This window comes from Talpa occidentalis, unplaced genomic scaffold (genome assembly GCF_014898055.3).
Source record: "Talpa occidentalis isolate TD23 unplaced genomic scaffold, MPIMG_talOcc4v2.1, whole genome shotgun sequence".
NCBI lineage: Eukaryota > Metazoa > Chordata > Mammalia > Eulipotyphla > Talpidae > Talpa > Talpa occidentalis.
Window position 1 is genome coordinate 153,172,648 of NW_026555331.1, and position 263,375 is coordinate 153,436,022.

General features: G+C 56.4%; 2 protein-coding genes and 1 long non-coding RNA gene across 12 annotated transcripts; 1 reads left to right on the top strand and 2 right to left on the bottom strand.

The window, feature by feature from the left end:
* Positions 1 to 23,128: 23,128 nt before the first annotated feature.
* Positions 23,129 to 64,621, bottom strand: RHEB (Ras homolog, mTORC1 binding). 2 transcript variants are annotated; one of them, XM_037516020.2, is made up of 8 exons: positions 64,418 to 64,621; positions 41,667 to 41,738; positions 36,284 to 36,351; positions 30,807 to 30,889; positions 27,390 to 27,446; positions 27,233 to 27,280; positions 26,503 to 26,584; positions 23,129 to 23,618 (listed from the first exon to the last, which is right to left on the bottom strand). In XM_037516020.2, the coding sequence occupies exons 1-8, from the start codon at positions 64,467 to 64,469 to the stop codon at positions 23,526 to 23,528; spliced, it is 555 nt and encodes a 184-aa protein (XP_037371917.1). In that variant the 5' UTR covers positions 64,470 to 64,621; the 3' UTR covers positions 23,129 to 23,525. The 2 variants fall into 2 exon arrangements, with proteins under 2 accessions (XP_037371917.1, XP_037371907.2); XM_037516010.2 differs by lacking the exon at positions 64,418 to 64,621 and adding an exon at positions 46,483 to 46,525.
* Positions 64,622 to 78,215: 13,594 nt separating this feature from the next.
* Positions 78,216 to 236,797, bottom strand: PRKAG2 (protein kinase AMP-activated non-catalytic subunit gamma 2). Of its 7 annotated transcripts, none has more exons than XM_037516035.2 (16): positions 188,232 to 188,396; positions 187,677 to 187,748; positions 182,917 to 183,196; positions 138,266 to 138,477; positions 109,936 to 110,005; positions 96,416 to 96,519; positions 95,330 to 95,411; positions 94,271 to 94,329; positions 91,535 to 91,580; positions 89,750 to 89,804; positions 88,658 to 88,784; positions 85,969 to 86,134; positions 85,634 to 85,671; positions 85,091 to 85,237; positions 82,254 to 82,347; positions 78,216 to 79,608 (listed from the first exon to the last, which is right to left on the bottom strand). In XM_037516035.2, the coding sequence occupies exons 1-16, from the start codon at positions 188,298 to 188,300 to the stop codon at positions 79,577 to 79,579; spliced, it is 1,653 nt and encodes a 550-aa protein (XP_037371932.2). In that variant the 5' UTR covers positions 188,301 to 188,396; the 3' UTR covers positions 78,216 to 79,576. The 7 variants fall into 7 exon arrangements, with proteins under 7 accessions (XP_037371932.2, XP_054548748.1, XP_054548751.1 ...); XM_054692773.1 differs by having other exon boundaries at positions 96,416 to 96,522; XM_054692776.1 differs by lacking the exon at positions 188,232 to 188,396 and adding an exon at positions 236,765 to 236,797 and having other exon boundaries at positions 78,217 to 79,608; positions 96,416 to 96,522.
* On the top strand, positions 121,811 to 130,435 carry LOC119249045 (uncharacterized). 3 transcript variants are annotated; one of them, XR_008550907.1, is made up of 3 exons: positions 121,811 to 122,078; positions 122,368 to 122,571; positions 130,296 to 130,435. It is a non-coding gene; the product is annotated as an uncharacterized LOC119249045 (long non-coding RNA). The 3 variants fall into 3 exon arrangements; XR_005126055.2 differs by lacking the exon at positions 130,296 to 130,435 and adding an exon at positions 125,284 to 125,339; XR_005126051.2 differs by lacking the exon at positions 130,296 to 130,435 and adding an exon at positions 123,298 to 123,673.
* Positions 236,798 to 263,375: the final 26,578 nt, after the last annotated feature.

The window sequence follows — 263,375 nt, forward strand, 5'->3', positions numbered from 1 at the left end:
AGGATCCGCCCTCCCCGCCGGCAGAGGTCGGCCACCCACCCCCACCCCCCCACCCCAGGCGCGCGCCCCGGACGGCCCCGGGGTCTCCGCGGCTCCCCCGCCCGGGCAGGAAGCCCTCGGGAGCGGGGTCAGCTGGTTCCCATTAAAGCAGTTCCGGTGCCGACTTCGCGGGGGGTGGGGTGGGGCGACACCCTCCCTCGATCCCCCAGGTCCTAGAGGTAGCGGGGTTTCCAGAACCCTCCGTAGCTCCGGGTTTGGAAACCAGGCGGGCAAGTTAGCCGGGATGGAAGGGCGCGCGCGCGTGCACGGGGGGGCGCTTTGGCAGGCCAGACCGTCACCCCAGCCGGCCTGCTGGTGGCTCACTGTCCCGACTCCAAAGGAAAAGCCCCCAGTGGTCCTGCCGCGCCCTGGACACCCCAACCTGAGACACCCCTCCCCCCACTGTCCTGAGCCAGCAGGAGGCCGGAGGCCGGAGGAGGGGAGAGGGGGTGGACCCTGGAGCTGTCCGGCCCGCGGCAGGGAAGGTGAGCCCCTCCCTACCCGCCAGGGGGAGGCCGGTGGGCCTCGCGACACCTCCCCGAGCTGCGGGCCGAGTGGGAGTTCGTTCTACGACCTGCCAGCTCCAGGGGCCGGGTCACACCCGGGTGAGGCCTGCGGGGCTGCCCCCACCCGCCGGGAGTGGCTCCAGGGGGCCCCTCGCCTTGTCCTCCAGGTCCTAAAGGTAGCAGGATTTCCCGAGCCCTCCGTGGCTCTGGCTCTAGAAAGGAGTGGAGGCCTGGGAGGGTCCTGGGGAGCAGGGGCGGGGGCGCAGCTTGGGAAAGGAGGGGCCGGAAGAGTTCCCCTGGAGCAGAACCCGAGCGCACCAGCCTTCGGGGGCACCTGCCCTGGGAACTGGGAGGAGGGTGGTGAAGCCGTGGGGGAGGCCGCAGGCCTGAAGCAGCTGGTCTGCCCTGGTCCTGGGGAGGGCGGGGGGCTTTCCACGGGGTCACAGACTGGCCCAGGCAGCCCACTGCCAAATGGGCTTGGCTGACTGGGTCTTCACCTGTGCGCTTAAAAGGGACACACAAAAGGGAAATAAAGTGTTTATTTACAAAAAGGGGAAATGAATTCATGACTAAACGAGGGAGGAAGAGAGAGGGAGATAAACTGGTGACTGCGCCCTATCAGTTCTGCTGAGCGGGGACCCCAAGAGCACGCTGACAGCCAGCGAAAAACCAAGGGCCCCCAAGGCCCACAGACTGGTTACACCAACCCTGGCTGCTTAGCCCCACCCGCCCCTTCCCCGCACCCTCCCCTCCGTGGTGAGGACATCATGGGGTTTGCAGTCCCTCTGGTCTGGGGTGGGGTGGGGCCCATAAAACCTATTTGTGGGGCCTCCCTGGTGGCACAAAGGGTTAAGACGCAACCTATGAAGCTGTCCACAGCCACTGCAGCACGAGTTCCATCCCCGGACAGGGAGCTACCCACATGGCGCGGCAGACCCCTCCTGTCTCGCCCGCTGCTCCCCTCAGCAGTGTATTTCAGTCAGTCTGCCTGTTCTGCTCCCTGCTCTGTCTCTGGTGAATCCTCTCACCCCCTGCACCTCTGGCCTGTACCCCAGCTCTTGTATGCATAAATAAATCTTTAAAAAAAAACCTATTTGTGGAGTTTGTGCAGGACGTCCCCCCGTAACAGCATCAGTGAGCAAAGGGGGACCCCACCTGTGGAGCCTCCACAAAGGTCTCTCCTCTCTCGAATCCTTTATACGCTTAAGTTGCCATAAGGAGAGGTCCTGGCGAGGCGGGTGGGTTAACTCGTAAGAAGATGGGGGTTCTGGCACTTGTGGCTGGGGACCCTTTTGTTCCAGGGGGTGTTCACACCACAGGTCACACCACAGCCACGGAGCCGCTAAGGCCATCCAGACGGGCGGTGGGCCCTGGGCCTCCATCTGGGCAGTGGGAATGTTCTGCGGGCTCTGCAGGTGTTGATGCGAGAGGTACCCCCGGTGCCCCTGAGCCCTACGGGTGAGAAGGACACAGCGGTCAGCTCATCACGTGCGTCACCAGCACGAACAACACACGCTGTGATGGGCACAAGAAGGCCGGAGGACGCTCAGCGCTGCTGCTGCTAGGAATGTCTGCGGGACGCAGCAAGAGGTGAAGGGACGGGAGGGGAGCACGTGGCCACGCACCTCAGCGTCCCGTGCGTGCACTCCCCCGCACTCTCGGTGTGTCTGGGGTCACCAGAGAGTCCCCTGGTGTGGGAGCGGGCCGAGCCAGCTGAGAGGCACACTGGCCTCAGGTCTGCCCGCTGCCCCTCACCCCTCGTTCCCAGGGTAACATTTTCTAAATCTGCTCCAAGCGCTCACTGTCCATTCCAATCAGGGTCAAGATGAAAAAGAGAGCAAGCTTAGGAAAGCAAATGTCTCTCCCGTGCCAAGAAAATCTCCTTTGTACTGGCCGCGGCCTTCAGAAATCAGGCCCGGAGTCGCACATGCCTGGGGCTCTCCCAGGTCACCCCCTTCTGGGACTGGAATGTTGGGGCCTTTCCTGAGTGTCTGACCAGGGCTCTGTGAGAGAGACGTGGCCACTCTGTAGTGTGGTGCTGGCAAGCAGCCCGTCGCCCCGAGTTTTCCCTCATCACCTCGTCCTGGCGGCATCAGAGAATGATCAGCAGCTAACTGGACCAAGCAGGCCTTAAACTCCGGCTCTAACTTCTACTCTGGCTAAGATGGAGTCACAGGGGCTGGGCCTGCCCGAAACACCGGGTCACCCGAGATGCAGGAAACAACTGTTTCACGACACCGGACATCAGACAGGGAAGGACAATCACTCCTGACAAGCAGGGGAACTGAGGCCAGCCTGCTCCGGCCCAGCTGACTCCCCGAGTTGCAGGAGCAGCTGAGCGTCCAGAAGAAGAAAGTGGCCAGAGCTGGCGGGACAGAGGCCAGCGGGCAGGGTCCCTGGAGAGCCAAGGACGGCCCCTCTCGGGGAAACAGGCAGGATGGGGCGGGGGTTGGAGGGAGCCAGCTGAGCCTGCAGGGCTGAGAACAGCGCAGGCGAGGTTGGGAGGCGGTGATCACTGACTCGGTGTGGCCAAGGGTGAGACCGAAAGGCAGGAGGTGGCCAGGATTCCCAGCGGAACCTCTAGAGATGGAACTGTGGCCCCAGAATGCAGGTGGCCTGGTTGAAACAGCGCGAGCATTTACTTGGGGGTCATCAGGCCTGCCCTTCCCAGGCTGGAAGCACCTGCCGCCGCGTTGCTGGGCTGAGAGGGCCTGAGTGTGCAGGGCAGGCCCATTCCCAGGCAGGCCTGCTTTCCACATGAGGGCTCGTCGGTGCGTTCTGACGGTGGAGAGTTCCTCAAGTGGTGACTGGTCCCCTCTCGGCCCCGAGCGGCCTGTGATGACCAGCTTGGCTTCGACCCACTCCTGGACGTGGCTGTCTGAGCATGCGTGGACAGCCTCCATGGGCCTGGGGTTCCCGGGCCCCGTGGTCTGCTTCCCCCAGACGCAAACACCAAAGTTTCCTAATTCTTGATCAATGTCTGAAAGTGAACATCAGCAGCATGGAAGGAATCACAGCAGATTTGACGTTACAGAATAAGGTCTTGTAACCCTGAAGACAGAGCAGCAGGAGCATTCCAAATGAAAAGCAGAGAAAAAAGATTTGAAAAAATGAAATGAACGTCAGTGAGTTATGGGACGAGTTCAAACGGCCCTAGTATGTGCGTAACTGGGCTCCTCGGAGAAGAGGAGAGAAATGAGGAAACAGGAAGAAAATTGAAAATGGGGGCCTCCCCTGGTGGCGCAGCGGTTGAGCGCTGGGCTACGAAGCTGCCCGCAGCCCCTGCAGCGCTGGTTCGATCCCCGGCCACCGGAGAGGAGAGGGTCCCACATGGCACACAGACCTCTCCTGCCGCCCGCTGCTCCCCTCAGCAGTGTACTTCGGTCCTTCTGCCTGCTCTGCTCCCCGCTCGCTCTGGTGAATTCTCTCACCCTCCCACGCTTCTGACTGTGCCCAGTGCTTGTATAAATAAATAAATAAATCTTAAAAAGAAAATTGAAAATGGGGGCCTCCCTGGTGGCACAAGGGGTTCAGGCACAGCCTATGGAGCTGTCCACAGCCTCTGTAGCATGAGTTCAATCTCCGGCCAGGGAGCTGACCTACATGGCGCAGCAGACCTCTCCTGACTCGCCCGCTGCTCCCGTCAGCAGTGTACTTTGCTCAATCTGCCTGTTCTGTTCCCCACGCTGTCTCTGGTGAATCCTCTCACCCCTGCACCTCTGGTCTGCACCCCAGTTCTTGTATGCATAAATAAATGAATCTTCAAAACAAAAACATAAACTTACAACTCAACGAGAAAGGACAAATAACTCCATTTGAAAGCGGGCATGGGATTGGAAGAGGCATTTGTCCAAAGACGACCTGCAGACACCAGGCCCGTGACGACACGCGCAGCACACTCGTCGTCAGCGACGCTCGGATGAACCCACACGCCCTGGGTGCGGGCTGTCATACCAGCGTCGGTGGGCGGGTAGACGGCTCCCCCTGCTCCAAGAAGGCTTGTTGGCAAAAACACGGGGCGTCTAGAACATTCACATGCATCTGGGAAGAATACGAAATGCTACAGCTGCGTTGGTAAATAGTTTGGCAGTTTAAATAGTTTTAAAAGGTAAGCGCCCGCCTGCCACGTGACCCGCCCAGTCCCGCGCGCCCTGGGGCGCCCGAGCGCGTCCGTGTCATGCCCTGCACCCGCTCCCGACTTCCCGGTTTCCACTAGGCACGAGCAGGACGCGCCCCACATCTGTGGGGAGCGCTAAGCTGCTCCCAGAACTTCTTCCTCAGCGTCTATTTAACAGCCCGAGGCCTTGGGGAACCTGCCGGGGCCCTGCTCCGGGGTGCCCATCTCTCCCTCCGCCGGGGCCTGCCTGGGCCCCTCTGGCCTCTGCCCGCAGCGCAGGGTCCCCCCCCCCCCGTTACCCGGCTGGGTTGCGCGGAGACTTCCCCCTTAACTCCCGAGCTCAGCCTTTACCAGGCCGCAGAGCCCGCAGCGGCTGTCTCGGGTCCGTGCCGAGGCCAGCTCCGCGCCCGCTGCCCGGCCCGCCTGCGCCGCCGTCGCGCCTCCCCAGCGTCTGGTCCCCTCGAGAAGGGGCGAAGTCGGCGTCTCCCCGCTGCCGGTGGCCGGGGGGACGGGGACACGGCGAGGCTGGTGGGACGTTCGCTGCATGTCGAAGCCCCAGCGGCTGAGCCAGTGGGACGTGCCCGTCGCTACCCGCAGTGGCGGCGCGGGCAGGTCAGCGCACCCCGCTGGGTCCAGGCAGCGTCCCCCTCCCGAGGTCGCTGGCGAGGAGATCCAGGCCCGGAGGCCACGCGAGGAGATCCGGGCCCGAGGCCACGCGGACGAAGCGCTCAGAGGCCTGTGGGAGGCCTCAGGTCTGCTAGGCTCCGAGTCTGTGATGTGTCCCCCAAATGACAGGAGCTGCCGCCGGAAAGGAGGGGTCGTCCCTCTGGGACAGGGAGGGCGCCCCGCAGGATTCTCAGGGATCCGCAGGGGTCTGGCGGGACGGCCCCCCCACCCTGCGAACGCGGTGGAGGAGCCCAGGGCCTCCCTGAGTGCGCCCGGCAAGGGAGGAGACTCAGGCCCCTGGTGCCTCGCGCGCCGCCGGGGGTCAGCACGCCCTGCCGTGGACATCCCGCTCGTGGGCGGCTTCCCTGCTCCTCCGCCGCGGCGAGGCGGCCCGGCTAGGGGTGCAGTGTGTGTGTGTGTGTGTGTGTGTGTGTGTGACACACGTGTGTGCACACGTGATTAGAGGCATGTCCTGTGTGTGCGTGTGTGTTCTCGTGTGTACGTGTGTGTCGTGTGCCCCAGGGAGTCCGTGTAGCGGCATCTGTTTTCACTCACTCCAGAAGCCGTCAAGCTGCCGCCAAAGGATGCACTTGCCTGTTCTCCGTGGGGATCTGAGGCCGAGGTTAATTCTGGCCGGAGCTGCTAATCCCGCACCGTATTCACGCGGCTCAGTCCTTCGGGCTCAGTCCTTCCGAGGGGGGTGGCCCGGCTGAGCCGCCTGCTCTGCGCCTGCCTAGCCTTTGCCGGGAGCGGGGAGGCCGAGCGGCTGGGGCCGGGGAGCCGGCACGGAGGGGGGGCGGGTCTCCCTGGGGCAAGCCCTGTTTGCCCATTCACCAGGGCGCGCCCTCGCCCTCAGCCGCTGCCCAGATTCCAGCTGGTTTTGCCTGGTTCATGTTTGAACTTTAAGCAGCAGAAGCTCCTGCAAAAGAGTCCACCTTGAAAAGAACACTAATGCACGCGCGTGTGCTCTGTGGACGGAGCACGGACGTTGGGGTCCCGGTCGCCGCCGCGGGAGGCCCACGCTGGACTTGGGTCTGGGGGCCTCCCGAGTTACACCCGCATCCCTCGGCCACCACTCTGTGGGAGCAACCGTCTGTCCCCTAAAGTCAGGGTGGACCCCCAGCCTCTAGTACAACCTCCCCTGCTGCATTCTGCTCATTAGAGACTCTCACTGGCAGGCCCAGAGTGTTCTAGGTTGTTTACAAGCTCAAGCACTTCTTTTCCTAGGGCACCTTTATCCGAGTTGTTGACCCGAGGCTGACTTTAAGTCTAGGAAGGACTCGCGCCTGGGCCTGCGGCCCTCCTCAGGGGCAGCACCGGCGCAGGGGCCCTGGGCAGAGCCGGCTGGGCAGGCACATGGGCTCGGAGAGGCGTGCAGCTGAAACCATGACCGGAGACTTCCAGAAAACTCTCAAGGAGAATCGCCAGTGCCTGGAGCAGCTGTTGGGTCGAGCCCCACAGGGGTGGGGAGACTGAGCCTGGTCACGCCAGGTTTGGTGGCCACTGCCCCCAGAACCCAGGCACAGGCGGGCCTAGGCCCCGGGCTATTTCCTCTTCGAGGCAGTGCCATCCTGGGAGAGCTCGTGGACAGAAATCAGCCAGGTTTAAAAGGGCGTCCCGAGAAGCTGCCCCTTCTGCTGAATTTCGAAACCTCCCTCAGGCGGATGATCCCCAAGTCCAGCCAGCGCAGGGCAGCCAGGGGGGATCGGGGGTGAGCCCACGGCCCACCCTGCGTCCTTGGGTCTCTGTCTACACCAGGGACAGTCTAGCGGAGGGTTTTCCAAACCGGAGAATGGGGGTCCAGTGAGGGTGTGCAGGTAATTTAGTGGGTCTCTGGCAGCATCGTTTAACAGTAAAATAAAATTGAAACACTGATGCTCAACCACACACTGAGGGGAGGCTCTCCGAGGCGATGTCATGCCTGTGACGTAAAGGCCCTAAGACCCTACCCGGAGCCGCCCGAGACCCCAGCTGGTGAGGCCCTGACACCCCAGCCGGAGAGGCCCGGAGACCCCAGCTGGAGAGGCAGGAGCCTGGGTCAGGCTCTGGATGAGGCCACCTGGGGACACTTGGTCTCTTTGGCCACATCCAGAACTTCGGGCAAATCACAACAACCTTTGCCGTCACTTTCTTTCACTGTAAAAGAGAAAGAAAACGAAAGGCAGTGGGCGAGTTGCACAACTTCCTGTAACGAGCCAATCTCGGGGGCCTGACTTACAGTAACCCTCAGGCGCAGTCACTGCTACCTTCATAATTTTTGCTTTGACTTACTGTTGCACACGCATGGAGAGAATTTTGTTATTTTGATACCCGCCCCCCTTGCTTTAAAATGTTAGTGTTTCTGAGGTCACTGGAATAAAATTCTTCTCTAAATAAATACACAGAGAGAGAAAGCAAGAAAGAACAACACAGCGTGGGGGCGTCGTCTTGCTGGGTGAGTTGGCTTGTGGCTGCTCTGAGCGTGCCTGGGGAGCGGGGGTCGCCAGGCCTGTCTCCACGGCCAGTCAGATGTGCTTAGACTCAGCTCAAGCGTCCCGTGCCTGAGCGAAGCTAACATCTCCCCACAGAAAGCTGACTTTGGCATAATGCCACCGGCTAACCCCTGGGGACGTTATTAGCAAAAGAATCCTAGGAAGCTTGTCCTCCTGCAGGAGGGTGCCTTGAAGATGGGCCCCCAGCGTCAGCGTGGGCTGGGGGGCTGTGGGAGGCTTCTCTCTCTGGCCCTCGTCCCAGGAACTGCTGCGCTTCTCTTGAGAAACTGGTTTCTTTTATCTCTTGGACGCTGCTCGGTGGGGGATCTGGTTCCCTGCTCGCTCTGGCCCAATCAGGAGTCCCGCTGCAGCCAGCTCAGGACGCCTCGGAGCCCCCAGTGCAGCTGCAGACCTGCCCTGGCCGGCGCTCTCTCCAGCACCTCTGTCAACACCCCAAAGCTTTAGTCACACACATTCCCTCTCCTGGGTAAGACCGACCCTTCCTTGGCCTAACACCCGGCCCCATCCCAGCCCCCCGCCAGGCCAGCACACGAGCACCCCCACCCCCAGAGGCTCCTCCCTCAGGTCAGCCCCCTGCAGCCCCAATTTGCGGGCAGTGCCCCCTCTGTCCATGCAGTGCGGGAGGTCAGGGGCCTGGGGCGGCCTCTGCATGGCTGCGGAAGACTTGCTGCCCTGCGCCGCCTCTGCCCAGGGTCGGGGCACAGTCTCCCTGACCCTCCCGGGGAAGGGGCCAGGACAGCCCTCCAGCTCCCAAGGGGTTCTCTGCCTGGCGGGAGGGCGGAGGGGGGCAGGCGGGGGGAGGAGGAGAGTTGCCTGTGGCTTCCTGCCAGATCCCTTGCCTCTGCTCCCCCACTCCAGCGGCCCCACCCAATCCTCCCCTGTATATCCACGTGGACCCTTCCAAAGGGTGAATGGCTCCCCTGTTCCCAGCCCCCTCCATGGGGTACAGTCCTGGGGATCCCTGGGCGTGGGTGGGGAGCTGGGCTATCACCCCGACCGACCGCTCACCCTGTCCCCCACTGCCCCACCCCCGAGTGGGGACTGGCTCGATTGCCAGGGAGGCCTTCTCCAAACCCGCAGGCCTCTCGGGGCCGCCTGGCAGCTGGGCCAGGTGCTGGCAACCCCGGGCTCCAACGGGCTCTGCCGCCAGTGAGGAGGCTGCAGCCTGCGTAGAGCTCTTCCCAGGCTCAGCTTCCTCCCTGAGAGGTGGTCACTGCCGCCAGGCCTGGGTGAGGCAGGGAGCTGGTCAGTGCTGAGCCCAGGTCCCCCACGCAGCCCAACCGCCACCCCCCCCCCCCCCCCGCTGGAGAGCCGCGCCCCCACAGCCCTCCAGCTGGACCCAGAGATCAGGGAGAAGACAACGGGCTGCTGAGACGGACGGGGCCCACGGGCCCTTGGGCCCAAGTGCCCCCCAGTGCCCTCAGCTCCCTTCCTAGCGTGAGATGTCCACTCCCCTGCAGGCCCCCACAGAAGGGGCTCGGGCACAGGCCCAAGGCTCTCCTGCCGCCATCTCTGCCGCGTCTCACTTTCCAGACTGAACGTCGGAAACTGCCCTTTCAAAACTCGCTTCTTGAGTAGGTTTCGGTTGAAAACCTGTGTCGTTTCTTGAGGGGAGCAAAGTGTGAGGGGCTCTGAAGGCCCCCCAGTGAGTGAAGGTCTTGAGTGTGGTGTGGAGACCCTGGGTCAGGGCCCGCTGTGCCCGCAAAGAGGGGGCAGGTTGGCCTCCAGGCCTGGGGGGCCCAGGGCAGGCGCCAGCTTCCCCCGTGGTCAGATGGGCCTGGGGGGCCAGCGGGCGGGGGACGGTGGGCTGAGGACAGAGGCGGCTCTGGGGAGCGCGCAGGAGTGCGTGGCGCTCGCGGGCTGTCTTCAGCGGCCTGGGCCTGCGTCCCGCCCCCTGCACGGAATTCAGACAAATTACAAGCCTGCCCGCAAGCCCTTGGTGGGAGTCTTGTTTTTCTTCTTTCAGACAAAAAGCAGATTTGCTTCCAGATTAGGGAGCAGGGGGCTGGGGTGATGGGGAGGTCACCCAGGAGCGCAAGCCCTTTGGTGAGGCATTAAATCCCCAGTTAACGAGGTGCCCTGTTCCTCAGCGGGCGGGAGTTCAGGAGAGAGCCCTGGAGTCTCGGCAGGCTGGCTCTGCCCAGGCTCCCTGGCTGCTGGGCCCAGCTGCTCCACCCACATGAGGAGGGGCATCTGTGGTCAGGGCTTTTCTGGCGCTTGGGGTGTTATTCCCCCTCACATCTGGGGAAACCGAGGCACAGAACAGTGACTTGGAGGTCACCGCCTAGTGAGTAACCGACAGGGCTAGGGTGGACTCGAGTCAGACCCCAGACCGAGAGTGCACGCTCAGCCTCCTGCGTGGGGTGCACGCTCACCCCAACCCCCAACCAACAGGGGGACCTTGAGGGGGAGCTCGCTGCTGCTAGCCCCTCACTGACCCCCATCGCGCAGAGAGGAGGCCGCGGCTCCCTGAGGGCTGTTTGCTCCTGAGGGTTGAACTAGGTCTCAACAGACTCATTTGTTGAAGCCCTGACAACCCCCGTCCCAGGATGTGACCCCCCTACCCCCCCACCCCGTCCCAGGATGTGACCGTATTTGGAGACAAAGTCTTTTAAGGTGAAACTGAGGTGAAAGGAGGGAGCTGGCGGATCCCACTGGGACAGGCACACAGGCCGTGTGAGGACAGGGCTCGAGTCAGCGCCTCGGGGGACAGTCCTCGGGGAGACCAGACCTGCCCGCACGTGACCTTGGGCTCCAGCCTCCACAATGGCAAGAAAATAAGCTTCTGTGGTGTAGGCCCCTGGCCTGCGGTGTTCGTTACGCGCGAGGGACCTCCGCCCGACCACGCCAATCCTGAGCCAACTTCTCTTAGGTTTGTCAAGCCGGTCTGTCCCCTCTCCCGCCCCAAGGACAACGGGGAGAGGGCAGGCCTCCCGCAGGGCGAGGAGAGGGCCTCAGCCTTCCCAGAGCCTGGGCCTCGGTGCCCGCCCTTCCTGGCGGGGGGCTGGGGGGGTCACATAAGAGCCTTGCACCCTGCTGGTCAGCACAGCCTGCAAAGACGTTTGCTGGGCCTGCCTGTCAGCCGGACAAACCCGGGGTCCTGAGCATGCCCCCCGGCCCCGGGGGAGCCCCAGGCCTCTGCTCTCTGATGCAGCTGCTGCTCCTGCTGAGTCACGACGGTGAGGTCAGTCAACACTGGACCCACAAGACAGCAGCCCCCAAGATTGGGGAGATGTGGGCTGCGGGGCAGTGACCCAGCAGGGGTGGGAGGCGCTGAGGTCCAGGGAGAGACAGGCCTCTGCGGGGGACCCGGCGTGAGGAGGGGCTGTGGGGAGCGTACCGGCCGCTCGGCTCTCAGGCATGAGTGTGCAAGTGTGTGGGCATGTGGGTGTGAGCATGTGGGTGTGACGAGCCCCGCCTGGGCCCTGCAGTCCTGAGTCCAGACCCCCTGGGCACACACAGTTCACCCGGGACCCGCTGGTTCTCAGGCCTCTCGGCTACTGGTGGGGTCCACCTGTGCCCCCAAAGCTGCCTTCTTGAAGCTACAAGGCGGGGGTCCAGTAATGGTCACTGCCCAGGAGAGGACATTTTTGTCACCTCCTCACAACGGAGACTCCACAGGCTGAGAAGAGGCGGCGCATGATTCTTGGGGTGCAGGGGTGACCTGCCCTGCTCTGGAGGCTGTCACAGGGGTACAAGGCCGACACCGCTGCCTGCTGTTACGTGTACACCCAAGGACCGGCCCCCCGGGGGCCTGGCCGGCGCTCCCACGGACCCACGCTGGCCAAACCCCACTGCCTGACACTTGTGGCAGGACGGCCCGTGGGCAAACACCACTGAAAGCAGAATCTCGGAACCCAGACGGCCAGTCCACGGGGGGGACAGAGAACGAAAAGCGGGTGTTACGGGATCATCCTAAAGCAGGGGGGCCACCTCCCCGCCGCCCCACGGAGCCTGAGGCTGGTCGGAAGGAAGGGCCCGCCCAGCCTGGCCTGCGGAGCCACTGACCCAGCTTCTCCGGGTCCGGCTTCAGCCCGGGGGGGTCTGAGACTCCGAGGGAGGCTCCTCCTGGCCTTCCTGACCTTCCTGGCCTCAAAGGCAGGCCCCCCAGTTCCTGGAGCGGGGCCCCTCCATGTCAGGCGGCGGGAGCCTGGCCTGCACGCGCTTCCAGGAAGGCGCAACAAGAGGCTGGAAGGGGCGCGAGGGGGGTCTGTCCTCACTGGGGAAAGAAGCCTCTTATTTAAAAAAACAGAAACTATTTCCAGGGCAGCTCAGGGTCACGGCACACTCGGCCGAGCGCAGAGCCCGCCCCCAGCGCCCCCTGGCCCGGCAGAGGAGGCCTGGGGTCCCTCCCCGGCGGGTGGGCCCAGGGCCGGGCCTGCGTGACCCGGCAGCGTCTTCTGCCCCGGCCCGGCCCGGCGCCTGCGCCCCCTCCCCGCCTGTCGCACCCCCTCTTCACCGCCCCCGACGCTTCGCCTTTTCCAGAATGGTGCACAGTGAGGAGGCGCGGGGTGCGCTGCAGCGCTGCGGCCCGCTGCTGGGTTCTGACCGGCCAGCGCGCACCCCAGGAGCCCCAGGAGCCCCGCAGGGCTGCGCAGGCGCCCCGGAGCTACAGCGAATCACACTCCGCGGGCCCTCCCTGGGGGCGCAGGGTCAGTCTCGGCCCTGGGCAGCTGTGGGCACCCGCTGGGCACCAGTTCGCCCCGCCAGGGAGCTACCCACACGGTGCGGCAGACCTCTCCTGGCTCCGCTGCTCCCCTCAGCAGTGGGTTTCCGTGGATCCACCTGTTCTGCTCCCCACTCTGTCTCTGGGGAGTCCGCTCACCCCGCACCTCTGGCCTGCACCCCAGCTCTTGCAGCATAAATAAGTAAATCTTTAAAAAAAAAAACACCAACATCCATGCGCAGGTTTCCGTGGGGCGGACATTTTCAGCTCCGGGGGCGCCCCAGCGGCACGATGCGGCAACCCTGGGTCTGCTCGCGCCAGGGCCCGGCCCGCCCCGCCCGCCCCGCCCCCCCCACCGCCCGCGGGCCCCGGCGCGCGGACACTGACCCCTGGCGGCCGCGGCCCCGCGCTCTGCGGGGAAATGGCGGCGCCGGCGGCGCCCGTCGGGGCGAGTCGGGCCGGGTCCAGCCCGGCCGCGCGGAGCCGGCGTCCCTTCGCCCGGCGGTCGTGCGAGGTGGGCACGGCCGGATGCCACCTCACGGTGCGGACGGGGAGGCGTGAGCGCGGGGCCGCGGGTCTCAGCCGCCCGCAGTGCCGGCCGCCGCCCCGCCGGCTCCTCCCGAGCAGCCCGCCCCGCCCGTCCAGCCGGGTGCCCGCCGGGCCTCCTGCCCAGCCCGCGCTGCCCGGTCGAGGGCTGCGAACACGCGCCTTCGCGACCCCCGCCCCCCGTCCCCCCACGGAGAGCCCCCCCGCGGAGAGCCCCCCGACGAGAGCCCCCGGAGAGCCCCCCCACGGAGAGCCCCCCCCGGCGGAGAGCCCCCGACGGAGAGCCCCCCCCCCCCCGACGGAGAGACACCCCCCCGACGGAGAGACCCCCCCACCCCCGACGGAGAGCCCCTGCAGGCGCCCGCGGGGAGCGGCGGGAAAGGAAACAGCGCCAGCAACGGGGCGGGGGTGCCCCCAGGAGGACAAGACAATCCCGCTCTCGCTCAGAGCTGGTGGCCCCGACGCCCGGAACCCGCCCCAAATCGGGGTGCCGCTCCTCCAGCACCGACGAGTCGCGCCCGCACCTGCAGCCAAATGGCCGGGGCTGAGCCCCGCAGCCCGCGCAGCCGCGGCGCGTCCAGACCAGGCGGGGCGAGGCCCAGAGGGCACGGGTGGGCACCTGGGCCAGCCGGGGCCGCGGCAGCCAGGGGCTCGGGGAGTGGCACAGGGAGCCTTGAATTCCGATGGAAATGTTCGTGTTTTGATGAGCGTGGGGGCTGCACGAGTGTATAAATGTGTCAAAACGCACCAGTGTTTGCACTGAAAGTGCATGTTTTGTTATGTGCAAATCATACCGGAAAAGATAACAGTGTTTGAAAAATTGCCCCTTCGTGCCACACTGCAACCGTCTCTCTCTCTCTTTTTTTTTTTTTTTGTGGGACCCTCGCGGGGCCGGGGAACGAACAGGCACTGCAGAGGCTGCGGGCAGCCTGGCAGCCCAGCGCTCAACCGCTGCGCCACCAGGGGAGGCCCTGCAACTTTCTTTTTTTTTAAGATTTATACAGACAGACTGACGGAAAACACTGCTGAGGGGGGCAGCGGGCGAGCCAGGAGAGGTCTGCCGCGCCCTGTGGGTAGCTCCCTGGGTGGTGGGGAGATGGGACTCTTGCACTAATGGCAGCGGACAGCTTCACAGTTTACGTCTTAACCCTGTGCCACCAGGGAGGCTCAACCATCTCTTTTTATATTTTCAGTCCTTATCTGCCACCAAAGCAGCCCACTGCCTGTAGGTTTGGTCACCCCATACCACCAAGGTACCCCAACAGCATCCCCACCCCGCCACCCAGGTAGCTGGACAGGAGGGGCAGCAGTGGGCCCGGGCATAGCCCTTGCGGGGCTGGGATCCAGTGATGTCTGGGAACTGGCGGGCCTCTCCCTTCCAACCACCCTCAGGGGCTGACATCAGCCTCCCTGTCACCCCCTCGGGCCAGGGCGAATCCCCCCAGAACTGACGCCATCCCGCTGCTCCCCGCCATCCAGGGAAACCCAGCGGCGGCTTGGCTTGGAGCCAGGCTGACAGGCGGGTGCACAGGGCTCTGCCCGCGGGCCTTGCCGGGAAAGGGCGCAGGGACCCAGCCCTGGGGCTTGACTTCAAGAGACTTGCCAAAGGCTTAATCCACAGGTGTGGCTTAGCCCTCAGGCTTCTTCCCAGCAGCATGGGCAGCGCCCTGTAGGACTCCTCTGCCCCGGAACTGGCCCTTTATTTTCCTCACGGCAGCCGCAGCCGCAGGGCAAAGTTCTGACTTCCATCCTACAGCGGAACTCAGGAGACAGAGAAGTTGGCCATCTTGGCCAAGTCGGCTTGCAGTGGTTGTTGTCTTCATTACTTTTCATCCTGGGTTATTGAAAACAAAGGCAGAACTCATAAAGCTAATATCAACGAAGACATAGAAGCTCCAGGAAAAAACTTTAAAGACAAATAAACTGAGAAAAATATTTGCAACGTCTAGGGTCACCGAGCACGTGGAGACTTACACACAAAGACTGGTTTTCAAAAAATGTTTTCAAAGATGAACATACCTGTGGAGAGTGGCCTAGAGACATGCGTAGATAAGTCAAAAAATAATAAAAACAGCCAACACACAAGGCAAATGTTTAATTTCGATAATTAAAGAAATGTAAATTAAAACAATGAACTCATCCGTTTTCATGATCAAATTGGCCACTTAAATAATGACCCTCAGGGCCTCCCTGGTGGCACAAGGGGTTAAGATGCAGCTCTATGAAGCTATCAGCAGCCTCTGCAGCACGAGTTCCATCCCCAGCCAGGGAGCTACCCACACGGCGCAGCAGACCTCTCCTGCCTCCCCGCTGCTCCCCTCAGCAGTGTGTTTCAGTAGATCCGCCTGTTCTGTTGCCCACTCTGTCTCTGGTGAATCCTCTCACCCCCCGCATCTCAGGCCTGCACCCCAGTTCTTGTATGCATAAATAAATAAATCTTGAAAAAAATAAAAAATGACCCTCATTCATTGCTAGTGGAAATGTACATGACAATCTTTCCATAAGGTAATTTATTTTACATGTCAATAGTCTGAAAAATATGCCTCTAGACTGATTCAAAAATCTACCCCTGAAAATTTATTCTAAGGGAATAATCGAGTGTGTAGGACGTGTGATGAGGTTTCTCTGGTTCAGGTGTTGCTCTGGGGCAATGAGAAACACTGTTCCTGGTGTCCAGAGGATGGTGTGGTCCAGGAAGGCTTCCTGAAGGAGGTGGCAGAATTCACAACAAGGACATTCCAGGATGGGAACAGAATGACCAAAGAAGGCTGGCTTCTGGCCTGGTGAGGCACCAGTGTGAGCAGTGGACAGAAGGGTTCTGGGGACACCCAGTCATCCGTGGGGAGGTCTAACCTGGACTCTGTGTGGCTGACCCTGGTGTGCCCAAAGGCCAGAGCAATGAGGGACAGACCAGCACTGGTGTCCCTTGGGCATGAATAGAAGTCAGTATTTATACCAGAAAGTGACGTGCTGTTTAACTGAAATTCCAGTGTATCTACTAGTCTGTGTGTGGCTTTGTGGTTGTCACAGCAATTCTACTTGAAAGCATTGGAACTGGTCTGAACTGGGCCTGGGGCATCGAGTCAGGCGGCTGCAGGTCCTCGGTCAGGGACCCAGGTGGGTGGGGTGGGGTGGGGGTGGGGGTGGTGGTGTGTGTGTGTGTGTGGGCACCAGAATGCAAAGGCAGCTAGCGAAGCAAGGAGGCACCCCCAAGTCCCGCTCAGCGAGAAGCCAGCACGAGAAACAGTCACTACAAAAATCCATCGGAACGCGAATTTATGCTGGCACATGATTCTGCGAAGAATTTAAGTCACCATCTCACCAGATTTTGAGGAGTTGGGAATATTCTCAGAGGAGTGAAGGAACAGTCATTTAAAAAGAGCAAGAAACAATGAAACGGACACAGGAAGACTTGAAACAGGAGGCGAGAGCAGGGGCGCCAGGGCGCAGGGGCGGAGAGAGCAGCAGCGGCGCGCAGACATCTGGAAATGACAGGCACAAAACAAGTGAAACCACAACCTCGGGGCCAAGCTGAGACTGCACCCACCTGAAGAATTGGGGGCTCAGGGGTCACTGTGAGAAACTCAGCCCCCAGCACAAGGCCCGCCTGGAGGCTTGGAGGGGGCGGTGGGAATCTGGCGGCGCAGCCGTTTTCCTAACACGGCTTTGTCTGAGCCCTGAGAGTTCACCCTCCAGGTCCGCCCGTGACTGCAGCGGAGACCCCGACCTGCGCTGGCTGAGCAGGGGCCCCTCTGGCTGCCCAAGGCTGCCCTGGGTCCCCATCTCTGGAGGTGTTGGTGCCGCTCAGTCCCCGACAACCAAGAGGGCCTTCTAGCCCGGTGCCAAGATGTCCCCGCCTCCCTGGTGGCGCAGGGGTTAAGTCTCAGCGCTATGAAGCTGTCCTCAGCCTCTGCAGCCAGAGTTCGATCCCGGCCAGGGAGCTACCCACATGGCGCAGCAGACCTCTCCTGTCTCCCCGCTGCTCCCCTCAGCAGTGTGCTTGGTCAATGCGCCTGTTCTGCTCCCCGCTCTGTCTCTGGTGAATCCTCTCACCCCCCACATGTCTGGCCTGTACCCCAGTTCTTGTATGCATAAGTAAATGAATCTTTTTTTTTTTTTTTTAAGATTTTGGGCCTCCCCGGTGGAGTGGTGGGTTGAGTGCAGCGCTGTGAAGCTGTCCCAGCCTCTGAAGCGCGGGTTCGATTCCCGACCAGCCAGGGAGAGGCCCACATGGCACAGCGGACCTCTCCTGGCTCCCACGGCTCCCCTCAGCAGTCTATCTCAGTGCATCCGCCTGTTCTGCTCCCCACTCTCTGGTGAATCCTCTCACGCCCCAACTTCTGGCCTGCACCCCAGCTCTTGTGTGCATAAATAAATAAACCTAAAAAAAAAAAAAAGAGTCCTGGGAGGTCCACGACTTCCCTCTGCCCCCTGGGCCTACTCCCCACCTGGGGCGGGCCGGGTCTCACGGTCTCCTGCAGGCAGCGCTGTGGCCCCGCAGGGCCTCGGGCCTCCGCGCCCCGCAGCGAGCAGGCCCAGCAGGTGGGCGCACCTGCCCTAGCGCCCGCGGCACGGGGGGGGGGGGGGGGTGGGGGCCGGGCCGCGACGCTGGGATGGGGTGCAGGGGGCGACTCCGCGATGCGCCCTCCGTAGCCTCCAGGGGCGACCCGGCGAGGCCACGCCCGCAGGCGGGGGAGCGGAGGAGCCACGGCGCCCCCCACACCCCCCACCGCGCGCAGGCCACGCCTTGAGCAGGGGCGCAGGGGGCGGCTGCAGGTGTAACAGGGTGGTCCCCAGGAAAGGGGGAGGTTCCCTGCCCCACCCAAGGGAGGGTGGAGCTGAGCAGGAAAAAAAAAAGCTGCAGAGGAGACTGAGGAAGGAGGGAAGCAGGATGGAGCCAGGAGGAGACCTGGAGGAGGCGCATGGAGCCGAAAGACACACGAAGAAGCTGCGCTTGCCTTTTGGTCGTGGACGGGGTGACACAGATGTGGGTGAGACCCGTGGGGAGGGGACAGTGGCGGCTTTTATCTTGATGTTGATTTTGCTCTTTTCCTTCTGGGCTTGTCCGGTTGTTTCTGGCCCTTTGCTGTGGGTCCCCCTGGAAGATGCTTTAGACTTGGGGCAGGCTTTGGGGCCTTGCTCTGGGCCAATCCTGCTTGGGTGGACTTTTACCCACGAGGGGACGGGTCACTTTCCTGTATTGTTTCCTAGTTTTATGAAAGTTCCTTCCCATTAAAGTCTCCTGTGTTCTGTGCGGATGCGGCGGATGGCGGAACCCATGTAGAACAGGCAGGTTTGCGGGGTTTGGGCTGCCCCTCTCCCTGCCCTGTAACACAGGGGCTCCCCGCTTCACAGCCGCTCTCGGGAAACTCGACCTTAAAATAAAAAAAATTCGCTACAGACTGAAAATCAGAACTTCTGCCCCAGACCACCGCCTCCAGCGGGGCGCAGCCCGGCTCGACGCCCCCATTCTGCAGACCCACAAAGGGCGGCCGCCCGCCGGGCGCCTGCGCAGGGCGCGTCCGGGGGTCTCCGCCCCGCAGGTGCGAAGCGCGAGTCCTCGCGCCCCGGAGTCCGCGCCCCACGCCCGGGGCCCGGGGGCCGCTCGCCCCTCCAGGCGCGCCCCGCCCCGCACGGGGGACGGCGGGGAGCAGCACACGTGGGCCAGGCGCGGGGACCCTGAAGGGTCCCCGGACACCCCGGCCCCTCCGCGGGAGGCGACGGCTGCGGGCGCGGCCCGTGCAGGGGCGAGGAAGGGCCGCCGCCCCGACGCCGCGCGGAGCCCCAGGAGCGGAGCGGGCGCGGCCCCCGCCCCGGACGGCCCTGCTGCCCGCTGGGCTGGTGCTGCCCGCTGGGCTCGCCGTGGGGGGGGCTGGGGTCGCGGGGGCGGGCCTGGGGTCGCGGGGGGGTCTTGGGTTCGCCGGGGGGGGGGGCCTGGGATCGCGGGGGGGCCTGGGTTCGCCGGGGGAGCCTGGGTTTCAGGGCGAAAGCCGCGAGGGCCGTCGCGAGCGCCACAAGCCGGAGCTGCGAACAGCGGCGCCCGCCGGCCGGGCCTCGGGCCCCGGGTCCTGCCCGAGGCTTCGCGGAGAAACGCTCGGCCTCCCGGCGTCGGGGCGGCTGGGGGCCCGTCGGCCTCGTCAAGCGGCGGCTGCCCCCTCCGCGCTCCGCGTCCCCTGCTCGGAGTCCGCCCCCGAGGCCGCCCGCGCAGGGCCGCCCCATCCCGCCCCCCGCCCCCCGCAGGCTTCGCAGACGTCACGGTCCGGCCGCGACACCCGGGCCGCGCTCCCCGCACACCGGGCGTCCCAGGCGTTAGCCGCGCCCCGCGCCCTCGGGCTCCTGGTCACGTCCTCCCGCCCGGCGCCCCGACTCCAGGCAGCCCCGCCTCAGGGGCCTCAGGTGGGGCCCGGCAGCAGCCCGGGCGCCTGTGGGGAATGTGGGTGTCCTGCGACCCTCGAATCAAGTCGGGGTGAGGCCTGGTGTGTTTTCGGGGCCCCGCCTGGTGACTGGCACGCCCCGAGGCGGGGCACCCGCGCCCCACTAGAGGGCGGGCGAGAAGGCGCTCCCCAGGCCGCGCTCTGGTCACGCACCACCCAGGAGGGCACCTGCCACCCAGGAGGGCACCTGCGGGTGTGAGGAGACGAGTCTTGCGTCAGGGGAAGGAAGGTGACCTTTCCAGCTGCTCCAGCTGTGGGCCCAGGCGGCCCGCGAGGCCTTCCAGGGCAGAGTTCAGGCCCCATGCGCGGGGCGCCCTACAGAGGCGCTGTGCCACCCGGCTCCCCGCGCGGGACTGCGGGCTGGAGGAGGGGCGGCCGCGCCGAAGCCCAGTCCCAGGAAGCAGGACACCCTGGCGCAGAGGCCGGGCGGGGCGGGGAGCCTGCCAGGGCTGTTTTGTTTCACAAGCGGCGGGCGCCTCCCGGGCCGTTCTTGGGCAGCAGGAAGAAGTGGGTGAAAGGTCTTGATTGCTGAGGACACACTATTTCCAGAATCCTCTGCTGCTTCTTGGGAAACTTCATAACCTTAAAAATATCAGGGAGGGCCGTTTCCAGGGTGTAGCAGAATGCGGGCGCAGACAGCCCTTCGGAGTCCGTCTGTCTGTCCAGGCAGGACCGGGCTCACCACGGCCCGGAGCTGTGACTGGGCAGGTCGGAGGTCGGAGCCCCTGGGTGGGCACTGAGCCCCATGTGACTGCCGTGGGGGTGGCCCGTCGGGTGCCGCTTCCTGGGGCTGGAACGGGACAGAGCCGTTTCTTCCGGCTGGCATGCTTGGCCTGGCAGCGACCCGTGGCTCTGCGGAGCCCGGGAACATGGCAGCAGCCAGAGCCCCTCCGAGACCCACCCCGGCTGGGGACACACAGCTGCGGGGCCTGACCCAGGCGGGCGTCGGGGCAGCACTCACCTCCGGGAAATGTGACCTTGACTTTGCCGGGGCCTTGGGAGGAGCCCAGGCTTCCTACAGGCGCCAGCACACCACCCCCGGCCCGGGGGCTGCGCAGAGCGGGCATCATCAGGCCCGGAGGGCGAGGGAGCTGCCTGGACACTAGAGCTGCAGGGTCGGGACCAGAAGTCCGTTGAGAGGGCCCGCCGCCGCCTGTTCCGGGGCTCCTGCGGGCATCGGGTGTCAGGCTTGTGAGGACCGAGTCCAGAGGGCTCTCCTCTGAAGATGGGGCTCAGCTGCTTTCCAGCCCCACCGCCAGACCAGCCCTGCTCACCCCAGGAGTAATGGAAGAAACGGAAATGCAGTAAGGACGTGAACACGCAGCTTTTGCTTAATGTAGAACTCTCCCCTTTGGGGGAGGAGATAAAGTGGTTCTGGAAATTTCCAAGTTATGCTCAGGAAGGCGTCCTGCTGCAGGTACAGCCTTCCTGGCAGCCGTCAACATGCACCACCGGCCTCACCATGGCAGCCGGAGGCCTGAGGTCGACACACACCCTCCTGGCCGTGCCACGTTGAGGCTGCAGTCTTCTCAGCAGCCCCCCAGGAGCCAACGGCACCCTCTTGGGAGTCCACACCTCTCCAAGAGCTGTTGACCCTTCTCTCCATTTCGAGGCAGCAGCAAATTCGGGGTCCCCTGAACACAGGAGCTGCCAGTGTCTAACGATGGTGCAGGCAGCGCCTTCCTGGTGGAGAGCCCGCCCGGGGCACTGGGGAATGTCGGGACGCACTTGGCCAAGCTCAGAGCAGCCTGTCAGTGGCAGCCCCTGGAAAGCCACGTCTAGTTTGTTGATGTAACGTTTCCCTCCTGTTTAAAAGGCAACTTCACGGGTAAGTTTGGTTTTATACAGTCCACACGTGTGCAGTCTGCATGACAACAGCACACAGCGCGGGCAGGAGCTGCACTGCACGCAGGAGCCGTTTCTGTGCGTCGCTGAAGCTGGGCAGGTCACTACATACACGTGTGGTAAGTGATGAGATGAAAACGTGGGCTGGGGAGTCCGGGGAGCCCAGCTTGGAGTGGGGAGCCGCTGGGGTGCTGCAGCTGTATGTGGAGTGGGAGAGGTGCACTCAGGAGACCCTCTGGTTCTGGAGCTGCCAGGAGGTCATGGCAGGCCTTCAGGTTGAGGTGGGCAGTTTGGGTTTGGACACAGGTTAAGACAAGTAGAGTCGGGGCCTCCCCGGTGGCGCAGCGGTTGAGTGCTGGGTTGTGAAGCTGCCCGCAGCCTCCGCGGCGCCGGTTCGATCCCCAGCTGCTCCCCGGCCACCGGAGGGTCCCACATGGCGCGCAGACCTCTCCTGCCGCCCGCTGCTCCCCTCAGCAGTGTCCTTCGGTCCTTCTGCCTGCTCTGCTCCCCGCTCTGGCTCTGGTGAATTCTCTCACCCTCCCGCGCTTCTGACTGTACCCAGTGCTTGTATAAATAAATAAATAAATCCTAAAAAAAAAAAAAAAAAAAAAAAAAAGACAAGTAGAGTCTTTTCAGAAGGGAGTGACAGAAAATGACTGACGTTCTCAACACCTGGCACGGTGTGACGGGCCCTAGGGGGACCTGCGTGCAGTGGACAGGAAGCAAGACCTCAGCAGGCAGGGCCCTGGGAGCCGCCGCTGGGCTGATGACAGGAGGTGTGAGGTGGAGGCGGACGGGGAGGGGTCCGAAGGTCGTGAGGTGAGGTGAGGACGGGGTTCAGAGTTCTAGCTTCGGGACCCTGTGGATACTGGTGTCTTTCCTGAGCCAAGGGCCTAGGGGAGCCTCTGGTTTTTTAAGTAAATCAAGAATTCAATTTGGGGCCTAGAGATGCCTGCCAGAGAGAAGATGAGAGACGCTTGGGGCCTGAGGAAGCCGGGGAGAGAGACGCTCTGGGCTCACTGGGAAACGTGGCTGTGCGAGTGACCGGGTCCAGGAAGAGGGTGTTGGCAGGGAGAGGGGCCCCTTCAGAGGACGAGAGCAAGGGGATGAGGCAGCCGCGAGCAGGGAGGGGCAGGCGCGGTGCCCTGCCAACAGGAGACTCCAAGGAGGACCGGCCGCGTGGGCTACCGCGTCGTCAGAAAGAAGCCAGGCGCCAGCACGGCCTGGTGACGCGGTGACGAGCCACTGCGCTACAGCACGTCGGGGCTCACCCGGGGGACCGCACGTGGGCGGGCTGCGAGCGGGCGCCCGACTAGCCACGCTCCATACGTGCGTTCTGATCCTCGCTCTGGTTTCACGGGCTGCGGAGTGTGAGCAGCTCTGAGCGTGCAGCCACTGTGGCCTTCGCACCGCCTGCGCGTGGGCCTGCGAGCGCGCGCGCGCTCCAGTGGGAAAAGCACCGACGGGCGAGGTTTGCGTTCGGAAATGCTGGAAGCCTTAGAGACGATGGAGCAGTGTTACATAACCAAAAAACCTTAGTCTAACCTGACAGCTGCAGCGAGAATTTCTCCGGTGCTCAGGTATCACGGACACAGACCGAATCTGGTGGGTGGCCGCAGCCCTGCCACCCGCAGCACCCCAGGACGGTCTTCCCACCACGGCCCAAGCCATGCACGCCCCGGTGGGCTGAGGCCACCCCAATCCGGCTCTCCCGGCCTGCACATGGTGTGCTGCGCCAAGCTCGGACCCACGCCTTCCTGTGGGGGGCGGGGGTCTGCAGGAGGCCAGGCTTTCTTCTCTGAAAGTCACACTAAGTAAGGTTCGCAGCTAATTTATTTACAAGTATACATTTAACACAATGAAATAAACACTGATATATCGTAGCCTAGTTATAGTAGTGTAACAATATGTATCATTTTGATGATTACATTATTTTAAACAACAAACTACACTGAAAAATTAATGCCGATAAAATCTTGGTCATAATATTATTAAGAAATACAATATATAAATTGAAAATATGATTGCCTGAAATTTGAACATGGAAGTGAACTCATCTGGACAGAGTCAGAGGCGAACATAATCTGGAAGGGGAAGCTCTGACCCAAATGCAATCTCTCAGGTTAACAGAAGAGGAAGAAGCAGAGTCTATCTCACAGGTGGCGGGCGCTTGCCCCCCCCGCAGGCCCGGCGTCCTCGGGGTTCACAGCGGAGTCACATCACCGAGCAGGAAGACTTTCCTTGGGAAGCGGCCCCATCCATTTTTTCTGCCTCCAAAATTATCCTTCTGAAAACGTCCACAGCAGTCTGGTGACAGAAAGCGGAAACGGCGTGAGTTCTGACGGGATGCGCCCCCCTGCAGTGGGGCAGCCAGAGCCCCAGGAGCCCCGGCCTCTTCCCTCCCAGGGGACCACCCCACGTCCGCGCCCACCCGCTGGCCGAGCACGAGCGCACCGGGCTCCGGCCCTGCTGGCATCGGTGTCCATGGTCGCAGCTGCCAGCCCACCCCTCTCACCCTCCGCCCCAGCCCCACGCCAGCGGCTGCCTACCTTCCCTCTCACCCGAGCCTTGCTTATCGCTAACCGCCCTCGAGCCCCGTCCTCCCTCACCCTCAGAACCCTCAGCTCCGACTCCCCTGCAGTACGCACGTGTCACCTTCAAGCCCTGCTCTTATGGTCACAGGCCAACCGTCTTCTTTCTGGGGCGTCACTGTCCCCAGGGCCACTGCTGGCGCCCACACCCTCCTCTCCCCCAGGGGGCTGTCTTCCACAGCTCGCTACTCAGCCCAAAGGGCAGCCCCACTTCACAGGGAGGTGCCAACTCAGGGCGGGCAATTTCACGACTGAGCACGCTGCTGGCAACAACTCTCCTCTCCGAGGACATGCGCTCCACCCCGTGTCCCTGCGCCTGGGGACAAGAGCCTTTTAAGGCAAACTAAAGGATCCGTTTCCTATGCGCATTTCCCACGAACCCCCATTCATATCTGGGCTTGCAAAAGCTGCCCACTGCCTTTTGAAGGTAATGGGGAGACTCAAGAACAGACCTTCCTGGAACCATTACAAACACGCCAGGCCTCCAGCTCCAGGCCGAGGAGCAGCTCCGTCACACCGCAGTGGGGCGTCCTGGTTGTTCTCACCGAGACAGATGACGTGGAAACAACGCCCTGAGCACGGCGCCCCTTCTTTACAGGGAGGGGCCCACGAGGCAGCCCTGCCCTGGGGGCGCGGGAGATGATCCCACATACGCACCCAACAGCGACCCACGTGTGACACACATCATGGGACCCGCCTGAGGTGAGACAGACACTGAGGCCAGCCGGCTTGCGGCGTCACAGACTCTCAAAGAGGAGCGGTGAGGCCGGCCGACAGACCCAAAGGTGGTTTTGGTCAGTGCTGGGCGCGGGGCGCCAGGATGGCGAGGACCACGTGGCAGGCCTGGCCATCACCAGGCACCATGGTTTTTTCCAGGAGGGAACCTGTGAGATGTCGTTTTAGCCGACATGGCAGGGCTGCGCTATCAGCCCCCAGGCCGTATGTCCCGCCCCAGTACTTCCTCATTTTACAAACGGAAGTCTATGCCTTTGAGACCACCTGGAAGTTTCTATAATACAAATTTCTAGGTACATGGACAAAACAGGAAGAACCACACACCAGCCATCTGGCCCACAAGCAGATTCAACGTGCCCCGCTGACAGCAGGGCGTGGACACCGTGCAGGAGTCCCGGCTCCGCAGAGCGCCAGCACCAGGGCTGCACCCGAGCGCGGCAGCTCCATCCCCGATACATCCAGAACAGACTCCAGTCTCCCCACACAACAAGGCCTTTTACCGAGAAGAGTCTGTGTCCCTCCCCACACTCTGGGCCCAGGAGGTCCCTCTCCTCACCACCAGAAAGCGTGGCACAGGGGAGAGAGGACTGCCATTTTGGATTTTAACTTTAAACTTTGGATTTTAGATTTAAAATTAGTCCAAGTGCCCCTCCCACATAAAGCAGAGTGAGCTCAGAGAAGTCATTTTCCTCTCTGCACCTTTGATTTGTCTAAAATGAGGTTGATCTTCAGGACAGACCGTGGCACCCAATAGATATTTGATTTAATTTAACAAACTATTGGCACCTCTCCCATCCCAACGCTTGTCACCCCAATTCTCACTATCTGCTCTTGTGATTGGGGGGTGGGGCAAGCACATGGATCGAACACTCCTTGTCTGAACACGGGGACGAGCAGGCGGCCCCCAAGGGACGCCCGGCTGACAGAAGCACTGGGCCAAAGACACTGGGAAGGTCACAGAGCGTTAAAGGGGCGGGAGAGAAGGAACTAGTAAGAAGGGGAACTTGACGCAGGACCTCAAGAGCTGGGGGTCCCACTAAGGGGCCAAGCGCTGGGCTGGGAGGGAAGGGCGCCAGGCAGTTCTGCGAGCGCCTCTCAGCCAGGACCAGCCTGCAGTCTCCTCGCAGAAATGAAAACCAGTTAGTCTTAGGGGAGGGTCAAACAAGGTGGCAGGTGGAAAACACTCTATGAAACTGTAAAAGGCGTCACAAATGCAAGAGGTCAGAGAAGGGACACTGCAGCGGCAAAGGCCAGCCGGTGCCCACGTGACTGCGGAGTGGGGCAGCAACGAGAGGGAGCCGGAGGAGAGCGGACCAGGCCAGCCCTCGGGTCACGGCCCCGCTAACGGCGCTGCGCCCCGCTCCACAGACAATGGGCCGCGCGGGCAGTCTCTGAGTCAGGGCGACGTCATCGGGTTGGCAGTGCCAGAAACAGTCAGCGACAGGCGTGGGCCTGCAGGTCTACGTTAAAGGTAGGAAGGAAGAGGAGGAGGGGGCTGCGCGGGGCCTCCCCACTGAGGTGCGTGTCTGTTAAGGACAGCAGAGCACGACCGCAGGTTCTCCCTGCACCTCAGAGCGCCAGGGGGGTGGTCCGGGAACAACGCTGTTGCCGAAGTGTTAATTTAAGGTCTCCTTCCTTTTCTCTGTCTGGACTTACTTCTGTACCAGCCTTTCCTATGAAACACAAGTAGGAATAACGTCTGCTCCCAAAGGTAGAATTCCCTTCCCTACTCACTCCTGTTCTCCTGTGGACAACACCCAGGTCCCACCTAAGCGAGGCGCTGACTGAATTAAAACACAGCACCTGCCTCAGAAAGCAACCTCAAGATGCCATCAGAAACGGCGGCAGGAGTTTAAGATACGCACCTGATTTTCTTTAGCAGAAGATTCCAAAAAAGCTGCATTCCAAGACTCTGCTAAGGCCTTCCCCTCCTCGTAGCTCACCACCCTAAAGGAAAAGGAAAATCTAATTAAATTCGTGCTTTCCTGTCCGCGGCACGCAGCACCTGCAAGCGGCTCACCAAGCAGGCTCCGCGCCACCCATTTTCCCGTATGGATGACAAGCTCGCTCTGCTCAGCACCGCACCGAGCGCGGAGCGACGCTTGGGCTGGGGGACAGAATGGGTGTGGCCTTGGGAGCCACCCAAGCTCCTGGAAGGCCCACGGTCCAGAGCCCGCGGTGGCAGCTTCCGGGTCTCCATGACCTGCCACGACAGACCGTGATGCAGCCCGGGGTCAGCACCCAGGGACAGGCATTCTGCTGCGCGCAGGCGGTGGTACTGGCCGGCGTCCTCGCCCGGCGCATCCCTCGTCCTCACCCCCCCATGCTGGGACACGCCTGTGGGAGGAACGGAGTGCTGCCACGGTCTCTTTACAGACCGCACAGAAGAGCAGATCAGACACTTTTCCACGATTGCTCTTTTCTAGAGAAACGCCTTTTAGGGCGGGGAGGCGGGCGCAGTGGCTCCTGCTCCGGCGGCCACAGGCTGGCCGGGCCCACCACGCTCGCCGCGACGGCAGCAGCCACAACGGAACTTCAGGGATCACCACCTTGGACCCGATGGAATAAACCCGTCATTATTTACAAGTCACGTACCTTTCCATATGCAGGTCCTTCTTATTCCCGACCAGCATGATGGGTATTCTGCAAGGGTAAGAACAAAAGGCCCACGTCAAGGGGTCCGCGCCAGAGGTCACCGCCCGGCTCTGCTACCCTGAGTGTAGCTAAGGAAAGAGATGAAATCACTACTTACTGGACTTTCCCCACCATATCCAGCAACTTGCCGTGGATAACTTTAATCACTTCAAAACTACAAAACAGAAAGTGTACAGTCAGACGTCCACTTGAGTGCTGACGTGTTTCAGCCTGTCAGTGACGTTTACAGGGGAAGGCAGAAACGGTCACAGACGCACCATGTCTACGCGCAATAACCCGAACACCAGCAAGGCCCGCGCCGTCCCCAACCACCTCTGCGCAGGGGCACGTGAGAGGCGCAGGAGCCCCACCGGGACGCTCAACGCGAAGTGGGCGCGCGCGAGCTGGGGCAGCCGGAGGGGGTGAGGAGCCACACCAAACCTCCATCAGCCGCTGAGTAAACACCCGTAGACTCTATGAGCTCGGGGGCTCCCACAGCGGGGCCTGTTGCCCGTCTTTCCAGGTGCACCCCTCGGGTGGCGTCCTGACCCCAGCGCCTCGGCTGGGGCTGGCTCACCGTGAGCCGGCGCTCTTTCTCACGCCCAGCTTGGCATTCAGTGAGGTCACAGTCGACTTGAAATCGGCCACAGCAGGATGGTGTGATCACTCACCAGCTGCCAAATGGCCACATGCCACCCCCAGTCAGAGAACCTGTGGTCACATGGGTGCCAGGCCCAGGATGGGCCTAGCTGCCACTCGACTGTGCCCCCCAGGTCTGGGCCTCCCCACAGAGCGCATCAGCACAACCCTCCTTTTCTTCTCAGCACAGGGACCTATTGAGGCAACAGATGGTCCACCCGCTCCCGACTGGTCACGGCCCCACCTCTGACCCTGTGTCCACTACTACTGCCGCCATTCATTCTGCACAAAGCAGCACAGGCCTCTTGCTGTTCCTCTCTCGGCAAGCATGCTCCGGCCAGAACCTCTGCAGTCACCTTCCTTATGCCTGGAATGTTCTTTCTCCAGATCGCACTATAACCTGCTTCCTCACTTTTTTCCAAATCTTTATGCAAATGTCACAGTTTAGTCTTTTCAGCTCATCCATATGATTCGCAGATTCCCTCTATGTTTCAGTTCCCTCCCTGCCTTGTGCTGCTCATCAGCACCGCCCCAGACCCACGCTCTCAGCCTTCGCCGCTGAATTTCCTGCTCATACCCTCAACTAAGCAATACCAGCTCCACGATGTGCATTCACTGTTGTATCCAAACTCCTGGAGCTGACTGACTAAGGCCCTATGAAGGCATCTGAAACCACCGCCTGCCACTGGACCTGAAGGCACGTGTCACAGCAGTCACAGCAAGCCAACAACAGGACCTGGGTGCTGTGAACACCCGAGGCTGCGTTCTGGAACCAGTCTCTCAGCATGTGCTGCATCTCCAACATTGAAAAGTGTGTGAGTGCTGGGGAGGGCGGACAGTGAAGAAGCGGCAAGTAGTCATGGCAAGAGCTGAGGCTGCGTGGGTTGCAGTGAAGACCCCGCCCTTCTGGATGCACAGCCCGTGGAAATGCCCAGAGGGAAGGCTGGGCCTAGTGACTGGCTTCTAGTGAGTACACTACGGCAATAGCGATAATCAAATGTCATTCCGAGATGAGGTTGTAAAAGACCTGGCACCAATCGTGCTGGAAATTCGGTGGCTTTCCCGTGACCGCTCTGATGGAGGGTCACCTGGCAATGAGCCACAGGCAGCCTCAGGCCAACAGCCAGCAAAGACCTGGAGCCCTCGGTCCAAGAACTCTCATGGAGCCAGGTGCTGACAACAGCCCAGGCAGACACCCCACTTTGCTCAGAGAGACCCTGAAGCTTAAGCCACGCCCAGGCTGCTGAACTAGTAAAGCTGAAATAATAAATGAATGAGGTTTTAAGCTGCTAAATTTGGGGCTGATTTGTTACAGACTTTTACTTGAAAGGAAAGCAAATATCTGTACTTTTGTTGTCTTCAAACATCATTTTTGTCAAATAAAACCAAAGCAGCACCAGTTCCACACAGGGCCGACAGACTGCAGCAGGCGCGGCGGCTGAATGGCAGGAGGGCAATGTCTAAGAAAGGACAGAGATTATGTGAAAGAGCAAAGAGCAACTCAGAGTGGACGGAAGTGCGCAAAGCCAGCCTGGAAGGTGTTCAAGGTCCACTCTCCCCAAGGTTCTAGAAATCCACTTTATTCTGACAACAGAATTCTAACGGGTTTAGAACCCGATGATTTGCTGGGATAACAACAGGCTGAATTTCAAACTGCGGTCCCAAGCCAGTACTAAGATGTGTTCTCAATTTAGTGGGTTACAGGCAGCATTTTCAAAAAGTTGAAATAGTTCACACACAGGAAAGGCATCCGGTACGGGCGACACGTGTTTGTGCGTGCTGTGCCAACACTTCTAACCGGGGCTGCCGCTGAGGACTGACACGCGGTGGCTGGCTGTGCCGTGTGGCGGGGGAGACGTCCCGCTGCGGAAAGTGCTTGCAGAGCGCCCATCTCATTGCTTGCCAATCCTGTTATGCCAGTCACACGGATCACAAACTCATAATTTAAGTTCTGAACTTTTGAAATACGAGGTAGAATTGTTTCTCTGAAACTCAAGGTGGAGAAAAGGGTTACTTGGCACATTCGGAGGGCAGCGGGCGGCACTCTTCCCATGAAGTCGCGCGCGCAGCGGCGAGGAGTCCAGGCCTGCGCTGCCCAACATGGCGGCCGCCGGTGGCCCCCGAGCACCTGAAATGTGGCTAGCGGCTGGCAGAGGGTAGCGCAGACGCAGAGTCCCACCGCAATGGCGGGCACTAAGCAACCTCGGGCAAGCACTTTGCATCCCTGTCACTCAGTTTCCTCCTGTAGGAAGAGGTAACTCTCTCAGGCAACAATGAAGCGAAACCATGGGTGGTCTCACATACCCAACTCCCCACTCCCACTGTCCCAGACGCTCAGCAGCAGGTCCTCGGCATCCAAACTCCCTCCACTGGCTCTGCTCAGCTCTGTGCTGCTCACAGCCACAGCCCCCTCCTCCACAACACAGGGCGCCCCCAACAGGAGGCGGAGGTGTGAAATGTGTGTCCAGAGGAGCCATTCACAACCCACTGTTACATAGTAAAGTGATCTTATTACTCAAAGATTTTATTGCATAAATTCAAAGGATAAAATATTTAACAAATTGAAACCCCCAGATTATATGGGAAGGTCTATTTCCATTAATATAATGGAAACACAAAAGGTCAATTAACCATTTCAATTAACAAAAAAAACTCAGATTGTGTTCAATTATCTCTCTAGCTTGAGGTAAACATACAGTTTTTATTCCGTGGGTGCAAGAGCACACTTATCTGGGTAAGCTTTCCCCACAGCAACCTGTCTGTTCCACAAGATAATCACTGCAAAACATTTACCCTAAAAATTAAGCCTAACTGTAACCACAGCAAATTGCAGGACACTCTTCAGAGGATTAATACTATCTTCCTAGAGCAACTCAAGCAGCAGGGTGAGTCTTACCTTTTGGTTGATGTAACAGAATACACAAGAATATAACCATTAATGTCTATGGAGTACGTCTGAGGAAAGATGGAATATTCATCCTGTGGAATGAAAAGAAATTACATTTAAGTCAAGTCCTCCCACAGCGTAACGTTACATGCAACCTGTCCTGGTTTTTCTGTATTAACCTGGTCAGAGAAATCAAACCCCACATTACTCTACGAACATAACCACACACGAATCTGCTTAAAGTGAATCTGCTTAGGTCAATACGGAAAACGAGTGTGGCCTCTCTAAGACTGCAGGGCAGGCTCTGAGCTGCGCACTCTGGAGAGAGGAGGGTGCAGAGAGGCCGCGTCACCAAGGGGAAGAGCCACTGCTCTTCAATTTTGGGGATGAAAAGGCCAGAATCTCTCAGACCTCATAGGAAATGACAAGCACTGCTGGTTAGTTCCATAAATATGGATTTTCGTACTGAAATTGCTACCCGGACCCACGCTCTGTGCGCAGCACAGTGGCCTGAGCACCCACCTGCCGTCGTCCGGGCTCCGCCAGCAGGCGAGAGGCCAGGAGGAGGAGGAGAATCAAACATCAGCCCTTTGAGATCAGGTGGACCATTTTTTGAGCAAGTCCAGGACTTGCAGACACAGGCAGTAACAGTGTCCTAGCGCCCAGTTTTAAAATGCTTTACAAAACTGCTTTAGACACAGAATTCTAAAGCATACGAAGGACCTAATGTCATTGCCGTTTTCATCAGCACATGACACAGTCTGATACAAACATTTCGTTCTTGGCTTAAATATAATTGTCAATATATCACACACTAGTGCAAAGCACTAGTATAGAGAAATCACATCAAGTCACCGTTCTATCAAGTAGCTGGCTTTGCTAACTTTGTAATTCTATAGCACTTTATGTTCACAGCGATCCTGAATTATTACTACTTACCACAAGAAAGTGTCCTTGAAAAAATAAAGCTTTACTATCAATTCTCTGGTATCATAAATTAGAACCATTAATCAGAATTACAAGCACGACTATAACAGCATTTCTGCATCATGGTGCTCACGATACATGCTAAATCTTTACTTTCATTATCAGCAAAATTCTCATTAAGTTGAATTCATTTTAGTATTGATTTCTGAAAACAAATTTTGGTGACCGGAATGATAAATCTTTTCACCCAGATGAAAACAAAATCCCACACGATCTGAGTCACCAGCTCAGTTAAAGTAAAGCAAAGTTCAAGTTATCTCTGCCCTGAGAGGAAGACGTGGAATGAAAGAAAAGAGTAATCATAGTCAAAAAGCAGGGTGCAGAAAAAAGCTACCGTGGAGCTCCCAGCTGTAACAGCAACCCAAAGGGACAAAATTCCTAGGGATATTAAGAAAATGAAAGAGTACATTTTTTCCGAAGAAAACCTTAAAATACTCTAGAGAGAAAAGACTTAATGGGAACAAGGTGCTGTGTCCCTTGGCAGAATATCCAGGCACAGGGCGCCCCACTGCTGCCTCCAGCGGGAATGCGGTGCCGCCCAGGCCGGTCTGAATGTGGGGCCGTGGGCGGCAGCCGAGCGGCAGAGGGTGGGAGACAAACAGCGCGGGAGCTGAGCAGACTGGACCGTCTACGCAGATGTGCTCAGACTTGGGAAGGGGCGCACGGTCACACAGCATCTCAGCCAGCAGGGCCAAGGGCACCCTCAACGAGACTGGCAGGAACAGGTGCGCGCCACCCGGGCGGTGAGCTCAGTGGGCGTTAAGTCACTCCTCAGCAGAAATGTGCTCCGGAGGAACCAGAGATTTCAGGGTGAGAACTGGAACCATGTGCAGAGTAGACGGGGGATGTTTTAAACAATGATATCAGGGAAAAGATTAGCCAATTCAGCAACGTGAAAATGAAAAAAGCTTTCAAATGAAACCCATAAGCAAAAGGCAAACTGAAAACAAAAATCTGGCAGTTCAGATGGCGCGCCAGGTGCTGCCTGTCTTCACTCATGAAAGGAGCCTCTCACACCAGCAAGCAGAGACCCAGCAGCTGATCGGAAAAGGGCAAAGCACATGGTCAGGCGGAGAATTCAGATGAGGAGATACGAATGTCCCCTAACGACCAAACTCCTTCCCGACAAGAAAAATACTTCTTCAAATTACAGAGAGATTCGTTTTCTATTTACTGCTGGCAGGAACGAAGCTGCGACTGGCAATGCACACTTGGCCCGTCCTGACACGCGCCACCTCTCTGACACACCTGCGTGCGGGGATGAGCCTTGGGCAGAAAGCAGGATAATCTCCAACACAGAATAATGTTATGTTGCTTTTGTGTTTAAAAAAAAAAAAAAAAAAAAGAGTAACTCCAATCTGTACTTGCACACTTAGGGACTTGGAAGCACCTACTAGAAACCAGTAACAGAGGCTCGGAGGGCGGGCTGAAAAAAGACTCAAGTTTAACGTAAACTTACCAACCCTTGATGCTATTGTATGTCTGTAACGTGCATGTATTACCATTTTTTTTTGTAAAAGAAACCTAATACTTGTTTTTCTATTAAAGGGGAATTTGACATAAAAACTGCTGTCACCCACTCACTGTCATCGAGTCTATTTAAATGAAGCCAAAACAAAAACCGCAGGCAAACTGCTGGAAACAACTTGGACGTCATGACGTTCACCGCCTTCCCGAGCCGGGCCACGCGAGCATTCGGAATTCGCGCTTCCCCTCCCACCCGCAGTCCGAACCCCACAACCTGTCCACGGGAATCGGATTTGGAAACAGCCCCGGGAGCAGGGCACTGCAGCGGCCCCATCCAGCGTCCGCACGACCGGCCCCGTGGCAGACGGGCCGCCTGAGCCGCCCCGCACGGCTGGAAGCGCCAGCGCGGCCCTCACCTCGCTAGAGCGTTTAAGAACCATTGGCTGTGACGACAACAAATTACTCAAAGTAGCTACATTTGAATCCATTTTGGGCGAGATTCTCCCAATATTCTTCTCCAACAGTAACGGGCCCCAAAGGGCGGAGAGGCAGAGCAGTCACGGAGCGCGCCCTTGCCATCTCTCCCGCAGCCCCAGGCTGAGGACCGGCCTTAGGTGTCCTTCCCGGTAGCACTCTGTCCTCGCAAGGGCTGAACACTCACGCAAGCACGCCTGAAGCAAACGGCAGCCCAGAGAAGCGCTTTCCGTCCTGACAAGGGGAGAGGACACAAACACCCGTTCCTTCCACAGACCCCCTGACCCCCTCTTTAAGCTCCTAAGTCTACTCGAAATCATGTAACAGCCCTGTGAAGGCGGGCGCCGCCAGGGTTCTGGAGCGCAGAAGGCGCCCGCGCTTCCTGGAGGTCACTGGGTTAGAGGAAATCAGGATCCAAAGTCAGTGAGACTGCAGAGCGCACACTCCAGGCAGCTGAGAAATACTGGTGTGTGTCCCCACCCCCCCCCAAGTCTGCTAGAAGAGGCGTTTCTATAGTAACTTTACTTTAAAAAAAAAAAAAAAAGATTTATTTATTTATTTATACAAGCACTGGGTACAGTCAGAAGCACGGGAGGGTGAGAGAATTCACCAGAGCCAGAGCGGGGAGCAGAACAGGCAGACCGACGAAGTACACTGCTGAGGGGAGCAGCGGGTGGCAGGAGAGGTCTGCGCACCATGTGGGACCCTCGCTGGCGGCCGGGATCTAACCAGTGCTGTAGAGGCTGCGGGCAGCTTCGTAGCCCAGTGCTCAACCACTGCGCCACCAGGGAGGCCCAGTAACTTTACTTGGAGTCCATTTATCAACGAGCAGCCCCACCCCCATTTTCCATGACTTTAATGAATTTAAACCAAAGGCAGCAAAGACACCCGAATCTTGATGAGGGCCCCACTTACAATGGCGTGGCCAGGTGTCTAGCCAGGACACTCTTGGTTTACACCTGCTGCCTCAGCATCACTGTCACTGGTGCCCCCCCACTCCCACCCTGAAGGGTGCCTGGTTCAGGCAATAAAACACACTGCTGCCTTGACAAGACACAAACCTCAGAACCCACCCATACCCTGCCCGGAGGTGCGCTATGTTCACTTCTAAGATAAGCGGATAACCTGCAAGGTCACCTGTGCGGCCCCTCCCAAGGTGCCCATGCTCCCCGCATGCCAAAAAACTCCACTCCAACTCTGGCAAGGCCAATGTGCCTGGTGGCAAAGGCATGTTACAGGCACCACCAGATGGGGAGTGTGGTGTGGATGGTCACATGTCACTTCTGTCACCTGCACCTTTGATGTATTCTATTTAAATCTTCTAGAATTGAAACTTCAGGGTTTCTCCTGTGTTAAAACACTCTACAGAGCCATTTCCTTGCTTCCTTAGAAGGTTACATGTCTACATTCACTTCAAAACAAAGCACCAAGGGTTCACGGCAAACCCAGAGGACAGGCCACAGAGCTCCGGGTCTACCCCAGCCTCCCCAAGTTCCGGAAGAAGTCTCCATCCAACTTGGCAGACCAGTCATGCCATACCTTTGCCCTTTATAAGAAGCAAGGTGAAGGCCTCCCTGGTGGCGCAAGGGGTTAAGCACCTCACTATGAAGCAATCAGCTGCCTCTGCAGCATGAGTTCCATCCCCGGCCTGCCGGGAAGAAACCCACATGGTGCCGCAGACCTCTCCTGGCTTGCCCGCTGCTCCCCTCAGCAGTGTGTTTCAGTCAGTCTGCCTGTTCTGTTCCCCACTCTGTCTCTGGTGAATTGTCTCACCCCCCGCATCTCTGGCCTGTACCCCAGCTCTTATATGCATAAATAAATCAATCTAAAAAAAAAAAAAAAAAAAAAAGAAGCCAGGTGAGGAGCATCTCTACCCTCCCCACCCTCCAGTGAGCTGCAATAAATTCAGCCCAACAGAATGGTTTCTGGCAGAGGCCGGACCGGGTGCCATGGTAATGGGGAAGTTAAGCTGTAAAAAGGGTTTCCTTTATTTCCTTCAAGTCCTCCTAATTTCTTTCACCCACGGCTTTCAGTCCAGTTCCCTGGTGATGCAGGCCCCCTGTTACCAACACATTAACCCACGAAGAGCTTTCCTTGGGTCACATAACCTCTGACAGTGACTGGTGAGCAGAGGCTGCTGCTCCCTGAGCTAGCTGTCCACGCACAGCCACAAACCCACAGGGTCTGCCCTGCATCCTTTCCTCACTTTTCCTCCTGAAAAGATCTGCTTCCGTTCTTAACACAAGAGAATACTTACTACAAAGGGGGGGAACAGCACTCACATGGCTCTCTAACACAGAATTAAAGCTTAGAAAATAGAAAGCTACCATCCTGTAAAAAAGTAAGGCCCCACAATGTTACAAATATATCTAAAATTCTAAAGTTGAAACAAAAGTCAGTTATTTGAAAACTGCCATAAATGTCTTTAGAAGACGAAGCAGACAGCCTGTTAGCACTCGGCCACACACCGTCACCAGGCTTCCCTGGCGCCGCCCCCGCGTGCAAGGCCAGGCCCAGGCTGTCCGATACTCTGAGATCCTGAGTCAAGAGATACTTACTTGCCCAGCTGTATCTACAAGTTGAAGATGATAGTCTTGTCCATTCACGGTGATCAATTTTGTAAAAGCTAAAGGACCAAAGAAAATTAATATTAGTAAAAAAACAAAAAAAACAAAAAAAAAAAAAAAAAAAAAACAAAAAAAAAAAAACCTTTCAATTACTTAAAAATTTGAACAATGACAACCGAGTTAGAGAGAGGCCTTAACCACCTCACACGGAGCCCCTCACAGAACAAAGGCCAAAGCTCTGAGCCGACAGGTTCTTTTCACTTCCATTATCTAGAAGTACTGGCTGATGGACCAAAATCAAGTTGGAGTAAAGCCCAAATCTTTCTCAAAGAAGCCGAAACTGGGCACCACCACCACGCCTACAGAAGTTTAAACACTCTCTCCCTCTGTGCGGTCCTTCCTTGTGAAAAAGCGAAATCTATTACATAAAGTTTGAAGTTAGGGTGAAGCAAAAGCACAAAAATTTTCATTAATTTACAGGCAGTCTGGTGTCAGAGCGCAACGAGCGTACTGAATTGAAGAGCTGAGGACTTCCAGCATGCAGAGAAGCCGGCAGTCTCTCTGACAGATAAGCAGCAGAAGGGCAGATGTTGTGTGTGAAGCCATCGTTCCCACTTACTTTAAGCAATTTGTCACCATGTCTTTTCCCTACCGAGGGGAAAAAATCTGACTCAAATAACTTCCGGAAAAGTCAATTTAGAATTCTAAGGAGACAGATTTCGAACAAATATAGACAAAAGAGGAAAGAACTATTGATAGTAACAGAACATTAAAAAGTAACCATCTGGAACCCTGACAACTAAATGGGACAGATTTCTTGGCATATCCGGTCCAGCCATCTTGACTCGTGACAAGTCCAGTCTCTTGGCTGGCTGTTCGATTTGATAAGAGCTGGGCAGCAGAATCAACCCCTTGCACAGACAAGGGAGCACACACTTGGCCCACCCTCTCACAGCCAAACCAGAACGCAAAACCAGAGAGATGAAAATGAGCAAACTGGAGGTGACAAAGAGGATGGGCTCATCTGAAGGGTGTGTTCCACGGGGAGAGAAAAGCAGTAATTTTCAGACTAGCATCAGACTCTTGAAAGGAGGTGACAGAATCAGATGAGTGAAAATGACAAAGCAGGGCACTCAGGCCAACTGCCATACGAGATCATCCTGTGTCCTTTCTGGATATGGTCACTATAAGGAAATACCAAACCAGATGAAAAATGACTTGAGTAATTCAAGATCAGGGTATAATCTGCTTCAGCAGCTCCAAGAAATAATGCTACTGTGTGTCATGCCTCCCCCCATGTCACCGCTCTGAGCTTGGGATCACCTGGCGCGAGCCGGGCTTTCCATCACTATCAGCCAGGGGGCAGCCATGACGGTCCTGTGTGAAAACCTGCTCTTGACACCTTAGGTATTATCAAAATGTGCATTTGAGGTTCAAGGAAAATCATTTAAGAAATACCAGTGAGCAGGTAAACATGCACCCTTCCCTTGGAACCCAGTAATTGTGGCTGTGGAGCGTGGTGCAACTGTCATGAAAAGAATACTGAAACAAAACACCATTCATTCGTTCACTCATTCGTTCACAATTTTTCACGCGTGCCCATCTCACCACTAGCACTATCTGGGTGCAAGAGAGACTGCAGTCCCAGACCTCAGAGCTCTGCATCCCTGTGAAGGCAGTGGGGAGGGGCTGACTGACGGACAGACGCACACTGCCAGGCATGCTGTCCGGGAGAAGCATCAGGCAGTGGTGAGACAGCAAGGGCAGGAGCTGAGGAGAAGCAGCATCAATGCAGTGGAGGCAGAGAGACGGGGAGGAGGCAGGAGGCCTTAGAAGATGTGGTAAAAACCTTGCATTTTTCTTCTAAATGGGATGGGAAGCAAAAGGTTTTGAGCAGGGAAGGACCTGACCTCATCTGTACTTTGAAAGGATGACAAAGGTGACGGGTGGGAGCCCACGGGCAGTGGCTACACAGACTAGCACGATCTGAAAGAGGGTGGCTGCACAGACTAGCGGGTAGAGACGGAGGGTGAGAATGTGGGATGCGGGGTGGACTTCTGAGCTAGATGCCAGAGCATGTTTTGGCTAATGGCGGGACGTGTGAGAGAATTCAGAGCTGGGAGGACTCCCGAGAGCCTATCTGGTCTGAGCAGGTAGAAGCAGGGTCGCCTTTTAGCAACCCAGGGAAAGCCTGGGGGGAAGGGTCTTGCGGATGGGAGAGGAAGGTGTTTCAGAGCTGGTTTAGGTCTGTCAGGTCTGGGGAGCCTACACCAGAGGGGCAACAGGGCAGTGAAAGAGCAAAGCCCAGAGTGCAGGGAGAGGCTGGGGCCGCTCACCAGAGCCAGTGCAAAGCACAGCGCTGACGAGCCGGAGGCCCAGGCGCCCTGCACGCCTGGTCGGGAAAGGGAGAAGGTTCAGCCCAGGAGACCGGGAGAACTAGCCACGAGGGCAGGGTAGCGGGAGATCATCCAGCTGTTCCAGATGGGAAAGAAATACAATATTAACAAAAAGCTTATTAGCACATCTTTGCACAGAAAACGGGTGTGAGTCTTCCCACACTGAGCTGTACGATGAAGTGAAAGACCCTCCATCTGCGATGGAAGCCGCGTCAACGCAGGAAAGAGGGGAGTGTGACAAGAGCTGACCGTCAGGTCCCAGACGGGGAGCAAATTCTTCTCCACCTGCCCGCTGCTTCCAACCTTGTAGAATGGGAAGTTTTCTCTGCCCCTTCTCTCCCCCAACCCTTTTTCAGTCACTGCAGAAATCAATCCAACATCCAACCCAAAACCCTGAAATCGCCCTACGTAATAGCTGCTTGCTAGTGAATTCCACCACGAAGCACGGTTCACACAGATTTCTAAAATGTGTTACCCACAAAGTGAGCTGTGTGTGCCTAAAGTGTGCTGGGAACTTTGGTCACCTCTCCCTGAGAAGGCCACCGCCACGAGGCACTGGCTGGTGCTGCAAAACTCTTAATACTCGAATCTCCAATTTCCAAGAGGAGCTTTATTAGTCCACCAACGGTCTCACCTTGAGATGGCCGAAGCTGCACACCGCTGTCCTCTGCCTTTAAATTATAATCTACCACTAGTTAAATTTCCTCAACTCAATTAAATTTGTAGTAAATTCTTAGACTACAGTATCTACTAAAGGAATTCACATAAGGAGGTTTTTGGTGTCAAAATTTTCCCAAACTAGAAACTGTGCAGCTTTAGCCAGGTCATCCCCCAAGGCTCCATTTTCAAAGATGACTCCGTCCCAAAGCTCTGCTTTTGTAGTGATACTTCATAGAAATGTGTTGCCACTGAGTGTTTGCTATGAACCCTTGTGCTGTATTACAAAGTATAAAATAACAGCTGGATTATCTACAGAGGCCTGTGTTTTCTAAATCCACAAAACCATCCATGCATTTACACCACTAGCAACAGGTTTAGCCAACCATTCCCTCTCTTACTCCCTCCCCTGCTGAACAGGGGTCCCTGCTCCGGTGGGGGGAGCAGAGTTCTGCCCGGGGTTAGACTGTCACTGCACACAGAATTTGATGTCTGAATACGGTTCACCGGTTTGTAAGGGGTTCATGTATTTAATATTCATTGCTGCCCTTGCCTAAAGACTTTTGGTAAGTATTTTGAACTCATTTTTGAGAAAACATTAAAAACAGATTAAAGACGATGCTGACAGCCTTGAAGGTAGGGTTGAATTCTACTTCAGAGACAGGATCGAGGTAGCAGGCTTTCAGTGAGAAAACGTGCTCTAGAGACTCCAGGACTTTCTTTCCAATAAATTTGAAATGGCACAAAGGCACACAATTTTTGGGGCAGAGTTCATTGTGAAAACGATTTCCTAGCCTGCTATGAATACATTCTTTATCGCTGTAAGGACAGGAAGCCCTAAATTGCTGCCGAGGGCAAACATTAAAGCCAAGGTAGCTGTTTTCCTCTGTTCTTCCTCCAGTGGGGAGATCACCGAATGTGGTTGCATTCAAACCAGCCCGCCCCACACCCCACAGGCTGCTGTTCTACAGACCCACAGGGAGGAGGTCAGGATGCCTCTTCCAGATACGCCAAGGTTACTCTCCAACTCAGGCCTGCCCAGAGCCAGTTAACAGCCAACAGGCTTCCTCCCCTGCGACCCGCACCCGGAGACACAAAGGACAGCGAGTATTTTAAGCCAGAGGTCAGCACGCTTTTCCTGTAAAGGGCCGGAGAGTAACTATTTTGGGCTTTGTGGGCCACACGGCATCTGTTGTCACTGTTCAGCAACTCTGCTTCTGTGGAGCGGGGGCGGCCGAGGTAACCTGAAGGGAGTGGCGCCACTGCCTTCCAGCGACATTTTCCTTATGGATGCGGAAATGTGAATTTCAGGTCCATTTTACGAGTCACAAACCTCCTTCTCCTTCTGACAGCCACAAGGCACAAACCACAAAGAGCTCATGGGCCCTACCAAGAGGCAGTGGGTCTTTTGGGCCTGCGGGCCCTAGTGTGTCCACCCCAGTCGTGACCCTCCCTTAAGCCTCTCCCTGGCAAGCTCTGGGTAGGTGAGGGCTACAAATGGAGCCACCGAGCTTGAGGCATGTGTCGTCTTCAAGTCTAATACAACATGCCCATCAGGCTGGGGTGTCACGTGTTTACATTGGTGTGTTCCTGGCCCCGGAGCCACAGTGAGCGCTGGCGGTAGGCATGTGAAGGGCTGGCTCTAGGCCACTGCAGGTCTGAGAGCCTGGGCAAGACCAGCGCCCCCAAGGGAAGAGTCTCGGACGCTCCTCTGGGAGTCCTGGAATCTTGCCTCATGGTCCCAGAATCCTTTAAGGAAGAATCTGAGCCACAGGTAAAGGCTGTGATTACTGGTTCTGGCTTCAGTGCTGGCCCCTGCACAGGGCTCGAAATGCCAAAGGCTAAGGAGCCAACTTTATTTTTAAGGCAGCAACTGCTCCCTCCTATCCCAGAATAGCTCATTTCTCCACAGGCTCCCTTCAGGTCTTTAGAAAGGGGGAGGGGAGGGCTGGTGCTTCTACAAGAGCAAGCCCCAAAGGAGGTGGCGAGTTTACATCCATTCTCTTCTAGCTTGGGGAGCCTAAAAAGGGCCACTGTGGAGAAGAGGTGGAGGCAGACTGCTCCCCCTGCCTGCCTTCCTGCAGCTGGAACCTGAGGCACCACCAGAGCTGCTTTGGAACCGGGTGTGATCTCTCCAGGGCAGGATCTGGACACTGGAGAGAAAAACCATTCAGTAGAAACTGGCTTGGGAGGGTTTTTTGGCTCCCGTGGAGATCTAAAGGTTTAGCCAGTTTCCCTGCAATCAGTCTGCAGGCGCACAGGATGGTCACCTGCATGAAAAGGCGGCTTCCAGCCCACAAATCCTGGGAGAGGATACTTACTGTTTTCTATGGTTGGGTCGTAGGAGTCAACGAATTGGCCTTCAACAAACTGAATCGTCAGTGAGGATTTCCCTAGAAAAGAGAGCAAGAGTTCAGGTGTTGGGAGAGTCCGGCCCCAGTTTAATTACGTTGAAGAAACTGAACGTACTGGGATCAGAAAACATTCCTTCAAATGGCATCTGGGAAATCTCAAGGTAAGAAAAATCACTGATTTGCTTTATGTGAGGAACTTTTTTTATGAGATACTTCAGTGATGCAACAAATTACTGACCAACAAGCACAGTAAAGCAACGCTTATTTTACAGCAGGTCTACTTTCCTCTGGCTTCATGGAAATCTGACCATTCCAGTGCAGGAATGAACACAACCCGGCGCTCACACAGGGCTGCTGGAGAGCTACCAGGAACAGCTCCCCCAGAGGGAACTGGGAAAACCTGGCATGAGGCCACGCACACTCCCTGAAGGCAGAGAGATCCCCCCTCACTCAGAGCACCAACGCTCCAGCACCGCCCAGGACTCCAGAGTCCCAGCGTGGCGGGGCTGCTTCCGAACCCAGCGCTGGGCCCTAGTCCTGGCTCACTCGCCACTGACGGCTCTGCGGGGGGGAGACTCCAAGGGGCACCTGTGCAGAAACGCTGCCAGAACACGCGTAGACGCTCACCCAGGGTAGGGGTGGGGAAGTGGTCTCTCCCCATTTTCACCCCAGGCCGCTCCTCTCCGAGGGTCCTCAGGGCAACAGAAACATGCCCCTCCCTCCCTTAACGTCCATCTCCAAGGCTCTAGCAGGAAAGCCCCAGGAAGGCGTGCAGACCACCCCAAAGCCCAGTCTCCTGAGCTCAGGTCGCGCTTGCTTGTCTAAACCTCCAAGAGGTGCGTGTGACAGGAGGCCTGAGGCTTTCACACCAAAGGCCGTCCCCTTGGATGTAGGAATTCGTTAATAATAGGCTGGCTTAAACGGGGGAGCTGCTGGGAGACAGCCAGAAACCCCCAGGTTGGCAGGCCTATTCTCACGAGCAGCTAGACCTATAGGGCAACATGTCTAGAATTACTCAAAACTGAAATCATCCTCTACAAGGCAACTGACAAGAGTTTTAACACTCAATGTTACTTACCACCTTAAAACCTTCATTGCAATCAGAGTAAGTCCCCAACACCTAAGCACAGGCCCCAATCCAGGGCCCACCCAGCTCTGCCCACCTCCCTAATCCCATCTGCTGCCCCTCCCCGCCCCAGCCCTCCCTGGGCTCCAGTCAGATCCCCTCTGTTCCTGCCAAGTTCCTGGCGGCCTCAGAGCCTTTGTTCTGGCCTCCCCCAGATCTCTGAAGTATGACTCACTTTTGTTATTATTCTGGGCTCGAATGTCCTCCCTTCAGAGGAGCCTCCCCCAAGCCCGCCCCTCCTAAGGGGGCACCCTGTCGCAGTCACTGCCACAGCCGTCCTGTTTGACTTCTGTTTAGAGCTTCGTGTTATCTGAAATTCTCCTCGTCCACTAAGTTGCCTCCCACGACCAGTACAATGCCGAAAACACTATGGGTTTCTGAATACGTGTGAAACGAAAACTCAGACCACCACAGGGCACCCTCCTAGCAGACACAACAAAAGGTGACAATGTTACACACATGGCTAGGAGAGGTCAGTCCCCATGGGGGGCTGCATGGGACACAGGAGCCACCGGTAGACCAGGGGCGCCACACAGCTCAAATGGACTGTGTTCAAAAGAAATGATGTTATGTAAGTGAGCTCATAAAGTTCATTTAGCTCAAAATACAGAACCATTTTATTTTTTTTTAACTTTTTTTTTTTAAATAGAGGCATGCTCTATTTATTTATTTGTTTGTTTGTTTATACATGCACTGGGTGCAGTCAGAAGCGCGGGAGGGTGAGAGGATCCACCAGAGCCAGAGCGGGGAGCAGAGCAGGCAGAAGGACCGAAGTACACTGCTGAGGGGAGCAGCGGGCGGCAGGAGAGGTCTGCGCGCCATGTGGGACCCTCCTCCGGTGGCCGGGGAGCAGCCGGGGATCGAACCGGCGCTGCAGAGGCCGCGGGCAGCTTCGCAACCCAGCGCTCAACCGCTGCGCCACCGGGGAGGCCCACAGAACCATTTTATGTAGTGAAATCAGGAAAATAAAACCCTCTTAAAGTTAACAAAACTTGGGCCTCCCTGGTGGCGCAGGCGGTTAAACGCCGCACTGTGAAGCTGTTTGCAGCCTCTGCAGCACAGGTTTGATCCCGGCCGGCCAGCAAGGATCCCACATGGTGCTGCAGACCTCTTCTGACTCACCGGCTGCTCCCCTCAGCAGGGTGTTTCGTCAGTCTGCCTGTTCTGTACCCCGCTTTGTCTCTGGTGACTCTGGTGACTCTGCTCACCCTCCTGTACATCTGGCCTGTATCCCAGCACTTGAATAAATAAATAAATAAATAAAAAGTTAATAAAACGTGAGACTTTAAAGGAGTAAGAAAATTCTCATTTACATTGACTATTACTGCTTAAATAAAAAAAATTTAAATAAGAAAAAGGAAACTTCTAGGACTGCCGAATCAAGGTATGGGCTTTGTTATGTGGCTTAAGAATGGGAAGAGAAGGAAGAAAGCAGAAGATACTTTTCTTTCTAAAGAAAAATAGACAAGAGTTTAAAAAGAAAGTAAAGGGGCCTCCTGGTGGCACGGGTTGTCCCAAGCACGAGTATATCAAGCATGAGTTCGATCCCCAGCCAGGTAGCTGACCCACAGGGCACAATGGACCTCCCCAGTCTCGCCCGCTGCTCCCCTCAGCAGTGGATTTCACTAGATCCGTCTATTCTGTTCCCCACTCTGTCTCTGGTGAATCTTCTCACCCCCCCCCAGCTCTGGCCTACACCCCAGTTCTTGCATGCATGCATAAATAAAATAAATCTTCAAAAAGTAAAAAGAAAGTAAAGGGACTAAGAAGATTTTAGAATGGCTGGTTGGGCAAAAAATGGATTAAAAAAACTAGTTAGACAAAGGGTCCAGTCTGACAGAGGTGATACGCTCTCCTGAGAGACCCGATCACATCCTCTATATCCTGGGCCTGGCAAGTCTCAACCGTACTACCTGCAGGGGTGGCGGCAGAGCGCCTTGGCAATTACCATGTGAAATTTAGGAAGCCACAATCAAACTGCAAAGTCACACACATCTACAGAAATAGCATAAAAAGACATACAAAATGCAGTTTCTGAAAACAAAACTACTTTAACAGTAAAATTGTTGATAGCCATTCAAAGAGCCCCTCATTTGTATCACAATGGGCCTAAATGATCTGCCAGGCCGCCTTTACAAGCAGCAGATGAGGCAGTGAGGTAGCGGCCCAAATCCCAACCCAGGCGGGTGGCGAGAGCTCAGTCACTGGGCCAGCAGAACTGAAAAGCCCGGTCCGGGTCCTCCGGGAGCAAGAGACCCATCCGGGGAGAAAAGGATGTTCATTAGCAGCAATGGGACTAGGTGAGGCTAGGCCTCCCCAGGGTCTCTCCTCCCCTGGGGGAGATAATGACTGAAATGAAGCAGGCACCGGAAGGCTGCATCTGCTGACACCGACACAGCAGTTTCCGCTGTTTTCATTAGAAAAGTAGAATTATGAGACCAGTGTCGAAATTGTTCCAGGTCAGCACTAAGTGATAATTAAACTTGGGAAATACACCACACTGCTCACCGTGTTCTCGGTCCCAGGGACAGTCCTTTCTGGCCTTTAAGGGGCACACAGAAGGCCCCAAGCAGCAGCCTGCTCTACTGCTGTGCGTGTGGTTTGCTCGTAAGCTACAAAAGCCACTGTGGATGGACGGCAAAGTATGTTCTTTATTTGGTCATCTCTAGCATTCGTCCTTCACAGTAACTGTGTGGTTGCTCTGGCCTTTATCCACATCCAATCCAGACCCCGCCATACCCATGCGTTCCCGAAGAGGTTCCAGCACAAATCTGTGCAACCTCAGGAGAATTCCTGCAGATCCCCTCTGGAGAAACGGGATCTGGAAACAATACATCCACCAAACTAACGTGACAGCAGCACGCAGCCAGCGGTGCGCTTACCACACAGGGCAGCCAGCGTGCACGTCACCACGCCAGAGTCCTGTGGCAGGTGACACTGCCCCTGCCCCGGTTCTCCACGCTCCCCCCCAAACTCAGCCACCTTAACTTTAAAAGTCATAAACATTATTTTTAAAGTTTCTTCTAAACTTTTACTTTCTTCAGAACGCTGCCACCAGCTGCGGGCAGCGGCGGTGCACGGCACAGTCTTTTCGCTCGGGGCTGTCGGGACAGAAGGCCGACCTTCGAGGCTGCAGACTCAGCCATGCTTCACGATGATCGCCAAACAGGCACATTTTTACGCAAAATATTTCAATAGTTTTCAAATTAATTTTGAACTAGACTATACATGTGTTCTTCTAAAAATAAAAAAGCAAACGAGCCCCACTCCCTCCTCATCTACTCCAGAGTTCTCTGCGACAGCAGCTTCACAGGATTTGGGGTGGGGAAGTTTCCATCTAGCAGTGTCCATCAAGTCAGCCCACACAGGGTCTGGGGATCAACCCACCCCAAGGACCTCTTTCCTTCACCTCCAACTCCTGCCCGGAATGGAACGTCCCCTACACACGCAGCCCACTGAGGACCACCTCCGCGCCGCTTCGGCCCCTCCCCGCACCTCTGAAACCCTGGCTACTGGGGTTCCCTCCACCTGGACCTCCCACCTACAGGTCAGCAGGACAGAGCTTCCTCCCAGCACCCCCACTTTCCGACACCCATCACTCATTCCCATCAGACCACCCCTGGAAGCAACCCATTCAAGCCCGGGTTTGTGACTCACCAGCATGAAACCAACACAGCGAAGTCATCAGTGTATTCAGAGGAACACCAGAGTGGATTGCAAATAGGGAGCTCAAAATTTTTGTTCCCGCTATGTCCTCTTTTAAGACTAGGTCGTAATGCAACATATTCCTTACTACAGGCTGAAGTCACGGAGGTGAGGCTTACACCAGCCATTTAAACCCCAACATAAATCACTGTCTACCCTTCTTCTGTGAACCTCCTTCAATTTCCTTTCTCTGAGCCCTTTTGTTGGATCTTAATCTCATCACTCGCCTTTTGTGAGCCTACTGAATTCAGCCACAGAAAAGCCCCACAAGTTGTGGGGCACCAAGCTCTGGTCTTTCCGGTCCTGTCCTCTCTCTCTTCAACAATCCTCTCAGGGCCCCTTCCCTCCCATAGTCGTCTTGGGTGGCCGGGGTGCATCAGAGTAACTTCCAACAAATACAAATTCTTGAAACCTGCCCAAACCTACCAGGAGAGAGTGGGAGTACTGACAACCCGGCCCCCAGCAACACTGAGCCACCCAGAACCATTGCCCTCGAAGACCACGCTCAGCGACCCATCTGCTCCGGGCCCCAGGGTGTTTCCCAATCCTCCAGCCACTCAGATCAAAAGCACTTAAAGAACACTTGATCTGAGCAGGTCTAACCTTAATGAGGCGCGTGCCTAGCCTCAGAAGTCACCTCCTGTGACCACCGTGCCCTTCCCTCACCCTGCAGGCCTCCATGCACAGTAGCCAGAGAACAGAGCCCCAGAGCCTGCGGGGCGCGCCTGCCCGAGGCCCTTTACATTACCACCACACAGTCAAGGGGGTCGCTATGGTTTTCTTCCCAGACAAGCTATTCTGGCCCACTGGCGTCTGGATCCTACTCCCTCCTGGTCGCTCTAAACCTCCCCCCTCCTGAAATAGTCACACACGCATTCTTAGTTTCTGTATCTGGATATTCCGTCTCTTCTGGCTTAACTGTGCTCTGGAATGTTTAAATACACCTGAAAATCCAAGATGACAGATGTTGACTTATGTCCCCCCCTTTGCTCCCAGCACTACAGAACGATCTCATCAGGGGCTGCAGCTGCCGTGTGCAAGAGGCTGAAGCATAAGGGGGAGTGCACGCTACAGAGAAGGGCCTCGGCCACTTAAAGCTCTACTCCACTAATTCAAGGTAACGGCACCCACGGGGACGGGACCCGTGCGTGTCCTGCAGTAATCTGGCCATACCACCTGCAAAGCAATGTGTAGGGTAAGGAAAAATGTTAGGCTTTTCTGCCCTCCCGCCATCAGGATGGATGATGGATCCCTGCGGTCCTGAACGCATGCCTGATGGCGGCACCTGGACTAGGGGGTGGGCCTAGGGAGATGGGATTCACCTGGGCTGAGACTGGGCTTTTAAGGGCGGCGTCACTGGGACGCCAGTAGAAGCCGAAAGAGAAGCCAAGAAAGCAGCAGAGAAGCCGAGAGCAGAGAGAACGCCGGAGAGCCCAGACAGAGGAGGATTTGCTGGGGGCTGGGAGGCCTGCCAGCCTCCCGGCCCCCCAGCACCCCTGACTGCTGTGTGTCTGGTAATCTAAATAAAAAAAACTGCAAAAGCCAGAGGACTCTGACTCCTCCTTTACCAGGTCTGCATGGGATCAGAAAACCTGCTCTGTGCCCTATCCTGCCCTTATACAATGTCCACTGCTTTGAGAGCCATCAAGGAAAAAGTCAGGTAAGAAGAGGCTAAAGCTATGGAGGAAATTAAGAGGGAAGCAGCTTTCACTTCACTTTACGAAAGAAACACCAGTGAGAGTGGATGGACAGAACAGCAAGAAACTGGCCACTGTGATTTCTGGACTGGGACTGGCCTGCTGTGACTTCTGGAAGACTATCTCCAGGTGGACTATGTGCTACAAAACAGATGTGGATGGTTCTGCTCCCAGCCCCTGGGTTATACCTGCACTTGGCCAAGTGGGTTATACCTGCACTTAGCGTTCCACCTGGGGTTCCACCAGTGACCGTTGGCGCTGCTCGCCATCTGCTGTGTAACAACAAGGAGATCAGCTCCCCCATTTTCGACCACCTTTCTACTTCCTGGCTCCATTTCCTACCAGCTATAGTTGTTCCCAGGTTCAAGACTGGTGCCACTTCATTCCCTTTGAATCCTGAGTTTCTAGAGTTGACTGTGGATGAATCCACTTGTTTCCTCAAGGTTCTATCAAGCAGCTGCTAAGTGCCAGGCGCATCTCCACGCACTGGGACACATTAGTGAAGTAAGACCCACCTTTCTTCCTTGGTACCTAAATTCGCATGGAGATACACATTAAAAAAGAGAACAACTGTAGTAAACTGGAGAAAATCTGGGCGTGTATTTATTTCTTGTAACCAAAAGACTATAGCAATGACCATGATTTTTAAACCCATGAATTAAATAGCAACAACGAGCAAGTATTAACACATGAGAAATAACCCGCAAATACAGACCTCTGAGACAATTTGTGGGGGAGGTGAAGAAGAGGAAAGAAACCACCGGAGGCTGGCCAAACCACCCGCTCTATCAAATTACAGGAAATAGAGGGGGCAAAAAAAGAGTTAAATACTACAGGTAGACAATAGCAAAACCCAGATTTTGAGTAGCAAAATCAGGACCCCTACAAACCAGAATTTCTAGAGGAATGATCCATATTCCGGCATTTCAGAAATCCTCCGGCAATTCCGATTCGCAGTCCGAAAACCAGTGGGCTAAAAAGCAGTGCTTCCTCAGCGTTAAAGAGCTCGCCCAGGGACTTTGTCAAAGCACGGACTGTCAATTCATTAGATCTGAGGCGGACCCTGTGGGATTTGCCATTTCTACCAAGCTCCCTGATGACACTTACCTCCAAACCAAGTCCTAAAGTTTAGAAGTTGGTTCTCAAAGTTAGTTACACTCTGCAATCAGTCAGGGAACTCCAAATTACGCCTGGGTCTCAGCCCCCCATAAGTTTCTGATTTAATTGGTAGAGGGTACAGCATCCAGGGCGCGGGGCTTTTCAAGCCTCCCAGGTGATTCTAATAGGTTACAATCAAGTGCCTTCAATCAGGACCAAGGAAGGCAGAACAGAGTTCTGGGAGAACCGCTGTTCCTGAGGTGAACCTCAGTCTTCCACACACACGGGTTGTCGCTTTCCTTCCTGCTTAAGCCTGTATGAGTGAAATTAACCTGCAGTGAAATTAAAACTCTACTAACTTATGACATTACTTGTGTTACTGTAAATGAACTGAAAAGTATCTTCTTAGGAGGCTAACACCCCCTCCCCCCCATACCCAAGGGATTTGTGACTGACAAGGCCTCCCTGCTGTAAGGAACTTTCTACTATCACTTGACAGAATCTAAAAGTAAAACTTCCTCAACAAAGTTAGGTCTTTGGAACAGAATCAGGGGTCGGTGATGCCAAGGCAGAGACTTCAGAAAGCTGCTGAGCAAGCTCTGGGCCATGGGTTTGTGTTTGCTGAGGGCGGCAAATAGGACACAGCGACAGATACCCTACGGGCCAGGACCAAGCTCCTCACAGGCGAACCCTCGAGTGCCAGCAGATGAAAGTGGTTAAAAGCCCACCAAGTGGGGTCAAGATGGGTGGGGGACAGGGGAAGCGAATTCAACTCAAAAGTGAACACGCAATCTCCACCTACGAGAATATCTCCATATAACTGAAACAGCCACTAAAACAGTCGGAATAGGTGAAATTAATTTTATAGAGGTCTGCCAGAGACATTCACAAAATATGTTGTTTCCCAAAAGATTACTAAAGGCATCACTTCTTTTAAAAACTTATGAAAATACAGATGAGGGCCTCCCAGGTGGTGCAGCAGTTGAGCGCTGGGTTGCGAAGCTGCCCGCAGCCTCTGCAGCGCCGGTTCGATCCCCGGCCGCTGGCGAGGGTCCCACATGGCGCGCAGACCTCTCCTGCCGCCCGTTGCTCCCCTCAGCAGTGTATTTCATCACTCTGCCTGTTCTGCTCCCCGTTCTGGCTCTGGTGAATTCTCTCACCCTCCCGCGCTTCTGACTGTACCCAGTGCTTGTATAAATAAATAAATAAATCTTAAAAAAAAAAAGAAAAGAAAAGAAAATACAGATAAAATGTGATCAAGGGAATGGGGGGGGGGAGAAAAAAAAAAAAAAGAACTTTTCACAAACATCCTACTAGAAAAAAATTTTAACAACCAAGGTAGCATCTTTTGAAATACATTCCTACTCTTTGAGATGTAAAATGTAGATATGCAGGCATTTCAAGTAAGTAACAGAATAACTATAATCCCCACAGAGCAAAAAGAGAATGTATTTACCATAGCATCACCTTTTCCCATTTTGAGGACAGTTGTTGGCAGATGGGGGGGGGGGGTCAAGGGCTGATGAGGGCACACAAGTAAATCAAAATGACATCACACCCTGGCTCCAGAAACAGTAAATCGAAACAGGAAAAAGCAGGCTTAGAGCTGTGGAAACAGGACAGCAGGTAAAGGCACAGAATTTGAACTTGGATTCGCGTGGTGCCTCCCAAGCACGGCTCCATCCGCAAGCGTGGTATCAGGTCACATGGAATCATAAACATAAGGGGCAGTCATGGTGTCCACCATGTGTCCAGTGCTGATCATTACACTCAAGCATGGAAAGGTCAGTAAAGCCCCACCCAAGGCACCAGCACAGAACAGGACACCCCAAACGGGCTGGGTTCCAGGCCACTGCAATAAAGCTAGTGTCACAACAGAGCAAAGCACACAAATGTTCAGTTTCCCAGTGCACCACACTGCACATACATCAAATGTGCAATAGCATCATGGCTAAAAAACCAGCATCCACACCTTCACTCAACATGACAGACACACAAATGAGTGTGTGCTGCTGCAAAGCTGGGGCCTCAGGCTTGCTCCACGTGGGTGCAGCCTTCACACTGGGCCTGTATACCTGGATACCGCGAGTCCACAACACGGGGTAGGGTCCTGCCCCGCACAAGATTCCAAAAGAGATGTCAGCACGAAATACCTGACCCCCAACTATAAGGATGCTGCAGCCCTAACAAAGAGAAAGCCACTCAGTGAAAAGTCAAGTGCGTACCCCAAATCCCCTCACAGGATGTGGATGTGTCTTTAAGAAAAAAACAGGCCAAAGATTTTTCCACTTTTTGTCCTGTTCAAAGTCATGGCGGCTTTTCCAGCCAGGAGGACACAGGAAGATGAAATGTCTTCATGAGAAGATGAGGATCAGCATGTAATTCTGTAAGATGGATTAGAAAATAAAAAAAACTGAACATTTCGACAGCTTTAAAATAGGTGGTTACCACAAAACCAAGAAAAGTAAAAGCTAATCTTTAAGAAAAAAATCAGAAAGTTTTAAGAAATAAGAATATACTTATTTTCAAGACTTATGAGTAATCAACAATTTGATCCTGGTATAAGGCTTGATAAAAGGAACAAATTAGGCCCCCTTACATACACCATCAACTGATTTCCAACAAAGGCACAGAGGCAATTCAAGGTGCTTAGACAACTGAATGTGAATATTAAAGAGAATCTGACCATACCTTGTGTGTACCCCATTAAAAAATATAGGGTCAAAATGGTTCACAGACCAAAATGTAATGCCAAAACTATGTAACTTCTAGAATTAAAAAAACAAAAAATCTTTGTGACCTTGAGTGAGGTGTACATAACATAAAAAGCACAATCTATTAAAAATAAATATATTGGGGCCTCCCCTGGTGGCGCAGCAGTTGAGCACTGGGCTGCGAAGCTGGCCCGCAGCCTCTGCAGCGCCAGTTCGATCCCCAGCCACCCGTGAGGGTCCCACATGGCGCGACAGACCTCTCCTGCCGCGCCCGCTGCTCCCCTTAGTAGTGTACTTCAGTCCTTCTGCCTGTTCTGCTCCCCGGTCTGGCTCTGGTGAATTCTCTCACCCTCCCGTGCTTCGGACTGTACCCAGTGCTTGCATCAATCAATCAATCAATCTTTAAAATAAATAAATAAATATATTGGACTTCATCAAAATTAAATACTGCCCTGCAAAAGATTCTTAAGGAAATAAAGACAAGTCACAGACTTGAAGAAAGTACTAGCAAAACATTATCAGACAAAGGATGCATCCAGAATATGTAACAAATTCTCAAAGCTAAATAAGGAAACAAATAACCCAATTAAGAAACCGAGCAAAAGATTTGAACACCTTTAAAAAGAAAATGAGATGGTAAAGAAGCACATCCTTACTCATATAATCACAATGGAATACAACATAATTTGAAAAGCTAAAATAAAAACTCTGACAATATGGGGGGGGGGAGTGGAGGAAGTGACAGGCACGCCTGTTTTGTGTGGGGCTGCAAAATGGAACGGTCACTTTGGAAAGATGGTTTCTTAAAATTTAAACATACACTTCCCATGGGACCCAGCAATGCCAGAATTCCCAAGCATTTCTACAAGAGAAATGAAAACTCATGGTCACTCAGATATGTGTACGCGTGTGTTTATAGTTCCTTTATTGGTCATTGGCCCAAAGCTGAAACCAAACATCCTTCAATGAGGTGATCGGATAAACTGTCAAATTCACACAGAGACACCACCGTAGCCACAACAAGGAATAAATACTGACACACGTGACAACGGGGATAAACCTCAAATGCGTTTTGACAAGTGAAGGAGCCAGATGCAAAAACTCCATAACAGGATTCCACTTACAGGACGATCGGGCAAGACAAAGCTGTGAAGGGGAAGTGGGGAGAGCCAGGGGCACGGGGCATTTCTGGGGTTGATGGGACTGTTCCCTGGCCTGTGGCTGGGCTGCCCGCCTGCAGTGTTTGCCAAAACCCACTGAGCCATACACAAAAAAGGACAAATTTCACTGTATGTAAACTGTGTCTCGGATTAAAAAAAAACTCCACCTTTTTCTCATACACAAAAATTAATGAGAGGGCCTCCCCGGTGGTGCAGCGGTTGAGCGCTGGGTTGCGAAGCTGCCCGCGGCCTCTGCGGCGCCGGTTCGATCCCCGGCTGCTCCCTGGCCACCGGAGGAGGGTCCCGCATGGCGCGCAGACCTCTCCTGCCGCCCGCTGCTCCCCTCAGCAGTGTCCTTCGGTCCTTCTGCCTGCTCTGCTCCCCGCTCTGGCTCTGGTGAATCCTCTCACCCTCCCGCGCTTCTGACTGTACCCAGTGCTTATATAAACAAACAAACAAACAAAACTAACTAACTAACTAAATAAAAAACATGCCTCTATAAAAAAAATATATATAAAAAAATTGTAAAAAAAAAATTAATGAGAAATGAATCCTAGTTCTCAACTTCAGTGTTAAAACTATAAAAGGTCTAAAAGAAAACAGTAACATGTTTATGATCTTCAGGTGGGCAACAAAACCTTAACAAAGTAACAAACGAGTAAACTAGAAATAAAACTCCCCATAAAGCTGGGCCTCTTCCGGCCCCCCCTGGGTGCAGAGGGTTGAGCACAGCCTGTGAAGTTGTCCGCAGCCTCTGCAGTGAGGGTTCAATCCCGGCCAGCTGGGCAGAAACCCACATGGCGCCACAGACTCCTGCCGCGCCCGCTGCTCCCCTCAGCAGTGTACTTCGGTCCTTCTGCCTGTTCTGTTCCCTGCTCTGGCTCTGGTGGATCCTCTCACCCTCCCTTGCATCTGGCCTGTACTCCAGCTCTTGTATAAAAATAAATAAATCTTAAAAAAAAAAAAAAAAAAAAAAAAGCTGGGCCTCTTCAAAATTACAAATTTCTTCTCTTTGAAACACAGAAAAATGAAAAAGTACGCCACAGACTAGAAGAAAGCAACACACACACTATATAAAAAAAGAATATACAATTATATAAAAAAATGCGCAAAGAAAATTCACATTGACCATGACACTAGCAACTGGAGTGAAAACGACCGGCAATTCCACCACCAGCGAGCGTGATCCGCATCAACGGCTGCTGGAAGCAGGGGACACACACACACACCCTGGGCAACAGCCGGGCAGTTTCCCTGAAGGCCACATGGGCAAGTTCACGCCACACAGCCTGGATACGCAGCCACCCCATGTGCAGGTATTTACCAAAGAGAAATGCGTGTGCCCAGGAAGACAGCGGGCGTGCGCTCTGCAGCCGGAGTCTCGGGAGACACCGGACGCCCCGCGCGGGCCGTGTCCAAACGACAGAATACGCCCCAGTAAGAAAAAGCGACTTCTACACAGGACAACATGAATTCCAAACTTATGCTTATTGACAGAGGCCAGACAAAAATTTGAGCATTTATTGCATACTGTACGGTTCTTTTTTTTATGTGAAATTTTAGAATAAGAAAAACTCAGTTGCTGAGGATAGGAGTGGGTTATGAGGAAACTTTTTGGGATGATGGAAGAGTTTTGTATTATGAATGGAGTAACGGTTACAGAGGTGTATAAATCTATGAAAACTCATCTAACTTTACACTTAAAATGGGTCCTTTATTATATGTAAATTATATATACCTCAATAAAATTTGACTTTAAGAAAGTATTCAAAAGCAAAGCCAAGACATTTGCTATTCTTTTTTTTTTTTTAAGATTTATTTTTTATTTATTTATACAAGCACGGGGTACAGTCAGAAGCGCGGGAGGGTGAGAGAATTCACCAGAGCCAGAGCGGGGAGCAGAGCAGGCAGAAGGACCGAAGTACACTGCTGAGGGGAGCAGCGGGAGGCAGGAGAGGTCTGCGCGCCATGTGGGACCCTCGCCGGCCGGGAATTGAACTGGCACTGCAGAGGCTGCGGGCAGCTTCACAGCCCAGCGCTCAAGCGCTGCAAGGAGGCCAGACATTTGCTATTCTTTACTAAGCAGGAAAAAAGGGTGATTAGTACTCATGTGGTAGTAAGCAGTTCTACTGAGTTCACTGCTGCATTTATAAAATGAAGATAATACCTACTTTTTGGATGATTGTGAGGATTAAGTGAAAATAGCAATAAGACCTCAATAAAGGTCGCTGTTAGTGGCACTACAATTAGTAACTGTTCTTAAGACAGATAATCAGCTTAGGAGAAAAATGCATCCGACTAATCATATCTAATAAATTAATGTAAAGCCTAAGAAAACGATGTACAGTAACTACCTTTAAGTAAAATCGCTATGAGGAAAGTATCAGTAAGATGACAGCCCCCGACTGTTTCAGCAAAGCACCGCCGCCCACAAGCCTCCCCCACAACGCAGCCGCTGAAGTCAACACCCACTTCATTAGTGCACAGGTGGGTGGGCGGGGTGCCACTCTGCGGTGCCTTAGCTGCTGGGTGACAGGGGCTGGATGCAGGAGAGGAAGGGCTGGGCCGTCTCCCCTCCCAGGTGTCCCCTCCCGAATATTGCTCAAGGTTCCAGGGAACACGACAGCAGGAGCGGCCAGGCGCACATCAGCACCTGCAGTGCCTGCGGGCAGCACTGCGGGCCACTGAGGACACCAGGGCGGTGCTTCTCCGGGAGCCACCAACAGAATGGGTGGCAGCCAACAGGCCCGGCCTGTGGAGAGCAGAGACGGGGACTCTACCTGCACCCACCCTCGCTGACAAAGGGCTAGAACAGCACCGAATTGCGCTAAGGTCTCATTCACGCGTGTGCCTCTCGGGAGGGCGCGCCCTGTGCACCGGCAGTGGGACAGCCACTAAGTCGTCGACGTGGGGCTCTGTCACAGCAGCATTGGCTGCTGGGGTCTTCCTGAGGGGCTGGGGCTGTATGGAGCTATGTCGGGGTCATCAAGGAAGCTTCAGAAATAAAGGCACTGCAAGCCCCATTCCGATTTTCCAAGGGGAGCACGAGGAGTTCCTGTGGGCTCACCCCGACTCTAACCCCTCACGTGGCCACTGCAGTCACCTGGGGGCACGCGCTGCAGATCCCCAAATCTCAACTGTTCACCAGAACCTACAAGTGAGACACTGTTTTAAGAGTTCACAAAACATTTTCACATGAATTATCTCACTTATTCCTGTGAGTTAAGCAGGGCTGACATCATCCTAGTCTTTCTCACACCCCCTTCCCAATTTTTAAAAATAGATACTGTTAGAGAAAAAATTTAAGGAGCAGTTATTATTATCACAAAGACAAGACAGAATAACCAAGTAAAACTGGTTCATAAAACGATTCCTCATTCAAGCGCTTGTGGGCTGGGGCGCCTCCCGCGGGGGTGAGGGAGGCCGTTCCCATGGGGAGAGGAGCCCCACAGCTGAACACGCCCATGAACAGTCAGGGTGTGAACTAAAAGGGAGCGTGCTGTCAAGAAAGGCCATCTCACTGTTGCCCCAAAGTCTCCCAAACCAGGACATTCACCTCCGGGACACGTCAGCGGTCGTTGCGTTTGAAGGCAAAGGCGGGACCCGGTGAACTCAGAAAAAGAAATGTCTAGCAACCACGAGGAATAAATTTTGTGAGGTGTGTGGCCAAAACTTGGGAGAAGGTTGGGGTTCAGGGTAAACACAAACAAAAGATAAATTCTCAAACGACAACAAAATCCTTAACAAAAGTGTAAGTGATGAAAACCAGTAAGAGCAAATAATGAGGATAATGAAATGAAAAATAAAGCACATTCATCAGCCAGCATGAAAGCTGTTTACAAAGCTGTCCTGTAGAGAAAGATTTCTTCAAGTCCTCTCAGGGGTCCGCATGGACCCTGGCGCTGGCCGGCGCGCCCCGCCCCCAAGAAAGCCAAAGCGAGGCTGCCACGACAGCTCTCTCACACACAGTGGAAAACCCGCGGCTCCACAAACTGAGTCTGAACAAAAGCTAAAAACAACAGTAGTCCTCCATGTTGAAATAACGTGCTGGACACACTGGAGTAAATACATTAAGTAAATTAACTTCCTCAGTTTCTTTGTACTTGTTTCCTGTGACTTCTGGAAAATTAAAAATTCCCTATGGGGTTGAATTATATTTTTATTGGTCAAAGCTGCTTTGCGCCCTAGTTTAAAAGGGAACAGAGCATTCTATTTGTACAAACTTAGCTGTCTACCAGAGAAACTACCAGCAAGGACTAAAAAAAATGGAGATTTCCATTCTGCGTAGAGTGCAATTTCTTAGATCCAGCTCGTCTAGCAACATGGGGAGGTTAAGAAAACCATTTGTAAAGCATCCGCGTGTTTGGGCAGCACAGTTATGCAGAATGAAAAGGTTTAGAGATGGAGCCAGTCTTAGAGTTGAACGGGAGCCTTCCTGGAGGTGTGAGCAGAGTGGCGCCAACTGGATCTTGCAATCTCCTTTGTCTGGAAGGCAACAGGGAAGACCCTGCTGTGGGAGGGCACACGGGGCTTGTCCTCAGTACACAGGAGGGCCCAGGAGCCTAGCTGCGGGGTGCCAGCCACCCTGCAGACCTGAAGGCATGTCCATGAATCCGGTGTCTCCCCAAGTCCTAGTCCTGGTTCTATTGTTTCTCGTCTAACTAGTGGTCCCTTCCCCTCAGGAACTCAAGCTACCCACACTATCTTGTCAATTCTGCCTCAAGCTGCATCTCAAGTCTCCTCTCCTCACCTGGCCTGCCCCCCACTGCTCCATGACACCTTGCTGATGAACTTCAACATATGGCTAGTCTTGCCACTTCCGCTGCCTGACTGTCCCCATCCACTCCACACAGAAGGCTGAGAACCCATTGAGTATAAAAAACAGGACCAGCGAAGAACAGCCCACGGGCCAAATTTCGCCCACAGCCTGTTTTCATACCACTGAGCTAAGAATGAATCTTACACCTTTTTTTTCCCAGTCTTTTTTTTTTTTTAAGTTATTTTTATTTACACAAGAACTGGGGTACAGGCCAGAGGCACCGGAGGGTGAGAGGATTCACCAGAGACAGAGCGGGGAGCAGAACAGGCAGACAGACCGAACACTGCTGAGGGGAGCTGTGGATGAGACAAGAGAGGTCTGCCACACCATGTGGGAATCTCCCTGGCCGGCCGGGAATCGAACCCATGCTGTAGAGGCTGTGGACAGCTTCACAGCGCTGCGCTCAACCCACTGCACCACCGGGGAGGCCCAAGTCTTACACCTTTTAAATGGCCAGACACAGTGACCAAGCACACTCCATGATGTGCCAGTTATCAGGCCCAAGCCCTGCTTTCTTGTGCCCCCGAGCACGGTGCCAGGTTTTCAGCACTTCTGTTCTAAACCAGTACCCATTCAGATTTCAAATGCTGATGTCCTACAGGGAACTCTTTTTATCAGAAGTCCAGTGTATGCTTAAGAGTATCAAAATACTGAAACAGTAACTCAGGGCCTTGGGTTGAAGATATTTATTTCAAAATTAATCAGCAATTCTTGGAAAGATACCCTCAAATTTATATTCTGACGGCCAGTACTCCATCAACTGTTAAGATTTACTTTGGTACCTCATAAAACATCAAAACTAAAAATATAGGGTCTGTCAAGGGTGATCATTAAATATTACACCATGCTTTAACTTGTATTTCCAGACTCAAAAATAAACCTACCAAATGGGCGAAATCCGTACAGTCCACTCGCAGACAGCATGGACAGCAGGACAGCTACCGACTCCTCGTCGACCCCAAGTTAAGAAAAGTGTGGTATAGTAAGTACTCACTTTGGCAACCTCAAGTCAAACGAAAGCATGTACAGGGAATACTATGTGGACCGTTTTTTCCTCAATGTTATAAAAATAAACATTATTTGCAAAACTGCTATACACGCTCACAGCGCCAGGCAGAGCTGCTGTTTCTCCCTTTGCGGTGAAGCTGCTGTTTTCACCCCGTAGCGCCCCCTCCTTGATCCTGATACTTGCATTTGAAAACCACATTAGGATCTAGTCTCAGAAGCTGCCACCCTTGGCAATTTTCGTTAATCTGGGAAACTTGTTACCAGATCAAAAGATAATTCACCCAAAACTGCACCACAGGGCGGCGGCGGCTGAGCCGAGCGGCATTTAGACAGCCTGGTAACCACCTGGCTGCCGACCACTCAGAAGGAGGCGTCGTCTGGCTCCTGAAGGCCCCACGTCACCATCCAACTGCTGCCCACCTTTCCAACCGCCTTTCCTACTCCCGCCTCAGGGAGCGGCAGGCTCCCAGGATTCCTGCCCTCCGCACGCGTGCCAAGCCCTTTCCCGCCGCGCCGTCCTCCTCTCACAGGCAGCAGAGCCTCCCCTGGAAGCGCCTCCAGCACCACGGAGCCCCCACGCGGCCCAATGGATTCGATTGTGCGCAGCGGTCAGGCAGACAGCACCACGGTCCCGGGGCTCTCCAAGTCTGTGGGCCTCTGGGGGGCCCTTGAGACCTTCTCCGGGGCCTTGTGAGGTCACAACTGTTTTCATATTAATACCAAATACTGTCTGTCTTTTCCACTATATTCACATTTGCACTAATGCTGCAAAACGTGGCACCCCAGCATGAATGGGGGCAGTGGTGACGAAGCGTGGTGGGTGACCACAGCTTTTTAAAAGGGCCTCTTGCACTTAACAGTGTCCTTGAGGAGGCAGTAAAAAAATCAGTCATTTTACTCAATCTTGACCCTGTAGTACACGCCTTTTTATCTTCTGCGTGACAGAACAGGAGGTGCATGCACAAAGCCGCCCGCTGCAGAGTGACCGCGAGGGCGGCCCCTACAGGAGACCCAGGGGGGCTGGAGTGATGCGGGCCAGGTGCTTCTGTCGTGAACACCACTGTTATGTGCAAGAATGACCGACAAACCATCACATTACAAATGTGCATACCTGGCAGGCATTTTCTTGGCAACGGAAGAAATAAGCCAGTCATTTCAAGTAAAATGGGTAGCACTTTGCCAATGATCAAATCTGAATTCTCAGGAGGAAATCAGAATTTTAGAAAACTGACATCACTGAAGGTAAGCCTAAGTTTTGTGATACTTAAGATTTTTCTGTTTGGTGGCAATATTAAAATGTGACTTTGTATATTTAAATGTGTAAAAATGCAGAAGGAGCCTCCTAAGCAAGAGCCCATGTTTTCCCCATGACCCACATATGAAGTCACAAAATCTGGCGGGCAGACAAGCCGTCCAGAGTGCGGACGCGCCCGCGGAGTCCCACGTGACAGAGCAAAGAAATTCTCCCAAGGGCTCTCAGGCTGCAGCCTGCAACTGATCTCCGAGAAGTGCCACCTATGGTTTGTTGGTGAGGACCAAAGGACAGCCACAATTATCTGAAAAAGCTATAAAAATACTCCCATTCCCAGCCAAGCATCTGTGCAAGGTTGAATTTCTTTCCCATATGTCATGGAAGCAACACCGCAAAGGGCATGTTCAGAAGACAGGAGAGTTCATACGGCTAAAAGCTAGACACCTAAAGATACCTGCAGCACTGTAAACGCCCTATCAAAATTCTAGTTGCCCCTTTTTGGCAGAAATTAACAAGCTAGACCTAAAATTCAGAAGGAAATGCAAGGGGCCCAGAATAGGGAAAACATTTGTGAAAAAGAATAAAGTTTGCGGGCTTTACACTTCCTTGTTTTGAAACATTACAAAATGACAGCATTCAAGATGGGGTGACACTGGCAGGACAAGCCTATAGATCAAAGGAACACAAGAGTCCAGAAGTAAAAAACCTCACATTTATGATGACTTGGTTTTTGACAAGGATGGCAAGACAATTTAATAAGGAAAGACAGTCTTTAAACAATAGTCGTCTTTAACTAAAGAATAATGAGACAATCTGACATCCACAGGAAAAAGGATGAGGTGTACCCCCATCTCCCACCCTAGCCAACACTGATCGCAGACCCGAATGTGCGAGCTAAAAGCACAGACGTTCAGAAGACATCACAGTGCACATCTAGAAGCTGAGGCTAGGCAGTGGTTCCTTAGCTATGACAGCACAGCTAAGTGCGCTTTTGTGCACAAGCGACAAAAGGAAAAACAGATTTGGACTGTCACATTTTTCATTTGTTTCAAGGGACCATCCAAAAAATGAAGACAACCCACAGAATGGGAGTAGTTATCTGCATTCATAGACAATAAATGCCACTTCACGCCACACCGCAGGTGTGAGGAATGAAAAAGTCGGACACCACCAAGGGCTGGTGAGGATGGGGAGAAACGGAAACCCATCTCAGCGGCGCGGGGGCACTGGAAAACAGTGCGGCAGTCCCCAAAATGTTACACATAAAGTTACCACAGGCCCCAGCAAGGAACAGACAGGCCACGCCAAGCGCAGTGAAAACACAGGCCCCACAAACGCGTCCCTGAAGGTCCACAAGAGCATTCGTCAAAACAGCCAGAGCGCAGAAACGACGCACGCGCCCCTCAACCGATGACTCAAGAAATAAAACGTGGTTTACTCACGCCAGGGAGCAGGACCCCGGCCATAAAAAGGAATGGCTGGCTGGCACACACCGCCGCGGGGGGAGCCTCGGAAGACTAACTGTTGAATGAAAGAAGCCCGGCCCAAGGGCACACACCGGGCGCTCACTGCTGCGAAAAGAAGAATTCACAGCGACAGAAAGTCGGGTGCCAGGTAGTGGGGGACAGGGAGGGTGGGAGCTGGCAGTTCACGGGTATTGAGTTTTTGGGGGGCAATGAAGGCAACCCACAGGACATCCAGAGAACACCCAGAACCGAGAGGCACGGCCACTGCCGCAAGCTCGGATTCCCAAAGCAAGTTGGCGTCAAGCTCCGGCCAGCCCCGCCCACAGGCGCTCGCACCCCCTGTCGCACCTGAACAGGCAATTTCACAGACCAGCAGCTTTCTTACATGTGGCAGTGCCTCACCATTTAATTTTTCAGGGAGACGTGTCAGAAAAGGACAGGCGAGCTTAGCTACAGGAGCTCGGAGAACAACTGGGTGACAGTCTAGGAAGACTCCAGGGCACAGTGTGCCTCTGCCTTTCCTTCTGGCCACCTAGAACAATTCGAGTTACTTTGCTGAGCTGCCCTTTACCAAACCACAGTTTCATTTTCTGTTTTACGATCTTCATAGTCCTCTGATCCCTTCCCCATTCCCTCGGAGGCTTGTATGTGACAAAACACCTTTTAATTATCGTCTGCCGGCAAGCCAGATGACCAAAGTTTGATGGGGAAATCCCAGGGAAAGATGTGCCGGATTTACTGGAAGATAGTCACCCGAAGCCACAACTACAAGGTGCCGCCCAGCGCCCCTCTCCCGGGACACCCGCCTGCGTGAGAAGCAACGGAGGTGAGGCGCCTGGCCGGCACTCAAACAGGCCACAGAAGCACCCCCCGAAGCCAGTCTGCACTACAGCTGACGTGGCCTTAAAAGCTTGTCCACTATGAATAACAGGAAAAGTACTTCAGGAAAAGAGCTGAGATTTATATTTTCTCCACGGGTATTTTTTTTTAATCTAAGTTTTAAAAATAAGTAAAATTTGGAAGTCAAGCAGTAAAACAACCGCAGCGCGTAGCCTGACAGTCACAACGACAGGCTCTCTGGGAGTCACGCTCACATAAGACAGTTGATCGGGAAATTCTAAGAAAGGTGTGGTTTCTAGCGAGGCCTCTCGCTCCCTCCCCACTGAACGTGACACAACAGCTCAGCGCCACAAAAGAACACACCGAGGTACACAGGTACTCACGGCTCCCTCCGTGGCAGCACCGTTTGCGAGCCGACAGGTCCGAGAGCGCCCGGAACCTGAGCCCCAGCACGCTCGGGGGAGGCCGCGCGGGCCGGGCAAGCGCTCCTCTCGCTGACGCTGGCGAGGCACAGCCACACACGAGCCCTCCCGAACTGCAAAGCGTCCCGGTTGCCAATAAAGGCAGCAACTTTCAAATAAAAGAAGGCTGGCAGGAAGGCAGCCTCGCCCCGTCGCAGCCCTGGAAATCAACATGGAGCCCGCGCAGCAGGCCCGAGCGAGCAGACACCACGCGGCCCGGAGACGAGCGATCACTCTGGGCCCGCTGGAGGCAGGTCCGCGCGCTGTTCCAACGCCCAGCACCTCACGCCGCCGCTTCCGAGGAGAAGGCCGCGGGCGGCTCCCAGCCCGGCAGGGGAGCCTCTCAGCGCGCGGGGTGAACGCGGCCCCTCCCCACCGCGGACCAGAGGAGAACATGCCGCCGGGGACGCCGCCGCCGCCGCCCGGGCCCCCGGCTCCCGGCCCCCGCCCTGGCGAGAGGCCGCCGTCTTCGGCCGGGGGCGCCGCGGGGCCCGCAGCGGGGGCGGCGGGAGCCAGGGCCGGGTGGCCGCTCCCACGGCGCCTCCCGAGGCCTCGCGGACGCGCGGTTACTTGAGGGCAGCGGCCGCCCGCGCGCCCACGGCCCGGCCCCGCGGGAGGCGAGCGCGGCCCCGCGCTCGGGGCACCCCTCGCCTCTGCTGCGGGCCCCCGGTTCCGAGGAGCCCCGCGCCCTCGGGCCCCGCCCGGGGAGGGGCGGGCGGGAGGCGCGCGGGGCCGCCCCCGGCCGGGGCAGGGGCGCGGAGGGCGTCGGGGCTTCGTCGGCGGGGGGCGGCGGCTCCCCGGGGCGGCATCGCGGCGCGGCCCGGCGCGGCCGCCCCCGCCGGGGAAGCCGCGCGGGGCGACGGCGACTCCCGGGCTTCCGGGCCCCGAGACAAAGCGCCCCCCGCCGCCCGCGCGGCTCGGCGCCCGGCCGCCCTCCCCGGGGAGCGGCCCGTCCCGGGGCGCCCCGCTCCCCGCCGGCAGGAGCGTCTCGGCGGCGCGGGCGGCACCCGCGGGCCTCAAAAACGGGCCGGCCTGGCCCCCCCCGGCCCGCGCCCCCCCGGCCTCATTACCCCGAAAATAGGGCAGCGGGCGCGGCCCCCGCCCCCCCGACGGCGCGGCCCGGGGCCTGGGGGGCGCCCGGCGCGGCGCGGAGCCCGAGGCGCCGTCCCTTTGTCGGGCCCGGCCGGCGGCGGGCGCGGGGCCGCGGGCAGGTGCGGCGGGGCCCGGAGCGCGCCCGTAACGCCGCCCGCCGCGGCCCGGCCGGGCCCGGCCCGCCGCGCGCAAGATGGAGGCGGCGGCTGGTTACGAAACGCGCGGCCGCCACATGGCAGGGCCCGGCGCCCGCCCGCCCGCCCGCCCGCCGCGCGCTCACCCACGGAGCGGTAGCCCAGGATGGCGATCTTCCGCGACTTGGACTGCGGCATCTCGGCGGCTCCTCGGCCCCGGGCCCAGCGGCTCCCCGCGGCGCGGGCGGCGGCTCCTGCGCGGGATCGGCGGCGGCCGCGCCGGGCGCAGCGGCATCCAGGGGCGGGGCGGCGGCCTGGCTGCTGCTCCCCGGCTCGCGCGCCCAACCGCCGGCGCCCGCGCCCCGCCCCCAAACACGCCCACGTGACCGCGCGGCCCCGCCCCGAGCGCGCCGCGGGCGGGGCGGCGGCGGCCGCCGTTCGACTTTAAAGGGAAAAAAGGGGCCGCCGCGGGCCCCCCGGAACCGTGACGCCCGAAACTCGCTGCGTCATGACCCTCCCACCCGCTTCCGCCGCTTTTTAATTACGCCAGCGCGGCCCGAGCGCCGATTGGGCGGCGTCCTCCCGCCCGCGCGCTGACGCGGCGGAAACCCCGTCTCCCATTGGGGGCGGCCGAGGCCGGGCCCGGCGGGGCGGCGCGCCGCGCGCTAAAAATAAACCCGGGCGCGCCCGCGGCCCGGCGCCCGCCTGGGCTGCTCCGGACCTCGCGAGCTGGGGGGGGGGGGGGGGGGCGCGGCGTGGCTGGCGCCCGGCCGCTGATTGGCCAGAGCAGAGCGGGAGGCGGGGCGGACGGCGGGAGGCGCGGGGCGGGCGGCGACTCGCGCCGCCGAGCCCTGAGGGCCGCGGGGCCCGCCAAGGCCGGGCCGGGTCGGGCCGCTCCGCCCTCGGGCTCCGGGCCGCGGCTCTCTGGAGCCTGTTTGTGAATCGGCGCCCGCGAGTCGGGCGCGAGGGCCCGGCGACGCCGCCTCCGTCAGGGAAGGGCCGCGGCAGCGGGGGCCTCGGCGCGGCCGGACAATGTCGCGCGTTCCCGAGAAACCCGCGCCGCGGGGGCCGCAGCCCGGGCCCGAGGGGCCCTTCCCGGGCGCCCCGCTCGGCAGGCCCGCCCTCCCACGGGCGCGCGGCTCCACGATGCGGCCGGAGGCGCCCACGGGCCCCTTCCCGCCGGCCGGGCCGCCAGCCCGCGCGGAGAAAGCGGGGCCCGGCGCGGGGGGTGCGGCTGGGGCGCCCCCGCCGTCCTGGTGGCGACTCTTGCTCTGGTGGTTGCGAAAGAGGCAGGTGACACCCCCCCCCCCCCCCCCCGGGCCGCGAGGATCCCGGGGCGCACTGCCGGCGGGCAGACCCCGCCCCCCTGGGCAGGGAGACTTGGAGGCGACCGTCCCATAAATCAGCCTTGTTGGGGGGGACGCGGACCTTCCACCCGACTCAAGCGCCCCGCGGAGCTGGGGGGCCGGGTCAGTGCCCCCGGGGTCTACAGACTAAGGCCCAGGTGGCCCGCCCGAGCGGGCAGTACCTCGCCGGGCTGTGTGCGCTCGGGGGAGTTTGCAATCGCCGCCATCATCCGTGTAGATCGGGGCTGACCATGGTCCGCCCAAGAAAATGTATTATTTTTTGTCCTATAGATTTTGAGGATCCCCGCCCCCCAGTACCTTGAACTGATGGTACTAGAGTTCATAGTGGGTTGTGAAATCAGCTTAGTGGGTATTTCTTTAAAAAAAAAATTCCTTTTTATAGAAAAGAATAGAAAACAGTACAATGTGCAGGGGCCCGCATGGCCAAGGGGAGGTGTTGCTCCCTGACGCTTTGTGGGGAGAGAGTGAGGCGCTGCCCGCTCTGCCGCTGCTGGGTTTCCTGCGCCATGGAGGAGCGTGAAAGCGGTGAGTATCAGGAGGCCAGACTCAAGGATTATTTTTCAGTGACTTAAAAGTCCTTTCAGGTGAGAGCCAGGAAGATTCCTTTTTCCAGAGTGGGGAGATCTGGTTTGGTTTAAGAAATGACTCAGATTACCTGTAATAGTCAGGGTTGATGGCAGAATTCAGGTGGAAGTAACTGACCACACTCAGAATTTACAAGAACAGGGTCGCGAGAACCCCGCACCTCTCCTGACTGCCACCGCTGTCCACCCTGGAAGCCGCTGGAACTTGTGCCCCGTCGATGTGGCTGGCTCCCCTGCTGCCTGGTCTCTGGGCAACTGCCCACTAAATTTGTTTCCATGGAAACTACGAACTGTCTCTTCCATTCAAATTCCAGAGGACCGGGCTGGGCTCAGCCAATGACCATCATCCCTTGTGTGAGGGGTTTGTGAGAAACCTGTAGATTGCCAGGGAGGCCTCTGCGGCTATACTCTGGCACTGGTGGCGAAGACCATCGGGCTTAGCAGTCCGTGAGGTCATTACACACTTTTCTGTGAGCATTGCCAAGTTGAATGACATCGGAATTCTAGTTCCAACACTTTTATTTTTAATTCTTATAATATACAAAACTCTTGTTCCTTACCATTGCGTTAAACCAAGATTGCCATGCTTGTTTTCAGTAACAGGACAATTGTGAAATAATTTTACCTTTTTCATGGGAAAGTTATCCCTAAATAAAAGTGAACATGAAGCTGTGTTGTGTTTTAAATATTTAATAAAGGAAAACTAGAAAAAAACAAGCCATCTTATCAGCATGCATCCGGTCAGTCTCCCATCTGTGATGTCGCATAGGTGCTGTTCACAATGAAACAACTCAGATTTAGGGAAACCTGGCGGGATCATTCCTCCCTGTGGCCTTGTGGGCGCGCGTGTGGTTTCCGGGACAGGCCTCAGTGGGCCTGGCCTCAGCAGCCTTGCAGGAGGCCATCTTTCAAGACCAGTCCCCTCACACGGTGGCAGCCAGGCCTCCACCCAGCCCGCGTGCTGAGCGTGCAGTTGCTTAGGGGTGCTCCGCAGAGGGACGTGGCGTGAGCCAGCCCTAAGTCTGTGGGCCCCCAAGGCCAGGCCTAGGCTACACAATAGTTAGAAGTTGTTCTCAACTCTTAGGGGTTGACTGTGTCCCTCCAAGAAGGGAATGATGAAGTCCCAAATCTCAGAATGTGGTATCATCTTTTTTGGAAGTAGGGCTACTGCGGCTATAATTTACTAAGGTCACCTTGGCGTAGGGTGGGCCCTTAATCTGACGTGACTAGAGACAGAGCCACACAGAAGGAAGACAGATTGTTGAAGACACAGCAGAGACGGGAGCCATGTAGCCACGTGCCAAGGAACATCGGGGCACACCAGAAGCTGGACAAGGCAAGTGGGGTTGCTCCTCTAGAGATGGAAGGGGAACAAGGCCTGCTGACCCCTGGTTTTGGACTTCTGGACTCAAAACCAAGAGTAAGTTTTTGTCCCAAGCCTCCCAGCTTGTGGGACGTCACATCAGCCCCAGCAAAGCAGCACATCAACTACCCTCAAATGTCAACAGAATTTCATTACAGTTGGAATCTGGTTCCTGCTGCGTATGGATGAAATTGGCCTGCTCCCCCAGCCCCTCAGCCAGAGAGCACCAGGGGGCACCCCCACCAGCAGAGGGGGGCCGTATCCCGTACAGCAGGTCTCCTGGGGGTCAGCCCCTAGCTGACAGGGAGCAAAGTGTTCAAAAACTACGCGTCCAAAACACTAAGTCACACTACAAAATTTTCTGGGACTTTGTGTGTGTGGAAAATTTCAAAGATATGTAAAAGTAGAGAGACTGATAGAATAAGCCCTCAGCCCCATTCTGCTGAGTCACGGGCACTCCTGTTTCATCTACACCCTCCCCACTTCCCCCACCCACCCGGGGATTATTTTGAGGCAAATTCTAGACATCTTCCCATTCCATTCACAAATGAATGAATTTCAATGTTTTCTCTGAAAGATGACTTCTAAAAAATACATGCCATTTTTACACCAAAACCAAAACCAATTAAGGAATCCTTAATACCACCCAGAATTCAGACTGCTCGAAGTTCTCATGTTTCAAAATTTAGATTGTTCAGATCAGGATCCAAATAAAACCTATATGCAGCAACGGACTGGGGATGGTTCCCGGATATCCTGAGCCCGGCGCCCCCATCTTACTTTAGTGTGTTACATATATTAGAATTAACCAATGTTGCTGTGTTATCATCATATGAGGCTCATACACCATTCAGTGTCCTCAGTTTCCCCCAACGCCCTTCTGCCCCAGGATCCCTTAGCACTTTTGGCTCCTCTTGGATGCGACCATTTCGTGGGCGTTTCTTTTTTCAGTGAGCTTGACAGTGGTGAGGGTCCTGGTTGACTATTTCGTAGATCCTCCCTAGGCTGGGATTCCCCTGGTGTTTTTCTTAGGTTTAGGCTGGGAACATGGGGTTTTGTGAGGGAGGCCACAGAGGAAAAGGGCCACCGTAATCACATCATCTGTGGGTTCACGCCATGAATGTGACTCGCCGCTGCTGACATTGGTCTTGGCCACTTGGCTGAGGCCCTGTGTCTCGATCTTCATTGGAAAGTTCGTCCCTTCCTCCCTTTCCACGATGCGCTTTATGGAAGGTCACCGTGCATGGCCCTCACAGACTGGGGACCCTGCCTGTCCGTGCCCTTCTGTCTGAAGCAGTTCCATTAGCCTTTCTTGTACTTCTTATTTTGAATAATTATGGATTAACAGCTATTTTCAGAAACAGTTCAGAGCTGTCTTGTGTGACGTTCTCCTGATGCTAATGTCCTATGTACGTGTGGTACAACAGCAAAGCCAAGAAGTGGAAATTGGCACAACCTGCAGAACTCACTCAGACCTCACCAGTTTATCTTGCTTCTGTACATGTATTAGTACTTTAAGGATGTTCCATTTTCTCCTGGTTCTCATTTTTCTGAGAAATCAGCTGTCATCTTATTATTTCCCTTATGTAATACCCCTTCCTACCCCCCACTGCCCCCATATACAGTTTAAATTTTCTCTTTCTCTTTGTTGCTCAGGTTTGACGATGATAAATCTGTATGTAGAATTCCCAGTGACGCCATCTCTGCCTGGAATTTTCCTTGAGATGTTGCTAACTACAAATTTAGTGCCTTTTTAATAGGTTAACAGGCTATTCAGATGGTCTATTTCTTCTTGAATCAGCTTTGATATTTTTTTAAGATTTGCCCATTTCACCTGAGTGTCAAATTTGTTAGCACAACGTTGACAGCATTCCCTTATTACCCTTTCAAATATCTGTGGTGTCTATAGTTACCTCGTTTTTCTCCTTCCTGATCTGGCTCATTTCTGTCTTTTCTGCCTCTGTCCTGAGTAACTGGCTAGGCTGTGATCACTTTTATTGTCCCAAATATTCAGCTTTTAGCTGCATTGATTTTACTTGTGCTTTCTATTTCATCATTGCCTCTATATTATTTTATTTATTTATTTAAATTATTTATTTTTATACACGAGCTGAGGTACAGGCCAGACGCACAGGAGGGTGAGAGGATTCACCAGAGACAAAGCGGGGAGCAGAACAGGCAGATGACGGAAATACACTGCTGAGGGGAGCAGCGGGCAAGGCAGGAGAGGTCTGCCGCGCCATGTGGGTCTCTCCCTGGCCAGCTGGGAATTGAACCTGCACTGCAGAGGCTGCAGACAGCTTCACAGCACTGCGCTCAACCTGCTGCACCACTGGGGAGGCCCTATTATTTTATTATTACCATTATTCTGCTTACCGTCCTTCTTTTCTTGGTTCCTAAGGCTCAAGCCATGGATCTGTGATGTCTTCACTGTACCTACCATTGTGCCACCAGCGTCCCCGTGTGCTCCTGTACCAGCATCTTGCATTTTGAGAGGCAGTGTTTCATTCTCAATTAATTTAGAATACTTTGTTTCCTTTTTGATTTCTTCTCTGACCCATTGGTCAGAAGTATGATATTTTATGTTTTTCCATTTGAATTTTCTGTATTAATTAAGCATGCTTTGTTTCTTAATTATGCTGCTATAAAAACCAATTATTTGTATCTTCTATTTCTTTATGTAATTTCTTTATAAATATTTTACCTCACTGTTCACGTCTACAAAAATTCATTTCTACAAAAATGAACAATGATGGGGCCTCCCCGGTGGCGCAGCGGTTGAGCGCTGGGTTGCGATGCTGCCCGCGGCCTCTGTGGCGCCGGTTCAATCCCCGGCTGCTCCCCAGCCACTGGAGGAGGGTCCCGCATGGCGCGCAGACCTCTCCTGCCGCCCGCTGCTCCCCTCAGCAGTGTCCTTCGGTCCTTCTGCCTGCTCTGCTCCCCGCTCTGGCTCTGGTGAATTCTCTCACCCTCCCGCGCTTCTGACTGTACCCAGTGCATGTATAAACAAAACAAACAAACAAACAAACAAATAAACATGCCTCTATAAAAAAAAAAAAAGAACAATGATGTAAAATATATATAAATAAATTATATAAAAATTTAAAAGGGCCTCTCTGGCGGCGCAAGGGGTTAAGCATCAGCGCTATGAAGCAATCCACAGCTACTACAGCATGAGTTCAATCCCCAGCTAGGGAGCTGACCCACATAGTGCAGCAGACCTCTCCTGTCGTGCCCACTGCTCACCTCAGCAGTGTGTTTCAGTCAGTCTGCCGGTTCGGCTCCCCACTCTGTCTCTAGTGACTCCTCTCACCCCCTGGCACCTCTGGGCTGTACCCCAGTTCCTGTATGCATAAATAAATAAATCTTATTTTTTTTTTTTAAAAAAAAAAACAATTCTTAAACCTAGGTCAAGAGCAGAAATGACAGAGGTTTTATTGAGGTGGGATGGGGGATGAAGGGAAATAAATATCAGGAGTTGTTCCGGTCATGGTACATTTGACAAATCCGAACAGAGACATCAAATAGGTAGTCAGAGTGTCAGTGTGTCTGACCCGATATTCAGGAGAATTCAGGAGAGAAATCTGGCTAGAAAAGCATCTCCAGGAGTGGTTAGCAATTAGGGTGAAACCATGAGCCTGGGTGAGGTCACCACAGGAGAAAGTACAGGTGGTGCAAAATGTGGGCACTGAAATGCTCAGAGATCAGAAGAAAGGTCAGAAATGGAGATAGGGAGAAAAAGCAGCGCCCCCACAGTGGGATCCTGGAGACCAATCAGTGACTGTGTCAGGGAGGAAGTGAAGCTCATGCCAACAACCCCCAGGCTGTGACTGTAAAGATTTACTGTTATTTATGTGCAGGCCCGAGGTGGGGGGGTGCGAGGACTCACCAGAGACAAAGTGGGGAGCAGAACAGGCAGATCTACTGAAATCCACTGCTGAGGGGAGCAGTGGGGAGATAGAGGAGGTCTGCAGCGCCCTGTGGGTCAGCTCCCTGGCCGGGGATGGAACTCACACCACAGAGGCTGGCGACAGCTTGATAGCGCGAGACTTACCCCCGCATCACCCAGGAGGCGCCCAGGCCGAGAGTTTAGTAGGTGATTAAGGACAAACACCACTCAATCTACAACACGAACCTCACTTGCAGGCAGAGATGGTCCTGTCGGTACGAGAAGTTGGGGCTTCTGCAGTTTTTCATTGCAGGTATTAGGAGGCTGACTGGTCCGTTCTGTGCGTCACACGGACTGGCTGCGATAGTCACACCAGCGATGGCCAGGAAGGGGCTGTGGCCCGGAGAGGACGGCGTGCAGGCGCCCAACGGACGCCCCTGGGCATCTCTCCTCGGTGCCCAGGGTCCTCGGGAGTCTTCACGGGGTGTCAGGTGAGACCTTCGGGGACCAGCTGCCCATCTCCCTGGCGTTGCTTAATTTGCTGGGGCGTGGGGATATTCATTTACGAAGGACAAAATACCATCGGTTCAGATGGCTGAACGTCAGCAAGAGACCCCGCCTCGTCACTCATTACGGAGGGAAGGAGCGTTTTCTTCCGGCGATGGCCCATCATCCAGGCGGTGGCGCCGTTCTTAGCCAGTGCCCTGGGTTTGTGCTCCTGCTCTGCCTCGACACCTGCGCGGTCTTGGACCATCCCCGTCCGGGGTTCAGCCTGCCGTCTTCTGCGGCTCCCTCCCTTCCCTCCTGGGACTGGGTTAAATGTCCGGTTCCCTCCTCAGCGTGACACGCAGCATGGGACACCGAAGATGAAGTTTCCTCTCAACTTGTCTTCAATTATTTCCGATGCTGTTCACTTCGCCTTGAATTCTTTCATAACAGTCGTTCCTTTCTTGTTAATTGTTCTTTCATGTGGCTTTTGTTAAACGTTCCATTTCCAAATAAAAGCCAATTTTGCTTTGATTTCCATGGAGGAAAGATGAGCGCCATAAATCCTTAGAAATTAAAGCAAGTCAAGCAAAAACACAAACACAAGCGCCCATGACAAGTCTCTGTGCGTGCTAGGGGCTCCCTTCCCCAAGTCTCCAAAGTTGGGAAGATCTTTAAGTGAACGAGAAGAGCCCAGAAGAAAAGGATCCCCACAGCAGCGGTGAGGAGGCCGCACAGCAGCTGGCGGGGGCGGTGAGAGGCCTGCGCAGGAGCCCCTGGCTGGAGGAAGGAGGCGTGAGCTCCGCGGCCACCCCTCGGGCCCGTGGACGGGCAGAGCCGGGCCTGTTTCCTAAGTCTCCTTTGTGAGCTGGATGTCGGCGCAACCACAGTCAGGGTCAAACAGAAAACTTACAAAACTGGTTGGATGTTAAAAAACGAAAAGGTGACGTGTCCAGAGAAGTTACGAGAGAAAAACCAGCTTGAACGGGTTTGAGAACCTTTGGCTGTTAATTCCTTTACACGAGGATTAAAATGTTTCGATTAATGCAAACATATAATTAGCCAAGTGGCTGTAGTTCCAGAATGTTCACCACTAAGTTGTGCAGTCAGCAAACATGAGTGGGTTGGGACTAAGCTTGGGCCCTGGCTGAGCGGTGGAGACTACCTGCTACACAGAGCGCGCCACCGCACCAGCCCATCCCACTCGGCCGGGCTAGCACTTGGCCCTGGGGCTTGCGGGATGCAGTTCTTCAGGAGCTGGAGGCTGGTATTATCTGATGAAGGTTTTTACATCAGCCCATATTCTAGATGTGACTAAATCGTGTCTGGACAGTTTCATTTCCACCTGTGCAGAGCAGGCCAGGCAAGCGCTTGGTGGGTCATCACCCAGCTGTCTCCTGGAAGCTCCTGGAAGGCATGTCATGCTCCAGGGCCCCTGCTTGGTGCCTTCCTGCACGTTTGGCGTGTCCTGTGGGCTGTGACTGTGGCCTACACAGGCCGGAGCAGGGATGGACACTGCATGGTCATGACTATAATGTGCCTGGCTCGCTGGTCTCCTGGAGTTTGCGAGAAGATGGGGAAAGGCAGTCGCTGGCCCAGGGCAGGCTCTGGAGACACACAGGGAGGAGGAGCCTTGAGCAGAAGACACGAAGCTGATGGGTGCAGCAGGTCAAGCCCAGGTGCTGGTGCTGCTCTTGGGGTGCAGCACACCAGGAGGGGGGTGGCACCAGGCCCTTTTCTAGACCCCAGGCCGGCCACTTTCAACATGACCTGGCACTAAGGTCGCCAACCCATTGCTTGTCCCCAGGGGCCAGGGCTGTGGCGCCACCTTGGACAGTGTCCCGGGTAGCTATGGAGAGGTGGGCCAGGGATGCAGACAAGGGAAGCATGACGGGTGGGCGGTTGAGGTCTGAAAAGTTGGAGAGTATGTCTTAGAATTTATGATAATTCACTGCTTTTCAAATTTTGATTGTGTAAGTAGATTTCCACGAAACAAGGGCTGGTGTGAGGACAGTTGTCCACATGTTGCAATTTTAACTTTGCAGGTTTTTTGTTGCTCATGGTCCCCTTCCCCCACTTAAGTAACTGTGCTGCAGACAGGGGAGGAGTGAGCAGAGGCCGTCAAGACACGCACCGTTTCCAGCTAGATCCATTCGACCAAGGCTTCCCTCAGAGTCAATCTTTTCCTTTCCCTTGTGTGCTTGTAACATCCTGACCAGGAAGACATTTCCCCCCCTCACCCCTTGTGTGCCTCGTCCCCCCGCATCCTCAGAGCCCTCGCCGCGCTTGTGTTTGCTGTTGACGTAAGCCTTTGAGTTTGTCAAGCCCTCCGCTGTGTGAATGTCCAGTATTTGCTTTGTCATTCTGACTTGCTTTCCTACACCTAATTCCCTCAGATGCCCTCCAGCTTGCTGCAAACGCTGCATTTCATCTCTCCTACGGCCGAGTGGTGTCCTGCGTGTGGACAGACCACCTCTGCGTGATCCACTCGTCCTCTGTGGCCATCTCGGCTGCTTCCACGTCCCAGTTACTGTGAACAGAACTTCAGTGAACATAGCAGCGCATATAATTTTTTGAGTTGATGGTTTCACCTGCTTTGGGTAAATGCTCAGGGGAAGAGCTGCTGGGTGTGTGGTGTTTCCTTTTTCAGTTTTTAAGGTAAATCCAGATCCTGTTGTCTTGGCTGCACCAGTCTACACCCCCACCGAGGCCCCTCCGTGCCCCCCTCGCCAGCACTTCATGCCAGGGTCTTTTTACACGTGCCTGTCTTACAACAGGAAAGGGGTGCGCACTTTCTCTACCGCCATTTGCAAATAATAGAACAAAGAACATGCTGATCTTTTTAAAAATGTTCACACTTCTTAAAAAAAAAAACCTATTTTAAAGAAGCATTTGGGTCAGCTAATTTAGGCACACAAATACGACGCTCAGGGCGAACGGGGAATGAACCAGCCTGAACTGTCCATCGCTAGGAGCTGCCATACAAGGTCTGGTCTAGAACGTGGTTACTTTTGAGCCAGGATTGCCCTTCGATGCGCCCTGTTTCTAGGGCCTGCGCTTCAGCCTCCCAGAAGATCAACCTGTCACATTTGAAAAATCTCCTGTCTGCTTTTTTCATCCTTTTGCAGCTTCCCTATCATGTATCTGAATGTGTAGGTTAAGATAAAGTTACCTTAAAAGGAAAGCAAGAGGTTTACTTTCATTAAAAAACTACTTGTAAAGTTTGCTTTCATAAAAAAAAACCAAACTATTTGTAAAGTTGATAAACAACTTTATACCACAGAACGTGTCACACACACTCAGGACCTACCTACATCACCCAGCAGCCTGCTCCGGGTCCGCTGTCACTTGGCCTCGTCCTGCGTGTCTGTCTGTCCCCTCTGCATGAGGACACCGCCCGCCTTCACGGCCTCGTCTCGGCTTGCCGGCATCCTCAGAGCCCTACTTCACGTGCACAGGTACTAGACTAGGGCTTCCGCGTAGCCTTTTAGGGGAACAGTTCAACCTGTAACCAGCCCTTTAGAACTGGGCTTTGGGTTATTAGGCCTGTTATCAAGTTCCAAAGTCCTGAAATTCGGGGTGGCAGGACCTGGGCCAAGACAACCTTTCCATACTCATAAAGGCCGCCTTGTGATACTGTGTGAGGGTTAAAAAAAAAGAAAGCGTGAAGTGCTGGGCAGGGTGCTGGCAGGAAAAAGCCTTCCCAGGGTGCTGGCAGGAAAAAGCCTTCGAGACTGCAGCTTCTCCTCATCTTCCTTTACATTGTTCCCTGCGCTGGTTCAATTACAAAACAGACCTCATCAAGGTGAGATCTCAGGCAGCCTCCCGGGGAAGGTGGATCCAGCAAAAGCCTGAAGACCCCCTGACGTTGTCCCACCTTACTACTCTACCTCCGACCCCGTGCCAGCTCCAGCAAGGGCACAGACGCCCCAGCCCCAGGACAGCGCCTGGCAGGTGTTCAGCTCGCAATGTAACAGCCGTTAAATATGTGAGTTGATGCTGATGCCAGGGTGGTTCTAAATAATGCCTTTTGTTGCCGTCTGAAAAGTAACAGGGACGAAGTAGGCCTGGGCAGCACCCGAGCGTCCTCATTCCCGGCTGGCTTACCGGAAACTTCACTTTCAATTAGGATTCATCCCCACGGCTGTTCCTGATTTTTTTTGGTGGAAGTTTCTGGAAGTTGTTTCAGCTGGCCAAAAAAAAAAAAAGACAAGGGGCAGAAAAATGCGAGTGGAAGCTCTAAAAATATGGACTATGGGCTTGAGGCGGTCAGGAGCGAAGGCTCCTTCCGTGGAGGGGTGAGGGGCTGCCACACCAGGGCCTGTGGTCTCCCACCCCCAGCTCCTCACTGCTGCCTTTTCCCCTCCTGAGCAGGTGCCAGTATCCTTGTCTCCACGCCCCCCCTCCACGTGACCTGTGGTGCTGCCTCTCCTGACCGCGCACCACGGGTGCGTGCCGTGAGGCAGGCTTCGCAGGAGGGGGACACACGCTGCAGCCGGGGCTCTCAGGGCTTCCACACGCCTGCTTGCAGGGGCTGGGCTGGCCTGGGCGCAGGCACCAGGCAGAGGGTCTGCAGAACTGGCTACCTGGTGTGTTTTCAGACCCCTAAGGGGAGGAGTCCCACATGCTGAGAGCCAAGCGATGGCTCCCTGGCCCTTGTGCAGGGACAGCTAAGGGTGGATTTCAAGGCAGTGTGTTTGGTCCAAAAACCTAAGATGAACCCGTGGTGGCACAGGGGTTAAAGTCTCGCGCTATCAAGCTATCTCCAGCATGACTTCGATCCTGGCCAGGGAGCTACCCACAGGGCGCAGCAGACCTCTCCTGTCTCCTCGCTGCTCCCCTCAGCAGTGAATTTCAGTAGAGCCGCCTGTTCTGCTCCCCACTCTGTCTCTGGTGAGTCCTCTTACCCCCCCACCTCTGGCCTGCACCCCAATTCTTGTATGCATGAACATATAAAAATAAATCTAAAAATAAGTAAGATGAATGTCGAGTCTCTGGAATCAAGAGGGCTTTAGGGGTTTCACGGGCAGGGGTCTGAGGCAGGTGATGTGAGTAGACCTACAACTGTGCCAGCTTTGCAGGGATTTTATCTGAACCATTCTGGAGCCCGTTCTTAACTGCTCTATGAAAATAACCGAGTTAAAATGTACTTTCCAAGGCTTTCCCAACGGGCAGTACTACTAGGCAAAGCAAAATTCCCTTTTCGGGGGAGATGCCTTGGAAGGAAACAGATGAGGACACTATGCACCTGCGAGGCTCACCTGTGGGTTTCCCCGTCGTGCCCCTTCCGGGTGCGGAGGACAGGGGTTCCCTGGGGAACAAGAAGTGGCTCCAAAGCGCCCAAGGTTCCCGTGGCTCCAGGCGGGTTCCTGGCCACAGCCCTGCGTGCACCTGTGCTACACACCCTGGCGGGGCCGCCCCGCGCTGGCGGGTCCTGCAGCGTCCCTGGCAGCCACCCGGTCACGGCGGGATGTCCCCAGATAGCACCAAGTCTTCTGAGGGCACAATATCTCCACGTTGCCACATGGTCCCCCGTGGAGAACCAGGGAACGAACAGGACGTGTGTCTAACAAGACTCACTCCTTAGAGATCCGTCTAGAAACCAGAACGGACGCCCCACTTCTAGAAGAGAAACAGTGGGTCTGATCTACCCCTGCTTCCTTGTTTCTCACTCGTGTGTTCACACAACCCCTTGAGATGCTCTAAGCTGTCCTTGGGGTGAGGGCCAGAGTCCCTGCTGGGGACACACAGTGCGCCCCGAGCACAGCCCTCAGGCCCCACAGCCTCACAGCGGGAAGACAGCATGAACCTGAGGCTGGCCCAGCATGTCCCCGGAAGGCACGGAGTCGGGGCGCTCTACTGCGCCCGTCCTGTGATCTGCGGGAACAGCGCCAGCTCCGAGGGAGACGCGGGGAAGCGGCCCTCAGCCCCGCACGGCCACGCACAGCGCACGCACAGGCGGCTGCAAACAGGGGTTCTGGGCAGGCATAGAGTTCAAAGGCCTGCAGTCCCTTGGGAGGCCTGTCCAGGCCTGTGTGTGCCTGGTGGGAGGGGAAAGGCAAGTTCATTTCTTCATAAGAGGACCCTCCACCTGCTGGTGAAGACACACGGGGAGTCGTACAGTGTGTGGTCTGTGCACACGCGTGCGCGCCCCGCAGCAAGGGGCAGAGTCAGGAGTCTCAGCCTCTGCTGCTGGAGCGGCCTTGGGGCACCCCCTTCTCCCAAGGAGCACCTTTGGCCTCGGCCCGACCACCGTCGCGTCCCCGGGGAGAGTGGACGCAGGCTCCTCAGCTCGGAAGTGGAGCGGGTGCGACTGTACCACCAGAAAACCGCGCGGCCCAGGGCAACTGAACGTCCTGTCGAGTAACGGAGAGGTGGAGCTCGTGAGTGAAACTGTGCAGGTTTTCCTGGCGATGGCCGCAAGGCCACGAGAACTCATGTTTCCCGGGGCGAACATCTCAGCGGGAAACCGCAGGCGGGTTTGGTGACCAGGCGCTGGACACACGGTCTGCTCAAGAATTTTTTTTTAACAAAATGGTAGATACTAAGGTTTATTTTAATTTTTCAATTTGCCAAAAAAACCCCAAAAACCCAAAACAGCAAAACAAAAACCCAAACGACCAGAAAAACCAAACCACACTCTGGTATATACAGCGTCAACGTCTCTGAGCGCTGGCCCCGGGCCGCCCCTCCTCCGCCCCCAGAAAACACTGCGGTGCCACCGCATGAGCCACTCACGCAGCCGCACGGGCGTCGCGATTTCCGTCTCTGTACCCGAGAGAGCCAGAGACGGCGGCCGCCACTGGGGGCCTTGGCGGCCGCGTCCCCCCGGAGGCGTCTCCGCGTGAGCTTTCGGCACGCCAGCTTTTCCGCCCTCACGGTGGCTATTTCAGAGCTCCTAGCCTTCGCAGGTCCAAATTTAAATAATGAGAGATCTGCCGTTTAAAAATAACCACCAATGGTTTATTCATGGGTCTGGAGCAGCCTAACCCACGAGAAGATGTGTAAAAAACTGCACGAAAGTAAAAATAAATAAAGCTGTTGGAAAGCAGTTTTGTTTACACTCGCGTTCAGAACGGAACACTTAACACAGAACAGCCATCAAAGGTTCAGAGTAATTATTTATAGTCAAGTGACGACTTTTGGACAAATCTTATGGGAACAAGCTGACTGGCGAAGGTCGGGGCCTCCCCGGCCGCACCGTCCACCCCGGGCGGCGCCGGTGGCCGCGCAGCGCCGGGTGCAGCGCTGTGTTCCGACATAAGGCACTAGGTCTGAACATGCCACACGCTCACCTTATGTCCTAGGACCTGTCACACACCAGTGGGTTCTTAGAAATGAAAAATGATAGAAGTTTCAGAACACAGTGCACTTGGACGACAGACAGCATTTGAAACTCTTCGAAGGTCAGGCAACCGCCTCTCCGCGCAAGCTCGACCCTCCAGATACACGGAAGTCTTGCTCTGAGTTTCCACATCACTGGAAAAAACACCCCTCACTGAACCCCGACATACGTCCTCAGCCACCTCCCCTCTCTCTCCTCTCGCGGTCCGTGGGAGGCAAAGCGTGACCCAGAGTCCCAGTTCAAGTTCCAGGAGGCGTCTCCCTGCACCGTGTCATTCGGCTTCTGGCTGCTGCTGCTTGGCACCTGTCGGCAGATGGAAAGGGGGATCTCAGCGCAGACACGCGCCGCTGTGTGCGTCCCACCTGGTGGCGGCGGCGGCGGGCTCCAGGCCGGGGGCGCCCAGCTCCCCAACCTCCCAGCTACCACGGCAACCCGCTTTTAACCCCCACCGCACGCGGAAACTCTAAAGAGGCAGGATTGAATTTGGAAAAGGGTTCTATGCCCCAGTATTTACTGTTTCAACAGATTTTTTTTGCAATTAAATTGTATTTGTGATTGAATATTCAAGGAAGTCTTTCTAGTCTAGAAAATGACCCCACATGTGAAAATGTGTTCAAGAACTACGTTTACTTTCATGAAGGCGCAAAATGTTTCTGTTGCACCGACTGACAAAAATGTCGAAGATCAAAGGCTCCTAACAGCTCCTAACGTCCTAACTGCAGCCACTCCAGCTCCTCCGAGGGGCTGACAGGGCGAGACAGCGAGGTTCTCAGTCCAGCAGCTTCTAGCCGCTTTTCTCACTGGACACAAGAAGGCACTTTTGAAACAGATTAATGATCTATAAAGGGGCTAAAAATGCGAGCTCCTGCCGTGAGGCTGCTACTTGCCGGCTGTGTGAGTAGGTGCTGAGGCCTGTTTGATGGCTCTGAGTTTGACAGCAAAATGCCAAACGCGTTTTGGAAGAGAACATGTACTGAGTGGGTGTCCGTGCTGGGCGAGGGTGTCCGTCATCCGGTGGGAAGGGTAACTGCCAGCACCTTTTATGCACTAAGAGCAGCCACTTCTTAAAAGGGCTTCTTACCGGCCCTTCCCTCAACATCCACCCAGCGGGGCGTGTCCCGCGTCACCGTGGCCTTCTCAGCACAAACTGCCTTCCCGGTTTTGTTTCATCCCCAAGATTCCCTGGAGGGATCGGGTGCCTGGGTAGCCTGCTCGCGCCGTGGCTGATGGGGTGGCGGCTACACGAGGTGAGCACCTCCTCGAAGACAGTGGCCTGTGGGCTGGCAGGGCCGGGCAGCCAGGCTGGCTCCTGGTTGCTGCATGCGCCATGCTGTGTCCCTGCGGGCAGGAAGCCCAGCAGCTGGTCTGGGCAGCCAGCCCCTGTGTCCCACGAGCGCTCCAGATGCCCACTTACAACCCAGTTACTGGGACACAGAACCTCTTCCTAAATCAGCAGCGTGACGGTGCTCGAATAAGGAATTCTAATTCAGCTACCCTGTCGTCAGCGCCATTTCTATGGTAACAGACATTTCAGATTCCAGCTGCAGAATACATTTCCTCCTGAAGAGGGGCATTAACGACTTAAGAGTCTTTGAAATATCAAATCTGGATGGAGGCGTAAGCTCACCCAGGCAATAATTCAGTCATTCGGAGTGTGCAATGTCTCTTGGCCCGAGGGACAGCAGAGCCGTGAGGTTCAGGCCGACGCTTGGGGAAATGGTGTGCCCTGGCAGGGGCGGTGCCTGTGGGGTTGAGTCTGTCCCTAGCGTGAGGAAGGGGCTGTGCGATCTTACGTAGGTGTGATCACACTGTCTGGACTGGGTCAGCCCGCGTCCAGGAGATGCGTCCACTGCTGTAATGGCCGAGTTCTGTGTCAGCGTGTAGTGTCCACTGGAGGGACATCCTATCACCAATGCAGCCTCTGCTTGGACATCTGGCTTCTTTCCAGTATTAGGTTATTACAAGCAACGCTGCAACCACCTCACTGAACCAGCATTTCACAGTTATGAAGACAGGTGAGATTCAGGTCCTCTAACACCTGCGATTTCAGACTCCCGCCCGCCCTCTGGGGGCCTGACGCCGCTGGCGTGGAGCGCGCCCGCTCGCGCACACGGACCCCCGTGTCACGTCCTCCTGTCCTGGGAGTCTGTCCCTCACCAGGGCCAGTGCTTCTCCAAGGGTGCAGGGGAGCTCATTAGGATGCATGTTTTCAGGGTATAGACCAAGCATAAAAACCCGTTAGCGAGTCTGATTTCTGAACTAAAGAACAACCCACACCGTGGTACAGACACTCTCCAGCGGTGACCTTGTGCATTCCAAGCGCGCGTCACTCAGCTGCCCGTCTGCTGTCTCGGTCTTCCAGCCTGGGGGTGGCCAGCTGGCGCATTAGGGCCCTTGGCCCACCTCTCACTCCAACTCTGGGGTACTAGAGACACCAAGGCCTCTTTCCTGAACGCCGCCCTCTGCCCCGCACCCTCCCACTGCCTGAGACCCCAGAGCTCGCAGAGCCAATCAGGCAGAAGGTGGGTTCAGCGACCCCCCACACTGTGGTCCTCAGCATCATTTCCACACAACAGGCAGAGAAAAAGCTGCACTGCGGGGGATTTAGTTTTATAGACTCACAACACCAGGAAAGGTTTTTAAAGGAGAGATGTTTCGATAGGACCCCGGGGTGTCCCTCCTGTTCCTGGTTTGGAGCCCTCAGAGGGGATGAGAGCTTAGCTGTTTACGGGAAACGTCAGGAGAGACATGGCAATGGGCCCCTCGCCTTAGAACACTGTCTACAAACTTTTCTCTCTCACCCAAGAACCATGAAACTTCAGAACCGCAAATGGAGGCTCACAAAGGAGTGGACACAGAGCCTCCATCTGCAGGCTGGTGGGGAGCGACACGCCGCCTGTGCCGAGTCCTGTGCTTCCCAGACGGCCGGCGAGGCCGCGGGGGCATACCTGCGGGTGTGAGAATCAGGGCTTGCAGGATGTCCGACAGCGAGATAATCCCCACGATACTGTCTGCTTCGTTCACCACCACCAGCCGATGGACCTGGGCGGGAGGAGGCAGGGCCCGGAAGTCAGCTCAAGCTGCCTTTTCAAATGGATATTTAAGCAAGGCTTTCTCCTGCGATGTGATGGGTGCACCCCACATGCGAGGGCAGCTACAGACCCGCATGGAGATGTCGGGTTTAAAGCTAAAAAGTCACACAGATTTGCTCGACAACCTTTAAGAAAAACAAGCCAGTTACGTCCTGCTGAGTCCTCAAATTTCAAAATAATACGACAGATACGGCCTGACCAGGAAGTACCATGGAGCTGAGATGGGCTTTAGGCATAGAGGTTTAATGCTTTTCTTAAGAACTATCAGACACGGCGGGGGCCTCTCTGGTGGAGCAGGTGTAGCGTGTCATCACTATGAGGCAATCTGCAGCCCCTGCAGCATGAGTTCCATCCCCGGCCAGGGAGTTACCCACAGGGCACAGCAGACCTCTCCTGTCTCCCCACTGCTCCCCTCAGCAGTGGAGTAGATCTGCCTGTTCTGCTCCCCACTCTGTCTCTGTTGAATCCTCTTATGCCCTACACCTCTGGCCTGCACCCCAGCTCTTGTATGCATAAATAAATAGATCTTCTTAAAAAAAGGAACTATCAGACACCATTCCAGGAAGAGAGGAAGCCAATGGGCACTAGACAAGACCCTGGGTCACTGCTCAGACTGTTTCATTTTAACCCTGTCTTTCTCCTCGGAGGCTCCTACAGCAAGGACAGTATTCAGCAGATAAACTACACTAAAGTGAAGCAGGTTATATTCGCGCCTCACTTTCTACGCAGAAATCTTTCAGAGCGAAGGGATGGTGTCACGGGCTGTTCTGAGCTGGCGGCAGACAGGGAAGGGGCCAGAGGCACAAAGCTTCCCAGACTCAGGGGCTCCAGAAGGCGCCCATGCCGCGTGCCAGCCGGTTACCCCGGAGACCCTCTCCCGGCCCAGCGGAGGGGGCAGAGCGGAAGGCGAGGGAGGGGGATTCTGGGCTCACACTTTGTCTCGGGTGATGACGCCGGTGATGCTTTTAAAGAAATATCTTCTGCACCGCTGAGGCGCCAAGGGAAACCCTCTCACCCAGAGAATGAATTCCACCCAAAAAAGGACAACCAGAAAGATGCTCTTGTGGCCGGCGGCTGAGGCTAACTCATGAGTGTTCCTTTCTGAGCATCCGAAAACCGGCGCTTTACTTATGCCCCGTAAAAGCCCGACTAAGCGCCCACGCTCGGGGGGGGGGGGGACGGCGGGCGGGGGCCCTCCTAAAAACTAGGTTGAAGCCAAAGATGCTCTTTGTCCCGCAGGGACGAGGAGTCACCTGATGAAAGAAGCTGTTTTAATAAGGAAAAAAGTCAAGAGGGGAACCGAGGGGACGGTCGGTCCACCTTCGCTGTCTGCAGGTTGTGACCTCTGTAAAGGATTCCGCAGGCGGGTGCCCCCGTCCTTGTCACTCCTCAGGGGCGGGTTCCCAACTATTTTGCTTTTGACCTTGAACGGCTCGCGGTTCTAAGGGCATGAGTAAAAGGTTAAGACGTATTTCCAGGGCAGTTAAAACTCTTTGGAGACAACTGGTGACGGATGTTAACCGCAAGTAAAAAAATGAAGTCTTTACCTTGAGTCTTTACGTGTGAGACAAGACACCAGCCAGGGCAGGGGAAGCCAGGGGAGCTCAGGGACAAGGACAGTTAAAGAGCAGGGCTGGGGCGGGGGCGGGGCTCCCGTATATGAAACGGGTGCCATGCCTGACAGCACCCTAGTAACTACCGGGAAAAAGCATGTTAAAGTTGCAGTTATTAAAACCCTAAAAAATAGGTGCTCTTGGACTATACTCTTGCATTTCTAAGAAAAACCATCAAAGCAGATTTATCATTATGCACTTATTCTGCCTAGTTAGGGATTGTTCCAGAAAGAACAGAACTGCATCTTTGATTCTTAAGGAGTGACACACAGGGGGCCTCCCCTGGTGGTGCAGCGGTTGAGCGCTGGGCTGTGAAGCTGCCCGCAGCCTCTGCAATGCCGGTTCGATCCCCGGCCACCAGGGGAGGGTCCCACATGGTGCGCAGACCTCTCCTGCCGCACCCGCTGCTCCCCTCAGCAGTGTACTTCGGTCCTTCTGCCCGCTCTGCTCTCCACTCTGACGCTGGTGAATTCTCTCACCCTCCCGCGCTTCTGACTGTACCTAGTGCTTGTATAAATAAATAAATAAATAAATAAATGTTTAAAAAAAAGAGTGACACACAGGGAGATGTTCCTAATCCCAGCCAGCAGGAAAGCAAAAAAGGACCCTGGGCCCGCGCTGACCGAACTGGATACTCCCTAAAGAGCTCACTCATCTTTTATTTAGTGTCACGCGAAGTATTCTCGAAAACCCCATAGGCAGTAACGCGTAAGAGGGCCCTGTGGTGCTGAGCGTCGAGACTTGCTACCTACCTAAATATTGGGGTGGTGCAGTGAAGATCAGAATGAGTTCATTGATACAGCATTCACTTTGTTAAAACCATATACATAAATTCATAAATATTCTCATGGAACTTAAAGTTTGTGGAACTTTTGTTAAACTGTGGAAGCATCTTACCAGTTCATCTGATTCGACTACGAGGACTCACAAATTCAGTTTAACTGAAGGAGCTTTTTACAGCTGACCTTCTGTGTGCTGAGTGAGGCGTTAGCTGGGCAGGGCGGCCTCCCTGGGCACTGGGCTGCACTGGCTGTGTCAGGGCTGGGGGGAGACAGGAGGGTCAGGAGCACCTGTCCTCACCTCGGCCCTGACGATCCTGTCCACGATGGTCTCCAGGATCTCCAGCTTGCTGCACTTTACCACGCCCTCGAAATACTGGGAGCGGTGCTGCAGGGCCTGGGTCACCGTGATATCGAGGTTATTGTATGTTTTTTCAGCAGCAAGATTCTGTAACACAGTAACAGAATGAATGACAGCCTCTCAATTTACAGTGATTCCCAAATGAGCAAGTTTACAGCAACCCTGATTTTGAAGAACGTTTTAATTGATGTCGTGCACCAGCTTATTAACATGCCTGTAGTACTGTTATTCCATCATCCTATCAGTATTAATTAAAGATTACAAGGTGTACCTTAATTATGCAGTCACCTTGTTCAATCTTAACTGCCTGTTCTGCTGAAGACCCCCGGCTAAGCAGCCCTGGAGGGTCATATATGATATGAGCCTGGAATCCTCTGGCAAGAGCCTCAGACTCAAAAGGGCCAGGGATTATGAAACCAAATTAACGAACGGGTTTTCAATGCATTCTACACGATCCAATGAACAAAATGAAAAAATACTTACAATTACATCAAATTTGGAATAAATATCTACAACTTTTCCTGAAAATGAGCAAACACAGGGATTAGGAACATGACTTGGAAACAAAAAATAACACACAAAATCCATCCTAAGTGGGTAGTTACTAGGCATGAAATACTATTCACTAAGATTAACGTGTCTGTTTTCAAGTGGATGTGAAATCCCCTCTTAACAGAAAATACAACAATAGGCCAGTTTACGGTTCCCGCTGTCCCGAGCCCCGTGGCTGAAGCCCGTCTACACTGCTAACATCCATGACCCTCTGACTGACGAGGTGAACAGCTGCTCTGCGTGGTCGGCAGAACACTAGGACCTACCTGCCTCATCCACGACAGGCAAGGCAGACACCCGTCGCTCCACGAAGACGTTCAAGGCCTTGATGATGGGGGTGTCGGGGTGGATGAAGGCGATGTTGTGGTAGGTCCCGATTCCCAGCACGTCCAGGTTCTGCTTCATGAAGGCGGGCTTTGGCATGTCGGACATCTGCGGGGGGGGGGGGGGCCGAAACAGAAGGCTCTGGAGCAGCGAATCCTCCTGGACGTCCACATGTGCGGGCTCGAACGAAGACCACGTCCAACAAGCTAAAGCTAGTCCTCCCTAACTCTGCCAGGACATCGGGATTACCAGGAGACCGTCACATACAAGGACCGTCTCTTTTGTTCAGTTTATATTCCAGGCTCACGTTCAACTACTTCGTAAAACATTACCACGCACTGATGCGGGGCCCTCCCTGCTTCTCCTCACCCAACCGAGAAAGGGGTTGGAAGGCTGACCAAGTCTTAATCAAGGACCTCTCTGGCCCCGTCATCCTCAGATGGCGTTTACTCAGAACCTGCATTCTCAGCCCTGGAGCACGGAGGGGGCCGGCTGAGTGGCCCCTGAGTGTACTCCCCACACCGGACACCCTGAATTCTCCTTAGGACACGCCACTGTTTCTGTCTACTAGGAACAAAGAACAAGGCAACTGGACAGAATTAAAAGAATCTCTAGAAAGTAACTTTCTTCTCCTGGGCTGTTTCAGAGGAGGAGGGAGAAAGCAGAAGCGAGGTGCCTAGGATCGTGGGCGACACTAACAAGGTGAGGCCTACGGTTTCAGACGTCCACCTTTTACAGAGGGTGCGGTGGATTTCATCCTCCTGGTGTACCTTATACTTATCAGGAAAAGATGAACAATTAGAAGAAACAAAATGTTCAAGTCAAAGAGAGCTCATCAATATTCAAATCATGAGAACCCTAGAAATGTAGAGAAAGAAGAGACACCTATTAGGTCGCCTGCCCAGCCTGAAGCAGCGTCACCCTGTCCTGGGACGAGAGACTGCAGGTCGCCAGGGGCTATGCTGCTGCATCTCAGAAGATGGCAACTTGGGGAAAACCAGGTTCTGAAATTTCTCTAAGATTCTAGGTTTTGATCTGAAAAGCTCTAGCAGAATGTTCCAGTAGCATGATTTTTTTTTTTTTAGATTTTAAACAGATGTGTATTAAAATCATATTTAAGATTTTATTTATTTAATTTATTTTTTTAAATAATAAATTTTATTTTTTATATTCCCCATACAATTGCAACCCCCCCATTCTGATCCCAATCCCTCCCCTCCCGCCCTCCACCCCCCAAAAAGTGTCTCTGGTTCATAGTTTTTTGTTGATTTTGATTTTCACTTTCTTATAGTTATTCATTCTTATTACCAATTGGCCCAAATCTGTGGCAGCACTGGCAGAGGCAACTCCTCTACCTTCTACAGAAAACAGTGAGGCCTGTCTCCCAGCTGCGCTGCTCTCCTGGGGGCCTGGGCTTGACCTCTGCAGTGAGTGCTGACTCCTGTGCCTCGGGTCGGGGTGTCTGTAGGGCTGCTGCGGGTGGAAGGAGGGGCGTGGTCGCTGGCCCTGGGCCAGCAGTGCTTGGCCTCACCATCTCACAGCTGCAGCCAATACACCGGGATTCACAAGGACCTGGTGGTGGATGTCCCCAGGGGTGACCACACAAGGTGCTCAGGACATGACGCAGCCTCCAGGGGACGTGAGGCCGCACTCTCAGGGGAGAGTGGGCTGGAGCCAGCACCTCAGGCCCTCCCGGAGCCCTGGCTCTACTCATCCCCAGACTGACCCCTGCCCAGACATCCCTGCCCCACCTCCCACCTCATACTTTTTTGTAAATCGCTTTCCTCCTCACTCCCTTCTTTCTCCAAAACACCAACAGGCTTATTTTTGCAAGTGAGCTACACGCAGAGGGACGGCCCCCACCCCCACTCTAGAAGGAGTGTATCTCCCTGTCTGAGGCTGTGGACAAGGAAGTTCACATTCAAAGTTGAGTTTTAATGTCTATTAAGTTCTTTCAATAAATGACTTCGCATGATGGCACTGAAGCATGAAGGAAGCTCCGAGCGGTGACTAATTGCTCAAAACCTCCAATTTAGTGGGAGTAACGAGGAGGAGGACACAAGGCCCTCTTGTACACACCCCGAGACTCGAGACACTCTGGAGGCTCCAGGCCTGCACCCCAAGACGCCATCTCAGGGCAGAGGAGCTGACAAAACCTATAGACAGATCACATCGCCCTAATGTGGACCAACATGGTATTCTCTTGCTAAAATTTTTATTTTCTCTGGGTTTTTCTATCACTGCTGCCATGAATAAGAAGACAATCCAGGGGCATATCTTCTGCGTATGTTTCCAAACCCAAGACACCCATAAAACATCAACAGGCCATTTGCTACAAGTATCGGCTCAATTTATCTTGTAGAACAAGTCCTTAGAATGCAAATGGCTTTCGCTCTCCTCTTAGATAGGTGATAAAACATTCTAATTACTTGCTCCAAAGGTGACTGCTTGCTCACTGGAATCAACTTCGAGGTTGTACAATTCAAAGAGCAGCGAGTGAGAGACTGAGGTTTAGAGACAGAGACCCCACGAGGACAGTTCACTCCCGATGGCCACAGGGGCCAAGCCACTTGAAGTAAGTTAGTTAAAACAGATGCAACCATGTCTTTAGAAACACTAAAAACTACTTACAAAAAGCTGGAGGAACTTGAGGATTCTTTTGTGGGTAAGTATATAAAGTGCATTCCCACTGAGAGGGTCAATAACTGGCAATCTGTGGATTTTATTTTTGATCAACGAGTACACAGCATCGAAGAGGCTGCGGGGAAAGCCACACAGGCGTTAGGAGGCTTTGAGAGAAAGAAGGAAGCTCTGGGCCACCCCAGCTGCACAGCTTTCTCAGTGCTGTTTTATACAAGAACAGGCTGCTTGACTTAAAACCGTGTTTTGGAAAAATTTTAAATTGGAGAGCTCAGCAAACTGGTTGATTTTTCACCATCTGTGTTAAGAAATCTCAAACACAGGGTGAGCCCTGCCGCACCAGGAGAACAGTGCTTCCCATGATGATAACTGATAATGATGATAACTGATAACGTGTTTACCTGATTTCACTGGAGGAGTGACAGACACCCCCTATGAAGCTGCCAGACCTGGGAAAGCCTCACTAGCCAGAGGCCAGAGCTGGGCCGGCCCCCTGGACTGCCCTGGACAGTACCACCAGGGCCTCTGTGGGCAGCCTTCCTACCCCCACCCTGCTGCATGAAGGTGGTGTGGGTGTGTCTGTCTGCACTTGGTTATAAAATGATAAAAGCCAACATCCCACTTTTTCTTGCTTGTGCTTTGGAGTTTTAGGAAGCCTTTGGGATGGGCATGGAAGCGTGTCAGGGCCGCCCCAGTAAGCCTGGATCCAAACGTGAAGGCCGCAGACTGGAGGGACTGCTGTGCAGACCTTAGGACCCAAGGCAGGGCTTGGTCCCCCGGGGGGGACTGTTAAGGTACAGTCCTGAGTGCTGCCCTCCAAAGGCTGGGGCAGAGCCCCAGGGCCTGCAGTACTAACAGGCTGCCCAGGTTGCTTCTGCTGCAGGTGATGTGGATTTTAAAACTGCTCAGGATGACCAACTTCCTAGGCAGTTATCACGGCCCTGGACCCATCTAAGTTGATGAACTTGATATCTGGAATTAAGGAGGTTGGTTTTATCTAGATCAAAAAAAACTACCTATCATGGTAACAAAACAGATGAATCTGAATGGATGTTTTCCAAGGAGAAAAACTTTACAAATTACCTTGCATCTGGAGATATATTCACTAAAGGCTTAAATGTTTCTTGTAAATAAAGCTCTGTATTTACAAAAAAAAAAAATACGCAATTAGTAACACATTTGTTATTTGCAATTTTTACATAGATTAAAATACCCTTCAATTTATAGTTACTAATTAAAAAGATTAAAAATCCAAATCAAATTAATTTACTGAAAACTATTGTGTTGTTATAGCTATGGCTATTTTAAACAACTTCCAAACTGTCCCCAGGATGCTGCCTTTGTAGAAAACGTAAACATTTAAAAACAACATTATCAGAGATGTAAAAATCTGAAGTCAAGGCATCTGACAGAAGACTGATACCAGCAGAGGTCACTAGTAACTACCGAGAGACTATCATCTTCGAGCAAGGAAACACTGACGAAATCCTTTAAATTAATTTTAAAGTTAAAACTAAGTTAAAAGATAGCACAATAGTTACAACAAACATTGCTATTTGATGTCCTTAAGTTTTATTTTACTAAACTAAGGCTCAAAATCTGTATCTTTGGCATCTTTCTAGTATACAGAAATGACTTTTGTAAAGATCAACTGTAATTAATTTTCTTTACTGAGGTTCTTATACAATGAATGAAATGTATGGATCAAACAAACAAAAAACCTCAAAGCATTCATGAGTATCTCAACATTATCATCATTACTGCCGAATGTCAAAATGTGAATTTGTTCTGCCCCTGGTCTAAGGTTACCTGTCTATCTAGTGGAGTTTGACAAGGAGCATCCTTCCTGGTGTTTTAGTGGGGGCTCGTCTGTCATGGGCAGTGCTGGGATTCAGGTCTCATGTTGACTGACTTTGCTTAATTTGATTTGATAGCGTCATCATAAGTCACTATGTCACATCATGCAACTTTTGGATCCTATAAAATTATAGGAGTCTCTACCCTATGGATGTTCAGACTCCACAGCCAGCCACAGGCCGCTGATCATGACAAGACTATGGGGAGGACAAAGGTAGATTTTAATTCTAAATTCCAAATTTCCTCCAGTTGGCCCTGCCATTCTGACTCCCCTCCCCCAACTCCCGAAAAAGGGCTCCCTCCTGGTTTCCAGCCAGGTGAGCCCTTTTAATACTGGGCCCAGGCTGCAGCTGGGCTCTCCCTCTGACATCTGTGCCGCCTGCACCAGCCCCACGGGATGGTTTTCCCGAGGACAGGGCAACTTGACAATCATGAAATCAGAATTTAAGAAATGGCTCCATTTTGAGAAAGGATAATTATAAATGACAAGGGTGTTAAGATTAGATGAATAATATGTCAATATTTTAAACAGAAGGAAGCAATCTTGAAGTTACTTGATCCAAAGCATCTAGTTGAAGGTTCACATGTTCTGTTTCTCCGTGATTTGTAAAAAATAATTATTAAATTTAAATAAGAACAGATCCTTGCTTTTATTAATTTTAGGCATTCCCTTGGTGTATTTTCTGTACTAAGGCAATTTTGGGGAGTTAATGCTTAGTGTTACCCTGGGGGGCTGATACAGGCACTGGCAGCTCATTCATCTTTGCATTCTCAGCCTTAGTACATGACTGGTATAGGCTCCCTGTAAGCATCGATTACAAACAATGGACAGTATTTACAGCAGCATGGCATGTCATCGGAATTTAGATAGAAATAAACAGAATATTTTAATTATATGGTTCATTATTCAGCAGAGGGGAAAAAGGTCCGTGAAATTAAAACATTTTACACACTAAGTAGAACTTTTTTCCTGATACTAGAAGAGTTTTAACACCTAGTAGCAGCACTTACCCCTCCACGTTTCTATCTTATGTTCCTCTAATTCATAAATCTGTACCTGCAAATAGAAAAATTCCTATTTGCATATGTTAACATACACCACGTAAGAACATTGTTTCCTAACTACTGAGTCTCACAATTCAGCAGAGGGGTGCAATCACCATCGTGACTTGGAAATTCTGTAAACATAAATGAGGGAGGAAATGCACTGTCTGCAGTGGCTCACAAATTGAAAACATTACAGCAGCACAATAGTACATAGTTACTTCACATCTATAACCTGAGGATCTCTGAGGCTTAAATGTGAAACATACACCTGGACACACACTCGCTCCTCGAGGCTACAAAGGCCTTTCAGTGTCTCTAATTTTAAAACAGGTCTGGGGTAAGTTGTGTCCGAAAATTAAGGCGTTAGGTCAGTGGGGTGTGACCACAGTGGCCGTCTTGGCAGAGGTATCGGGTGAGGCCCCGGGAGGGAGGAATCTGGCGACAGTCCCAGAGGCCGCTGAACAGGGTGCAGATGTCAACGCCGACCTCACCACCAGCCGCTGCTCTTGCCAGTTACCAACACTCGGGCCTGGTTTAACACCCGATGTCACTGGGTGAAGGGCCCCCAGACTCAGCTCCTGTGAGGGGCCCACCTGATGGCGTAAGGCGAAGTATCCTCGTGCTCCCTGGGCGCCCTCCCACCCCTGCCTCTGCTTAGGCGCTCTTTATTTTGGGACTTCAGGGGGCACCCCAAAGCAGAGAACCTGGCCACCCCTTGAGGCTTAATATCTGCTGCCTGGCAACACAGACAGTCCTAGATGAAAACGTCACTGGCAGCAGAAGACAGACATGGACCAGGTCACACGCTTCTGAGAGGGTGAGTGACGAGGGGTGCAGAGAGAGTGGTGGGGAGCAGAGGCCGGGCAGGGGGAAGCCTAGGGGAGGATTCCAGCCAGGCCCTGCCGGAGCAGTGGGCTTGGCACAAACGGGGGCGGGGGGGGGGGGCAGAGAAACTGCCTTTAGAAACAACTTTTTTTTTTTTTAAAGATTTATTTTATTTTATTTATTTATTTACACAAGCACTGGGTACAGTCAGAAGCGCGGGAGGGTGAGAGAATTCACCAGAGCCAGAGCGGGGAGCAGAGCAGGCAGAAGGACCGAAGTACACTGCTGAGGGGAGCAGCGGGCGGCAGGAGAGGTCTGTGCGCCATGTGGGACCCTCCTCCCGTGGCCGGGGAGCAGCCGGGGATCGAGCCGGCGCTGCAGAGGCTGCGGGCAGCTTCGCAACCCAGCGCTCAACTGCTGCACCACTGGGGAGGCCCAGAAACAACTTCTAAGTGGGCCTCCCCGGTGGTGCAGCAGTTGAGTGCTGGGCTGCGAAGCTGTCCACAGCCTCTGCAGCACCGGTTCGATCCCCGGCCGTTGGTGAGGGTCCCACATGGTGTGCAGATCTCTCCTGCTGCCCGCTGCGCCCCTCAGCAGTGTACTTCGTCAGTCTGCCTGTTTTGCTCCCCACTCTGGTTCTGGTGAATTCTCGCACCCTCCTGCACTTCTGACTGTACCCAGTGCTTGTATAAATAAATAAATAAATAAATCTTAAAAAAAAAAAAAAAAGAAAGAAACAACATCTAAGAGAATGGGGGAAAGAGGCTAATAATCTCCAACAAGGCTCCTAGAGTCCAATTAACTACTGCTGAGATTTGTTAGATGGGGTGTGGCTACATTTTACCAAAATCCATCCATTTACGAATTGTTCTTGTGTTGATCTGCTAGTTGAAAACCAGAGATAGGACCGCTATGGGAAAACCGTGAGATCACTGGGGAGACTCAGGCTGTCCTTAGTGAACCTTCCTTCCAGGGTTTGTCTGTGAAGAAGCTTGTCTTCCCGTAGGAATTTACTTATTGGGCAGTATTGACCGTGACATGAAAAACCAGTGTTAACTGGACAATCTTTTCACCGTTCAGAGACCCACAACAGTATCAGGACAGAACCCCAGTGTGCTGGGATGCCCTTCTGCGCCCTTGCAAAAAACCCAAAACAAACAAAACCCCCGAGACAACAAAGCCCCAAACCAAACAAGCTGATATGAGCCACAGACTCACGGCGCTAGACAAAGGTCAAGTATGGCTTTCAAGTTATGCTCTTATGATCTCGCTGGGCCAGGGCCAGGGCCAGGGCTCTGCGTGAAAATAGCCAGTAGCAGCCAGCCCTTAATTGGCAGGAAAATGTCAAAATTGAATTTCTTCCATCTTAATTTCTACTTCATTAAGACCACAGGGAGCACATGGTTCTTGTTATAGAATTTTTTTTGGGGGGGGGGTGTGCATGAAGTTGCACCGAATCAACAGACCTGTGAGGCTACGCCCCCCGGGGGTCTCACCAGCTGCCCCTCGAACATAAAGATCCCATGCACAGTGGACCTGCAGGCCACAGAGGCCATAAATAAGGGTGTTCCAGTCCCGGGGATTTCTGAAAGCTGGATAAAGAAGCTACTGTCTTTCTTCTCAGGCTACCTTCTTCTGGGTTCAAATAAATGACGAATTTACACTGAAGTTCTGTGCATGTCATTTATACACATGTATGTGTGTATATGTGTGTGTGTATGTGTGTACATATACATATATATATGAAATAAGATTCAGAAGAATCAACCACCATAAGCAGCCCAGTTCTAAAAAAGAAAAACCACAAAAATCTTAAAATATACCCCACCTCCCCCACACAGGCACACAGCTCCAAGTGGAGGCACAGAGACTTACCATGGGTGATTTATAGTATCTATGTAGTATATTTATGAAATCTGTAATTGTTAGCATTCCTAGAATAAAGAATTACATGGTAAGTATCAAACTAAGAAAATGCAGGAGGAAAATTTCAAATGACAAGCAAACCTGGATATTTACTAGAAAAGCTTCTAAAATATACTTCAAAGATATCAAGCACCGTTTACTATAGTATTTAAAAATTTATTAATCTGTTTGTTGTCTACAGCGAACCGGATACACTGATGCAGCCTAAGTTAAACCTGAGAGTGTACAGTGGATTTAGTCATAGAATTTGGCGATTCCATGCAGAGAGCTTACTGAAGGTTACAAAGCATCACGGGAAGACCTGCAGCGAACACACCGGAATAAGACAAAGTATTCCATTTGCTCCAGAAACACGGCACTCCTGGGGGAGTGTCCTAAAAGCAACGCTTTCACCACCAGTGACTGACTGAGTGAGTGCCTACTGTGTGTCACTGAAGACACAATGGACGCCGCCAGGACTTCCCAGGTGAAAGAGATGGGACCCTTGTCCTGGAGGACACTGCATCCAGAGAGGGAGGCAAACTAGCCATTCCAACACAGCATGAAGCGTACCAAAAGAACAGCCACTGGGGACTATGTTTCTAAGACAAGGAATCACGGCGTCTAGCTGTTCTAGTACAGGACGTTTCCCAGAGTATGCCAACGAGCTAGTGAAGGCATCAGCGCATTTACATCACTTACTTCGCCCTGTCAAAAAGGTGTCAGCCCAGACAGCTGGGATAGCCCACGGGCCCACACTTGAGCCAAGGCAGCCGACAGGCGTCAGGCCCGGCCTCCTCTGCCCTGTTCCCTGGGCTCCCGGGATCTGGCAAAGGCATAGAAGACCCTTCAGAGCCAAGAAGGTGCTGAATCGAGAGGAACTCAATGAAAGTACAACTGTGTTTTGGGGTGAAGGTGGGATGTTTGACTGGGTGACATCTTTCCTAGGCTGACTTCCCAACCCAGCACCTGCTACAGTGCCTCAGGTGCCTGCAAAGCCCTGGACACAGCGCTTACCTAAAAACTTACCTACAAAACTCTGCTTTTTACTCTCCCACAGCGGCGCTGCTCGGACGCCATTGGCCACTAAGGCAAAGAAGGCCTTTTTAACCTGTGGGCAGAGAAGGATCATTCCTGTAAGGTCCATGTGTGAGGACGACAATATCTTCAGCAAAAGCACTGGACTGCATCTGTCAGTTACCTTCAATGTTAAGTTTTCTAAGTTTGAGAAGCTGGAAACAACTAAACTTACGAGTATCACAAAATGCTTCTGTATTACGGTGAAAGGCACCGGAAGAACTGGAGGTTACAATTTAAAACCGAAAACACGCAATTAGCTTCAATGTTTTCTTGCTGTCTCTAGACTCCTGTATTAATAGACTTTCTTTACAGAATTAAAACCATATAAAATAATTAAGCTTCAGAGTTTAATTTCCCCTGTATGTGGTGATTAATTCATCTACACACACTGGTTCCCTCAAATTACTTGAAGTGAAAATTTGTTTTTAGTACGTTCAACCACAACAAAACAAGCAGGCGCTCTCTTCCCTGAGGCCGAGAGAGAAGAGGTGAGAGAGACACGACACGTTTGTGCTTTTCTACCTGCTAGAGGCAAATGCCCACTGTCAGGGGCGGCACATTTGGGGCACTTTCACAGATGGCATCTCACTCAACCCCATGAGAAGCACCCCTGGGGTCCCCTGCCAGGTGCAGGGGGCAGCACACGGGGTGGCTTTTTAAAAGCCGAAAGCCGCACACTAAGAGTGGCCTCTCAAGAGAGATGGTAAGAGGGAGGGGCTCGGCTCTATTACCAACCAAAGTCATCAAGTTAAATCCAGGCCCAGGAGTCATGGGGGCCGCTCCTGTTTTCTCCAAAACAACAGACTGAGCAGCGGAAACCAGCCTTGAAACCACAGTGGCTTAAGCCCGACGTGAGTTTCCCGGGACTTGATCCACGATTTGGAGAGAGGACAGAACTGGGCCTTTCGTGTCAGGCGGCCCTGAGGACGGGGCCCCAGGGCCACAGCCCACCTCCCCAGTGGTGCTGGGCTCACATCCCCTTATGAATCAGCTGCCAAGGAACAGGCCAAACACCCACCCAGGGGGCCCGCTTACTTGCAATGTCGTGTCGAAGACGACGAGCTTCGAGCTGGTGGGGACGATGTCGTAGCACTTGTGTGACCTCATGAATCGCATGTAGACGCCACTCTCTGAATCTTCTGCTAAAAAGGAAAGGAAAGGGGGCAGCCATCAGTCTTAACGAAAAACTTTCTCGATCAGATGAAGAGCACAGATGAAAACCTACGGCCGAGCCCCTCGGGGCTAGACCTCAGACGTCCTCCACATCCGAGCACCTGGCCCGTGGCTCCTCCTGGCACCCCGAGCCTCGTACATGGGTGCTCACGGAGCAAGACCGGGGGAGACGAGGCGTCCGGACCCAGAAGGGGAACACAAAACCAACTTTATTTGCAGGCAGCATGGTTTTGTACGTAAGAATACCAAAGAATCCACAAAAAGTTCTCAGATCTCAAAAACAGAGTGCTTTGCAAAGTCACAGGAAACAGTTAAAAGAAGAAAGAGACCCTGCTACTATATTTGCGTATTTTTTCTCCCTGTGGAGCAAAACAGGCTCTTGACTTTTCACAAGGTGGTGCTGCAGAAACTCCTGTTTTCGCTTGTGTCCCCCGTTCACCCCTGGCTGCCGGGATCAGGCTCGAGGACACCCTTTCTTGCCTCTCAAGCGGGAATCTTGGCGGCTGTTACTGCTCCAGTCTGTCAAACAGTTGCGCATATTTGTGCATTTTTTTTTAAGACCGAGAAAGTTAAGAAAAATTGAAAGGTGCCATTTACATAAACGTGGGATGGAGGTCTGGACCCACAGCCAGGAGCCCCCAGAGCACGACTCAGCCAATGCTGGTGCCAAGGGCCCTGGGGTGAACAGCGCAGCCGGGGGGACCTGGGCCCCAGAGCTCCCCAGACAGGCGCAGCCCTGGGTGCACAGCGAGGAGGAAGGAGGAAGGAGGAAGTGGCCTTTCACCTGTTTGCTCGTCAGCCCTCACTTTCCATCCCGTTTTCAGCATCGCGGACAGCTCTGATGGTTTTCCCTTCCTGGGTGATCCTTTCTACGCCCACCTGGCAGCATGTCCCCATTTACGACATGAATTAATAATACGACGTGAATTAATACAATGATTCAGTCACCGAGTCACTGCCCAGTCAGGGTGGGCTCCTCCCACAGCTGACCCCAGACCAAGGGATGTGAGGGCAGGAAGGAAAATGTCACAAGGGTGGTTAACAGGCCGCTCACAGGTGGTGTGAGTTGGGTCCCAGCTGCTGGGGGCCCTAAGACTCATCGGGGACTTGGAACTGCCAGGTCCAGGACCCACCAGCCCTGGGGCGTCTCCTGGGCCATGAGTCCAGCTCGCAGATGCGCCCTGAGGCCGGAGGATGAAGTAGAACTTGGATGCAGCTTCTGCTGCGCCAGAGGCCGGGTCCCTGGAACACTGCGCCTTGGCAAACCCTGTGTGGAGAGTCACCGACTATCACGACGCTGCCTGGCCTGTGGCCACAGGACAAGCGCGGGGACAGCTGCGCCATCAATGGCCGGCCATGTGCCTCGGCGCCTCTCAAAACACCTCCCTGCCGGGAAATAGGGGTCTGGCACAGGCAAGCACTTCTAAGAGATGCCCAGAAAGCGCTGGTCCATGTCTCCTCCGCCGCTGCACGAGGCTAAGGGGGTGTTCATCGCAGAGTCAAACCCATGTGCGGGCTCCTATGGGGGGTGGGGGTCAGGACAGGCAGCATCCGACACCCGGCGGCCAGGCCACACGTAGCTAACACCTGTCCCTCCCCAAGTTGCCAGGAATGGAATCCACAGGAACTGGAAGGAAGTGCGGCGACCGCCCCCCAGAATGAGATCCAAGATACTGACAAAGGGCGGTGAGCTCACGCAATCCTGTGAAGTGAATACTCAAACTTTCAGAGTTTTTAACCTAAGCGTAGTGTTGAACACACCGGTATACACCTTAAGTCCTCTGTGGACTTTAAAGGCATTTTTCTCCTTTAAAAGGGGAATGTTATGGGATGCAATGTTGGGAAATGTTACAGAAACAAAAAGGGAAATGATACATATGTAAAATAAATTCTAATAAAATTTGTTGTGGTTTGCAACAAGAGTAGATCCCTGCTGGTGTAACAGAAACAGCATGGTAACAAAACCGGTAACATTTTAACTTAGGAAAAGAAAGAGAAACATTATAAAATGTTATTGTTTTCCCACATTTAATATACAACTTTTCTGGTTGTAGGTGGATCTGTTAGCTTGTGACTGAGGGGCAGGGAGGGGACCCCAAACTTCAGGGGGTGAACACCCTGAAAGGGACACTGCCATCTGCCGCACAGAGACAAAGGGTGAAGGCTTGGTGGGAGAGCTCTTCAACAGGACGGGTGTGCACGGAGTGGGAGGAAAAGCCAGGATATTCCTAATAACAGCTTCCTAACAACCATCTCCCAATGATCTGTCTCCTCTTGGGTAAAGGCCCAACCAAACAGGGTCGGCCCGAAGCAGGGCCGCTGAGGCCTGAAAGCTTGCCACGGGTCTAAGGCACCTTCTGGCAGGAAACAGCAAGAAGAGGTTTAGACAAGAGGGGCAAGTCAACGTATAAATCAAGACAATGGCTGCCACTGTCTCTGCTGAGGACAGCCTTCTCGCATGTCTCTTGCCCACGGGTCTCTCCCAAGTGTCCCTGTGTCTCACCTCCACACATCTCCTTCCAAGCCCCCCAAGACTCTGGGTACAAGTCAAGGCTGGAGAAACAAGCACCCAAGAGCCTCCCTGCCTTCCTCATAACGAGCTTCAGTGGACCATTCGGCTCTGCCCCAGTCCCCGGAAGCACCACCAGGCAGGAAGCCGGTTCATGGCACACTGGGACTTGTAATCCAAGGAGGCTTCTTGTAAGCGGGGGTGGGGAAATGGCACCTGCTGTGGCCTGTGCTGTGCTGCTCCTCCCCCTTTTATGGAGATGCTCTGCTTGTGTATTATATTATGAAGTCTCAAAACGTGTCTTCTGCTTCTCTCATTGGAATAGACAGAATATAAGAGTAATTTGGAGTTAAAACACCCTCCCCCACTGAAAAAAAAAACAAAAAACAAACCCAAGACAAAACCACTGAACAATGACAGGCTGTCTGGAACGCATGATTAAAATTCCTGAGAAGGCAAGAAGTTCAAACTCTCATTATTCAAAAGGTAACTGGGGCTAAGATGTTATCACAATGTTCCATTCTTGCTTTTGTTATTTCATGTGTCGCTGAATAGAAGCATAACTGCAGAGCATTACGCTGGCACTTGAGTTACTGGTCTATGAGCGGAACCTGTTTGTGAAATGATGGTAAATCTCGCCACCCTTCAAATGCGACAAGAACCCAACGTTACCATTCAAGGCAGTGGCTAAGAGCGCTGCTGGGAAGCAGAAAGTGCAAGTCAGTGTTTCATGCATGAAGGTCAACCGAACGGCTGGAAGAATGCAGCATCTAAGTGTAAACGCAAACAGGGACATCCAGCAGACAGGAGAGCGTGGAAGTAGGTGCTTCTCTTCCTAGGAGCAAGTCTGATTCCATGACCCCCATTCTTTCAGAATGCACCGTCCCCTCTGGCTCTGGTCTACTGAACACCGCCCCCCCCCCCGCCTTTCTCCAGTGGTCTGACTAGCGACTCCCAACCCTCAATATGTCCACCTGGAATGCCAGAATAAGCCATTATTTGGAATAAGGGTCTCTGCAGTGTAAAGTGGGGTCTTGAGGTCACCCTGGGTTTGGGTGGGCCACACCCAGCGACAGTGTGGTCCTTACAAAGGAAGAGAGAGGAGCAGAAGACACAGAGATGGCAGCTGAGTGAAGACGGGAGACACCAGAGTTGCAGCCTTGATCAAGCCCCTACAAAGGCTGCAAGAGACTCCCCCTCGGAGCCTCCAGGGGGACTCCCACCAACAGCTGGACTCAGGGTCTGGCCTCCAGGCTGAGAGGATGAACCCAGATCTGTGGTTCAAAGGCCAGTCTGGCACCCCATCGTGCTCTGTGGGGACCTTCCCTCGCAGGAATGGGACAAACCGTGGGCTAAGAGACAGGGCCCAAATCAGAAGCCACGGTTACCCCATAGACACGGCTGTGGAGCACATGTTAGGGGGTGCTGGTGAGTCTAGACAGACCTGGCCGGGAGAGAAACCATTTACATGCTTTGACAGGACTGGAGAGCTGGAAGGGGGTGTTTCTGGAGAAGAAATGCATCTCCGGGTGTACACCACGCTTTTTTTGGGGGTGGGGAGGGAGGGAGCCAAACAGCTCTGATCTAAAGCTTTAGGAGTGTTTGCAAGGATATTTTATCTTGAAGCAATTTTCTAATTGTACTGGATTAAAAAACGCAGTCATAAACTGCAGAAGACCTTAAAATATTCACCTGACTGCAGACATATGCTTAGAAAAATGGGCAAACAACTGGAATAATTCATACTTCAGAGATAATCATTCTGGTCAAAATTTTTTTTTCCAAAACTGACAGAGACCTTTAATTTGGAGAGCATCTGTAAAACATGGGTGGGAAGACAGCGCGATTGTTGGGCTGTCTTGCCTGCTCTGTCTGGAAATGAAGGGGACAGATGACGACAGAGAATCTGTTCAGGCAAAAAGACAGAAAACTCGAGGGGCGATGCACACAGAACAGGAGGTGAGGGGAACAGAGGGGGCCCGAACCCAGGCGGCTCCCGAGAACATTCCAGAAAGTGCACTGACGGGGAGGTGAAGGAGACAACCGGCTACTTGCTCTCACGGCGTGGCTGCACCCTTGACACCGCACACCATCCACTCTGCTTGCGCCCAAGATCTGTAACCCTCTGCCCTGAGACTCCCAGGTTAGACAGTACAAGTCTGTGTGGGTGGAAGGCAGCAGCCTGCGGGGGGGCTGGCCTCCCCCCAGGGGCTGGCCTCCCTCCTGGAGGCTGTCCCGACTGAACCGGCCCCATGTGCTGCAGCAAAGCAGTGGCAGCTAGCCACGGGCTCATTACCAGGGGCCTCTGCGGGGCGGGCAGAGTGGAGGTCGGGGGCTTCAAGGAACAGCAGCTTCTGAAGCTGCTCTCCGGCTCCACCTCAGGGCTCCACTGGCCAGTGGGGAAGAACGGGAGGGGACACACGCTCGGGGGCTGCAGCAGTGTCCTCCTGCGCCTCTCTCCTTGCTGCATTTTCTGACAGCACCATGTGTCCAGCCCCACCCGCTGTTCCCGGTGTCCACTGTGCTCAGAGGCTACTCTCGTTTCACCTGTGGACATGAATGACTGGACTTCTGAATAAACCGCCACCTTCTGCGTTTTTTAGGACAAAACCTTGCTGGTGACCCTGGGGCTGGCCACTCACGGGAGAGCTCCACCGGGCTTTAGGGAGCCCCGTCCTCAGCGGGCCCCGAGGAAAGAGCCAGGGGTGACCTGGCCTTGCGGGTCTGGAGCACGCCCTCCCCAGGTATCCGCTGCAGTGCAGGCCAGGGTGACAACTTGCATTAAAAAAAAAAAAAAAAAAATCAGCAATCAAAAAAGATAAACACATGCCATTTGCAGCAACCTGGATGGAGCTGGAAGGGATCATGCTCAGCGAAATAAGCCAGAAAGAAAAAGGAAAATACCGGATGGTCTCCCTCATAGCAGGAATCTAGAAAACCTAAATAAGGGACCAGGAAAAAGAATAACTATAAGAAAGAAAAAAATCAAAATCAACAAACAACTATGAACCAGAGACACACTTTGGGGGGGGGGGGGGGAAAGGAGGGATTGGGGTCAAAATCAGGAGGTTGCAATTGTATGGGGAACATAAAAATAAAATTTATTATTTAAAAACAAAACAAAACAAAAAACAAAACAAAACAAAACAAAAAAAACAAAACCACATCACGCGGACACCGTTCACTCACACAGCCCGCGTGGCTGAAGCGGGCAAGTCAGCGGTTACTGCCTGATTTCTGACGAGACGGGAACACACAGCGCGGTCAATGGGATTCTAGAGTGACCGGAAAGGTGCTTCAGCTCAGGGACAGCCAACCAGCTGGGGTTCCCCCTCGCTCTTCGCCAGGCCTCTGTCGTGGGGTGACGGCCCCTCACCCCGAGGCTCTGCATTCTCGTTCACGTTTCCTTGAGCGGGCCTGACAGAGCTTCATCTGTTACTGGCCAAGCTGCTGTCTCATCGGGCGAGCCTGCTGTCCATGTTTCATCGTGTCCCGTCACTTCCGCTGGGTGTGCGAGAGGAGAGGGCACTGCCCGGCAGACCGCCCCGAATCCCAGCCCCACCGTCACCCTGGCCCTGGAGAGCGTGCGGCCTGGAGTCTGAAGCTGTGTCCGGGTGCCTGCGGGCAGTGTGGCCAGGGGCGTCCCCCTGCTGCAGCCCTGGCGCCTCCGACCCCCGTGGGATCTCCAGGTGCGCCAAGCTGGGGGTGCGGGGGCTCAGAACAGGCAGCTGTGGACCCAAGGTGGACGGGACTGTGACCTTGAGCAAATGACCCAATCCCGGAATTAGCCCGAATTTCCTCACTTGTCAAATGGGGTCACGCTCTCTTGGTTCTGAGGGCCGGACGACGCCGACCTCCAGCCTCAGACGCGCCGGCTGCGAGCTGGGCCGCCGGCGCCACGGTTCTGTTTATGGGACAGCCCCGCGGCAGGGGCCGGGGTTCTGGGCGCCACCTGCGGTCCGCACATGGGGTACCGGTATTTTTCCAAGTTACCCGTGGAGAAACGGAAACTTGAAATAACTCGCCTAAGGCCTCACAGCTCTCGGCAGAACTGGGACTCGGATCTGGGTCTGACGCCTGTTCTTAATTAATGACACTAATTACAATGAAGCCAAAAGGGGGGACACCAGGCACGCAAAAGCCCCAGAGGCGGGGAAGGGGGTGAGGACCAGAAGAAGCGCGTGAGTAACAGCATCCCGCAGCAGGTCTTGGTGGGACCCGCGTCCCATTTCAAAGGAAATGCAGCAGCAGGTCTAGAAAATGCAGCAGCTGGTCTAGAAAACAATTTCTTCTTAGCGACCTACTGCGGCGACAGAGGGCCGCAGACTGAGTGAACCCCGCGGCGCCTTGAGAAAATCTCCCATGTTACCCAAGATCAGACACAGACACACAGGCACTGGGTCCACTGGGGCAGAAGCCACCAAGATAAAAAGTGTCTAAAACTTAAGTGAAAGGTTTCCATGTCAGTGTCCCCCAGAGACGGCGCCGGGGATGAGCCCACACCAGCCAGGCTTCCCTTCTGCCGACGTCGGCACATGCACAGTCCCGGCCACAGAAGAACGATGGAGAAGACTTTCCCCGCGGGTCAGAGGAGTAACAAGCCTCCCCGTTTCCAGGCACGGCGCCGGCGTCCTCGGCCTTGTTCAGTGCCGGCCAGGAGTCACCCCGAGCGCACACTGAGGCGGAGGAGCCCTCCGCACCCCGGGAGACACGCCGGGTCCTCGCCCCTCGCCCCGCGCCGTGGTGGCCGGCACACCGTGGCCGGCGGGTTTGCTCTCCTGGCCTTATTTCTTTGTCAGGAACAACAGTAAGAGGCACTCGCGGCGGCTGTGCCAGAGCGAGAGCTGCGGAACACGCCCAGGCTCCCCAGCAGGCGTGGACTGAAAGCTGCATCTTCTTCGCCCACTGGGATCTGGCGGGCGCAGGGTCCAGGCCCCGCTCTCGGAGAGCGAGTGCACGTCTCCCAGCCCACCAGTCGGAGGGAGCAGCAGGTACTGCGGGGCCTGTCTGGAGTTTCTGGAAAGATGCCCCATGGAAGCGACATTAAGCTGCAGGGAGTGGGAACTGCAAGGCGAGGTCAGGAAGGCACAGAGTGGGGGCACGGGGAGCAGCACAGCTGGAGAGAAATGCTAGAAGCAGGCCAGACAGGGCGAGAGAGGGCGGAGGGAAGAGCCAGTAGGGCCAGAGAGCGCAGGGCACGAAGCCTGGCCCCCGGCAGAAGAGCACAGGGACCCACGAAGGCTTTTAAGCATGGAAGGGACGGGTTTAGAGAGAAGTGCTGAGAAACTATCACTCATCACAGCAGGCAAAGTGACCGGCGCGTCCAAGTCCAGGGGGAGAGGCTCAGGGGAGCACAGGGAGAGATGACGGGGTCTGACCTGGAGGGGCAGCGGAAGTGGTGGGGGCCCCGGGGAAGAAAACTCAGGCTCGGTGGCTTGCTCCTTCGAGAGCCCTAGGGCTAAACATTCTTATTTCAATAACTGAGGAGGGCCTGGTGCGCGGAGGGCAGCAGCCAGCAACACTCCAGAGCCTGCGTCTGGAGAGCGACCTGGGCAGCATCAGTTATGAGCCCCGAGTAATTTAATACAGGGAATGAAAACACCGGGCAGCGAGGACGACGGTAACCAAAGCCCTGGCGGGACTGAGGCTGCCAGGCTGAGGGTGGGTCGCGAGTCAGTGTTTCACCCCCATGGGAACAGGGTGACAGCGTGGACCCAGAGCTCACCAGACCTGCCGAAGAAACAAGAAGAGCAAGTGCCATCACGGAGACAAAATGAGCCCAGACACCTCTGAGGATGCCGGGGTGCCATGCCCTCGGCTCACGGCTGTGCGTGGGGAAGGGGGCAGGGGTCAGCCACACTGCGGAAGGGAGCCACGGCCCCCAGCCTCTCGTGAGCGGGGGGGTGGGGGTGGGGGTGTGTGGATGCGCTGAGCTGGGGGCCAGGAAGCGGGAAATGGAGCGAGGCTCTGACCAGGGGGCACTTTACGTTGGTCACACCCGTGGGTTCTGGACATCTAACAGCTGTGCTTGAATCCAGGGGCCGCCTTGCTGGGGTGTCCCCAGGTCATTTATTTCCCCTCACTTTCTTGGCTTGGTGCTCCAGAAGACAGAGAGGGGATAAGAAGCTTCCTCCAGGGTTGTCTGGAGAACTGGATGCCCGCGTGAGCAGACCCCGGCAGCGCAGTGCCCGCGGCAGCAGTGGGAGTGGGCCAGGGACACGGCCCTCCTTGTCCACGTCAATTCCAAAGGCTGCGAGGAGCAGTTTTCCCACATGAAGACTTGCAGGCACCATGTGAAGTCGAGGGGTTCCAGGACACTAAGGAGCTCTGCAGGGGCTCTGCCCGTCCCCAGAGGGCAGATGAAGAGCTTTGCCACCCCCGGCCAGCACCCAGGCAGCGGAACATCGGTACGGGCACTGGCCAGTTAGCAGAGTGCCCACCACAGAGTGGAGCAGAGGCAGAGTCGCTCCTGAGAGGCAAGGTTGTGGGGGGCACCAGGGCCTCTGCTCAGCTCCTGACGGCCTTGCAGTGACAGGGAAGCCCGTGACAGGTCCCTCTTCTGGACACCCCGAGTCCTCTGCATCCTGCTGTCTGTTTAGAGCGGCCTGGGACCTTCCCAGCCCAGGTACCAAACCTCCTCAATCCTAAGAAACCAGACATGAAGGGACACCCTGACTTAGGGACACTGCATGTGTCCCTGAGGGCTGGCAGAGCTGGCAAGCTTTCACCTGCGGGGCCAGCTAGAGAAGAAACATTCTAGTCATAAATGCCCCGTAAATTGTAACTACCTATATAATCAAGGAGGAACAGGCCCCGTGTCTCAGACAAGCAGCGCCGGCAGGAGGGCCCCATGAGAAGTGAGCGGCAGGAGCCACGGCCACACTGGACCCCAAAGCTGCCACCAGAGGTCAGGACTGTTCGGTGGCCTGGGCTGAGCTGCTCCAGGCCTGTGCTTTCACAGGGGACCCCAAATGCACAGAGGACAAGTCTCCCTGCACTCTCTCACCCTTTTCTCATTATTTGACCCCATTCCAAGTCTGTGCCCCCCGCCCCGACCTGCCCCCATGAGACTGTCATACTCCAGGGCGCTCCGGCTCTGCACGGCCCCAGCCACTGTAACACCTGTGACCCTGTCCCTCCTCCCCCAAGCACCCAGCTCTGCTCCCCTGGGAGCAAGGCCCCCAGGAGAGGATGACCGCACCGTGTGAACCCGGATCTTGGCTTGTGCATGAGGTCAGAGAGAGGTTGCTAGTCACTCTAGTCAGGAGGAGAAGCGGAGGTCAGTGGGGCAGGCCCCACCCGAGAGATGAAATCCACCATGACAACCAAAGCGACACCCAAGACGAGCAGAGCCCCCGGGGCCACGCCAGGAGAGCAACTTCGCAGGGCACCAGGCCCAGGAGGCGAGGCTCTGGACTGGGCACGAGGGGCGCCGGCTCATTACTCTTTCTGGGCAGCAGGGACGAGGCTGACTGACCGGTCTGGCTATAAGGATGAGCTGGCAGGTGAGCTCCGAGAACAGGCCCCAGAGGCCGCACAGCGGAGGGGGCAGAGCGAGGACAGACAGCGTCACCTGTGACAAGGAAACCGGCAGATGGCGAGGCAAGAGCAGGGAGGGGCCCTGGCAGGGCGCCCCACAGCTCCAAAGTGGGAGAGAGGCCACATGAGTCACTGACAACCAGGGACAGCACAGGCGTCCACGGACTACGACTGCTGAACAAGAGGGTCACCGCGCGCCCAGGCCATGCGACGCCTCGAGTGGTGCCAGACGACAGATGTGGAGATGGGGTGAACTGGTACTACCTGTCCACCTCCCAAACCACCCCGGGGTCGCGTTTAGGTGCCAGGCTCTGGCCCTCCAGTTCGGCCAGACTCCCTCCTGGCGCGAGCAGACGGACCGGTGAATGATGTCACGGCCAACATTCCAGAGCGGTCTCTGCAGGGGACTGCGATGGGCAGCACCGGCTGGCGACGAGCGTCACACAATCCTCCCAACGTTCCCGTACAGTCACAAACACACTGCAGTCATCGCGAGCGGCAGCGCACCCACTGGGTGCCGACACGTCCGCAGTGAAGACAGAAGTATGTGAGGGGTGAAGAAGGCATGGGGGGAAGGGCTCCAAGAGATGGGACGATCGGGGAGGAGCTGGGAGGTGTCACACAGGCAGGGTGCGGAAGGGGAGCAAGAGGGGGCCTCACAACTGTGATGACGGACCCCCCCCAAAGCGCAGGGTTGCGAGGGCCACGCAGAGACAAGGAGCGCCACATGGAGCAGGGGTCTGGCAAACCTCCCACCCATCGTGTAGCGTCTGGCCCCAGCTGTTCCTGCCGTCGGGCAGGCAGGGCCGCCAAGGCAGGGCCGAGGCCACGTGATCCAGCTTGCACAGCAAACTCTGCAAGCGCCATCTGAGATGGAGCCAGGGAGCAGAGCAGGAATGCAGACTCCCAGGCCCAGCCCAGAGCCACGGACCAGCCCCTGCCTTTAAGCACAGAAAGCTCTTTGACACCAGTGTGTGAGGTGGGGAGGAGGTGGTGCGGGCGGGGGAAGGGGTCGCCACCCAACACCCCAACACATAGGCGCAAAGTGTCAAGAGCCCCTGGGAAGGCTCGGACCACAAGGCCCTGGGCTGGAGGGTGAACCAGAGCAGCGCTGAGTGAGAGGGTGGGCAGCTGGTGTCATCACCCCGGGAAGGTGACCAAGCCCCCCGCAGGGTCAGGGGGGAGAGAACAGTCTTTCTGTCCTCCCCGGAAGCAAGTGACATTTTGAGAAATTCCTCCTTCACCAGAGCCACCAAATGGTTTCCAACTACAGCACCCCTGGTAATCGATAAGGAAAGAGAAGAAGACTCGGTGACAAAAACACTAGTAACCGTGTGTCTCTGAACACCAAGCACGTCTCCACCTCGGTGCTGCCTCCCAACAGCGCGCGGCCCGAGGAGGGAGGCCCAGGTCTCCGGGACGCGGTGCCACCCAGCCCTTCATGGTGACCAAGGTGGTGTGAACCTCAGGACTTCTCCCTCCCCCACATGTGTGAGATTCTGCTTGGTATTCAGTTTTCCTGGCTTTTGGATGAACAAGCGATCTACAGCCAGAGAGAAACAAAGCAGCGTTTTAGACAATCACGCCAACACTGTTCTTCCAGCTCGGCTAGCAGCTTCCCAGGCACCGTTTAACATTCTGCCTCCCTCAAAAATCTACAGGAGTTTGACAGGCTTATTGGTGGGCCTGAATATGCTTGACAGCAGTGGGGATAAAAATAGATGGTGAAAGTCGGAAACCCCTTTCTTAGATGCTTGGCCTCAATACTTTACGTTCACCCCATTGGCAGAAACAACGCCAAAGACAAAAACGCATAACTGCTTGGAGAAAGGCACCATAGCTGGGTGAATACATCTCAAGGGGAAGAAAAATCGAAATTACGGGGAAAAGAATCCCTATGTTAAGATTCATGAATCAAAAGGCTTAGAAAGTCCACCAATTCAGAACAGAGGTTAATGCACTCAAACAAGAAGAGCAGCTAACATTTGGGCAGCGCGTCGCGTGGGATCACCCGGTACTCAGTGCCAGCTGCCGGAGTAGCTCACCGAGCCCTCAAAAGACCCTGAAATTAGCTCCATCTTATGAATGGGGAATCCAAGGCACAGAGAGGTGAAGTAACCTGTCAAGGTCACACAGTCAAATAAGAGGTGGAGCTAAGACAGGCAGGTGGGCCCGAGCTGTTAACCAAAAGGGGGGGCACCCCCATAGTGGGTGCTCTCCACTTCCCTCCTGTCACATAATAAAGCAGAGGAAGAGAGAGGTGGATGCCATTTAAGACAGGGGATAATTTTTCAGCAGCATAAAAGGCAAATGAAGTCCCAGGAAGACTCCCCAATGTGTCAAATTACTGTTTAATAATGAATACGGTCGCAGGTTGGCAACGATAAGCGCCCGGAACGCATTCTCGGGCAAGGAAGGTGTCCGTGCGGTGCTGCAGGGAACGTACAACATAAAATACAAGCAGGCACTGCGGGACACCACCCCGCGACATCCCACACCCCGCGCTGCCTACGTCCCTGCCTGGCTGCAAATGAGCAGAAGTAGGAAAACTGGCACCGGGCCCGGCGTCCACATGGCACCTTCTTTGTCGCAGCAGCCGGGTTGTGCAGCACGGGGGGGGGGGGGGGGGGGGGGGGGGGGTCACTCCCTCCACGACGGCCGCCACGGGCTGGCGAGAAGGTCCTCTCCATCCCGCAGAGCATCCTCTGTAAAGCTCCTCTTCCCCTCTGGCCTCGCCCCAGTCCACGGAAACGCGAATTCTGCCCGAGACCACGCGCACCCCCTCAGATGGCAGCACCTCAGAATCGCGCCCAGGAGCAGCACCCGCGTTCCGCTCAGGACATTTTGCCAGAGAACAAACTCGTTCCCGGTCACGTTCCCACGGCTTCCAGGTGAGACCCGCGCAGGAGCAGGGGGGGCGCGGGGCGCGGGGCGCGGGGCGCGCGGGGGCGCGGGGCGCGGGGCGCGGGGTGCGGGGCGCGGGGCGCGGGGCGCGGGGCGCGGGGAGGTCCCTCGCGGGCGCCGCGCTCTCCCCCAGCAACTTTGCCAGCGCGAGGCCCGCCCGGGCGGGGCAGGGGCCGCGCAGCGAGCGGGGGGCGCCGCGGGGGAGGCGCCGCGGGGAGGGGCACCGCGCGACGCCGCGCCCCGGCTCCAGCCGGGCGGCGAGGACAAAAGGAGCGGCCGCCGCGTCCAGGGCCGGTGGCGGGTCCCGGCCGCGCCGCTGGGGCTGCGCCGTCCGAGCGGCCGCCCTCGCGCGCGGCTCGGCGTCCCCATCCCCGGCCCGCGGGGCGCGGCGGGGCGCGGCGGGGGCGCGGGGGCGCGCGGGGGCACTCACCGTCTTCCTCCAACTCGAATTTCTCCAGCATGCCGGCTTCCGCGGGTCCCGGGGCCGCCGCCAGCGCCGCCTGAGGAGGAGCAGGACAGGATCAGCATGCGCTCGGCGGCGCGCGTCCCCGGCTGCGCGGGGCGGGGACGCGGGGCGCGGCGGGGCGCGGGGCTGAGGGCGGGGCCGGGGGCGCGCGGGCGGGCGGGGCGCGCGGGGGCGGCGAGGGCCGGGGTGCGGGAGGCCGCGGGTGGGGGGCGGGGCGGGGGCGCGCGGGGCGGGGCGGGGCCGGGGGCGGGGGCGGCCGCGGGGCTGGCCGGGCGCGGATGTGGGGGCGCCGGGCGGCCGGGGGGGCCGGGGGCGCGGCGCACGGGTCTCGGGCACGCCGCGCGGGGCGGGGGCGCGGGGCTAGGGGCGTGCGGGGGAGCTCGACGCTCGGGGTGCGGCGCGGGGCGGAGCGAGGGCGGGGGTCTAGGGGTGCAGGGCGGGGTGCGGGCCGCGGGCTTGGCGGGTGGGGGCGGAGGGGGGCGGAGGGGGGCGGAGGGGGGCGGCGGGGCGGAGGGGCCGGGGGCGGCCCTGGGACGGGCGGGGCGCGCCCCAGCCCCCCGCCCAGGCCGCGGGCGGCGCGTGCCGCGGCCCAACCTGCGCCCCTCCCGAGCGGGGCGGCCCCTCCCCGCGGCGGTGGCGCGGCCGGCGCAGGAAGCGTGGGAAGAGCCGCCGCCGAGCCCCGGCGCCCCCTCCGGCGCGGCCCTGCTCCCCGCCGAGCGGCCTTGAGCGCGGCCGCTCCTCCTCGCGGGCCCCCCGCCCCCGCCCCCCGCCCCACTCACCTGGCCCCGAGCCCACCGCCCGCCGCGCGGCCCTGCAGGTTGAACCTGCGCAGGTGAGGGCGCCCCGGCCCGGGTGGGGCCCCCGAGAGCGCCGCCGTGAGGGTGGGGGCGGGGCTGGAGGCCGGGAGAGCCCGGAGGACCCGGCACCGCAGACCGGGGGTGGCGATCGCCGGCCTTTCTTTTTAGAAAAATGGCCTAAACTGCCCCGCCCAGCTTCTCTTAGGTCGCGGGCATTGTGGATGCACTTGGTCGCTGTCCGTTTTACGCGGCGATCGCGGTCTCCGCGTGCTTCATGTGCTTCAAAGTCGATTCTCTCTTTTGGGTGACCGGCTGCCCAAGGCTCACAGGAGCCTAAACCTGGCCGGCCACTCCCGCCACCCTGGATCTGGGTATCTGCGCTCCCAGCGCAAGGGCTGGCAGGTGGCGCGGCAGCCTGGCGAGCGGAGCCCAGAGAGAGGCCTGGCCCCCCCTTCTGCGCCAGCTCCCTGCAGATGCAAGGCCCTGAGGATCAGCGTGGCTCTGCAGGGCTGACTAGGTCTGGAAAGGCCCCAAACTTATGGGAACTTAGTTCTGTCACTTGCAAGCCTAGCCTGGAGGGGGAAGTGCCGAGCTCACCTCTACAATTTCTTTTTGCTAAGTCATCTCAGTGGGGCCAAAGCCTAACTCTTAAACTCCTTGGGGGGGGGGAGGGGGGAGGTTTGAGAAAAAGAAGACTGTTTTTCTAAGACATTGGGTGGTTGGTACAAACCCACAGCTGTGTCATTCTTAACAAGAAAGTAAATGCTTTTCCTCAGAGCTCGGACCGAGGCCAGGGTGTGTCTGTTCCTACACTGTTCTTATTCAACATGGTACTGGAAGTTCCAGCCACTGCAATTAGGCAAGAAAAATAAGGCCAACAAAGGAAGAAATAAAACCATCCCCATTTGCTGATGGTTGTTTGCATAGAAAGGTCCAAATAATCTATCAGGACAAATAAAAACAACCCCAAAGCTAGAACTAAATAGTTCTAGCAAGGTCACAGAATATGAGGCCAACTCGCAAAGTCACATTCTGCGTAAAACAAGGACCCTGTGGAAACTGACATGAACGAACACCCCTGGTGTTCACACGGAGGAAATGGTATTTAGGTTTATTCTTAAAACAGACACCAGCTCTGCATGCTGACAATTGCAAAAATGTAGATGAAATGCAAGAAGACCTAAATAGATGCAGAGCACCCAATTTCCCAGATTGGCAGGCCCAAAGTATTGTGAAGATGTCTGTTCTCCCCCAAAGTCATCGCTAGTGCAAGGCCTCTCAAACTCCTGACATGGCTTTTTGGGCAGTCATGATTATTCTAAAATTTACATGGAAAGGGATAGGCTCTAGAACAGCAAAAACACCTTGAAAAAGAATGAAGTTCTTTAGAGCTACAGTAATCAAGACGGTGGGGTACTGGCAGAGGAGCAGACACATGATCAATAGAGAAAATATCTAGAAATAGACCCACATAAATAGTCCAAACGAATGTTTGATAAAGGTGCGAAAGCATTGATGCTGGAACGACTGGCTCTCACCACGCAAAACCAAAAACCTGAATGTAAGCCTCAAACTTCATGTAAAAATGAGCTCAAATTGGATCATGGACTTAAAATGTAAAACATGAAACTTTTAGGGAAAAAAAGTAAAACCTTCGCAACCCATTGCTAGGCAAAGAGGTAGACTCAGCATCAAAAGCATGATCCATAAAAGGAAAAGTTAGTAAATTGCACCTCATTAAAGTGAACAATATTTGCTCTGCAAACCACCATATTAAGAGGATGGAAAGTGTGTAAGTGTCAGAAGACACTCGCAAACCACACAGCCCCCGACTAGTATCTGGAGCACATGACGAATTAAAAAAAAAAAAAAAAGACCAGAGAATCCATTTAGAACATGAGCAAAAGGTGCGGAGACGTTTCACTGAAAGAGACATACATGGCAAGCAAGCACACAAAAGGGCGTGCAGCGTCATTAGCCAGTGGAGGAATGCAAATGAGCCCACAGGAAGCTGTCACCCACACCTGCTAGAATGGCCAGAATAACAGCTGTGACAGCACCCCGCGCTGGTGAGGATGTGACAAATGGTCACTTCTGCACTGCCGGTGGGGATGCAAGCCTGACCGCCACTCTGGAGTAGAATTGGCAGTTTCTTACAGAATTAAACATGCACCTGTCATGTGATACCTCAGCTCCATGGTTAGGCATTTACCTGGGGAATGAAAACTTATGTTTGTATGAAGGAATGCATGTGAGTGTTCACAGCTGCGTCATTTGTAATAGCTCATTCTGGAAACAACAGATGTGCATGGGGAACGGTTAAGCGACCGTGGCCTGTGGCCTACTCAGAAACCAGGGAGTTCCATCCCCGCAATCCCTTGGATGAGGGAAGACGCTACTCCCATAATGTATGAGTCACTGATAACATGCTCTCAAAGTGACAGAATTATAGAGAGGGAGGCCAGGGAGTGGGTGCCGGGGTCAGGGATGGGGTGGAGACAGAGGGTCGAAGGACAGCCGTGACGGACCCAGCCTATGTCTATCCTCCGCATGACCTCACACTGTATCCCCCACCATGAGCCAAGCCAAGCCGAGCGAGTTGTGTGAAGGCAATCACCGTCTAGGTTAATTTAAAAACTCCTTTGTTGAGTACCAGTCACATCCCACAAGATACGATTTCTTCATGATGCAACTATCAGTGTTGACGGCATTTTCATCATCCCAAAGAGAACCCTGTGCCCCCCCAGCTTCTTACTGCATGCGCCCCCTACCCCCCGCCCCAGGCCCCCACTCATCTTTTTCCAGACAATGCAAACTCAGTCTGTCCAGAGCAGCCACTGGGTTCTCTCCATCTGCTCGTGTCCTCAGAGGACACCCCGCTATTCTCCATCCCCACCCCAACTCCTCTGGCCTCCACCACCTCAGCTTGGCTGCTGCAACAGCTCCCACCTCGCCAGGCTCTCCCGTCCCTTGTCTGTGCGCTGCTGGAGCCAGAGTGACCTTTTAAAAGCACAAACGTGCTCTTGTTCCTCCGGTTTAGGACCATTCCGTGGAGCCTGGAGGAATTTCCTGCAAACTCCTCTGCTCAAAACAGGGGCCTGCTCATTTTATTTCTTCACCTTCTTTTGCCAGCTCCCCTGCACTGCTGCTGAAAGGGTTCTCCGCTCCAGGGCCTGGCACCCCGCTTGCTCCCACCTCCCCCGCCCGGGCAAATTCCCACTCGGTCCTGTAAGGTGGGTCTTAAGAAGAGGGCTGTCTGTGGAAAATAACGGCTGAAAATATCAATAATTAATTAGTAAATGTTTATTGACTGTTTTCTGTTTCTGTGCCAGGCCTTTCCATCTTGAGAGCATCCTGAACAGCAAAGCTTTAAAAGACAATGAAAGTGTAAAATAATTACTGGGTTGAAGTTTTCCCAATTATCTGCCTTCCGGTGTGGATGAAGGACTTGAATATATGGAGGTGATATTTCTGTAGCCATCTGGTGAAATAATACAGGCTTGTTGTTAGGAATATAAAGTTGTGGTTACAAGGAGGCAGCGCTGTCTGCATCTGAGGAGGGGTTTTCTTGGGGGGTATCCTGGTCTCTCTGAGTTACAGTTTCCTCGCCAAATTGTTTCAGTCTAAACCACTGGTGTAAGTTACGGTAAACCCTGCTTTACTACTCTCCAGTGGATCACGGATCTTTACTATGAGTCCTTCCTATGAAAATATGTCACTTCACGATTAAATGTTCACATTTGATTCCAACTGGACCTTGTGGTGGGACCTTTGTGGGCGGGGCCTACGCGTCAGTCATGGGTCATCGCTGCATCGATGCTCTGGCCACACCGGGCCATGGCTTTATTAAGTATAGAAATGTCTTGTTTTTTCAGTCTTTACCTATCATACAAGTGGTGGTTGTTGAATTTCATAAGAATATTGTGCTAAACTGTGTCCTTGGGTGCTAAGGAGCATATTGCAAAGAACTGTGTAAAAAAAAAAAAAAGAACTCTGCAATTAAACTGAAACAAGAAATTAAAAAAGCAAGAAATTTAAAAAGTTAGTGAATTGGCACAAGAATTTGGTTTCCCTCACCTGCTCCATAAGCAAATCTAAGTGATTTCTTTTTTTAAGGATGACTTTATTTTTTTTTTTAAAGATTTATATTTATTTATTTATACAAGCACTGGGTACAGTCAGAAGCGCGGGAGGGTGAGAGAATTCACCAGAGCCAGAGCGGGGAGCAGAGCAGGCAGAGGGACCGAAGTACACTGCTGAGGGGAGCAGCGGGCGGCAGGAGAGGTCTGCGCGCCATGTGGGACCCTCCTCCAGTGGCTGGGGAGCAGCTGGGGATCGAACCGGTGCTGCAGAGGCCGCAGGCAGCTTCGCAACCCAGTGCTCAACCACTGCGCCACCGGGGAGGCCCAAACCTAAATGATTTTAAATAAACTCTTCTGATCTAAGTTGCTTTGCTTATTTTTAGCTTTTTATTGTCAATAAAAATGAAATCTCAGTATTTTTGTTTTATTGTATAATTCAGTTTTATATAAGCTTAGTTATGTGCTGACAATTATGCCTCTCAGAATGAATCATGCACTATCAGCGCAGCACTGGGGTCACATCACATTTCCCTACACGATCACAATGGTATCTGTGCAAGGGATGAAAACCCTAAATTGGGTCTACTGTATATAGTAGTGGATGATTCATTCAAAAGGGGAGCCGTCTGTCTTCACCAGGAGTCTTTCCTGACTCCCTGTCTCCTCTCCTGACTTCGCCGGCTCATTGTTTCTCTTAGCCCACTTCCCTCTGCCAGGCCCTTGACGCGGGCAAGACTGACTTTTCTGTCCCCTAAATTCCATATGCTCTGCAGAAGAGCCAAGACTCTGATCATCCTTCTATTGTCTGTGCCTGAAATACACTAGACATTCCAAAAGCATTTGAGTGAGACAAGTTGCTCTTAAAAATGTGGCGGGGGAGGGAGGGCAACAGTTGATCTTACAGCATAAATGGTTTTACGGAGGGTTTCTTCCCATTCACTCAGTCTGCTCCTCCATCGCATTCCTATTTAGGAATGATGATAGCCACTCTCTCTGGAGTGTTGGAACTGAAGAAAAAAGAAAGTGGTGTATGAAGAAATAACAGCCGCAGGGCCTCCCTGGTGGCCTAGGGGTTAAGTCTCAGCGTTATCACCGCTATGGCCTGAGTTCGATCCCCAGCCAGGGAGCAACCCACATGGCGCAGCAGATCTCTCCTGTCTCACCCACTGCTCCCCTCAGCAGTGTACTTCTGTGGATCCACCTGTTCTGCTCCCTACTCTGTCTCTGGTGAATCCTCTCATCCCCTGCACCTCTGTCCTGTACCCCAGTTCTTCTATGCAAAAATAAATTAAAAAAAAAAAATAACACCAGCAACTGTTTGTACCGGATTAACTCTCCTGGAGGGCTGGAGGGTGTTGAGAGCGCTTCCCTTCCCAGCCCGGGTGTTGGCGGGAGCTTGGCCAGCTCTCCCACTGCCTTCAAATTTTAATTTCTGTTAAGTGAAATTAAAAATCGTTAAAATTTGATAAAAAACTCAAAAACATAAAATTCAATGATTAATGAACTTTATTAATTAAAAATTATTAATCAATAACCAAAATGATTAATTCTGCTGATTGCTTTTCATCAATATTAGGGGAAAAGGCCTTTTTCCTTTGGATACTTTTCCAAATAATGTCAGATGCTATAAAATAAAATCAGTTCCTATCACACATTCATTTATGATTTCCCTTTAAGATCATTTATTCCACAGTATCTTTTCAGAGACAGTGCAGCCAATCTCTACAGTTTAAATCAGCAGAAAACCCATTTTAAAGGCAGTAGTATTTTAAAAAATGAAGAAAAAGGACTAAATCAAAAAAGCCCTTTTTCTTGGATTCTGTGTTATCTTCTAACTCCCAAAGTAGATAAGACAGTCACTTAGCAAATATTTAATATTCTCCATGTGCCAGAAACCATCGTACGATTAGAAATTGTCACAGATATAGCATAAGTTTGTTATTCTTCAAATTCCACTTGTGTGGAGCTGATTACTCAGGCGCTGAAATATGTCTTTCTCTTGCCATTCACAAATAAACCAAAATTTGCTTTATTTTTCGCTGTTCAAAACACTTTGTTATTAGATTTGTATTTGACATGACTTACTGGGGCCCAAATGCATGCTATTATTTTGAAGACTCTGTCTATAATACTTTGTAAATAAGAAAGTAAGTACGGCTCAGCAATTTCAGTTCATCTTTCAATGCTTAATGCACCGAGCTGCCAACTTGGGAATGTGTCACATTTCTATTATAAAGCAACACAAACAGTGATAGGAAGCCACGAGACTTCTTTCCTCACTGATGTCTGTTTCTGCCCTACAACTGGCTCACTCATTCACCCTTCCCAGAACAAGCCCCTGTGAAAGGTTTTCAGTCCCTTTTAAACCCTTCATTTATGGGGACCTGGGCCATACATTGGTGAAAAGTTACAGAAAGGATTGAGATAAACTACTTTCATTTTTGTTCTGTGCTGTCCTGCATAGAGTGATCAAAAGGAACTTGTAAGAGTCAAGGTAAAATTGAAGGGAACTACTAATGCATCTTCTGCACTCGGCTCTGGGAATTCTGTGATCATTATTTACCATCTGCGGTGTTACGTAGCCAATCAACTTGGAGTAGGGTGAGCTGGGGACACAGAGCCAACTAAATGTGGGTGTAGGACTTTCATGCCTCAAAAGGTAAATCTTTGAGAAAGATTTTTAGTGTCCCTTAATGTGAATATAATGCACCCACAATAGACTGTCCATTTCAAGAGTCCAGTTTGATAAGTCAACATGAAAACATCACTACAATTCGTGCTCTTTGTGGTTCATCTCTCTGTCCCTCCATGGTCTCAGGCAAACAGTGACCTGCTTTTAGTTTCACAAATGCAATCAAAGTGTACACGTTTTTACACTTGGGATGTTACTTAGCATGATGATTTTGAGATCCATGCAAATCACTGAGTAGACCAGTAGTTGGTTCATTTTGATCACTGAGTTATAGTCCACATATGAATATGCCACATTTGTTCTAACTACTCCCCTGGTGATGGATTTGGTGTGTCTGATTTTTGAGTAAAGCTGAGATCAACACACTTGGTCGAGCAGTACATGCGTTTTACCAGGCCATAGATAAAACAATAATTAAAAAAAACAACAACAACTAGGAAGCAAGTCCTTTATCAGTTACATGTATTGTGAACATTCTATCCCATTCTGTGGCTTGTGGTCTTGTAAAGTTTAAACTTTTATTCTTGTATGACTTTTTACTGTCCTTTCTGAGAAATCATTACCTCCTCTGAGACTGTGAAGATTTTCTCTGATGTTTCCTTCTAGAAAGATTTATATTTTTACATTTATGCTTCAGTTTTTTTTAATTATACATGTGCGATAAGGGTTTAGGTTCATTTTTTCCCGTACTGATAACCATGTGCTCCATATTTCTTGTTAAAAACTTTATTTTTTCCATCGGGTCGCCTGAGCGCCTTTATCCAAAGTCTGGCCGCCACAAGGAGGGGTCTGGCCCTGGCTCTCCATTCTCTCACCCCTCCAGGGCTAGTGTTGTCTGGTCCTTTGTTTCTTTATCTTCCACATAGGAATGAAATCATGTGTTATTTGTCTTTTTCCTTCTGAATGTATTTCTCTTAACATAACCCCCTCCAGTTCCCTCCATGTTTCTGTAATGGGAGATTTCATCTTTCTCGGAGCAGAGCAGTAGGCCACTGCATCTATATGCCACATCTTCTTTATCTACTCATCTGTCACTGGGTATTGAGATTATTCCCCTGGTTTGGCTGCTGTATTAGAAATGGTGTTGCAGTGAACACAGGAGTGCAGAGATCCTTTTGAATTAGTGCTTTTATATTCTCCAAGTAGATACCTAGGGCTGGAATTGCCGAATCATACAATAAGGTTATTTTTGATATTTTGAGACGTCTCCCTACTGCCTTCCATGGAGGCTGGGCCCGTCTGCATTCCCGCCAACAGCGCGGGGGCGGGCTCGCTGTCCTCCACGCCCTTGGGCTGATCTCACAGAAGGGAGATGGGATTTCTTCACGGTTTTGATTGGCATTTGCTGATGGTAAGTGATGATGGGCACTTTTTCATGTGCTTGTTTGCCGCCTGTAAGTCTTTGGAGAAGTGTCTGTTTAGCTCTTCTGCCCATATTTTGATTGGATTGTTTGTTTCGTGTTGAGTTTCATGAATCTGGACTCTTCATTCTGTCTGAGGCCATCACACTTCCCTCCTGACCGCCCTGACTTCATTATTGTGTTTCTATCATAAGTTGTGAAATAGGGTAGTAAACAATTCTCCAATTTTGTCCTTCATTTAAGAATTTGCTTGTCTCCTGTAAGTCTGCAGTGCTTCTGTAGACACCGTGGAATAACAGTAATAATATCTCTGCACATAAATTTGGGAAGGCTTTGTATCTTCATGATATCGAGTCTTTCTTTTTTTTTAAGATTTATTTATTTATACATACAGGAACTGGGGTACAGGCCAGAGGTGTGGGGGGTGAGAGGATTCACCAGAGACAGAGTGGGGAACAGAATAGGCAGATTGACTGAAATCCACTGCTGAAGGGAGTAGCAGGCGAGACAGGAAAGGTCTGCTGCGCCATGTGGGTAGCTCCCTGGCTGGGGATGAAACTCGTGCTGCAGTGGCTGTGGATAGCTTCACAGCATCTTAACCCCTTGCGCCACCAGGGAGGCCCAAAATCGAGTCTTCTGATCACTGACCAGAGTGTTTCTTTCTGTTTATTTGGGTCTTTGATTTCTTAGTGGCTATTTGTAGTTTTCAGCATAAAGGCCTTGCATCTCTTTGGTTAAATTTATCCCCAAAGTTTCCCTTGTTTTTTGATGCTTCTGTATATAAAATTGGCCCCAAAGGTTTACTGCTGGCATATTAACATACAACGATTTTTGGAGATTAGCCTTGTATCCCGTCACCTTGATAAATTTAATTGTAAGTTCTAGGAATTTTTACATTAGTAATCATGTCATCTAGGGCCTCTTAACCTTAGTTCTCTGCTTTGCAGTTCCCTGTCCTGTATACCTCCACCTATATCTCTGTGTTTAATGTGTGACAAGTACATCTTTGTAATACAGGACACAATTTGATGCTCCACATTATATATGTTACACATATGCCATATAAAGTACACGGGTGTATGTGTGGGATCTGTGTTACGGATGTAACCCGATGCAGTAACATCACCTGAATACACTCACCTACATTCCTTGCTCCTTGACACTGCGTCGTTGCTAGCAGTGCGTGGAGAGCATGGAGGTTGCAGAGGGTACTCTTGACTGCCTGTTCGGTGTCCATTCCTCTTCTACCTGCCCTACTAGACTAGCCCCCCAATTCTGTCATAGTATGCACACGTCCCTGACATGTCACCATGGTGACACCTTTCTCAAGCTGTCCTGGACTAAAGGGACTTCGTGGCTGGAGAGAGCTGTGGCCTCAGGGTCCCACCTTGTTCCCTCTTCTCGCCACAGACAGACCTGTGGCTCTGATGGCTCTGGAGGCGCAGCCACAGGTGACCCAGCACGGAGGAAGCAAGCTGAGAGGGGCTCAGGGACGCCTTGCTGGCCTGGGCCTGTCCTCCCCCTGACCGTGTTGCAGGCGATGATAAATGCCCTTCTGCTTGGGGGTTTCTGTTATTTTTGCTGATAACAGAATCCCAAGTGGTATTTGGAACTTATCAGATCCAGGCCCTGCTCTCAGGTGATGTTCCAGTTGGGTGAAATTTGTATTCCAACGGTGGAAGCTATGATTCTGTGCACAGAACACTATGAAGAAGCCACAAAGTAGGGCTTCCCCCGTGGCACAGGGGTTAGAAGTCTCAGCCCTGTGAAGCTATGGGCAGCCCCTGCGGCCTAAGTTCGATCCCCGGCCAGGGAGCTGACCCAGTGGCGCAGCAGACCTCCCCTGTCTCCCCGCTGCTCCCCTCAGCAGTGCATTTCAGTGGATCTGCCTGTTCTGCTCCCCACTCTGTCTCTGGTGAGTCCTCTCACCCCCCGCACCTCTGGCCTGCACCCCAGCTTTTGTATGCATAATAAAAGTCAATCTTAAAAAAATATAGTGACAAAGTAGTTTAAGTCAAAACAAACGAACCGCAGGGATGTGCAAGCGCGAGGAGCGCGGAGCAGCCGGCCTCCCGCAGCCGCGGGCCGAAGGAAGCCGGAGACGGGGCGCCGGGGCCGGGGCCGGAGGGAAGGGCTGCCCGGACCTGAGCGGGGACGCAGAGAGAGCGAACCGGAAGCCAAAGGATGAACTCGAGGCCGGCAGGGAGGCGTGACCGCCAACCACCTCAGGATCTTATGGTCTGTGGCGAGCGGCCATGACTGGACTCAGGGGGGCCCGGAACCGGCCGGAACCTTGACGGGGCCTCAGGGGCGCCGCACCCGACGAGCAAGGCCGGCGCAGCGGGGGCGGAGGGGGACTTGCTGCGGGGGACTCATCGATGAGCGGACGAGACCAGGCCGGGGAAGGCCGTGTGATCCGCCAGTGACCCGGCGGCCCCACGACGCCTGCGGCCGCGGGGCGAGGGGAGGGGCGCCCCGCGGGGAGGGGCGCCTCACGGGCCCTCCAGCTAGCGACGAGCTCCCCAAGGTCTGGGCGGGCGCCGTTTCACGGTGCAACCTCCGTGTTGACGTGCGCATTGATTTAACTTGCAGCCCAGGGCTCTGTATCTTCTCCTCACACCCAGCGCGGGGCGAGTCGCAGGCCCGATCCCGCGCGGGAGCCCCTCGGGGCCAGGCTGGCGCCTCAGGCCACCCGGCCCGGCCCTCGCCCCTTCCGGGAGCGGACAGAGGCGTCGCCCTCGCACGTCCGGGAAGCACTGGCCTCGGCTGCGGAGCATGCGCCGTGCGCGCCCTGGTCCCGCCAAAACCCGCCCTTCCCCTGCGGGGTGACCGCAGAGCCCGCTGCATGCTGGGTAACGTGGGGCGCTTCCGCGTGGCCGTGGTGACGCGGGGCCTTCCCGTCTGACCCCTGCCCCCCCCATGTCCACATCATTTTCTCCTAGATTCGCTGTGTGGCCCGCGGAGAGCTCCGTGCTTTCTACGAGGCCTGGCGGACACCCAGGGGCGGGCGCCTCTTTCGCTTTGTCGGCCATTTTGATGACTTACCGGAAGGTGCTGGTGCTGGCCGGAAGGCTACACAATTATTTTCATTGACTTAAAAGGCTACTTATTAGAAATTCCATGAAATTATAGGTTTGGATGTTCTAGAGCTACGCTTTCCTGATATGAAAAAAAGGTAGCTATTAAACTATTCATCCCCATCTGGCTTAAAACCACCTTCGAACGCACCATAGCAGTACTTAGAGCGCACTTTGGAGAGATGGTCTAGGAGAAGGAGGGTGATGCCGAGAGCCAGCACCCAGGGCTTGATAAGTTTAATTGTTAAGTTCTAGGGATTTTTACATTAGTAATCATGTCATCTAGTGCCTCTTAACCTTAGTTCTCTGCTTTGCAGTTCCCTGTCCTGTATACCTCCACCTATACCTCTGTGTTTAATGTATGACAAGTACATCTTTGTAATACAGGACACAATTTGATGCTCCACATTATATATGTTACACCTCACCAGCGCCGGAGGAAGAGACTTGGAGTGAAGAGACTTCCTCTTACTGAGGCAACATGCGAAGGCAACAGGATGAAAGAGAAGAGACATGTCGTCTAACAAGCAGTGATCCTCCCAACTGCGGTGCAGCCACATCGATTTTAATTGACGCATGAGACACCAAGTGGTAAGAAATGCAAATCTAAACCAGGGTTCTTAAGATAGTAAACTGTGATCCATTCCTGGGTCAAGAAAGCAGTTTAATGGGTCAGGACTAGCTGAGTTTAAAATGAAATATAATAGCAACATCAGTCTGCATTGCAGCATGTTGAGGGTAATTACTGTTTCGGGAAACCTGTTTTAATTATGTCTACAGGTATGTGAGTAGGGGGCCAAGATTTTTCTCTTCTTGTTTGTGTTGTGATAATAAACAGAGATGGCACCCACCTCCTGACACCTCTCAGTTAACAAACTGACCTTGGTTCTGTGGTGTTAGTTACAGGAAATGTGGTCTGTCTCTGAATATGATCAAGTCACAGCAGAGAAAATAGTGTCTGTAAGGATGTTAGGTTCTTGGAGACTTCTCTGAAGAGATGAGAGGCTATATTAATAATCGGGATTTTGCCTCTTGGATGTCCTATCACCCATTGGGTGACATGTGTCACCCACTGGAAGATCCCCCTAAGTTAGAGACCCATATTTTGCAAATGACCAATGCATGATATTACAAAACCATGCAAGATAGATCAGTGGGTTTCATGGAATAGACTTTTAAACAGACCATAAAAAATTAATATGATTTCTGATCTCATACTGCAATTAGCCTTTAAGAAAGTACTTCTTGTCAAGAATGCAGTTTTCTAAAGAGACTATTAAAATATGCCTCCCTTTTTCAAATTCATGTTGGTGTGAGGCTGGAATTTCTTCATGTACTTCAGCCCAAACAACATATGGCGAAGGCATGAATGCAGCAGCTGGGCGAAGCCTACCGTCTCTAGACCCAGACGTTAAATGATCTGTCCTAATGGAAGGCGTTGCTAGTCTTCTCACCAACTTTTTGGAATAAAAATGTTTGATAATATATAATGACTTTATAATTGACATTTTAAGAAACAATACTGCAAAAATTTGCAATTTGAATTTCTAAGATGGTCAGTGTCACTGGGCTGAAACTACATAAATACAAGTCCTTTGGGTTCCTTAATGATTATGAGCATATCGGGGTCCCAACACTTGCAAGTTTGAGAACTGCTGAGCCCTATGAAAGCAGAAGCTGAAGCTCAGGCACATTTCACGTACTAATAAAAGTGAATGGAAACAACCTTTCCTCCTTCTCTCTGGATTCAAAGCCCTGAGGTTATGTTAGGTAGACATTTCTTTCTATTTTGTATTGAGAAACTCACCTTCATTATTAAAATAGAAAATCGTAACCAGAATAGCAGAGCCCAGCACAGCCACAGCCCACATTTATATCACCTTTCATAACCAAGAAGTGTCGCTTCCTTCATCCCAGCCGTATCACTCATCATTGTTTCAACATTGGAAAACAGAGGACATTAGGTTTTTTTCCCTAAATGATTTCCCACCTGTATGTTTTTCAGTCCAAGGCATTTTAAGCCACTTCAGTGTTGGCTAATGTGGCTTGAATCACCTTCAGTGTGAAAACAGGATAAAAATTGTCCTGAGTGCTGGTAATTAACAGAACACACACATTTCACTCACCCCCAGCCACCGCTACACCAGCCCTGCACAACCTCAGCCCCTGGGGCACCTGGTCGTGGCCGGGAAGAAGCCACAGGTGGAGCGACAGGAGTGGCTGGAAATTCTTTCCTAAATCTTATGTGTTACTTTTATACACTATGGAATGAATCAATTTAACTTTATCTTTTCAGATACTTACATTCTTATAAATATTATTGCAAATGTCATTACATGCCGCATATTACACACAAATACCTATAATATACACAAATATTTTCATATATTTGAATTACTGTGACATGAAATCTGTCAGATTTCTATTCCTAATAAAGAGAGTGAACCCTATTTAATTTGATAAGTGTCCTCATCTATACTTTTACCTGTTTAAAAACTGTTACTGTTAATATTGGTCAGCTATTTTCAACCCTGTTGTTTTTAAAGTAGGAAGATTTTCTTCGTGTCCCTCTGTCTGGGAGCTCGTGCCCTTCATTTACGGGCTATGACCTCCAGGCCGACCCCTTGTCCTCCCTGCCCTTCTTCTCGGGTCCCTGGGCATGTACAGGTGGGACCTCCTGGCTCAATGCTTCACTGTCTTCCTTCTCTCTCCTCTCTCTCTCTCTCTCCCTCTTTTCCTCCCTCCAGTCCCTGATTTTTTCCATCTTTGCCTCTCGGGCCTCCTTCCCGGGGCATGTGCTTGCCTCTGTCCTCTGTCTCCCAGCGCAGTGGCACGTGCGTGCACCCGTGTGCTGTGCGTTTTCCCTGCCTTAGCAGGCGGGATCTTGTGATGCCTTTTTTTTTTTTTAAAGCATCCTGCTCTGGCTTCCTGACCACAGCACCTTTTACTCCCTTTATTGTTTCCTCTGAATTCCTTTTTAGTTTGCTTTAGTCTCGTCTTTCATAGGAGAAAGTTTCCTCAGAAGCCTGCCTTCCTTTGGCCTCATATTTACGAGGGGCGCCCCAAGGAGCTGCGTTGGGAGGGCTGCGTGATGCCGGGGTGCACAGACCAGTGGGCTCCCCCAGGTGAAATAAGAGGGGCAAGTCCCAAGCATCAGCGTCCACAGGAGAAATCCTTCATTCTTCTGCTTGGGTGGGTGGGCACGGGACGGCCCAGGGCCAACATTTGGGAGTCAAGTAGGGGTGCACGGATGCGGGGGTCCACTGGTCTGTAATCAGGCTTTTACTTCATTGCTGTTTGCAGAACCCATGGTGCCTCGTGCAAGGATCCAGAAAGCAAATCTGTCTGGTGGTGAAGGAGAGGCGCTGGGCTTTCTGTTTATTAATCTCCAGACAGACGCCTGGTTTAGATGGAATGGTGTCTTCAAGCCCAAGCCCCAAGCCTTCATTTCAGTTGAAAGTAAATTTTTTAAGAAGTATAATCATTAAAAATAGAAGCATTCATCAAAAGAAGCCTTTAAATGCAGCACTGAGGTCTTTATGGGGGTGAAAGGAAGCCCATAAAGAAGCCGACAGGGCACTCCGTGTGCAGCGGGGCCCACAGACACTTCCAGAAGCTATGGGCTCTTTTATGTAAAGCCCTTGTCTGCACCCTTTTATGGCCGAGGCCCCACAAACGGTGACTTGGTTTCACATTCTGCTTTTTATAACCCTTCTAAAAAGAATGCGACTGGAAAATTCAGTTTTGATTACCATTGTTTTCCTGGAAGGGCCCTACATAGAGTTTAAAGGTTTTTTTTAAACAACCACAAGGATTTTTTTAAAAAAGGCTCGTTGCCCCCAGCAACTATCCCAGCTTCTCCTCCTCCCCTCAGGTTCCAGCTCCCCTGGCAGGTGCCCTGGGGCACCTGGGGCTCCCTGCCTTTGGGCCCAGGTGCTCCCACAGCCAGGGGGTTCGCCTGGGGCGACCTGAGGCCTCTGGGGCAGAGACTGCCTGCAGGCATGTAGCCCCTTAGGCCTGCGAAGCTAAGCAATGACCTGGAGCTGTGCAGGATGCCAGGTGTGTGTCCTGCGAGAAAGCCTGGGTCTCCTCATTCTCCCCTCCCCAGCTTTTATTGCCCTCAGTCTGGTACCTGGCAGGGTGCTGGTGAAGTGAGACAAAGCTCTTGGGGGAAAATCCTAGGAAAAAATCCTAATTGAGCTAAGTCCGCGCTTTCCCTTCGCTGCGTCCCACACACCAAACAGCTAATGGGAGGTTACTGCTGTGATTCATTTTTCCATTCTGGAAAGGAATAAACCATATTGACACTCCAGCCCAGTCCCAGTATAATTAAATATGGGCATTGAGCCCATATACCAGTATTTAGGGATTCCCCTGAGTCAATCTTTCATGAACCGCTGTAATAAAACATGAAAGGTGGATTCCAGTCCAGGCGGGAGGACAGACCTTAAGGCTGGAAGCTCCTTTCATTCTCCACGAGCCAAGCCTGGGCCGCCAGGACCCACGTGTCCTCTGGGCGCTGGCGTGCTCTCCACTCAGGCTCTCGACGGAGTCCAACAGCCAGTGTGTGAGTCCATTGGATCATTGTGGTCTTTTTTTTGTGATCCAAATAGCCATCTGACCTGTCAGGCGGCTTTGGCCATGACCCGGGCTGTGCCAGCTGCAGGTGTCACAGCGCAAACTCTGTCCCACCTGACCTTATACAAGCGAGACTCTTATGAGTGACATTCTAACAACTAAAGGATGTCAGTGGAGGACAGAGTTCTGGGGATATTTTACAGACTCATTTTATTTATTTATGCACACAAGAACTGGGGTGTAGGCCAGAGATGCAGGGGATGAGAGGATTCACCAGTGACAGAGTGGGGGGCAGAACAGGTGGATCCACTGAAATCCACTGCTGAGGGGAGCAGCGGGGAGACAGGAGAGGTCTGCTGCGCCCTGTGGGTTACTTCCCTGGCCAGGGATCCAACTCAGGCCACAGTGGCTGGCGGTAGCTTGATAGCGCTGAGACTTAACCCCTGCACCACCAGGGAGGCCCCAGGATCTTTCATTTTAGAGGAATGCTGCTAGTTTATTTTTATTGTTTCAAATTGATCTCAGTTTTATTGATTTTCCAGTTATTTGCATAACGATATAATCATTTGGGATGTAACGTCACCCATTCACAGGCCCCAGGCTTCCCTCACATTCTGCCAAAGCATCGGGGTGGAAGCCCTATCCTCGCCCCTTCCCCCATCCCTGCTTGAAACCAGTTTATTTTCCACAGAGTCTAAGGATTGTTTTTGCTGTGCTTTGCCAGTTTTCTTTCTTTGGTGATTTATATCCTGCGGATGAGCAGGGCCCTGCGGCATTAGCTTTCACTCCCTCACTTCTTTCACTCAGCACCATCACCCCCAGTTCCATTGGTTTTGTCACAAAGGCAAAATTTTAATCTTTTTTAGCAGCCGAGCTGCATTCCATTGCGTGTATATCCCACGATTTCCTTATCCAGTTATCTGTCGGCGGCAGTTGGGCTGGTCCACGCTTTGGGACTGTGAATAACGCTGCTGAGTCTGCACGGGTTCATAAACCTTTTCGTATTAGTGGTTCTGCTGCGGTAAATTCCTAGCAGAGCCCTGCTGGGCCATAGGTACTTCCGCTTGTTTTTTTTTTTTAAAGATTTATTTATTTATTTATATAAGAACCGGGGTACAGGCCAGACGCGCAGGAGGGGGAGAGGATTTACCAGAGACAGAGCGGGGAACAGAACAGGCAGACTGACGAAATACACTGCTGAGGGGAGCAGTGGGCGTGGCAGGAGAGGTCTGCTGTGCCATGTGGGACCCTCGCTGGCAGTCGGGGATCGAACCGGCACTGCAGAGACTGTGGGGCAGCTTTGCAGCCCAGCGCTCAACCACTGCACCACCGGGGAGCCCCCTCCCCCCGCTTGTATTTTTTGAGGAACTTCATGCTGTGCTTCCTCCACCACGAGGTTCCTGGCCTCACAGCCTCATCAGCACTTGCTCTGGCCTCCGACGGGCCCGTCACACAAGGATGAGGTGGTGTCTGGGGTGGTTCTGACACGTGGTTCTCTGATGATAAGTGATGTCGGGCGTTTTCCCACGGGTTGTTGGCATCTGTACATCTTCTTTGGAGAAATGTCTATTTTGGTTTCTTACCTATTTTTTAGTTGTTTTTTTTTTTTTTTTCTCTCCCATTGCTGTTGTTGAGTTGTATGAATCTATTACATGTTTTGGAAATTAGCACTTTGTTGGGCACGTGATGTGCGAATATCTTGTCCCAGTTGCCTGGCTGTCCTTTAGTTTCACGGGGGGCTTCATTGGCTGAACAGAAACTTTAGCTGGTGCAGTCCCGCTTGTTTGCTTTTGTCCATCTCCCTTGAACCCCCACCTACAATGCTGAGGCTGAGGTCCAGGAACGTGAGTCTGTGGCTTCCAGTTTCAGGTCTTCTATCCAAGTCCGTAATCCATTCTGAATTGATTTTGTGTGTGGAGTGAAGTAATGATATTGTTTCATTTTGTTGCATGCAGCTGTCCAAATTTCCCAGCACCATTTGTTGAAGACACTTGAGAAATGCTATTTTTTAAAGGCGATAATCAAGGACTTCTCCAGATGTATCTGATCTTAAAATTTCAATGCAAAGGGAGTCAATGGGATTGCTTCATCAGACCAAGCCAGGATAATTGAATAGATGCCCCAATTTCTGAATGAACATATTATAAGCAATGGGCTTTTAATTTGCCTTTGATATAGTGTGTGATGGGAAAACCACAACCAGAGATGTAGAAATCATATTAGAATTTCCTCTGTGCAGTTCCTCAGAGAGCTTTTTATTGAATCACCCACTTCAATTTCCCCTTTTCTGCATAAAATAGACCTCTTCTTCTTGAGTCGAGATGGGCAGATGTCTTTCTAACTCGGGACTCAAAGCAATGATGCTTTGGGGCTCTGCACTAAGCCCCTAAAGTGGTGGGGTACATGTCACAACACCCCTCTTGAAACAGGTTTGTTGCACTGGCAGCACTGCTGAGGTGGGCAGTCACGCATTAGCAGGTGTGCACTGTGCTCAGGGAGGAGCCAGGGCGGGGCTTGTTCTAGACTTTCCACCCTCCTGACAGCTAATTTCCACGGAGTCATTAAGGCGACTCTTAACACTGGGGCCCGTCTCACCCGCGCCCTGGCACTGGTCCGAGTCAGGGCTTCTCTAAGTGCTGTGTTTTAGGGGACGATTCTGCTTCTGAGCGGGAGGAATGTCCATCTAAATGCAAATCAAGACAAGCCATCAAGAGCGCCTGAGCAAGTACAGTAATTTTTCCACCAGCTAATGTCCAGCCCCCACCCCCACACCCTGCATTTTCATACAGCCAGTAAAGAAGTTTCCCCGTTAGAAAGAAGCTACGTTTTCTCTCCTGTGCCAGCAGGTGGGCAGTAAAGGTTTTCAGAGTCGATTACTTTGACTTAGTACCTGGTCGAGAAGACGGAGAAAGAACATTTTCCTGACCTCTGCTTCTCCACTCCAGACTCACATACTCTGGCCCCTGAAGACTCTAGTTGATGTCCCCAAGCATTACAGAAAGTGTACCCCAAGTAGAGCCTAGCTTTCACCCCAGATCGACTTCCTTTCACTGCCAGGAGCTGGCTCATTGTCAGGCGCTGCCCCAGCAGGGCACCATCTGGGCACCCCCAGGCCCAGTCTACTGCATCTCACACACTCAGCTCTCCTCAAGATCTCAAGCCAGCCCCAGCCCCCCTTTCTCTCTCACAGGGCCATGGCAGCACTTCCTGGCCTGGCCCACTTTCCTCACCTTGTCCCATCAACTCTGTGCCCTTAAAATGCAAGTCGGAACTTCCCTCCTCTGACCCCATGACAGGTGGGCGGGGGTGGGGGGCTGATGACCTCTGCCTGTGCTGTCACAGCCGCTCTGCGTCTGCCCCTCTCTCCAGGCGAAGAAGGCGAAGAAGACCCATTGGCCCCAGACCCATATCACCCCCAATTCCCTCCATCCAGTCCTAAAGCAGGCTGGACCATTTTATAACCTCCGAGGGCGAGAACACTAATCCTCCAATCCTAACTCTAAGACTCCTGGCCATCTGCCAGCCTCACAGCCCCATATTCCTGGGTCTCCGTGGGGTACAGTGGGGGGCTGATCTCACGCAATCCTCAGGGCAGCTAAGTTCCATGCTGGACGCCTGCAGTTTGGGGACCGAGTCTAGAGTCGCTGCTTTGCAGAGGTCCTGCTGGATGGCGGTGAAGGCCGCCTGGGCACAGATTAAGAAGAGTGGTGATTTTTTTTTTTTTTTTTCCCAAAAAGGGGCCAGATAGAAAATATTTCCCTGAGACAAGAGTTGGTGATGATGTGGAGAGAAAGGTGGGGATGTAGGCGGGTCCAGCCCCCATAGAAGACTGTGGACATTTCTCAAAATATTGAAAATGGATCTACCATGTGGCCCAGCAGCTGCACTCCTTGGTGTCCACCCCAGTGACACAGAAGCACTGATTCGAGGTGATGCCTGCACTCAACGTTCACTGCAGCACCATTCACGGTAGCTGAGTTATGGCGACAGTCGAACTGATCCCAGGAGGGGGCTGAGGAGATGGGGTCTGTACGCACAACGGGATACGGCCCGGCCCCCCGGCAACGGTGGAACCTCGTGTGACGACACGCGTGAAACAGGAGGGGACGATGTTACGTGACACACACTGAGAAGCAGAAAGACATTTCATTCACATGTGGAGCAGGAAAAACAACAACAAAGGAACAGACACAACCAGGCCCAAACCCTGGAAATTTGAGTGTAGAATTGAGGCCCCCAGAGGGGTGCTGGGAGAGAGGACTGGGGGGGGGACCCGATGGGCTGTGGTGGAGGATTATGGGGGCATGGGTGTGTTGACATCCATCTGAGGACGTGTGAACCTGTACCTCTGAATCATCTACAGTGGCGCAAACTGTTTCTTCAATAAACAGTTTAAAAAATAAAAATCAGTGATTCAATAAAAAAAGAAAACATCTCCGGTTTGTAGGCTGTGCACAGTGTGTTGCAATGGCCGCCTGTGGGTGCCGCGGAGGCACCGGAGACAGTGCAGTGAGCATGGCTGTGTGTTCAGGAAAGCTGCAGACACGGACCAAGGGCCGGGCTCGGCCACCTGATGAGTGAGCCACGGGAGCAGCGGGAGCAGCGGCCTGCACAGGGGTGGACGGGCTAGGAAGCACGGCCTTCTCGAGGGGCAGTGGGCCTCGCCCTGAGGGTGGGCCCTGGGGCAGCTGCCTTGGCTCGACTCTTGACTTGAGTGTGGGCTCGCTGTGGGGTCTGTGGGGCATTTATACCACGCAGCTTGCTGGGCAGGTAACACTCTCTGCCTGTCTGGGCGGGTGGGGTGGGGGGGCTGGAATGCCTCCCAGCCTCACGCTCACGCCCCCCTTTAAGAGTAATGCCCTTCAAATCCCCTCCTGCCGCACCCCTCGCACCTACCCTCACGCCAGCCCCGATGAAGTGCTGCATTCTCCTCCCGACTGTGTCATCTCACACCCACTCAGCAGCCCTGGCCTGCGCCCCAGCTCGCTGGGGGTCAAGACAGCGACTTCACCAGAGACACGTGTCAAGTGGACGCCAGGTAGGGACCTAGGGGACATCCTTCCCCAGCAGCCCCAAGAGGGAGATCATCTGTTGGCACCCTGCCTTCCGGCAGCAGGGCTATCTGTGGGTCCCCCTGACCCCAATGTTGCAGTCACTGCCTCCCCAGGGGAAGGCGGGGCTGCTCTCCAACGTGGAGAAGTTCAAGGGGATCCTGCGCTATGGCAGAGTGGGGCAGAGTCCTTCTTGAGAGGGGTTGGCTCCATCAACCAAGACAGCAAACACCCCGCTTCCGGAAATGCTTGTTTCTTACCACAGCGGCGCCAAGGTGGGGCTGGGACCGGTGCAGGCGAACCCCACCTGGGACCCCAGGCCAAGAGGCAGGGGAGGGGGGCTCCTCCACGCTTCGGCTCCAGGGCCCTGATCCTGCCGGACCTGCCTCAGGGCAGGGGTTGCTCAGGGCCTAGCGGGGCCGGCCAATGAGGCCTTGGGAACCCATGTGGATGAGCAATTTCAACCTCGTGGGTCCCTGGGGAGGTGACAGAGGCAGAATATTTATCAAATTGAAAAAACAGCTTAAGGTAAAAAGATCTCACATCCTTGGCATTCAGCTACCTGGGAAACAGGATAAACCTGCTCCCCAAAGGCCCAGGCCCCTGCCCTTCATGGCCAAGCTGTCAGCCACATGGGTCTCTGCTGTGGGCTCCGCCTTCTTCCTGCCCACTGGGGCTTGACTCCCCGGGCCAGAACAGGAAGGATGCCAATCATGATACTTTTTTTGACAGATGGAGACAAATTGTCACTGCCTGTCTATTCACACAGCCAGCGCGTGTCCGCACCCGGCTCTCGTGATCGTCACGAATCCCTTCTCTCGCTCTAACTCCCACTCCTTGACCCTATGTCAATTTCCCCCCCAACTATTTTTAAAATATCTAATCTGTTCTGAGTAACAGACAATGGCTGTGGGCTTGCCATTTCTGGGCAGACAGTTTGAACATGAAGACCTTATTAGGCTACAACTTGGTATTTAAAATGGTAACGGGAATATAAAAACAAGATAATGCACAGAAAACCTCTACCCCTTCATGTCACGCAATTTGAAATATTTTTAGATTTCCATAGAGCTTTTCTATTCTTACCAAAAGGGTAATTATTTCGACGAGCGATCTTGAACGGCGGGTGAGTGAGCTCCTTCCAAATGTACATATTAGGAAAAGGGAGGCCGGAGCCTGAAGGGATGGCAGGTCTGGTTTTCAAAACAAACCCAAAGCTCCTGAGCTCATCACCCACGGGTTGGCTCACTGAATGATGTTCCCTCCCGATGTGCATGGGGAAACGAGGGTTGATTATCTATTGATAGGTAACAAATCACCCCAAAACTCAGCGGGTTGAGTCGATAAATAGCAATTTATCTGTTATGGACTGAACTGTAGTCTCCCCAAGTTCATGTGTTGAGGCCTCAGGGGAAACCCAACTTGCCAACACTTCGACCTTAGACTTCTGGCTTCAGAACTGTGAGAAATAAATTGCTGTTGTTTAAGCCGCCCTGCCCTTGGTGTTCTGTGATGACAGCCCGACCAGACCATACTTTCTGCCTTCTGGTTTCTGCGGGTCAGCTCAGGTGGGCGGTCTCCTGTGTGTCTCCGTCAGGTGTTAGCAGGGTTGCAGCCTCATCCAACAGCTTACCTGGGGTCGGATGTCTGCTCCATGGCGGCTCAGTCCCATGGCTGGGAAGAGGTTGGGGGGCGGTCTTGGTTCCTCCCTCCCTGGGTCTAATGAAACCTTTTTATTTCTGCCCCGATCAACCATCATCCTCAACCCTTTTCTCCAGTCTAGTTACATAGTAAGTATATCACAAGAAGGAATATGACAGCTCTTATTTCTACCGGTCACGATTTTGGTATTTTAAATAAAAGAAAAAAAAACCCACACAGAGTAAGCCAGTGTCTTAGAGGCACCGGCATACGGCTCAGACACTCAGACTCTTCCAGGAATGGAGGATGTGCCGCCACTGCTGGGCATCTGTGGACTGACCACACTTGACCACTTCGCTGAAGAAGGCTGCCTTGTCCCTGGTCAGTCCCCTCCCCAAAAGGCCACCATCTAGCCACTGGCAGATGTGCGGGTATAAAGGCCCCACCACGTGCCCGACTTGGTGGGTCACTGCAGCTTCTCCCTCTGCCTGTCCTGCCTCCCCCCGCCCCCCAAGATAGCTGATGTTAGGTCCACCTCTGATAGACACCGCACACACTCAACTCTGTCTTAGAGCTGCTCTCACGGAACACAGGCCACAACGGCCAGCAGGACGGCGGCTGCCAGAGAGCACCCATCTCAACCAGACGCCCGGAAGGCAGAGAAGCGGCCCTCCAGGCTAGCATGTTGTGTGCCTGCCTGCGGCCCAGCCGCTGAAATCAAATGATAAGATACGCAGAAGGCGAGACCCCCCACATCCCTTTTCTGCACCATCCCCCCTGGCCCTGACAGCATTGCTTCCTCCTCACTCTGTTGGCCAAGCAAGTCCAAAGGCCAACCCAGATTCAAGGATGAAGAAACGGACTCTACCTTGGCCAGGGGCGCTGGAGGGCTAGTGCTAAGCCTAGACCTCGAGAGGCCTTGCCTCCGCCGCCGCCGGCAATCTGGGCACCCTGTCGCGGCCGTGTGGACAAGTCCGTGTGCCCACCGGGGAAGGGGAGGCTGCCGGGAGCAGAGATGGGTCCTCCCAGCTCAGGCGCTCTGGCTCAGCCCCAGCTGACCTGGCAGGGGGCCCCAATGTGAGGAAGCACAATCAGACTGGAAGGGCGTGTGCCCCTGCTGTGGCCTCCACAACTGGTTATTGTTTTAAGTTGGGGAGGTTTGTTACTGCACGGACAGTCCCTCATCCCGCCAGATGCGGCGGTTAGCCGGGCGAGAGAGGAAGAGAACGGGGCCGGGCAGTGGATGCCCAGTGCTTGTCACTGGCTCCGGGACTCTGAGCCGTTGCAGAGGCCGCCGTGGCCCAGACAGGCAACCTCCTAGGGGACGGTGCTTGCGTGGCCACAGCATCCCAGCTGCAGGCACGTTCTCTCATCCTGGGGTGTGGCACACCCGAGGGCCGCTCTCTAGAAGAATACAAAAGCCGCCTCCTCCCCGCTGGCCAGCTGGCCCCCCAGCCACCCGGTCATCAGGCGGGGGTTAGACCTCGTTTCCCTCCCTCACACCCTGCGGGTTTCTTGGTGATCACTTCGAGGATGACCAAGCAGCAGACCCTGCTTCTAGGGCGCCCGACCCAAGATACAGGCCAGGAGGGAGATTTCTGGAAGAAAAAGAGGGAAAGGGTGGGAGTGACTGTGGCGGGAAGGGACTTGGAAAAACACCCGCCATGCTGATGCCTCGGCGTCGCAAGACGGTTCTGTCAGGGGTCAAGACAAACACTTCCATGGCCAGCTCATGCCTCCTAAGGGGACACCCCTTTCCTTGACGAGACTAGAACGGAGGCTTCCTTCTCCCTTCCGTGTTGCGCTCTCCCTCCCCATAACTCTACCCCCCAAGCGTCGGGTCCACTCCCGCTTACGAAGAAACTGTCAGCGCCACTCCGCCCGCGGCAGCCCCTCACCTGCATTTCAAAGTCAGGATTTTTAAGAGTTTTCCACACTGGAGATTCCACTTCTGTACCTCCCACTCGTTCAGCAGACACGGCCTGGCTTCTGCTGTCCGCCGCGCACAGAAGCTCTCCTGCCATGGTCGTCGGGGGCCTCAGTCCCTGCATTTCACCGTCAGCGGCCGCCTTTGCTGCTGCGGGCCGCTCCCTTCTAGTGCTTGAAACACAGCAAAACGTGTTCCTTTGACAGCTGAGGCGCTGCTCTGCTGGTTTTCTGCCCACCCTCCAGGCAGCTCCGCGTCCTCCTTCTCTGGCTGTCCCTAAGCGTCTGCATTGTTCCGGCTCGCTCCTCAGCGGTCCCTCATCAGCGTACGTTATTTTACCTATAACTATGACAAGGTATGTTCTGATGATGTCCAAATCACCATTTCTAGCTCCAGACTCACGTGTTCGATGGCCCTTTGGGCACCCCCACTCGGATGCCGCCCCTCCCACCACGTGGAAGCCCCGCAGCACCCGTGAACCTGCATCACCCCAAGCCAGCCACCCCTCTTCCTCCTCAGACCCTCCCAACAAAGGCAGGCACCGCAACCCACTTTCCCAAGTCGAAACCTCCGGAGTCAGTCTCGATTCTTCTCCTTCCCTCTCAACTCATCACCACCACATCCCTAACCCCTGTCCATTCTGCTCCTGAACAACGTTTCACTTCCTTAAAAAGCCGTGCTCTTCTTTCCACCTGCGGCGGCTGCCATCTCCGAGCTCCTGTTCTACACTAGCCCAACCTAATTTCCACTCCCAGCCAGAGGGGTCCCTGCAACGCTGCTCATGGCTCTTCCCTGCTGAAAACATGGCCCCTCCCGGGCCTGGCGCTTCCGCTCGCCATGGCTGGACGGGGCATTTCCTCCCATAGCAACCGAGCAAATTCTTCTGAACACAATCGAGAGTATTTACCTGCCTCTACCCCCTAAAGAGACAGAAGCTCCTTCCTTTGTTCAGTCGCAACTATTTGTGGGTCCCCTCCCCCTCACCATGCCTAACCTGCTGTTGATCCAGCCCTGCACAGAACATTCTGCACGACTCACACATGTCCTCCCATCACAAGGCTCCATTCCCTCTACTTAGTGGTTGCCTAGTAAGGATCTGCTGAGCAAATAAATAATCAAAGGAGCCCGTTACTAAAGACTAATTATCCCGGGCCCCTTCCGATTCTAGAATACAACGCATGGAACAAATCTTATAAAAATGATCTTGATGGTCATTGTTCACAGAAAGAGCCTTTATATTCCAAGAGGCAGCAGAAATCAGATCTAAATACTTGCGGGCTGACATGTCTTCAGGCAACTCACACTCACGAAGAGTATTCTGGAAGCCACATGAATCAAATCAGCCAAGATCTTAAGGAACTTTGCACACAAAATACACTCAGCATCATCCGCTTATAAAGAAACACACTTTAAAGAACTGGAAACGCCCACCAGTCCCAAGGCCATGGCAGCCGAGAGCAGAAGAGAGGACAAAGGTGCAGGCTATGAGCAGCCTGGCAGAAGCCTCAGGCCTCAGGGAGGAAGTCTGCAGAGGGGGGAAGGGCCTGCTTCATGCCAGGGAGGGGGGGAGGGGAGGGGACACTCTCTCCACTCTTGAAACAGATCTTATCAAAGCCTAAGGTGGGGGCCTGGATGAGCACCCTGATTTTCTGAGGGTCAAACTACATACACATTGTAGCCCTGGTGGGCTCCTGTAGAACATGATAAGGTACATGTAACAGAGCACTCCCAGGACACAACCACGGCAATGAGTACAGGCTCACTGCCACCATTTCAGAACTTTTTTATCTTCCCAAATTGAAATTTCGTCCCATTAATCACAAGCCCTGGCCCAGCCCTCAGCACCCACCCTTCTTGCTCTGTCTCTATGAATCTGCCAGCTCCAGGGACCTCATGAAGAGGAATCAAACCATACCTGTCCGTCTGCGACAGGCTTATTTCACTGAGCTTCATGTCTTCAGCCCACCATAGCGTAGCAGGTGCTGGGATTTCCTTCCTTTATAAGGCTGAGGAATATTCCAGCGCATGCACAGACCGCATCTGGTTTACCCATTCGTGACATCTGGCTTGGTGATGGAAGCTGTGGGCGTCACACAGCCATGCGTGTTTGTCTGTGGAGCCGCAGGCCCTGACCAGGGCACGTGGCCGGGTCTGTCACTGAGTGTGGGACACAGCTGAGGACACTTCCCCTCTGGGCCCAGGACCACCTTAGAAAGTCTGGAGGGACTTGTCAGTCTTGACCACGGGCCTCGTGGTCACGCAGAGTATAAGGAGCGACAACATCCAATCACGGGGTGCAATCACGGGTGAGAAACTTTATCTAAACTCTCTGAGCCTTGCTTTTGCAGACACAGCGGAGCCTCGAGGCTTATCAACTAACCTTGAGCTGAACTCCATGGCTGGCTGAAGCTGAAGGCAGAAATAGGGGGGATGGCTTCCCAGGGCCCACCAACAGAAATTCAAAACCCCAGTTATCAGATTAAAAAAAGCCTCTTCCTGTTTCTGTGCATGAACTGCCCCAAGCCCAGGCAACCGGGTTCCAACCACACCCACCTTTCTTTGCTCTTAGCCCACCCTTAGCCAACAAAACCGAACATCTTTGTTCTCGAAACGGGTCCCCCAGACCTCTATAGCCTGTAAGTTTATCTCCTACTTCTTTACCATCAATTATCAATAAAGCCTCTTCCGCTTCTTAAAAGCACTGGTGTCACACTCTGGCCTGCGCACGCGGGCAGAGAGCCCGGGGCGTGGTCACGAGACCACACCACCTCATGCTTCAAGAATACTCCCCGAGGCAAGTGACAGCCGTCTTTAAGTATCCCAATCAGGATAAATTCAAACTAAGCTTATCGTAAAAAGGGAGCAGAACCCTTTTTCTCTTTCAGATGTGGCCACTTTCTATTTGATTTCATTTGCTGGCTGTGCCACCATTTTTTCTTCTCAGTCGGTGATTTATAATAAAATATATGAAAAATGCCCGGTGTACACAGCCTGAGCGCCAGCTGTATAGGGCAGGCTGAGCCAATGCAGGACGATAGCCAGTCCTGCCCCACCCCCCCAGCCCACAGTGGGAGGAGCCCAGACTCACTGTTTGGGGGGCTGCATAGTGCGCGGGGGATGCTGACGGAGGCCTAGTCGGACTCTGGAAGGCGGACAGGCAGAACCTCTGGCCTGTGTCTGGAGGGGAAGAGGAGGCGTAGATGCGATTTTCCAGCCGCTCTGGCTCGTGCTTGTAGGATTCAAGAGGAAACGTGTGCTGTTTGACCACTTGGGTGGGTGTCGATGGGGAGGAAGAGAGGCCTGTGGGGGAATGAACAGGACAGTGTTAGGGTTAGGAGTCTGGCCCAGATGGAGGGAGGAGAGAAAGGTTCTTCTGTGCCCAAGGGCCAAAGTTCTCAAGTGGCAAAAGCCTGAATGATTAAATTTTGAGGGTTGGGGACAAGCTATTATAAACCTGCTTCTACATCCCTGAGTCAGCTGTGTCCAGAAATCCCCTTGTCACCCCACGTGTGTGGCCAGCAGTTCCCCGTGCAGTGAGGGGCACAGCCTGGGAGCTGTCTGGGCAGAGGGTTGTCAGCCACGCACAGGCTGGATGTCAAATGAGGCTTGACCTTCCCCCCCGAGCACATGAGGTTTCCATTATCCAGCATGTCAGCTGGAGTTGGACGCAGCAAAGTCCATTGTGTCCAGCGAGGCACGCGCCGGGTCACAGAAGAGGGATCCCCACGTCCACAAGCCCCAGACGGTGCCCCAAGTGAGTGACACTATTAACGCTGTGAGCTGTAGCCTTGCCCATTCAGTGGGAGGTGAAGGCCCAGGAGACTTCAGGAAGGGCTGCGGCTGGCAAAGGGAAGAGTTAGCCGGACTGATCTGCCAGGAGTAAGACATTGTCCACCTCAAGGGCGTCTGTGCCTCCGGGGGCCAGTCTCAGGCAGGTGGTCATCACCCACAGCTGACAATGCCACAGGATGGCCTATGGGTTAAATGGTGTCCCCCAAAGAGACATGTAGAAGTCCTGAGTCCCTCCCCCTGAAGTCCCTGTGGATGTGACCTAGTTAGGACACAGGGTCTGCAAATGTTGGTAAGCAACTGGGGGGCTTACGAGTCAGCAAGGAGCCATCAGCCTCGGAGGCATGCCCTGCTGGCGCCCCGCCCCCCACTCCAGGCCTGAGCCAAGAGGAGCAGCTTTGTGATTTTCCAGCCCTCCTCAGGGCGGCTCTGGGAGACGGACGCGGCGGGGCTGCCAATACCCACTTGTTTTCCAAGAGGAGCAAAATCTGGATTTGGCCTGAGACCTGCTGCTTTACAGGTGCTGAACACAGTTCATATTTTAAGTTTATTATTTAAAAATTTTACATTCTGCAAGTAAAAGGCAAGACGAGAGTAGATATGATCTAGGGGCTGCCCGCTTGGCCTAAATGCTGGGGGTCCAGGGCCAAGGCTAGACCCCTCCCCCTCAGGTCTGCACAGGGGGCTCCCCCTTCTGTCCTCCATTCCCACACCCAGAGCCGCCTCCGTCCCCAGGCCAGTGAGTCCGGCCTCCCTTCTCCTGGCCCCAGGGTCCCAGGCCGCCTCCTGAACTCGGAGAGCCACCACGTTAGCAGCCAACCACGCGGCTTAACGCTGAAACCAAGTACAAAATCTCCCGCACGGATCCAGCATCTGCCTTTGGGCCGCGTTCCCACCCATGCCCGTGGGTCCCCACAGCACCCAGCACCGGCCCGGGCCCTCGAGAGGAGGCGCTGCCCACACCCAACAGGCGAGGAGAGAAGGGGGCAGGGAAGGGGCCCCAGCTCAGCTTGAGTCTCCTCTCGCTCCCCTTACTGGAGAGTGGGTAGGGGCACCCGTCTCCTGGGCGGGAGCTTTGGAAGTCACCCACAAGCAGAGGGGTGTCGTTTCCCAGGGCACCCCTTGCCCCTTAAAGCCAAATGAGAACTGCCCAGAAGAAGGGGCCCGGCCTCTGGCCCAGGTCTGGGCCCTTGTCCAGGCCAGTGTCGGGGCATCCTGGCCCCGACACTCCCCAGTGACGCCCCAGGACGGTGAAGAATGGGGTCACCCCACCAAGGCTCAGAGGAGGCATGTTTGGGCCACTCAGAGGGCTCTGCTGGGGGCCTGGGGAGGAGGCCACGGAGTGGCTTTGTTTGTGGAGCGGGCACCTCTGGCAAGGGCCTCGCGCCCCCAGAGGGCTGGTTTGTCTTTCAAGGGCGCCAGTCTGGTTCTTCACAGCGCCTGGGCAGCCCAGTCCCCGGGGACTCAGGCCAGCAGGAGGATTTATGGTCCCAAGTCTGGGCCTGGCCCCTGGACACAGGCCCTTCCTGTGTGCTAGTGTGGGGGCCCAGCAGGGGCGGGACAGAGCTGAGGGATGGGGCGTTTTAGACGCACAAGCCTGTGCCTCCAGCCACATCCTAACCTGTGGGAGATCCTGGGGCACAGCCGCTGGGAGGCCCCATTCTTCAGGTCGGGGGACGTGGCCCCCAGGATCCCTAGCATCCCTCAGTCACAGGACAAAGCCCTTTCATCCATCCCCAGGCAGGGCACAGCCTGAGCCAGGCCCCCCTTCTCGCCCATGACTTCACACTCAGGCCCAGCTCAGATTTGGGGCTCAAACCCCGCCCCACAGAGGTTTTCAGGCCCAGGAGCAGCTACGGAGACCTCCGCGTGGGCGTCCTGACAGCTCTGGTCTAAGCCACACGTGCCGGAGCTCCCGGCCCAGCTGCTCTGCTCCAGGGTAGGGAGAGCTCGTGGGGCCGTTGTCACCTCGGGCTCTCCAGAGCCGAGATGGAGACAGACGCCCGTGCCAGGGAGAGGCGAACCCAGTGACTGACGATGGCCGCCACGCGCTCGCCACGGGTTGCTCTCGGCACAGAAGCCCACACCCCCCTCGTGTCCCAGGGGAGTGGGAAGGGAAGAAGCAACGCACAGAGCCATCTGCACAGGACGGTGTCCTGTCGCCCCAGACGGGGGCGCGTAGGCGGTGGGGGCGCACACCCCCGCTCTGCCTGCCTGCTGTGCCGGGACCACCTCTAGAAGGACCTGGAAACACTGGCCGGGAACCGTGATCAGGAGCCTCTCATTGTAAACCCTTTTCTATCTTGTCAAATTTTGTATCACATGAACCTCGTCAATTCAGAAAACAGTTCTTTTTTCAGCCACTGATCTGCTTTTGAACCAAGAAGCTGATGAACGAGGTAACTCTTGCTCCCCCTCCTGCCCTGACCCCACAGCCTCGCCGGCTCTGGGGAGGTGTCTCCCCGGCTACCCAGGAGGCCCGCGGAGGCAGGACCTGTCTTCTCCCTGCTCCTGGCCCGGAGCAGGTGGGTGTGGATGGGGGAAAGCGAGGCTCTAGACTATGGGGGGCAGGTAATAAATGACTTGTGGATTAGGAATATGTGTGTGCTATAGGGGTACAGGTAAAGAGCCTCCCCAGGACCAAACCACACCCCCTCTTCTCACCGACACCTGAAACAGCCGTCAGGGGCAGCATCTTCAGCCTCCTTTGTACACAGTGCTCGTGTGCTCCCGTCCCGCCCGCCCCCCGGGGCCATGCGCCAGCCCATTTTACAGACGAAGACACGGGTGAGCAGGGGAGGGGACTTGTCCGCGGTCTGGTGGGGTCACTCCTGAACCCAGAGTCTTGGCTCCAACCCCCAAATCCCATGAGTTGGCCGGGAAATCATGAAGAGAAAGAACTCAGAGACTTCGAATCACATTTGAGACACAAGAATTATTCTTCCAGAACGCGGGGTTTCATGGGGAAAAGGGAGGAGGCTTGGAAACCCCTGGGAACTTGACGAGGAGAACAAGAGGCACCATGGGGTGCAGGAAGGAGCCTGGGCCTCCCTGGACGGGTGCCATGGGTAGGTGAGGGTGGGATCCCCCAAGGGGTTTCTCCTGCGTGTCAGCCAGAAAGAGAACTCACTCTGACGCTATCTTTGGGAGTGGGGGGAGTTCTTAGGAAAGTGGGGCACAGAAGAATGAAGTGTCTCTCGACTTTTCTTTTTTTGAATACTGGTGTCACGATTCATAATTAGCAAGCGGGGCGATGCTGACACAAGCCCCTATTACTTTTAAAAAGACGGACTGATTTCTTCAGGGGTGGGGTAAACGGCCCGTCTCAGATCTTTCAGGGAAACCAGTTGTGGGGCCACGGCTGCGGGGGGGCCGAGCGGCTGCAGACACCGGGGAGGGAGCGTGCTGCAGTAAGCCAACAGGCCCTGCCTTTCAGTCTCACTGGGGAAAACGAGGCAAAACCCCCAACTCAGCACAGGGTACATTAAGCATTGAGCCAAATGCGATTATGATACAGTTAACCAGTTTGTCTTTCCCCAGTTCCTGCAATTCCCCCTTATCTGGCATTAACAGGATTCATAGCTTGTCTTTCCCGTTTGCTGCAGCTTCCCCTCCCCTTGGGGAGAAGAACCAGCTGGGATCACCGTCTCTGCGCTGACCCTTCCCCTTCCCTTGGGAGGGACGAGCTGACACCATCCATCTCTGTGAAGACCCTTCCCCGCCCCCTCCCCTTGATGAAAACCAGCTGGCACTCATCCATGTCCGTGTGGAGCTGGCACCCACTTGTCCCTGCCCATCTCCCCCTCGTGTAAATACCCCACCCACGGCCCAGGAGCAGGACGGGTCTTTGGACGTGAGTCTGCGCCCTCCTCCTTTGTCGCCAAATTAAACCACTTTCCTTTTCCTCAAACTCGGTTTCCTTTCATTGGCTGAGGGACACTGAGGCCGGCGATCGGTAACAGTAACACCAAACAAGAGCTGAGAGAAGAGGGGCCCCCCAGGCACCAGGAAGGGGCTGGGCCTGGCCTCTGGAAAATGGATCTGGCCCCAGGAAGGTACTTTCAATGGGCCTGCCCGGATAGGACCAGGCTGTCGCCACCCCAGGACAGACAGGCCCTCCCCCTCCTTCTGCTTCTGAGGGACTTTGTTGAGCCCCGGACAGGGAGCAAGGCCTGGAATTCTCCAGGGAGGCAGCCAGGATGAGAGAATGGGCTCCCGAGTGCACAGCAGGCTCCTGGCAGCCACATGAGACACCAGGCAAGGGGCTCCAGACACCCGGGAGCCGCAAGCTGGTGCCTTCACAGGGGGGCCCAAGGGGTGTGCTGGCTCTGGACAGCAGGACAAGAAGCTGGGGTGCCGCCTGAACACCCCAGCTGCCAGCAGGGCGGGTGGGAAGGACCGGACCCGGAGGCAGAGGCCCGAGGGATCCCTGACTGGCCCTGGGCCCTGGGCTGGTCCTCCCAGGCCTTGGGAACGTGGGCATGCCAGGTAGACCAGCCATCTAAGCACCGCACACCCCTCCCCACCCCCCCGCCCCGGGAACGGCCCCTGTTTTCGTGCCTACTGACTGCAAAGAAGAATCCATTTGTTTCTGATCTCAAAACATCCTTGCTGATGATCCCAGCAGGCACAAGTGGGAAGAGCAAATTCGTGCAGACCCTGGACGATGGTCTGCGCTTTGAAACACAAGTAACTGCTCTGCAGGGGCGGGGCCTGCTGGTCCCACTCCTGGGCCCCCAGGTAGCCAGAAGCCCAGTGGAGTGAGCGCCTCCCGTGGGTGAACACAGATGGGCGGCCCTTGTTGGGTCTCAAAATTCTTCTCCGGAGTAAACAATGCTTCTGTTTTTAACCCTTTGATCCTTGGCTCTCCCTCTGGCCCGGCACCCCGCTTCCCCACGCTGTCCCTCACCCCCTGTATTGTTTGCCTTCCACCGGATCGGTGTCCCCGGGGCCTGACCCTCACGGGCTCAGGAGCACTGCAGCAGGGGGTGGGCAGTGGGAGCACCTGTGGAAGGTGGGGGTGACAGGTTGAGGCCCCAGGCAGCTGATCGGCACCTGTGTCTTGTGGGTGAGTCTGGGAGGACCCCGAGGCTCAGCCCTTCGTCTGCCCACAAGTTGCCCTCTCGGTGCTCACTGGAGTGAGATCTGAGGGGCAAGTGACAGCCAGGATGCGGGCCCCAGGGCCCCGGCATGGCGCTGACCGATGACCTGCATGGGAACTCTGGGAGGGAGGGAGTCGCCTCACCTCTCTCCCAGAAGCGCCTAGAGGCGCCAGGGAAATAGCCGGGCAGAGGCAGAGCCAGCATGTCTGAAGAAAGAGGAGGCTGCACCGTCAGACAACATTGTCAAATCCCAGACCCAGTGACGCACAGCTCAGGCTGGACCCGGGTGTGGCCTTAATGGTGGTCGCCACGCCCCTCTTGATTTTAAGGGCCCATCGTGTCCTGTGGCCGCTGGGATTCCGTGGCTTGAGCGCCACGTGGAGGACAATGCAGGCTCCGTGGCCTCAGTGGGCAGGCTCCCACCAGCGCAGACGCAAACACCGGCAAACACGGTCCTCCTGCGCGCATGCGGAGGGCCTGGCCCCCGCGCTCGGCATTTGTGGGCTCTGGGCTTGTCCTGCCTGGCGGTGTCTGCTGTGGGGCTCTGGCAGGGATACCCCGAAGAGCCCCTTACTTTCTCCATTGAGCTTCTGATGACTTTCCCAGGGGAAGGCTTTGCTCACGGCACCCCCCCCCCCAAGTGAACCTGACACCTGGGGGAGCATCTGAGGTGCTTCAGCTTCCAGTTCTCAGCCTGGCTGGCCATAGGACACCCCCAGGAGATTGGCAAATACCTTGTCCCAGAGCCTAAAGATTCTGCGGCGTGGATCTGAGGAGCACCCTGGGAATCTAGGCTCTCCAGAGTTCCCTGTGACCCTGCAGCCAGACGAGTTTTGAACCAGTCATTTGACTGCAACTCCTCATTTTGCAGATAAGAAAATTCTAAAGTAATTCTAGTTCTCATTCTGTGGCCAAGCCACCCAGGGGCCCCAGGCTCTTTCTTACAGCTCCCTTCTTAGAGCAGCTTCTTTCTGGGTTCCGAGCTCCCCCCACCATCACTCCCCCCTCCCCCCACTCCTGCTGCCATGCCCAGGGCAGCGCTCTTGAACCGGCCACCGCCTGGGCATGAGCTGTCCTGCTGGCCGAGCCTCCCAGGTCCTGCTCCCGCTCAGCTGGCTGCTTGGAGGCCTTGCTCCAATGGTTCCAGAATCTGCTCGCCCTGCCTGGGGCCCCTCCCTTGGGTAAGAGCTCTAGTCTCCTGTCTCAGGATGGGCCCGATACCTTTACCCACAGCGGCCTCACTCCGCCCGCCTTGCTCACTCCACTGAGTGCTGTCCAGCCAGGTGCCCTGGCCAGAATTATTCACAGGTTCAAGGAGTAAGCTCTATAATGTTTCACAATAGAAAACTATTCAAAATATGTTGGAGAACACTGGATGCTCTTGGAATCCAAGCGCCGTGGAGATGAGGTTGGGTGAAATTCTATTCAAACAGACTTCTTCTAGGTCATTTTCTAAGTTTCTCATTCTTCTGGCAAGAAGCCAGCAAGAGAGCAGTTTGTGGGGCCGATTCTGCCCCCAGTTGCACGGGTATCTGCAGGGACACTGGGGAAGGAGGTCGGGAGGAGGTGGGAATCCTGCTCCATCCCTCAGTCCCAAGTGTGCTCCCCACCTCTGTGATCTGCGAGCTCTTAGGGGGGCTGCTCCCTCCTCCAGCTCATCTGCAGGCTGGGACTCTGCTTTGCCCCAAATGTAACCCTAGATACATCACGGAGCAAAAGATGAGGACTCTCATGCTTTTCATGTTGAAGCTCAAAGGCAGGCCTCAGAAAGTGACCCCCAGTCACTTTGTAGGAGGAATATTCTAGAACAATTCGTTTCTCATATAAAATAGTTTCCGGGGACTCCCTGGTGGTGCAAGGGGTTAAGACGCAGCACTAAGAAGTTATCCGCAGCCCCTGCAGCATGAGTTCAATCCCCCGCCAGGGAGGCGGCCCACACGGCCTCTGGCCTGCACCCCAGCTCTTGTATGTATAAATAAATCTTAAAAAAAAAAAAAGTTTCTGGAAAGCAATTTGCAAAGGATTCCTCAATGAAGGGGGGTGACTGTGCCAAGCCCCTGGTGAGCAGCCCTGTGGGCCTCCCCAGGGCAGCCCAAGTCATCTGGTGCTAGAGAGAAGGTGGCCGGATGCGGCCCCTCTCCGATCCCAAGGGAATGCCAGCAGGGGAGAAGGGGCATAAGCAGCCTCAGTGGACAAACACCCTGTGGCCTCATCTTACAGTGGAGGGAACACAGGCCCTGAAAGCCAAGGGCTCGGGCCCACCGGCAGCAGCTGGGTCAGAAGCAGCCTCAGTGGAGACGCGGGTCTGGGCTCCAGCGTGCCAGGAGGGGCTCCAGACGCTGAACATGTGGCGGGGGCAGGAGACTGTGGATAGGTGAGAGGACACTGGAGGACAGCAGGTGCCTGGGGTCAGTCGGGAGGTGGGGCCCTGGGGTGCCTTCTGTGGCCCACACACCTTCCCCAGCCAGCCACTCCCAGGCTGCACAGGGCAAAGGGGGGTGTGAGACTATGATTAGGACACTAGATTTGGGGGGAGCAGGGAAGGGCGGCTCTAGCTTCCGTCCTGAGTCAGCATGGGGACTATCATTTCCCGAGGGGACACAGGGGAGGACACAGCTCAGTAGGAGGCCCCGGGGCTGCATGCCTGCGGAGATGCCCAGGGGGCAGGGAGAGGGCTTGGTGGCACCAGCCTCAGGTGGGGCCAGGATATTTCAGGGTAGGAGCTCCCCGGTGCCCGCCTGCCCAGATGTGATCTGGGTCAGGACTAGAAGTCGGTACCAGTTCAGACGAGTCTCTGACCTTGACCTCTCCCAGGTGCCCCTTTACAAGAGGGTGCAGTTCAGGCAATCAGTTTCAGCAAAGCCCCCTTCGAGTCCCCCAGCCCCCATCACTGTGATGGCAAAAGGCAGGTGGGCTTGAGGGCCAACCTGGAGCCAGCCTGCTGAGACGGAGCCAGGGGAGGGCCAAGGCCCGGGGCCTGAAAGCACGTCTCTCGCCGAGTCCCCAGCAGCTGGGCCTCCACCCGCGCTGACCAGGGAACCCCTGCAGCCCCAGCCACCATGTCCAGGACAGAGCTCACCACGGCCCTCCTGCCCCTCCGGCAACCCCTGGTCATCTACCCCAGGCACTGGGGAGCCTCCCAGACACCGGAGGGATGTGATTCTGGAATGTCTTGGGTCCCAGGCCCCGCTGGCAATCTGGTGGAATCAAAAAAGGCAGCAACTTTATTCATTTCTTCTCTGTCTCTGCAGGGCCCTCAGGCGGCTCCGCTCCCAGCGGGCAGGGGTATGGAATGCGAGTTCCAAGGGTCTGAAAACATTTCCCCATCCTTTTTCCTACAGGGCCCAGCCCCCACTGTTTTAGGAACTAACATGGCTGTGTCCATACCGCGGTCTGAACCCCCAACTCAGAAATCTGGGGGTGGGGGGGAAGTAAAAAGAAATCTCAGGAGAAAGGGGGGCCTGAAGATGCGGTGGGAAGCCACTCGGGCACTGGAGTGAAGGGACGGCGGTGGCCAGGCCTGGCTAGCTCCCTGTACCCCAAAGTTCCGGAGCTGCTCCCCGAGTCTGACCCTGTGCCTACAGTTTGCCGGCCCTCTGGTCCTGCTCAGCCCCTGTGAGAGCCCCCTCCCTCCCCAGACTGGGGCAGCTGCTCGTGACATGCGGCCCCTCCAGCTGTGGACCCACTACTGGGCGGTTTAGTCTCACCCTGGAGGGGCCCCAGACCCCCTGGGCCCCAGATCCCCACCTCCACGCTCCGGACCTAACATGGAGAAAGCGCAGGGGTGATTGAGCAGCTCTGGGACACTGTCCCCTCCCCAAGTGTGCCGGGTCAGGTCCAGCCTCCTGCACACCAGGAACAGGCTCTCCCGCCAGGTTGGAAGAGGCGGCCCCAGAGCTGCTTCCAAAGCTCTACCTGGGAAGCCACAGTCGGCAGAACGGGGGTGGAGAGGCAGGGTCCTGGGAGACACCTGTGATGCGCCCAGGTGCCCCCTTCCTGCTGAGACAACCCCCTTCCCCCGGACCAGGCGCTGGTGGCCAGCCAGCGAGGCAGGCATTCCCTTTTGGGGGCCGGTTGCAGCTGGCCGCTCGGGACACCGGCCAGGGCTCTCCTGCAGGGCTGTTGACTCAACACGTCACCTGACACCGCCCGCCAGGCCTCGGGGTGTGAGGTGCCACTGAGACTGGACAGGACAGGGTGCACAGGGCCAGCGGGTCCTGGGACCTGGGAGGCGTCCGGCTGTGCCTCTGCTGCCAGCACTGGTTCCTCTGTGCTGCTCTGAAGCCCCAGCTCCGCACTCAAGGGGGGAGCAAGGCCTTGTGAGCCCTGGGCAGGGCGACCTGCCCCAGTGACTGGTGGTAGAGTCTCCACAGAGGAGGAAGGAGGGAGGAAGGAAAGCGGCAGATAAAATACTAATAATAGAAACCCCACAGGCCCCAGCCACCCCACTTCTGGGTATTTATAGGAAGAAAGCGACGACACTAACCCAAGGAGCTCTCTGCACTCCTGTGGTCATCGCAGCGTTAGCCACAGCAGCCAGGGGCCGGAAGTGACCCAAACGACAATGACTACGAAGAAGGCTCGCCACAAACATGGAGTGGAGTAGACTCGGCTGTAAAGGCAGGTGAGCGCCTGCCCCTTGTGGCGACCTGGCCAGCCCATGGGCGAAGCTGCTCAGTGAGATGTGAGCCGGAGAAAACGCACACTGAGGGGTCGTTCCTATGTGGCCATGGAGGGGGAGCGGGAAGTGGGGCGGGCATGCTGGATAAAAGGGGTCCATGTGCGGTGCTGGGTGGAAACCAGAATTCTGGTGATGCTGACTGAAGCGACCGTGTGCCTGAACCCACAGAACATTATAAAACAGTGTTACTTCAATTAAAAATGGAAAAAAGTGACAAGGACCTCCATGCAGGAGCACATGTGCTGGCTACGTCCTTGGACAGACAGTCTGGAGCTTTAGACCCAGGGGTGCCCCTTCTCATCAACAGTGCAACTCTGGGAGTGCAGGGCCATAATCAAAGGGGACCTGGGGTACCTGAATTTTCTCTTGTGCTTTGAGCAGAAAGGTAACAACCCCCAGAGCAACATGGGAAGGGGCCACCTTTCTGGGAAGGCTACATTCCCACCTTCCAGCAACCGACCACAGTCACTACCATTGTTAAGCTTGTTTCACGGTAGGAAGACGTCACTGCCTCACTGCATGAGCTTTAAGTTTTGGAAAACTCCTGGGGCCCCTTCCAAATACCTCACCTGCTCACCGACCCCTTTGGGGACCCAGTCTTCTCTTTCTACATGCTGCGTCTCCTGGAAAGGCTCCACGCCCCATTCTCCTTGGCCAGGCTACAAGGTTGGCCCAATCAACAGTTACTCGGCACAGGACACTGGTGCCCCTTACATATTCCAACACTGTAGGATCACGGCATCCGTAGTTACTTCTTTCCACTTCCTGTTCCCTGTGCAAGGCACGGGCAGTACTGAGTCTTATTTTTCATCGTGCCCCCGGCCTGGCACAGTGCCTGGCAAGCATTCTCTGCTCCATAAATATCGCCAGAGCTTCTGCAGCAGACCTCTGCTCCACAACGTGTCCAGCAAGCAAGGTTCACCAAAGACAAATGGACCAATGTGATTTCATCCAAATGTCAAACTTAAGCTTTTCAAAAGTCACTTATGAAAAAAAAAAAATGCAAGTGACAGGAAGAAAGTACTTTTATTTATTATTATTATTTTTTTAATAATAAATTTTATTTTTATATTCCCCATACAGTTGCAACCCCCCTTTCTGATCCCAATCCCTCCCCTCCCGCCCCCCACCCCCCCAAAAGTGTCTCTGTTTCATAGTTTTTTGTTGATTCTGATTTTCACTAAGAAAGTACTTTTAAACTCCTACATGGTAAAGGACTTGTATCCACAACATATAAACATCTGTCAACACTGAACAACAAGAGAACACATAATTGTGTTTGAAAAAAAGGGATAGAAGATTAAAGAAACTTCACCAAAGAAGACACATGAAAAGATGTGCTGACAAAGAAGCACATGAAAAGAAGCTCAGCATTATTAACCATTAATCATTAATCATTAGGGATGTGCACATGGAGGCTACGAGCTGCCATGATCCATCGATTAGAAGAATTACGGGTTTTTAAAGACTGACAATACTAACTGCTGAGGAGGATGTGGAACAACAGGAGCTCACATATACTGATGGTTGGAATGCAAAATGCTACAATCAGTTTGGAAAACAGTTTGTTTCTTAAGAAGCTAAACTTACATTTGCCATATAACCCAGCAATGCCACTCATAGAAGAAATGAAAACATGTTCACAAAAAGATCAGATGCAGTTTTTTTATTTTAACTTTATGCATAATTGTCCAATCTGGAACAACCCAACTGTCTTCAATTAGTGAATTAATAAATGGAGCATCCACACATTGGAATACTATACTCACTGATAAAGAGGAAAGAATGAATTATTTATGCAACAGGTCAGTGAATCTCAAACGCATTTTGTTAAGTGAAAGAAGCCATATCCAAAGGCTTCTGGAAAAAGAACATATAGAGAGCATATAAAAAATTCTCTTTATTGAATGCTTATAAGGGACAGAAAAATCATAGGTTGCTAGGGGCTCAGGATGGGGGAAGAAGTTGATTACAAAGGGGCCTGAGGGAATTTTTGAGGGCTAATGTAACTGTAACTTTGACAATTTTTGTGTTTGTCAAAATTCACAGAAATATACAGTTAACTCTTGTATATATGTGAGACATTAGTTCTAGGGCCCCCAAGTATACCAAAATCCATTGGTGTTCAAGTTCCTTACATGAAATGGCATAGTAGTTCACTTCAAACTATATGACAAAGTGATAGTACTCAAAAAGGTATGGTGTTGGAATAAAAATGTACATAGGCCAATGGACTAGAATTGAGAGTTCAGCAATAAGCCCTACTCATATAAACAAATGAAACTAAATCAAACTAAAAAGCTTTTGGACAGAGAAAGAAACCACCACAGAAACAAAAGGATAACCTAGTTACTGGGAGAAAATATTTGCACATCATATGTCCAGCAAAGGGTTAATGGTTAAATTATTTAAAGAACTCATACAATTCAATGGTAACCAAAAAATCCCAATCACCCCAATTAAAAATTGGGCAAAAGACCTAAACAGACACTTCTCCAAAGACATAGATGGCTTACAGGTACATGGCAAAATGTTCAACATCACTTATTATCAGGAAAATACCAATCAAAACCACAATGAGGTCTTACCTCACACTAGTGAGAAGAACCCATAACAAAAAGGCCTGAAACAGCAAGTGTCGATGAGGGTATAGAGAAAAAGAAACGCTTCCACTGTTGGTGGGACTATAAATTGGTGCATTCCTTGTGGGAAATGTATGGCGAGTCATTAAAAAGCAAAAGCTGCACATACTATATGATCCAGCAGTAGGACCCCTAGGTTTCTATCTGAAGAACATGAAAACACTAATACAGACAGATCTGTGCACTGTGGTGTTTGTGGCTGCATTATTCACAACAGCCAAGGCATGGAGCCAGCCTAAGAGCCCCAGACAGATGAGTGGGTAAAGAAACTGTAGAATAGGGCCTCCCCGTGGCGCAGCACGTTGAGTGCAGTGCTGTGAAGCTGTCCGCAGCCTCTGTAGCGTGGGTTCGATTCCTGAAGGCCAGGGACATTCCCACATGGCGTGGCAGACCTCTCCTATCTCACCCGCTGCTCCCCTCAGCAGTGTATTTCGGTCATCTGCCTGTTCTGCTCCCTGCTCTGTCTCTGGTGAGTCCTCTCACCCACCCGCACCTCTGGCCTGTACCCCAGCTCTTGTATAAAGATAAATGAATCTCAAAAAAAAAAAAGAAACTGGACCTCCCCAGTGACGCAGTGGTTGAGCGCTGGCTTGTGAAGCTGCCCGTGGCCTCTGCGGCACCGGTTCGATCCCCAGCTGCTCCCCGGCCACCGGAGGAGGGTCCCACATGGCGCGCAGACCTCTCCTGCCACCCGCTGCTCCCCTCAGCAGTGTACTTCGTCAGTCTGCCTGTTCTGCTCCCCGCTCTGGCTCTGGTGAATTCTCTCACCCTCCTGCGCTTCTGACTGTACCCAGTGCATGTATAAACAAAACAAACAAACAAACAAACAAATAAATAAATAAATAAAACATGCCTCTATTAAAAAAATTAAAAAAAAAAACTGTAGAGTGAATATATATATACATACATACACATATATATCTATCTCCAGTGAAATACTACTCAGCTATTAAAAAAGATGAAATCTTGCCTTTTGTGACAGTATGGGCTGAAGCTGTGGTTAAGATGCTAAGTGAAATATATCAGAAAGTGGAAGCCAATGGCTGGAGGGTTTCACTCATCTGTGGAACAGAAACAACAAGAGTGGCAAAACAACAAGAGTAACTTAGACTGTGGAAACTGTGGCAACTGGAGGTGTGGCTGGCCTGTAGGGGCAGGTGAGCGCGGGAAGCTGTACTCCTGAAATTAGACTGTTTTGTAAATGAATGACCAATCAATACACTTTGATTAAAACCAAAAACCAAAAACCAGTGTGGCCTTTGCCCCCCAGCTACGCACATCCTCGGGATACTGTGTCACTCTCGTTGACTTACAGTTTCTAATACAATGGAAACGCTGGATCAGCAGCTCTCACCCCGAACTGTTTTGAGAGTAATGACGTGGGTCAGAGCTGATGTAACCCTCGCACGCCGTGCAGCCAGGCCTGGGGCCTGGGGCCTGTGGACACGGAGGCCCTTCGCACGCTGAGAAGAGCGCTTTGCAACGTGTAAAGAGCAACCCACCCCACCTGTGAGTCTGAGTAGGGCCGTGCGCAGTCTGGGCTAAGCGGGGAACTGGTGCCATCTCCCCTGGGTCTTGAAGGGCAAAAATGGGTGGGGCTGTGATGGGCACATGGGATTTTTTGGGGGTAACATGGCATTATATTTCAGTTTTTAAAAAACCTACATTCTGAGTAGATGAATATTTATGAATAACCAAAAAATAGGTTAGTATAACTTTCTGAAGAAGTTAATTTGTTGCTCAGAAATATCTAATCTTTAAAAAATATTTTTAGGGCCTCCCCTGGTGGCGTAGTGGTTGAGTGCTGGGCTGCGAAGCTGCCCGCAGCCTCTGCAGCACCTGTTCAATCCCCGGCCACCGGCGAGGGTCCCACATGGCGCGCAGACCTCTCCTGCCGCCCGCTGCTCCCCTCAGCAGTGTATTTTGTCTGTCTGCCTGTTCTGTTCCCTGCTCTGGCTCTGGTGAATTCTCTCACCCTCCCACGCTTCTGACTGTACCCAGTGCTTGTACAAATAAATAAACAAACAAACAAACAAATAAATAAATAAATCTTTAAAAAAGACCATTTTAATTGTGGTAAAACACACAGAACATAAACTGACCATGTTAATCATTTTTAAGTTTAAGTGGTGTTAAGTCTGCTGTGTGCCCATCACCACCATCCACCTCGAGAACCTTCTCTTCCCAAACTAAAACTGTCCCTACCCACTCCCTCCCCATTCCTCCAGCTTCAGCTCCCTAGTTTCTGTCTCTATGGCTCTGTCTCCCCCGGACCTCATATAAGGGAATCACTTGTCCTTCTATGTGGGTTTATTCACTTAGCACAAAACGCAAGGCTGTCAGGGTCCAGCCATGGCAGAGTAGATGCTGGGTTTTCTTCCTGTATAAGGCTGAGCAATGTTCCTGAGCATGGACAGGCCACCTCTGGTTTATCCACCTGTCATATCTGGCCTGTTGAAATTGCAGACTGTCATACTCCCTGTCAGTTGTGTGTGAAACTGCTAGCCCTCGCCAGGGCGCGTGGCCCACGTCTGTCCCTGTCTATGGGATTCAGCTTGTACCCTAGCCCCAGAACTACCTGACAAATCCTGGAGGCCCCAGGATGCTTTCTTTCTCAATGGCTTCAGCTTTGCAAGGGCCCAAGAGATCGCCAGCCCTCCTGGGTCCCACAAGGCCTTTCCTGAGTGGCAGCCCTCAGCTTCACAGCCCCCACAGCCCGGCTTCTGCGGGTTCTTCATGCGTGTGTGAAGGTCCCAGAACAAGGAGTGAGGGTGTTGGATTTACTTACTTGCTGCCCCTAAAGATTGCCAGCCCCACTGTCTCTCTTGCCCAGATTCCATCTGTGTCTTGGCACCAGTACCTGACCTTGCACCTGGGTGCTGGCATGTGGGAGGCCGGGCCCTGGGCACAGACCCCACGGGTGACCAGGCCTGTGTGGGAGAGAGCTCAGGGAGTCCAGCACCCCCGCCTTCCAAGGCCAAGTTTCTGTCATGCTGTGGATGACACCTGCCAAGGGCAAAGTGACATTTACATGACACAGGTGGGCTGCCGTGGGGACACGCTGGGGAGAGGATGGGGTGTGTCCCTGGCACAGAGCTGGCAGCTGGGCACGGTCTGGTACTCGTGTTGTATAAATCAAAGCAATGGTCACCTGCTCTCGGTGGCTTAACCTGCTCCCCGGATCTGGTCCCGGAAGTATCGCATGCCTGGGTCACCTGTGCCTCCCTTCTGGGCCTTTCCCAAGAAAGTCATCTGAGAAAACACCTTGCTCCTCCCTGGGGAGGATGGCCCTGGAGTGGGCCCCTCTGCACACTGCCAGCCCCTCTCTGCCCAGGCCTGTCCCCTAGTCCAGCTGCCCAGCTCAGGCATCAGTGCGCTGGGAGCAGAGGACAGGCTTGGCAGAAAGCACCCCCCCATGCCCCCACGCTGACACAGCGGCTCATCTTTCTTTAATGTTTAATGCCATTCGTGTTCTGGGGCTTAGCTCTTCTGCACAGTTGGAAGCAAAGAAGGGGAAAGAACCCCCAGAGGAACTATCACCAGAGAAGGATGCCAGGGTAGGGGGGCTGCACCCCATGCCCACTCCCACCCCAGGGCCAGTCCCACCAGCCTTATCTCGGGGAGCAGCTCTGGCCCCAGGGCAGACAGCCCCTCACTCTCAACGTTCATGCCTCAGGGAATGAACACCACAGCCTCCCTCCTGCACCTCTCCTTGGGGCTCCTGTTCTTAAAATGTTGCCTTGGCGCTCGGGTCGGACGGCGCGCACGAGACGGCAGGTGCCCGGGGATGGTGCGAAATCCACACACGGGCCCTCGGCGCTCGGGTAAGGAGCGGGAGTCGCCAGCGCCTCCTGAGCTGCCCACCCTCCCAGGAACCACCACCACCGCGATTCTCACCATCACGAGTCTCACGTCATCCATGAGTTTTGCACCTTTTGTCTTTTATGCGAATGAGCCGGATGGTATCGCCCTGCCCCACCCAAGCTCAGGCCGCGCTCCTGGAGACACCTGGTGTCCCGCTTGGTGTCCCCACCCGCAGCATCGCCTCGGTCCCGTCTTGGGGGCGCCGTCGCTGTATGAGCATCCACAGGATGTCCGCAATTTCAGCGGCCACCCTTAGGGTAGCTGCTCATCCCTCTACTCCCCGGGGGGCCCAGGTTTGGGGAGAAGGGGCGGGCACTGCTTAGGCATGTGCAAGGCGGGCAATGTTGGACCGGCTGTGGAACCCAAGCCTCACCATCCCCCAGACCTGGCTGAGGGGACAGAGCACGTCCCAAAGGCCAGCCCCGGGCAGCCTGGTCAGAGGACCCTGAGCTGCTGCTGTAAGACACACCGCGACTCCGCCAGGCACGCGGGTGTGGGACGATGAGCAGGGGCGAGCTTGCTCAGCACTGCGGAACACGTAGTGCACTTGGGCTGGCCTTTCAGCCCGAAGCAGCTCTGAACGGAGGCGCTGGCCTCTGAGGCACTGACGGGACGCTCCCTGATCAGCTGCTGTGGAAACCCCACTGGGGTCAGCGGCGTGGGGGACCTTGAGGTGCCTCTCAGCCCTGCTGGTAAGAGGAAACTTCACTTCCCTTTGAGCAACCCAAGAAATCAAAGGATTATCAAGTTTGCTCCTTTTTCTCAACCTGGTTCTAACACCCATACCCACACTCACACATACACTCACACACATGCACACGCACACGCCTGCAAGAACCAGCAGTTAAGCTGCCGGGGAAGTTGGTCAGGGCGCACTAAGCCCCAAGCAGGGCCGCCCCACAGGGTGTATCTCACTGCTGGTCTTGGGGACCCCCGGGGCGGTGTTCCTGCTGCCTGTGGGTGACAAGTACCCCTTTGGGAAGCAGCCGGGGGCTGGCTCTGTACCTCCAGTATGCAATGAGATGAACGCTGGTTGTGTGGGGCTTTGTGCTGTTATCCGCGTGAGGCGTGTCTGCCGGAGGGGCTGGAGGCGGAGCCGTGGTCAGGACGGGACTGTTAAGCCAGAGGGCGCGCGGGGGTCCGGCAATGGGTTTTCACAAGCCCAGAAAGAAAATGCTCCCTTTAGTGCAGAAGGTCAACTCCCAGGCCCTCCCTGAACTCGTCTGAGAGTGAGCACCCCCCACCTCCCTGCCTTAGCACCCTGCTGGGGTCCTCACCCTCGCAGAAGACAGAGCCCCAGCTACTCCCTTCTCCCCTGCTATCCAGCAGTCGGGAACCTGAGCACCCCCAGTCTGGCCCCCTGAATCTAATCCCAGCGGCTACCGAGGGGTCACTGCAGTTAAATTGCGGGGGAGTCAAAAGTTGTCAGAGGATTTTTGACCGGGGAGGCCACACCCCTAACAGCCTTGCTCCTCTGTTCACCGGTCTCTATGTCCCGCTTACGCAGGAGTCGTAAGGTGAGGCGGCGGCCGGAGAGAGGCCACCTGTGTGGACAGTGCAGCCGTGCAGCTGCCCCGAGGGAGCGGTCTGGCCCTCCCAGCTCAGGGCTCAAACCCTGGTGCCAGGGAGGTGCCTGTGGAGCTCAGCCTCCTGGCACAGAGCATGGGCACTGACCAGGGGCGTGAACATCAGGCTTAGACAGAACCAAGCTTATTGCAGCTCCGCAGGGACCCCTAAAGCTTTATCAGTCTGACCCCCTCCAGGAAAAAGTTTCTGAAACCCAGGCCCGAGGCAAGCAACTGAGTGGAGGTTTGCCCTTGGGTGGGGCAGGGGAGTGCCCTGACCTGGGGAGGGGAGGGCCGGGCCGCACCTGCAGCATCCAGCACAGGAGTGTTGGCAGTAAGCCAGCAACACGCCCGGTCAGGATGAGGGGGTGGGAGGGATTGGGGGGGTGGGGGGGGGAAGAGGCTTCCTGGTGAGGTCAGGTTTTGGAAAACACACGAGAAGATGGGCTGAGCCATTGATAATAGTCACCCGAGAGACAGTGATTACACTCTGGGCACACCCAGCACCCCCCAAGGTGCCGGTGTCTGCAGGCAGGAAGCCAGGACACTGCACTCCCGCTGAGTTACAGGCGCTGCCCAGAGAGAGTCCGGAGAGGAGGAGGAAGGACGGCCGTCACAGAGGACACCAAAGCAGCTGCTAGGGCTCAGGTGGGGGCGGGAGGTGCTGGTGCTGGGGTGCACTCACGGGCGCCCATTTGCCCATTATGTGCACATGAACTGAGGACACGTTCGAGGTGGACAGGCCCTGTGAACTGGGAGGACAGCTCTGGGCCAGCGTGCCCTCAGTAAAAACATACAAGAAGGGCCTCCCCTGGTGGCGCAGCGGTTGAGCACTGGGCTGCGAAGCAGCCCGCAGCCTCTGCAGCGCAGGTTCGATCCTGGCCGGCCGGCAAGGGTCCCACATGGCGCGCAGACCTCTCCTGTCGCGCCCACTGCTCCCCTCAGCAGTGCATTTCGTCAGTCTGCCTGTTCTGTTTCCCACTCTGTCTCTGGTGAGTCCTCTCACCCTCCCATGCATCTGGACTGTACCCCAGTTCTTGTATAAATAAATAAATAAATCTTTAAAAAAATACAAGAAAAAGAAGAAAAAGGTCTGGCTTAGGGTGCTAAGAAGAGGGGGTCTTTGAGCCTACAAAGCTGATGTTCATGCTGAGACCTGCTGACCCCTAGGAAAGGTCATCACTGGGGGTGCTGCTTACCAGCTGGTCTCTACCTTGCCAGGACCCCTCAAGTTCCCGTCCCCCTGTGGGGGGGTGTTTGTTTGTCATTCTGTTTGCCCTGATTCCACGCCATCTTCCCTGTGCTCAGGCTTGGTGAATGGGGGGTGGGGATGGGCTATGATGGGGTGGGGGGGTTCCCTCAAGGCTTCCCCATCCCGCTGTGGGGGCTGCACAGGCCACACCAGCTGTCTCTGCTGCCCAGAACAGGCAGGCCACGTCCTTTGAATCTTGGGCCTTCTGCATGCTGCTCGGTTTCCTTCAGGACATTTCTTGGGGTCCACTGAACGAAGCAGAACAATTACAACATCACATGGTAACCGAAATTACATGGCTGTGGCCTCCCTGCACAAACAGGGCGGTGCGTGGCATCCTACTGCATGCGGCCCAGCTCGCCGCAGCTGCTGGCGGGTCACTGAGACAGCGGGTGTGGGGTCTGCCGGCCTGACCTCCGCTGTTCCTGGCACAGAAGCCCTCTTGTCAAGGAAACACTGGGCACATGGTTGTCTGAGAACCCACAGTCCCAGCACGGACACACAGGTGGCTGAAACCGTTTGGGGCAGCTGGGGGCGGGGGCACTCTGGCCCTGAGTGGCCAGAGGAAGCCCACAGGACAGTCCCCACCATGGGGGTCTCCCCTGACCCTTAGCCCCTGACCGCTGTGGCCAGCAGCCCTCCCCCTGGCTCAGAAGCCCCTTCCTGCCTCCTCCATGATCTCATCCTTTCTCCAGAACTGCTTTTCCTTTAGCAAACTCAAACGGAAGGCAGGCTGGGCCCGAGGCCAGCAGGCCGTGCAGTTGCTGACCAGTGGCTGAGGCAGACCATGGGCCTGGCTTCTGTGAGCACTTCCGCCCATCAAGGAACCAGGGTGCCTGGCCAGCTCCCGGAGCGGTGCCATCCTTGGCTGACGGCCCGGGGACAGAGGACACCTGCACTGGGCACACACGCTCAACGTGGGAGCACCACAGGCCTCCTGCCTGAGGCTGGGGTGCAGTGGGCAGCGTGTCTAAGATCTGGGCACAAACATGGCTTGTCTGGAGCAGCAGAAACTGCGCTGAGCATTCACAGCACAGTCCAGGACCCCTCACACTCAGAGGCCACAGTGCTTGCTTTTGACGGCGTCCATGGGTGCTGTCCCGTCCTGAGCCTTCCTCTGTGATGCATGTCCCCTTGTCCTCAGGACAACTCTGGGCAAGGGTACACAGACCTCTGCCTGCGAATTCTCCCCCCTCATCCGCCCAGCCTAATGGTGTTGTCTTTCAAGGCCCAGTTCAAGGGCCACCACCTCCCTGCAGCGCAACTTGACTACTCCTTCTCACGCCACAGCCTGGTGGAATTTCTCAGGCGCTTGCTAGAGCACTAGGGGGCACCTGGCTGTTGTTTCCTGAACGTTAACATCGCCCACCTTGCAAAGCTGGCTTATCGCCTACAGTCAGGCCTAGGAGCTGGAGCATGGCCCCTCAGCCCCCACTGTTCCTCTCACGTACTCCCAGATAACCAACAGAACTGGGTGCAGACTCTGGGGCCTGCACCCGGAGATCATGGGAGAGGTCCCCGGCTCTCACTTCATATCTTACAAAACTCTTTTTGTCCTGGAACCCTTCCTCCTGTGTAGCTAAGGCCAGGGGGACACAGCCCCAGAGAGGCCAGCCCTCAGCCCTGCCTCGGGGAGAGCGCGGTTTGCAGACAACACACTGAGGAACAGTCCATGTAGATGCCCCATTTGCACGCCAAGGGAAATCAGCACAGGCACACCCCAAGGCGGGAGGTGGATTGGGGTGGGGGTGCAGAGGGTCGGAGGAGAGCTGGCCATAGCTAGTGGCTTCCTTGTGATGTCATGGAGGCACCCCGACAGTGACCGGCAGACTTTCAACGGTGACTGCAAGGACTGTGAGCTGCCCCTCCGCCTCTCCATGTACAATCTGCACATCCAGTGTGTAAGATGCACACGTTACATACATTTATTTTAAAAAGAGTAAAAAAGTGGGACTTTGGGGCATTGGGCCCGAGGACATCCAGGGGGCACGGGGAGGCTGAGTGGCTGGTCTCCGGGCACACGGAGATAAAACATCTAACCAGTGGGAAGACAGAGCTTGCGCCCTAGGGGCACACTCCAGGGAATGGGTGGAGACACTCTCCCCAATTTCTGAAGTTCCTTGAGGCCACGTTGGCTGACAGCTGCCGTGCACCCACAACCAGACGCACCCCCTGCGTGGGAGGAGCCGGTGTCCGTCCTTTCCACACCCCACACTGCACCGGGCTCTCTCCCGACCACACAGGGCCGGAGGGCTCTGCGGCTGGGGGAGGCAGAGAAGACAGGCGAGGGCACCGGCGAGCTAGGAGGACGCGTAGGCACAGCCTCCACGGGGGCACAGCTCGGTGGAGGGTGTGTGTCGCCAGCTATCAAAATACAGTCCTGCGCCTCTTAGCAACAGTCTGTCGGGGTGGATCACACATGCGACGTGGTCCCAAGAGGCTCTGCCCCTGGCCTCGGTGTAGCCTCGCCACTGGGGACTGAAAGGACACTGGGACATCCCCACCGTGGCAAAATCACCCAGGATACATTTCTCCACATAACCCTGTCTCTGGGTGGTACGTGACTGCACCCTTCACACCAAGTTTACTCCCGGGAGTTCATGTCACAGATCTATGTACCCACATGCAGAAAAGGTATGCGCAGTAGCTGTCGCAACTTTTTTTTATAGCAAAGGATGGAGAACAGCTTCATCGACGGAGGCCTAAGTCACTCATGGACTCTGTACACGAGGGAACATTATACAACCATGAAAAAGAATGCTGCCAACATCAGCTGTTACAGGTTTAAAAAACAGAACTGTGTGTTTGATGAGCTACCTTGTAAATACATCAAAACACTGAACAGCTTTGCAAGATGAAGCTGCTGCAGTCTCTGGGCAGAGGAACAGGGAGATGGTTCTGGGTAGAAGAATGTCTTCCTTGTCACCATCTACCTGTTTGCATGTTTTGAATATTTTAATATGTGCGTGCATTTTCTCTCTCTCACTGCATATGCATTTAGTCCAAAACAATATTAGTCTAGTATTGAAGCTCATAGGTCTCTGAACTTCCAGCATATTCAGCTACCAGGTGTCTTGCAAAACACTTATCTGAGCTCAGGTGCCTGGGTTAAAACCAGGTACAATGACACTACTTAGAAGTCGGAGGTGGAGGAGCCTCTCAGTTCTTCCCTGCTCTATGATCTAGACTCCCACAAGGATGTGGCCCAGGGCGCTGGCCCTGACAGGCTTTGCTTGAGGCTGCTGACGCTGCTCCTGCCTGCAGCTGTGGGCCCAGCACCCTTTGAAAAGTGCCGCTTCTCCTTCCATGCTCCTGCCTCTCCTGCCTCAGGGAGCCCTGCCCTTGGAGTCCTTCTTCCCTCCAAAACAAGCCCCTTCCAGGACTGGCTCCCAGGCCCAGGGGCTCCTCTGGGGTTTATCTCTCACCCTGGAAAGAAGGTTTGCTTTGATAAAGGCAGGCTAGTCATTGCCCGGGGGGAGGGGAGGGGGCACTCCCCACCTTCCTGAGACCAGCAAGGTTTGTGGGGCCAACGGGGACAGCAGTCGTGCCCCCCGCTCTGGGGCCAGTGCCCACTCGGGTGGCCAGTGTGGACTTGCGCCCTCGCCCACAGCACAGCATCAGCGCCCCCCGCCGGCTGCAGGTCAGGCGGCCCCTGCTTCCTGTGGGTGTGCCCTGGCACTCGCAGCCCCAGGCAGACAGAGGCCTGCAGGTGCTGAAGTGACCTCCGCAGAGGCCTCTGGCTCCTCTTGCTGGCTCCCCCATTGTGAGCCCCACTCCCACCCTCCTCTCTGCGGCCTCTGCCTCCAGAAAAGGGGAGCTGGGACTGCGGGCAGGGAAGGCTCTGCCCTCCCCGAGGCGGCTGGAGAAATTCCACGCCATTCTTTCCCAACAGCTGCCAGGACTGGGGGTGGGGTGGGGCAGCGACGAGTGGGGTCCCCGGGATACGTGCCAGCTCGGTCCCAGGCAGCAGGGTGGGAGGGCTGGTAAAAGGTGGGCCCATGGGGAAGGCTGGGGCTGGGGAGGCTGGCGGCACACACGTGGCAGCATACAGGCCCCCCTGCAGGGCACCTGGCCCCCTTCCCTCCAGGGTTCTGGGTCTGGCTCAGGTCAAGAGCCAACAAAGGGGCCACGACTCCCTGATTTTATGATTCAAGCCAGTTTTATTCACTCGACCTAGAACTCATCCGCTGAGGTCACGGAAGAAGCAGGCAGCCCCGCACGTGCCCTAGGGACAGCGCCTGTGGCCAGTGAGCCAGTGGCGAGTCTGGCGGGCCGGGACTCTGCCGCCCCTCCTGGAAAGCCCCGGCCATCTCAGTGCCCCACTGTGTGACCCCACGGCTATGCGGGGCTAGAGCTGCCGGGTCCCCAGAGACAGGAGGGAGAGGGTGGTGCCGGGGCTGGGTGGGGGTCAGAGTTTCAGTTTGGGAAGAAGAGAAAGTTCTGGAGAGCGAGGTGGTGATGGCTGCAGCAGCCATCACCGCTGGACTCAGTGGACACTTAGAAGATTTAAATGGCAAATTCTGGGTTACATACACTTTACCACAATAAAAAAATGGGGGAACAAAGTGTGGGCACGTTACTGAGGGCCACCAAGTGAGGTACATACCCTGGAGCAGAAAGGGGCCCCCAGAGGTGGGTCCGAGCACCCATGGTTCCAGGTCTCTGCTCTGTTTTGGCTCGAAGGTCAGCACCTGGGCACAGAGAGCACCTCCAACCTCCCCACAGGACACAGAACACCTCCATGTGGAGACCGGGGTGCCCTGGCCTTGGCGGGGGTGCAGCCAGAGCAGCCACTTGGCAAAGTGATGTGGACCCTCCTCAAAAAAAAAAAAAAAAAACCCACAACCAGGGCCTCCCCGGGGGCACAGCAGTTGAGCGCTGGGTTGCGAAGCTACCCGCAGCCCCTGCAGCGCTGGTTTGATCCCTGGCTGCCGGGCGAGGGTCCCACATGGCGCACAGACCCCTCCTGCCTCCCGCTGCTCCCCTCAGCAGTGTATTTCATCAGTCTGCCTGTTCTGTTCCCCGCTCTGGCTCTGGTGAATTCTCTCACCCTCCCGCGCTTCTGACTACGCGAGTGCTTATATAAATAAATCTTTAAAAAAAAAAACAAACCCACAACCAGAACCACGCGGTACCCAGAAGCCACCGCCAGGGGGGACCCCAGCAGCAGACGTCACCCCGGGGAGAGCATGGGAGGCCTGGCCGCAGGGGCTTCACACCATGGGGGGTCGCAGGGTCTCCCACACCATGGAGCACTACCTGGATTCAAGGGGCAGCAGACGTGTTGCCATTTGCCGCAAAAAGGAAGAAACTCCAGGTGATTATGGGAAGCAAGTGACAAAGATAAAAAGACGCAGACGACTCGCCTGTGTGTGCCCCGGAAGGAAGCCTCGAGGCGGGAGAAAATGAAAATCAGCAAGTGGAACAGCGCCCAGGTGGGAGTAAGGGTGAGGCGTGAGGGGTGGTGGGGGTGTTTTGGCTTGTTTTTCCTCTCTTCTTTCTCTTCTTTACTTTTCATTTAATATTAAAAAAAAAAAAAAAGCCGCCGCTGAGCACCTACTGTGTGCGGGGCAGGGCCGGGCCTCAGTTTCCACCGCCAGCTGTGGAGGAAGCCCCCCCAGGGTTCTGGGCCAGCATCCTTCGTGAGCCCTCCACCCCCAGGACACTTTCCTCTTGGGAGGCCCACAAAGAAGTCGGGGCGCTGTGAGGTTTGCGATCACGAGGGACGTCTCTAGTTTTCAAACATTTTGAAATGTCATTTTACATTTATCATTAAAAATAAAAGTCACTAAGAATGGCTTCCCAGAGCGCAGGGCGGGGCGGGGGGGGCAGAGCTCCCCCTCTATGTGCTAAGCTCTCCCCTCAGCTCTGCTTCAGCAGGACCAACCTTGACATACTTGGACACCATTCTGCGCTCCCCCGCCCCGAGTTCATGGCCGTCCACGCCCGCACGTGCAGGCTCTCAGCTCCTTTTCACGTGACAGGAACGGGTCCTCGTCCTACCCTGCTCGTCAAGTCCTTGACCTTGAAAGCGCTGCAGGCCCACAGGAGGACGGAGATTGAAGGTGAAGAAACCGAGTAAAACGCAAATGAAACGAGGCTGCTTATAATCAAACACGAACCCCTGAGGTGTGAGTGTAACAGAGGGCACAGGTGAGGCTGAACGTGCGGGGGACTGCAGTGTCCCCGGGGCTCAGAGAAGACCTGCCAGCCACCCCCCTTTCTCCTCTAAGGGGCATGGTTAGAAAGACTCCGAGCAGCTACCATCACTGCACCCTGAAGTCGGGCTGGGGCCCCACAGGCGAGCGGATCCAGCCCTCCCCCACTTGGATCTCTCTGATTTTTCTACCCCACAATGAAGGTGATCTATTTTTAGTGTAGCGGCTGGTGTAAGTGAGGAGTTGCTATAGCGACAGCTGTGGTTACAAACCAGGCCCGCTACAGCTCCCAGTCCTAACTACATCCCAAGGCCGGGCCCCGGGAGGAGGCAGAGAGACGGAGCTGCCCCCACATCCATGGGGTCCCCGCTGTGTCTCCACAGTGGGCTGCCACAGGCCAGCCCGAGGAGGTGGGAGTGGGACCCGGGCACTGCCCTTTGGGGCGCCCTGGGGCCTCCTCAGTTACCAGGTGAGGAACAGCACCTGTGTCAGCCTGTGCAGGGCTGGAGGCCGGGCAGAGGAGGGCGGGTGTGGAGGGCGGGTGCCAGGTAAGGACACAGAGGGAAATGAAGGCCTTGCACCTGCCTACAGAGAGTGGGGAGGTGTGGACACACACGCACACACATGCGCGCACACGCATACCCACAACTGCCACGCAGCACCCATCTGGGCTGCACACAGGTGCACCCCGCCCCCAGCAGTCCTCGCACACGTGGATGAACACCCGCAGACACACTGGGCCTTCACAGCCGCATTCCATGGGGCCTGGCTGGACACCACCTGGCACGCCCACAGCTGCTGGGGGGACCGGCGGTCTGTGCCAACAAGGCACCACCATGTGAGTGTGGCCCGGGGCACAGCAGCGCGCGCAGGAGTGGAAGGAGCCCAAGTAGCCTGACAAGGGCAGTCCCGGAAAGTGCAAAGTCAGATAGTGCTGGTCTTGGGGGAAAGGGTCCCCAAGGGGTGCTGGGGGTATTCTGTGTCTTGAGCTGCATGTTGGGGGCACGCGCATGCTCCCTGAGCAGGCTCCCACCTGCATGTGTGCGTGTGTTCCTGCAGGCTGCTGCTCGGGTGAGTGCACAAGCCAGGTGGGACAGACTACACCATCCTGTCACTTGAGCAGCAGGTGCTGCTGTAGGGGGTCTGGGGCTGGAGGGCTGGAAGCAGAGCTGCTTGGGGGAGCAGCACCATCTGGTTGAAGAAAACAGGGGCAGAAGTGCCCAGATTTGGTCATCAGGATGCGGAGGCTCCGAGTGACCAGCCCCGACCTGGGAACCCTGCCGGGCCCCTGGGGTGCCGGCACAGCCTGAGGGTTGCCCTGGAGACGCAGCCATTGCTGGTCACTGTGGACCCTTCAGCCTGTCCTCAGGTCCCTCTAGGTTACTTGTAGCCACTTCTGAAACTTTCCACTCGCCTTGGCTCCTCTGTGACCAGCTGAGTCAGCCCCGACTGAGAAGCAGGACAGAGGGGACTTCTGACTCAGTACCCCTGACTCATGGCTGGCGGGGGCAGCAGCCCATGTGGGTGCAGAATGTGGCAGAGAAAGAGGGCTGGGAATGTGGCTGCAGGAGAGGGGAGAGTCCCCAGAGGCCCGCCTCACGCATTTTCTGTAGCGGGAGAGGGGAGTGGGGTCTCCCCGGGGGTCCCTCCTGTTTACAAAGGGGCTGAGCAGAACATCCTTTTTGGAGGGTTGCCAAGTGAGACACACACCTCGTGGCCTCCCTGGGCCTTAGTGGCCTCGTCGGTAAAAGGCGCCAGCCATCACCTCCTCCACCTGCCTTAACAGTTACCAAGCAAAGGACCTTGTAGAAGCCACATCGTGTGATGTCATTAGTGAGAGCTAGAGGTGACCCCCCCAACCCAGTGCTGCACCCTGGCCCAGCCCCTTCCCGCACTGGCCTTCCCTGCTCTCCTCCCTCTTCACTCCCCGCCCCTTCCTGTCTCCAGGCCAGTGACACGGGCTCCACAACAGCCAAGCTGGGAGATGTCTGCACAGAGGCTGCCCAGGTGGTGGGAGAAGAGGGAGGCGCCCAGGCCCCTCTGGCAAACCCCCAGCTCTCTGCTTCTTCCCTGGACCCCTCAACTAACCTCTTCCTGCCTTGCCCCTTCCATGGCCTCACTTTCTCACCTGCCATTCTGGATTTTCGAAAACCTGGTCCCATCTTCTGTTTCTGGACTTTTCTCTGCCTGCGTTGCCCTGGATCCAGCCTTATCCCCCCACCCCACAACAATATGAGTCCAGTGCAGACGCTCCCCAGCTCCCACCTGAGTTGGTACCAGGGCCCATCTTCAGGCGTTTGACCCCCCACTCAAGCGCACGCTGCCAGCCTCATCTCACGCCTGCATCAGCGCCAGCGTAGTGAGTACATGCATCAGAGGGCGAGCAGGTGAGTTTCGGGTTTCTGCAATAATGTACAGCCACACCACACAGCGGAGTGTCCAACCTGCTGGCAGGCCCGGCATCCAGACCTCACAGCCCACTCCAGGCAGACAGGAGTGTGCACCCTCTGCTGAGCACCACCTCCATCTCTGCAGCAAAACTTTCCAAATGAAGTCAAGTTTTAAACTCCACAGACAGGGACACAGCACTCTCAAGGAAATGACCTATTTGTTTCGAGTATCCATAGGTCTAATTTGTTGGGTCTAAATTTAGAATATCAGGGTTTTCTCAAAGCGAGACAGCTCTCAGTCTAGTGGGCGCACAGCTGACAAGGTCAGCTTGGAGGCAGGACCTGAGAGGCAGGCCCCTGCTCCCAGCCTGGGCAACTCTCACCCCCTCTACTCCCCAGGCTGGAAGGAGCCATACCCACACGTGGGTGAAGCTCACCTGCTCTGTCCACACACAGATACTGAGCACCTGGTATGGATCGATTTCTGTTACAGCTATGTTTGTCCTCATTAAATAGGAAAATCCAAAAATAACAGTGACTAAAGCAAGAGAGGTTTATTCTGCTTTTACACAAAACATGCCTGACAGGTAGACCATCCAGCCACACAGGGCTACACACTCAGGCGCCTGTCTTTATTCTCTGCTATCTTCCACGTGTGCCCTTCACTCTCAGCTGTCACCATAGAGCCCAAGATGGCTGCGAGAGCTCCGACCATCACATCTACATTCAAGGCAGGGGGGCACGGGGGCGCCATGGGGGATTCCCTTCTCCCTTTGTTTAAGGGGCCTTCCTCTAAGTCCACACGACACTCTCCTTTATTCAGCGACCACTGAGCAGCTGTCACATGCCTTACTGGGCCCTATGCCTCCCTATGCTGATAGCTGTGTCCCATTTTTGAGGTAGCAGGGAACACGAACATGGGTAACCACCAGAGGCCTGTCCTGGGCAGAGAGAAGACGAGGAGGCACAGTCCCCCCACACCTGAGGAGCGGAACCACACCCACCCAGACGAACCACCGTGGTGGAGACCTATCAGCTTCCTACAAAAATGGGCACAGCAGGGCAGCGGGAACACCTTGGACAGGCACCGCGGACCCAGATGGGGAGGGCTGCAGGCGGCGGCTGCAGCCGGGGGAGCACACTCCTGCTACTCTCTTCCGCTGTCTTCTGCGGGGCCCTCTCAGCCCTGTGGTCGAGGAAGTCCCCTTCAGGGCCTCCGTGCATTTCTCTGCTTAAGTCTCGAACAGCACAAATGCCTCGAGGGCCGCCCAGCTCGGCCAGCATCCCACCCGCGTGGAGCTTGGTCGTGGGCTCCTGAGCCGAGACAGGAGAAGCGCCAGAAGAGCTCCACGGCTCTGCATGGACACCGAGCGCCCCGCGTGTGATGCCCATGGCACCCGCGTGTGAGCACTTACAGAACGCGGTGCATGGAGGGTCGGGCCTGACCTACGCACACAGAGAAGACGACAGCCTCAGCTTGAACACCAGGCAAAGAGACCACTGTCTGCCAGGTCACGGGCCAGACTGTCCGTGAAATAGCAGGTTCTGAGCCAATGCTGGATGCTGGAGTAAACGAGTGTTTATTCGTTACTAGTTAAGAGCCTTCTCTTTAACCACAGCTCTGAGTCAAGCCCAGGAAACTCACGCTCCCCGCCCAGCCTGGGAGGCCGGGCCTCAGAGCCCTCGCAAATCCACCTGAGCTCCTGATGAGACACTCCTCCCTCATTCTTTTCATGGGGTTCTCCCTTTACAAGACGAAACTCTCCAAAAGGCAGGAGCTCCTGCCTCCTTTGCTCGCCCTCCCCGGGACGTCCAGGGTGCGGGTAGAAGTGGCTGCAGCAGCGATGCAGGCGCACGTGGTCATTCGTATTTATTTTTCTTACTATTCCAACTTCCAGCCACTGCCCAGGTGTTCTGCAGTCACTCCCCGGCTGCAGGCGTGACGGCCGCGTCACTTGCAGGTCGCATTCCACTCCGGGGCACAATTTCACACAGCCCTCAGCCTGCCTGTCTGTGCTGGTTGGGCGGCGTGAGCGCGGGCAGGGCTGTCCTGCTGCCGGCAGGCGGCCTTGCCCAGGCTGGACGAATCCCCATTCTTACTATAGGAAGTTGTCCCCCTCGATTTGAGAGGGCAGGCTCAGCTAGAGCCCCGGGAAGCTCAAGTGCTTCAGAACCGACCCATCTGGCTTCAGGCATCTGGGGCGGAACCCACCCACACAACACCAGAAACACCCAACCCCTAAGTGCGGTTCTAGAAGTCAGGGAGCCCCCAATGCAAGCTTCTCTCCAAGGGGCACAAGTTAGGCAGGTGCTAGATCCACATCAACCTTACATCTGCCCCACTACTCAGCCCTAAGCAAAGGGGGTTTCCTTCTCCTGCCTCCCACCCTGGTTTTCTCTGTAATGCACATTTCATCTCTAAGAGCGGCTACAGCAGCTCTGTTCGACTCTTACTTCTGCTCGAGCTGCTGTCTGCTTGAATGAATTGGTTGCTCACCAATTTCATGAGACCAGGTGAGGGGGAATGAAAGGAGCTTCAGAAACAGTGAAGTCAGCAGGTGAGGCTGGCAGCATATCACCTCAGAGGCCTGAGCCTCCTGTCCCTCTAACTGTTGCCCACCAGGCGCACGCACGGTTAAAAGGGAGACGCTGCAGACAGCTATTGCTTGGGAGGCCCTGTGTACACACATGCACACACACAAGCGGGCGCACACGGGTGGAGTCTGCGCGCCGCAGCAGGGTCCCCAGCAGATCAGCAGGGAGCTGGGCGGGGCAGTGTCCTACCGAACAGGCCGTGGGGCTCCGACTGGCGCCGCTGGGTGCCTCGGCTTGGGTCCTTGTGTTTCTTGCTGCCCCTCAGACTCCCGAAGCGCTTCATGAGGAGCTGTGGCCACAGGAGCTGCGAGCCGCGACCACAGCAGGGGCCCGGCCGGGCGGCGGCATTAACCAGCAGGTGCGGCCCCAGAGCTCAGCCACCAGGGGCTTAGAGACCCCCAGGGGCCGCTGGGGTGCAGGCTTGCTGGCGGGGGCCTCGCCCTCAGGCCGGCTGGGTCGCCGCCCTAGCCAGCGGCTACACCCGGTGATCCCACGGCTGTCCCTCTTCCTCCGTGAGGCTAGGCTCCCGGCGCTCAGCAGTCCCCAGGGCGCTCGGCCGGCAGCTGGCGAGCCGCCGTCCTCCAGCGGCCAAGAAGCTGCCAGAGCCCCAGCGGAGCCCGCGCGGGCTTGCTAGCGTGCCTGAGGTTGGCAAACACTCAGATACGCTGGGGGGGGGGGGGCAGGGGGTGTTCCTCTGTAAAATCAGCGACGGTAGGAGGCTAAGTGGGGGCCACCCGCGCCAGCCCCGCGCTGCTGCAGATGCCCGCGGGGAAGACTGTAAAAGGAAACCGCCCGGCTGCCCGGCGCCCACTGGCCGGAGTGCATTCCCATTGTGACGTGACGCAACTATTTTGATTCATGTGTTCCAGGGCCCCACGGGGTCAGCGGCTCCGGCTGCTTCTGTGGGAGAAGCCACAAGTGCCTGGGCTGGAACTGCTGAGTGCTCAGCTCCAGCCCCCATGACGGAGGGCGCCGCCCGCTGCAGGGGGTGCGACTCCCCTGGGACTGGGGGGGTTCCCCCCACTAAGCGGAGCTTGGGGTCTGGGTGGGCAGTGAAGCATGAAAGACAGCTCAGAGCGGCTCACAGAGGCCAGCCCACCCTGCCTGTCCTGTGGGGAAACCAAACCCCAAGAATGGACGGGACTTGCCTAGGGCCGGGGCAAGAACCCTAATCTGGAACCCCAAACTCAACTCCTGACTTGCACAGAGCCAAACCCCCAATTTTTTGTGTTTTAAGGCTAAAAATTTTAAAAACATGACACAGTGGGGGAAAGTTTCCATTTTTTGACTGATATCTTCACCGAATGAAGGAGAACTTAGGGCCTCGGCTGCTAACTAGCTGGGTGACCTTGAGGAAGTAACTTCCCGTCTCCCGGCGTCACACTCCCCTGTGAGCCCGTGAGACTCGGTCATTTCAGGATTTATTCTACGTCCGGAAGTCTGAACCTGCAGGGCAACAGGAATCTGTGAGGAGTCACTCTAAATCCCTGTGCTGAGAAGAACAAGACCATGTGAGACCAGTTAAGTCACCCCCACAAATTAACCCCACTAATTAACCCCCACCGCCAGCGGCCTGTTCGGGCCAGTTAGTCTTGGTGAACTCAGCACCAAGGCCGCTGACCCAGGAGTGGTGTAGCAGGGCTGTCCAGGGGGCATCGGGAAGCGACGGGTGGACACGGTAAGGCCCCTGGCCGCCGGCGTCTGGACCCGCCCCGCAGTCCCCAGCCCAGTCACCAGGTGCACCCACGCCCCCATCCCTCCCAGAGCTCAGTCTACCCACTGCAGTCCACCGAGCCACAGGCCCACCCACTGCAGTCCACCAGGCCACAGGCCCACCCATGCAGATTCTGGATGAGATAAAGGCGGGGCCGAGCACAAGCCACAGGCGGGGAAAGAAACAGGAGAGCCCTTGGGAATCTGGGAATCTGAGAGCCCTTGGGTGTCCTTGGGAATCTCCTTCCCGGCCACCGAGAGGGAATCCAGGTTCTGCCCCAGCAGGAGGACACCCTGGAGTATTGCTTCCCCTCAGTGTCTTCCATCCCCCCATGGCCTCCTTCCAGCCACGGTGCACAGCAGACTCCACTGGCTGGTTGTCTCTGGCCGGTCCTGATTGTGCGGCTCCTGTCTTCCTGGCTGGAGAAGCCTCCTTCCTGCAGGACCCGGCCCCTTCTCTACCCCAGGGCAACCCCGCTCTGGTCACTGCCTCGTGCATCAGCAGCCACCGCCTCAGCGCCTCCCACGGCATTGCCACCGAAGCAACGGCTAGCTGAGTGACAGCCGTTTGCTGGGTGCTGTGCCGGGTGTCTCAGGGACAGGAAGCCCCGTACGGCCAAGCTGGCACTGACAATTGCCTTCAGGTTGTCCCCACTGCTGAACCATCCAGACCAGGGTTGGTTTTCACCCTGGTCATACTTAGAACTTTCTAAACTTCCTGGGTTCACCTACCACATGCCCCGCCTCCTGGGGTTTTGACTTCTGTCTTCCCCTATAGAAATCCTATAAAATTTTCAAGGTGCAACTCAAAGGCCCTGTCCCCAGTGAACCTATCCTGCCACTTCCCTGGGGGGCAGGGGGGGGGCACATCTCTCCTTTGGGAGGGGTTAGTGCTCCCAGTCTATATGTTGACATGGCCCTTCCCACAGGAAGACTGGGAATCCCCAAAGGGCCAGAGCCCATGCCTCACACACCCCACCCATGGGCCCCAAGCATCCCGCAAGGCGCCTGCCCTAATGAGAGAGTGGAGAGCCCGCTGGTTAGGAAGCTGGCCGCAGGCTGGCTGGCAAGGGCTAGCTGTAGGGAGCAGACTGAGGCTGGGTGCTTGAGGGGGCAGAAAGCTGACAAGCACAGGCTGTAGCCGCTGAGCCAGCAGGCAGAGGCTGGTAACCACAAGAGGCACATAGAGGCACCCAGTACAGCTTGTGGCAGCTCCATGCCTCTGGGTGGCAAAGTGTGGCAATGAGGCAAAGCGGGGTAGAGGAAAAGCGCCAGAACCGGCAAGCCCCAGTGAGAGATGATATACGTGGGCCTTCCCCCAACAGGAAAGGGCTCCTCCCCTGAACCCTCTCCTGCTGGCAGGAGTCTCTTGCAGTAAACCTGAGCTTGCTCATCTTCAGCCCGGTGTGTCAGTGATTATCTCGCAATCGATAGGACACAAGAGCCCACCAATGGGCAACACTAAGCGGTACTGGCCGGCCTCCCGGCCCTCCGGGTCTGTCCCAGCCACTCCTGCTCTGGAAGGTGACCGGGCAGGGACATCCTCAGGATCCTCCTCTGTGGCCTTCAGCTAGGTGCGACCCATGAGGACACCAGCAGGAGAGGAGAGAGCGGGGCCGGGGCTGGGTGTGTACCCACCGGCCCTGCAGGGTCACCCTGCGGGCAGAGCCCCCCAGAACGGTACTTAGCTCCTCCCCATCTTCCCTCTGGGGTCTGAGGCCTGAACCCTCCTCTTTGGAATGAAGCACCCGTAACAGCCCCACGTTTGGAAGGAGTCCCTGGGTTAAACTTGCCTCCAATTTTGGTTCAGTGAGTTTTTTCTTTCTGCTGGGCCTGACAGGTGGACCCTCAGGCAAGCATTTGCGGCAAGGATGCAAGACGGAACCAACGAAACATTTCTTGTTGTCAAGGAACTTGCCAGTGCTTAGGAGAGACAATAATATCCACTGCCTTCGGGAGCTGTGTGCGTGTTCTGTGGCTGCAAGCGGCCAGAAGGAAGAGGCGCCCTGAGATCGGAGGGGTGACTGCAGGCTCGGGAGAGGAGCTGAGCGGGCCTTGGGGCTGGAGGCTCTGGCAAGGGGAGGGCCAGTCTGGGCCAACGCCAAGCCCATGGAGGAGGTGGCCTTCAGAAACAGCCCACCCCCAGCTCAGGGGGCCCCAGGTCTTAGTGGGTCACCTCTGTTGTTAGACAGGGCAGCTGCACTTACGGGGGTGAACTCCGAAAAAGACTTAGGGGGTAGGTTCTGGAGTCACATTTAGATTTTTTTTTTAAATCCATTTGGCTTCTAACAGAAATGGAAATGTTCTATTGATTTAAAAATAAAGTAACAGAACACAGCAGAAGTCCCTCACGAAAGGACAGTGAAGCAAGACTTCCAGGAAGCAAAGGAGCATATTCGGTGAAAAGGAATACAGAAAGTTCCCGTCGGAGCAGATGAGCTGACCCTGAGCTCCACGGAACAGCGGGCCAGAAGCGAGGGCATCTCCAAGTTCAGCGACTACGAGTGAACAGTGAACGAGCTTAACTTCACGAGGAGGATCAGCAGCCAGCCAGGCCTGCAGGCGGGGCGCTCGCCGGGGGCCGCTCGCTCACTCATCGAGCAGCTATTAAACTCTGGACAGCTGTTGACGGAGGGGTTTAGCGCCATGAATAATTCAAAGACCTTCTTGTCCCCTAAGAACCACATTCTAAAGATTAAAATAATGACTGCTGGCTGGGTGCCTTCCGAAAGCCAGCTGGAGTGCCGGTCACCTCCCCACGAGGGTGTCCTGTCATCCTTCCCACAGCCCTGTGGCAGGTGTGGGCAACACCCTGTTATTTAGAGACCTCGCACCCCCATGCAGGTACACAGCTCAGTGGCTGGAGGTTCTGGCAGTGGCCCCCGGAAAGCCCTCCCTCTCTGGATTCACGGCCATGTTAAGGTAACATACAGAGGCCCAAATGCTTCCATGTCACCGGAGCCAAGCTGGGGAGCGTGGTCTGGGCTCCCTGATGTGGGAACTAGGGGTATGGACTCCAGGAGAGTCTCTGAGGCCCAGGGTGGCCAGTCCTCAGTGCACGTGGCTCCTCTTACCGTGTCCTGCACACCCCCAAGGCGTGCAGAGCAGGGCCTGGTGGAAGTGAGGGCTCCACCCGCTTGTGCCCAGCTCAGAGACTCTTTCCCAAGCCATCTCCTCCTCTCAATCACGCGTGAGGGAGGAGCCAGTGCTTCCCGTTCAATTTAATGAAGAAAAGGCAGCCAAGGTCTGAGGCGCTTCACGACTTGCTGAGCTCCCGCGGGAAAGAGGCCGGGGGCAGTGCTGGGCTGGACGCAGGGTCTGCTCGGGGTTGGTTTAGTAGATAAGCTGGTGAAAAAACAGGATTGAAAGTTCACTCTTGTAGGGTGAGGTAAAAAGTATCAGGCTTTTCTGCCCTCCTGCCATTAGGATGGATGATGGATCCTTGCGGTCCTGAACGCATGCCTGATGGCGGCACCTGGAGCAGGGTGTGGGCCTAGGGAGATGGGATTCCCCTGGGCTGAGACTGGGCTTATAGGGGCGGCGTCAGGGAGACACCAGCCAGCAGAAGCAGAGAGAACCACAAGAAGAACCACGAGGACAGCAGAGAACAAACAAGAGAAGCAGAGAGAATGTGAGAGAACACTGGAGAGCCCAGAAAGAGTGAAGACTTGCTGGAGGCTGGGAGGCGGGTATGCCTCCCAGCCCCCCAGCACCCCTGCCTGCCATGTGCCTGGTAAACCCCAATAAAAACCTGAAAAACCACTGAGGACTCCAGGACTCTCTTCTTTACCCTATCTACTTGGGTCATAGAAAACCTGCTCGGTGTCCTCCTGCCCCTTACAACTATGGAGGATCATGCAAGTGTACCTGAAAAGCACCAGGTCCCTACAAGCCGTGGGCCAACCCAAACCCCGTTATGCAAGAGGCCCACTTCCCTCCGCAGGGAGCAGCCACACGTGAGTTAGCACATACTTGCTGGGTTCTCCTGATGCTTGCAAAGTCCTGTGTCACATTTCATAGAAAGTTCTAAAGGTCACGGTGCAGTTGACGCCAGCTGAGGCTCCCGTCAGCTCAGGGGCCACCACGTCCATTCTCAGAAACTGTTTATGGTTCCCTCTCCCTCAGGCCCATGCCTGCTCCTCCACGTCACCCCAACACACTCACGCTCATGGGAGCATAGCCTTGTGGCCCCCGGAAGCAGGGATCAGAGGCTCTGAGTGACAAGAGGCTGGTTTTTCTGGCCAAGACAAACCGCCTTGGCTTGAACATACCTTGACGTCTAAACCCGCGGGCACTGCCCGTGAAGATGGGCTGACTCACGTAGAAAGCACAGGTAAGCTCAGGAAACGTGATACTCAAAAGCAAAAATTACTTTCAGAGCGCAGCCCTTGAAAAGGGTGAGATCACGAGAGGTCTTTAAGGTCTTAAAGGGCCCTCACTTGCCCCAGCATAATAATCCGGACAGGGTCTCCCTGCAGGTGCCAGGCCCAGGGCACCAAAGGTGACAGAGACAGGAGCGCCTCTGAGAGTGGAGAAATGAAATCCTTCTCCACTGCTGGTGGGAGTGTAAGAGGAGGCGGCCACTGGGACAAACAGGTCAGCCATTTCTCAGTAAGTTAAATGCAGAATTACCAAATGACCCAGAAGTTCCCCTCTTAGGTACCTATATAGCCCAAGGGGGCAAAACCGTGTAAATCAATGTTCACAGCTGAGTTCACAGGAGTCAAAGGCACAGACGGCGCAAACAGCCACCAGCAGGTCACTGGATTAACAAAATGCTGCCTCCCACTGTACAAGGAATATTACCCGGCCATGAAAAGGGATGGAAGGACCAACCTTCAAAACAGTGTTGAGTGAAAGAAACCAGACAAAAATGTTCCATTTTGTGTATGTTCCAGTTCTATGAACTATCCAGAACAGGCAAATCCAGAGACAGCAGGTAGATTAGTGTTTGCCAGGCACGAGGGGCAGGGGCTGGGGAGAGGCAGCTAGATGGGGTCTATTTGGGATGCTATAAAGTTCTGGGACTTGCAGGAACCTGGGGGCACCACAATGTGAGTGTACCTTGTGCCACTGGAGCTTGCACTGTACAGGGGAAGACGGTTACTCTGTAACCAGAAGGTGTGGTGTGTATTTCACCAAACTCAAAAAAGTTACGCCACACGGACAGCTGAGGACGATGGAGGGAGGTCCACAACCAGCGCCTCAGCAGGACGCGGAGGGCTCGAGGCTTCTCAGGGCCGTTTTCACATCTGCGCAGAGTCGTCTATACATGTTCTGGCCACGCTGGCCCAAAGGTCTCCTCTTTCCCTATTTCACGGCTACTGAGTGCTGGCTGCGCGGACGGACCTTCTCCATCTTGCGCAGCGAGCCCCGGGCGCGCGCTGCATGCTGGCTGTAAGCACAGGAAGCACACGCGCGTGGATCTTATTTCTGAACACGATTCGCCACTATAAATAACCAGGACTCTGGAGAAACGGCTGGTCCCAGGGCCGGGGCAGGGGCAGAGTACCAGGAGCCAGAACACTCTATGGCACCAAAGGGGAGGCTTGCGACATGGGGGGGGCCGGTGACCTGGCCTAGGGCGACCTGCGCACCCACGTGCCCACGCCAAGCTCACCCCCGTGGCCGTGAGCCCACACCCACACGCACAGGGAGAAAAGGAAGGTGTCTTCCTCAGTGGAATTCCAGCAGTGATGAAGAATAAGTGATGAAACCACAGTCCCTTTGGCAACTGCCGCCGGGATGACTCGGGCAGGAAGGGTGGATGCTAGAGCGCGAGAGAAAGTGTGATGAGGAGCCCAGCCAAGTCACTCCAGGTCCCTCCCCACGAGACATGCACCGTAACAGAGGGAGGAGGACGGCTTTTCTTCTTTAAAGCAGAGACGTTCATCATGACCCGCCTCCCTTCACCCAGAGATCAGACGGGGTCGCCGGGAATGGTCAGTGCCACCACGTGAGCCGGGGCTGGACATCAGCCTCGAGGGGCGCCTGCCCAACCAGGAGCCTTGAGATGCCCGGCAGCAGGGCGACGGCATGTCACTGGAACAGGCCGGCGTCCCGGAAGGGCAGACCGAGCAGGCCCACGGGGGATGCCCAGCGGCTGCAGTCTGCGGCAGGGGCCGGCGCCCCACAAGAAACGGCGAATGCAAACCACATCAGCTGAGCTCCGGCCGTGGGGTTCAGGGCGACTTCCCAATTTGGGGGAGGAAAATGAGCTAGGAGACTGTCCCAGCTTGGATGAAATAGACACTGAAGTTTTGGGGGGTCAAGGGACATTCTGTGCGCAGCTTATTCTCAAGGGCGCAGATGGCACTGACACACCTGAGCACGGACGGGAGGGAGCACAGAGCTGATGTGCTAAGTTTGGCTCTCTCTGGGGACCCGGGGGAGGCCGATATGAAAACCCATGTAATATTTTTGCAACTTTTCTGTTGCAAAAGTTTAAAATGGCCAAAACAACATGCTATTTTTAAAGAAAGATTAAGAAATGCTGGCGCGAGAATGTCGGCCTCGCTCCTAGGCCCAGCAGGCCTGGGCTGAGAACTGTGAGCGGAGGAAGGTTCTTGGAACCATGTCCTGGGCTTCTCCCGGATCGGGTGGTGCTGAAGCCGGCGGGTGGTGGCCACAGGGGCAGCTCCTCGAGGGCCACCACAGGCGTCCTCCCTGCCCACGCCGCTGCCCACGCCGCTGCCCACGCCGCTGCCAGGACGCATACCTCGGCAGTGTGCTGGCTGAACTTTTCAGGAACTTGGATGCCACACATACTTCTCCTTTCTTTGTGGGCAGGAGAGATGAGTCACGTTTTCTGAAGTCTGCTCCGCTCCAGGACGCAGACCTCACCAGCCACCCATCACCCATCGGGAGGTTCCAGCCTGCAAGTGAGGGCAGGCCCAGCTGTGGCTGAGCCCAGTGGGCCCCGGGGAGGGCCGAGGCAGGCCCAGCACCGTCGGCCTGGAGCTGGAGGCCGGGCACCGAGGGTGGGCAGCCAGGGGAAAGTCCATGTGGCCTGGGGTAAAACGCACGGTAATTGCAGAATCTGGCAACGTTTGGGGGCAGACCAAGGGAAAGTTCCACAGCTAGATTTGGGTACCCCAAGATTCCTCCTTCACCTACAGGCCAGCCTTCTCCCATCTCCCCAGCACCTCACCTACCTGTCCTCAAGACCTCGCTCAAATTCACCTCTTTCCTTCCTCTCCCCACTTCTCCCCCCCTCCTCCTATCTTCTCCGGCCCTCCCTCGCCCTTCCTCCCCTGCCCTGGCCAGTCTGATAAGGGGACGCTGGAGCAGAGAGTGCAGCAAGCTGGCCACCTGTGACCACCCCGGAAGTCAGTCGGGGTTGTAGGCTCCCTGAGTTGCAAGGAGTGAGCTGGGAGGTGGGTGGAGCACCCAGTTAGGGAGTGAGTCAGAGCGAGGAAGGAGGCTGGTCTAGTCCTGGAGTGAGGTTGAAGGGCAAAGCAGACTCAACAAAGCCCCCATGAGTGTTCTGGAGCTGGGATAAGCCCTCTGAGCTGACCCGGTAGGATGAGGGGCTGGTCCTTCTCAGCCCTGCCTGGATCAGTTGCGGGGTACAGCAGGCTCAGGAAGGGGCATGGCCCATGGGAGGTGGCTCCGTCAAAGGGCACCTGGAAGCCGGGTTATGGTGTCCATCCCAAGGGCATTGGAGCAGAGGGCATGGAGGGGAGCAGGTTCAACATCTTGGGGGACCAGGAGTGCAGGAAACCATGAGATGACATGAGGTCAGAGCCAGCCAAGGGCCAGACTACAAAGGACGTGGCCAGACCAGATCTTAACTGGAACAAGTTAGGGGGCCATTAAGGGGTGAAGGGGGAAAAGATGACCAGACATGTTTAAAACAGGGGTTCTGCAGGCCACCTGCTTTATAGTCCATTTACATGTCAACAGCTGAGAACCAGGTGCTCTGCAAAGTCTTTCAATATTTACCCTGTGGCCTTTTCCAAAATGTTTGCAAGCCCCTGTTTTAAAAGCCCCTCCTTGCATCACCTCCAGCAGCGAGGTGGCGCTCACGTGGGCCAAGGCCCCCACACAGCAGTGGGTGTAAGGAAGCGGGTGGCTCTAGCTACGCCAGGCCATGCACGGGGAACGGCACACGCGCATTTCAGGCGTCCCAGGCACATCGGCCTCGCGCCCTGGTGGCGCTGGTCTCAGAAGTAGAGCCGGATGGGATCCTTCCTCCCCCTCTTCTATGTGACCTCCAGGTCTATTCCAGGGGCTGAGGCAGGTAGCACCACTTCCATCTCTATCGGTCTCTCTGCACAGAAGCCAGGCTAATCCCTCTGACTACAGTCATCCCCCTGGGTAGCAGGTTCTGATGGCTGCCACTAAGCATGGACTTGTGGCCTGGCTTGTGATGGCCCTGCCTCTCCAACTCACCCTCTCTGCCCTGCCCACTTCGTTTCAGCATTCTGACCTGTCCCCCGAGGCCCAGAGCTTGCCCCTGCCCCAGGACATTTGCACGGCTCTATCTTTAGCCAGTCAGGCCTGCTTCATGCTGCCCCATGTCAGTGAGCCCTTTCCCGACAGCCCAGCTGCCTCAGCCCCTCTCCCTGCAGCCTGGGTGCCCTGCAACCTCACCCTACATGATGCACACTCCTCATTACCCCTCCCCCAACGTGACTCCCCCCCTCCACCCAAGGGCCGTGACGCACTAGTAGGCTGCTGAACCCAGTGCCTGGCTTATCAGGTCCTCAGGAAATACTAAGTGAATGGTCAGCGTGAGGCTGCTGGTGTTGGGGGTCTGCTGTCACCCTTTTTGTTTTGGGGGGCATTTGCATGTAGATGTCCCCAGGATGGTAAAAGCTGGAAGGACGGGAGTCCTGCCTGGGCGCCCCAGCTCAGCGAGGCTGCACTGCCCCCTCGTGGCCACTGGCTGCACAGCCGCCCGAGGGGCTGTCACTAGGCACCTGCTCCCACCCACATCTTCCGGTGGGAGACCAGACAGGCCTGGAGAAGGCAAGGACAGGCCCTCCTCGTCTGGAATGGGGGGGGACACGGAGCACCTTCTGCTCTGGCCCCAGGTCACCTGCTGTTCAGAGCTCTCCAGCCCTTGACGGCCAGGCGGGAACTTTCCAAAGGTAAAGTCCGTAAAGGAAAGCCCAGGGAAGGAGGGCACAGGGCGGGCCAGAGGCGCAAGCGTAGGCAGGAGAGGCCGTCCCTGCTATGCCCCTGCCCCTGTCTGAGGAGCTCATTTGCTGCCTTGCGGGTGATTTGGGGAAGACAAACCTGGGGCTGACAGACGTCACCAGGCTTCTGCTGGTCGGAACTTAGGGGTCCTGCCTGGAGGCCCTGGCGCCTGCCCCGGCAGGGTGACAGTCACCAGGACAGATGGCCCTGGCATCACCATCCACGGAAACAGCACCTGCCCCTCCTTGACACCCTGCAGAGCATGGGAAGGTAAAGGCGACTGCTCTACTTCCCCCTCCCAGCCTCCTCCCTGGAACATTCTAGATTGACTTGGCTCTTCTGGCTTTGCCTACACTGCCATCTGGTTGAACTTCATCTCTGTCACCAAGGAGACATGTAACTCAGTGAGGATGCAGATAAAAGGAAAATATAACTTGAAAAGACTAAAAGTCTGAAACAATGAGCATTAAATCCTCTTTGCCACGAATCTTGGACTTGGTCTGGTCAACTGGCCCAGCCAGGAACCCCCGGTGCTGGGCCAGAGAGGGACAGTGTAGACTGGAGCTGCCGCTGTAGGCTGGGGTCCTGACAAGTTCTTTGAATTCCACAAACACCCCTAAATTCTTCCAATAAAGTATTTTCCTTGTTTTCAGAAAGTGTGGTGAAAGTAAAAGAACGTAGACCTTCCTCAGAAATCAGTCCAGAAATGCACCCCTCAAGGCGCTGACGGAGTGCGGTCTGAGGCGCCGGGCAGCACAGGCAGCAGGAAGGCGGGTGGTTACATGATCAGTGTCCATTACCGGCAGCGACAGCGGCTGCTTGGAAGCACCGCTATTCTTGGAACGGCCCCGGCAGGAAACGTCTCTGGGGGCCTGCAGCAGGAGCTCTGTCTCCCGACAGCCTCCTAATGGACGTGGCAGGCTCCAGGAGCCGTTCCTCACAGAGACCCTTCCTGAGGGCTGACGGCACTGGCCTCAAGCCCGAGGCCCTGACATCGGTTCTGCGGCAGCCGGGGCAGTATCGGGTCTGGGAACCTTGACCCAGAGCCGATTCAGGCACGAGGACAAGAAGGCCAGCTGCAGGCCTCCAAGCACGCCTCACGTGCATCACGACCAGAAACCCAGGCAGACGGGGCTGGGATGGTCCTCCTCCCTGCTAGGTGAAGTGGGTGCTCGCCACCCGAAAACAAACCTGGACAGTTGAACCGCATCATGACGGGGCGGCAGGGGGTGCTGACAGTTGGGACAGCCAGGTCCTGGGCGCAGGGTTACGGGGCAACAAGACGGGCCACCGTTCCAGGGATTAGGCCGTCACCTAAGTGCCCCACCCCAGAGAGGTTTTCTGAAGAAGCTGAACCCCCACTCCCCCCAAATCAGGTGCATCTTTAGGAACAGCTAGGCCCTCCCCAGGCCCCCTGTGCCCAGCAGCAACTGCCCAGCCAGAAGGTGAAGCAGCATTGGCAAGCGGCGCCCTCCCCCCGCAGCTTACAGCACAGGCCTGGGGACCCGGGACCACTCCCGCCAAGGACACTGGAGCACCTTCCAAAATAGTGAGCAGCGGACGGTAGCCTGGCCTCCCGTTTGCCAAGGAGCTCAAAGTCTGGCCATCCTCAATACCCAGCACCCCACCTGCAGGCTCCCCCAGACTTCCCATGCCCATCCTGGCTCCTGCCTGCAGAAGTGGGCCTGGTCTGAATGGGCTGGCCTGCACCCTCACCCCCAGCGCATCCCAACCAGGGATGAGAACGTTTTCTTGACTTTTCCTACGTAACCCACATAAGAGTGTTGGAGAGCATCCCCCCAAAATTCACGTCCTTCCAGGAACCTCAGAACATGGCCTTATTTGGAAATAGCTTAGTTGCAGATGTGATTAATTAAGCCAGCATGAGGTCACACCAGAGGACGGAACCCTCGTCCAAAATGAGTCGTCCATCTGCGAGGAGAAACACGCAGACGTACACGGGGAGGGGAGCATGGGCGCGGGGGCGGGGGGGCAGGACAGAAATGGGAGGGACGCTCGCGCAGCCTTGGAACCCCAGGGTGCCAGCAGCACCAGCAGAGATGTCTGGGACACATTCTCCCCAGAGCTTCAGTGGACACAGCCCAGCCGATCTCAGGTCTCCAGGACTGGAGTACACACTGCTGTCCTGCAGGCCACCCAGCGTGGGGTTCTTGCCATGGCAACCCCAGGACACGACGACAACCTGGAAGGCAGGACGATGACCCACACCTCCAACGCCAGCCTCTGCCTTCCCAGACAGCAACTGCCAACCTGCTGGGAACGAGTGGGAGCTACAGCGAGACGGGCAGGGCAGGACACACGATGGCTGCCTGGGGGTTCCTACAGCACCCCATGCTCAGTGACAGTGTTTCACCCTGCGCTATGCGCACCCTTGAGGCTGGAGAACACACCTTTCTCCAGCAAGTCTGCCCTGGCTGCCGCAGGACCTGAGGTCGAGATCCGTGGGACACAGGGAGACTCAGATCCCCAACACCGAGCCACGGGCAGGGGGCCACGCCAGCTGAACCAAGCGGGTCTGGGTCCTCTGGCCCTGCACACAGGCCAGACCTCAGCTTCACACCTCTACCGACTTCAGGCAAGGCGGGGGGCAAGGTGTCCTCCCTGTCAATGCGGGCTGGGGGGTTGGCAGCGAACCCCAGGCCATCCCCTCAGAGAGCAAGTGCTGGGGAGAGAGACTTGTCCCCGGAGAACAGACCCAGAGCACGCACTCAGCGCCAGCCACGCCTCTGACCCGCCGCTGGCTGTGGCACCCGCAGAGGCACCCACCGAGCCCACGGGCCGGCAGCCCAGCACCCACCTGGAGCAATAGCATCAATGCCTTACTTTTTCTGGAGCGGGAGAAGAACCTGATGCCCCCGGGCGAGGTAGACGGGTTGGAGCCGGGCGAGGAGTCCTTGCTGGAGGAGCGGAAGATGCCGCTGAAGCTCATGCGTCGCGGGGAGCGCGGCGGAGACTCCTGGTAGGGGAACGGGAACACAGTCTTGGGGGAGCCCGGGCTGGTCTTGGGCCGCACAGGTGCAGACACCGGGCTGGAGGGGCGGTGCTGGGGGCCTCTGGAGAAGAACCCTTTGGAGGGGCTGCCCGAGCTGAAGGCACTGTCCACCTGCAGAGACAGAGCAGGGGCGGTCACTCGGAGCCAGGCGTGCTGGCCTCACCCGTCCCAGCTGCCGCTGCTGCCTGTCTCTTCTGAGAAACGACCCTAAGCTCCTCCGAGACGGGGGCAGCAACCTGGTGGCCTGGGGGGGGGCGCCTCTGGCCCAGGGTGGCCCCTAGGGGCTGGTCAGGACTGCTCTGGCGGGAGGGCAGGAAGGGCAGCGAGAGGCTCTCGAGGATGAGCTTCCCTGTCCACCCTGTGGCAGGTCTGTCTCTGGGCCTTCGCTGCTCGAGACCTCATACTGTGCCCGTCCAGGCCTGACCCCCTACAAGAACATGCCGGTGTCCCCTCCCAAGGAGGGGACACAGGCCTCTGATGCATGCAGGGTGCTGGACCAGGGGGTGGGCTTTCTGCCTCCGGCCATTTCCCCAGAGCATCTCTGCCACCTGCTAGTGCGCCTGGAGCCCAGTTCTGCCCTGAGAGAGACCCAGAGGCAGTTTGATTTCATTCCCTGGCATTTCACTCTGATTTCACACTTCTGGTCATTCAACGATCGGAAAGTAAAAAAAACACGTACAACACTGTGAACGAGCAAAAAGTGGGAGACGAGGAACCAGGGGAAAGCTGCTGTGGCCAGCACGGGCCGTGAGTGGACACAGCCTCAAGCGTGCTTCACAACATACTTTCATTCAAGCGTTTTGTATTTTGTTGTTACTTCTTCATGTTCACGATGTCCTTCTGAAGGTTCTGGTTTTATTTTTCCCTTTTTTTTCTAATGGCAAATAACCTTATGGTCAGTTCATCATATGGCAAAATTGCTTGCTGCAGAGATGTTTTCAGCAAAACTAAAAGCTAGACATCTTCCCTGCTCTGCCTTTGGAGTGACAGGCTGTTGACAGAGGTCAGAGAGGAAGGTGACGCCTCAGAGGCTGCCCACCGGTCAGGGTATTGCATGGGTGACTTTTTTTAAAATAGATTTAGTGATTTATGCATACAAGAACTGGGGTGTAGGCCAGAGGTGGGGGGTGAGAGGACTCACCAGAGACAGCGGGGGAGCAGAACAGGCAGACTGACTGAAATCCACTGCTGAGAGGGTGAGACAGGAAAGGCCTGCTGCACCATGTGGGTCAGTTCCCTGGCCAGGGATCGAACTCATGCACCATAGCTTGATAGTGCTGAGACTTTAACTCCTGCACCACCAGGGCGGCCCCTCCATGGGTGACTTTAAACTGCAGTCATGACTTGAAATATTACTGGGCCTAACCCTGTGCCAGGCGCACGCTGTGGTTGCACAGGATGGCTAGGGTCCCTGCAGGTGGTCAGGAGCTGGCTTGGCAGGTTGAGCCTTGCGGGGCCACCCCAGTCTTGGTCTCACTGAGCCTGGGCCCCTCACCTGTGAAATGGGGAGGCAAGGCCCTCAAGCTGTCTGAATGGACAGGACACCTGTCCTATCTGGAGCCGTCCTGCAGGAGATAAGCTACTACCCTTCCTGGTGAACTTGCCACAAAGGAGCTGGAGGACCCGCGGGCCACCAGATTCGCCCGGGAAGCAGAGGGTCCACAGGGCTCATGGAGCAAGGACAAGGCCTTGCGGGGGTCCCTCCAGCTGGCCAAGACCCTGGCAGTGCCGCCTGGCTGGGGACCACGGTGGTGCTGGCAGGTAGGGGCGGCACACCCTCAGAGGCAGCATCCAGCCCTCAATCTCTGTCCACTGGCCCTGTCCCCAGAGGGGATCCTGTGGCCTTGGGCACGCTCTCACCACCAGAGGGCGCCCTGAGCTGGGACTGAGGTGCCTTAAAGGATGCCAGGTCCTGGGGAGAGCCGCTCCTCTGGGTCAGGGGCACAGAGAAAGAGCTGCAGAGAGGAGACCTGGTGGAGCCTGTCCACCTGGTGATGCTCAGGAACTAGGCTGGCATCCTGGAGCCATCAAGAGAACCCATAAATGGGGGCTCAGACATAGCCCACCCCTTCAACTACATGTCCAAGCCACATTTAGCCAGGCAGCCTCTGATCACCTTCAATCACCACTGCTGAACGGGGCGGGCGTCCCTCAGGAGACACAAAGGTGCAGCAACAGCCGGGGGCCAGGAAACGTCGATGTGTATCTGACCTGCGAGGGCACTGCCCTGCGTGGCCTGTTCTGCTGGACTCTGCTGCTGTCCAGGGCGCCGCAGGAACACGGGGCCTGAGCAAGTCTCCTGGGCTCCCGCCCCAAGCAGTCGCAGTGGCCCTGGGCAGCCCGGGGCCTCTGACACACTCATTTTTTCGCTCTGCAGTTCTGCATTCAGAGATTTGACCATCCTTGGAAGTCAGCGGGCTGATCTGGGGGCCTAGAACTGTGGATGTGAATTCTGTGGGTGGAGAATCTGGCTGGAGACCTGCCTAGGTAAGTCACACACAGGTTTCTACACAGGAATCGGCGCCCTTGACCCCTACCTTGCTCAAGGGTCAACTGTATTAAACAGGCCAAGGGAAATAAATCTCTTTCCATTCTGAAACCCAGTTTTGTCATTGGAAAGATAAGCATATGTGCCACATGATACCCCAGGGCCTCTGCACAAGTCTAGGAAGGCAGCCCCGGGGGTGATGGAGATAAGCTTCCTCATCAGCCTGGGGGTCATGGGGATGTCCAGCTGAATTTAAGTTAGTTCAAACAAGTTTGAAATGTGGCCCTATCCAAGTTCATGGTCACACGTTCACTCCTGCCCAGGCTGGCTTGTGTGGACACGGTCCTCAGCCTTCCATGGGGGTGTTCCCCACCTGCAGCCTGTCCTGCTGCTGCCTGCTCTGCCCTGCCCTGCCCCCCTGTCGCCTCCTCAGGCAGCCCCTCCCACCAGCACCGCAGCCTCAGCGAGGGCCAGGTGCCCGCAGAATCCAAACCACGCTCTTCTTCACGGCGTGTTTACATTAAGAGCTGGCTCAAGATGAAGGGAGGGAATTTTGGCAGAGAAAAGGGACACCCTTCCAAGGCCGCGTGGAAAGTGTTCCCGGTAGGTAGTGGCCTTACTGCGGCCCAAAAGGCCGTCCTCACAGCAGTCGAATTCGAGGTTCCTGCCGCGGCAGGGAGAGCAGGTCAACCGGGGCTCAGGTGCCCGGGGACAGGTGGAGGGACTGGGGTGGCCAGGACAAGGCTACAACAAGCCTGCGTGTTTCTCATCCCTGGCCCCGGCTCCAGGCTGCCTGAGGAGGAGCCAGCAAGCAGGGAACAAAAGGCGCCCCAGTTACCTCGGCCCTCACCCCCGCCCCCCCGCCCCCTGCATTGTCTGTGGCTGTTGGAATTTCTGAAACCATCTACTACCTTCGAGCCCCGGAGTCCTTCCTAGCCGTGTCACCAGGCGGTAAGGCCACGTGTGTGACGTCACCATGGCCGCGTCCGCGAGCCTCTGCGGAGACGCCGGGTGCAATAAACCCTGTAGACCTCACCCTGGGAACACCCAAGGGGGCTGCTCTCCTCACCATAGCCACAGTTCCTCTTGCTTTACACCTGAAGAGAGGCCTCGTGCAAACACGGGGGGCCCAGCCTGCGAGGGTGGCCGAGCCTGCCACCCGCCTGGTGTCCCAGGCCCAGGGGCACCTCACCCAGTGGGGCAGGGAGTTCCTGCCCCTCCGTCCTATCCCACCTGGATGGTGACAAGGCCTGGGGACACCCTGAGTCCTTCTAGGCTGCACCCCGGGTTACTGTTGGGTGCAGGGGGCCAGTTGTGTCCCATAAGCCTAAAGCAATGTGTCGACTCAATTGCATGTGATTTGAAATGCTTCCAGAACAGACTGGCCTTGCCGTTTGGGGCACCTGGCAGCAGCCGGCGGCATGCAAGCTGGCTCTGTACCGCTCCCTCAGGCGTTGCCCCAGCCCCTTCCCGAGGCATCTCCCCCAAGCCGGGGACCAAGGGAACTTGCGCCCCAGCCTCCACCCCCCCCTCCCGCCCCTCCACACATCTTGACCGCAGGCTGTGTGGCCTCTCCTCTCTCGCCATAGTCACCCCCACCTCGGGGGCGTGTACTTCTCCACTTTGGCTGGGGGGGGGGGGGGCCAGGAGGCGACACCTGCTGAGGCCCTGGCTCTGGAGGAAGAGCAGGAAGGAGGAAGAGGGAAAGGGCAGGGCCCAGGTGGGCCACAGGGGGGTGAGCAACGGCCGCCTGGGCTGGCTGGGGCCTGCGAGAGCCTGGGGCGCCAACTGCTCCCCTCTGTCCTCTGTTACCAGCACCCAGGGCACTCTCACTGCTGCGCTTCCACATCATCGCCACCCACCTCAGGGTGCCACAAGCTGTGGGGGGACAGAGAGAAGCAGAGCCCGGCGGAGCCTGCAGGGGACCCAGTCACCGAGGGGCGCCCTAGGGGGCTCAGCAGAAGCCGGCGGTGCGAAGGGCAGGCAAGCGCACAGGTGGATGTGGGGGGGGCACCGGAGGGAGCACCGTGCAGGTGGAACTGAGTCCTGGGCTCCTGCGGGGCCCTCCTGGCGGCACCTGGGCAGCCGAGAGGGCGGCCTTACCTTCCGCGAGGAATGCTTGTCTGCGCTCTCCAGGTCCCCGTCCAGGAGCGGCATGGCGAAGGCGCTCAGGTCCTAGGAAGGAGGAGAGCTGGTCACCGCCTGGCCCCAGGGCCCGGGGCAGTCCAGGGGCGGCACGCGTGTCACCCCTTCCCGAGGCTCCTCCAGGCTCACCGGGGCGAGGAGAGCAGAGGCAGGCGGGTGGGAGCGGGGAGCCCCTCCCCAGATCCTGGCCGCCTGCCCTTCCAGAGGGGCAGCCACCGCCTCTGCCGCCCTGGGAAGGCGCAGCCGGGAGGCCAAGGCGGCCAGCAGGGCGTGGGGGGCCACCCCGGCTTCGGGGGGGCTGAGGACCGGCCTCCACCTCAGAGGGGCGCCCCGGGGGACGCGCGTCCTCCAGGGGCGGGTGACGGCCACACAGGGCGGGCCTCGGGTCGGCGGCTGAGGCAAAACCAGCAGTGAAGAAGGAGACACGCTGGCTGGGGGGCCCCACGGACGCCCCGTCTGAAGCGGCCCCCGCGGACGCCCCGACCCGCACCGGACGCCGCGACCCCCTCGCACCTGGACAGAGGCCTCCCCGGGCCTCCCCCCGCCAGGGGAACCCGCGTCCCTATCGAGGTAAAAGCACATGTGACGTAAAATCTCCCTTCCCAGCCGTTTTCTGGGCGCTCTCGGGCCGGGGGGGCGGAGCTCGCGCTCGCGGACGCGCCCCCATCTCCGTCTCTCCCCCTCACAGAGCCGAGGTTCTGTCCGCGCCCGCCTGGCCCCGCCCCCCGAGGCCCCGCCCCCGGCAAGCCCCGCCCTCCAACCAGCCCCGCCCTCTGACAAGCCCCGCCCTGCCAGCACCGCCCCACCGACCAGCCCTGCCCCCCGGGCCCCACCCCACCGGCAAACCCCGCCCCCTCCGGGCCCCGCCCCGCAGACAAGCTCCGCCCCTCCAGGCCCCGCCCCGCAGACAAGCCCCACCCCTGCCGCGGGACCTGCTCCCAACCCCACCCACCTGCTCCTGGCTACCCCCCCACCACCCCGCGTCTGGCCCCACTCCCCAGTGAACTCAGACCTGCCCCCCCAACCCCCGTGACAGCGCCCACAGTATGGGTCCCCCAGCCACATGTGGCAAGCTGCCCTTACGCCCACCTGGGCTGAAGCAAGGTCACGACCCCCACCCCCCAGGCCAGCACACCCCAACTCGCAGGAGACCACCTGCCCCTCGTAGGTCGGTGGACACGGCGGCTTCCACCTTCTGCCGACTGTGAACGTGGGTGCTGCGGGGGTGCTGGTCCTCTCCCCACCCCCTAAAGTTCCTAGGCTGAAGCCCTGAGCCCACCTCTGAGGTGGGAAAGATCAACCGGACCACAGGATGCCCATCTGGGAGGACTGGCATCCTGGTAAGGGAGCAGGACTGGACATAGCCAGGCAGTGAAGTGGGGAGAAGGGCCTCTGCACCCCAGAAGCGGGCCTCGAAGAAACCCTGCCTCCCTGCGTGGAAAACACTCTTCTGTGATGAAACCCTCTGTGGTACTTGGCGATGGCAGCCCTGGCGACCTGCACCGCAGCTTCGTGAGACTTGCTTTCGGTTTCGGGGTGTTGGCACTGCTGGGCCAGATGGGGCTCTGTGCTGAGCGTGTCTGGAGAGACATCGCTCCATCTCTGCGCCACTTTACACCCCAACTGTTAGGGGGAAAGGATGTCCTGAGCTAATTCCATGCAGGCTTTGTGGAGCCTGCCCTGTAACACAACCACCACAGGCTCCGCGCGGCCCCCACACTGCTCTCTAGCCCGCTTTGTTCTGTTTTGAAGCAGCCGTCCTGGCACATGTGAGGGGTCTGAGGCGTGTGGCTGAGGACCGGTCGTGCTGGTGCCTCCAGGGCTCACTGGCCACGGCTGTGTCTCCTTTGGAGAAATGCCTAAGATGTCCTCCGACATTTTTTAACCGGCTGGCTGCTGTGGAGTTGTAGTGCTTTCTACGCTCTCGACATTGCCCTCTTATCAGATGGCAGACTGGCCAGTACTGTCTGCTGTTTCCCAAACAGGGTGGGACACTCCCCCAGCAGGCCCTCACCCCTCAAACTCGGCCACCGGCCACCGTCGCCCCCTCCCCATGCACAGCTCAGGGGTGGCCTGGCCTCCAGCACAGAGAAGCGGGGCCGAGAGCCTGCAGGGGTCACCGACCAGCACCCCAGCTGCCCACGCTCCCACCCTGTCCTTCCTCTGGGCACTGCCCCAGCCCCGGTGCCCAGTCCCAGCTGTGCCTCTGCTGGAGCCCGCCCGGGCAGCACAGGGTCCTGTCCCCTCTGTGCTTCCTGGTCCCACAGCACCGCGGCCCAGTGACGCAGCCACCCAGCCGCTCTGAACGCCTCGGGGCAGGGGTCTCTGCCTCCCATTTACCTGGCAATCTGCGGGGTGCAAAGGTGCTTGCATGGACGCCTGGCAAGCCCCCAGGCCCGGCAGCGAGCACGGGAAGGGGGCAGGGCGGCTGTGGTCTGCGGGACGGATGGGCTAACGAGGGGCCGGGGTAGCCGCTCACCAGGCCCAAAGAGGAAGCAGGTGTGGGCGCTTATCTCCCGCTTTAACAAGGACATTCCTCTCCAGTTTCACATAATCATTACCTGCACCATTCGTTCAGCACAGCGGCCTCCACACGTGAAAGCCTTTCCACAAATGCCCGCTTGTTCCCGAGCACGGCCCAGCACCTCACGCTCCAGCAACCAGGCTCGCGCTGGACGGTCTCCAGGGGCGGGCGCTGCGTGGCTCCCGGCCCAGCTGCGGCGGATCTCGCGTGGCTCCTTCCACCAGAGGAGCCATGAACACAGCAGATGGCCCGAGCGCACTGCAGCCACCCCTGGGTGCAGCCGGGTCAAGCGTCCCTCCAGGGAAGTCCCTGGCAAAAGGGGCGGGGGCTCCCCGCCCACATTTCCCATGCCCAGCCTCCTCTCCTGGGCTCACCAAGAAATGCAAGCCAGTGTGGGAAATCTCTGCCGACAGCGTGGCAAGGAGACCGAGGAGACCGAGCAGGTGGGGTAACGGCCTGGCCGCTCAGCTCAGCCGACACTCCAGGAGGTCCAGGCTCCTGGCGCTTGCCCCGCTCACATCATTTTTAAAGCTGAAACCCCCAGCAGGGCTTCCTGCTTTCCCCGTTTTATCCACACCTGCCCCCTCTCTGAACGTCTGGGCCTGTCGGCCAGCCAGGCCTCCCTGGGCACCAGGTGGGCCTCTCCTGTGGCTGCCAACAGGCGTTTAAGGGGCCATTTCTGCTGTGAGACAGCCCTAGCCTGGATAGCTGTTGCTGCACACGGCGTCGTTACGATCTTGACCGCCTGCTTGGGGATAAGCGCCAGGGTCCTCTGGGAAAAGAGAATTGTCAGGATGTGGGCGGGTGGAGTCACCTGTCAGGAATGCACCAGGGCAGAAGAGAAAAGCCCAGGATTTGAGGGAATACCTGCCCTGTGAGCTGACCTTAAAAGCAGCTCATGCAACCCCCAAGCCTTCGCCCTCTTCCCAGAAATCCAGGCCAGAGTCTACCACAAAAGAGGCACGGCGACCAGGGCGCCCTTATGCTGCGATTCCTATGTCCTTAAATGTTGTGCCATCTCCATGGCGCCCTAAGAGTGACCAAAACAGTAGGAAAGGCAGGCGGTTGTCATGCCACTCCAGAGAGGAAGTGGGACAGAGAGGGCAGGCATCTGCCCGAGGCCAGACAGCTTGACAGCGGCCCCTGACCCAGGGTCATCCCTCAGCGCCAAGCAACTCCTACTGGACTCCACCGCCTCCTTGGGAAGGTACAGTTCCAGTAACAGAACCAACTCAGTAGCAGACGCTGTGAGGACAGGAGCTCTTCCATGCCAGACCAGCATCCCTGGCACCTCAGGTCTCAGGGGAAGCAGGGGGGACAGATGGTGACTTGGAGAGTTCAGTGGTTCATTTCCCAGGCACTCGGGACACGGTCTCCCTATGGCTCCCCACTTAGCTGGAGGTAATTCACGTGGAAGTGGCAACGAGCAGGCAGGTGTCCTCATGTCACGCCATCAATGCCACCTCACCATCTCTCCACCCCAGAGCATCCACACTGGCTGTCACGGGGGGCCTTATTTATAGCGTGCCCCCACCTCATCTACCCAACATCTCTCCAATTGATTTGTGAGTCCTTGAAGGCCGGGCTCCTCCCGTGTGCGCTCGAGAGGAGGTTCTCAGCCAGTGGGTATCGACGAGAGACAACGCTGACCTCGCAGCACTTCTGAGGCTTCTCTTGCAAAACTCTTCTGTTGATGCAGCTGGGATCCCCCTCCCCCCAGCCCCGATGCCTGATGAACAGGCCAAGACCAGACAAACAGAGAGACGGCCAATGTCAGGGGCCTGTGGCCTGCTCCTGAGGGTCAACTAGGGTTTTAAACACCAGGTCATGATTGAACATTCCTGCAGAGTGACCAGCAGTGTCCCCCCTACCGTGGAAGGGAACATCTAGGATGACGCGCATTCTCCACTCTCGCAGAGCAGGCCAGCGTCAGCAAATCTGGGGCCGCCCCCAGCTGCAGGGGGCTGACCTTCTAGGCACATCCTGGTCCCTCAGGCATGCGAGAGCCACCTGTTCACCAGGACAGAGCCAGAGGGCACCTTCCGGCCCCTGCTCTGCTGTCTGCGTCTGGGGAACCTTGGGCATGTGTGGATTCAGTTTTCCATCTGTCGAGTGAGGATTTTACTGCCTTCAGCTCCCACAGTCTTGGGTTTTGACCTGTTGAAGGAGAGGGCAGGTGGGGTCAGGAGCATTTTAAAGGAGCACAGCCAGGTGGGAAGGAAACCACTTTCTCGTCTGCTGCCATGAATCATAAAATCACGTTAATCTGCTCTCAAATTACCGAATGATCATCACTGCCCAGGAGCCACACAGCACCTTGGGTGGTCTCCATGGACATGGGCTACCTCCCGCCCGCAGAGGGACCAGGGCTGCTGCTGCTCCCTACACACACACTACAGGTGACGGTCGGGCACAGCTGTGCTGCTGGATCACCGGTGTCTTCATCTGCTCCTGAAGAACTGACCCCCAGTTTGCTCAGCTGATCCCTAAGTTCTCTCAATCTTAAGGACCTGACTTGTGGGTAAAATGCCAGGCGCATCCTGGCTTCTGACTACAGAAAAACTGTGAGTAATGTCCTCCAATTCTCGGGTACCTGGCCAGTTCCCCCAGGTCTGTCCATCTCCCTGACTTTCGATCATAACACAGGTGAGGAGCACTTGACTCAAACTTGTTGCTGACCTGCTGGGATGGTGGGGGGCCTGGCGAACCCCCATGGGGCCCAGGACGTGTATCCATGGATTGGCTTTGAGCAGAACTTCAGAATTGCCAGGGGGCGGTTCTTGGGGCCAATGTGTGTGCAGGTGGTGGTGGGGTGGCCAGAGCCGCAGTCAATCAGGGCCTTTGAGAACCTTCACGTTACATAACCACTCTCAGAAAAATAAGGAACAAATCCTGAATCACTGGAACTCGGCAATAGGGGAGGGGCAGTGGCCAATTCAGGGAAAGCCTAAACTTAACTCTCGGAGAAGTTCCAGAATTCTTTATTTTCCACAGAGGACGCCGTGCTTTCTGACTGCAGCCTGAGAGCCTTCCTGGTGGAATGAGAGATAAGCCACGTCCTCTCCTGCCCCCCACCTGGCCGTCCTGATCCAGGCGGCCGGCTCCAGGCTCCCTGCCGCCCCCACCCCGCTCCACCCGCCCCTGGTGTCTGTGCAGGTGGATCCCATAACCAGGAAGAAAAGTGCCAGGTGAGCTTTTCTCCGAAGAAAGAAGCCCTGGGGCCTTGAGCCCCTTCCTGCCGCCACCGCCCACCCCTCGCCAGCCACCCAGCGGCTTCTCGGGCTCCACAGCAGCCCAGGCAGTAAACTCCTTTCTCAAAGCCAAGTAGCTACAGAACCCCGAGATTGGAGGGCGGGGGTGGCCCTGCCCCCCCGCTCTCCCTTAACCTCTGCAGAGGGTTGGTCACCCTGCAGGAGCCCCCACTTTCAATCTGCCCATGAGCTCTGGGGGTCACAGGTGTGGGTCACAGTGGTGGGGTACAAAGGGGGCCTCACATGAATTGGGGCTCACGAGGCCACTGCTGTGGACACATGGCCTGGCAGGCCTGACAGTGGGCAGGGCACAGCATGCCTGGTCCCTCCTGTGCCGTCGACCTGGGCACTGACTCAAGCTCCACCTGGGCCAGGAGTCAGGTGGAAAGTTCTGCAGAGGCCCTCTCCTTATGACAAGGACGCCCCCTTTACTCCTCTGCCCAGCCAGAGTCAGGGTAACTCTGACAGGCCAGTCCTAAGAGGGTCCAGGGTGCTGGCTGCTCCAGGGGTCACCATCCTTTTCACACAGCAGGGGGGCCCTGCCCTGCCATGTAGGTGCCCCTGCTTGGCCAGAGCCTCACGGAACCCCAACACTGTGGGTGCTGTGCTGAGAGCAGGGTGCCCGGGCTGCCGTCTCCAGGGAATGAGATCTGAGGGCAGGTTCCCCAGGGCCCTCTCAGTTCCCTCCCCACTCTGGCCCCAGGGTGACCTCTCAGAGGCCAGCGCTGCCAGGCCAGGCTGAGTCCAGGCTCTGCTCACTACAAAGGACTCAGAGCTCGAACTAACCTTGTCTTCTCCCAGCCCAAATTCCTCCCAGGAGAGGGGAGTGGAGGAGAAGGTTGGAGAAGCCATGGGGTGCAGGTCAGCCCACAGCAGGTGATGGGGAGGCCCCAGCAGACACGGCGAGGGGCCAAGCCCCTGGGAGCTCTGCCTTCTCCCGTGGACCACAGCAAGTGCTTCTGGCCCCTTCAGCAGGTCAGGCCTGCGTTACACATTGTCGCCTCTGACCAGAACAATCCAGGTCACCACAGGTGATACTTTAGGGCTGAGCAAGGTGATGGGCAGAGGTGTGGGGGGCAGGGCTCTGGACTCTGCCAGCCATGCCCCATGCTGGGGCCTGCGATATCCTCCTGGCCGGGCCACAGCTCCTTCAAGTGCTTACCAGATGTCACCGTGACCTTAAATAAGGTTGCCCTTAAATAAGATTGACCTTAAGTAAAAAGACTGCTCTCCAGAATGTGAGTTTCACTTAGGAGCAAAGACTGAGGATTCAAAAAAAGCAGGTTCTGCCGACAAGCCTCAGCCTCGACGCCTGCCCGAGTCCCACCCACTGGCCCTCCCTGACACTCCAGTCCTCACAGAGGCAGAGCCGATCCCAACAGCAAAGCCCTCGAGGCAGTGTTAACTGTACAGCAGGCGCAAGTGCACATATGATGGCACCCACAGGGACGTACCCATGAGGCCGGGTGGGGCTCCTCCCTCTCCTCCTGGCCTGCTCCTCTCGAGGGCCCTGACCGCGGCCCTCCTCCTGCAAGCAGTGCATGCTGACCTTGCGAGAGTCCAGGTCACAGGAGGCCACTTTTAGAGGCGCTTGGCTACCCAAGAGTGGGGCCAGCTCCGCCAGGGTTGGGGGCCTGCACACATGACAGAGCGAAGGGCTGTGCAATGCTGAAAGGTTGCAGCTGGACGAGAGGAGCCCACTGAGGGCCTCGCATGGCCCAGCCGGGGCTCCACACTCCTCGTTCACGAGGAAGACAGGAGATGCCACTGCTGTCGCGGCCCAGAGAGGCCCTGGCTCGGATCTGGGGCCCGAGGCCGCTGGTGCCCCAGGGGCTGCTCTGGCACCAGGGGCAGCACCTAGTGCTTTGGCCCAAGCTGGAGGACAAACCACAGGAGGACACACAAATGAAAATAAAACTGGGCGCCCAGGGAATATTTTTATAAAGTCACAGTGCTGCTGGCCAGCGCCCAGACACACCCTCCTGCACGTTGGGGAGCTCGCACGGAGTCAGGGTGTAAGGAGCTCCTTCTGCTCCCCCCAGGGGCTCTGGGGCGTGGCCCAGGATGACGTCAACGTGGTCCTCAGAGTAGCCAATGCCCATTCTTCTAAAACCACAGAGCAAAAGAGGTTCCCCACTTTCCACAGTGCCAAGGAGAGCTCCCTTCCCGTTCATGGTGCCTCCTACCTGCTCTGTGCCAGCCGCTCCGGACGGGAGCACACCAGGCGCTTGGAGGAGGCGCCAGCACCAGCAGCTTCCCCAGGGGCAGCGACTGGGACCAGGGCTTGTGCCGGCAGCCCCGCTCGCTTGCATCCCAACGAGCCGCTGCCACTGTTTCCACTTGGCCACTTGGAAGCACTTGGGAGCTTCCACTTGGAAGCACTTCCACTTCCACTTGGGAGCACTTGGCCACTGTTTCCAAACTCGTCTGAACCTCTTGGAGAATCAAGAGATTGATGTCGGGGACTCCACAGCCACCAGCAGACGATCCCAATAAAATAAGAGGCGTCCGTGATTTTACCAAATGCCGGGCTCTCTGATGAGCACCGGACCTGGCCGGGACGGAGGGGTGTCGAGCTGCAGGGCGGGGACGAGTCTGGACGCTCCTGCCTGGTGAGCTCTGAAGTGACGGCCAGATCTCAGGGAGCAGAGGCAGCTGCACTTCTGTCCCCTGGATGTCACGGAAGAGAGGGTGGTGAGCGCCTCTGTCCACTGCCCTGGCGGAAGCCTCCTAACCCTTGACTGCTCTGCACACTGTGAGAATCCCGTCTTCACGGCCAGGGACCGGGGCGCCGGTCCTTACCTTTCACCCGGCCCCTTCTGACCCTCTCTGGCCCAGGCCACCACTGGACGGCAGGGCAGTGATCCCCTGGGGGTGACTCCCCGTCCAGGAGGCCGTCAAGCCCTGCGCTCACCTGGCCGGGCCTGCTGCAGACCCCGCTCTCCTGAAGCCTCAACCAGGGAAGTAGCTCAGTCACCCGTTTACAGCTGGACAAGTTCTCGGAAATCTTCCAAGCCAGTATCTGTGTACCGCAGGCGGGGGGCTAGGCGTCCAGAAGGTTCCAGGCGGTGTCTCAAAGCCACGTGGGAGAGTGTGACCCGGCTTGAACCACAGCCAGGCGCGAGACCTCCAGCAGAGGCAGCTTTCTCTCACACCGTCTCCCTGCCGCGAGCCTTCGGAGTGTTTCCACTGCCTACAGCTGAGGACTATCTTCCGGAGTCTCCGTGCAGACGGAGGCCCTGGCGCGCGCCGGGCTGTGCTGGGCACACAGCAGATGCCAGGGGAGCAACTGGCCAAGGTCATCCACTCGTTTCGGTTCTGTTGGCATCTTGGCCTCTTTCCTCCAGCCACCGAGCTCCGTGGCAAATCGTCCTTTTTCGTCATTGGTGGCTTTGCGTGAATTTGTTCTTGCCCAGGGGCCTCCAGGCTTGTGATCATGGCCGTCAGGATACGGAGCCGCTCCCAGAACTTTCTGGAGCCACAGAAAACTTTAGAGTCCTCCTGCCGAGTGAAGTGTGGTGGGCACTTTGCACAGCGGGGCTCCCCCAAAGCCCAACACAACTGGTGCACGGAGACCGGGGGCTCCGGGATGGCACCTGCCCACCTTCCCTCCCTGCACTAGGGACCGCTGGGGGCCATGTTGGGAACACGGCAGGCACACGCCCACAACTCTACACAGGAGAGCGGAGGGCTCAGGCCGAACATGAGCCCCTGTGGGTGCACGGTGCCCTCCTACAGTGCCCGAGGCCACAAGGGTTCTGGGAAACCCCATCTCGGGCCATGATCCCCACACAGCAGGCTGACGACTCTCAAGATGGCCAAGTGGCTGTTTTACAATTTACATTTTGGTCCTTTTTACTAATTGATTCCCATTGTTAAGAGAGAAGCTGAAGGGAGCCCCTGAGTGCTCGGTGAGGTGGGCCTGGATTCTGACAGCTGTGTGGCTGGGCACTCGCCTCCCCGCCTCTGTCCCCCTATGAGGCCCAGACCACAGGGGTCCTTTCCAGGTGCCCAAGGTCAGGCTCCAAGGTCAGGCCCCAAGGTCGTGGCAGGTTGCACTGCCCCCTGCTGGGCACACCTGGGGTCAGGTAACACCTGTGCGAGGTGATAGTCCCAGAGGTGGGAGGGAGAGATGAAGAGGTGCGCAGGAGATCTTTAGGTCAGAGAAACTGCTGTATCTGACGCTGCAATGGGGGAGACATGTCCCTAGACATTGGTCACAAGCCCACAGAATGTGCAGCAGCAGCTGTGACCCCACCGTCAACACTGGACTTGCATGAACAGCGTTGGGTTAATAACGGGGAGATGCCCTGGTGTGAGGACCCCTTGCGGAGCTGTGAACACGCATGGCTGTGAAACGTCACCTCAGTAAACACAATAATAATTTTAAAAAGGTTCACCCGTACTAACAGGGCACTGACATGGTGCAGGAAGCTAAGGCAGGGGACGCGGGTGGGGAGGGGCGGTGGTATTCACTTATTTTCCGTCCGGCCCAGTTGGCCTATAAATTCAAGGCGGCTCCAAAAAAGGCCTCCCGAGGGAAGAGCAGCAAGTTGCCAGAGATGGCCTCGGTTCCACCAGCCGACCCAGCCTCACGGGGCTGACCGCCACGCATGGTCTCCACAGGACAGAGGGTGGCTCACCCAGCCGAGGGGCTGCCCGATGTGCCCTGAGAGGTCGTGCCCACAGCCCACCTGGGACAGGTGCTGGAGTGGTCACTGCATCCTGTGTTCACGCCCCCAGTCCTTTCAGAATGCAGGCGGGCAGGGGCGTGGCAGGCCAGACTCAGGGACCTGAGCCCTGGGGTCTTACCTAAGGCCCCACATCAGGCAGAAAAGAGAAACAAGGTTCGAGACTCCCGGCGGTGGGCAGCAGGAGGCCCAGGAGGACATCTAAGCCAGGACACCCGCTCACCGTGCAGGGCCAGTGTGGGGCATCACATTCCAGTAGAAGCCACAGCCACAGGGTGGCCTCAGGATGGGGGGCGGCGGGACAACAGTGGGCACAGAGCAAGCAGGGGCCCCGGGTCAGGGCTCATGACTCCCAGGCATAGCCTGACACAGCCCGCCAAGGTTTGCTGGGTTTTGCGGCTTTGTTTGTTTGTTTGTCTTGCTGCTAACAAGCCCGTTAGATCCAGAGGAGCCAGAGGAGCTCGTTATGTAAGGAGAGGAGGGAAGTCACCAGAAGAGCAGAAACTCCTCGGCCAGCTGCTCCTCCAGTGGGGAGGCAGGTACACTGCCCAGGGGTGCTTTGTGCTTTTGTTTATTCAAGGCAGGAAAAATAAAAGCCTGCTTCTCGTGTCCCAGAATTGGGCTAAAGGCTGCGTCTCTCGGGACCGGGCGCTGAGCTGGTCTTGCAGGTCGTGGCCCAGCCGCCCTCTGGGCCAAGTGGCCACAGCCAGGTTCAAGATGGGCTGGAGAACCCTCCCTGCGCGCATCCTCAGCCTCTCCTGCCTCCCTGCCGGTGTAGTTTGGGATCTTTATCGCTGAGAAAACACGTCAGATTCGGGGTCAGGGCCGTGGGCCACTCAGAGAGTCAGAGACCCAGGCCCGGCCAGCCGCTCCTGTCTGCTTGTGGTCACTGCCAGTGTGTCCTGGAAGGCTCTGGACCATGTGTCTCTGCCTTTTGCCCCAACAATCCTGGGGACACTTCCCCATTTGCAAAACACAGGGTCACCTCCCAGGCTCTGAAGCCCAAAGTGAGTGTGCTCTGACTTTCTGGGCCGCCGTGGGGCCACCATTTCCCAAAGATGGTTCTCAAATGACCTGGGAGGCAGCGCAGTCTCGGGAGATGTCTGAAGAAGGGAGGTATTAGAAACTGGGCCCGTGGCTGGCAGGGCCCCCTCTTAGTTGCACCCTGGCTTAAAGGGCAGAATGAGCCCTGAGTGCCCGTGGCGAGCCAGCCAGAAAGAATAGTGCACCTTGGGGGTGAAGCTGTGGGGGTCCTGCCATGGGGGAAGGGGGCTGCCACACTCCCCGCCTGGCACAGGGCACGCCTGGCCTCCCTACTGCTTTCTCCTGCTCGCTCTCCTGCAGCCAAGGCCCTCACACTGTCCCTCCTTCACCCCCAACCTCCGCCTCTGTACGGGGGCTCATGATCTCCCAGTTTAAGGCTCCCCTAGCAGTTAGGAGAGTGGGTTCCTTTACAGTGACACCTTGCCACGGAAAGCGCAGGCCAGAGGAATACACTGGAAAGCCAGGGGGCGGAGCTCAAGGGCCCACAGCTTTCACTCCGAGGAAGGGCAGTGGGTCTGAGGGCTCTGGCTCCAGCGAGTCCACGCACGCGGGCAACGCCACTTCGAGAGTCACTTAACTTCTGGGTCTCGGTTTCCTAACCCATAAAGTGGGGATCGTAGACGCCCCGAGCGGATGGCGAAGTGACCTGTGAACGTGCCAGCAGCAGGCGTGTGCAGCCGTGGGGTCCCTGGAGGACACGGGCTCTTTCCGCCGCTTGGCTGATCTGTCGCGCGGGAGGCCGTACACCGGGGCAGGAAGCCATCACCGCTGAGCCAGAGGAGGCTGGGAGCTTGTCCTCAGACGAGGGCGCGGGGGGTAAGGCTTCTTCTCTGCCGAGACCCACCCACAGGCACGCGGGAACCGGCAGCTCAGCGGGAAGCCTCGGGACCCAGTCAGGACACAGACAGCTGCGTAAGCTTAGAAAGCTCCTAAATTGCTCAAGTGCTGACTCCTCTGTTTGTTCCCAAAAGAAAGGTGGGGGTGACGTAGGTTGGGGACTTCTGGTCCAGGCGGGAGATGACGAAGCAGCAACGAGACAGTCTTTCAAAAGTGCCAAGGATGGGGCGGGGGCTGCAGGACAGCGGAGGGCGAGTCTGCCGGGGCTGGGGCTGCCCCCGCGCTGGAGCCGCTGCGAACGCCCCGCTGCCCGGAGGCCGCCGGCGCGAATGACCACGTGCAGCCACGGCGTATCCACACACACCTGCTCCCTCCCTGTGCTAAACAGGAGCGGCTAACCAAGCCCCAGACGAGGGGGCGGTTAAGGATGTGTCAGAGGAGAGGAGCTGCGCCGCGGCTGGGGGCGGGGGCCGGCGAGGCCCCGTGGAAGGCAGTCTGGATTGGTCTGTACAAACTAAAAGTGGAAACACTGCCGGGCCTGGCAGCCCCCACCCGGGGGGCTGCGCTGTTCACACCAGCTGGGACACAACACGGGACCGCCGGGACCGGCCAGGGGGACGCCGTCGTGCGCGCTGGGACGGTACTCGGCCGTGAGGACAGACGCCATATGCCACGAAGCGAAGGAGTGGCAGGGACCGACGTGCGGGAGAGCAAGCCGGGAGGGCCGAGACAGACACCGGCGTTCACGCAGCCCGTGATTCGACAAAGCACCACACTCATGAAAGCGCCGGACACTAAGAAACAAGCAAGGCCGAGGTTAAGAGGGGCCAAAGGGGCGTGAGAGCTGGTGGGAAAAGGGAAAACACGCGTGTCGGAGCCGGGGGCGGCTGTGTGCATTCAAACGCCTGGTGGGCAGCGGTGAGAGAGCGGTGGGCTGCAGGACACGGGGTGCTCACAGGCGCCACGCAGACCCCCTCAGGGTGGGGAGGGGAGGCACAGACTACCGAGGGGCACGGGGGTGCTCTGGGCTGACGGAATGTTCTAGAGCATCGCGTATGGAGGTGTCGCGTGCCTGTCCTCCTATCGCCGCCCTTCCCGCCGCGTACTTAGAATCGGTGCATTTCACTAGCTGTAAACTCTGTGCCAGCAAAGTCGGCCAAAAGGTGAACGTCAAGCACAGCCCGGCCCTTTAGGGGACGCAGAACAGCGGGAACCTCAGAACAGGGCCGGGGCCTGCGTCTGGGCTCCCGGGGTGTTAGACAGGCTGCCCGCAGCAGGACCGCCGGTGTGAGCGACCTCCCGCCTGCCCTCTCCAGGGTCCGCGGTGATCGCGGCGCCCGGTCACACCCATCAGCCCAGGTGCAGCGCCCCAGGATCTGAAAAGCCCATTTCCCTTCTGGAAGTTTATTTGCGCCAAGGCCGTGCTGAAGGAGGGGGTCGCCCTTACAGCCTGGGACAGGGCAGAGGGACACATGGATGGGGTACAGACGGTCAGACAGAAGTGCTTGGGTGAGGCAGATTGGGGGAGCACTGAAGTAGGGGCCCCACATGGCCCTCAGAATGAGGAAGGGGATGCCAGGCGGCACCCCTGGTCTGGAGCCACAACTCCTCGCCAGCGCCCTACAAAGCGCTGTTCCCTCCAGGCAAGCGGGACGTGGGGGTCACCAAGCAGCAAGGAGTGGGTGCTGAGATGCACGGGGGAGCGCCGCCCTGGCCCCTGCCGGCTCGGCAGACGTTGTCGAGGGGTAGCTACGAGACCCGGCACCTCCGGGGTTCCTGTCCTCTTGCTGACGGCTCTCCAGACAAGGCACCGTGGACACTTAATCGGGCTCTGCAGAAGCAGGGTTCCTAGGAAACTGGAATGACTAAAAAATACTCTGGAAAAAATTTTTTTGCAATTGCAGAGTGATTTCCTTATCTTTCCCTATAAGTGAGAGGGGTGATTTGGGGGGGAACTGCTGGACTTGGTGCCTTATTGGATCCTGGGCAAGGTCTAGAACCTTCTTTCCAGATAAAGGTCTAGAGGGAAAGAGGCCGGGCCCACTCTGTCCCTCTGAGCAGAGCCTTCCCTCCTGCAGGGTGGTCCTCGGTGCACTGGAGGACCCAGTAGTCACGTTCAGGGTTGGGGTAGGAGCCCCGGAGAGGGACACGGGGCAGGGTCCACTCGCGGGTCTTCCTCCCCACCTAGGAGACGGTGGGCAGGGGTCGTCTCCTACCAAGGAGAGTTTGGAAAGAGAGGAGGGGAGAGAAAAAGCAATGCAAGGAGGGAGCTCAGCCAAGTCCTCCAGGGAGGGGCAGGTGGCCATGGCCAGACCACCAAGGGGGGACTTCCTAGGACTCTCCCAGGACCAGCGCTGAGGGGTCTGGGCCCCAAGGGGATACGCAGCTCCCCTCCTGGGACTTGTCTCCCCTTCTTCACCCCGGCATATCTCCCCACGTACCCCCTGGAGTTGCTGGAGACCAACCGGCAAGCGTATTTCACGGCTCGGCTCGGGGATCTGAGCAGAACCGTGGGGATGACTCAGCGAGTGGGTGGTGACAGATGCCTGCAGCGCCCAGCCAGGCCGGCTGTTTTGGTAAGCGCCTGGCTTGGGTCTGGGCCAGGCACGACGGACGCCTCCCACCACTGGCCCTGGGATGGGAAATCCGTTTCCCTGGGATGAGTCCCAGGCCCCACCCAGCCCCTGCACCTCGCCTTGCCGACTGGAGACGGGGTGGGGGGGCATCAGGAAGCCCTGGTCCTGGAAGCCAGAGGCAGCCTCACCCCACGTGGAGAAGGGGCTCCTTCTCTGGGGACCCTGTGTGCTGGGGGTGGGGTCCTGGCGCTGGCCCAACTCTCTCCCTGGCTTCTGGGTCCCGGAAGGTCTTTACATCTTGCCCCAGAACCTTGTCATTCCTGCTGTCTCTAAGATGCAGAGGCCCCTTCAAGGACACACCCAGACTCCCCACTGGTTCAGCTCGACTCTGAAGCCCAGCAGGCCCTGGGGTCGCAACACCCAGGGCCTCTTGCCACCACCGGGGAGGGGCATCTGTGCTGGACAGAGAGCCGTGGGCGCCCGCAGTGCCAGAACTAGAGATCTCGAGTTGCAGGAGCCTAGGAGCGGCCCCCGACAGTTCTGTAAGAGTCACCATGCATCTCCCAGCCCAAGGAAGCCTGGGGGTGGGGGCCAGCTCCGCTGCTGGCAGCAGGCTGGTGTTAAGTCAGAGCCTCTGTGCCAGAGCTGCAGGCAGGGTCGAGCCATCTCATGTGGAAGGAGCCTCTCACCTTAATCTAGTGTGCGCGTACGTGCCCGCGCAGTGAGACCACACCCTCATGGCCTGTGGGAGGGTCTGCCTGTGGGCCCTGCAGCCTTGTGGAGGGAGCGTTTTGGGGCACAGCCCACCTTCCGCCTTGGAAGTCTCAGGATACCCCACATGCTCAGGGGCATCGGCCCTGACTTCACTCCTGCACGTTCAGGAGCAAGTCCGCATCGGAGGTCAAAGACACCTGCTGCTGGGGTCAGAGCGGAGGGGGGCCCATGGCGCTCCTCACCCCAGCCTGACCCACCTGCGGCTCCCTCGCCCCAGCAGGCCGTGCACCTGCCCAGGAGTCTAACCATGGCGCCGGACCAAAGCGAGGACGTGGAGCCGACCCCGGTCCTCCGCCCGCCCGGAGAACCCCCAACCCTGGCTGCCCAGGCCCCCCGCCTGCAACCCCTGGCGCGTCAGCGGGGTGAGTGTGGGCAGCATTGCTCCCATGGCCCCACCAGTGTCGGTGGCCGGCAGCCTGTGACTCGGGCCGACCAGCAGCCGGAGCGCCGGCCAGATGGCAGCCCCAGCCAGACACCAGACAACGAGGTGTCACCACACACCCCGCTGCGCGCAAAGTCAAATCCAAACAGAAACCCAAGTCTGGCTGCTTTCCTTCAACTTCTCGCTGCTCCTCCGCCTCCCCTTCCCTCCCTCGTATCTTAAGGTGAAAGACGCCAAAGGCAATCAAGGAGGGACTGATGCTTCGAGGAAGATAATTCACACACCGCCTTGACCTCAAGGGCGCTGCAGCGAGGACCCCACAGAGACCGCAGACACCACTGCAGGGACAGCGTCCACCGGGCAGGCCGGGCTGGGGGACAGGCATGACCGTGGACGAGGACAGATGGAGAACAGCAGGACCGGAGCCGCCAGGACTCCCAGAACTCACTGAGCCCAAGGCGCTCCCACCACCATTTCCTGATAAATGGCCAAGTGATAAGGCTGAATCCACCAGAAAGCAGGTCGCGCCAGGCACCTCCAGAGGACATGGACCCCCACCCAGCCAGCCTGCACCTGGTGTGTGCGGCGGGGTCCGCCACGCACCTACTATGTGCTGGAAACTGGCTCCTGGTCCTCACTCCGCCCCCGTGGGCCTTACTGTGGGCTCCGTTTGTAGAAGATCGGGCTCAGGCAGCTGCCTGCGGCGTACAGTGCCCGGGGGAGACAGCACAGCACACAGGCCGAGGGTCTGGGCTCGGGCCTGATGGTCCATTACAGGCGGGATCCCATAAGGGGTCTGAGGCCTTGGGGGCGGGTCTGCCATCTGTCACGGGGTCCTTTGCAGGGCTCAGGGGCTTAAGTCACGTCAAGGGGAAGAAGCTGGGCCAGGCGGGCTGAGTTCTGCTGGAACACACACAGAATTTGGGGCGAATGCTGTCCACCCTGTGGGGATGGAGACCTGGGGCCCGGGTGTGGGAAGTGCCTTCCCCGGAGCCACCCCAGCATCTGGCAGGTTATCTTGCTGAGTCATCAGGGCTGAGATGTGGGTTCTTCCACGGGGGGCGGGTGGGGGGTGTGCGGGGCTGGGGGGGGCGGTCTGGAAATATGAGACCCCCAGACCTGAAAGCCACATCACAGGCCCTTGGGTGGGGAAGCGAGCTGTGTGGTTCTGAGGGGCTCTGGGTCAATGTTTGTTTACTGGATTCCTGGGGAGCTGAGTGCCCCCCCCCACTTCTCTCACCACGTCACACCACACAGCACCTGTGTGCCCTGTTTATGTTTTGGGGCCTTACCTGCTCTGACGTGCCCCTCCCCACCCCAGCCGGCCGTCCCATCTGCGCCCACTGTTCCCCAGGCCCATGGGGTGCAGGCAGAGCCCCTCGCATAGCCTCCCCCACTGGCTGCAGACCACAGCCCCTGGCTTCAGCACCCGGCTCTGCCACAGACCGGCCCCACGACCTGGCCCACAAGGCTTCATCCTGCTGTAACACAGCCCTGCCCCCTCCCCCCAAGCTCAGAGCACAGAATCAGCCCCATCTTCTGCCTGAGACCTGGGGCCCCTCCCACCCACTGGGACTCAAATACCTGCAACCCCAGTGCTGAAGCCCAGGGTCTCTGCTCAGAGCCCGTGCAGCGCCGGGCTCATGGAGGGGGCTCGAGGGCGCAAAGCGAAGGGGTGGGCTGGCTCCGCAGCACCAGAGTCAGCGAGGTCCAGGCGGGGGCCCAGGTGCAGAGGCCACCCCGTCACCTGCCTGCCGGCAGCTCCACTTGTTGCTCTGCAGCCTCGGGCAGTGGCCAAGGCTCTGGGTCCAGCCTCTGCCTCCTCCCCGCCAGGGAGCAGCCGGGCGTGGGACCAGCGGAGCAGACACAGCCCTGCTCCTCTTCCCGTCACCCTCCCTCCCAGTCTGTGTCTCCCTGCGAGGTCCCCGTGAGGTAACAGCAACAAGTCACGCTCCAGGCTCACCCGCCTCTGGCCGGAGGACTTGTGTTGGGGTCCACAGCAATTCGAGGGACAGCACCCATGGGTCCAGGGCCCCCCAGGCCCCCACTTTCTCTTTTTGGGACCAATTCAACAGCTGACTCGGGGAAGGGAGAGAACAGGCTGGGATCTGGCTCTGCTAAGATCTGGGGGAGGGGACTTTAAGCCAGGGCGGAAGCTAGGGAGGGGGACCCCAAACTCCAGCTCCCGCCGTGGTGAGGCAGGGAGGAGGGACTGAATGAGAGGAACAGAGACAAACACGCCCACGCGCATGTACACCACCTTCCCGAGCTCTTCTGAAACCATCGGGAAAGTTATGTAAGGGAAAGCCTCGCAGCCCCAGGTGGGAAGGAACATTTGGTTCTCTCTGGGGGTGTTTAATTGAGTAAGAGGCGCCTGCAGAACAAAGTGCCGAGTCAGCATGGGTCTTCCATGCAAAGCATCCCCAGGAAAAAACACACGCACGCGCACACACACACACACACACACACACACACCCCGCAGCGCCCCCGGGCGCCAGACTCCCCCAGGTTGCTTACTCAGCCGGTGGTCCGGAGGTCTCCTCTTGCCCGCCCGCTGTAAGAAGCGCCGAGCGAGCTCCGCGCCCTGAGAAATCCTGCAGCCGCACTGGCTCCAAAGGCGCCGGAGAAGGGGTTTCCCGTATGGCCGTTTCTAGGGTCGGGCGGCTCCCCGAGCTGCTGCCGCTGCAACAGATGGGGGCCGGGGCTGGGCGTGTGCCCGGTCCCCAGGGCAGCGCAGCCAGCGGGCGGCAGGCGGCATGAGCTGGCCGTGGACAGCGCTAAGGGCTCGGGCCGGCGGGCTGCTGGGGACGCAGGCAGAGCGGGGCAGGCGCCCTCCCGATGGCGCTGCAGCAAACTGTCATTACCACCTGTGTGGGGCCGCCAGAGCCGGCGCGGGCTCACTCCACAGGCGGTGAGCAGGGGGAGGGCTGGGAGCGAGGTTTTTAAAAAGACAGGCAGCAGCAGGAGGAGCGGCGGCAGGGGGCCCATGAGCAGCAGCCAGGGCCTCTGGCCCCAGGTCCTCCAACCCACATGCCCCAGCCAGTCCCATCTGCCTTCAAGCCACGGCCTGTGAGTCTCTCGGAGGAAAACAGTGTGTTGGCCCCGGAAACCTGGCCTCCCTGCCCCGGGCACCGGCGCAGTTTTCTCTCGGGGAAGAACGAGGGCTGAGGTCCTTCCAGAAGGCCCTGCTAGACAAATCCCCATCTGACCCTGGGCGCCCCACGCTGACCCCACGCTGGCAAACGTGGCCCCTGATGCATTTGCCACAGCTTGTTTCCTGTGATGCTGCAGCTCTCGACACCAAGGTCTGGCTGACCCCCAGACTGCCCCTCCCAGGGCTGGCCAGTCTCAGTACAGAGGCTGCTGGGAGCACAGATTTCCCATACCAACCAGACCACCCAGGGCCCACTGCCCACCTCCTGTGGGCCTGGCAGGCTGGGCCACGGCCCCTGTGCTAATGCCTCAGGCAGCCGGCGGGCCCCCAGCAGCCCCTACCCCAGCTCTCACCGCAAGTGTCCAAACCCAGCCCACCCGAGCCCGCTCCCTGAGGTGCTAGCTCCTTACCGATATGCAGGAAGGACTCGGCCTCACTGCCTCTGTGCCTTCTCCCCCAAACTAGTGCCCCCGCCCCGTGCGGCCCTGAAGGCGGCCACGAGTGAGCCCATGGGCCTACGAAGCTCGTCCCTGCACACAGCCACTGGTGTCTGTGTCTTATATCAGATCCTGGACACCGGCACATGGTGCCCTCGAGGTGGGCAAGCTGGTCAGGAGGAAAACTGAGTCGTTAGGAGAGGAGCATCCCCCTCTCAGAGCCCCACGGCTCACCACCAAATGTGGGCTGCAGTGTTCAGCCCTGGACCTTTTATTTGATTCTTCGTAAGATCCTTTCGCTCGCTTTATCACCTTTGATGGGACACTCTTTTCATACTTGTAGCGCCTCAGAGGTCATTTCTTTTAGTTCTTTGAACACATCTGAAACCTCTCGCTTCAAAACACAGCAGCGACGTCCCTGACGTAGCCAAACAGAGAGGCCTCCTCCTCCAGGAAGCGGCTCCAGTTCCTTGAGATGACTTTGCTGGCAGGTTTGGTGCAGTAAGGGCGCTGGGCCAGAAGCAAGAAGGCAGGTGCAGAGACGTGGGCGCGTGGGGTGGACGGGACGCACTGCCATGCACCGGGGTCTGAACTCAAAAGGCAATGATGAGTTTGGGACTTCGGAAAACTGCTGGTGGGGCTGGGGGTCTGGCTTTCCGAGATTTACTGTCAGCCCAGGAGGGTAAGGAGCAGTCAAGGGGCCCATCCTGAGACCTGAGGGGTCAGCGACGTGACATGGCCTCTGAGGCCTGGCCTTGGTCCTGGCCCCAAGCAAGTCGCCTGAAGGACTCTGCTTTCTCACCAGCAGGATGCGCAGTGTGCCCCCAGGTTCTCCCAGGTTTGAGCCCCAACAGGCAGGACAGCAGCTCAGGTCCCAGCCCTGCTGGTCATTTTCCTGAGACTCTCGGTTCCTCCTGAAAAAGCCACCTGCCTGCAAATACTTGCTCAGGCCACTTCCCGGGGCGGCTCTCGGGAGAGTGGACAAGCATGCAGCATCGCTTCGGGACATGCTCAGTCATTCTGGAGCCCAAGGGTGCCGCTGGTCAGCCGGCAGGCTGAGCACAGTAGGGGCCGCCCTGCAGCCAGGCCCTCAGAGCGCCGGGGCCAGTCGTCCCAGCCAATCACAATATCTCCTCCCGCTGCTCTGGGGCTGGCCTCGCTAGGAGAGCTGGGTTGTTTTATTTTCTGTGCGCTTTATTCCAGAGCACCAAACAAGTCAGAGGGGAAAAGCCTAATTAGTTTCTCTTGAAATAGTTGGACTTGCCAAGGAAACAGGCTGCACCTTCCCAAGGGTTCAAAGGTCAGCCACCCTGGGAGACACGTGCCTGCACATGACTTATGGGGTACGAGCGTCTCTCGGCCATTCCCGCTGCCTGCGATCCCATGTCTCAGGCACCTGGTATCACAGGCCAGAGACCGGAGCAGGAACAGCTCTGTTCCGGCGTACCAGCTCCACCCGCCAATGCAGGCATGGTTTTCACCTGCGTGGACTCTGGCTCCCCAAATCCCCACTGTGCTCCAAATTCAGGCTGCCCCTCCGGGCTTGGGGTTTCTCCATATCCTCTCCTTAGAGGCTGGAAGTCAGCTCTCCTGCAGGAGAAGCCCCAGGAGTTCAGAGATGGTTTAAAACTGGAGACTCCTGTTAGCTCGGCCCTGTCGGTCTGGGGACCAGGGCACATCCCCTCGGGTCCACTGCCCCCTCCACTCCCAGGGTAATTAACCTTCCTACACACAGCTCTCGGAGCATTATCGGTACCCTCACTGACCAGAAGCACTACAAGCTCCATCCTCTGCCTGCAGAACCAAGCAGATTCCTAGCAAGGTGGACCAGGCACAGAAGCCCGTGGTTGTGGCCACCCAACCTTCCGGCCGCTTGGGCTGGCACAAAGCTGTCACCCAGAGTCCTCAGGTCCCTCGCAACCCCTGACTCAGCAGGACTGACCCCTCATTGTGCATCCAGGGTCCTCGCGGGTCTCCTGACCTCCGCTCCCCAGCCCCCAGGCTTTCCCTGCACCTGTAGGTTATGACCCAACCTCTGTCCCGGAGTTGATTTCTTAAGCGTATTTTTAGTGCTGGCATTTACACACGCTATCTCAGCCTGCACCAGATAAAGGGGCAAAACGCGACCTAGTCTATCGATCAGGACATCGTAGTTGAAGTGACTGCGTTCCAAGGTCAAGGACAACTCTGTGGCATGGCGGGGACCCAGGCCCTGCCCTCCAAAGCCTGGCTGTGGTCCACACTCCCTAACAGGCTCACGCAGACACCCCTCTTTGTTTATCTTTGCTTATATGTACCTTCCGGGTTTTTTCCCCTGTGGCTGGTTAATTGTCTGATTACAAATCAGAGGAACAGGCTCGCAGTCTGGAAGCTGCCTCAGAAACTCTGAAATGAAAGCATAAGCACATCCACAGAGCCTCTGGAGCAGTGAGGAAGGATCAGATTTTACCAAGTGTGCAAGAATGGGGTTATCGCTCCCGACGCTCTGATAGGGCGGCGCGCTGTGGTAACAGGGAATCCCACAGCAAATCAAAGCGGAGACTTCAAAGAATTACAAATGACGGGGGATGAGAGAGGAAAGTCTCAAACAACACGGTACTCCCTCAGCTGCATAAGGGACGCACAAACCTTTGCCAAACCCCACGCCACCTTCAGCCACGAGCTGAAGGCCCACAGGCTAAACGGCAAATGCTGTGTGCCCAGCTTGGCCCGGTGACTGGGTGTCACTGCAGGAATACAAAATGCAGCCTGGCAGCAAAGGGACCCCAGCCCCAAGTCCAGAGGGGCCAAAGCACCGGGCCCCTGGGTTGCAGCCCCTGGGGAAACATGCAGGTCAACAACTGTGGCCTGGAAAGGCAGAAACGCTGCTCCCCTCCCCACCCCAGGGGCTGATGCTGCCCCCGCTGGGCTCACAGGCAGCACATCTGAAGCTGTCAGATCCCAGCCAAGGCCCAGCAGCGCGGCTGGTGAGATCGGAAACGAGAGGGTCAGCCGGGCCCAGGGCCAGCCCCTGGCTGCCCTTGCGCTGCTCCTGGAAGGGGGCATCGGCTCGTGCATCCTTGGGACCTGGGGTCTACCCGGCCCAGAGGTGAGGATCGATCGTGGCACTGACCACACCCCATGGGTGGTGGCGACCGGCACAGGGCACAGCATCTTGGAGCCCTCGGTAGATCTGACAGGCCTTCAATGATGAAGCGGGGGGCTGGTCACAGGCAGGCCGGAGGGCAGGTGGCAGGGAGCGAACGCACTTCCCAGCAACCCGCGATCTCCACGCTTACTCTAAGTCCTCTCCCGTGAGCGCCCTCCTCTGCCAGGTGTCTGCCCTCACAGGCGCGGGCGCCCCGTGTGCACGCTCCCAGGCCTTGTGCATCCACGCTGTCATCTATGGACGACGAAGCCGGGGAGAGCTAGGCCATGGCGGCAGCCACAGGGGCTGGCGGCAGATGGCACCAGGCATGGGGGGGCAGGCATGGGGGCTTTGTGGGGTCAACGTAAAACAGAAGGCGCCTCAGGGAAGGGACGTGGCAAGTCTGAAGTGTCCCTCTCAGAAGGAATCAGGCGCTGACTGCAGACCAGGGAGTGGCTCTGGGGGTGCTGGGCAGTGCGGCCCTCGCCCCGGCCCAGACTCTGCATCTGGAAGCATCCTGACCCGGGGATCCTCATCCGCTGGCCCCCGCAGCCCACCTGTTCTGCTCCCCTCCTCCAGCAGCCCCGCGGCCCATGTCCACGCCGGCTGCTAAGAAAGGTGTGTGAAGCAGACCCAGGGAAGGCCTAGGCCTGGAAGCAGGCAGGGCGGGGCCTGGCCTTCAGGCCGCTGTTCTCTGACTTGGGGTGGGACTGCTCCGTGACCACAGACTCCCCGATGGCCCCCACCCCCAAATGATATACCCAGCTGCCCACCAAGCAAGGGCTGCTTCCTGGACGTGATGGACGCCACACCAGGGGCACTTCAGGGCCACTCTGTGGTCTGACACCCGCTTGTCCCTGGACTCAGGTTCGGACTGCTCCTGCTCCTTCCAGGATTCCCACAACCAACAGGCAGGTCACCGCAGGCCTGATGGACACAGAGACAGAAACTTGCATCCAGCGCCCCTCTGGGATTTGGGGTGATTTGTTATCCTAGTCACCTGGCTGACACTCGCTGCTTGTCTGCGCCCTCATTCTGCCTCCCCAGTCTGCCTCCCGCCCCTATCTAAGCTCGGGGAACTACTTGTGGGTGGAAAAGTGGGCTGGCTCTCCCTGCTCTGCTATTTGAATCACGTTGGGAAGGTCCCCTGAGGGGAGGCCGGACCCCAATACCCCAGGCAACACTGTGGTTTCCTGCAGCAAATGCATTTCTGACGCTTCTCCAACTACTCATAATTTGAGTATTGTTTTATAGCCTCAAAGTCTCTTAGAATAACGTTATGACACTCTTTTTGTAAACACCACCTTTAACCCCTACTCCAGACGCCCAGCATGTGCTTCCTCTTGGCTGATTTAATTCCACAAACACGTTTGTCCTGCGCCAGGCAGACAGGGGACAAGGGCACCGAGCTGGCGGACGCGTCCCTGCCCTTCAAGTGGGTCCGAGCTGGGGGAGCGTCCATTCAGGACCGGGACTTTTACCCCAAGGCCTGCTGTCTGGGAGCGTCCACCTGCTTCCCTGCGGCCTTAGATCTGGCCTGGCCCGCTGCCCACCCTCTCCACTGGGGCGTTGTCGTGGCCCCTTTCCTTACAGTGGGGGACGGAAGAGGGCCCAGAAGCACAGGCAAGGGGGCGGCAAATCCATGCTGCTAAGAGCCCAGCCTCAGCCTGCTCCGTTCTGGTCACTCCTCCTCCTGCCAACTGCCCCCGACGAAAGCCAGTAACCAGGCAACCAGCAGGGCCTGGCCAGCTGTCAGGTGACCGATAGCCCCGTCTGCCCTGAACTGCTTTACACCAAAAGCCCCAAATCCCAAGAACCCCAGCCCGGATGAACCAGGACAGCGGCCCCCCAATAGGCAGAGGACCCCACCCCCTCCCTGCTCCCCGGCCCTCCAGGGTCCTGGCACTTCCCGGCCCCACCCCGCCCTCCTGGCCCCCACACCCGCCTTCTCCGTCCTGACTTCCAGCTTCATTAATTTCATCCATTTCCTCTTCCCATTTTCCAGCTCTTGGGTAACTGAGGAAATTCCCTCCCACCTTTCCCTTCCTCTCTCTTTGTTTCATATATGAGGTAAAAATTTACCCTCATCACTGGAGAAGAAGACAGCCAGGACCCTGGTTATCAAGAAAAAGCCACGGGCATAAGTGAAATAGATGTTTTAAAGTGGAGTGACGCATAAAGCCAGGCCCCACCCCGGCTGACTGAGGCCTTCGGGGTCTCTGGAGGCCTCCCCGTGCTCACGCCGCCTCCACAAACACCAAGCACCACTCGAGATCACACACTGGGCTGGCCCCCGTCTCTGCATCCCTCGCCTTGCAGTGTTTTGTCATGGCAGAGCCCCCGGCCACGCAAGGCTGTGCCTGAGTCAAAGTCCACTTCGGAGGCCCGCTGCCCCCACAAGTCAGGAGCAGGGGGACTTCGGCTGGAAAGCAGGAGCCAGAGAGCAGGAGGCGGGGGACCAGCCTGACACTCCCTCCAGCCACCGGGGCACCCTGGGGTGCACGTCGCCTGAGAGGACAGCAGCCCCAACGCCTATTGCCAGAGTTCCTTGTGGAAATGCTTTAGGGTGCAGCTGGTGCTGGGAGTTTCCACTGGCCCCCGATGGGTCGAGAACCACTGCACAGGCCAAGAAAAGTGAAAGCGCGGCAGGTTGAGTGGTTGCTCGTTTTAGAGGAGCGAACAGACCAGGCCCCCCAGCGTGTCCCCGTGACGCTTCCTGGGTTGACCTGGGGCAATCCTGGACTGCTAAGCTTCTTGGGGCGACTCCCAATTCCAGGTACCCAGCCCATGGCTGTGGCCACCTCGTCCCGGGGGTGCCCTCCCGAGCCTTCCTGGGGCTGTCCTGGTGTCAGCTCCGTCGCAGGCACAGGGAACCCTGCCCCCATCCAGCCCAAAAAGGCCAGAGTGGGGACCCGGTCGGCACAGCCTGGAGTTGAGCTCACCTTGGGGCACAGGAGGAATGGCATGTGGATCCAGGCCTGGACACCACCTGTTCGGTCAAAAGCAGCTCCCCTTTCCCATCAGGTGCCCGCGGTGGGGGCCTCGCGCCTAGAGGCAGGGGGATAGCCCTCCTCTGCAGAACGCGCCCAGCCTGCCTGTGCCGGTAGGCCGAGGGGGCGCCCTGGAGTCTGAAGGCTCTACCTCCCCCTGCCTGGCCCTGAGCAACCCGGCTCTTGAGGTGTGGCATCATCCGGCTCCAGCAGATGAAGAACAAGGCTAAGGCGGCAATGGCGAAGCTCGCGAGGCAGAGGTCACAGGGCAGAGGTCACACGGCGTCAGGCAGCAGGGGCCATGCCCCTTCCACCTATCACCTCAGGTGGACTGGTCTCGCCACCCTTCTGGGAAACACTCCCGTTAGCCTCTTCCACGCAAGGTCATACCAGCCCTGTCCACAGAGCCCCGGCCAGTGGTGCGGCCACCTGCCTAGAAGGTCCACACTGCAGGAACGTCCCTGAGGAGCCCTTGGGTGAAGCCCTAGATCAGTAGCCCAGCGCGCCCTCCCGCGGGTACTGCCGCACGGGAACCGGGAGGGCATGAGCATGTGTGCATGTGCCTGTGTACACACGCGTGTACAAGTGCTCACAAGGTTTCGGGGCTGGACATCCCACCTCTAAATGGCAGGGACAGGTGGAGTCGCCGCCCGGACGGCAGACAGGCCGGTGCTGGACGTGCGGGGCAGCAGCTACCCCGACCCGCATCTCACCCCTGCCTGCCCTCTCCCGCGGGCACTGCCTGTTTCTTGGGGCAGTTTCCTGGCCCAGAGGAGAAGGCCACGGCACCCCCCACCCCCGCAGATGCCGGCCTGGGGCTCCTGGGCTGTGGGGGCCTGGTGTCCCCCGACCTGGCCCCGCGGGCCCCTCTGTCTGCGCAGCCGCAGGCTGCCGCCATGATCTCGGGCAAATGGGTTTCCGGGATGTGTCTCCTTTGACTTGGTGACGGCGAGCTCAGCAAGGGCAGGCGCGGGTTCTTCCGGGACCAAGTCTGTGGCCCGGCAGCCGATGGACACGCGGGTCAGGGCACCGCCTGCTCGCCTGGGAGAGGTACGTGCTGCTCCCCAGGGCCCCCCGCCCCTACGCACTGGACCAATGTCTACTTGGAAAAACTTTTTTTTTAAAGAATCATAAAACCAGCAATTGTGTCAGTCATGAGTCGTTACAGAGTAGCAGAAGGAAAGGCAGCGAGAAGCAAAACAGCAATGCTTGAAAGAAAGCTGCGCGCATGGCTACGTCAGGAAGTCCCGCCCTGCCCGCAGCCTGGGCACAAACTCCCTGCCGGGCCTCAGTCTCCCCCCCAGAAAAGGATTGTCCGTAAATCGGCTTCTTCTGGGCCTCCCCGGCGGCGCACAGCAGGGTTGAGCACCACGCTGTGAAGCTGTCTGCAGCCACAGGTTCGATTCCTGGCCGGCCAGGGAGAAACCCACTTGGCGGGGCAGACCTCTCCCGCCTCGCCCGCTGACCCCTCAGCAGTGTCTTCGGTCCTTCTGCCTGCTCTGCTCCCCACTCTGTCTCTGGTGAATCCTCTCACCCTCCCGCGCCTCTGATTGTACCCCAGTTCTTGTATAAATAAATTAATCTTTAAAAAAAAATCCGCTTCTTCTGCTGTTTCTCCCCGTCACCTTGCGCACCGAGGCGCCCCGGGGCACGGGAGCAGAAATGTGTGCAGCCAGGCGCTTCTGACACACTCTGGCGTGTCCCAGACTTTCCCCCGCGTGTGTCTTGCCAAGTGTATCACCTACATGATTTATTCCTTCAGCAAGGGCCTGAAGGCGTGAGAATCACTCCTCGTGCCTCAGGAGCTCCCAGGGACCGGTCCCGATGTGACCCGACACGCCTGGCTGCAGTGTCAGGGACCTGAGGTGCCCCGGCCCCCGCTATCACACCTGCACTGTCATCCCGCCCCCCCATCCCAGCCTGCTCAGACTTGCTGCAGGGAGCTGGCCCAGCTGTGTGGTGGGACCTTCCCATGGCCACGAGACCCAGGGAGCGCGGCAGGGATGGCTGAGCTCGGATGCTGCAGTAATGGTGGGGGCTCACGGGGAGACCTGGCTTCCCCCTAACAAGGCGCAGGGGGGCTCCCTCTCCCGGCTGCAGGTCCCTCACCTGCCAAATGTGACCACAGTTAAAGAATAGCAAGTGCCTGACGAATGCCAAGTCACGCGTAGTTTAGACTTCCGGTCAGAGCTCTGAGTAGGGACCCTAAAGCCACCGGAGAAAGAGGGGTCAGGGAGTGGCGGGGCATGCGGCCATGTGCTGAGGTGGCTGGTAGCAGAACACAGTTCAACTCATGTCCTCGCACCCCGTGACCCCTTGAGCATTTGGGGTCGGGGAAGCCGAGCTGGCGGTCAGCACGGAGAGCAGGCAGGCGCAGGATTCCTGGTGAGGTCCTGTTCTCGAGGGCCTGCTGAACGGCTCCGTCTCTCTATGCAAGCGTGGGTGCATCTGTGCAGTGTGAGTCAAGGCGGCGGGCGTTTGACATCCGCCGTTAGACCTCTGGGTCCATGAACTTGTGCAGATCCAGGAGCGCGGTGTAGCGGCCCCCGCTCTGGGCATCTCCCCGCATGGCAAAGCGCCCAAAGGAGCCCCCGCGCTGCTGGTGAGTTCTCTCTGGCCGAGGCAAGGTGTGGGGAGCAGCGGGGGCAGGACTCACATCCTTCTCTCCTGCCTCTGTCTCTCCAGGAGCTGGTCCTGCCGGGGCCCTGAAGCCCGAGACCCCTTGGAGCCCTCTGCTTGGGGAGGCTGCAGACCGCTACCTTCCCATCTCCGCCCCTTTCCGGGGTCTTGAATAGCCTCTGAACACCCAGACCCCCTTTCTTCTGATGCACTAGCCTGGCAAGCCCAGGTGGCAGAGTATCCACATGCTTTAGAAGATTTTAAAATGCTTCTTTCCCCTGGTGTTCCAGGTCAAGAGAAGAGGAGGTGCACCCTCTGACCTTGTCACTTGGGAGGGACCAGTTTAGGCTGACGACACGGCTGACAGGCTCACGGAGCCACAGAAGCAGCTCTGCCAGCCCCACCAAGCAATGACTCAGTGAAATCCACCAGGAGCAGCATTTACACCACAGCAATTGGCAGGCACCACAAACAGGGCTGCTTTTTCAGAGCCAGCTGTTAACCACGGCCCAGCAGCTGCCTGTGTGCAGCCGAGTGGACCCTGGACCTGCTGCGTGGGGCATACCCCACCCCCACCCCGGCTGCAAAGCCAAATCGCAGGCCAGGGAAGGCGGCTTTTGTGCACTGACCGGATGAAACCCTGCACAAACACCTTATTATATTTTGATCTCACAAAGGAGAAAACAAAACTAAGGACAATAAATAACTTGAAAGGCCAAGTTCACATTCATTGTGTGCACATCATCTTGTTTGATCTCCGCAAGCCAGGAAAACTCCTCACTGCCTGCCCAGCTGGCCCGGGCAGGCCCAGGCCCAGGTTTCCTGCTCCCACGGGTCCTCTTCCCACAGCTCCTGCAGGGAGTTCTGAATCCAAATTAATTACTGTTTAACAGGCTGTTAGGATCGTGATGGAAAGGAGATGGTGGCTGCGTGGAGGGCAGGGAGCGAGCTCGGGCACATTCAGCCACCCAGGCAAGCCTCGGGCTGGGGCTGCCAGCTGCGTAAGGATTTCCGGACCAAACTCCCGCTGGTCAGTGCTCCACGTTCGGAGCTCAGGCAGGGCTGCCAGGCACGTTCTCTGTGCACTGGGCCCCCCGGTCTGCAAGGGTCCAAGTGAGTGAGGGAGTGAAAGTGTGGTTGGGGGGTTGCTTGGTTAAAGCTCTTCGTGCCTCAGTTTCTGGGTGTCTCTATTAGTCTCTCTCCAGAGGGGCAGAAGGGCAGAGATGGAGCACGAAGAGACACAGAGGTCCATTGTGTCTGCTCCCTGTGGCGGCCATCTCTGTGTACCATGAACTGGGAACGTCAAACAACCAAAAACTATTCTTTTACTTTTTTATGCTTTTACAAAAAGTTCTGACTCGATACTGGCAGAGGTCTCCCCAAATCTGTGTGGGAGACTCCTTCCTCGCCTTACCCAGCTCCCAGAACCTGGTCCTTCTCACCCCCACATCCTCTGCCACCCCCTGGAGCTGGCAGAGAGGTGCACTGCTGGGCTGCAGGCCCCCGGCTGGGGCACAGGCCCTGGAGGGCAGGCCCAGGGCAGTGTCCGTGAAGCTCATCGCCCCTGTCACCACAGGCCAAGGGGCCCTGGACACAGGCAACTGGGGACACCCCATGTGGCAGGATTGGGTGCTGGGGGTTCAGTGATTGTTCACGCTAGGTACACTAAAAATAACCCTGGGACATTGGGCAGACACCTGGCACATCCAGGACAAGTAGGTGGGCGCCCCTACTTGAAAGTCACCTCCGGAGGGCCCTTCTGAAGAGGCATCAGACACGCTTGCGTGTTGGGACTGCGAAGCACTGATGAGAGCATAGGCCTCCTTGGGCCTCAGGGGGAATCACGTGGTGGCAATGGCCCATGCCAGAGGTGGGTGTATGCTCCTTGGGGTGTCCTGAGGCTGGAGCCAACCTCAGGTCCCCAGCCCTGCCTTCTCCTGAGCTCGCCTGCCCCTGGGGCCCTGCCCACCACTGTCCTGCCACCTCACTGGCCACCTGCCAGCTGGGGGCCCAAGGCAGCCAGGGGGTTCAACTCCACATAGACTGTGGATCTGGGGACGGGGCAAGATAGGGAAGATATCATGCGGCAGTGAGTCTGACAGTGGGGAAGCAGAGCCGGCTGGGAGCGCCACCCCGGCCTCCCTCCCAAGGCCGCCCCTCCACCCCCGTCCCCTCCACACCCTGAGGGTCTGCAGTTAGGAGGCCCGTGAAGCTGGGCGAGACACCCTCCTCCAGGGACAACTGTCCCCTCGTGGCTTTTCAGGCCTAGTGGGAAGCGCTGAAAGCAAATAAACACAAAGCCAGAAACGGAAGCGGCCTGTGCCGGCGCCCGGCTTGTTTGTGGCCATCACTTGGCCGCCTTCCTGGGAGAGGCCGGCCCCGCGCAGGCAGGGCGGTGAGCTTCCTGCTGCCTCCGCGCACGGGGCCTTCTGCCCAGGGCAGGCAGGTTTTCCCCGCTGAGGCCGGCAAGTGTGGGGCCTCTGGCAAACAAGTCACTTCTGCTTCTGCTGCGCTGCTTCCCCTTTTCTGGAAACGGCTGCCGGCCCCTCCCCGCACCCCGGCGGTGGCAGCTGCCGTCCCGCAGGCCAGTTGTGGGCGACTTGTTTTTTCTGAGGCCGATGTTGTTTCTCTCCAGAGTTGGACAGAGATGGAAATTTCCGTATTCCCCTGTTTAGCAAAAATTACAGGCTTTTGGTTTCATCATCACTGTCAAACCACAACCCGTGAACCCTTGCCTCCCCGAGGAGCCTAAAGGGAAACATGTGCCTGGGCTCAGGGCAGAAGCTTCTGGAAAAGTGGATTGAAGGCGCTCCCTGTTACAGATTCCCTTCACCCCACCCCCCACCCAAATGTCCAAACATCCTACTCTGGATTACTGGCCCCCGTGAACTGTGTGCACCTCCAGTCCCGTCTCCTCCAAACACACTCACCTCCCTCCCCTGGCAGCAGACAGGGAGGGCCTGGGCCTGCATCACCCAGGAGGGGCTGGCCTCCCTCCCTCGGGGGAGTGGCTGCCCGTGAGCCTCCGGCCCTGGGCTGTCTCCCGCCCTCCCCCACGTCTGGATCAATATGCCTAAGTGTGGATCAATAAGCAGAACTGGAGAGAAGACGCCTCCTCGGCCACAGCTGCCCAGTGCCTGCAGACTTGGGCCAGCTCAGGCTGAGCTGAAATCCTGGGCAGACCACGCAGGCAGGCACCTCCCGCCAGCACCAGGTCACGCCCAGGGCATGGGATAAACGCTCCCGTTGGCTCTAGGACGCGCTGGGGTCGCTGAGGCTGGCGGGCCGGAGAAGGCAGCCTGTGGGCTACAGAGCTCTGCGGAGGGGCGATGCTGCTGCCCCTAGGACCAGTGGGGAGCCCTGAGCAGGTGCTGACCTTGAGGGCCCTTCCACCTCCCAGAAAGCCGGTTCCGGCTCTTCCTCTCCCACCCAGACCCCACATGGTCACGGTCCCACGTCAGTCCTCGGCGCTTGTCCCCGTGCCCCCGGCAGAAAGCGCCAAGAGAAGCCACCTGCGGTCACTGTCTGTTCAACCTTTTGCAATCGGTGACCCTGTCAACAAGGTCTGTGCGTCCCCGGGCCCTGCACCTTGAAAAGGGCAGTCGCGTCCAGAAAAGGGAGAGGAACCCTCGGCCTCAGCAAAGAGGGACGAGGCGAAGCAGCCGAGTTGGCACTAAGATGATGTGCGTTGTTACGACCCCGCTGTCGGAGGCGGCTCACGTGTGCGCTCTGCGTGTGATCCGCTCATCCATCTTAGATGCCAGATGGTCAGCTGTTAGGTTAAATGCCACGAGATGATCATTTCTGAGATTTCATAAAATGGTGGTTACTGGGTGGCTCGTGCGGTTTAGACCTAATGTTATTCACTGCCTGGTGCCCCCTGGGAGACGGGGCAGGAGGAGACGGACGTGACTCAAACCCAGACCTTCTCGCCGCCCAGCCAGGCCCGTCCTGCAAGCCGTGGTGCTTCCTGCCCCAACCTCGCAGAATCCCAGCCCCCTGCTGCCCCCGACGGGGAGCCCGGGCCCCAAGTCTGCCTGAGGCCCCATGGTGCATGCTGCAAGCCCAAGGCCTGTCCACCTCTTTCTACCCCTGGTCACTTCCTGTTTAACAATGGCCATGCCACACCTGACCTGGCCCTCGGGCCACTGTCATTTCCTTTTTTAAAGATCACATTAGAAATGAGCCTGAGGGCCTGCCCAGGGGCGCAGCGATTGAGCGCTGGGTTGCGAAGCTGCCCGCAGCCTCTGCAGTGCTGGTTCGATCCCCGGCCGCTCCCCGGCCACCAGAGGAGGGTCCCACATGGCGCGCAGACCTCTCCTGCCGCCTGCTGCTCCCCTCAGCAGTGTACCTCGGTCCTTCTGCCTGCTCTGCTCCCCGCTCTGACTCTGGTGAATCCTCTCACCCTCCAGCGCTTCTGACTGTACCCAGTGCTTGTATAAATAAATAAATCTTAAAAAAAAAAAAGAAATAAAATCTCATTTTTAAAAGAAAAAAAATGAGCCCGCAAGAAGTTTGATTCAAGCTGCAAATTCCAGAAAATTGAACCAAGTACATTATATGTTCTCTAGTCTGTGTGTGCATGTCTACATCTTCATCTCTCTCTCTTTCCTCTTTGCACACACACATGCACACACACACACGCATGCATGCACACGCATGTGAGCCTGAGGGTAGCCTGGTGCTCCAGTTCCATGCAGACCCGAGAACCCAAAGCCCAGGCCTGCCATCAGTGCTTGTGCATCCCATGGAGGCAGATTCTGGTCCCCTGCAAGGCTCCAGGAGGAGCAGGGAAGGAAGGATGGCCACTCAAGGGCCCCCGGGCTTCAATGGGCTGCACTGGCCCCCTGAGCAACACCCGCAGGCTTGGGCCATCCTGCCTCATTTGCTCAGAGGAGAGGGGGAACACTCAGCTGTCCTGGCTTGCAGGCCTGGAGCACTGGCTCTGCCTTGGGACTGGGGCTGCTGGGAATAAGGATTCCATCTGCCCACCCTGCCTCTTGTGATCCCCAAACCCAGCCCTTCAGGAGAGACAATAGTGTGTCATCCACAGTTGAGGAACATATAGGCAGAGAGAGAGGGCGGCACCAGCAGGGGACAGCCTCGCTGTCCAGCCTGTGATGGCCACAGGGCCCTGCTCCTTCTGGCTGTGGTTGGGCATCCAAGCCAGGTGCCAGCCACCCCACCATCCACATCCACTGTCCACAAGGACTGTCCACACCCCACCATCCACACCCCACCATCCATACCCACTGTCTACACCCATTGTTATATCCACTGTCCACACCCACTGTCCACACCCACCATCCACACCCCACCATCCACACCCACTGTTTACACCCACTGTCCACACCCACTGTCCACACTCCACTGTTTATACCCACTGCCTACACTGTACTGCCTATACCCAACTGTCAAACACCTCAGGGCACATAGCACTGTGCACACCCACACTCTATACACACCGATCTACACCCGCCACCCACACTCCGTCACACACACCCGCATCTGCTCTTCTGCCATGGGCATTGGGACTTGCGCGCCAAGGAGACAGCAGGGAGATCAGGTGCGTGTGGGATGTGCCGTCAGGGAGGCGTGCAGGCGGGGGCGGGAGGAGGGGGTGTAGGCGGGCGGCAGGGACAAGAGGCCGGGAACGGGCCCAGCTCCACACCTGCCACTCTTGGCCACAGCAGGGGTTCGTGGGCGGGGGTCTGAATAGGTTTTATTGGTCCCAATGACACCGGTCCACACCCGTCCCCCTGACGAGAGGGGTGCTTCGTGCAGCGAGGTGAGCGTGCGAAGGAGGAAATGGACGGTCACGCCAGGAGGGGGTTCGGGGCTGAGGCTGCACCCCATGCCGAGATCTACGCTTGCAGCCCATGGGCCGCCCGCTGCACTAAGGGTCATGTCCACATGTGAAGAAGAGGACACGCTCACGGTGGCCGCTGTCCACTCACCCTCCCAGCAGCCCACCCCTGGGAGGGCAGTTATTCCACAGAGGAAGTGGCCGAGGGTCAGGGAAGCGGGGAGGGGGTCCCCTGGAGACCTGGCAAGAGGGAGGCCATGTCCCCAACGGCCGCCTTGTCACCAGACAGCAGGGACGGGAGACATGTGGTGTCCACTGCCCAGGCGGCAGCTCTTCTGCTGCATCCCAAGCCAGGGGCAGACAGTTCAGCTTCTGCCCACCCCAAGGTTGGGGGCGGGGAAGCCTCACAAGGCAAAGAGTCACCCACACCTGCTTCAGGCTGCCCCACCCCGTGTCCCTTGGGCAAGTGATCCTGCCTATTTGAGCGTCTATTTCCCCAACAGTTAAATGGGGGCAACACCACGAACCAGGCAGCGAGGGGGGGGGGTGCGGCGGCTGAGCAGCGAGCGCACGAAGGAGGCCATCACCAAGGCCGCGAGGGGACCTGGTAGTCTGCGAGGTGCAGGGACAGGTGTGCCAGGGACGTGCGGGCCAGGGCTCCGGGCTGGCGCAGCCATAGGGAGGGGAATTGGGTCAGAAGGCAGGTTTTTCAAGCCCAGTGAAACCTCACCCCAGAGAAACCCAACAAAGGATGGGAAGAGTCACAGGGCAGGGAGCCAGGAGACAGCGCGCCCGAGAAACTCGGCGGGGGGGAGTGGCGGCAAGGGAGACAGAGGTGAAGGGGTGAATCGAGGTGCCCCCACCCAGCGTCTCAAGCCTGCAGCGACTGCTTGCAGCTTTGAGAACAGGTGGCCCTTTCTCGGGGTCCCAAGACACCGGCCAGTATAATTATTGGAAAGCAACATTAAGACCCAACCCCCGCCCCCCACCCCCGAGCCTCCATCCTCCACCAGCCCCGGCCTGACCACCGCTGCAGACAGGGCTCACTGAGGACGGGCGCTGGGGGTCGGCCCGGGCCGGGGCGGGGGCAGGGAAAGTCCACCCGCACACGCAAGACCAGGTGGGGTCAGGAGGTGAAGAAGGCATTTCTTCTGCTGGGCGACATCCCGGACCCTGGCCCTGCTGAGGCCACTGAGGCACACAGGCTCAGGGCTGGGTTCTCCTGCCACGGGCAGCTCTGCCCAAGGCAGACCCATGAGCAGCTCGGGGCCCAAAATAAAGACTTCACTCAGCATCTCGGCCATAACAGGGGCTGGGGGCAGACACACGTCCCGGCACGCATAACTGGGGGTCACCTTGCCTCAGCAGCCAGGGCTCAGGGGCTGGCTGGCTGGGTTGGGAGACTGACCGGGCAGAGTCCCGTCTGTGGGACGGGGACAATCACTGCATCGGCTCCTGCGTGGGGGGCTCACGCAAGCGGACGCACCCCATGCTGGCATGCGCGGTGCTGCGGGTGCGGGGATGTTTCTGCGCTCCCCTGCCACTTCCTTTCCCTGCAAGCAGACCTGGAGAGTCACCTGAACCACGGGCCCCGGGTGCACAGAGGACAGGCACCCCTGCTTCCTCGCCCGCCCACTCAACGCTGACCTTCCTGTCCCGTCCTGGGAAGGAATGGGTGGAGGAGACATTGGGGCTGCGCTCCTTGTGCTGTTCCATAAAGGGGCCAGCTGGCTGGACAAGCCTCCCTGCCGCCGCCTCAGAAAGGAAAGGCTCAGCTCCCAGCTCCCAGCACAGCTCAGCAGCCACCCTTGTCAATACTGCCCAAAGGCAGCCACCCTGCCTGGCGGGACAACCTCATCTAACGCAGGACTACCTGCCAGTACATCTTTGAAGGGTCAACCAGGCCTTCTCTCCAGACTGCATCCCTTGCATGCAGCTTAGCCCCCCCAACCTCAGAGTCACCTCAAATCTCCCCGGGTGCTGGTGAACATCCCACTGCTCGCCCCATCTCTGTGTCTGCTCACCGGAGCCCCAGCTGCTGGCTAGGAAGGCCAAGGAAACGTCCGACATCTTGGAGAGCCGAGACACAGGGAGACTAATTTAGGCTTTTCTCCTGGGTGCCCTGGGGCCTCCCGTTGTCTCCCTCTCCAGTGTTTCAATGAGGTTCCCTAGAAGGGGACCAGGTGGCCTTGGTGGACCTGTGCCCACCCACAGTTCCCCCAACTCTGGAATTCTCAGTGGCCCCTGCTCCTTCCTCTCCCTTCTCCCCGACACTCGCTTTGGGGGAGGGGGTGGGTCGAATCGCCCCTGGTGCCACTGCCCTGGAGGATGTGATGATGTCCTAACTGCCTGCCTGGGCCTCCCTCTGGGCTTTCCGTGGCTCCAGAGTTCTCTAAAGGTGAGACAGGCTTGGCTTGACCTGAGCTTCAAAACCAAAGGAACCTGCACAGAAGCTGGAGCAGTATTTGGGGGTGCCCTCTCTGTGGGGTGCACTGGTGCTGTGAGGGGTCTGAAGACGTGTGGAACATAAACTCCGCCCAGGAGTCTAGATGGAGGGGCCCAGCCTCCTTCACCCCCCGCCCACAAGGCCAGTCCAGTCTGGCCGGCCCTCTCCATCAGAGGAGTCTGAAGACTCTCAGACCACAGAAAGTTTGGGGACCCATGTCCCCAGAGGAGCAGCTACACAGGAGCAGGGTCTCTTGAGTCTGTCACAGCTCAGGCTCAGAGCAGTGGCCCGGCAGCCAGGGGACGCGGTGCGGGCAGCATGTGGGGCGGTGCATCCTGCAGCCGACTGGCCCGAAGCGGGACAGTGGCCCTCGCCGGGGAGTGGGGAAGCCCCAGGGGCATGGGCACACGGGGTGGTCATGCTGCCTCTCCCCAAACTGCAGTGGGAAGACCTGCGTGAGCAGGACAGCATGTCTGGATGGCGCCCTGAGGTGCAGCCTCAAGATGAAAGGCAATGATTAGTCACTGTCCTCGGCGGGCAGGCCCTGCTGAGCCTTCGGCAAGACAGTCACTGCACACCACCGAGGGAAGGTGCCTCACAGCTCCGGAGTCAGCAGAGCGGCTCCAGAGAGAGGCCTCAGGCTCCAGAGCCCCCAGCAGCCTCCTGGCTACCCCCGCCTGCGGCCCCGTGCCCAGAACTCGGGCACCTGCTGGGCCTGCTCTCACCCGCCAGCCCCAGGTCTGAGTAGCTGGGACACTTTGCCCTTTTCTCTGCGCCTGCTCAGCCACAACCCAGCGGAGTGACCTCCCCTCCCCTAACAGCGACACACCGCCCTGTCCTACAGGGTCACAAGCAGCGGCTCAGACCCCTGGGCAGCCGCCTAGCCTCCCACCTCCTAGCCCGCTGGCCTCCCCAGAATGGAGATGACAGGCCCTTGGGTGCAGGAGCCACATGCCCGGGGCCTTGAGCGTGGAGCCTGACCTCACCTCGCCAGCTCAGAACAAGAGGACACGGGCGAGCCACCCATCCCAGGACCAGCAGGGGCACGACTGGGGTCCAAGTGCCCGCCGAGGTCCATACACTCATTCCTGGGCGTCAACCAGGAGAGCACTACTAGATGGCAGTGGCCCCAGGGGAGGACAAAGGCGCAGCACTGGGCAGCTGCACCCTGCCTGCCGGGCTCCTACCCCGCCAGACCCCACGTGTCCTCAGCCCGCCGGCCTCTCCCTGGTGGAAACACCGTGACTGCACCTGGTGAAAGCGTGACGAGGGCAAAGCGTCCCCGCGTGTCCACACGGAGAGGCCACCTCCAACAGAAAGAATAAAATTGCTTTTAGTGGGACCACCCCAGAAAACATGGAGTGGGGCATCGGCCATGGCTATGTTCTGGGGGCGTCTTCCCCGAGCCCCTTTAGAGGGGAGGGGGAACCAGCGTTTCCACAGGGTTCTGGGTGGTTTTGCCTCCAGCATCTTCACTGCAGAACCAGCGGTCAGGCAGCTCTGCCCCAGGAGAGGGAGGCGCCACGGCAGACGAGGGACGCTCCGAAGGGACACCATCCAGCGTGGGAAGCCAGCAACGGGATTTTTTAGAAGACAAGATGAGACACATTTTGAAGCGCGTGCTGGCGGGTGCAGCGCTGGGCGCCGAGCTGGTGTCCTCTCGGGGCCTCCCGCGTTTTGCTGGTTGACGAATCACGCGCTGGTGGGTATTTCTCGATGACCAAACTTGCCGAAGTGCATAACCCAGAGTGTCGCGCGGGGCGGGTGCCGCGCTATCAGAAAGTGATGGCGCACCCCCTGGCGAGGAGCTGGTTTCTCACTTCACGCACAGACACGCGGGCCCCAGTTCTTTTCTCTTACTGCAAATTCTCCTTCGACCAGTTAGGCAGCGAAAGCACCCACGGTGAAATGCTCCCGTCAAACCCCCAGGCCCAGGCCCTAGTGTCCTTCCTCCTCCCCAGGCCCTCTGAGGTGGGGGTTACACGTGGGCAAACCCGGCGAGCAGGGCCCTGCCGACCGCCTAAGATGGCCAGGGCAGACGTGCTCCAGTCGCACCTGGCCTTGGACGCCCGACCTGCGCCCCCACACACCACCTTGCATGGGGGGACAGCATCACGTCCTCCTGCCCACCGGTGACTGCGGGCTGGGCCTGCCCCCATGGCGGAGGGCGCCTCCTCTGCCTCTACCGCCCGGCCTGCCCTCAGCATCTGTGTCCGTGCAGGGGCCAGACGGGCTCCCAGCCCGAGGACTCTCCTGCCCTCTGAACACCTCCCGGCCCCGCGAGGACACTCTCACTGGTCAGTTAGCCCAGCAAAAAGCCCAAGCGACTCTCCCAGGTGGGAGATGAAGGGAAAAAACAAACAAACAACAAACAGGCCTATTCCTGAACCAACAAGAGACCGTCTGCCTGATTTCTCTTGGCCACAGCTGACTCCCATAGGATTTGTAAGTCATCGGTTCGCCCAGATTTTCTTTTTTTTTTTTTTTTTTTTCTTTTATAGAGGCATGTTTTATTTATTTATTTGTTTGTTCGTTTGTTTTGTTTGTACATGCACTGGGTACAGTCAGAAGCGCGGGAGGGTGAGAGAATTCACCAGAGCCAGAGCGGGGAGCAGAGCAGGCAGAAGGACCGAAGTACACTGCTGAGGGGAGCAGCGGGAGGTAGGAGAGGTCTGCGCGCCATGTGGGACCCTCCTCCGGTGGCCGGGGAGCAGCCGGGAATCGAACCGGCGCCGCAGAGGCAGCGGGCAGCCTCGCAACCCAGCGCTCAACCGCTGCGCCACCGAATGAGTCCATGGAGCTAACGAAGCACTGGCATTCTCACCTTGCTCCTTCCCGCTGTGGAGGGTTGGCGTTGGCTCTGCTGCACCAGTCAGGGCGGGCTGTGTGGGAGTGGTCTCCGGGGGTCGGGCCAGAAGGGCCTGGATGTCGGCCATCCTCCAAGGAGGGTGTGGTCTAATTAAGGAGACTGAGGCTGGGCCCTCTTTGCCGCAATCTGGAACAACTCTGAAGGGTCATCCTAGATCCAGAATGTTCCAGGGGTCAGCAGGCCTCTGTCTTGACTGCTTCACGGTCCAGTTCTCCTCTGCCCTGCTGGGTGTCCTGTCCTCCCCCGACACTGAAGGCCACCGCTGAGGCTCGGCTCGCTGACGAAGGCTAACTTCCAGGTGACGGCAACAAGGGCCGTCGGAAGGGGAGATGTTTCACTCGAAACATCGCCAGAGTTGTCCATGCAGCCTTGCACTTCCTGTGGTTATATATCCCATGACTGCAGAACTGGCCTGCCGTTGCCTGGGGTGGCCACATCTGGAGGAGGACATGGATGGAGAGGGGACGCGGACCGCCAACCTGGTCTCGCTCCTCACTGCCCACCGCCAACGTCTGGAGCCAGCGCAAAATGGACCTGCTTGGCAGCCATCTCTGACCTAGCTGAAGAGCAAGTATCTCTGGCAAAGAGCCAGGAGGGCCAAACAGGCGGGACAGCAGCCCCTAGCCCTGTCCTTCTCCGGGGCAGGGATGCCTGCTTGCCAGAGTGTCCTCTTCCCAGTGTGCCTCGCGGGAGAACCTGAGTCCCCGCCCCCCACCCGTGGTGCCATGGTCAGTCCTGTGACTTGTGCAAGCCACTTAAGCTTCAAGGCCACCTTCTTGTTCTCAAAGGGTCCACGGGGCAGCTGCCCCCTCTGGCTCCCAGGAGTCACTTCTGCACCTGGCAGGGAGTCATCTGGCAGAGTTTCTCCCTCAAACCAGTTAGGAACTGCTGCCAACATTTGTCTCTGTCTTTGAGCCGAGAACATTCTACTACCTGCGGCCCAAGTTCACCAAGCGCCCCAGCCCTGCCCCAGGCCCACCGCTGGCATTTCCAGGGGGGCGGGCCAGTGGAGGGTAGGGGAGAACAAGGAAAGACTCAGATCTTGGGGAAAAAGCTGTCAAGGAGCTGTGGGTGGTGGATGCGCCGGCTTCCTGGCCTGCCCCGCCCTCTCTCTGCACTGCTCCCAGCGCCCCGCTAGCCAGGAGCGGGGGTCCCCTGAGTGCTGGCCCACACATGCTGGGGGGAGGGACCTGCTGCGTTCGGTCCCTGTGGTCACCACAGCCGCAAACAGTGTGGTTTAAATTACAGAACGTCAAAGAAGGCCACAACAATTAAGGTTGTGTTACTTGCTTTTACTTTACACTAGGTAGTGGGCACAAAGCAAATCTCCTTAATAAAGTTGACAATTAGCTTCACTCAGAACATTTTTAATAATGCACATAAAAAAAAAGTATTCATCTTACAAACTGTTCTGCATGAATTGGTACTGCTTAAGGCCCAAAGTAACAGTATATAGACCTTTTTAGTTTCAACTCAGCCTTTATATTTGAAAGCATTTGTATTGCTTTGAATTTATCAAGTTTTTGTTTGTGAAATTCGTAGCTATGTTTTCTTCCAACCAAATGTCTAGAGACTTGTTTGATTGCCCTACCATGAAGATACTTTACTTCCCTCCTTTTTTCTTTATTTCATTTTCCTTTAATAACTTATCATGTTCTGTTTTCACGTTTTGCTTTTTCTTTCCATATATTATACTAATTTGGAAAGTCAGTAAAACTGTCCAAACCTTAGTTATTTTAGTAAGGTACTTGTAATTAAAATACATGAGAACTACAGTCACTAATTCTACTGTTTTAAATATTAGGAGATAAACAACATGGCTTATATGAAAACTCTGAGCAAGTTAGTGTTTGTCATTATCTGTAGTGTTCTGAGTAGTTATCTTAATGCTTAGTCTGCAAAAATAATGACTTAGATGTCCAATTTGCTTTCATTTATCAAACATGTTCACCATGGGATGATGTCTATAAAATCAGATACTGTTAACTTAGAGTAGGTTCTAATAAAAGTTGTGAAAACTTAAAAAATAAATAAATAAATAAATTACAGAACGTATCCCCAAATCCAGGGGTCGGCCCGGCCCTGCTTTCTATGAAAAAGGCAGGGGAAGGCCCCATCTCACCCCTGCTGCTTCTCGTGACCCAGCATCCCTTGGCTTGTGGCCTCATTGCTTCCTCCTTACATGACCTTCACACAGTCTTCGTGATCTTTCATAATCTTCAGTGATCCTCATGTAGTCTTGATCCTCACGTGATCTTCACATGACCGTCATCTTCGTGAGACCATCACACGGTCTTTAGTGATCTCCAGCTATCACCAGCGACCCTCATGTGATTGTCATGAGATGCCACGTGACCTTCACATCACGTGATCACCAGCAATCCGTGGTCATGTGATCCACACTTGGCCTTTGCTAGAGTAATTACATGTCCTCATGTGGTGCCACGTGTTCTCCATGGGGTCATCATGTGCTCTCCATGAGACATGATCTTCACATCACATGATCTTATGGAACTCACATGATCTTGGTGTGAATCTTCCACGTGTTTTTATCCAATTTTCTCTCTTCTTCTAAGAAAACCAGTCACATGGGCTTCATGGCCCAGCTGACAAGCGCATCTTCTTTACTAATTCTTTGTTTATCATATTAACTTTAAGTATCTATTTACGCCCAGAAGCTGCTGTTAAACCTTTTCTTACAATCTGTAATTACACCTCCACCCTCTTCTCCAGCCCTGTTCCTTCCCACCCCAGACCTCGCCCTTAACCCTCAGCAAAACCAAAGTGTTTGCAGTTCTCAGAAAACAATTTGCCACTTCATGCCTCGTGTCTCTGCCCTGGTCCCTTCCACCTGCAACAGCCACCCCAGCTCCTTGTCCTGCCTGACCTCCAGCCCCACCATCACTGACTAATTACTTCTGCAAAGACCCTGGGTCCAAGGTCACAGTCGCAGGGACCAGAGTCAGTGCCTCAACATAGCGGGGAGAAACCACAACCCATCTCTGTATTTTCAAAACCACCAGAGTGCTAGATGCAGGCTCCGGAGCTGGCTGATGGCTCCCGGCCCCAGGATGCTCGGGCCCCGCAGGCTCCAGCTCTTCACCCCTCCAGTTCTCCATCTACAAGCTGCAGAGGTGGTGCCCCACTTTCTAAACCCCCCCACCCCGGGCCTGTATGGTCTTCCTCCTGCTCAAATGGAGCTGGCTAGGTGCTCCCCTGCAGGAAGGGCGGGTCCTGGCTGTGCCCCAGGCAGGAGGCCGCTGGGGCCGAGGCCGTCTCACAGCTCTGACCTGGTCTCAGCCTCGTGGAAAAAGGTGGGGTTTCTGGGGCACCAAGAGCAGATAGGTCTTTGTTATATACTCGTCAGCAACTTGGTTGCCAGATCAGAAAATATCAAAACACAGAGGGCCTGGCAGAAGCCACAGAGCCCAGATAATATCTGATTGGTCTGGGACAAGCCATCAGTTGGCAGAGAAGGGTTTCCTTCTCTGTCAACAGGAAGAAAGGATGGAGATCAAATTCTTTCCAAAGTAGAGCGAAGGAGACACAGATGGACTGACCCAGGGCTGAGTGAGCAGCGGCACGCGAGGTGCCCACAGGGGAGGCACCGCCAACTCATAGCCACCCACTTCCTCCATCCAGCAGCAGACACTGAACTGGGGGCCCCTGAGAATTCCCTGGGGTTAGGCATTGGGGACACAGCCTAGCTCTTGGCACTCCTCTGTGCATCCTGGGGTAAATTCACAGTCAATTAACCAAGCAGAGTAAGGACTCTGCCCCAATTTGGCTGCTCAGTATTTCACTGCCTTTGCTCTGCATCTTAAAAGACAAAATTTCGACACTTGTTTGGGCGTCAAGATGGGCTATCCCGACACCTTGAAATAACCTGGGAGAGAGCCCGGTGGCGCACGTGGGGTCATGTTCGGTGCTCTGGGTCAAAGGGAGGGTGAATTCCAACCCGCTCTTGTCCACGGATCTGTCCAGTAACCGACAGCCCCCTAAAAGTAAAGTGGTGTCCAGACACAGAAAGTGGAGGGTCGCAAGCACAATAAAGGCAAAGTAGAAAATCAAGAGTCAAGAGACAGCACATTCAAGAGCACATTTGTGGGGTGGTTTTAGAGGACGCAACTGAATCAGAAGTTCCGAGGATGAGGCAGGAGCAGGGGAGAGGCACCAGCAATCAGAACACGGTGCCTCCAACCTCACGTCCAACTATAAATGACTACATCAAAGGCGTGGCCTGGGAAAGAAGAAATGGGGCCACTGAAGCAAAATGCAGGGATTCTGAGGGAATTGCATGTAGTAAACATGTCCGAATTGGACACTTACACCAGTCGGCACTGTGAAGGCTCCGAGGTTAAGAGGGACGGGGTGGGGGGGGGGCGGGAGAGGGGAGGGCGGAGGGGCAGCGGAGATCTGTGTGTTCACTACAGGCGGCCTCAAATCTGGTTGGGTTTAAATTATATAACAATGCTCATAAACAAGAAAAGCAAATCAAATGAAAGTCAGATCGTGTCACATCTCCCACCCCCCTTAAAGTTATAAACACACACACACACACACACTCTCTCAAAAACCCAAAGTGCCTCCGAGTTCTTCCTTTAGCTCCCGAAGGTCCAGGCAGCATTTGCCAGGCCCTGCCAGAGCCCATGGCCAGGGCACCCCAGGTGCAACAAGCTGCTGAAGCACTCAGACAGGAACCTGCCAGAGGGGCCCACAGGCCGTCCACATCGGGTTACCAGACTGGGGAAGAACGTGGGGCTGGCCTTTATTTGGAAGCCAGAAATATTCCACATTGGTTCAGCAGTCAGGAGCCCAGGGTATTTCTTCACTGTGACAGCTGAAAAGGTATAGATGATGAGCAGGTGGGTGGGCGAGTGGATGGATGGAAAGAAAGGATCACTCGCTGGGGCAGAAGAAATGGGCCCATATTAATGGAGGGAATTGGAAGCTAATTGTTTGTAAATCCCTGCGGGTAAATCCCTGCGGGTAAATCCCTGGAGAACTTACCAGAAATGCAAAATCATGAGCTGTGATTCAGTTGGTCTGGGCTGATTCCTAGGATTTTTTTTTTTTTCACTTCATGATGTTATGTGTATATACACATAATGTGTACACACACACACACACACACACACACACACACACACACCACCCCCCACACATACCGGGTAATTCTAGTCTAGCTGGTCCAGGAACTGTCCTAAACACTAACCCAAACAGTCTGCTCAGGATGGTACAAGCTGACCAAGGTCAAGGCCAAGATGAAAACCGACATCCCCCCTGTGCTGACACCCCTCTTTCCCTTCCGCAGGCTTCAGTCCAGGGTGTTCCAGTGGCGTGATGGGCAGTGAGCACTCGGTCCTCCAGCCCCAGGCCAAGGCGCGGTTCCCAGCCACCCTCCTCCAGGCCGAGGGTCCTCCTTTGGGGGTGCGCGAGCACCGCGGGCAGGAGGGGGACCACAGGTCTCAGGTTGGGCCTCAAGCAGGCTCCCTGAGGAGACCCACAGGCAAAGGCTCCCCCAGCGACAGTCCAGCCGAGCTGCGTCTCACAGCGTTCTGTGACCAGCCAGCTGCTCGTGCCTCTATTTTTAGTTTGTCTCCAGCGGCTGTGAAGGGTTTCTGGAGCACCTCCACCGAGGCCAGGGACGCCTGCGCGGGCCCCCGCCGGTCCCCACTCTCCTCTGCAGAGCCCAGCCTCCCCACAGGCCGCCCCGCCAGCAGCTCGAGAACTGTGCCTACGACCCCGCACGCAGCCGGTGCCCAGGACGGGCCGAGACGGCTTGTGGCCTTCCCAGGGAAGCTGCCTTTTCTCAGACAAAAAAGGAGAAAAGTACACGCTTCCTCCCAGCAATGCCTCTCTGGCAAAGTCCTAGCAGAAGGCCACACTCAGTGAGGCTTCCGGTGAGCGATTTTCTGACACTCCCACACCTTCCTCGCCCTCCTGTGAGGGGGAGATGAAGCAGCTCCAGGGCTGGGCAGGATCACCCGACAACACCCTGGCTCTGCAGGGCCCCTCCTTCCCGGAGAGCCCAGATGTGGCCCATAAAGGTGACCCAGGCTGCCCACCAAGGGGCAGACCCTGGGAGCTTTCACATGCCTGAGTAGGACAAGGACCCCCAGTGGGGGAGTCACTGGAAAGTGCTGACTGAGGTTTCTGAGGTCCAGAGGGAGGGCGGGCCAGAGGGGCATAGAGAGGGTGGTGAGAAATCAGGAGGAGCCCCAGCCTCCCTCGGGCCCGGGGCCACTCTCCCTTTGAGCCAATTCAACTTCCAAATCACTCTAGTTCAGAATTCTGGAACCCGTTACAACCCACAGGCCCAAGGGGCAACCCATTCACAAATACCGGAGCCACCTCTCAGGACACAGCGGTGCTGGCAGTAGGAAGGTGGGGTGTATGGTGGGAGTGGGGGTTACAGATCCCCCCAGGTCAGGGTTCTGTGCTGCATCAGATACAGGCGTGTGGTGGAGACTGAGGCTGACCGCGTTCGGAAGGCACTGGGTGGGATCCCAGTGAATCAATGAAGAGATGGGCCATATGGACACTAGTGGCCGGGGCCCTGGCCACTGAGAGCTGGCCCCACCTGGGCGCTCCACTGACCTTCTGGAGCCATTCCTGAGCTTCCAGAAGTGGACAGTAGTGACCACAGGGCGCTGGGGCAAGAAGGCCCTCTCTCCCAGTGACCGCTCTCCCCACCATGGCCACGCTGGGCTCCTCCCTCCCCACCTGGACGGCATGTCCGGGGGTGCCCGTCTCCTCTGCCGCCCGTCAGCGCTCCAGTCTCCCTTCTAATGCCCGCGTCTGTGGCTCCTGGGCCTTCCCTCATCATCACGCGGCTCAGGCCCCAGCCCTGGCCCTGGTGCTAGCCCGGGCACGTAACTGCCTCCCTGCCACTCCGCCCGTGCGCTGCGGCCAGGCTGCTCCTCAGGAAACGCTGCTTTCACCACTTTAATTACTTCTTCGGCTGGATTCCCCCCAAAACAGATGTGAGACAAGCACTCGGGAGCAGGCGCCTCCCCAGGCGGGCGTGTGAGGCAGGCACGCCTGGACCCAGCTGCAGGGCAAGGGTAACCACTGCGGGCAACTGGGGCTGGACCTGCTCGGACTCTGTGACCCTGAGGAAGGGGGCAAGGGGTGGGGCTAGGATTGCTCCTTGGGGATGGCTGCCCCTCAGGGCATGCTCCCCAGTAGCACCCCAGCCTGCCGGGACCCGCAAGCTGACAAGTGTGGTGAGGAGCGGAGCTGTCCAGCAAAGCAATGGTGAGCCCTGGGGGCTCTGAGGGCGGGGATGGGGGTCAGGGCCTCAAAAGCGTCCCCAGCTCTCAGGGCCTTTGGGAGGAAGGCCCCACTCCCTCCCCAGGTCTGACCTCCAGGAGGGACTGCAGGGGAGCACTGCAGGCCCAGGAAAGCTGGCGTCTCGGGATAGCAACGGAGCGGCTTAGTGCACCCACGTGGTACACGGGGCCCTTCCTTATAAGCTAAGAAGTGACGCACTGTTTGTCTGAAATTCTCACTTCAGAGGCATTTTGTAGTTTTCGCTGCTCGACCCGGCAAGCCTCCTTCAAGGCCGCCTCGATCCAGCCTCTATCCATTTCTGACAATCCTGATTCTCACACCCCTCCTCCCAGAGAAGGGCCCCCCTGCATCCAGAGCTGGTGGCCCAGCCCCCAATTCCACAGGGCGCTCGCCCTGGCTCCCCGACTGGCCCACCCCACCATCCCCATCTCACAACCAGGGACCCGCTGACCTCCCTCCCCTCCCTGGCTGCCTGCAGGCAGGCGCCGGTCCGCTTGGGACCTTGGCTCAAGCTCCAGCATCGCCTGAGTGCGGATGTCCCCGCCAGATGCCATCTCACCGGCCTGCCCAGGCAGCAGCAGGTAGTTACTAGCGGGGCTTCCTGGAGCCCCGGGCCCACCAGCAAATGCAAGCCCCGCAAGGACTGCGAGCCCTCGCCCACGCCGGCCCCCACTGCCGCTGAGCACTGCCGTGTGGACTGGGCAGGCTCAACACGAAGTACTTTCAGGAAGGGCCGGACAGGCCAGGCACACAGGCGTCCGGGCAGCAGGAGGCGGTGGCAACGTCCCGCCTAGCTCAGGCCTCCTCCACCATCACGACCCGGCCTCTCCACCCTGCTCCGGGCTCCGGCCAACACCATCACAGGCACCACCCCGGCGCGTGCACCCCACCCACCCAGATTTCCCTTGTTCTGACCTAAAGGTCACGGCTGCAAGTTCTCTGTGTTCTCTGCGACACTGGCAAGGGCTTTCCCGGGGCTGCTTTGTCTCGACATCCCCGGGCGGTGGGCAAAGCCGGGATTAGGGCTGACAGACAGGAGAGCGCGGTGGTTAGCGCGCCCCCCTCCAGTGATTTGGGGACACGGGCAGTGCCAAGGACTGACTCTTCATCCACACCTATGGTTGAGGACGTCTGCGTTACCAGCACACACACAGGAATATTCCATTTTCAAACAGAACACCTAGTCAAAGGAACGCTTATTCCTGAGTATTTGGGGCACTGCCCTGGTGGCCACACAGCCTCCAGGGCCAGTCACCTGCTCCCTGGGCCCCCTGTGGGACAGCACTGGCCACCAGCACTAATTTCAGGCTGCTCCCCCAAATGCCCCTTCGACAGCCGGGGTCCAGGGGGCCTGGTCTCTACCTTCCCCCCGGAGGGACACGCACGGGCATGGGAAAGGCAGAGCCTGCGCCACGAGCCAGGGAAGGAGGCTAATGGGGCTGGCAGAGAGGGTGGCAGCGCCCCACCCAGTCCCAGCGCTGTCAGGAGGCGTCTCAGGCAGCCCTGCAGGGTGGGGCTCCCCCGGCACCCCCACCCTGCACCCTTCGTCCCCCAGACGGGACAAAATCACACTCTTGGAAGCTGCAGCCTGGAGGGCGGTGCTGTGTGCGGTGCTGGGGCGTGTGCAGTGTGCGGTCTGTGAGTCTGCGGGGTGTCTGGTTGGTGGAGACCGGAGGTGTGACCCAGTTGGAGCTTTTCAGGGTCAAATCCCACCACCCACAACCCCACCGGCAGGTTTCGGGGACCCCACCCCCTTGTGTGGGGCGGGGGCATAAGGACCTCGGCTACCAACCCAGCACAAGGCGGGCGCCCGGCAGACTCATCGAAGTCGCCACAGTCGGGCCCAGAGCTGAAGACGGGAGGCAGCCCTGCGCCCCAGAGGCTCGCGCCCCAATGACCACGCAGTCCGAAAGGTGTGGGGGGGGCGGGGGACGGCGGCGTCCGGGGCCCAGAGACACCTCCAAGAAAGCTGGGGAGGAGAGCGGTCCTTTCGAGGGTCCAGCTACACCCCGTCCCCACACTTTCCCTCCAACCCGCGGCGGCACGCGGCTCCCCCGCCCCGCACCCGCCCCGCGCCCCGCACCCGCGCGCCGCCCTCTGCCAGCAAAAAACACCACGCACCGCCCCGCCAGCGCCCCGGGCGGGACCCCGCGACGCGCGCCGGCCCCCCGCACCCCACCCGCCCGCGGGGCCGGGGCCGGGGCGCGGGGGGCGCGGACTCACCGGGATGTGCACGCGCAGCGAGCGCCGCTTCGGGCCGGGGTTCCGCCCGCCGCTCCCGCCCGGGCCGGGCGCCTCCTTCTTGGTCCGGGTGTCCATGGCCGCGCTGCCCATAACTTTCCGGCGAGTTAATTCCGGCGACGCGTCCCCGGGGTCCCCGCCGCCGGCCGCGCGCTCGAGCGCGCCCCTGCGCCCGGGACGCCCCTGGACTTCCGCGGCCGGGGCGATGGGGGGGCGCGGGGCCCCGGCCGCCGTCTCGGGGCGCCGAGCGCGGGGCGCGGCTCCTCGGCTCCTCGCCGCGGGCCCCGGCCGTCCGCGCTGCCCGCCGCCGCCCCGCGCGCCGGGTCCCCCCGCGCGCCCAGGGTCGCCTGGGGGCAGGTGCGCGGCCGGCCAGTCCTCCCGCCCCGCAGCCCTGCAGCCCGCCCGGGCGCGGGACCCTCGCGCGCAGGAGCCGCCCGCGCCCCGCCGGCCCGCCCCGCCGCGCCGGGCGGGGAGGAGCGAGGGGCGGCGCGCGGGCGAGCGCGCCCGGCCTCGGGCTCCGGCCCCGGCGCGCGCCGCGCTGGCCGCCGCGCGCGCCCCCGACCGGCGGCGCCCTCGGTCCCCGCGCCCCGGCTCTCCGGGACAGGGGGTCGCGGGGGGGGGGGCGGACGCAGCGGGGCGCGGGGCGCCGGCGGGCGGGCGCCCAACAGGAAGTGCGGGGCGACGCCGCCCCCCCGCCCCCCCCGCGCCCCCCGCGCCCCCCGCGCTGCACCAGGTCGCCACGCGCGGTCGCCAGCCCAGGGGGCGGGGGGGGCGGGGGCTCCCCGCGCGGCGACGGCTGCGCGGGACTCGCCGGAGCCGGAGCCTGACCAGCCCGACTCCCGGGGGCCCTGCTCCCGCCGGGCAGGTCCCGCCGCAGGCGCCGCTCCCCGCCCCCCCCGCCCCCCCTCCTCCGCCCCGGCAGCGGCGGGAGCCCGGGCTGAGGCGGGGTGCGCGGGGACCCGCCCGCGCCGCCCGGACTCCCCTGGGCGCTCACCCCGACCCCGCCGGCCTCCCCGCCAGGTTCTCCCAGGGCTGCGGGGATCGGCGGTGGGTGCGGTCCCCGCGGGCGGAAACGCTGGATGCCCCGACCGCGGGTGGGGGCGGGACAGGGGGCGCGACACCCCGCGCCAGGCCTCGAGTGCTGCCGGGTCTGAGACCCACCGCGCTGCCGGGGGCCTTGCGGGATTCTGGGGTGACCGCGTGCCCCTGCTGTGCCTGCAGGGCAGGACTCACTGGAAGTGCCCGGAGGACTCATCAGGAGTCGTCTCCGGCTGCTCTGGATTCTGCCATGGTGGCCCCAAAGGTCCCTCCGGGCCCCCAGTGCTGATGTCAGCTCAGCTGTCCCCCTAATCAGTAATGCAGGGGGCCACTGGGAGGAAGAACCAGACCCCACAGGCCCCGGGGGCGCTGGGGAGGCGTGAGGACTTGGCCCAGCTCCTGTGCAGGAGCAGCCTTGGGGGCATCTGCCTGCTGCAGGGACATCGTTTGGGTGGAGCCTCCAGCCAGCCAGAAGCACCCCCGTTTCTCCCATGGGGGCTCAGGCCCCATGATCCTGTGTGAGATCCCTGCAGTCTGGGTGGCTCCTTGGCTCATGCGGTGGCCGGTCTTCCTCTCCCCCTGCTCTGGGGTCGGAATGAAGCCAGGCGTGGCTCTGGCCTGGCAGAGGCTGAGATGTCCTGGAGGGGCCTCCTGTGGGTTCCAGACCAGGAATGTCTTGCTTTCACCTGTTCCTGACTGGCTGCTCTGGGAGGATTTCAAGAGACTTGCAGACTTTCCTCTAGTGATGGCGGAATTCTGGCAGAGTGGAGAGCACAGGCCCAACCTGGGTGATGTGAAGGGGCACCCTGACCCACCCAGGCCACCCCCACTGGCCGCCTCTTGAGCGGGACCCTGGTGTCCCTGCACGGTGATGTCGGCAGCTCTCCTGGCCTGGTTCCAAAAGGCCCCTGGAGCTCAGAAAGCCACGTCAGGGCCACTGGGAAGGCCCCACCCCCTGCCAGGGTTCAGGAGAGGCCCCTGCTATTTCTTGTGCTGGACCTGTCCTGCCAGGCCTGTCCTGGCCGATGGGCAGTGCTCACCAGCCATTGCAGTGAGTGCTTTCCTCAGTCCATCCGTGTGAGCAGCACCGTTGTTCATCAAGGAAAGCACTCTGTTCGGAGTTTTGCTTCTTAGAGTACAGACTGTAGTTCCTGGGAAGCCAGAAATAAAGCATCTTGCCATATTATTTTGTTTTGTTCCATATGTTAATATTTCTGAAATCTGGGTGTTTCTAGGAGAGGGTGCCCAGAGATACTTCACCAACCATTTTTCCTTCTGGAAAGATCCTGACAGTTTATCTTCCAGTCAGTGGAGCCGGAGACTGGGGACGGCTACCTGGCAGTTGCCTTTTTTCCGTGCCCTCCGAAGCCCCCTGCCCGGCAGCCCAGCTGCAGTGATCGCCATCAGCAGCTGATCCAGCGGCCAAGGCAGTGTCACTATGACAACCCCGACCTCTGAATGCCTTGACCTGTCACCTGCGCAAAATCAGTGCAAAATCTATGCCCCGTAGAATATCAATGTTAAAGACTTTGCCTTTGCTTCAGGCGCCAATACTGCTCAGCTCTGCCCTGCCACTTATCCTGTCTTTATGTAAAATGACGATTTCTTTGGTATAAAGTCAAGTCTACACGTACATGCTTTTCTTCAAGACCAGAGCGGAGGCCCGTGGGCACCTCTCTATGTCTGGGCGCCCTGGCAGGGTAAAACTACCTGATTCATCCGGGCCAGTGCAGCCTGGGTGCCCTCACACACATTGTTTCTGTGCCAAGCAATGTTCCCTCTCCCCTGCTGCCAGACTGGTGGAGGCCAGTGTTCCAGAAGGCATTCAGGAGGAGGAGGCAACTCAGCTTTGCCTTGGACTTGACTGAGTTGAGTTAGGCCAGGAGATTTTGATACTTATTTGCTATTTGCCTGTAAAAAAATACAGCACTGAAATTGCACTTTGCCGAGGACTGAGGTGCGGGCACACTCACAATGCCCCTCCCAAGGCCAGTGCCCACTGCCTCCTCGGCCGGGCAGGACCCAGACCTTGGGGTTGTTCTGTGTGGGAACACCTGGCTGCCTCCTGGAATCCTGTCCCAGCACCACCACCTGGACGCAGTGGCCAGGCAGGTCGCTCCTGGGCCCACCTGTGAGAGAGTTGAGGATCTTTGAAGGTGTCTGCTGGCAGCTTGTCCTTTGCCCTGATTAAATTTTTCTGTCTTTATTAATTGTATTGCTGTAATCATCTTTTTTCTATGAACTTTACAAAATTATCATTGCACTGAATTGGAAATTAACCACAAACATGCAAAGACACGAGTCCTCCACAACAGATGGTCCAGCATGGGGCTTCTGGGGGAGGATGTTTCCCTTTGGCGCATCGTGTGTCCAGCTGAGAGTTGTGAGCTATGGACGCGTACATGTGTGCTGCTGCTGGGGCACCTCCAGGGGTGTGCACCTCCGTATCTGGAGGGAGAATGCCAACTTCTGTACCCCACTCCCCCAGCCGCTCCACTCAGACAGCCAAGCACATCAGAGCCAGCTAGGGCTCCAGGTCCCCAACTGGTTCTCCGTGACGGTGCCATCTCTTCCCAGGGCAACCTTTCATTCAGAGAAAAACAGTTCAATGCCACGTGGAGGACCTACCAGCTAGCTAAAAAGTGAAACACACAAAGTCTGGGAATTCATGCAAAAAAGAAAGCCCTGGACAGAGTCTAAGGAAGGGGACACCAGATGTTTGATTTCACTTCCTCTACATTTCCAAACTTACTCGGTCCTGCCCCTCACTTCTCGCCTCCCTTCCCATTTTGTAAGTAAAAATGCAAGTAAAAATGATTGTGGAAGCATCTCTGAAGGAAATCTTGCCATTGGTGGGGTCCCCGTGGATTTCAAGTCCAGACCCGCCCAGGAGCCTTGAGGAACGGACGGCGCTGCCTGCCAGCGGGGGTCTGACACCGGGTGACTCCTCCCAAGGGTGGGCGTGTGTCCTGCTGGGGCAGAAAGGACGGAAGGAGATTTCTGATCACAGGCATCACGTTGGGTGGCCGGTGTTGATTACCTGGTGTTTGTTCAGCCCTCCCAGACAACCAGCTGAGGAAACTGGGGGGTTTCTCCTCTTTGAGCTTCAGTCTACCACCCCTTGGAAGGGCGTTTCAAACTGTGCCCCTTCTACTTTTAGAAGCTTTTCACTGAGACCATTTAGGGAGGTCCTTGGGACGACCTTGAACACTATCCCACATCCTGGCGGCCTTGGTCTCCTCGCCTGCGACCTCGAGCTGGGGCAAGAGCAGTGGTCTAGAAGGTCAAGCTTCAGCTCTGTGCAACAACTGGAAAATGAAGCCACAAGGTCTGCGCAGAGGACGCTTGTGCAGCTCGAGCCCACTGGGTGGCGAGGAAAGGGGGTGTGTCTGTTTGTGAAAATCAGGGCTAAGAGTCACATTCCAGCTTTTGTTTCTTGCAGCCTGGCCACTGATTGCATAACTTGCCCCCGGGGCAAAGGCAGCCTCCTGAGATTGATACCAGGGCAGGGGTGGGGGTAGGTGCCCAGAGGCAGCCGGGAGGGCTGCCTGCGTCCACCATGTCTCCCCACAGCCCGTTCCTGGGTCCCTTTGATGCTGGGGGGGACCATGCAGGCCCTGTGTTTCAGGTTGCTCTTTCTCCATAGGGCCTGTCGACCAGCATGCTACCCTGCTCAGGGCCTCCACTTTGGTGGAGGAAGAGGTGAGCCATATGGCAATGTCCTCCGAGGGACGAGGGACGGGCTCGCTGTTCCCTCCATGCTCAGGAGGCGAGGCTGGCGTCTGACGCGGGGCTTGGACTGCAGGCTGGACGCTCACTCAGCGCTTCCGCAGCAGGACGGACTTGGTGGCAGGACTGTGCGGCAGGTGTCTGTTTGCTAAACAACGGCAGGTGCTCTCCTTCCCCTTCCTCCACCGGGTGGCACTAGGGGGTGCAGCCTGGGGTCTGCCCATGGCCATCTTCATCGCCGCTTTCCGGAGTTTCCCGTGTGACTTGGTGCACGGGGCTGGCTGCCCCGGAGGACACGCGTAGGCTCCCAGGCCGTGGGGTTTTCGGGGGCCTGTGTGTGCTGCTGCTCCTCTCCCTTCTGATCTTTGAACCTACTCTCAGCAGGTGGATTAACCTTGAGACGCTTGGGACGCCCCTGTTGTCTGGACACAGCTAGCGAGGGACCTCTGACCTCTGGCTCCCCCATCTATTGGGGACACGATTAAATAATGCAGAGGAATGATGATCCTATCCGGAGTAAATAAAATTCCTTTGGTGGGGACAATGACCCCAAGTGCAGGTGTGGGTGTGAACCCGAGTGGAGGGTGCCCCCTGGGCCTGCTGCCACCCTGACCCTGCCTCCTCCGGGCTTTTCAACAAGACTGAAGACAAAATGTCTCTACAGCCCTCCCCAGCAGCGGCGTTAGCCGAGGACCAGGGTGGGTCCTGGATCTTCAGGTGTGACAGGCTCAGACCTGTTGTGATCTGAGGCCCGGAGCAGACTCAGGGCTGCCACCCAACCCTCAGAGAGAGCTGGGCCCTCCCCAGGGGCCGGGCCAATCCCAGGGCGTAATTTGGGGCCAGTCCCTGCCCTTGGGGCTGTAGCACTTTACACGGCCACCCACGAGTGCCCATTTAGTGCAGGACCGAGGCCCGGGGGTCAGGGCCTCTGGGCGGGCAGGGCGGCCGGCGCTCAAGGGCAGAGCTGTTTCGCACATGCCTCCTTACGCCATGCGGGTCAAAAAGATATTGCGTAAAATGTTCCTCAATATGACTCCTGCGAGCTGGGAGGTCCCGGGAGAGGATAGGAGAGACACGGGGCGAGCGTCTGTGCCGTGGTCGCAGAGGGAGGTCACCACGTGGTTGCCACACTCGCCCCGCCAGGCGCTGACCCCCGCTCTCTCTCCCACAGCTTTCCACCTTCTGGCTCAGAAGCGCCAGCGCCATCACAGAGTTCTGTGTTCTGACCTGGGGAAGAGAAACTTTTCCTGCCATTGTGGGATATTCCCCGCGACCCCAGGGCTCCAGCATCTCCCAGAGATGAATTTCTCTGGGCACGAACACCTCACTTCTTGCTGGGGGATGGGAAGCCCACGCCCTCCCCCAGGGGGGCCTCGTCCAGCCAGTGGAGGGCCCGAAGAGGAAAAGTTAGCCTCCCCCAGGGAAGAAGGAATCCTGCCTCCAAACTGCTCAGACTCAACCTACAGCTTCAACTCTTCCCTGAATTTCTTGCTGCTGGCCAGCCCTGCAAATTTCAGACCTGCCAACTCCCACAATCACTTGAGCCAATTTCTTAAAATAAGTTTGTCTTTATTTCTCTAGAGAATACTGGCTAATACACTTTTCCTCTGAGAAATACTACTGTCAGTGTTTAAGCCAAAAGAATAAATCACTAATGGTGGAATTTCAACCCTCTGTAGAAGAAGGAGCATAAGGGCTAGACTGGGATTCCTTTGGTTGCTTCCCTGAAGATCCTCCATGGGATGCCTGGCCCGACCCGGCCCAGCCCGGCCCAGCCCAGCCCAGCCCAGCCCAGCCCAGCCTGCCCCCTTTATTTTTACTTTAAGATTTGTTTTTATTTTATTTATACAAGAACTGGGGCATAGGCCAGATGTGCGGGGGGTGAGAGGATTCACCAGAGACAGAGCGGGGAACAGAACAGGCAGACTGGCTGAAACACACTGCTGAGGGGAGCAGCGGGGAGACAGGAGAGGTCTGCTGCGCCATGTGGGTTGGTCTGCAGCCGGTGGGAATCCCACACTGCAGAAGCTGCGGACAGCTTCAGAGCGCTGTGCTCAACCACCTGCACCACCAGGGAGGCCCTGCCCCCATTATTGATTGGTCCTGGGTTCTGGGCTTTAATGAGAAACCATGAAGAAAGGCGGGCTCTAGAATCAGACCTCCTCTGCTAGCTACTGGTGGCGCACCTGCAGGCCAGGTGCGGAACCCCTTTATGAACATGGGGCTAAGAGGTCTGGGGTGTGTGAGAGCCTGCGTGGAGCTGTCCAGTGAAATTAGCATCTCTTTTCCTTGATGTGACCCAAAAGCAGAGGCCATACCAGTACACGGTACATGCAGGTTGTTTCCAGAATTCTCCTGCAGATTTGCAAAAGTCCATAATTTCCTGGGATGTGCCCTCTGGCTTTCCAAAGTCATGCCCCCTGGGAGAACGCCCCTTCTCTCCTTCTCCCCTCTTTTCTTCGTAGAGAGGTAGATTTCTGCCTCCTGCTGTGCAAGGGCTCTGACTCATCAACTCTCTCTCTCTTTTTTTTTTTTGTGGGACCCTCCCCTGCAGCCAGGGAACCGCTGCACCACCAGGGGAGGCCCTCAGCAACTCTCTTTTAATGAACTCAATCTTGTGTTGTCTCGCGCCTCCTCCGTGGGTTCTTCTTTCTAGAAAAAGGTGGAAGGAACAGAAGGGAGGAAAGACAGGAAGACTCTACATGAAGTTTGCGACTAGTGCAACATCTGTTACTTGACTGCTGCTGCCTGACCTTTCAGTCCCCCAGGGCCCCTGCCCAGGCCGCCCAGCACCCATGGCCGCCCCCCCAGCCCCCCGCCACATGCGAGGCTGTGGTCAGGCACCTCCGGTGTTAACTGGAAATAAAGTCCCAATGACAGACAAGAGTTTATTGGATCGACACATGAAGGATTCCAACCTGGGAAACAGCCCTGCAGGTTTCATGCTGCAAAACTGTTCCATAAACACAAGCATAAATTTAGTTTATATAGGGAGGAACAATGAATCATTGCATTAAAATGTACTTATTCCCGACAGCGGGGCTTCTGGTCCTGAGTTGTTGTGACCTAAATATGATAGATGTGCCGGGGGTGGCGTGTGCAGAGACAGGCGTGCGGGCTTGAGTCCCTTTCTGAAGACTGTGCTGTGGACATGCAGAGGCCGAGCGCCCGTGGCACATCTTCCTCTCGCTCCCGGTCGTCAGGAGGGGTGCAGGACTGGCTTTACCTACAGCAGCAGGCTTCGCAGAGCCGTGTCAGACTTCACACCCACACAGACCTCTGCTCCTCGGCTCCCAGAGCAGCTGACAGGATGCTCACACCTGCGTGTCCTGGGGGCCTGCGGCGCCGGACACCTCTCCCAAAGCCCTTTCGGAATATTTTGTGGGGTGGAAGCTAAAGCACGTGCAGCCCCAGAAGCCGCAGTGTTTGTGGGGCGCCGGGGCCGCCTTCAGAGGCTCCAGGCAGGCAGAGGTGCTGATGCTCCTGTTAAGCTGGGAGCCCAGATGGGCATCTCTGTGGGGGGCTCGGAGTGCATAAGCCTGCTCAGGGAGCGCGCGCTTCCCTCCGCAACTGAAGAAAGCCTGATTCCAGCAAGCTGACCACCAGTTGTCAACCCCAAGAGGAGCTTCCGAGTCACCTGAGCAAGCAAAGCGCAGCGCTCACTGGCGCAGGGGCCAGCCCCGCAGGCACACCCTGGCCCCGGACCTGACGGCCAGGACTCTGTTCTCTTTAGTTTTGGTTAAACCCCGGTGCACTGTAACCGGATCGCTCCAGCGGAGGAGGAAAAAACAGCGACTGAGGGGTTGACTTAAGTGGTCACTTTCTAGTTGGAGAGGAACTGACACCCGACGCAGGAGAATCCCTTTCCTTTGGGTTTACTCTGACAAGGCCGCGTCTTCCCTCTTTTTTTCTGGACCGTGGTACCTGTTGTTTTTAAGTTCAGATCTGCAGAACGGCTGCCCCTAGGGCCCCACGAGACTGTAAAATACCTTCTGCCTTGTTTCAGTGACTCGGTTTCCACGCGAGGACCCGCACACAAATGACGGCCTGGTGACACGCCTCCCCCGGGAACTCGGCTCTGGAAAGCGGAATTCAAATTTAAATTTAATTTAGGAGCCAAGTCTGTGAAAGGCAAAGAGCAAAACTACTGTATCAGTCAACTTAGGATGGAATGTTTGTGAAAGTGCCTCCCCAGCAAAATCCCTAGTGCCGACGGCAAATGAGGGACCCAGGTGGAATTTCTGCTAAGGATCCAAGTGAAATTCTTCCATCAAAGCCAGCCCACGTCTCTCCAGCCTGGGAATTTGGCGCTAACTGACTCCAATTAATGAAAAACTGGATTTGTTTCCGGCTGAAAAACCAGCATGCCAGGGATTACAGAGGCTCCTCTTTCCCACTGTATCTGTGGAAGGTGAGGTTCTTAGGGGAGGAGGTGCCAAGATAGGATTAGACAGGCAAGAGCAGTGAAGGGGGGATGTCTGTGAAGAAGGGGGGCAGGCAGGAGCAGGCCAGGAGAGCCCTAGAACCTGGGTCCCGGGCTCACACCCACGCCAAGAGAGCAGGAAGGATGGACTGGGTAGAAAGAGCCACAGAGCCATACAGTTCTCAGAACATCTCCCGAGGTGTGGGGGGTCTGTGCCTGCACCCCAGCCTCCCTGTCCGATTGTGTTCCGCACCCCTATTTCTTGCCCTTTTATTGTTCCTGACCTCAGGCATTTTCTTCTAAGTCCAAATCACACACTTTACTTATAACTGCAGGTGAGATCGGAGTCAACTCTTTAAATGGGGGGATGGGATGGGAGACGGCCAATCCTCCGGTGGGTATTTGCACCCCACCTTTCCCTCTTCTGGATTGTGAGGAGCTGGTGGCTCACACCAGACAAATGATCAAGCAGCAGCTAGTGATGCGGCCGAAGGTATTTATTGACCAGCTCTTTCCAAAGGGCGTGTTCTCTGGCCTGGCTGGAGGGGGCCGGGCTGGAGGGGGCCGGGCGACTGCCTGGCTGTTCTCACGGACCCGCGCTTGCCACGAACCTGCTGGAACAGTGTTGAGCCAGCTGCTTCTGCCCCCCGCACGGCCTCGGTGGCAGGTGCTGTCCTGACTCACGATAAAGACTTCACCACTCTGGAGAGGAAACAGCTTGGTCACGACGGCACGGCCATTCCCGGCAGAGCTGGTCTGCGGCCCCATGGCAGCCACCTAGGACAGCAGGGAGGAGGCGGCCAGGCTGGGCGGGCTTACTTTAAGTTAGTGACCATAAGCCTCAGGGCCCCCAGGCTGCATTGACACCTGGAGACTTCTGGAAACTTCTCTCCTACTCCTCCAAAGCCTTCAACTCTCCCCCATCTGATGCCTTTCCTTAGCGTTCCCTGATTGAGGGACAGTTGCTAAGGAACAGAACTTCCACCTGGCGTCCCCCAGGGCTCCCTGCGCACAGCGACACCCATTAGCACCCCAGCCTGTATGCTCCCTTAAAGGACATGCCCTTCCTTCCTGCCCCCCGCTTTTGCTGTATGCAGGCATGGAATGTTCTGGAAACCGCAGCTAGCTCAGTCTGGACTGGAGCCCATGAAGAGCTCATGGGGCAGGTTGGGGAAGGACTTTGGCGTCCTGCAGGCATCGGCTAACCCCAGCTCTGTCCACCACCAGGCGGGGTTTGGGAGGAGTTCCTTAACCACCCAAACTTGTTCTCCCCATCTGCAAACAGAGCAAATAATCCTGCCGCGCAGGTCTGTGCTGAGAAATAAACGGGTCATGTGTGCGAGAGTGTCTAGCACACATAGAGGGTGGGTGCCCCAAGCAGGCCAGAGACGTGGAGATGGGGGAGGCCCAAGGTCCACACTGGGGAGCTGGGTTTTGTCTGCTGAGGGGTGAGGAGTTGGTGACATTCCGAGCTGGGGAGACTTGGTACGGCTATTTCTCCCACCTTAGTTACGGGTGACACGACCAAGCACAGAGAGGGCAGGCTGCGTGCGCAAGGACGCACAGCCGCTCGGGCAGACCTGGCTTAAACCCACGCTCTTAACCACAATAGTGACTGTTCTTCCTCTGGCTGGGCAGAGAAGGAGGAACGTCCTGCAGAGGAAGGTGATGGCAGGGACTGTGGAGGAGAGTTGATAGTCACAGAAAAATGCGGCATCCTCTGCTTCCAGCCTGGGGCCGGGCTGCTGAGGTGGGGAGAGCTGACATGATCGGGATATTAGGGGTTTCACAGAGACAACCCCTGGGCTCTCTCCAGAGCCTGAGGCGCATTCCCTGAGCCAAGAGCTCTGCAAAAAGGCCAACCTAAAGTCCGCCCATTCACAGGGCAACAGGGCTGTGGAAGAGGGAGAACTGGTTCCACAAGCCATTTCCAATCCTCTGCTTGGGGGAGCAGGTCAGTGTGGAAAAGAGGGGCGGGGCGGCTGGAGTTGGGATGGAGGTGCTCACCTCAGGGCCCGCAAGGGTGGGGCCAGCGGAAGGCAAGGGAGTGTGGAGGCCCCAGTGGTCAGGGCCACGTGCAGATTCCAGCCAGAGAGAATTTAGTAAGGGAACTGGTTACCCGGAGGCTTGAGAAGATGGAGGTGCCCAGGCGAGCAGGAGCTTCCAGGGCAGAGTGTGGAGCCAGCGCTTCACAGGGTGCAGGACCGCAGGTCCCAGCCCTCCCTTCGGTCACCAACCTCGGGGCTGGGGGTTCAGTAGCAGGAGAGGTGGTTTGAGGACGTTCTACCCAACACCCCAAACCAGGGCCAGTTGACTGCAGGCTCAGCGGGGGTGGCACCCACGGGTGCCCTCAGTGCTTCTCCCCAGCTACCGCCCTCTTCCCTTCCCGACACCATGTCCAGGTGCTGCTCATGCCTCCCAGCCTAGGGGTAGCTGCCACCTCACCGCCTCTGCTCCTGCCGCGGCTCCCCTTCTCGTCATCCATGAGGCCCAGCTCCTCTCTGTTTTGGCCCGTTAATTCAGCAGATAGCTCAGGACAGGAGGCAGAGGAGGTGGGGTGGGCAGAGAATGCGCATTTGTTAAGCATTAATTGTGTTCAATTAATTGTGTGCTGACCACTGCACTTGGCTCTTTAATAAGAACCCAGGGGGGCATGCCCTGGCTTTGGGGCCCACACAGCCCGGGACCCTTTGGAACCAAGAAGGGGCTCATGCGTGGGACGCGAGCCACCATCAGGTCTGGCTCGGGTCAGGCCATAGAGCATAGTGTCGGCACTGGTGACGGCTGTGCCAGCAGGTGGCACTTTAAGGGAGGGGACCACAAGGGATACGCTCAGGGGCAGACCCAAGACCACAGCCAGCCCCTCTCATGCTGGTCTGGAGACCAGAAGTGACTGTAGGATGATGATGGTGATGAGGAAGGTGAAGAAGATGCTGAAGAATGAAGAGGAGGAGGAAGAAATGAAGACCCAGGAGTAACCAAAAAATCGGTGGGACTGAAGTTTTCATCTGAGGACAAGGAAAGAACCAGCTTACCATGTGGGTTTGGAATGATAGAAAAGAAAAAAATTATCCTTTTCTGGACCCCGTGGAGTCTTGCCCATTACTGCACTGATTACTTCAGAGCAATAGTTAAATGTCAGAATCTACCCGTTTGCCCACTATTAGATGCCACCGATGATTAGATGCATCATCAATACTGAATGGCAGCTTATCGTTATAAAAACGTGTAATCGTTATAAAAACCATTATACTGGGCCTCCCCAGTGGCGCAGCGGTTGAGCGTTGGGTTGCGAAGCTGCCTGCGGCCTCTGCGGTGCCGGTTCGATCCCCGGCTGCTCCCCGGCCACGGGAGGAGGGTCCCACATGGCGCGCAGACCTCTCCTGCCGCCCGCTGCTCCCCTCAGCAGTGTCCTTCGGTCCTTCTGCCTGCTCTGCTCCCCGCTCTGTCTCTGGTGAGTTCTCTCACCCTCCCACGCTTCTGACTGTACCCAGTGCATGTATAAACAAAAACAAACAAACAAACAAATAAATAAAACATGCCTCTATTTAAATAAATAAATAAATAAATAAATAAATAAATAAATAAATAAATAAATAAAATAAAAACCATTACACTAATTGTAGATGTTACTATCAGAAGTACAAAAACATGTATCAAAGCCAAGGAAAGAAAGCACATCGGCTATTAAATATTGAGGTTGGATTGCAGCCAGCGCTGAGCATTCCTGCAGGAGGTGAGCTCACTCGTCCCTGTCCAAGTGCTTGGGCCTGCAGCAGTGACGGCGTGGGGGGGAGGGTGGAGGAGGTGGGGGGGCATTTTTCTTGAAGGTGCTGGGGGCTGACCCAACTGCTCCTCTGGGGACAGTTTTTCACTGAGCCCCCAGCTCCTGTCCCCAGGTGTTACCCCCAGGAGCAGACCAGTCAGCGCTCAGCTCACTCAGCAGGGCCTGACCCTCCTGATTACAGAGGCTTCACTTGAGCAAAACCCAGCCTTCTCCCCTGAATAAGGAAATCCAAAGGAAAACAGTAATCAAATGTTTCCTTAACATGATTTAAAAAAAACACCTCTCAAAGTCATTGAAACCGGAGAAACAAATTATTAAATTCTGGATGGACCAGGAATTATAAATAGTGACGAGGAGACAAGAATTTCTGTTTGATGCTATAATCACCTACCTACAGAATAAATTAAAATTGACTGAAAAATGCTTAGAACTAGTAAGGTAACTCCTTAAAGTGACTGGCCGGAAAACAAATACTCAGAGCCTAATGTAACAATAACCCAGTACAAAATGAAAGAAGAAAGATGTGATTCACAAAAGCAATTAAGGTGCAGCTCCTTTAGAAAGCAAATGACAAGGCCCCAGCAAGGCTGGAAGAGGCAGGGGTGGGGAGAGACTGTCACATTCTTGGGAGGCAAAACTGTTAACAGGGTGGTCCCCAGGAAAGGGGGAGGTTCCCTGCCCCACCCAAGGGAGGGTGGAGCTGAGCAGGGAGAGGAGAAGCTGGAGAAGAGACTGAGGAAGGAAGCAGGATGGAGCCAGGAGACCTGGAGGAGGCGCATGGAGCCTAGAGACACGTGAAGAAACTGCGCTTGTCTTTTGGTCGTGGACGGGGTGACACAGATGTGGGTGAGACCCGTGGGGAGGTGACCATGGCAGCTTTTATCTTGATGTTGATTTTGCTCTTTTCCTTCCGGGCTTGTCTGGTTGTTTGTGACCCTTTTCTGTGGGTCCCCACTGGAGGATGCTTTGGACTTGGGGCAGGCCTTGGGGCCTTGCTCTGGGCCGACCCCATATGGATGGACTTTTACCCACGAGGGGACGGGTAACTTTGGGTGCTTCATTTAGAAACTAGACTCTTTGCCTTACCTGTATTGTTTCCTAGTTTTATTAAAGATCCTTCCCATTAAAGTCTCCTATGTTTTGTGTTGATGCGGCGGATGGCAGAACCCATGTAGAATAGGCAGGTTTGCGGGGTTTGGGCTGCCCCTCTCCCTGTCCTATAACAAAACCACGGATCTGTCCTAGAGGAACTAGAACAGGGTCCACTGACAGGAGAAGAAGCTGTCACCACCCACCCCCAACAATACTTATAAAGTGTGAATGTGCACTTTTAAAGCTCCTGCAGAAGAATCACACAGGAGGAAGTCTGGTGGCTGGGCGGGGCGGGAGAGCATGGCGAGGGGGTGGGGGGAAGGCCTCAGCAACCACGCAGAGAAGATGCATCCCCTGGAAGAGCTGGTCAGGGGTCTGAGCGCAGTGGATGGCCCCCGGTGACCAGCCAGCAGAGTCGAGAGGCAGTGGGGGACACACCGGCCAGAGGCCTGCACGATGCTGCTCTCAGCACGAGCCCTGCAGCTCCGATTCCTTCCCCAGAGGGCTACAGGGGGTGGGAAGGGAGGAAAGAGCTCCAAACCCCTGGAGCCGGAAGATGAACCAGCCGTCCTGGCGGGAATTCTGGCTCTTCTCATCCATGAAATCAGTCTGCGGGAGGGACCTAGTGAGCTCTGCCTGCGGGACCCAGAGAGCTCTGCCTGCAGGCTTGGCTGCCTCCTGGACGGGTTTGCACTTTGATCAATGTCAGGGCCTTGGGGAGAGTCAGCTTTAAAAGGCACAGAACACTGTTTGTGGGGGTGTGGGGACTGGAGGAGAGGAGGGCAGGGCGAAGGGAGTCGGGACAGGTGAAGACACACCTGATCTCAGGCCCCTGGGGCTGCCCGCGGGACAGGCTACCACAGGCCACCTCGCTGATAAGCTGCGGAAATCTATTCCTTACTGTCTGGAGGCTGAAGGTCCAAGGTCAAGGTGCTGGCACCTTCCCGTCTGGCTCGAAATCTATTCCTTACTGTCTGGAGGCTGAAGGTCCAAGGTCAAGGTGCTGGCACCTTCCCGTCTGGCTCACAGGCAGCCTGTCCTGGCTGCGTCCTCTGGAGGCAGAGGAGCAACGAACAAGAAGAAAGAGAGTTAAGAAAAAAGCCCACTTACAATCACACCGAAAAGAATAAAATACTCAGGAGTCAACAAACAGGTGAAAGACCTGCACATGGAAAACTACAGGACGTTGTTGAGAGAAGTAGAAGACAAACAAAATGAAGATTCTCTGTGCTCATGGATTGGGAGAATTAACACTGATAAAATGGCCATATGAACTAAAGCAACACGGAGATTTAATGCAATCCCTATCAGAGTTCTAAAAAAAAAAAATAGTAATGGACATTACTTAATCCATATGGAACCACAAAAGACCCTGAAGAGTCAAAGCAATCCTGAGGGAAAAAGAACAAAACTGGAGGTATCACATTCCCCAACTTCAAACATATTATGACACTGTGGTTATCAAAACAGTATGATTTTGGAATAAAAACAGACAGAGAGCACAGTGGAACAGCACTGAGATCCCAGGAAAAAACCCACCCAAGTATGGACAGCTAATTTATGACAAAGGAGCCAATACAGTAAATAAAGTCTCATCAACAAACGTGTTGGAAAAACGAGACAACATGTGCAAAAGAATGAAACTAGGCCAGTAGCACATACCATACACAAAAACTAATTCAAATGGATATACGGCCTGAAACCATAAAGTATAGGGGGTGCACTCTGGGCCTTCAACCTCACAGATGTCTTTGGGGGACTCAATTCCAAAAGTAAGGGAAGCAAAAGCAAAAATAAGCAAATGGAACTGTTGCAGGGCAGGGAGAGGGGCAGCCCAGATCCCGCAAACCTGCCTGCTCTAAATAGGCTCTTCCAGCCACCGCATCAACACAAAACACATGAGACTTTAATGAAAAAGAACTTTAATACAATTAGGAAACAACACAGGAAAGGCAAAGAATCTAGTTTCTAAATCAAGCACCCAAAGTGACCCCTCCCCTCATGGGTAAAAGTCCACCCAAGCAGGACTGGCCCAGAGCAAGGCCCCAAAGCCTGCCCCCAAGTCTAAAGCACCTTCCAGGGGGACCCAAAGAAAAGGATCAGAAACAAACAGACAAGTCTGGGAGGAAAAGAGCAAAATCAAGACAAAACAGCCATTGTCACCTCCCCACGGGTCTCACCCACATCTGTGTCACCCAGTCCATGACCAAAAGGCAAGCGCAGCTTCTTCACGTGTCTCTCAGCTCCATGTGCCTCCTCCAGGGCTCCTTCTGTCCATCCTGCTCCTTCCTTCCTCAGTCTCCTCTGCAGCTTCTTTTCCCTGCCCAGCTCCACCCTCCCTTGGGTAGGGCAGGGAACCTGGAACCTCCCCCTTTCCTGGGGACCCCCGGGTTACAGAACCACATCAAACAAAAAGCTTCCATGCAACAAAAAAAATCACCACAAAATGAAGACACCCTACGGATTAGAAGCAATATTCACAACTCATAAATCCAGCAAGGGATTCATATCCAAAACGTATGAAAAGCTGACACAACTCAACAAGAGAAAAAGCAAACAACCCAATGAAAGAACGGGCAAAGGACCTGAACACTTTAGGGCATTTTGAGGTTTAGTTTGTAAATTAATTTTCCTGGTTGAGAAAGTCCAGGGAGTTCAAACTTTCATGGATTTAGAGAACTTAACGTCTACGTATTTAAATAGGATGGTAAAGCCAGTGTGACTCTAGACTAGAGGTTTGTGAACGCTTTTGTCCCTTAGATGAGGGGGGGTGTGTCTAACCTAAAGCACAGTGGGGTGGGATGTGGGGGGGGAGTAGAAGGGTAGCGGGGAGAGAAGGCTTTGCCTCCTCTCATCAGAAACTCCTTTTTATTGATTTGACATTATTTTTGTACTTTTCTTGACAAAGGCAACTTTGCAAAATTTGAAAGCAACACAAAGAAAACAACAGTCACCTATAATTCCACCTTGACTGGTGACATTTTGATGCATCTATTTCCAATCTATTTTTTTCTATCATTACACAGTTGCCATTATATCTCATACACTCAATTTGTGTCCTGATTTTTCACTTGATGTTAACCATTTCCTGTGATTTTTTTTTTTAAGATTTATTCATCCATGCATACAAGAACTGGGGTGCAGACCAGAGGGGCAGGGGTGAGAGGGTTCACCAGAGACAGGGTGGGGAGCAGAACATGTGGATCCACTGAAACACACTGTTAATGGGAGCAGCGGGGAGTCAGGAGAGGTCTGCTGCGCCATGTGGGTAGCTCCCTGGCTGGGGATCGAACTCGTGCTGCAGAGGCTGCAGATAGCATCATAACGCCGACCCTTAACCCCTTGCGCCACCAGGGAGGCCCCTCCCATGATTTTCATCTTCTCTGTTTATAGTTAACGGGTGGGCATTTTCCAAATTCTCTTTTACACTAGTTGCAGTGAACTTTTTATGGCATAATTTTCATTTAAATTTTAACATTCACTTACGGATAGATTTCTAGAAGTGGTCAAAATATTTAATGATTTTAAGACGCTTGCATTTTACTAACTGGTAAAGCTGAGTAAGAGTATTTCAATAACGGCACCATTTTTAACTCTCCTATTGTTTTCTCTTAAAGTGATACAATCCCGATGACCAGAGTATAATGGAAAGGCAGGTGTACACGTGGTCACAGGTATTTATATACACATTCGCATGTACTCCTAGAAGTATCTTTCTTCAACCAACCTTAACAACCTGGGCACCAAAATAAATGTAAAAGACGTTTGTCACCCCTTGTACAAGACAGTGACTATGGGGTTCATTCCTGTCTTCCTTGCTTAGGGGGAGGGAAAAGTAAACATTTAGGACACAAATTATTGATCTGGTTGGTATATTGTGGGCACTTAAATATGACCAATGAATAAGACACTAACTTAGAGGTGTTTTGCAATGTGAGCAATCCCCACGTGAAATAAGCTATAGCCCAATTTTACAAAGGAAGGACTGAGGCTTAATAAGGTTAATCAGCATTTCCAAGACCGTGTAATTAGTGAGTGGTAGAACCAGAGCTCACACCCTCTGGTCTGGAGCTGAAAGTCAGCCTCAGGGGGAGAGAGGGGCGAGGGAAGGGGAGGAACTGCAAGGCCAGGGTGTCTTGGTCCTTTGAAAGGGTGATGTGGGCAGGGGTGGGGCCTGCTGCATCCCCAGGCCCCCTGCCCGCTGCTTGCTCAATCTTGGGCCCACCCCCGAGCCCCAGCCAAAGGCAGCCACCGCCCCTCCCCTCTGGCTCAGTCCGTGTGTCCCCTAGTAACCAGACCACGCTCAGACACTGTGCTGCAGCCCAGAGGAGCCCCCGACCCCACAAGGCTCTGCGACGCCTGCTGTGTGTCCTGAGTAGCCGCAGGACCACCCTGGCCCAGACGCACACTTGGGTGGCTGGTCCTGGCTGTGTGGCAGCTGTCACCTACTTCTCAGGGCTCGGCCATCCCCGAGGCCCCCCCACCCCCTCCGGGGTGTGGCGAATTGCCGGGGCAGGCACAGAGCTCAGAAGCATTTTCTTCCTGAACGTCCAGTTTGCCGTGAGAGGGGCCAGCCCAGGCGCACCGGGTGGAAGACGCAGGCGAGGGCCTGGAGCGGAGCGTCTGTGCGCGCTCGGGCCTCCCTGTGGCCGGCACCCCAGCCCTCCCGGCCCGGGCTTCCCAGGAGCCCACGGCCAAGAGGAGCCCCGCGCGCCTCGGGCTTCAGGAGCCCAGACACCGGCCCAAGGGTGCTCCTGCTCCTCCCGCACGTGGGAAATGGCCGGGGTTGGCGGCTCGGTGCCAACCGGGCGGACACCAGCGTCTGTATTTGTTATCCCCAGGCTTGCGCTGAGCGCAGCGATAGAGCCAGCTCGGGTCGCAATGACATGATTGTGCAACACCAGCTGGAGGGAACCGAGCGGCCGGTGGCCTTTTTCTGAGAATTCCTGGGGACCGGGATTTCTCCCTACGATAAGCCGCCCTGTGAAGAGGCCCTTTGTCCTATGCCTTAGAACCTGGGCCCCAGGACTGGCCCGGGGCCCCAGAGCCACCAGTGCCACCAAGGGGTGGGCGCGAACCCCGCTTCCGCCGGCTTGGAAGATTAACATGCGCTGGGGTTCCCCTGCCGAGCGCCTCTCCTCCTGTCTCTGCGCCACACTCACATGTCACCTGTTGGTCCTCAGTGTGACCAGCGGGTGCCGGGAGAGCGCCCAGGCGGCTTGGGAAGGAAGCGCGGGCGTTTGTGACCCTGGTGCCAAGGCCGCCCTGTTCCTCCTCCACCGCGGGTGCTTGGGGGTTCCACCCCCCCACAGGGTGGGTTCTCGCTGGCTGCCTGGGTGTCCCAGCTTCTCTGGGTGTCCAGCACGAAGGTTTCCCCGAGTGAGGGTTTCTTTGGGGGAAGCAGGAGTGGACGTGGTGACCCGAGCCAGACCCCAGGTGCCTTGTTAGGGGGTGGGGATGAGGGGGGACAGTGTCTCGGCCTCCCTCTGAGCCGGGAAGGAGGAGACTGGGCCCCCGCATCCTCTGCGCCCCTGCCGGGCAGCCCAAGGCGGTCTCGAGGCACCTACCCACAGCCTTCTCACCGGACACAGCACCGCCCTGCGCCGGCCTTCTCTGTCGCGCGCCTTCATTCCTTGCTAATTTTTCAAATTGTGCTCAAACATGCAGTCGGTGAAACGTGCCTTTCCCGGTGCCCAGTTCTGTGGCGATAAGTCTGTTCACACGTTTTTGCGACCATCACCACCCTGCCTCTCCCCAACGTTCTCATCTTCCTAAAAGGAGTCCCTGCTCCCCACGGTCACGCCAACCTTCCCCCAGCCGGGTTTCACCGCCAGGGATCTGAGGACTCCAGCGCCTCAGAGAGGCCTTGCTGGATATTCCACCTTTGATGAGTGGCTGGTCACTGGGCAGTGTCCTCGAAGGTCTCCTGTGTTTGCAGCCCTTGTCAGAAGGCCCTTGCTTCCTTTTGAAGGCTGAATAATATTCCACTTGTGCATAAAGTGCATTTTGCTCAATCATCTATCCATAGAAGACACTTGACTACTGTGATCATCTAACAACTGCTCTGGAGTGCCAACAGCTGGCAGGCGCCGCTTTTGCTGCCGGGAAGGTGTTCCTGGGATGGAGCCCAAGGTCCCTGCGCGCCCAGCGTGACGGCGAGAGCAGCGGCGCCCGGCCCTGGTCACAGAGGCACTGGTGAGCGCAAGCCCTTCACTTGTGCAGCCTCCCTGATTTTTAACCCAACCTGATTAAAATAATCAAATAAGTAGAACTATTCATGGAAAGCCTTGAAAATCACCATACACAGGTCAAGGCTTCTAACAGGTGCTCGTCAAGGTCAACTTCAAGAACAGCTGTAATTCAGCTGAGCCGGCCCCTCGCCCTCTCGCAGCCCCAAGTCCAGCGTCAGGAAGAGCCGCGTCAGTGTTTCAGGGACGGGTAAGTGGCGGGATACGCTGCTTCCTGGATGTTCGGGGAGGGCCCTGGGCTCCTGGCAGCAGCTTCCAGAAGACCCCCACCCCCTTTTCACCTGCCATGCAGGGACGCCTTCTTCTCTTGCCACCATGTGTCCTTCTTCTGCGTCATGTCATTAAACGTGACCTCAAGACACCGCTCAGGGCTCTGCTGGGCGCCACCAGGCGTCTCCTCCGCGAGACTGCCCCGGTGCAGGTGGAGCGCCTGGGAGCGCGGGAGATCTGGGCACCCGCCAGGCTCCCAGGAGCACCTGTCTGGTCCATTGGCCTGCTGGGTTGTTCTAGGTCTCCCTCTGGTGGGCCGGCTGTGAACTAGACACCGATTACTGTGCTGCTGTGAGCGCCAGGGCAGGTTATAAGGAGTGCATTTCCACGAGTGCTGTGAGCCGTCGGGCCGCCTTTGCTTTTATTACAAACTTTTAAAAGGAAAGAATCACATTAAAATGCCCATGTGCCCACACAAAGCTTTATCAGATCTTAACATTTTGCCCCATATTTACTTTAGATCTTTTAAAAAATAAAGGATTCCGTTGAGGGCCCTGGCTCCTGCCCTTCTTGGACATCCCGGCCCAAGGTCGCAGTCATGGTGAATTCTGTGTGTTACTCCAGAGGCGGTTTCCTGCTCTCTGCACAGATGTGGTCAGCACATGACAAGAGACACCTTCACCCGCATCAGATGGGATGAGGGTGCCCCACATCCTTCTGCAGTCAGCTTTTCCTCCCAGTGGTGTCCTTCTGAAGTCGATCCCTGTGGCTTCTCCTCTGGACTGTCAGGGGAAGCACCAACTCCCCCCTCCCTCTCAGGCTCTCACGCAGCACCGCAGACCAGCTCCTGGAATGAGGGGCAGAGCCTAGAGCCAGGGGAGCTCTGTAACAAGGCAGGCAGGTGGGCTCCAGGAGAGCTCTGCTTCTGGGCCCCTGGCTCTAGGGGCAGGGATGCGTGGAGGAGAGACACGTGGAGCAGCAGCTGTTATGTTGATGTGGTACTGTTATAGAGCAACCCCGATATTAAACGGGTTCCTGGCTGTGGGTCCTCACCCGCGCGCTTTAAAGGGACTTATGAATACTCTACTACAGACACACGCCAAAGGGTTAATAAAAGGTTTATTTACAAGAGAAAAGGAAATAAGGAAAATGTACAACTCAGGGAGAAAATAGGGAAATAAAGTCTTTAATGCGTCCTACCCGATCCGACGACCTGGAAACCCAAAGTCACTCTCGGAGCTAGACGGACGCCGCGAGCTGGCCGAGGGCCCCAAAATGGAGAGAGCCCCAAAGCCCACGTGTCTGCCTTTTGTATCCACCTGGCTGCTTAACCCCCACCCTCAGGTCCCAGCCACCTTCCCTTGGGTGGTGATGGGATTTGGAGTTCCCAGTGTCTTTGGCTTTGACCTGGGGTGGGGGTGGAGTCCACAAAGCCTGTATGGAATTTGCTTTGGGACAGCCTTTTTCCCCTAACAGTACCACTTTTGGTCCTGGCTTTCTTGGACCTGCTTCAGGATCCCTTCCTAAGGTTCCCTGCCAGAGGTGCCTTGGCTTGGGACAAACCTTCAGGCCTCAGCGGCCCTGCTTCAGGTTGACCCTGTTGGGCTGGACATTCGCCCACAAGGGGCAGGTAACTTGGGATATTTTATTGGGACACTGACATCCTTTCTTCTCTCTGTCATACATTATTCTATTGAAGAGCGATCACACCAAGAGTCTGCTTCTTTTGTCTTCATGCAGATGACAGAACCCCGTTTTAGAGCATGGGGGTTAGGGGTTCTCTGGGTGCCCCAGTTGCTCGCTGATGTGACCACCCCAGTCTGTGCACCAGTCTCTGATTCTGGGACAGCAGCGTGCTCAGCCACGAGCAGTGCTCCCTTCGGCGGCGCCAGGCCCTGGGCGGCGTCTCAGCTTGTCTGCTCGTGCCCAGTTGCGGAGAAGGCTTGCGCCACCTCCCTGCTTCCTCTTTTTCAGGCGCTTCTGGTTCTTCCCTCTTATCTGCCCCCACTAATTGCTCCTGCTTTGTGCCCTGGGTGAATTTTCTCCTTTAGTAGAAGACAGCCTCAGGGGCAGGCTTCAGTGGGCCCAGGAGTCTGCCCGAGGCCAGCAAGACCCCAGCAGCAGAGCGGCCTGGGCTGGAAGGCTGGGGTCTGAGCAGCGCTGTCCCCGGGACCTCACACAGGACTCGGGTGGAGGGGGGACCCTCCCCCTGAAGCCTGCGCCAGGCTGCCTGGAGAGAGGAGAAAGGAAGCCGCTGCTCACCTTTTATTAACAAAGCCCTTGTTCTACTAATTTTCTCACAATGATTTACTTTTATTTATTTATTTGTTTATTTTAATTAAGACTGGTCAGGTCGTCCTATGGTTCAATTTTGTGACCATGAGGTGCCCATGCAGGGGAGGCCCAGCCCCACAGGCACACACACCGTGGCGCAGCCAGAGGGCGGGCAGGGAGAGGCTGGGGACTGGGCGCCTCTGGGCTCCTCAGGAGAAAGATCTCAGGCTGGAAAACAGCACGAAGCAGCTTTGTCTTTGTTACTTTGAGGCCACGTGTTTGTTTTCCTTCCTGCCTGGGGTTGGGGCTCGGCAGGGCCTCCTCCGCAGGATGCAGGCCGTGCAGGACAGCGAAGCAGCCGAGAACAGGGCGCGCTGACCCAGAGCCGCAAGATGCCAGCCGGTGGGAGGAGAAAAGTGAAGCGTGGTCTACATCCCTGGGCGGCTCTGCACGTCCTGGGGGCTGCCCTGGGGCCGGGGCGGGCTCCCTGGATTGGGGCAGACGGATGCAGGTGCTGGGAGCCCGGGAGACTGAACGCTGCGGCGGGGACCGGGAACGGCGGACAGAGGACAAGGAACCGGGGAGTGGGGGTCAGGCAGCCCCCACCCCACCCAGCCCCCAATCCCGAGCTCTCTCTCTTTCATCTCCTGAAGATCTTCACGCTCCCTCCGCCCCGCTTCGCCCTCAGGCCCGTGCCCCAGCTTCTCCACCCGGGGGGCTGCAGTCACAGGCGCCCACGCCACCAGCACCTCCTCACACCACACGGTGCCACACGTGGGCGATGAGACCTGGGAGGAATCCGGGCTGCGGAGGCCGGTGGGAGGCGAAAGGGCCTGAGGGCCTCCATGCGCCCACGTGAGCCCGCCACGGGGCACCCTTCTTTTATTTCTAAGGGAAGCAGTTTGGTCACCTCAAAATCAACAGAGGCCGACGGCATCGTCCTGGGCACCTGCTGGAATTATAAAGGAAAATGCTGGGGCGTTTGCGTTTCTCTTCATGAAGATACAAATCGATGTGAGCTCCGCTCAGAGGTGTGAGTTTACGTCTCTCACAAGGACGCTGGCACCCAAAACAGAGCAGGCAAAGGAAGCAGAAGTGAGAGGCGGCAGGAAGCCGGCAGGAAGCAGAGCGGGCCTGGGGCAGCACCGCGGCGTAAACAGCAGGCCCAGCCCCCGAGCGGGGAGGTTTCCCTGGTGAGTCAAGGGCAGAAATCACCCTCGGACCCCTTGGGGCACATGAAAAATCAGGCTGTTTTCCGCCCTCCGGCCCTAGCGAGGGGCCCCGGGGCCAGGGCAAGGGGCACATGGGCCGTTGAGAGCATGATTGTGCGAGTGTGCAAGCGCTCACACCTGTGCCTAGAGGAGGGTGAAAGTGGCAGCAGCAGCCGCACGGCGAGGAGAACCGCTCTGAGGCGAGGCTGGAGATGACGCGAGGCTGGAGATGACGGACACTGAGAACCCCGGCGAGGCAGAGAAAGGGCCGACTCCTGGAGCTTGGGGGCTCAGGCCTGCCTCCCTGCTGCCCGCCGGCCTGTGCACCTGGCTCCCCGAGAGCATTAACGACCTGCAAAAGTGCATGGAGGGCCCCGGGACTCTCCACCTGCTGGAATCCACGGGGAGCCTGCCCTCGGCCTGCTGATACTAGAACGCCCCTATAGGGTAGGTAAAAGCATCAGGCTTTTCTGCCCTCCTGCCATTAGAATAGATGACGGATCCCTGCGGTCCTGAGTGATGCCTGATGGCAGCACCTGGAGTAGGGTGTGGGCATCTGTAGATGGGCTTCACCTGGGCTAAGACTGGGCTTATAAGGGCGGCATCATGGGGACACCTGAAGAGTCACAAGTAGAGCAGAGAACAAGGCCACGAGAGAAGGCCAGAGAGCCCAGGCAGAGTGAAGACTTGCTGGGGGCTGGGAGACCTACCAGCCTCCTGGCCCCCCAGCACCCCTGCCTGCTGTGTACCTGGTGAATCCCAATAAAAGCCTGAAAAGCCACCGAGGGCTCCAGGACTTCTCCTTCGCCCGGTCCGGTCTGCTCGAGCATAGAGATCCTGCTCTGTGTCCTCCTGCCGCTACAGCACACTCCCCATTTTTGGTGGTTGTAGGGGCAGGAATGGGCACAGTGCAGGTTTTCTGATTCCAGCAGACGGGTGAAGGAGGAATCCTGGAGGCCTCTAGGCTTTTCTAGACTATTATTGGGATTTACCAGGTACACGGCTGGCAAGAGGTGCCAGGGGGCTGGGAGGCCTGCCAGTCTCCTAGCAAATCATCACTCCTTCTGGCGCCTCTGGCGTCCTCTGCTTCTCTGCTCTGCTCATGGTTCTTCTGTTTGTTCTTCTGCTCTCTTGGCTTCCCCGTGACGCGACCCTTATAAGCCCAATCTCAGCCCAGGTGAATCCCATCTACATACGCCCACACCCCACTCCAGGTGCCGCCATCAGGCATGATTCAGGACCACAAGGATCCATCATCCATCCTAATGGCGGGAGGGCAGAAAAGCCTGATACTTTACTTACCCTGCAGTGGTAAAATACTGTCATGCAGCCCCCAGGCGGGCAGGCTCACTGCTGGGTCTCCCAGACGAGAAGGTAACTGTGGCGCCTTCGGCAGGCTGTGCAAGCCTTCCCTGCTGAGCCGGACGTCCAGCTCGCCCGGCGTCGCCCTGGCTCCGCGCTCTCTGTCCTCCCGCCCCAGAGGGACCTTACAGACCTCACCCAGGTGTCCCCGTTTACACACGCGCGTGCCCGTGCCCTTGGGCCCAGGTATCTACCCACACAGGTGCGTTGGTCACAGTTGCTGATGGCAGGAGGGCACGAAAAGCCTGCTTTTAAACTCGTTCCCTACAAATACACACGACATAAACGCCACGCTCCTAGCCACTGTTAAGTGCAGAGCTCCGCGTACAAGCTGCCGCTGAACTGCGCCCATCACCGCCACCCGCCTCCAGGTCGTGTCTCACCTCTGACACCGCGCGGCTCCCCATGGCCCCTGCCCAGCCCCGGGCTGGCTATCTTCTGTCTCTGTGACCGGACATGGATGGCGCAGCAGCCCGTCTTTGCTGATTGGCTTGTTTCCTTTGGCATAACGTCCTCAGGCGTCTTCCTTGCAGCCTGGGTCGGAATCTCCTCCCTTTTTCAGGTGGGGTGATACACTGCCAGATACAGCGGGAGCACCGTTTGCTAACCCATCACCCATGGGTGGGCACGGGGAGACCTCCATGTCCAGAGCTTATTGAGTAATGAAAAGGTGATTTGCCACGGAAGCTCAGCTGCCAACATCGGGAGTGTCCAAGCAGACTGTTTCTCGCTGAGTCACCGGCACTGTGAGCAGCCCGCCGGGCCCGGCACCCCCGGAGTCCCATCTTCGGAGCATCTTTGTCCGCAGACATTCTTGACATCCCGGATGCAATAGCTTCTGATTTTGTTTTTGTCAATGAAGGACAAGGCAGACTGCATGCTCAAGAGGCTGCTAATTAACATCTAGCAAGAGGACTTTGGGGATTAACCTTCCAGGGGCCTGGCCTCATTTCACCAAGTCCATTCATGGGGTTGTGAGCAGGGCCTGGACATCTCTACCCTGCTGGAGAGTTGAGCCTCTCCTACCCCCCAACCCCGGGGTGCTATAGGAATCCCCTTTCTCTAGCACCTCCAGACTCCCTCAAAGTTCCCTGGATGGTGATCGCTCATGAATTTAAATCAATTTTGAAAACAGGGACCTGCGAGAGGGTCTGCCATCCAACCCCCCGGCCATGCTCAAATATATTTAAAACAAATTTCACAAGCATTTGGTTGAACT

Coding starts and splice junctions, on each gene's coding strand:
- RHEB (XM_037516020.2), bottom strand. CDS start 64,469: ATGCCGCAGTCCAAGTCGCGGAAGATCGCCATCCTGGGCTACCGCTCC. Junction 41,739..64,417: donor CCTGGGCTACCGCTCCGTGG/GTGAGCGCGCGG, acceptor TCTCTTTTCTAG/GGAAATCCTCACTGACGATT. Junction 36,352..41,666: donor CGACCCAACCATAGAAAACA/GTAAGTATCCTC, acceptor TTGGTCCTTTAG/CTTTTACAAAATTGATCACC.
- PRKAG2 (XM_054692773.1), bottom strand. CDS start 188,300: ATGTGCTTTTACCTCGATAGGGACGCGGGTTCCCCTGGCGGGGGGAGG. Junction 187,749..188,231: donor CCGGGGAGGCCTCTGTCCAG/GTGCGAGGGGGT, acceptor CCTCCTTCCTAG/GACCTGAGCGCCTTCGCCAT. Junction 82,348..85,090: donor ACAGGATCGTCAGGGCCGAG/GTGAGGACAGGT, acceptor CCTCCCGCCCAG/GTCCATCGGCTGGTGGTGGT.